This window comes from Strongylocentrotus purpuratus, unplaced genomic scaffold, assembly GCF_000002235.5.
Source record: "Strongylocentrotus purpuratus isolate Spur 01 unplaced genomic scaffold, Spur_5.0 spur5_scaffold_11, whole genome shotgun sequence".
Taxonomy (NCBI): domain Eukaryota; kingdom Metazoa; phylum Echinodermata; class Echinoidea; order Camarodonta; family Strongylocentrotidae; genus Strongylocentrotus; species Strongylocentrotus purpuratus.
In genome coordinates this window covers 17,698,251-17,986,608 of record NW_022145596.1, presented here as the reverse complement: position 1 = coordinate 17,986,608, position 288,358 = coordinate 17,698,251, and the positions used below count along the sequence as shown (strand labels likewise).

The following is a 288,358-nucleotide window of genomic DNA, read 5'->3' as shown; positions in this document are numbered from 1 at the left end:
TTAGGTTCTGAAACAAAAAATCCTGGAATGATAGTTAGGGCTAGTTCTGATCGGAAAACGACCCAAATATCGGAGTATGGCTAGCTGCCCCAGAGCCTTGTCCTATATACGGATCAGAGAAAAAATACTTTAAACATTTCGGGGGTTACTTTTATGACTTTCGGGGGCTCTTTTTGGCATTTCGGGGGCTAATTCACCCCGAGCCCCCGTGTATTTTTCCTCCACGGATAAGTGAGTGCCCTGATGGGTCTTCTTCTAACTCGTGTTTTTAGCCCTTCTTTCTTTATTTTTTCCTTTCCTTTCTTTTTTCTTTCCTTTCCTTTCTTATTTTTTCAAAGAGGAGGGGGGGGGGCGGGTCCATCGCCCCCCGTATATCCGCGCCTGAGTGACACCCACACAAACTAACCTTATTTATTACCGAACAAAAAATGAAGAAAGAGCCCCTCGACACCATAGGTGTAAGTATTCAGCCAGTTCCTACCCCCCCCCCCACCAATATAAACTTTAAAAGTAAATTTTTTTTTCCTTCTAATTTGATACCAGTGATATACAGATCTTGCTGAAATGGCCTAATTTTCCGGATTTTTCCTCGCTTTTTAGTAAATAATACTTTTTATGCGTTTGTTGGAGAATGACATATATCACAATTTACAGTCAGGCAAGAAATGTGCTTATTTACTATTTAGAGGCCGACATGTCAGGTCCCGCGGAACGGCGGGCTTGCGGGCTCAAACCCCCCCCCCCCCCTCCCACCCCACACTTTTGAAAAAGTATATTAAAGAGAATTAAATAGAAAGAAATAGAAAAGAAAGTATGCTCCTGGACCCCATCTTGGGCCCTAATGCTGGCCCCTGGATGCTAATCTGACCTTAATTGTAATGCCTAAAACCCCTGCGCTTCCGGGGGCTCCGCCCCTTGGAGCATACGCCAATTAGTGACCTGCCAGTGTCATGAATATGGTATTAAAATATGCTCATCTGACCGTAAGTACGAAGCCACATTATTGATTACAACAGTAATTGTGAGGCCGATATCACGAGTATGCCTTTATAGAATAAAGGTTTTAAAGAAAATATTCACTTCTACTTTCAAAAGGACTGGCCCATTTGCTTTAAAAAATTGTAGAGAGTTATCATTATGTAATTTCTAGAAAAATGCCAACCACATGATTTACAATGAGTCTAAATACATTGATTTGCCGAGTTTCTTCCTTTTATCAAATATACACGTAAAACAATGGGGGGGGGGGGAGAGACTGCGCGGATAGCAATCCGCACGGATCGTCCCTCGGACGATCCGTGCGAGTCACGGACGATCCGTGCGAGCAGAAAACCCGCATATTATGTCCGACGAACAAACGAAACTGGTAGGACAAACGTAGCGGTCACACCGGCGGGGCGCGAATTTTTTTTTCCCAAACAGGTTTACCTATGAGAGTAAAATCCTGCCTCCTGATTGGTTCAGAGGTATACGCATCATGAATATTCATGACTGAGCTGAAAGATACTAGTAGTATTACGCATGCGCGTGACACAAGGCGAAGCTGCTCATGCAGCTCATCGCAATCCAAGTTTGAGTTCGTTGATGCAGCGCAGCTATAGTACGTAGGCTATACACTGCATGCATAGAAAAGCTTGTCTTTGACATGTGTAGAGCCTGTATATATTACTTTATGTCCTTTGTTTTCTTTGGCCAGGTTCATCTGTCACAAAGGAACCAGAACCACTGATATGTTTGTTTGTTTTGTTTTATTTCCACTTTTTCATATCAATACAAAGAAACATACAAATAAATATAATGAATAACATGTAAGTTTGACAAAATTTGTTTCTAGTTAAAGGTAATACAAAGTTTTGGTATGGGGTCATGAATTTGGTTCAAATTTACATATTGGAAGCATATCCGATCCTACAATATTCAGTGATCGTTGTCGCGGTTGAAAGTCTAAAGTGATGAAATTTTAAATAATAAACTCTTTATGTTGTATAGCTCCCTCTCAAGGTCAAGATATTAATTTAGCTATAAAACAATGTTATTTGACTAAAATCGACCAATTTGCTATTACCGTTTGGAATATATATATCACATCTGCATATTCTGAGATTTTCATGGTCGCAGCTACCATCGTATGGCCGTAGGCGCTATTTGAAATTTAACAAAATTTACCGGGAGCACCGGTAAATTTGTATATTCAATTTTTCTCGAAAGCAGAAGTGTTTTAGGAGCTAATTTTTTTAGTACTTAACATACATCCATAGGGCCCTAGGGGCATCCAAATATATCAAAATTGTACCGTAGTATCCAGCCGATTTTCAAAATTTACCAAAACTTTGTAATACCTTTAAAATAAAAGTTTCATACAAAAGGAAAAAGCAGGAGACCACATGTCGTAAGCGTAAATGCTTGAACATGACCGTGGCCTCTGCCGAGTTAACAAAATAAAAGAACAACCCATGCAACTGCATTGTATTCAATGTTAAATAAGATATAAGTGAAGTGATTAAAAGTGAGCATGGCTGAATTAATTTTGGGTGAAAATAACAAAACAAATTTACTGAAATATTTCGTGTTGAGAAGTGCATTTGTGCAAGGTGCAAAAATTAGCTTGGTGGAACAAACAAGAGACTAATACCGTGATATTAATTGTGTGTTGGTTTCAGTTACGGGTGATAATATTAAATGTTTGTCAAGATATCATGCTCAGAGCAACACAGTGGCTTTGACCCACATCCAACCATCTCATGTCGGACCATCCTGATAAGATAATTCATACCCCTTGTGTGTGTCTATTGTGTATTCTTGACAGCTAGTGTGTGCATTTGTTGCTTATGTGTTTGTAAATACATGAGGGTGGGTGGGTCTGTGTTTATAGAGAGAGAGAGAGAGAGAGAGAAAGATAGTGTTTGTATGTATAGCCTATGTGTGAAATTGGAATATTAGTGTGTGTACTGTAAGTGAGCTCTTTGAGAAAAAAAATCCGCAGTGTAAAACTATATAAACCAAGCACCAGAATAACCAGAAATGTTCACAAACAAACAGACCCCCTCCCTTCCCCCAATAAAAATCCCCTCGCACCACAGCTAGCTCACATACATTTTGTACACCTAAATGGCCAGCAAAACTGAAGTCCACGCGCATGCGTAATACATATACTAGGTACTGCAGCTCAGCCACAGTGCTGTGAACTCAGCTCGTGAATATTCATGACGCGTATACCTCTGAACCAATCAGGAGGCAGGATTTTACTCTCATAGGTAAACCTGTTTGGGAAAAAAAAATTCGCGGCCGGGGCGCGGCCCAATGCATTTTGTGTATATAGTGGGATTCTTATTATTCTGAAGTTTATGAAGTGCTTGTTCGCGCACGTCGCGCAACTATTCTTAACGATAGTGACATAATGTATACGTGTCGGCTATACAGTTATACATACATTTAAAAAAAATAACTCATTTCTCATGCATTATGCTGAAATTTAAACAATCACAATTTTTTCTTCTTCTTCTTCTTCCTTTTTTCTCTCTTTTTGTTGTAATATCAGGGGGGGGGGGATGTTTTGTACAGGCCATCCCCCCTACTTCAAGCCAGGGGATGCAGCCCCCCCCCCACCCACCCCCCCCCCCCCGGGATTTACGCCCCTGGATATCAGTGATTTACAAAATTTTCTCCATTTTTTTTGTAAGTCATACCTTTTTATGCGTTTGTTGAAATAAGAAATTCCCAAATTACAGTCGGGCGAAAAATACGCTTATTTAGAAGCCTTTTTGTCATGGTCTGCAAAGTGGCTGGGCTCGGGCCGTCACTTTTTGAAAAAGTATGTTAAAGAGAAAAGAAAGAAAGACGGAGAGAAAAAATAAGTGACCTGCCAATGTTACAAATAAGGTATAAAAAAAATGCTCATTTGACCGTAATTAAATGCCTTAAATCAAAGAGCTTACGGGGGATCCGCCCCCTAGACCCAACCAAGGGCCCTATGGCGGACCCCTGGATGCTCATCTGACCGTAATTAAATACCCAAACCCCCTGAGCTTCCGGGGGTTATGCCCCCTGGAACCTCACCAAGAGCCCTAAGGCGGGCCCCTGGATGCTCATCTGACCGTATTTAAATACCCAAAACCCCTGAGCTTCCGGGGGCTCTGCCCCTAAACCCCACCAAGGGCCCTATGGCGGACCCCTGGATGCTCATCTGACCGTAATTAAATACCCAAACCCCCTGAGCTTCCGGGGGTTATGCCCCCTGGAAACTCACGAAGAGCCCTAAGGCGGGCCCCTGGATGCTCATCTGACCGTAATTAAATACCCAAAACCCCTGAGCTTCCGGGGGCTCTGCCCACTAAACCCCACCAAGGGCCCTATGGCGGACCCCTGGATGCTCATCTGACCGTAATTAAATACCCAAAACCCCTGAGCTTCTGGGGGTTATGCCACCTGGAACTCCACCAAGGGCCCTATACGGCGGGCCCCTGGATGCTCATCTGACCATAATTAAATACCCCCAAACCCTCACTTTTTGAAAAAGTATGTTAAAGAAAAAGAAAGAAAGACGGAGAGAAAAAAAAGGTGACCTGCCAATGTTACAAATAAGGTATAAAAAAATGCTCATCTGACCGTAATTAAATGCCTTAAATCCAAGAGCTTACGGGGGATCCGCCCCCTAGACCCAACCAAGGGCCCTATGGCGGACCCCTGGATGCTCATCTGACCGTAGTTAGATATTAAAACCTCTGAGCTTCTGGGGCTCTCCCCCCCCCCCTGGAACACGTCAAAGGCCTTAAAGAGGGCCCCTGGATGCTCATCTAACCGTACTTTAATACCTAAAACCCAGAGCTTCCGGGGCTCAGCCCCTTGACCCCCTGCCGAGGCTCACGCCCTGGACCCCACGCCAATTTACGCACTACCTGATCGTTAATACTCCACTTTGAAAAACGTTCCGCGGGACCTGCATGTAACGTGTAAGACTGGTGGTGATGCAGATTTTTCGTCTGCCCCGCCCCCTCCCGAACGTTTTTTCTCATTACGTCACTGCCCCTGGTAGGTGAGCCCCCCCCCCCCCCACTCCGAGAACGGACGGACCCCATGCGCAGTGGCGGATCCAGGGGGGGGGGCCCGGGGGGCCCGGGCCCCCCCCCCTTGAGAAAAAAATCATGTAAAATCACGTGATTTTTACGATTTTGGGGGTTGGGCCCCCCCCCTGACGCTCAAGGGGGGGTGCAAATTGAAATTTTTTTGAGGATCAAAAAAAAAAAATGTGCTCACTACCCCCCCCCCCCCCCCCCCCCCCCCCCCCCCCCCCCCCCCACTGAGCGAATTTTTGGCCGGCGCGTTTTTCAAATTTCCGGGAGCAAAAAAAAAAAAAAAAAAAAAAAAATTGTGCTCTGTACCCCCCCCCCCCCCCCCCCCCCCCCCCCCCCCCCCCCACTGAGCGACTTTTCGGCCGGCGCGATTTTCAAATTTCCGGGAGCAAAAAAAAAAAAGTTGGGCCCCCTCCCCTAAGAAATCCTGGATCCGCGCCTGCCCATGCGTGTTACCAAAATGTCCTTTCGTAACAAAAGAAAAAGGTCGACCCGTATTGACTTTACTGAAAGGGGGGGGGGGGTCGCTTGGAACATGCATATGCGTACCCTAAATAACACTGAGTGGGGGGGGGGGGGCCAGGGTGAGCCCCCTGGAATGTTTGCCACCCCAATCCCTAACTGATGTCTGTCTTTACCCAAATTCGTTATTTTTAATTAGGATTATAAGTCAGTCAATGAGTAATCATGAGGAAGAAATGAAACAACGTCCACATTATCCCAACATTTTTCTTATGCATATTGTTTAGTTCTGTTTGGCGTCTTCAAAGACACCATCAAATCCTGTGGCTGTCTTAAAAGTTCGTTGACCTTTTTGGTCGCAAAATTGTGGTCGCCAAAGTCAGCTCAGTGTCGTCCAAATCGGAATACAATCATAGAGCTAGAGGGCGTACTCCCCCAGGTTGCTGTGTTTTGGTATTTTCTCCTCCTGGTTTTTGAAAGGAAATCCAAATCATCATCCATAAACATGTGCTGCTATTATCATTTAATGGTACTTTGTTTTCTAATAACAAACAATAATTAATGCACCTGGGGAGTGTTTCACAAAGATCCTAAGTAGAACTTAACACTAAGTTGGACTTAAAAAGTATGGACAGCCATTGGAGCCTTAAAATGAAATATATTCAAAAGCAAAAATTGGAGTATTTTAGACTTTTCATCAATTCCACATCAAGAACATGAAATCTCCCATGATAATAGAAAATATGAATGATCTGAATCAACATTTTATGCCTTCTAAAAAGAAATTACAAAATGTTTTCAAGGATGCTAATGGCTTCCCATAAATTTTAAGTCCAACTTAGAGATAAGTTCAACTTAGGATCTTTGTGAAACACCCCCCTGGTGACCTTTTTCCTACAATTATTTATCATCCTGACTTGGGACTCACATATACACATTTTCATTGTCTCATATTGAAGACATAGTAATATATAAATTATATCATTCTTGTATTCTACTTGTGTACCTATTGATTATTATTACACTAAAATTTAAAAGAATGGGTAAAAAGATGATCATCATGGTCACCTGTTCATTGAAAGATATGTGAAGGACAGCCAGGCATCAAAGCGGCACACTCTGACCAAGAGCATCGGATCCGAGGTCCGCGTTCATTCATTTTAAGTGTTCACATTCGATAATGATAATGTTAATGTTAATAATAGTGGTATCAATAATAATAATAATAATAATAATAATCTAGAATAAAGTTTTTTTTAAATCAAAGTAAAATAAGGAATAAGGAATTTTCTTTTATATCAATGGTAGAGTTATCATGTTATATCACTTTTAATTAGAAAAATGATTTAGGGGTCAAGACATATATTATATTTTATGTTTGAATAATAAATAATATGATATGAGTTAATTAGTGTTATCCTAAAATATTAAAAACTATAGATTTACGTTTAAGTTTTTGTTAAAGGTTGATTATAAGGATGTACTTTCAAAAATTGTTTACTATATGATTACCTTGACTTGCTGAGTTTATATTTTAAATTTGATGTCTTTGTTTATTTGATTTTGTGATTCATCTAATATGTTTTGTTTATTTTTTTGTATAATATATTTGTTTCTTCTTGTCATGAACAATGTATCATTTGCAGGGCTTTCATTTAATTCAGTGTTAAAACCACTGATGAAGGCTGCATGGGTACTATAAAAGCCACACAATAAAATACAATAAACATTCAAGTTTACAAAAAACTGCAACTTGCGGCAAATAAGTACGGATGCAAGAAATTAAGTGGTAGAGAAGAGTGAGAGAATAAGAGAATGAAAGAGGTGAGGATAAAAAGAAAATGTAAAAGGATGGAAATGAGAAAGAGACACTAGAAAGACAGGGAGAGGAAGAGAGAGAGGGAGAGAGAGAGGGAGAGAGAGAGAGAGTCCGGCATAGTTGTCCGGTGTGTAAAGTCAATACGGGCCGGATTTTTGTGTACTACGAGCAGGGGCGTAAATCCGTACCGAGGAGTGGGGGATGATCGGCGATAGCCATCACATAGTAGCAGGAGCACACGCCCACACTAATTTACGCAAGCGCGCGCGATCGCGTACGCACAAACACACAACACACACACACACTTTTTTTTTTTTAACAATTTTGTTTTATTTCTCCAGATGTGTAATACAAACCATGACATACAATTGAATAAAATAAACGTGTTCAATATTGATGCTTTTACATAAACATAATTAAACACAAACTTATTTGCAGTATAATATAACTTAGCAACAAAGTAAACGTATAAGTACCTAAACATAATATGTCAATTGTAAATGTTATTTACTTATATATTACAAAAAAAACTTAAACAAATCTGGAGGTAATTTTACTGAAACAATCCTGCCTCCTCCCTGCCCCCTCCATCACACAAACATACTCACCCACCCACACACATTATCACCCACCCACCCACCCACCCCCCCCCCCCCCCACACACACACAGTACTCACTCAGTGGATGTCTGCCAACATTCTCAACTCAAGAAAAATATACTAAATAAGTTATCCAGGCCGCAAAATCGAGTTACGCTTTTAACAGGCTCACGGTGGAGAAGAAAGCAAATCTTAATTAATCTTAAGCTGCTCCCACTTTAAGAAATGTGATCCTAGCTTTCCCATTTTAATTGCTATTTTCTTTTCCTCATCCCTATACTTAAAAATGCTTTTTTTCATCTTTTCTAAAGTTCAATCGCCCCCCCCCCGATCTTGACATAAATGTAACATACTTCACCATGAAAATGATAGTATTACACATTTTTATTCTATATGAACTACCTACCAACCCAACAAATATATCTCGCTATTCTAAATCTTTAATTTCATCTAACTCAAAAAGTTGTATTAAAGCCTGCCATATCCTTTGAACGCTCCCACAAGATAAAAATAAATGTTTGTATGTTTCTATTTCCTGCTTACATAACGAACATAAATTATCACCAACAAAACCAAATCTATGAAGATGCTTATTAGTGTATATGGCTCCATGCAATAATTTAAATTGAAATTCACGTTGTTTTCTAATGAGTATAGTAATTCTTGGTCTAACAAATATTTTTTTTAAATTCTTTATCTATAAAATCATAATCATTTTGCCCATCCCTTACCTGCAAATCATACGTTTGTTGCAGTGCTTTGATAAAATAATCATAGATTGTTCTTGAACCCACATCCACAAACTGTATTTTTTTACTAGAAATATGGAAATAAGTATTAAAGCTTATCAAATCAACCTCGAGGAATTCTATTAACCCTGAATCATCCTTCCATAACCTGGGTATCGCATCATAAATATCAATAATCATAAGCAAATTATTACCTTTCATACCGAGGTTCATAAAATATTTATAAGACTTAACATGACCTTTCTCAACCAAATGATTCAGTTGAACAATCCCTCTTTCAAACAAGTATCTATCAAATATACTTTTTCCATTTATACATATATTCTGATTATTAAAAATAATTGGATTAATATAACCCTCCAAATATCTTAAATTACTTGTCTCTTGCCATGCTTGCAACATTTCCATATAGTATGGTGGAATATCTAAAGAGAGTTTAATCTTTTTTTGAATCACACACACACGCACATACACTCACGCTCGCTCATTAGGGTTGTGTGGGTGAAAGGCCTACCGCGCGAAGCGCGGAAGCTTAGACGTTTCCTTAAATTTTTAGTAAAAGAAGACGATTTATTGTACCGTTCTCTACTGTTAACCCTTGTCTGAATGAATCCCCCCTCCCGCGCGAAGCGCGAAAGCTTTGGCGTTTCAATAAATTATTATAAAAAGAAGACGATTTGCTGTACCGTTCTCGACTGTATATCCTTGTCTGAATTCAGTTTCCCCCCCGGCCCCCCCCCTCCCGCGCGGAAGTTTTGGCGTTTCATTAAATTATAAGAGAAAGTAGACGATTTATTAAACAGTGCTCGACTCTTAATCTTTGTCTGAATTCGGCTTACCCCTCCCGCGCAAAGCGCGGAAGTTTTGACGTTTAATTAAATTATTAGAGAAAGCAGACGATTCGTTGTACCGTTTCGACTCTTAATAAGCCCTATTTATCTGAATTCAGTTCCCCCCTCTCGCGCGAAGCGCGGAAGCCTTGGCGTTTCCTTAAACTATTAGAGAAAGCAGACGATTGAGTGTACTGTTTTCGACTCTTAATTCTCGTCTGAATTCAGTTTCCCCTTCCCGCGCGAAGCGCGAAAAGCTTAGACGTTTGATTTAATTATTATAGAAAGAAGACGATTCGTTGCACCGTTTTCGACTCTTAATAAGCCCTATTTATCTGAATTCAGTTTCCCCCTCTCGCGCGAAGCGCGGAAGCCTTGACGTTTCCTTATCGTGACATACTGTATACGTGTAGGCTATACATAAACAAAATAACTAATTTCTCATGCATTATGCTGCAATTGAAACAATCACATTTTTTTCTTCTTCTTCTTCTTCCTTTTTTCCCCTCTTTTTTGGGGTAATATCAGGGGGGGGGGTGATTGTACAGGCCATCCCCCCTACTTCAAGCCAGGGGGGTGCAGCCCCCCCCCCCATCCCCCCCCCCCATCCCCCCGGGATTTACGCCCCTGACTACGAGCCGGACTTTGGTGCGTGAAAAGCACCCCTTTACCGGACATTTTGGTAACACGCATGGTACCCTCCGTTCACGGAGTGGAGGGGGGGGGGGTGCATGTTGGTGCCAATGGGGCAAATGCTGCCGTATAGGATCTGAACCACTCTAAACTTGCCTTATTACAACCCATTAGTTGTAACTTCTTCAATAAGACGCAATGATTAACTCCTGACCCCCCCCCCCCCCCCCCCCCCCACTCAGGGATCGGAATGACCGCATGCGTGTTGCCAAAATGTCCGGTAAAGGGGTACTTTTCGTGCGACAAATTCCGGCCCGAGAATTGTAAAAAAAAGGGGTGTATTTGACTTTTCACCTGGAGATTTCTTTAAAAAGGGGGTGTTTTTCCTTTTCTCTCTCATCTCTTTGGATTCCTGAGAAGTTATTCCGAATTTAGGGAGGTACATTGAGCATTTTTCCTGATATAGGGGGGTCTCCAAGGCAGGAAAAGCCCGCGAAAAGAAGCTTTTTGCAGCTAAGGAGCACCATACCACAAGTGACATATGAAAATGAAACAGATTTTTGTTGTTTTTGTTTTACTTGTTTCTGCTGCTCCTACTATTTGTGATGTTGTAATTGTTGAATTTGTCGTTGATGTCGTTTCAATTTCAATCATATTACTTAAAATTACGAAAGGGCAAATATTTTCCTTCAAAGTGATAGGCCTACATACAAAACACGAAAGCATTTCATCTTCAACATCGCGATTCTTCCTTTATTAGCAACCAATCACTTTGATTGAAGTTTACAGGTAGTATTATATACGCTAATGGGCCCAAGGATGTCTGCTGGTAACCCTAATTGTCCGTCAGACACCCCTATATACTCCCATTAAAAATGTTCCTGTGACGTCCCTGCCGTTGTTTAATGGTTTTCAACTGAAGAAAAAAAAAGCCGGTCAGTTTATATTTATTAATTGAAATGAAAGCTAATTGACTCTTTTAAAGATGATAAGGATTTGAATCATAATTTCACGTTGATCAACCTTGGATAAAAAAGTTTCGTAGCAATGAATTTTTTTTTTTATTTTTTTTTTTTATTTTTTTATTTTTTTTATTTTTATTCGACAAGCTTCCAATATACAACAATATACAATAATAACAGATCAAAAATAAGTCAGCTTGAACAGGATAACCCACGAAAGCTCGAGAGCTTATTTCCAGTGGGGTCCCTTACAGACATGTATACAATTAATAAATTAAAATAGTAATATTTACAGACAGATAAGAAAATTAAAAGAACTACTTATTAAAGATAATAATAACAACATTAAACTGATGATAGAAATGATATTAAGTACAAGAAGAAAAAGAAGAAGGAGAAGAAGAAAAAGAGGAGAAGGAAGAAGAGGAAAATAATGATGAATTTGTAGAATTTCTATAACGTACGAAAACATAAGTATATACAACATGAAAAAGTATGAACCGACAGAAGAATAACAATTTCAATCATATAACATGTCATTCACTTCTCTTCTCTGACTGTCAAGTATTAGGTATTCCTTTAATTTCCTCTTAAAATGATCATAGTTTCCTATTTCTTTTACACCATTGGGAAGGGAATTCCAATGTTTTATGGCATTGTAATAAAACGAATTTCCAATACTACCTACTCTTTCTGGTAAGTTAAAGTTGAATCGTCTATTTCTTGTATTATAATCATGTACGTCAGTAACAAGATCGAAGTTGGATCGAATATAATGATTCGCCCTAGTATGATATATTTTATGCACGTGATGCAATGCGAGTTGTTTTGATCTTTGGTCGACTTCAAGAAAACCAGCTTTAGAAAGTTCGCTATAGCCAACATGAGTTCTTGGACCAGAACAGTTGATAAATCTCACCATTTTGTTCTGTATAATCTTCAACTTCTTTTGATCTGACTTGTTTATGTTACTGTACCATGCAGGGTTAGCATAGTCAAATAAACATTGAATAAGAGCAAAACAGAGTGTACGTCTTGCTTTTAAATCCATACAACTTTGATATCTGTACAAAAATTTCAGACGAGAATTTGCTTTTTTTACAACTGATTCTACTAAAGATGAAAATGAAATTGCGCTAGCCAACTCAATGCCTAAATACTTCACAGACTCTTTTCTCTTGATTGCTTGATTATTGTGTGTCACTTTGAATTCAAATGACTTTTTAGAACTACTTTTAGAACAAAATAAAATGCTTTCTGTTTTTCCCAAGTGTAAAGAAAGCTTATTATCAGTCATCCAATCGACACACGTAGACAGCTGTTCACTGAGCTTTTCCTCAATATATTTAGGATCAGGATTTGAATAGAGTAGTACGCTGTCATCTGCGTACAATAATAGTTTGAAGTCTTTTATACAAATACACATATCATTTATATAACTTGAAAATAGAATTGGGCCTAAAATACTTCCCTGAGGAACACCGCATGTTATAGGCATTAGTTTGGAACGAATATCATGAATGGCCACTACTTGGTGCCGATTAGATAAGTAGGATCTGAACCAATCTAAACTTGCCTTATCAAAACCCATTAGTTGTAACTTCTTCAATAAGACGCAATGATTAACTGTATCAAAAGCTTTTTGCAGATCAAGGAGCACCATACCAACAAAGCGTCCTTGGGAAGTTTCTCTCCTCAAATAATCAGTCAAATGAATTAGACATGTTTCAGTCGAATAATCATGTCGAAAACCAGATTGAAATTCATAAATTATATCATTTTCTTTGAAGTATCTTTCAATTTGAACACAGACCGATTTTTCTAGAATCTTTGATGCTACGCTTAAAACACTAATAGGTCTATAGTTGCTAACATCAGTTTTATCTTTCTTTTTATAAAAAGCGATTAAAAAGATTTATTTAAAAAATATGTTGTTTATTGGAAATAAGTAAAATGACATATGGAAATTAGATGTAATTAAAAAATGAAACACCTGTTTTTGTTTTTGTTTTACTTGTTTCTGCTGCTGCTGCTGCTATTGTTGTTGTTGTTGTTGTTTCCACTGTTGTTGTTGATTTTGTCTTTGATGTTGTATAAGAAGGAATAATGAGTGGGGGGGGGGGAGCTATAGAGGGATGAGGGGTGTTTCTTATAGGTGTATAAATATAATTATAGAGCTATATATTTTGGGGTATGTATTATATTGCATAACGGTAACGATGAATCCAGTTAAGAATTTAAAGGAAAAGAAGGAATAATGAGTGGGGGAAGGAGTCGAGGGATGAGCTAGGGGTGTTTCTTATAGGTGTACAAATATAATTATAGAGCTATATATTTTGGGGTTTGTATTATATTGCATACAGAAATTCATTAACAATAACAATGAATTCAGTTAAGAATTTAAAGAAAAAGAAGGAGTATAGAGGGATGAGGGTTTGTCTTATAGGTGTAATCCCCCTTCCCTCTCCTCGGCTGCCTCGCCCTGTTTTTCATTCGGAGTCGAGTGCGCGTGCGCGTGCGAAAACCAATGTTGTGACATGTGACTTTGCCATGTGATATGTATAGTACAGGAACAACAATTATACTCCACAGCCCAGGTGCGCGAGGAATGTCGACTTGATCTGAGAATTTTGTTTGAATTATGCGGATAACGGCATGGAGTGGTGGAGGCAGACGTTTTACATGATTGTTCTTTATGGTATTGCAATATTTGCAACTATTCGTCAGCTTCTGAGAGGCCACAAAAAGCCCGAAGGTGAGGACACTTTACTATATTCACGCAGTGTCTCCGTGACGTGCATGGCCATGGGCTGGTCACCTATACCGAACGGAGCGGTAAGCCGCTGAGCTGTGCCAAGCTAAGGAGTGGAGAGACTGCAATGGAGAGGCTTGATCTTGAGAAGGAGGGCTGGGGAGGCAGGTCTGTGGGGAGGGGTGGTTTGCTATCCAGACCATAGGCTGCGTTGCCATCCACAGGCTAGCATTATACTAGACTGAACAATCTGTCTGCTTATAGAGTTAGACCTAGACTAGGAGTTTTATTACATCATTGTTTTGTAGAGAATCCGGGCTAACCAGTAGGGGCGCTGGTCCGAGAATAAGGATCGTCTTCATAAACGAGGATCGTCTTCTTTAACACTGACCGATGCGTCCTCAAAAATAAGGACCGTCTGCATTTTTGCAGATGTTTCATATTTTTGATCGGCGCATTGGCGATGCAAAAAACGGATTCTGCAATGATTTTCTTGATGCAATTTACATTGACTTTGTACAGAGACCTTCACATTATGAGCAATAAATCCTTGGGAAGACGGACAACCCATAAAAGTAGACGGACAACTAGGGTTATTTTCCCCCGGGGAATCCATTTTTGGCATCGCCAGCGGGCCGTTCTGTAACATGAAACCCCCAGAGCGCCGATGAAAAAAAACGTCCTCGAAAATGCAGACGACCCTTATTTTTGAGGACACATTTTGTCTTCGTTTATGAGGATATCCTTGTTTATGCCCAGGACCAAAATCCAATTGAAACCAGTTGAAATCTCCAACTGGTTTCAATTGGTTTCAACTGGTTTCAATTGGTTTCAATTGGTTTCAATTGGAATAGAAAATTTCCAGTTGAAACCAATTGCCGAACTGGAAAATATTGTTATGGGTACTCATTTCCAGTTCAAACCAATAAGAAGTGCAACTGGAACCAGTAAGGTAATTTTTCCAGTTACTCAATTGGTTCCAGTTAGAAGTCATTTCCAGTTACCCAACTGGTTCCAGTTAGAAGTTCAACTGGAAACATTAAGATGATTTTCCTGTTACTCAATTGGTTCCAGTTAGAATTCATTTCCAGTGGCCAACTGGTTCCAGTTAGCATTCATTTCCAGTTACCCAACTGGTTCCAGTTAGAAGTCATTTCCAGTTACCCAACTGGTTCCAGTTAGCATTCATTTCCAGTTAGAAGTCATTTCCAGTTACCCAATTGGTTCCAGTTAGAATTCATTTCCAGTTACCCAACTGATTCCATTTAGAATTCATTTCCAGTTACCCAACTGGTTCCAGTTAGCATTCATTTCCAGTTAGAAGTCATTTCCAGTTACCCAACTGGTTCCAGTTAGCATTCATTTCCAGTTAGAAGTCATTTCCAGTTACCCAACTGGTTCCAGTTAGAATTCATTTCAGTTACCCAACTGGTTCCAGTTAGAAGTCATTTCCAGTTACCCAACTGGTTCCAGTTAGCATTCATTTCCAGTTAGAAGTCATTTCCAGTTACCCAACTGGTTCCAGTTAGAATTCATTTCCAGTTACCCAATTGGTTCCAGTTAGCATTCATTTCCAGTTAGAAGTAATTTCCAGTTACCCAACTGGTTCCAGTTAGAATTCATTTCCAGTTACCCAATTGGTTCCAATTGGAAATATTTCCAGTAACCCAACTGGATCCAATTGAAACCAGTTAATTTGCATATTATATGCTTGTGTGAAGATCAATGTTTTATGTAATTTATTTTGATTTACAATGTACTTATTAATTGGTTTTCATTTGCAAGTAATGCATTTGTTTTAGATAAATATAAAGATTAATTAGCAATGATAAGCATGTTCATTAGTAATATATTTTTGTAATTACACAGATTAAAAGTTGATTAGTAAAACACTAACCATGTACAAAATACATCAAATACAAACATATATAATGGCAATGCCTTCCTTGTTAAGTATATTATATGGTCTGCATATTATAATGCCCTTTACATTGTACTTAATGTAGACACATATAACAATGTTTCTGTGTTGACATGAGCGATAATTAGTGCAAGAGCTAATTAACTCATAACTAATTAAGTTTATGCCATCTGTAAGTTTCAATTGGATCCAATTGAAACCAATTGAAACCAGTTGAAACCAGTTGAAGCCAACTGGTTTCAATAGGGAAATTGGAACAATTGGTTCCAGTTGAAACCAGTTAGGCAACTGGAACCAGTTGGCAATTGGTTTCAATTGGAACCAGTTGGCAATTGGTTTCAACTGGTTTCAATTGGAACCAGTTGTTCCAATTTCCCTATTGAAACCAGTTGGCAACTGGTTTCAATTGGTTTTGCTCCAATTGGTTTCAACTGGATTTTGGTCCTGGGTGAGGACGATCCTCATTCTCGGACCAGCGCCCCTACTGCTAACTCGGAGCAAAGAAAGCTTGGCCCAGCTGCAAAAACAGTCAGTTTTTGTCACTTTACCATAATCCTAACCTTAACTCTAACCCTAACCCTAACCCTAACTCTAACCCTACACCTAATCCTAACCCCAAACCTAACCCCAAACCTAACCCCAAACCTAACCCCAAACCTGCAAAAACTGACCGTTATTGAAATTTTGATGCTGGGCTGAGTTAGTCCAACTCCTAGTTTGTAGAGTGATACGATGAAGCCGATGTAGCTCCACAAAATTCAGAACATACAATATTCCGAATGAAATGGACTGATTTTTCTGAGCTAAGCCTAGGCGTTAGTTACAGGCTTGGCTTTCTTACCCACCTACGTGGAGAGATTATACTGCAGCAACCAGATGCCGATTTCCAGAAATTTTTTCTGAGCTAAGCCTAGGCGTTGGTTACAGGCTTGGTTTTCTTACCCACCTACGTGGAGAGATTATACTGCAGCAACCAGATGCCGATTTCCAGAAAATAAACCCTCGGCTCTAAGTCTAATGTTAAGTCTAACTACCGGTACATGTATGTACATTTAAGGGTTCATAATCGCCCATTCACACAAATGTGAACCATGAATGAAGGCATGAACTGTGTGTTTCCACAACTGAAGAAAAGAAAAATATAAAGAATCTTGGAATGAACTCTCAAATTCCCTGAAATTTCTAACCATTGTTGGAATATATAATCTGCTGCCCACAATCAGAAACTAATAAATATGTGAAAAATATTAAAAACATAGGTTCTAACATTCTGCATTGCAGTTGATCATTGTTTTACCCTCCAACACCAGTTATTGTTATCGTGCCCTGGTCACAAGTTGATATATTGACTGCTAAAGTCTATTATTCCCATAGAAAGCCTGGCCTTTATTACAGGAGCCACCAGGTTCGCATAGGCAATGGGTTAACAAACTCCTTTCTTTTCTTTTTTTTCCTTTTCTTTATCTTCCTTAGACATCTCAAGGCATGATGGAAAAGTTGCCATAGTAACTGGTGGAGCATCTGGCATTGGTCTGGAAACGGCAAAGGCATTCTGCAGAAAAGGAATACAAGTAATAATTGGTAAGTAACAAGTTTTGTTGAATGATAATAATTACATACATGTAGCTAGCTACATTTATATTGCACACGTGTTTGTACATCAATCCCAGGGGATGCTCGAAGTACTATTATCTTGGATTAAGCCAAGGTGCCATATGGTGCTCCAAGCATTTAAAGGAATACATTCTTGTCAAGTACCCACTTTCTAAACCTGGTTGGAGAGTGGCAAATGTAGACTAATGCCTTGCCAAAGGACATTAGTGCTTTGGCATAACTTGGAACTGTGAACCATGTGAACCACAGTGGGCCACAACAACTCTGCAGAAAGTACAGTTGATTTTCGAAGGGGGGGGGGGGGAATTCATGGTCTACTCTACTGGATAAAGACTTGAGTTGAAACTGGGCGTAAGTCATGCTTACCAAAAATGTGTCCTTTCTTTGTAATACATGTACCTGTACTAATTTAAGTAAATAATAATTGAGCTCATATTCCAAATCTTTAATAACTAAACACCTATTCTTTTCTTTTGTATTTATTATCATTGCTGATTGAAGGTTCTCCTCATGCCGAGAATGCAAAAAAGGCAATTCAGGTCATAAAAAAGGAAAATGCCTTAGCTCGCGTGGAGTGGATACCACTGGATCTGTCTTCCCTCCAGTCGGTTCGGGACTTTGCTGAAACATTTCTTAATTCGAAACTACCTCTACACATTATAGTCAATAATGGTAAGCGTTTGAATGGTCACTGTTTAGTTTAACCCGCAGACTACTGAATACTATCATTCCCAATTTCCAGTATAGGTTTAAATGCTTGTAGGAACCATCCATTTCCAGTTGGCAATAGGTTGAACAAAATTCTTGTCAACAGGAGTCCATACTGACTACCGGTAGGCCTTCAATGAGACTTGCACACTCTTTGGTCTGTACTCAACTAACCTTCCCCTGGGTCTAAGATCCATTCAACAGGGGAAGAATTGGGCCTCAGACTATTGTCTTTGTAATCCCATCATCATTTTTAAAGTTGAGTAGATCGAGTGCCAGTCTTTGCATTTTGGCTCATTACTGCACCCACAATGAAGCAGTGGCCTTCTCCTGATCATACACATGTAAGTGTCATTGTCATTGTAGACGTCATCAATGTTGTTGGTCAGAACTGTTGTTGTTTTTATTCGCTTGTAATTTTTGAACTTGTCGTCCATTTCTTCATCAATGTCTTCTGAAGCCGGGGTCATGATGACTCCGTACCACAAGACGGCAGATGACTTTGAACTGCAGTTTCAGGTCAACTACCTCGGCCACTACCTCTTAATGAGACTCCTGTTGGATAAACTGCACAACTCGGCTCACTCTAGGAGCTATGCAAAGATCATCAACGTTTCTTCCATTGCCCACTTCGGGGGCTGGATGGACGCTTCACATTTGCCAAAAATGTAAGTCTGCAAGCCTTGAAAGAATGTTGTAATCCACTTTTTTTTTTGGGGGGGGGGCAGGGGGGACAGGCCACTATGGAAAGTCAGAGGGACAGATACGTCTCATTCCCACACCCCCTCCTTCCCATGGTTTCACCTTTCAAAAATATTCATTATGATAGTAAATTGGCATGGCTGATGTGACCTGAAGCATTTTCATTTTAGAAGGGGCAGTTGGGCTTGTGAAAAGGGCATCGCAGCAAACGATCCTTGATAATTCCACCCCTCGAAAAATCTTCATATCATCACTTCTTTTGAACTTTTGGTAATTGTTCACTGTTATTGCTATTATTGTAAGACTAAAGTGTTAACTTTTCAGCAATTTATTTAAAAAAAAGGGTAACAATACTCAGTCTTTGTCCCTTTAACAGTGGAATTGTGTACAGTGTAAAGCCTAGATATAAAAGGTTGTTAAATTGTGAACACTCGGGTAGATAATGAAAGAGCAGCTCAAAACTTGATTGGGACTCTTGGAAGTCTATTCATGCTTCATGTGTGAAATCTGAGTGATGGATTGAGGATGAAAAGATTATGAAATTATGATTTGATCGAAACAGATGTTTAGAGAAACCATGATAAAGGGATAAATGCAAGTATTCCGGATGACCATATTTATTTTAGATATTGTTTTCAATATGATGTGTTCAAAACAAAAGGTGAAATCTTTTTATGTGGTAAACCCTTTTTTTCATATCTAAATTTTCCAACTCACTCGGGGCTGAACAGATATGCAGCTTATTCAAAGATTTTGAAATATGTATATTTTGCATTTTAGTCGAGGGTTTTCAGAAGAAAATGATTTAAAGTTTAAAACACATATATAGTACATGACATGTGCATAATGGTTACGATTTTAATGAATCATACAATTGTTTTTTGCTTTTTGTAGTATGCCAAAGAAAGAGTATTCCCCTTACAAGGCCTATGCCGACAGCAAACTAGCCGTTGTCTTGGGCACCCAAGAGCTCCAGCGTCGCATCTACCGAGCCAGTCGCAGGGTCACGGTCAACAGCCTACATCCAGGCGTAGTCGGCTCACAGCTCTATCAGAATATGCATCCGCTCATTCAGATGGCCAAGATTGTTGTCTCTCAGCTAGGTCTGATTTGGGTAGGTAGCCAGATTTTAGTTTCACGCTCGGTCTTGGGGAAAGTCTGGGGTATTTGGTGGTACACAAGGTGTTTTAACAAGTAACAGGGACAGATAATGACTGGTTTTAAATTTGTTCTCTCACAAAATAATTTTTAAAAAGTAGTCATGAAATATGTTTGTATGAAAATGCCTCAAAATATGGTTTAGATTGCACCAGAGGTCATCTAATAAATGGAGAGCCCTTTAAGGTACCCTTAAAGCAACACTGCACTACTTATACTGTAGCTACTCGCACCCTCTATTTAGCAAACAATGCCTTAGCGGTGACCATTGGTCCCCATGATCCCCTTTTTCTTATGTTAACTGAGAGCTGATTTGATGACCATGCAGGGAGGTCTAATCCCTCCTGGCCAAACTAGTGCGGAGGGGCTTTAAGCAAGAATTCGACCCCGGCCGCAAGGGACTTTGTGCTTTCACATACATCACTTCATACTCCTTCCAAGCTGCACTTTTACATGTTAGAATGGAGTTGCCCTTTTATACGTTTGTAGTGCAGTGACTGTCACTATGAATATGACTGACAAAGAAAGCGGACAAAATATAAAGTCCCTCAGGTAGACAAAGGAACATCCCTTCACTGCTATTATGTAAAAATGTGTAGAACAGGTGTCACATACATATTCACTTTTTACATAATAGCAGTGAAGGGATGTTCTTTTGTCTACCCGAGGAACTGTTTATTTTGTCCGCTTTCTTTGTTCGACATGTTCATAGTGTGTTATAGTTATTTATTGTCATTTAGAGCATACCGGTATGTATTTAGTTTAAAGGATGTGGGAGGAGATCCCAAGTTTAATCCCATGGTCATTCTGCTGGTGTTATCCTATTTTCACATCCTGTTACCAGTTTCTAAACTGTGAATAGAACAATTTCCTGTTTATAAATTAATTGATCAGCAGAATATGTCCTTTTCCAAATGGGTGTGTACATGTGAGTTTGTTTTCTTTCAATTCAGTTCGGGGAATGATGCTAATAATCAATGCTTTGAGTGTATTCTTCCAGCTTTTAATGTAAATGGATTATGGATGTGACGCATTCAAATCTAAATCTAGATCCCTTGTACATGTATGTTTTGAGTCTTCATTTTACTTCCTAATACTGTAATAACTCTCAAATTTAATGATTATGTGTACATTCCATACATTGTATGTACATGGAATCAACATTTATAGAGACTTGTACATGTGCATTTACTATTTATGGTTAAGAGAAATTTGCTCTGTTTTTATTTCTTTTGGAGAATGACATTGCGTATTTGACAGAAATACTTTCATAACTATTGATTATTCATAAGAAGTTTATCTTATTATAAGATATGTTTAAATGGAGAGATATTGCTGTTTCTGTACCCTTTTCCCACATTTTTTTTCTAGTAACATAGCATATATGTCATTAAAGGTAAAGACCAGTAATGGTCATGCGATTGCATTGTGAAAGAAACGTTGTGGAATCGATCAGAAAAGGTTGATCATCTAGCATCTAGCATCTGCAAGGTTCTGGAATCATCAAAATGATAAGAAATTTGGCCCATTCTTCGTAAAGTTACAAGCACTATACACAGAAAGATGTATATGGGACTACCCTATCTCTCTCACCAGACCATGAGAGAATTAAATTTACCAAATATATGAATTAGTAGGCGGTTTCCCGGCAAATTTTTTATCATCATGTATTAGTCAAAACATATTCTTTCACATGATTGGTAATGAGAGCTTCCATTTCATTTTTTGAAATTGGGGCGTTGCCAATACTGGTCTTTACCTTTAAGATAAGCCTTCAGCATCGTACGTGATAGTCAGTTCGATCTTCAATTTCGTTCGCATTTCATAACAAGTTATATGTGTAATGTTTATTTGGATAACACAATTTATAAGCTATCAGATGTATATTACTTGAATCTGATTAGATAGTGAATTACATTTAAATAATATGCCACATACTTGTTTTGTTGGACGTATGCCCAATAGGCAATAACAGTGATTAAATGGACAATGAGTTAGACTTTGAACGGTCCTTCATCTCAACTGTCAAACAATACCATTGTACAAGTATTATCAGGTCAAGGTTCAATTTTGTTATCCAAGCAAAGTTTAGCAAACAGAGTTGTGTATCCTTGATCCTATTCTGGTACCTCAGTACGTGATGTGATGTTATCGTAACGGATCATAGGCCAAACTGCATTCATAATATTTACTTGAGTGATATTGCAGAGCAGTTGTAGAGGTGCTCTTGTTTTTATTATTTGTTTTTTCCACATTAGGCTGAACTTTGTACAGCAAAAAAAGAAGTGGATCGGTCGTGTTTTGGGGTTATTTCGTTTGTTTTACTACATGCCTTGTAAATTGAGTTGGATTGAATTCAAGATCAGAGATTGATCGATTATCATTACTGGTAGTAGAGTGAGATTGTAGTGAAATGAAAGACGTGAATGAATCCAAAAATGACAGAGAAGGGGTGAAATAAGAGGAAGATTATTTTCCTGACAAAACAGTTGTACATGTGTAATCATATTAATAGTATCATGTACCTTGAGTGCCAGTCTCATAGATAAATACTTAATTTTGTTTGGTCTTACATGTGTATGCTCTGTACACAGATAGAGAATCATTTAATCAAGTCCCTTTTTAGAGGGGGGGGGGGGGGGTTCAATGCATTTTACCAAAAAGTTTAGCTAAAATCCAGTAATATTTGTGTGTCAAATTGTATTTGCCGATGTTTTAGCTACGATGTGTCAGATAATATTTGATTTCGTAGTAAACACAGTCACAGATCTTCCATAGCTCCTGGACCAAGTTACATGAATCCTAATGATTCAGTGGGTTAAAGAGAAAAGTTAAGTTCTAGGATAGGTGAAAATATAATTTTGTGAGCTTTTCCCTTTTAAAAAAAAAATGTCAGTGTGAAGAATTTCCTTGAAAAATGCCCCATTGTAAAAGAGTACTCTTCAGGTCAAAATAGGACAAGAAAGAACTGAAATGTTTGGACCAAGCTGTCATGCCACGTGCCATACAATCCCGATTCTGTGTACAATGCATGCGATTTTCAGCAGGACTGACTTCATTTCTTACATTGACAGTTCCAAAACCCACCAATTCTCATGTGCTACATGATAAACCATTTCCGATCGTGCCCGGATGGTTTTGATCACAAAGCAAGTGCATGAATAGAGTTCAACCTTATCTTTAAAAAAAGAAGTACCTCAGTGGAAATACATGTACTGTCAAACCTGCTTCAGTAACCACCTGCATACAAAGACCACCTGTCTACAAAGACCAGATTTTTTGTTTCCCTTGAAAATGGTTTCTCATTGAAACATGTACTATAGGCACCTGTCTACAAAGACCACCTGCCTTTAAAGACCGCTTTTCTTGTCTCCCTTGGGTAGCTTTATAGACGGGTTTCACTGTACAACAAAATGCTTTATGTTTTTCCCTTTTTCTTTCGATAGACCATTGAGAAAGGCAGCGCCACAACCATCTATGCTGCTCTGTCGGACGAGATGGAAGGCGTTGGAGGTTGTTACCTTGACAACTGTGGCTCGATCGCGTCCAGCAGCCTCACCTACGACAGGAAGCTGCAGGTGGCCCTGTGGAAGGAGTCCTGCGAGTGGTGCAAGCTCCCTGCGGACATCGCCAGTCACAGGTCCCTGAAGGAGATGAACAACCACCACCAGTGTCAGCAGAACGGCAGGACGAGGATGGGATCGCAGTGACTCAGCCCCAGGCCTTTCATTCAATATTCCTTCGCTGACAGTGTAAGTGGTATTCAAAACACACCCGATCGAAATGCGTCCTGCAGTTTCGTTGTTGTGTCATGGAGCGATTCTCAAAATAACAATCAATGTCATTACATTGGTGAAGAATTGACAGTAAAACCAGAAGCTCTTTCTCTCTGAAGCTATCATGTTTTGTAAACAAGAGGAATTTTCACTGCAAGAACTGCAGCAAATTGCAATAACTAAGAATTGTGTCCATAGTTATTAAATTATTTCCTGGTATGAATCTTTTATGAATTTGAACCAATCACAATTTGTGATCATTTAATGTACAAAAAGCTTTCTGGTTTTGCCGGTAAAGCATTTGTCATATATCGCCATCAATTTTGGAGGCAAAATCTACTTTTTTGTAAGTCCAGCCTCCTGCTCTTCCTAAAATTAAAGTTAGTTCCTTGAAATAATTTATTTGCATATATCAATGCATACCAAAGCAATCCATATATAATATAAGAATTCACATGTACGTAGTTTGCCAACCAATACCTTTATGTTTTTATGCACATTCCTACTCTTATCTTTCTTATTCATACTTGATTAATTTAAAGATATCTTTGCAGCTGATTTGTTTTTTAACAATTATATAAGAAGATGTATGTGGAGATGATTTAATACATGGACATTATACATGTAGCTTTTGAATTTTTAAAAAGGAAATCGCCAATTTTTTACACTTTAGTGAAAGTTTTATTTCATAAAAAATTTAAGTGACCTTATAACCTTTTTTTAGGCATTCATTCTGTAATGAACTACTAAAGGCTCATATGAGGTGCACAGTGATCCGACTCACAAATACTCCCATTAAATCATCATTATAATGGAGTCGCAATTAAAAGTGATTACCGGTATATAATTGTTGAGGTGGGCTTCATCATTTAATAGTAATACATGTACAATGTACATGTAATTTTTTTAAAAATTTTGATTCATGGAAGATTATTATTATTATTATTTATTTTTAAAAAAATAAATAGTGCTTATACTAACTACAAATATGAAGTAAGATTTAAAATGCTGCAAAATACTGCTCAGGTAAAAAATGTTCATACTGATGAATGATGTGCATGTATGCCACCACTGTGTATTATTAGGATTAGTAATTACTCATACTCCAAAGCCAGGTACTTATGTAATCTTTTTGTAACACATCCCCTTTCATGTAGTAAGTAGTTTAATCAAGTTTGGTATCATTTATGATTGCTCTAGTTCATGGGCACATGAAACATGAATTTACGCATATTTCTTGGCCATTTTTAAAATTTTGTATGGATTGTTTAATCACAGGCAAATCAGGGGAGGGTTGCTGAAATGCACCCTTTCAACACCGAGAGAGAGAAGGGTAATTATGTTGTGGAGAGGGGGGGGGGGGGGACATACAGGTATTATGTGAGACTTTGTTTTGTTCACTCACAAAGCGTAGAGATGGGAGAGTTGGTCATTGGACTAGAGGCATCAGCATTATGTATGAGGCTTAGACACCACACTCGCATTGTCAATTTGCAAGTTGCCTTTCTCTGTTCTGTATGCGAACAGAGTCAGAACTAATACATGTAATATATTGTGGCATGAGTTTGGCCTTAATCAACTTTCTCTGTTCTGTTTTTCTGATCAACTTGCTATTTAGACCAGATTGTCCCCCATGAAATGTACAATTAGTACTGACTTCATATACCATTCCATTTTTTTCTTCACTCAAAATGCTGTGCAGATGCATGTAAATGCATTTCTACCAGAATGTTGATAAGATATATATCATAATTGATGAAGTTGTGCTGCATGGTGTTATGGTTGCCTATTTTCTTGTGTTGACATTTCTAAATATGCAGTTTTGAGTTCTAGAACCGGTAATCATGAAAATGAATTCCACAAAAAGTCAGAAACCTGACAGAATTTGAGTCAGTGTCAAAGCAAAATTAACAGAATATATATGATAGCCAATAAACTGAGTCAGACAAGTTAAAAATGAAAGAAAAACAGGGGAAAAATGGAAGGTGGAGACTGGGGAGGTGTTTTGAAAGGTCAATTTGTACACATGTATTCGATGCAGGCTATGCTATGCGCAGTTGAGGCTTGTTTGCACACACATTAAGTCATGAAATGAATAGTCCAAAAGAGTTTTAGAATTATGAAAAATTCCAAATCAATGTTCTTGCTGGAACTAAGGACTACGAATATATACATGTATACAGTCAGTGTTTTATTGAATTCAGATTTGAATTCATTCATTCAATTATTCTTTCATTCATTTTTTTGTATGAACTCGTACTTAACAATACCTTTACTTATGCTTTGTGCAGGCTTGCTTGTGTCTTTGTCTTTGCTGCAAGATAATTGACTGTAATTGTAAAATATATTCACACACAAAATTTGGTGATGCACTTTAAATCTTTTTTGGTTGCATATCATGTGAGTCGATTATGGCTTGAAAGTCTATGTACGGAGCTACGGGCATTTCAGTGTTTATTGTCTTGAATTATGTAATCATGTTGTGACATTGTATTTTTGTACAACATACAGTATACTAGTTATTCTGAAGATGTGTTTAATTATTGCATGATTTTTCAGTTTACATACATGTATCATGTATGTACTTATTGTATTATCTCATTTGAATAATAAAAGATGAATATATTTTAAATTTAAATTTATTATGTAATGTCAAGTGCATGTTCATTCATCTGGTATAGTAAATTTTATTGTTGGATGTATATCTGTGTGTGAAAATTCTTTCTTCCATTTGCTGAAAAAATCTTACATTGAATACCGAGTATTAATAAGCTACATGTATGTGTAATGAGTGTCGTGGCCGAGTGGTTTAAGGCGCTTGACTGGAGATGCGAAGGTCGAGGGTTTGAATCCTGACACGGCACTAATTATCCTTTGGCAAGATATTAACCTGAACTTGCTACTCTCCACCCAGGTGTTAAATGGGTACCTGGTAGGATGTGACCATCATTGTTGGTCAAACAGTTTTTGAGCGTCAAGTAACGTCTGGCTGGAATGCTCCCCAGGGAGTGGAGATTGTGCACACAGTGTTTGCGGGTAAGCACTGAATCCAATGACCGGGGTAATAGTATATCTGTAAAGCGCTTAGAGACATTGTATTAAGCGCTACATAAAAGCGGAATATTATTATTATATAATGTATATATATATAGAGACATTCATGCAAACTCAAATGCTGTGTAAAATTTATATCATGTACCTTGCTTGAATGCTCGTAAATTTCATCTACATGTAGTTCTAAAGCTTGAAACAAATTATTTACAATTCAAATGATTTTCATGATCATGACAGTGCAATGAGATCATGTATAATATATATATGTGCAATTATTCTTGTGCACCTCTGAAGGAAAATCCCACCTCAATAGACAACTACATCTACTCTAAAAGAAAGCAGAAACAACCAGAGATGCAGACTGGTGAGAGTTTGAATAAAATCAGACAAAAACTAAACAGTTATTATTATTTTTGATTTGTAAACCACTATAGGTATGGGCAATTTTAAAAAGCTAAATAAGTAATGTAACTATGGCGTTGTGCTGGACAACTTTCCCATTTGTTTCATACACACAGAAGGACCACCAGTATAATGTCAGTTTTTCAAAATGTATGCTGCAGGAGGGTCTATTTGAGTACCGCCCCGAAAGGAGAAGGCACTTAGGAGAAAAACAGACATTATAATTTTAGTGCACAACAGGAGAGTTGTCTATGACTATGTCACAATCCACTGACCAAATTGCCAATTTGAGATTTACATAGATTTGGTGATTTCATTGTTCAATGATTCATATTAAGTCTCTTGTTGTTATTGCTCAAGTTATTTCAAACTTTTGCCATTCAGTTTACCTTTTATTTCTGCTTTCATACATATCTTCTACAAAGGTAGGATTGCCCTTTAAGACTAATGAATAAATCACATGACATTTACTGCCAGGAGATATTCTTAATTTTTGTCGTAATCTTGTTCTGTTTTCATTTTTTTATTTGTTCTTTTCTCGAACAGGGTTACCCTTTTTGGTTATCTTTTAGTGGCATTAAATGTAATTTTATTTGATAAGAGAATAAGCCAGTTCGTAAATACTATCTGCGCATCGGCAGCTCAGATAGAGGTAATTTGTTCCCAAATTGTAAAACCTATCGAGACGAATACTGGTATTGTGCTCATGAAAGTTAATGTAATCAGTATTCATTTATGCAACAACAGTACATTTGTCTGATACACAGGTGGAAGTATTCTTCTCAAGAGGCAATCGAAAGGTATTCATGAAGCACCTCCATCACTTCGGCAGTGATTATTCTGAAGTGTACAAGTGGGACGTATCCATCGTGTAAAAGATCTATGGATATTTTGGGGTCATGCGTTCCGAAGCTATTTACGAACTGGCTTATACATGAAGTCATATCTTAGGTACTTACTAAACCTTAAGAATTCTATTTAATTCTCTTTATGGAACATGCATTGGTTGTAAATTAAATTATTTGATATCAGTATTACTATTTGTTAGACTTTCTGTTTTATACTGGACATGTATGTTTTTGTCATCTTTTAGATCAGTACACTTTAAAGAAAAAAGTGTGTATAAAATCTTGCAATGTTTCCTTCATTATAAATGTATTTACAGGACACCTCATGCTGCAGAATTTCTGCCCATATTTTGTGATTTTGAGTCAAATTAATAAAATGTATATTCTATTATTCAAACATGGTGTGTTTTAACTATTGAATTTTTTAAAGCAGTTTTTCACCTTGTTTCTTGCATATTGTAGGGCACTTTGTTAGGGGTCTGCTCACTATTCATAAGGACCACTTTTCAGGAGTACCGCTATTCATAAGGACCACTATTCATAAGGACTGCTTTTTCAAATTATGAATAGCGGTCCTTATGCCTTTATGAATAGTGGCCCCCTTTATGTATTATGAATAGCGGTCCTTCAAGTATAGGAAGTTACACGTTATGAATAGCGGTCCTTACGACTAGCGAGGTTACCCCCTTTGTTAAGAAAGGCTATTTTAGAGATATGCCATTCCTCATATTTTTAACTCTCCCCCTTCTCTCTCGCTCTCTTTCCCTCTTTATTTTGTGCGCATGTGCTTTTTCATAATCGTGTAATATGCCAATTCCATGATTTCCCTCTGTTCCTTCTGTCATTTTATCTGTTGTTCTTATTCTATTATCTCTCTATTCCTTTTTAATTTTCTTCTCTTCTCGTTTGGTCTCTGTCCTCCCTTTCAATAGATATCTCCGTCCCCTAATTCTCACTCTCTTTTGATATCCATCTTGTAATCTCTACCCTCTCTTCCAAACTCTCTTCCATCTTTTTTTCTTCAAATTGTACACACTTTTTTCTCTTTAGAATTCACTCCTCTTCCTTTCAATTAATTTCCACTGGCTTTCAACATTTCTCACCTCACACAAACATGCCTCCCCCCCCCAAAAAAAAAAAAAAAATTATTCCCCTTCTTTTTCAATACATTCTCTTTTAATTATAAAAGATAAGGATAACAGTTCATTCTTTGAAGAAAAGTAAAGATATACAATATATATTTGATTCATACATCAAAAAGGGCACCGAAATGTCTGTAGCAGCAGTAAAGAATTAACCAAGTGTCTTCAGTGAGAGAAAATGTTATGAGCACTTCTTATCAGTATCTTCCCTTATTCAATCATTTTTTTTAATTCTTGCTTCATCCAAACATGTAACATAGGATATAATTTATTGCACGCTAGATTGAAATTATCTTTGACTCTGTTGGAGTTGTTTCAACTTTTGTTCTGCCTGAACAATGGCATTACTGTCTGGGTCGTGCTGAACGACGAGTGCTTCCTCCCTGAGCACATCACTGCAGTCTTCTGTCCAACAGCTCCTGGAACAGGTGTAGACTGCAAGAACACCAAAGTCAATAGGTGGTGCTGTAACATAGAATGGATAAAACAGAGAAAAAGGAGGCATTTTAAAACCACCAGTGCCTTTGGACAACAGGAAAATTCAATTCTGTAGAAATTAAGAAAGGTGACTTTCACATACAGTATTGGTAAACAGTTCTATGATTGCCTGGTCCACCTCCTCCCCCCAAACAACAACAACTACAGCACACACACACAAAAGCAAAAACAAAAAAAAGCAAATCCTTATGGCAATGCAATTTGCAGTGGTGGAAACTTCGCTTCTCCTGTTATTTCTTGTAGATAGATCTTCTAAGAATTTTGATACTAATCTTCAAAACTGTCCCTCCCTGGCTGTGGCACCATAACAACAATCCATGCTTTTTTTTTAATTAAACGAACAACAAAAGGCCAAAGAAGATGGAATACAGATGGTAATGAATATTAGGGAGTGGAAATATATATATATTTTTTAAATACTTGGCACACACAAAAGAGTAAAATACCTGGTTGCTCTGGTAGCTGTAGAGAAGGTAATAAAGCAGGCATGAGTTGAAATTCAAAGTGTCTCTTGCTACCACAGTAAGCACAGACTGGTACGTTGGTTGATTGCTGTTGGTTGGGGTCGGTCATCCAAAGAGGCTTCCCACCGTAACAGTACCTGATAATATTATGGTAGTAGGCCAAAGGAACAGGAGCAAGACTTTTAGTAGTGACAATATAAACATCATCACAATATAAAAAGGGTACGTCAGAGATGAAGTTGGTCTAGCGGAATGTCCGTGGTCAACTCTCTGTCTTCGTCTACAAAGTGATTCTGATTGGACCCAGGTTCGAAACTGAGTCGGGTCTTTTGGATGGTGACGTCTAAGGTCGGTCCCCAGACTTATCATATTTGCTAGATATACGTCTGTAAAAACCCAATTACACGTATACACACACACACACACGCTCTTAAAACTGAGTTTATAACAGTTTGATAAATACTGCACAGCATATGAGAGTTCCCAATATCATGCTTGGAAAGGGAAAAGGAAGGAGAAATCTGAAATTCCCATGAGGGTGTGGAAAAACAATATTAATCACGGTGAGTTCAAACAATATATGAGCATGATGTATGCTTGCATTTCTTTCTTTTTCAAAGAGGGATTGAAAACGATTAAGAAACAGAATTTCTACATATCGAAGATTAGTACATATAATTTTTGTGCAGCAACCCTCTACATTCTGAACTTGGTAAGCAACATGCCTATTAACTCTATCTGCTGAAAGTGATTACCTTATACACTGTTCGGGGCAGGACTGGATCTTTTTGACAAACTTCTGGAAGGTTCTGTCTCCGTGCTTGGCTGTGACCTTCTCGTACCCTTCACCTCCACCTCCATCTCCTCCGCTACCACTGAAAAGAAAAGAGTAGAAAGGGAGAGACCATATTATATAGTAGTGAACTTTATATTTCATTAGGACCTTAAAAGATTATAATTAGTGTCAGCGGAAGAGATAGCTTTACCATAGAAATATTAACAAAGATCAGACGGGAAATTCGAAAAGACCAACTTATCCTGAAAAAAATGGTGTTCTTTTGGTGGTCTCTTGGCCAAAGAGACAACAAATTCTGCCCCTTCCCTTCTTCTTCTTCGGTATACTCCTCAACGTCCTGTTAGGAGCCAAACAAGGAGGATGAGGGGGTGTCTCTACCTCTACTGCGTCATCTCAACCATTGAGTGATGAAAAGTTATAAATCTTGGCAGATAGACAGTGCCTCTTGGAATGAATAATACGCCCATGAAAGTTTTACCTCAACATCTTGAATGTTTTTGGGGGAATTACCACTGACTGGTTATTCTTAGATCATGTCTTGACCCACTCCTCCCCCCAAAGACATGTTCAAAAAGTAAGACACCTATTTAAGCCAAAATCATCGACATTCCTACCTCTTACCATGAGCATCCTCCTGCCATTCGGATAATGAGACTCCCTCCCTCTCTTGGTATTCCCTCATCAACCGATGCTCGTGAGACAGCAGATCTTCACTCATCGCTGAAGGCTCGTCAAAGACATTGATGAAGAAGGAGACAAGTTCTGGAACACTCTCACCATTTGCAAGGGGTTCAGAAACCATTTCTGTCCAGGCAGACACTGGCTTTGTAGATAAAGGCTCCACTGGATGTGAGGAGGAGGAGGGATCTGTTGGATGCAGGCTGAGGTGCCCAAGACCCTGCTCCAGTTCATCAGTATTGGACTGGGTCATAGCGCTGGTGTCTACTGTTACGACAGGAGTCTGATGACATGAGGCCTGAAAGGGGAAGGGCACACAACATTCATTATAAAGGAGATGGTATGATAGCGAGTCCCAGTTGAAAATAGGAAACTTAGATTCAACCCAACGCATCATTAAAACAATGGTGTGATGAGACAATGAATTCTCATCTCATATAGTCTATGATAAGTTCTTCACTTAAAAGGGTCTAAGAACCAAATGATGGTTTAAAAAAAAATTGCTGGCTGACATCTAGTGTTCCTCCCAGCTTATCATATTTAACCAGAGCCCATATTTTCAAGGCTTGCAAGTTTTGGTTGATCCAAAGGAACATCTGTAGTGTCGAAATAAATAGTGGAAAAGGGTACTAAAATCAAAATATGAAAAATATACATTTTGTTTGCCATTTGAAAAATGGTGAAGATTTGAAGGTCACAAATAAGAGACAAATAAACATGCGTGTCACAAAGGAAGTCTGATTATCAAAACCTACCTCCACAGCTACTAATGATTTCTCCTTGACAATGCCCAACTGATTCATAGCATCATCCAAGCCACCTTCATCACCTCCGGCCTCGTCCTCATCACCCCAGTCATCAGCATCATCACACCAGTCTGTGTCAAAGGTCACAGCACCATTGACTGGCGCCTGTACAGGGATGGCTGACTGCCGTCCAGTGTCAGCAGAGTTATTTTTGGCTTGTTTCTGAGTCCTGAACACCCTGAAACTGGATTTGGATAAGATGGAAGGATTGGAAGGGTGATGGTGAGTTCATTTTTATTACATTTTGATATCATTTTAGTCACTATCATAGTTGAAGGGATCAGTAAAGCTGATCGGGTATGAGGACTTAGAAATCAGATAAAATCATAACATAACATGGCATACATGCATACATGTACAAGCAAGTCAGTCGTGTTCCTAATTCTATCATACACCCAATTGCAGTTTTCACCATTCTGAATGAGTATTCAAATTGGTGGAATGTTGAAAGGGGTGGGTATTGCACCAACATGAGGTTTTTATTATCATAAGTAAATCATAATGTTTCAGAATTTGAAGTACCCCCTCTCAAACTCTATTATAAATTTCAATGGTAGAATGTTGAAGGGGGAGAGGATTGTACCAACGTGAGGTTTTTAATATCATTAATAAGTAAAACAGGAAGTTCCATAACCATAACACAGAATCGCTATTTCCATGGATTTCAATCAAAACTACCATGTGTACAGTGTGTTGTCTGCACACTTGACAGTATGCAAACCAACCTGTATGAATGTTGTTGGCACTGACTGGTCAGACAGGTGAAGACGTAAATCGTTCTGTGGTAAAGAGAACCATCAAGAGGGCAGTACAGCTGGGTCACGTGGGTCAACATACTTTGACAAGCTTCACACCTTGGGTGAGGGGTGCGGCTAATCATCCAGTCCTGCAGAATGAAACAGTGGCAAAAAAAAAGAAGAAAAAAAAAAAAAAATCTTGTCAAATTAAGTTAAGTTGAGCAATAGGTCATTACCAATTAAAACTTATACAATATTTTATGCACTAAAATAAAGTACATGCCCATGTACATGGATCTACCAATGAAAATGAAAAAAAAGAGAAGAAGAATGAACTAAAAACTGATACTGTACATGTAACTAAGACTAAGAGCCATCTCTCTCTCCTTCTCTAGCTGCTTCTTAATAATTTGATCACCATTTAGACCAATTGATGTAAAACCTCATCTATACTAATTTTTTCTGAAAACCTGATTGTTGTCGTCATTCACTCTAAGCCCTTTAATCCGTTAATGACCAAAATGAGTCCTGGAAAACAGTGTTTAGAATATACAAACAGCAAGTGTGTCACGTGACGATTTGATTATGTATCTATTTCATATAGCAAATGATGACAGTCAATGAACAAAATATATAACAGCAGAGCTCACGATGGTGCTTAAAATGCTTTAATAGTGATGCATTTGATGGTATCATACTACTGTTTTCCAGTACTCATTTTGGTCGTTGATAATGGGTCTAGATGTACATAGAATGAATAACGACATTTAGTTAAATAGCAATTGGGCCTCAATCAGCCAAAATTGATGGTGATTTGGGCAGTCTTCAAACTTCCTACATGCAAGAATTTTGCAGTTCGTTGGAAAAACGCCCTCATCGACCAAATGTAAATTCATTAACCTGTTGACTGTATCTACACTTCTGACGTCATTATCAAATCAATTGAATTTAATCATTATCAAATTTCCAAGTGTCCGTAACACGCAATAGGGTCTACACCTTCTCACTTCTGTGCAAGATTATGATTTGGGAAGAAAAACCAAAACTTTGAAGTTTTGTTGTTCTGTGCTTTCAGAAATTGGTTATACTTTTGTGTTCTCGGCCGTTACCTCCCCAACCCGGAGTCCCCTTTTTTTATTTGATTAAAAAAGGCCATATGCTTTATTTTGATCGACACTGATGTGGAAATACTAAAAATAGCAAAAATAGACAACACTACACAGATTTCAACATGTGGGCCAACACAAACTATATGCTGTAAATATACTTGCCGGTTTCCCTCCTATCTTATTGATATCCCATGAAGTGTGTGCTGAATTGTCAATCCTTTTATCTAACACACCGACAAGGGAAGCGGCGAATGTATTAGCTGCCATATTGTTCTTCTTTCAAACAAGACAAACTGTCATTAGTGAAAGCAAGACCTCGGTCGTTCGTCCACGTGTAGCTAGTGTGTGATGATTACGCAATCTGTCTTGGCCGTCGGCGCGGCGAGCGTATCATCCGACACCGCGCTATACCGGTACCCCATCATCCCGTACCTCCCCCTTTTTTCTTGTGCTACTGACAATCAATATGGTTGCTCGTTACAACTTGCATGCATAATAGCTCTGCATGTTATTAATGTATTCTCCTACTCTTCTTTTCTCTTCCCCTTCTAATATTTCTTCCCCATTATTTTGCCAACCACTAGCCTCATATGCAAACTTTGACAATGGGCAAATCATCACTAGGCAATAATAAGTTTTGACTAAACATAAAAATACATTCTTAAAACTCTTTTAAGAGTTTAGCTATTATTTGCCTGTAATCTGAGGTAAAATGACCATTTAAGCAGGGGGGGGGGGGGGGGGGAGAGAGAGAGAGAGAGAGAGAGAGAGAGAGAGAGAGAGTGAAAACAATACGCAGAATATTGAACACTGCATATACCGGTAAGAATGATGATGATATAAATTTTATAAATCTACAAACAATAAAAAATGCAATACAGAGATCAATTTTTACCCACTGAAAATAGTTTTATTTTAATGCAAAGACAGTACACAAAACAAAGAAAAAAAATCACATTAAACTTTCTTTGAAGAATCAAAGCATAACTTAAATTACTGGTAGACGTTTTACACTGTATTGGTTATGCAACAAAAATATTTTTCTTGTACATGTAGTGCTACACAGATAGTTAACGCTGGAAAAAGGTGATTTCTTCTGCTGAAATATGTGAGGTCAGTGAAATAAACAACGAAAACAAAGAGATGTCTGTTTTAAAGTCTGAATGAACTTGATTACAAAAAATATGTGACCGAAACAAAGTATTTGCGACTACATACAAGGTTAATAATAACATAGTAATTCTGTAGATTATTAATCATTGAATTTATTCAGGAATTGATGGCTTCATAATGTCATTTGAAATCAAAAACAGAAATACAATCAAAGTCAACCTGCCTCAGTGGTCACCTTTATATAGAGACCACTTTTCTATAGTAGCTGTGCATTTTGCATCCCTTGAGGAAAAAAAGAACTTCCTAGAATGGCCACCTGTCTTCAGTAGCCACTATCTCTGTTTTCCTCCGATGGCCTCAATAGACGAGTTTCTACTGCAGTTATATATTTTGTAAAGAAGAATCATGTGTTTGAGCTTGAGTACATGTACAATGCAAGAATCGTTCATACTTATCCTGTTAGAAGAGGAGGGAGGGAGGAAGTGTCATCATGGCATAAAAGTCAGTAACCCCTCGTAAGAGGGGAAGTGTTGACTTCAATAAATGATGATGTTGATTGAATCATGAGTATCAGGGTCATCATCAAACAGTTGTCAAATAAAACCTCCCCATAAAAAAATCTTCTTCACAAAAAAAAAGAAGAAGCATTTTGTGATTATGCAGTCTTATACAATTGTACATACAAGCTGAAAATGGCAAATAATTCATATGAGATTATGATCTATATCAAATTGAATACATAATCCTGTTACTTTCAATCATAAGGAGAAACTAAACAAGACAAGAATAGAGTTAATTAAATACGTGTGAGCCACAAACACATTCAGAATAGTTTAGTCATTTACTAATTGGTTACACAATGCTTACATTCTCAGATGGAACACAGTGTTGGCAATAATTGATTCATAAAATGAAACTTCAACGAATACACCATTGTGATATTGAAAAAAGGAATTTACTGAACTGATATTTTCGGAGTCACAATCTAATTCAACAATCCAATTGAACTGTATTACACTTGCTGCATAACTGTGGTCTGCACTATATCACTGTCACAGTCGTGGACTATTATTATTGATGCACCAATATTGTAAATCTTTTTTTTTCTTCAAACAAAATTGTCAAAATAAGCACTGCTTCGCCCTCAAGATTTACTTTTGTACTCTTCACATTGTTTTATCACAAACTAGCACTATTTACAAAATGTTTAAATATTCAGACGTCCATCACTCATGCATTTTATTTTACAGTTTTTTTCTACTCAAATGAATAAATATACATGTAGTTAATCAATACATAAGGACCAGAGGGGCCTTAAATCAGTGTTAAATGCTTTGCAGAAAAAATCACGGCCTCAGCTTGGACATTACTCTACTTTTGCTATGCTACCCATTTTCTTACATCGCAATATACTGTACAATCAATTCATTTGGTCATCATCCACGGCATAGTTATACCATGATGACTGTAATGGTTTCCAATGACTTTACTCAAGGCAATCATGACATCACTAGTATAAGGAATGTATTCTATTAAATATCGGTATTGATGGTATAGTAGAGTCCAGGGGTTCCTATGCCAAAACTACAAGTAGAATCAAAACTACGTTAAGTTAAGCTGAGGACAGGGGCCTGTTTCACAAAGCCATTTTCAATGACAAATGACAAGAATCAGTGACAAATCTGCTGATATCCAATCAGAAGCAAGGATTTCAGTAGCTTATAACAAAAACTGTAATTTGTCACTGATGACAAGTTTTGTGAAACGCTCCCCAGGTGTCGAGACTGAGAGCACCTCATTCTCAACTGTTTCACAGGTATTTGATTTTCACTTGTGGTTTTTCTCAAGGTCTCATGGCTGGGTATATACATCTAGGTCTGGGTGGATTCACTTCTTGTTCTTCTTGCGACCTCTACCATCGGTGTCATCGTCAGCCTTTCTCTTCTCAGTCTTAGGTGTGCCCATGCTACCCTGTGAATGTAGAATAGAGTTAGAGAAACAAGAAGGATTAGTGGCTGGTAGAACTATTGTAGTCTAGAGGTAGAGGTTGAGGTTTAATCTAAACAACACTGATCTTTTTCAGAGGCTGCAAGACCCCCCCCCCCTTATTTTTGAACAGTTAATAGTTTCTCTACAATTAAGTATGCAAGGTGAAAGGGGAGAAGGGGGGGGGTGGAAGCAATCTATGATTAGTCCAGAATCTGGCTGGTTTCTTATACTTTTATCTCTACAATATTCCCTACACTTGCTGCAAGTTGCCGAAAATGGCGATATCAACAAAATTCTAGGATCACGCCATCTTCGGCTGGCCGCAAGTTAGTGGGGGAAGATCGCATTGCGTTGGTGGAGATCGTAAAAATTAAATCGGCCAGATTCAGGACTGCTTTAAATTCGTCTCTTTCTTCTCTCTACCCCGAAGTACGATAGGGTGCTATTATTTCTTTGTTTTTAATACTACAATATCTGCACAAGGTGAATGGCTTTGATGCTCTGCAGTTGTGTGGAGAGTGTGCATTGTGTATGGAATAACTAAATAAATGTCTATTCTAAAATTCAAATTCAATATCTATAATAGAGTTCATAAAACCAAAGGCTAATCCTAGTGTGTGACAACACCTGTTATTTGGTAAACAATTGAATGGTGTTAAATTCTCCACGGAAAGTCCCCTATTAAGCTCTATATTTAAAGCGGGACTTCACTACTTGTATCTACTTGAGCCCTCTATATAGCCAACAATGTCAAAGCGGTACCTGTTGCTCCCCCATGATCCCCTTTTTCTTATTTTAATTGAGAGTTCATTTGATGAGATAACCACCTGCCAGTGTCCACGGAGGGTGGTCTAATCCCTCCTGGCTAAGCTAGTGCAGATACGCTTTAAGGAGTATTATCTACATCATTTGCTGGTTCTTCTTTTTTTGAGTAGAACAGAGATGGGTGTGACACTTACCCTGCCAGTTACTTTACCGCCTCCTCTGCCCTTCTTCTTATCCACCTTCTCCTTCTCTTCAAGCTCTTGGTTCTCTCTCTCGATCAGGGTGATCAAGGTGTTGCAGCGACGTTGTAGCTCCTGAAAGGTCAACAATATTTGTACAGTCATTAAAGAATTTACATTGTAGAAGTAAATTACTTTCTGGAATCCTGAATATACTATGTGATTAACAGGGTAGGGTGTTGACAGGACATTCCAACGTGTAAATATCACATTTTCTCCCTGTTCCCAGCTGGAAAGACTTTTTTTTAAAAAGAAGGAACTTAAGTGAACTTTGAAGCACATGACCGGATACTTCATTGAAAATCATAATCCATAACTCTCCCAATTTTCTAATTTTTAAAATAACAAATGCTCACTATTTTTAGATACAGCCTTTTCCTTTAAAAATCTATCTATTTCATCCTTCTGTAATTATACATTCTTGACAAAAGATTAATTTAAATTCCTGCAACAGTTTTCACGTCTGCCAGTGACAAAAAGCAGGAACAATGCAGAAGAGAAGGGCAAAAAGTGACAAAAACATATTGCCCTGTAGTTTCAGGAGCAGAGGAATATTAAAGACTGCTGGCAAGAGATTCGATTCCACTTACCATGGCTGTGTCAGTGACAAAAAGCAGGAACAATGCAAAACAGATGGGCAAAAAGTAACAAAAACATATTGCCCTGTACTTTCAGGAGCAGAGGAATATAATAATATTTGGTTCTCGTATAGCACATATCACATTATATAACATATCTATGCGCTTCCAAAGAGCTTGGGAAATTTTACAAATATTAAAGACTGCTAGCAAGAGATTCAATTCCACTCACCATGGCTGTACGAGACTTGATGAACCAATCGAAGCGGAACTGCGGGGCTTGTCTGACGCCACTCCTCAGGTCGTCGTAGACGTTCTCCTTGTCGAAGCCCAGCTTGTGGAGCATACAGACCAGGAACCGGTCCTCGTCCTCGGTCCAGTTCTTGCCCTTGTTGGTTCCGTACTGGATGCGGAGCTGGTGGAACGGTGCACGGTAACGAGCCATCTACGAAAGGGATAATGATAGAGATATTCAGATTTTAGTACTCACCTAGAAGAACATCACAACGGAACGTACATGAAAGGCACTGTACTTCTTATTGTGCCCTTGGAAATAGTGATAACAGATTCCCTTGTTGACATACAAGATACCAACTCCAACTGAATTATTCATACCCCTTGTATTTTTTATTTTTGTTGGTGTTTTTTTTATTTTTTTACTTAACTCAAGAATGAAACATGGATCGTTTGAATTATGTACATGCATATGTATGTATATGTAAAATTCTCAAGAAACACAAATTGGGACAATTACATTTTTCATATACTTAAAAATATTTAAAAAATTAGAAAGGGTATGAATAATTTATTTATTAACTGTATGATAGTATGTGTATGACAGTAACAAGTTTTGTTTTCAGACTTTGTATGTACATACACTAGGTGTATTTCCAATAACATTATAAATGGGCCGATTACTACGGTCAGCCCTTTTCATCTAACATTTACAGAGTTTTCCCCTACCGGGTACTCATAATTTATAACATGAGCAGCATTGAGTTTTTAAGAAGTTACAGAATCATTAAAAAAAAAAATACAAAAATGTACATTTACCATATTTAGGAACTGTGTCACATTGCATGCAAAGTCAAATCAATGAAAAATCACCACTAAAGATGTTACACTTCAAAACTAAACTGGAATATTGACTATGCCGAGTGTGAAATAATAAGTCACCACCACTGTCATCAATATTATTACCTTTGCATCTAGAGCCTTCTTGATACCAATCTTCCTCTGGATCTTGGACTCTCCTCTCTCAATCTGAGCCATGATGCGGTCCACATCTTGGAGCTCGTTGCAGCGCTCCCAGAACACGTTCAGATACTCACGCACCTAATAAAGAACATAATTTGATTTGATTTAGTTTACTGCTTTCTGCATCTTTTTTTTCTTCATCATTACATTTTCATGAACATAATATGGTTTGATACAATATTTCACATGTATTTATACCAAAAAAAAAAGTTTCTACTGCATAACAAGCCATCAAACATTTGAGAAAATTACAGTTACATTAAAGACACAAATTTACTGATCCTACTAGAAAGCAAAGATAATTATATCCTTCCACATTTCTTCTTAATTCTTTGACTTAGAGCCACATTATCCAAACAAGGAAAATACTGGGTGTAGCTTTGTCACATCTACTTCACTCAAGCTGTCTGTAAACCCTTGCAAATGTCACTGTCTTCAGAAATCATATAGACATGAATGGTCTTTCATAAAACCAATATCAATAACCATATTACAGGCCGACTCTAAAACCCTCTTCCACCCTTATGAACTTAACCCTTTAGCTTCTGAACTACTTAAGAGTGCCCTCTCTCTTATTGTATGAACTCTCTGAAACAACCAAATATAAGAAGTTTAACCCTCTTTATTGCAACAAAAGTGGGGTCTTGATGATGGTATCTTGTGCTATCTAAAGTCTATCAGACACAACACAACCTTCCTGCGATCCGAAGGATTCAAAGAAATGGCAACTGTTAGATAGGAATTCTAAACAAAGATCATCTTCCTGACTTAGCTTCTAAATAATGATAAATATAGTAACTGATGCATTGAACTCTTCTAGTCAGAATATAAGCAGAATCGGCTTCAAATCGTTGACAATCGCTGTGCATATAAGAAAGGTAGTTACTTATTTCTGCCAGTAATTAAATACACTAATCATTTTCCAATAGATGCCAACATTTATATGATTTACAGAACCAAACTGATGATGATAGAGAGAAGAAATGAATTTGTATCTCACCTCTTCTTGTGGCTTGCCCTCTACGTCCCGACAGATGCTCTCGACATCATCGCGGCCGAACTTCTCACATGCCTTCACGAACTGGTTGAAATCTCTCTTGTTCCAGTCAGTGAATCCCTTCAAAAACGAGATGAAGAAAAATGTATATTTAGTCAAAAAAATGTTACAAATAAAAAATAAATATCATGAATTATGTAATGAATCAACAGAAAACACGTTTATGGTGTCTAATAAGTTATAGTACTTTGCAAAAACAAGTATTATTCTGGAATCTGAAGAGGGTCGTTTATGTTGAATAAATATCTGACATCTGTACATCGAAGGTAACAAATGTTACTTTTAACTACTAGTCCTACATATGGAAATTTGCATTTGTGCTTTCTAATGTGTGTGATTTATTAAAAAGGATTTTGAAAATTTTGTAATTTTTGAAAAGATTCATGAAGCACCTTTTCTTGAGGATACATCAAGTGGGTGACAAGTTTTATCATCATCTCAGCTTTAGCCAAGCAAGCCATTATATCATTTTCCAGTTTTACGACTATGTTCTTACTTTACTACCCTAAGACCAATCTGAAACCTGACAGCAACCCTACCCCTAACTCCAACCTTAAGCCTAAGCCTAAAGTCATTGTCAAAATAAGCCTCAAGCCATTTTCATCAGAGCAAATGTAGGGTCATACCTGAGTGAGTAGACTTTCTTTCTCCTGGATCTCAGCTTCATCCAGCTGACAGCTGTCATCGATCCTGCGTTGCTCTTCCTTGCGGACCTTGGAGGCGTCGGATACGTCGGGGTTCAGAGGCACCTGTGAATTATGGATGTGATTCGGGAACAGGGATGGGAACATTGGATTCTCGCCAGTGCTTAATACTATTGGTGCTAAATCCAGGGGGGGGGGGGGGATTTCATAAAGAGCAATACCAAGGGCACATTTTCCTTGAGAAGGTACCAACAAGCGATCTTAATAACAAACCATAACTAACAAACACGCAAACAAAAATAGAAGACTTTCAGAAAATATAAAAGAGAGGAAAAAAAGAGAAAAAAGAGATTTGTCAAGCTTTCAACTTGTCATATAAGATGTGTAGACAACTGGTTAAGGATTCCAAATTGTACAATATGGTAAGTGATACCTCAATGTTAATCTGAACAAGTGGACTCAAGGAATTTGGTAGGTGCAATAGAGGGAAATAAGCATGCTCCAAATAGTGCATTTACGATACAATTGTTTAATTTCTTTGATAGCACATAAAATTGAGAAAGTCCAAAGCAGACAATACATACTATAACACCAAAAAGGACTAAATTCTTACTGCACATATGCAATGCAATGCAAGCACTTGCTATGAAAAATACTGATTGCTTTATCTTGCTGCCGTACACATACCCTGTATCCGATGCCTTTCCTGTAGGCATAGATTTCCTTGTCCAGAAGTTCGAAGAGGCGTGGTGGGAAGAACTGAAAGTCTTGCACGTTAGGTTGCTTGGGTGGTCTTGGGGCCTGGAGGGATGACAAAATTATCAATCGTGTTAAAGGGCAATCCAACTATGGAAATGAGTTCATTTGTATTAAAGAAGAAAAATAAGATAAACACCCTCTTTGTGCTGATATTTCTCAGTTTTGAATGCTTTAAAACATTTTTTTTTTTTAAGCTGACCATAGATTTCAACATTTTCGGGTCGGTCCCAAAGGGCAATACAACATATTTGTATTCAGGCCTAATGTTGAAAGTCTAAAATAAATTGAACCAATAATAAGAAACTTATGAATGTTTGAAATATAAGTTCCCTATAAAGCCTATGCGAATCTTAAATTGGCAGTTTGGTCAGTGGATTGTGAGGTAGCTGTGGATAACTCTCCCATCTGTTGTGTACAAAAATATCATTAATTTCTGTTTTTCTCATAAGTGCCTTCTCCCTTGGGGCACTACTCAAAATAAAATTATGGATAGCAAATTATTATAGGTCCTCTAAAGAAATCCTTAATCCTTTAAATAAAGAGGTCAAGAGGAAGCAGCCATCCTGATAGAACACTTAACAGCTTGAATTACCCTTTTTCCTCACTGCTCCTTCTTTCTTGATGCAACTACATCAAATCCATTTCTATATTGTATAATCTAGGCCACTTATTTTGTTAAGTCTTACGCACAAATCAGTGCACATACACCCATACAAATGTTGCTATTATAATAATAATAATAATAGCCTAATAGTCCACTCCAAATTTTATTAAACCGAAACGGAAATTCTTTTTGCCCAATTGATCGTGAGCCCGGCAGCCACTGAGCAGCGCCAGATCGACGTTGCTCTATCCCTTATTGTTGAACGCCAAACAAGGTAGCAACAACTCCCACCTTTTAACGTCTTTTGGTATGACGCGGCCGGGGTTCGAACCCACGACCTCCCGGTTGTGAGGCGGACGCTCTACTGACTGAGCCAACACTCCGGTGTCTGCACTTCTTATCAAATTGAAAAGGATCGAGTCCCTTTGTCCTCAATCCAGACTCCTAAAATTTGCTACCCCCCCCCCCCCCCCACCCCAAAAAATGCACCCCAAACAAATCGGACGTACCTTTGGTGCCTTGGGTTCGCTGACCCTCAGTGCTTCTCTGAAGTAAGCATCCACGGCATAGTTGGCCTTGCGTTCTCTCTTGGGCGGTTCGATCCAGTTGATACCGGTTTGTTTGTGCTTCTCTTTGTAATCCTCTCCTTCGAAGGAGAAGATGCTCTTGCTGGGGGCGTCCATGCTGAAGTTACGCAGACCGCTCTCTCCCATCTTGTTGAGCTTCTCGTTGAATTTGGTCGTCTGGTGAGATTCAAAACAGTGGTTCAAAGAGAGGTTAAAGCACGAGTTCTGGGGCGTGTTTCACAAAGACTAAGATCGACTTTAAGTCGGACTTAACTATGGCAGGCTATTCATACCACGGGTTGCTCTCACCATTGGTCTCTCAAGGGATGTCACAAATCTACAGAATTCACATTTGTTAATACTTTATTGTTGAAGGAAAAACATTATCTAAAGATCATAATTTTAAAGGTTTTTTTTCCTCTAATTTTACGTCTGGTTCAAGACTTTTTAAGGGCATAAATCCCCTGCCATAGCTAAAGCCAGGGTAATAATCGGGAGCACAAGGAGTGTCAAATATGACTTATATGAGCGCTTTACAAAACCGAATATTATTATTATTATTATGTCATTTTAGTTTGCTACTGTTGTTTTTTGTTTTTTTCGCAGGGGGGGGGGGGGGGGGGGGGGTTAAGTGTCATTGGGGACAGCACCCTGGTCTTACCTTCTGTTCCGTCTTCTGCAGGATGAGGTCAATGTCCTCGTCAGTCACGGTGCTGTCCTTGGAGGAGAAGATGAAGTTGGCTCCATGACGGATCATCTCCAAGGCCTGGTCCTTGTCCAACTTCAGATTAGAGTCAACGAGTCGTCCTGATGGGTATGGTGAGAAGATGTGGTTTAAAATGTTAGATAAATATCGGGAAATAGGTCCAAGTAATGTGATTGGTTGATTGATAATCACATGACCATGAGCTACTTTTTGCTCACATGCAAATTAGGTACTTTTTAAAAATGAGCACTTGTTGAAATTTGGATGAAAATGCACATTAGCTAAAACAGGGAATACAACAACCAGAAGCACATAAGTTACCAACAAACCTGTGTTATATACTCATTGACTGTGCAACTTGGATACAATTTTTGTCTTAAAGATACATGAATACTATAGAATTGTTTTTAAATTGTTGTATATCAGCACAAGAGAGAGAATCACTGCACTCAGCTTGATCATAAACAGGCTGTTTTTCAGCTCTCCCACTCAAAGGGAGAGAGGTGGGAGTTTCAATAGATACATAAGACTCTCTAGGCCAAAAAGTCATAAAAGTTTGTGGCAAAAAAAATACATATCCTAGGGAGGGGTGTGGGTGGGTGGATTCTGCCCTGGCCCTTTAAGGGTTCAGCCAAGACTCATTTTCTTATCTCAAAGCATGATACCTTAGCACTGATGCTCTTTGATCAATTTCAGTTTCTCCGTATTCATAATGGATTGGGAGCTTCTGGATGCAATATGTCGTTCTAAACTTCACTAACGGGGTTCCCACAAGAATCCAAGCAGTGTACGAATACTACGCAGTGATATATACAGTCAAACCTGTCTATAGCGACCGCCCAAGGGAAACGCAAAAAGTGTTCTTTGTAGACAAGTGGTCACTAAAGCAGGTTTGACTGTATATGTCTTGTTTGTGATGGCCTCCACCATCCCTCACCATTTTCATAATTTTAGGGGATTTCCAGGCTTTTATCCATGACTCTGGGAACCCTGATTCCAATCAATTTTGGGGTGAACTATTCCTTTCTTCTACCTACCTTGCTGAATGACAATGTTATCCAGTCTAAGCTTCATCTCTGCCCTCTCTACGATGCGCTCTTCCACGGTGTTCTCCGAGATGAAGCGGAAAACGTGAACCTGCTTCTTCTGACCGATACGATGCGCACGATCCTATCGATGTGAAAGAAACAAATGTTTTATTCATGTACTGCAAACCAAGATTCTAGGCCTCTGATTGGTCAAAACTGCAGGTGTGAAATTCACTAATGCCTGCTGTGCAGTACAGCAAAATGTATATTTTGCCGATACGATGTGCACGATCCTATCGATGTGAAAGAAACAAATGTTTTATTCATGTACTGCAAACCAAGATTCTAGGCCTCTGATTGGTCAAAACTGCAGGTGTGAAATTCACTAATGCCTGCTGTGCAGTACAGCAAAATGTATATTTTGCCGATACGATGCGCACGATCCTATCGATGTGAAAGAAACAAATGTTTTATTCATGTACTGCAAACCAAGATTCTAGGCCTCTGATTGGTCAAAACTGCAGGTGTGAAATTCACTAATGCCTGCTGTGCAGTATAGCAAAATGTATATTTTCTAGAGCTTACAGCCGCATTAAAGTCCCTCTGCACTAGTTTGGCATGGAGGGATTAGACCTCCCTGCAAGGTCACTGGCAAGTGGTTATCTCATCAAATCAGCTCTCAATTAATATTAGAAAAAGGGGACCATGGGGGACCAACGGTCACCACTTACGCATTTTTTGCTATATAGAGGCCGCAAGTAGCTATAAGAAGTGCAGTGGGGCTTTAAGATTACAAATTGATGGAGCTTTAGATGTCTACTACTGTGAACTCACCATGGCCTGTAGATCGACCTGGGGATTCCAATCGCTGTCGTAGAGGACGACAATGTCAGCAGTGGCCAAGTTGATTCCGAGACCACCCGCTCGGGTACTCAGCAGGAACACAAACTTCTCGCTGTCTGGCATGTTGAAGTTATTGATGCTCTCCTGTGAGTGTGAACAAGGCATGGGCAATGTGAGTGTGAATGGGGTTATGTACAAATAATGTAATGAAAAGGGCATGTTACTTGTGATAAAAATGAACACATTAAGGAATAAGGAAAGAGCATATCACGCCTCACTCACACTGCCAAACAGGCCCCAAACCGAATCCAGACCAACAAATCGGGGTAATGTCATATTTTATCTGATCTGGAGTCGGTCTAGTGTCTCGTTGGCAGAGCATGTCACCAAAGGAAGTATCCTCCAAAATATATTAGATGCATCCAAGGGTATTTTGGTTGCTTGCAATCAACATCTCCATTGAATATGTGGTAAAACTCCAAATGCCCAACCTAAGGGGCCATAACTCTACAGAGAGAGAAATAACCAAAGGAGATATAGATCTATATAATAATGATTGGCCTTTAGGGAGATACCACAAAAAATCGTCGGCGGACCGGGTAAAATATTCATTTTAATTGCAAGGTAACAGTGACCTCTTACAGGTAATAATATCTACTAACCTGTCTTTCGGCGTGGGGAGTCTGTCCATCGAGCCTGCAGTAGTTATGACCCCTCCACACGCAGTAATCCTCAAGGATATCCAGGAGACGCGTCATCTGACTGAAGATCAGCACGCGAGAACCTACAAACAGGACAAGATTTTAGTATAATAATAATAATGATAATAATAATAATGATAATTTCATATAGCGCTTAATACATCTATAATGTCTCTAAGCCCTTTACAGATATATTATTACCCCAGTCATTGGATTCAATACTTGCCTGCACACAATGTGTGCACAATCTCCCTCCCTGGGGAGAATTCCAGCAAGGTGTTACTTGACGCTCATAAACTGTTTGACCAACAATGACGGTCCCGTCCTACTGGGTACCCATTTAACACCTTGGTGGAGAGTAGTAAGTGCAGGTTGATATCTTGCCAAAGGATATTAGTGCTGTGACCGGATTCGAACCCTCGACCTTCGCATCTCCAGTCAAGCACCTTAAACCACTCTACTTTTCAACCAGAACGCTCCGAGCTCACAGGACAGAATAAAAAATCTGACAGTGTAAATGATGTTGCTCACACGGCCATACTCTGAATCACATTCGTTTGCTCGGAACAATTAATAATACTGACAATATTCTGTTCGTACGTATGTAAAGATCAGCACGCAAGAACCTAGAAACAGGAAAAGATTTTAGTAGCTCCGTGCTCACAGGACAGAATCAAACTAATATCAGTGTAAAATTGTGTGCTACCACGACCATACTCTCATTCACATTCGTTTGATTTGTTCTTATGTAGTGCTTCATACATCAACGATGTCTCTAAACACTTTACTGATGTATTATTACCCTGGTCATCGGGTTTCAGGCTTGCCCGCACATGATTTATGTACATTGTCCAATTCCTGGGGGGCATTCCAGCTGGGTGTTATTTTACAGATGCTCACAACCCTGAGCAATCTACAATGTCTTTTTCACATCCTACCCAGGTACCCATTTAACACCTGGGTGGAGAGAGGCAAATGTGGATTAACGTTTTCCTGATGGACGTCTGTACTGGCCTGGAATTCAAACCCTTGACCCCTGGATTGAGAGTCAAGTGAATTAACCACTTTACCATGACACCTCAACACAATTAAGAGTCTATGGAGAAAAAAACCCCAATATTTTGATGGCTGGTAAATAGTACTCACCTTGCTCTTTCAGCTTTGGCAAGAGCTTATCAAGAACCGACATCTTTCCAGAGTTTTCCACAAGATGTTTGTCCGTCGTGTAGGGCGGGCCAGGCTCTGCTCCGTCGAACAGGTATGGGTGGTTCCCACACTTTCTCAGGTGCATGAGGATGTTCATCAACCGCATCTTGTCTGACTTTCCAGCTCCGTTGACAACATCGATGTCTTTCATGAGGATCTTGGTGTACCTACAAGACCATAATAAATATGTTTTGGGTAAAAATGCCTCAAAGATGCTGTCTTGTACAAACTTCCTGCTCTATTGACAACATCAATGACTTTTATTAGCATCTTCTTGGTGTACTTACATTAGCATAGTAAATATGTTTTGGGTAGAAATGCCGTAACATGCCCTGTAGTCCGTTGACGACATCAATGACTTACATAAAAAATCTTGTTGTAAATCCGATACCGTAATAAACATGTTTTTATTGAAATGCCTTGTTACGGTCAACACAATAGAATCTATCATGAGCCTTCCGCATTGACAGTTTTAGGAGCAGTGAACTTCGGCCAGTCACAGAGGCAGAAAAGCCATGACAAATTTGTATCGTCTTGGACAAGGGAATGGCTAAAGGGACCTAGAATTTGCTATTTTTTGTACGAATTCTTTCCTTTCTTATATCAAAGCTTGCTTGCTATTCGCTTGGCAAATGGGGGAGGGGGGGGGGGAATTTGTCCTAGAACCATGAATTTTATAGATACAAACGACCTTAAAAAAACTTTGAATCATACATATAGACAATGATACATTTCTTTGTTTCCTTATAAAAGATGTTATCAAGGTTCTTTTTAAAGTTTAAAATTTGTTTCATGTTCATGGTGGAAATTATATTACCCATGGAATGAACTTATCCGATATGTACATGTTACTCAAAACTGGCCTTGTTACAAAACTTTATTCCTATTTTATTTGGACTTACCATTCTCGTTGCATTATGCTCATACCAACGTACATCTTGGTCTCTTTCTTAGGGAGAAGGGCCTTCTCCACCTCAGACTTTAGACGTCGGAGCAGGAAGGGCCGCAGAACCTTTATTACAAATATTCAAAACAAATATATTTCATTGCATTGCAAACAAACCTCAGCAATTCTATCATCAACATGTTGAACAAATCTGCTTTATAAAATTCCCTTTCCTATTTATGTGTCATTCATTCATTCTTTCATGACTGTGATGTAAACATTTATAATTAATGTGATATTGATGGTAATAATTACACTTGGTTCCTTTTGTGACTTTCCAATGGATAAAAGGCACTGAAATTATCTTCAAATGACTTCAAACAATTTCATGGAATGTGAAAATTGCAGATGTACCGGTACTATAAATTGTTACCGGATATTTGCCAGAATTCGTTTCAGAACAAAGAAAAAGAAACAAAGCATTTCATATTTCTTTGAACGCCATGTTTGTCACCTTGGCAGCTATGCATTTATCATAAAAAATTTCCGGTAAAAAAAAAATGTATATCTAAATGTCATTATTCCCTTTTTTGGATTTAGCACAAGAAGCAAATTCCCTTTTGTACTCACAGCATGCAACCTTGTGACTAAACTGTTATCTCCTAGACAATCTTGGGTGCTGAACCAGGCATCAAAGTCCTCCGAAGAATTGAAGACATCAGGAAGGAGGAAGTTGAGTAGAGCCCACAGCTCGTGGAGGTTGTTCTGAAGGGGTGTCCCGGTCAGGAGGAGACGGTTTGTGGTCTTGAACTCACGGACAATCTCAGAGAGCTGCACGACAGACGGGGTGAACGATTTGAAATATTATACTGTCATTTAAGTCATGGAATTCTGTCATAAAATTTGGCATGGAACAAAGATTTAGCCATTGTAAGTTTAAAATAAAGGCTTACTGCTGTGAAAGTGAGCTCATATATATTGGAGAACTGTTGGAGAATATCGTGGAAAGTTACAAATAAATGTATCTCAATGGTCCTGGATTCAAATTGCATAAATTAGTTATTGCTAGGTAGGGCAAGTAAAATAATTCATATTAAGGCACTTTAGCATAAATTTGGTTACATAAGGAAAATGGCCTACTGCAACCCTAACATAAGTACAGTGAAACCTATCTATAAAGACCATCCAAGGGAGACAAGAAAAGTGATCTTTATAGGCAGGTGGTCTATATGTTACAGGCTCCTTTAGTACATGTTTCAATGAGAAACCATTTTTGAAGGGAAACAAAAACGTGGTCTTGTAGACAGGTGGTCACTAAAGCAGGTAAGTATTTGACCAAAGAAAGCACATGAATGTCACAGCAGGAGCTGGATCGCTCTAGAAACTCCTATGAACCCATTGACCCCTGGAAACAGGTGGCTCTTGTGTTAAGCCTATGGGAATCAAAGAATGCAGTAGTCAAAAGGTTAACATACCTTAGATTTCTCGTTCTTGATCCTGTGAGCCTCGTCGATCACCAGGTAGCGCCAGTTGAACTTCTTGAAGACAGACTTCTCCCTGATGGCCATCTCGTACGATGTTATACAGACATCCCATTCTCCAGGCATCATTACATCTCGGATGAAGGCGGACTGCGGGGAAAGAAAGACGATTACAACATATTCACAATACTGGCCTCCGTTTCATAATTGTTTAAAATCAATAACAAGACTAGTGTAACATCTCTATAACAAGTTTGCTCTCATCCAGGCAAATGCAATGATTTCAGTAGCTTATAACAGTTATTGCCATTTTTTTTTTATTGATAACAAGTTTTATGAAACATGGCCCTGGGGTAGCTTGTTTCATACTGGTCCTTGTAAAACAGAAATAACCTTGGCAAAATAAGCATGTATGTACACTTGATGCTTAACAATGAGTAGACTTTGGTGGCATCTGATAATTTGTTGTGGTTATCATGAAGAATGTTTTTCAAATTTAAGCAACATACCGTAAATCTCCGTGTATAAGGCGCAATTTTTTGCCGCTGAAAAAAATTGAAAGTCGGGGGTGCGCCTTATACACAGGTACAGAATTTTTTTTTTTTTTTTTTTTTTTATTTTTGATTTATGGCGCTATGCCTGGCAATGTCTCCCAGCTCAGTAATCAGTGTTGACTCACCACTCGGAAACTACAACAACACTAAAATTTGTCTGTCATCTTAGTTTGAAAGTAATCTTTCTAATGGATCTCAATATGTAGTGTATAATAATAATTCCTCAATTTTTTGTATATAACAAATGGTGTACCACAAGGTTCTATCCAAGGACCTAGGTACTTTATTGTTCTTAATTTACATTAATGATCTTACACATTCTTCTAAAAACGACATTGTTACTATTATTTGTGACAAGTTTACAAGCACAAATCAGCGCCTTTGACTGCACCTCGATGTTAAATGAAGGTCCTTCCCCGCATGGGTTTTCGGCAACAAAACAACAACAACAACAAAAAATGAAAAAAATAGGGGTGCGCCTTATACACAGGTGCGCCTTATACACGGAGATTTACGGTACTCAAGAATTCAAGCTAGCTGTGAACACAGGGTGGAATGTACAGATTGCCAGAGTTTAACAAACGTGTTGCTTCATTGTGTTTGAACTCACCCTCTGGTCCTGGTTACCGATCAGGCAGACGGCCCTGAGCGAAGGGCACCATCGTTCACACTCGGCCATCCAGTTGGCGAGGGTAGACTTGGGGCAGATGATGAGATGGGGGCTGGGGATGTGCCTGTAGTGCTTCATGTAGCCCAGCAGGGAGATGGTCTGAAGCGTTTTACCTAAACCCTGTAAAGAAGAGGAGATCACGGAATGTAATTGCTGATGTTTTCTATTTCATTCATTTTGTTTCCAATTCTCGTAAAAAATGCATTCAACAATATATTATACATATAAGAAAATATATAAACAATACAAAGAATATGGAGGAGCCAGCAAAGGCCATTGGCCTTTCAAAAGCTGGGTTCCAATGCCAGCAGATAATTATACAAAGTAAAGAGAAAATAAAGAGTGGGTAGTACATGAACAAATCTTTCCAGGGGGGTGTTTCACAAAGTCTAAGATCGACTTTAAGTTGGACTTAACTATGGCAGGCTGTTCATGCCACTATTTGCTCTCACCATTTACTGGCATCGGTCTTTCAAGGGACGTTCAAAATCATGGTCACAAATCTACAGAATTTACATTTTTTGATGATTCATTATTGAAGGAAAAAATATTATCTAAAGATCAAAATGGTGAGAGCAACCTCATTTACCCAATAGAATGAAGGGTTATAAAAAACATTGGGAAAACGGTTTTTGAAATTTATAATTCCAATCATAAATATCTTGATAATCACACAGCCGATTGGCTTGTAAAATTCATGGGATTCCTGACTGACCTAAAGTTTTATAATTATGATTGCAGCATGAGCTAAATCCAGGATTCTTTAGAAACTGAGGCAAAGATGCCCAATCCCTGTAAGAAGTTTTCATTTCTTCCACATCCCTCTTGCTCATTTCATAATGAGGGGGGGGGGGAGGGGGAGGGGGAGGGGGAGGGGTGAAGAAATCTGCCTACCATTTCATCAGCTAGGATTCCATTGATGCCATGTTCGTAGAGCGAGATGAGCCAGTTGAGCCCTCTGACCTGATAATCCCTCATCTCACCGTTCTTGATGTACTTTGGTGACTCCTCAAACTGTGTGATGACTGACGTGGCCTTGCGAGACTCCGTCAGGAGCTCCTCGTCTTCCTGCTCCTCTGTCTTTCTGTGCCGATGACTGATCGGTCGGGGAGGGGGAACGATGAACAATTATAACGTTTATAAGATGATGACATGGACCCTAATCAAATGATTGGTTGAAAGTGTACACGTGACCAGGCATTTATTTTGCCCAACGCGTAATTTTGATAACGACCGGTCATTATCAAATGCTAATGACCGATCAATAGTAAAATCATGTTATAAAACATCATTTTATAAAACAAATAAAATATAATCTCATAAAACAAAAAATACACATCATTTTTGTCGGGCATTACTAAAATTACCCACACTCGGTACCTTCAAAACAGTCCAAACACCCTTGTGTTGGTATTTCTTACTAATGCCCTCATTATGGAAGCTGTATTATTTGTATAATAATGAATGTTTATCTAACATTGAAAAACAAGAGACTTTTGCAACCGAGAAAAGTTGGTTACCTTAACGAGGGGTAGAGATTCATGAAAGATTCATGCTACAATAAAGCATAAAGTTTAGAAGTTTAATGTCTCATAAGTTTCTAGTTTAGAGTACAAATATCTTTTGGGTTTATTTCTGAGTATCACTTGATTAAATTCCGAATTGAATACAGTGCACTTTTAAATTCATTGGCAGCATGCTAGCCATGCCATTTTATAAGTATATGTTCATTCAACGGCAGTGAAAATCAATTCATATTGAGTACCCATTCATAAATCCGAAAGAAGGAAGCAGTGTGTACAAAAATTTGGACACCCTCAAAGAGGGAGACCCCAAGCAATGCGTCAAAGATGAATTCAATGTCCCTTTTCCCCTTATTTCATCAAAAAAATGAGAAATGTCTTAAGATGATCATTTAATTTTGTGAAACCAGAGAGAAATATTAGTCAGTGCTCATTTAAATTTGTCTCTTGTTTATTTTCTGATGAAATAAATGGGTAAATGTCATAGGTCGTATGTGACATATTATACAGGATTGCCCAAGAGGTTCAAGTGGATTCAGGGGAGTGTTTCACAAAGACTAAGATCGACTTTAAGTTGGACTTAACTATGGCAGGCTGTTCATGCATCTGTTTGCGCTCACCATTTACTGCCATTGGTCTCTCAAGGGACGTAAAAAATAATCATGGTCACAAATCTACAGTTTATGATACCTCATTATTGAGGGGAAAATATCATCTGAAGACCATAATGGTGAGAGCAACCAGCGGCATGAATGGCCAGCCATAGTTAAGTCCAACTTAAAAGTTGATCTTAGTCTTTGTGAAACACCCCCTGATCTCTCCTCCCTAAAATGACATACTCTCCAACTGCAGAGAGTTTCTGTTTCTCATCTCTCTTCATCTTGGGTCTGCCTGGCTTGATTTTGAGGGGGCTGGTCGGGGACTTCATGGCACTCGTCGTGCTCATGAAATGAGTGAAGATCTCGGTCTGCTGCAGCAAGAAGTCAAACCGACACGATCGATCCTTTTCCTGTTAGGATAAAAAAGGAATGAAAAGAACTCATGTCGGCTATACTTGGAGAGAAAAAAATGCCACATTTGTATGTAGATGCGCAGGTGTAAACAAATTGCCAGATAATAATAACAGAGTAAAAGAGTAATATATTCGATAGGGAAGAAATATAACTAGACCAATATTTCTAAACCCATTATGAACTAGTTATCCAAATTCCAACAAACTCATATTCTCTCACTTAGGAATGATTTCCAACTAAAAAAGAATGTTAAAATCAGACCTGAAAGTATGACAAACAACAAATTACTGGATTACTTTGTGTAGCACTTATAATATTTCTTTCCTCTTTGAAGGTGAAATGAAAAGGTCGGAATTGAAATAAGAAATAAATGAATTATATATCAATGGAAAGCTTATTCTAAGCCATAAATTACAATAATACCAATTGCATGACATGTTAGTGTCTGTCAGAGGAGTAACAGCTCTATGAAAACTCAAAATCTATAGCTTTGTTTTTTTTCTTCCTTCGTTTATCCGTGTAATGGGGGTTTCGTATGTGTACACGAAAGGATACACAACATGGTCACAGCACTATATCATCATTATTATCATCATTTCTTGCTCAGGAATCAACCCCAATAATCTTCATAACTACTTTTTTGTCTCTGCTTTGAATCAGGTTGAATCAAGTTTGTTAGTACTTACCAATTTTTCGTCATATTCTTCCCCTACACCACTCCCTCCTGCCTTGGGTGGTATTTTCAATTTGAGAGCCTGCACAGGAAATAATCAAATAACAATTTGATTAGAATCTTACTTTGGTAATCTGATCATTATATACAACACAAATATAAAACAAGTTCATTAAGGGTCAGACAATTAAAAAATTTAACACTAAATGGTAATCAAGCAGTGAAAAAAATACACAGGGGCTCGGGGCGAATTAGCCCCCGAAAGTCATAAAAGAGCCAAAACTGTTTACATAGAGTTCAATGCAAAACAAATTAAAGAGTGTTTTTCCCCTGCAATCAAGCTCAAAAGGATGAGTCGTGTAACACGGTCATGATAGCAGAACAATAATAGAAACATCAAGTAAGAATTTTTTTTCAGTCAATTGAGCCAAAATGCAATATAATTTCCAAAAATATATTCACTTCTCATTGAAATCATGGAAGTACATTTTGTAACTATTTAAAAGTACAAACATCTGAAAAGAAATAGAGTTGCCATGGCAGTTTTCATATCCATTTCAAAGTTTTGGAATTGTTTTCAGCCACATGTAAGTAGACTAAATTACATTGTGGTGGTGGTTGTTTTACCTGGCTGCTAAGAAACCATAGATGATGGATCTAAATGCTTGTTACTTTGTTAGTAAGCAACCAAACAGCCGACGGCTTTAGATCCTCTCTGAGGGATCTGGTAATGAGGATTATTGCCTTACCAAAGAGCACTAGCGTATCGACTTGGTTTTGAACCCGGGTCACCAAATTACGAGACCACTGCTCTAACAACTGAGCTGATCAATGATTCACTTCACATGAACACTGACTACTAGTACTAATTGGTTTTGCCTTTAAAGATAAACTTGAGTTCTGGTAATGCGATTGCATTGTGAAAGAAAAGGTGTGGAATGGATCAGAACAGTTGATCATATAGCATGTTAGTAATGGTGAGTCATCAAAATCATCATAAATTTGGCAGAGTCTTGGTAAAGTAACAATCACTTACACAGAAAGATGTATATGGGACAATACACATGGTGTCGGGCTAGTACTACCCTGATTTCCTTATCTTTCTATGCTCATTACTCAGCCAGTATACATTTTCTTCCAAAATGGTTTGGCACATGACATTTATTTGTAATCTTGAACATTCAGTGTAAGTTTCGTTAGATTCTGTGAGAATTCTTTTTCCTTTTTTTTTTAACCAGAACTCAAGTTTATCTTTAAGTTAGCGAGTCATGAAAAACCCTAATCTAAAAGTAAAACTAAAAATTTCAGCTGAAATTTTCAATCTCATGAGCGACTCATCCTGTGCCAGGCCATGTAGATCATTAGGAGACTCTCGAGGCAGTGTTGCTTGGAAATACCAAAGTTGTTTGTGAAACATGAGAAAACAAAGTCAAAGAATAAAGTTGAAGATTGGAGAGAACTGACATTTTACATTCAATCAGTAATTTCATAATGACAGACATTTGATTTGGTCCAATGTCCATGATCATCAGATCATGATCATCTGATTCTGATGATTGACTTTGAATTTGATTTTGAACAAGTTGAACTTGAACTTTGAACTTGTCTCACAAAATAAGGGCATTGGACAAACAAAGCATAAATATGCAGCTAGGTATATCTTTAGAAAAGAACAGAGACGAATATAAAAAAAAAAGTGTGTCATCAACATGCACAGGTATCGCGTCTAACTCACGCTCTCAATCACGTCATTCTTTTGTTACCGCATTAAAACATAACACTTAAACGTACATATGGGACCGAGCACTGACAATGAATGAAATATTGGAGGACACCAAAAACGCCGACATTTTCAAAGACAAATATAAACACCAAAAATGATCGAATTACTACAATAATAGTCTTATTCTATGCTACAAATACATACCGCCGGAGGCAGGGGTGACGGAGTGTCTACTCTCTCCTCTAAATCAGCCATTTTTGCACGAAAGTAAGTGTGTTACGAATATTCTCGTGCAAAAGGGAAACTACCAGATGAGCTGCAAATGAGCGCGCGCAATTGTTCATTCATTTATCGATACGTCTATTTTGGACAATTATCGTTCCCTCGCGATCGGTCAGAGTTCACGGAAACGCTGATGAGATGGAGGGTTTGTTTATGTATTCTATGTGTCTGTTTGTTTGTTTGTTTGTTTAGTTTTCCATATAATTTCATTACAAATGTTTGGATGATATTATCGTTTAATTTTTGTAAAGGGGGACCCGGGAGCACAAAACATTGAAGTCATTGAATCATGAACCATTTTAATTCTGATGCTACTAATAGTACGGTAGCCCGAGGTGAGGGGGGCCGGGGGGGGGGGGGGGGAGGGGGTGCTTCGACAGATAGTATTCGAAACCATCAAAGTCAAAGTCGGATTAAATGTCAGTTATAAAAATCCAAACATGTAGGATAATTTTCATATTCTTTAAAAAAAGCCATAACGAAAATCAAAAGTGATGTAAAAATACAGCTTAAATTTTTTAATGAGTAGGTAGACATGTCAACAATTTGGTAATTGGTCACCCCCATTTAAATGACTTAAAACGATCTCAAAGGGGGAGCCTGATATAGAGGTTTCAAAAGTAGAATAGCAAAAGTCGATCTACTCTTTCGGCCGGGGACGGGGAACAGGGACGATCGATGATACAATTTTAAAGTTGTGTTTAATTTAATTTTTCAAACACCACCGTTTTCACTAACTGTAAAAAGTACCTAATTCGACATTATGCCAAATGATATGGTGTAATGTAAACGGGTCATTTCATTTGATAGTATTTGTTGTCATTCTTGACATTTAGAATTATGAGTCTTCATATTCTTTGTTAATTTCTCTTCAAATTTCTCAGCCTTTTGTTTACGGATAGGCTGATTATTGAAGCAATCTCATTCTAAAATTTATAATGGAAACAGAATTCCATTCAGTCTATTTACATGTCAGATATAGGGGCCGGCGCGATCTGTCATTTGTTTCATATCTTTAAAAAGTAAGCCACATGTGCCGCCCCTAATTGTGTTCCCATGCCCTACGGCAAACCCTAGCAGAAAAGGCGATTGAAAGATATTTTTAATCAAATTTGTTGTTTGTTTGTTCGTTTGATTGTTTTGATTAGTTTGTGAAAAAGAAAACAAATTGTTTCACTCTTCCTTCATCATTTATTTTTGAATTATTTTTGCCCCTGATTTGTTGTCATTGTTGTCGTTATTGTTATTGTTGTTGTTGTTGTTTTTTGTTTTAAAAGGTATTTCATTACCAGTATGTTTATAGATGGTGTCCATAGATGTAGTTTAATTATTTTGGGAGGGTATTCAAACAACCGATAAAACTGAGTACAGATTTTTGTTTTGTAATATTCTTTATTGTATTCACTCAATAAATAATATTAATTCATACAAATTGTAATATATAACATATTGAAACCAATTACAGAGTACAAAATACAGTAATCTCAATTATATTGAATGAATTAATATTGTTATAACCTCCCCCCCCCCCCTCTATATTTTGTTCTGTGCTACTAGTATCCCTATTACATATTATAATTTATAACATATTGGAACAAAGTACAGACTACAATCAACTTAGTTATATCGAATGAATAAAGTTTGTTAAATCCCCTACCCCCGTTAAAAACAAAACAACAACAACAAACACAAAACAAACAAAAAACCAAAAAAAAAAAGAAAACAAAAACAAAAACAAAAAACAAAACAAAAAAACAAAAAAACAAAAAACGATACAAGAAGACGTGGGCAGTCTATGGCAGTCGAGACCGGCCAATCACACACAGCTGTGAACCGGGCAGGCCCCCCCCCCCTTTCCTCATCCCTTGCATTTTCTTGCATATTATCCATGTTTACCTTGAGATGTTCCCATTTTTTATAGTGGAGCGTCAACGTATTTCGTTCAGTAGCACTCTTTTTTTCTTCCCGTTTACTTTTGAATATTTTCTCTCTTATTTCTTCAATACTTGGAGGCTTCTTTTTTTCCCTACTAATAAATATCAAATATTTAATTAATAAAACCACGTGATTAATCATTTGCCTATCTTCGGTTATTTCGTCTAATCCAATGTGAACTTCCTTCCAGCTCATATCTTTAAGGATTGGAATATCCAAACTATCACTACATTGATCCCATAATTTTCTCACCATTTCGCATTCAAAAAATATGTGCCTATATGTTTCCTCTTCTTTTCCACAAAATGAGCATTTATCACTTAATATGAATTGAAACCTGTATAAATAACGATTGACATAAACAATTTTATAAAGCAATTTGAATTGAAATTCTCTTAGTTTATTATCTAAAGTACTAATTCTTGGTCGGACAAAAACCTTTTCAATTTCTTTAACCGACAGATTGTATGATGAATGTAAATTCTGAAAACTGACAGGGACGTCTTGCATTTTTTGTATGCATGCCCTGTACAGATTTTTCGAACAAACCGATTCAAATTGGAATGTTTTTTTTGTAAACATAAATTCTATTTTTAGATCATGAAATGAAATTTGCCTCTTTGTTAATTCGATTTTCCATTCCTTTGGTATATTACCATAGATTTCTTTAAGCATTGATATTTCCTCTTCCTCTAGTCCCATACATCTGAAATAAGTTTCCGACTTTAATGTTCCTTTTCCATCTATAATATGGTACAATCTATAAGTATTTTTTAAGAAAAGATTTTCATTGAAGTATGTTTTTCCACTATTGTGTATATACCTATTATTTAAAAAAATTTCATTCCCTTTGTGAGTTGTATCTTTTTTAATAAAATCATTCATATCTAACCAAATGTTTATTAAATCCCGATAGTATTTTGGTAATTGTATATCGATCTTGTTAGGTAAATAGTTACAGTAAAAAATAAGATTTCCTCCGAAAGGTCTCATTAAAAATTTGAAATACTTTTTCCATTTAACTCTCTGGTTTCCTGTTACAAGTCTTTTAATCCACATCACTTTTTGTACTTTCACAAAAAGTTGAAAGTTGAGCATTTTTAATCCTCCTTGCTTGTAATCAAAATACATCGTACTTTTTTTAATTTTGTCTTTACCTCGCCATAGAAAATTAAAACAGATCTCATCAATTTCTTTTATAACCCATTCAGGCACTGGAGTCAAAGAGCTTACATAGATTAGTTTTGAATATGCGTATGTTTTCAGTAAATGAATTTTTCCTATCAAAGTAAGATCTCTTTGTTTCCACCAATTTAACAATTTCTTTATTTTGCTTAATATTTCTTTGTAATTCATCTCTTCCGCCACATTGGGATCTAATGTAAAATATATACCGAGTATTTTTAAAATGTGTGCCTCCTTTCCAAAAGGATACACAGTCGCAGAGCCAACAGAAGATCCTAAGGGTAAAATGAATGTTTTATTTCCATTAATCTTTAGTCCTGATATTTTCCTAAAATTTTCCATGATTACCTCTATTCTATTAATCGAGTTTATGTCTCGTACAAAAATTGACATGTCATCTGCATATAAGATCATCTTTATTTCTGTTTCTCCAAAACAAATACCTTTTACCAACTTATCATTTCTAATGCAGTGAGTTAAGCATTCTATGCATAAAATTGAGATTCTCGATACCAACGTTTCTGTCAAAGTATCGAAAACCGCAATCGGCTGTGAAGATGAAATAGCGCCATCTGTTGTTATTCTACACAAAGGAAAGTAACAGTGACAAAAGAATACGTAGAATGGTTGCGTGCGCTTTATGCCAAGTGTAGGTCTACGACTTGGAGTTCATGATCATGTATTGAACCGATCCGGAATGCACCCCTTTAAAATGCCCTTTCTTTTTCTAGTATGTATCTTCTTAATAAAATTATAATTCTTTACATTTCTATGGCGTATGCTATATCACTTATGGCGTATGAAATATTAAGTTTCGTTATTATAATGTACATTATGTAAAAACAAACATTTCGATATGAAGTTATTATTGTTTGTATAGGCCTATTTTGTATTATACCTCACGTTAATATGTTCTTTGTTATTCAGTTATTATATTTGGAAACATGCAGAAATATAATTTAATCATATATAATTCCATTATACTTTGAATCTATTCTTCTTGAAAATATAGTTGGTCTATGTTTTGCTTTAGTGATTCCTTGTATCAATAATAGTTCGATGTTATACTTTTTTTGACAATATCGTTAATTGTCATGCCATTTTTATAAAATCACACTAACCGGGTTCACTTAGTATACCCTCCCCCCCCCCCCAAAAAAAACTCTCTCTTCTTTCCCTCCCTCTCTCTCTCTCTCTCTCTCTCTCTCCGTCTCTCTCTCTCTCTTTCAGCATCCCTCACTCTCAAATTTCTATTTCTTTCAGTTGTCTCTTTCTTTCTCGATTTTTTCTCTCTCAATACTTTGCTATATGTTGCTTCCCTTCTCTGCTCCCATCCCATTCCCAATAATCAGTGTAATTGCACTGCCGACCGTATGTAGCAACTATATGATGTAGCTCACGTGCCCATTATTCATTTATGATATAGGCCTACCAGGGTAACAGAATATTTTGTTTTCTTAGAACGACATATAGGGCTAAAAAAAAACCTGACAAAACAAACACCGGAACAGAAAGAAAACACCAAACAATGATAGTACATAAATACAGAAGAAAAATCAACATTTTATTAAGCAAGGATATATCATCACGTCTGAGACCTTTCATAAAGGTAACTAAACATACTTTACAATACCGGTACATGTTTTATAAATTCAATTTGATATTTTTTATAGTGAACCACACAATATGACAAAAGGGTTAAAAGTGGAAGACTGAAGAAATGAAGAAGGAAGAAAATTAATCGAGTGATTATTTTATGAATAATTGTGTCAATATGCAGCATAGTTACAAATTAACTGGAAATAGATAAGAAGGTATTTTGTTACAAATATAGAGTAATGTTATTCGATGGGTACAATGCTCTATTTCAAACAGTGAGACACTATGCTGTACCATGATTATTATGTAACATAATATGATGTTCATTTTAATTACATTGTAAATGAGATTTCAGAAATATACTCATCGGTTTCGTTAATTCTACATTATATAATATTTCGAAATTTTAGAAATTCGTGACAATGCTTCTTACACCTCTTACTAATCTAGACATTGAAATCGACGAATCTACGGCACAGTGCTACCAACTAACTAACATTTACTAACAACCAACTCTAATTAACTACACAAAGTACTAACTATTACAGTAATTTTAACAAGAATACTGGTAATAAAAAAAACACGTTGTTTTGTTCTTGCTCTCCAAACTTAACTCTATAACAAAGCAAGGTACAATAGTACACTGTAATTTTTTTTCTATTTGATACAATATTTACACAATTTAAAAATGATCATAAAAGTAATTGATTTCGTTGTTCTCAGTCTTCATACTTAAATATGATTGGCTATTATAGCCTCGCTACCCTCTTCATTGTCATCATGCAAGGAAATTAACAATTTCTCCTCATGAACTAAAAGGAAACCTCACCCCGAATAATAAGACAGTGTACATGTAGGTTTTCTGAAAAATGAGATGTATTACTGTCCTTTAGTATACCATTTTTCCTTAATAAAGTGTACAAGAGGTATGTAAATGAAGATTACTAATGACGTAATGCCTTTTAGCATCAAATTGGCGCAGGCATTTTCGTGATAATGTGACGTATCTTAATATTATACAGGCGAATTTGAACATGTTGGCAAACTTTAGTTGGCAATATCTTTTAATTCAATAACAAAACCTTGTCTTTTCATTGAGGGAAAATCATAGCCGAGAAGGTGAAAAATTATAGTTGGTCAAAAATATGTGACAGGGGAAACAATTGCAACTCGTCTAGCCTATTTGATTGAAAATACTAAAATAATTATAGCAGTTGATTAATTTATTTCATTTATACCAACACCCTAGAAGAGCAGCAACTTAATAATTCAATGTTGCGTTCTCACAATAATTATTGTAGTACAAAGAATCACCACACTCACCTGGGAAAGAAGCATCCTTAAATAAAAAAATTACTTATATTTTTACATGATAAACGACTCCGCATAGTATGTCACGTTATCAAGAACATAATTATAGCGATGCCCACGTCATGCTGAGAAAATGTACATTATTCTAATGGGCAAGAATACAATACATCTCTCAAAACTACTAAAATTATTTCCCATGGGGTGAAGTTTCCTTTAAATGTAAAATCTCGAGCCAGTAATTATTTCCCATACGTATCCGTTTCTTCTGTGCATGTGTCAAAGTGGTCTAGATTCATACAAAATATTAAACCACACAAATCTATATTTCAAGAACTCTCCGATAACATGACAATTTGAGGCTTTTTTGTGTTTAAGTTACTCAGTCATAATAAATGGTAATACATGTACCAAACTTGATAATGCCCAAGTCTAGTCACACACTCTTCTTTGATAACGTATAACAGGAAAATATACATATTCAAAACAAGAAAATTGGATTTCAAATCGTGAATCCATCGTGTGAAATTCATTATGTTTGTATAAATATCATATCCAGGTGGGTTTTCTTTTAAAGCGTACTATACTTGTAGCTATATTTGCTCCCTAATCGGTGCATGTTGGTCCCCATGATCCTCTTTTTTATGCTAATTGAGAGCTGAGTTGATGAGAGAGCCACCTGTCAGTGACCTCGCTGGGTGGTCTAATCCCTCCTGTCCACACTAGTACAGACGGCCTTTAAAACTCCTTTTAGTGGGGATTCCATTATTTTGATCTTGGATTTCTAGCCTATTATTATTATGAGGATGCATGATTACTGATTTACTTTTACGAAATGAAGCGTCTGAAAAGTGACACATCTATGGTGGAAGGGGGTGGGGGAGGGGGCTTGTCAGCACCTCTCACAGTAAAACCTGCCCCCTCTGAAAATTTCGTCTTAGCCACTGCCTTATTATCACAAGCAGAGTCTCCATTGCAATATAAAATCTTGTCTGTTTGAATTGTGCGTGATGGGTCATGGGGGGCGAGGGTGCAGCGCTCTAATGACGTCTTCAAAGAAAACTCTCGGCTGAATTCAAAGATATCATAATTTGGAAAGTTCACGTGAACCTCTGAAATCGTTGGGGAATTTTGTAGGATTTTGGTATCATAATCATGGTGCGTGGGATCTATACGGTAGAGGCAGTACAAGGTCGTCGCTAGAAAATGTTGAATGGGAGGGGGGGGGGGGGACGTTGGAGATTTTTTTCTTTCAAACTACAAGCCGACAATTTCGGAATGAGCCAGAAAAGAGGAATGAGCCCGAAAAGAGGAATAACACTGCTCACATTTTCCCGGTTACCAAAAGTTGCCTGCATAAATTTTATATCAGGGAAGGGTTGTATTCAAGCGGTGCCCCTGAGAAAACATTCTGAAGTTCAGCCCAACTTTGTGTGGGCTGTATAGATGAAAAGTAGTGACGAAGATATTATAAACGCGGACGGAGAGGAAGGTCTAAGGAAAGAAATAAACCTTTTGTTTGCATGAAGAAAAAAAAGATTTACCTGTTTACTGTTTAGGAAACTCTTTCCCCTCGTACCAGAAAAAAAATGAATTATGGTAGGGTTGAATTGAGGAAAAGTGCATCGTTTGGACGACTCTTTTTTTTAATATACAGACCGTGTCCTCAGGGTGGATGAATGAAGGCATGCCTGTTTTCCGCAAGATTAAAGACGGGATCAAACATAGCTCTTGGCCCTATATTGATCGAGAAGTGAGTTTAATATTTTTTTAAAGAAGGAGAAAAGAGGAAGAGCTCGCACAAACAATCCTATATAGTTAGGATGAGAAGGGAAGGAAAGGGAAGGACTGGGAACAAGGAGATTGTCTGCTTAATGTGCATCATCTGTGTTCAAGTTTCAAAGAAATGCATGAACCCAGTATAAATCGGGTATTGGCAACAATTCCCATTGAGTGTATAGGGTTAGTTCCATCCGCAAAATAGTGATATCAATCACTGTTTTTATTGTTTTTCGTAGTGGTGCACATGATGAAGTCCTCGCCGAAGTACCTGGGATACCCGGGATCAGCGTTGCGGTGTTCTGTGCTGTACTTCTGGTACTTCTTACGTTGGACGAAATAATGATTTTCTGCAAAGAAAAGGAAAAGAAAAATTTTTAAAACGTGGAAATCTTTTCATTATCTAGGTGCGTATCGCCCTATGAAGTATTTTGATGGCATGTCCAATTCATACTGGTAAATGCAGGGGCGGATCCAGGATTTTCCACAAAAAAAAGGAGGGGGGGGGGGGCATCGGGTGTGAAATGTACGAAATAGCGAGCGTGGGATTCCGGACAAAATATTGAACAGGTCTAAAATTATGGTACATTCTGAGACATTAATTTTTGTGAATGCGTAAACTGAACGTTCATGTGAATAAATCTTAGCTTTTCCTGCTATTTTTTGGGAAGGGGTTGCATGCGGCGCCCACGCCCCCTGGATCCGTCCCAGCAACGTACAAGTGAGGAAATATAAGGAACTCGGTAACTCAGTGTACAATGACAATGTAAACACAATTTAATCTGTTTGCATCTTTAATGTGCCTAATAAATCATGACAACGGAATTAGGGAGTGGAGATTCCCGAGGAGCTGTTGGGTCGCTCAAAGTTCTCAAGCATTTTAAGATTTGTTTTTACTGAGTGGTGATACAAGGTACAAAAGGGTCCACCCAAGGTGGGCCACTGGTCTGCAGGTATCAGGGGGGGGGGGGTGGGGCAGCAACATTTGTTATCTTAGTGTGATGGAATTAGGTGTAGACGGTGGTGTCAAACTATGTTTTAACTTTGCTTGCTCCCTCACTTTCTTCTTCTCTATTTTCTCTCCTTTGTCCTTTCTTATATTCACCAGCAATTTATTGAGGGGGGTAGTGGGTACAGAACCACCACTGAACATACTGACGAAACGGATGTTTAATTTTGTTATCATATTGATTTGGATGATGCAGCATCATGTCATGTTGGTCATAAAGATGCTTCTATCAATGAATAGTGTTGATGTTTATGCCCATCATTATACAAGTAGACACATTTTTTTTTTTTTTTTTTTTTTTTTTTTGGGGGGGGGGGGGGGGGGGGGGGTTGGAACTCACTATCAGTAAACTGGAAGGCTGCATCTAGCGGCGTCTGTATCCCGGGAAAGACCTCCTTCGTCAAAGTCGGGAACCCAGCGTCCACGTATTCCCTCTTCTCATCGTACCGCCAGACATAGGGCCCTCGGAAGAAATACGTCTTGTTGTAGGCCCTGAAGTGCAGGGCGGCATCCACATGACCCGGCATGTTCCGGGACCGTACAGAGCGGGGGTAGCCCGGTAAGAGCGTCTTACCCTTGTAAGTCCAAAGCATATGGCCTGTCGATATTAAAGAGCAAGGAGGGAATTATTATAGGCCTAACATTAATTTGTAGAGGATGGATATCAAATTGATTTGAGAATCAGTTCTATTTCAGGACGGAATCAGCAAACCGTTACGTAACAAAATTATTGTATTTTTTTTTACAAAACTTTAAACTTTAACCTTTTATCAAAACAGTATCAAGCTTAAAACTTTGAAAGTTTGATAGCTAAGTAGGGTCTATCTACCTCAATACCACACCGTTAAACCGAGCCCCATTCGAATGCCCAGTCAAAAACAATCTTCAAAGAATGCATGCCCCGATGCATGCCCGTCACGACTCTCTCGATGCTGGACGCAACTTTTAATTGGGAGTCGATGATCGAGGGGTGTCTTCCAAACCCATTAATTCTCTGTTTAAAAGGGTTTCCCGGCTTCCGGGGCCATGTCCCCTAGCTCCCCCACTTACCCCTCTCATGATAAAGATGTGTTTTTTCCCCTTTCCATGAATTTCCTTTCCATTGGTTGTCCATTTCCGGATATACCACTGTAACGAGCCTGAGCTTGTTGAAAAGCTGGGACAACTATTATTGTGTCGAAGTCAGAAGTTTCGGCATTCTTTAAATCATGAAAATTCCCTGTCCTGACAAATAATAATTCATTCACAATAGTATACACATTTACACTGTCTTGAGAGGTTCTGGTTAAAACTATGCCCATTGAGAAGCAAATGGTACTATTGGAGTCACCGAGGCTCATAGTTTTAACCAGTACCTCGTAAAGAAGGCAGGTATATTTGTTTTATATCCTGCATCAACAAAATAATTTTTTAAAAATATAAAAGATGAAATTTTTTATTGACATTTGAAAAAAATTAAAATTAATAAAATTACAATTTTTATTAAAAAATAAATAAAAACAAATTTAAAAAATCCGAAAAAGGTCTACTTCCAAATATACTACCAAATATCACTTTCTCAGAGCAACCTTAAAATAGTTTAAAATATTTCTGGTCACGTGACGAGCTCTCAACCAACCAAAACCCAATACATTTTTGATGCAGGATATAATATTTAATGATAGCTTACCTTTAAGCGCTACGACATGCCCGTCTTTGCGCTGGTAGATGGTATCTATTTTATGTGGCATTTTGGAAAATCTTCGTGCGATCTTTTCTCCTTTCTTGGGCGATATGAGTTTCCCTTTCCTCTTCAAACGCCAGAAACGTCGATCCTGCAGACATAAACACAAAAATAATTAAAAGATTAGGCCTACTTACTAACTAATATGCGACATTTTGATTTTAAAAAGTCATCGTCGCAAAAAGGGCAATTATCAGAAGTGTAAATGGCACTCAAGTTCTTGCACCTGAAAAGTGACACTCAACAGAGATGAACAAGGGCACTAACTGAAAATGGAAATGGGAAGTCTGTTGAAGGAAAAGTCACCTATCAGATTTTGATAGGGGCATTTATCCAATTTTAAAAAGGGCACTTTGGAAAGGGGGAGAGGCTCATTAAAAAAAAAAGGAAAATGGGCACTTATCCGAAAGAAATATGGTACTTATCAGAAAGGAAAAGGGGCACGTGTCAAAATAAAAGGGACACTTATTAGAGGGAAAAGTGGTATTTAAGAGAAAGGGAGAAAGGGAAGGTGTTTCTTATTTCTAAGGAAAAAGTACATTTATTAAACAGGAAAAGGGGCAGGAATTAAAAAAAATGCAAAAATATCAAAGGTGACAGGGGACTTGAAAAGACGTACTCACAAAGTTGAGAGGAAAAGGACAGTTATTAGAAAAGAAAAGGAGCACTTTCCCTATGTACAAAGGGACTTTTCCTATGTAAAAAGCGACTTTTGGGGGTACTTGAAAAAGTAAGGGTGCAGTGCCTCCCCCCCCCCCCCCCCCCCCCCCCCCCCCCCCCCCCCCCCCCCCCACCCCATAACCCCCCACCGGAAGTTCTGCATCTGGCATAATGGGCAAAAGTGCGAGGAAAAAAACCGGAAAGTCATGTCATTTCAGCAGCATTTGTAAATCACTGGTATCGAATTAAAATTAAACAACGTTTGAATTTTATTTAGGGGCCAACTGCCCCCAAGCCCCCCCCCCCTATCCGTACGCCAGTGATTGTATGGGTGGTTTGTGCCCCCCTTAAATCCGGCACCTTCTCAATCAGCAAGACGGCAGCAGTGCGTTGATTGAAGTGAATTATGAGCACTCGTATGGATTGTCGCCCTCTACGGTCATATCCTGTAGTGCGATCTTATTTTTCAGCTTGAGGATCGCATTTGTTTCTTCTTCTTTTTGTTCTTTAAACAAAACGAATTGATATATTTAACACGTTGAAGTGCAGTAACATCAAAAAATCATGAGTCTTGTGCACTGAGAATATACACATAAATTCACAGCCAACAAATTACCGTCAGTCTTATATATACCACAATACCGCACCAGCATTCCATGAAGCGTTGGTGGTATAGCGGTTAGCATAGTTGCCTTCCAAGCAATTGACCCGGGTTCGACTCCCGGCCAACGCAACTTTTTTTTTTTTTTTTTGCATCTGCGAAACATGAATTAAACAAGTAATCGTAGTGTTATATAACTGAAGAATTTATTCTGACTGACTGGAAGCCTATTCATGACAGCCTATACATAATAATCATAATTAAAAAATTGTACTATTGTACTTAAATTCACATATTTAATCACTAATAATTGGCAAAATAAAAAGACGTTATTGCTAATCATGCGGAAAAGTAGAACTGCTGTGTTTGTGAGACATTACTGTGTGTATAAAATTACCTTGAAAAAAAATAAGGTCCCGTCTATTAGCGCGGTTGCATCGAATGCTTTGTTGCATTCCGCCCTTGGATTGCCTTTGTAGCGAGGTTTACTCGGATCACCTGAAGAAAAAGATAATAGAGTTATGGTCTAAAATTAGTCAGAATATCTCCTTATTCTTCTTCATTTTTTAGATGCTCGTTTATTTCTTTCATTTCAGTGAAATACATTATACATGAAAAACAAACAATCATGAAAGAACAAGGTATGAACATAAATTCTAACAATTTCACTCGTACTACTTGATAGTGTGTGCATTAATCCAATTCAATTCAATGTATTTATTTGTACAATGTAAGTTCAACATGGATCACATGTAAAATAAAGGCTTAGACCGTAGTTTAAAAAGAACACAAATAGGATTAAAAACATGGATACATTTTGATGATGGACTAATAATTATACATAATTAGGTGATACGTAACGAAGTCTACGTATCACCTATTGATTTCGTCAAGATTTTTCTTTATTATTTATTTATTCTTCCTCGAATTTGTTCGCAGGATATCTCAAGACTCAATAACACCATTATCATGAAACTGTTAATGATGATAGATCTTAGTCTAACTTAGAACTGCGTGAATTTTTAGAGACCCAAAATCATCGTGACGTCATCTAGACGCCATTTTGTGAAAATCAACTTATGATCATATCTTCATAACGGAAAGTAATTTTACATTCATATTTATCAAGATTAAGATCAATATCCGTCGGGTCAATTTGAGGTCAATAAATGCGCGCAAAAATGCGCGTACGCGTAGGCGCGCGCGTTAATGCGCGCGTAAAATTTTAAATTGCTCAAAATCGTCTTAAATTTTTTTTGCATACGTTTCAGGCCATTATAAGCATTTCATAAAAAATCACGCAAAACACGCATTTTTGCACGTTTTCGTTCGTCACGGCCGAACGAAAAATAATTTCTCCGCAAAAGCTTTTGACCGAATATTCCTCATGTTTTTCCGGAAAATTTGATACCATGTTTAGCTCTTTATCACTATTAAAAACGGAATGAGCGTCCGTTCAAGATAACCGTCCGTACGCGCGATTTTTGTAATACATTGCATATATGGGCAAAAACATGCCTATGAAAAGTCCATTGGGATGAATAGGGATTGCCCATTTTTTTTTCATATTTAGATAGAGTATGAGTCGGAGGTATGATTTCATATCTCATTTGGCCATTAAGTACATCTTAACGTCATCATAATGGCCTTGGAAGTCAAAAATACAAAATTGCATATTATGACGTCATTGTATTTATGGAAAATGTAGTGTATTTCTCTCAATATTCATCAATTCTCCTTGAAATGTCGATATGTTGTAGATAAGGCAATTCTCTACAAGATCACTTTTCACTAAGTTTCATTTTAATGAGGTCATCATAGTACAAAATTCAATTAAAGGCCACATGTCAGAATTTTCGTCACTTGCGTGTTATGTCTATGGAAGGTGAATTTCGTTCACATCATGAATCTACATGGCATTCATCTAGGAGCACTATCTATCTTATGTGTGCTCTGTTTTCTCCCAAATGTGGGTATGTTATAGCTGAGACCATGGGCTATCAAAACGGTGCTTTTAGTTTTTTGATCAGATGATGAGATCATGTCACAATTTTCAGTTGAATGTTTAAATGATGAATATGTCACGTATGTCCTATTTGTGAAACTTAAACGTTAGCAGTGTCCTCGTATTGAAATTATGTAAGGAAACCCTTTTACTTTCTAGACTTTACTCTCAGACACTATTGAGTGACTGACTGACATCTTTTTTTCTCTGGTAATAAAATACGTAAAATGAGCGTTATAGAGAACATGAGCATTCGGCTACATTAATAACCCACTCTGTTCTCATTGTTCATTTCCTATTCAGGACTTGAATAATGACGAACTTCATTCAATGTTTGGTAGTAATACTACAGATACTTATACTGATATCAATGATTTAAACTATTTATCCGAAAAAGAATATGAGTTTCATTTCAGTAGGTTTCTGAACTTTAAATATTATATTGATGAGGATTTTACGACTGAATTCAGTAACATTAACTATCATTTTAGTATTTTACTTTTTAATTCGCGTAGTTTAAACATACATTGTAATGCTTTATCCGATTTCATCTGTACTTATGTATAGAAACGTGGGTTAATGATAGTACGCCACTTTTATTCAATGTGTCTGGTCATTCATTTATACATTTTAATCGCCAAGTAGAAAAGAGTAGAGGTATTGGTCTATTGGTCGCTGACAATTTTGAATATGAAATACACAATGATATATTTATATTATACCCACCATACAACTATGAATCACTGTTTATTGAAAGCAATTTGCCGAGACATAAGAATATTATTGTAGGTGTCATATATAGGAAACCCCAATCAAATATCAATGATTTCATCCCTGTCTTTGAAAATGTTTTACAAAAAACACATACTGAACACAAACAGGTTTATAAAATGGGAGATTTTAACATTGATCCCGTGAAATTTACTGGCAATGCTGTATGTAATTTCTTGAGCGAAATACATTCAAATCTTTGTATTCCTTTAATTGACAAGCCTTCAAGAAAGACTGACGGATTAATATCCCTCTAATCCACATTCCTTATACAGTGACAGTATATATCCATCCGATATTTAAAGATTTTATTTTCAAGCAACTAGTGAATCTCACGTCGACAACTCAAAATGATCGCTAATGTATTCTCACACTTTTCATTTACGCCGGAACATCGTGACGTTATACACTAAACATTTTTAATTATTCAGGCATAAGCTCTTATTTATCAATTATATTTTCATTTCTTTGAATAAGATAAAAATCGTCAAAATGCGTTCTTCATGATGTAAATTAGAGTCAAAGGTGTAACTGGTTACTGCACAGAGTCAATGGTCATATATTGTCTCAATCTATCTTCCCTATATCCATAATGATCAAGGGATCGACACAATTTAAACTTGACATATGGATAGATCATTATGGGAAGAGCATTTTATAAAATAATATGATATCGTGTAATGCATTCTTTGTTAGGTAAACCAATATCATACGTATCACCTAATTCGTCTAAGTGACGAATTAAAGTCTAGTATTGATTTTAGTTTGGTTATGGCTTGTTTAGTTTCCTTAATACAAACATATTTATTAAATTACACAATTGAAAAAATAGCAGATGAGTTATACATCATAATTGTAGTTTACTTAAAAACCCAGCTTAATTGAATTGTATAATGTATAGAAAGTACAGATTCATTGCAACTCTCCGAATCTCATTTTTCCTATTTTTGTGGACACCACCGCCGCACCGCCCCCAGTTTCTGCCTGCAAGTCTATTTTTGTTGTCCACATAAAAACAAGTTTAAACAAAACTTTTTGCTTGTTGGATTAATTCTTTATCACCAATGTTACTGATAAAATCGCCCAACCCTGATCTAGTGATTTAACCGACAGCACTGACTTTGGAGTTATAGTTAGCATTTTCAAAGCCAAAAATTCAATTTCCTTTTTTTTAATCAATTGAACGCGATAATATTACATGTTATCAACATATCAAAGTATAAGAAGAAACAGAAGATATTAAAAGGTTCCCATGTAAACTGTTCCTCATGCTTTGTGATGCCTTTAATTAAGTCTTATAAATCAAGGACCTTTATATATTTTTTTTTAATTCGTTATTTTGCAGGTGTGTATTATAATTTTGGTTTGATTTAATTTTGATTTAAACTGAATTATCATTTTTGACAAAGTCCGGAAAAGAATAATTTCCAGTGATTTAAGTATGGAATATATAATTTAATCCAACCACGTGGGCGATGAAAACTACATGCATTGTGCAGGTGTCGTGGTATAGTGGTTCATTCACTGGACTCTAAATCCAAGGGTTGAGAGTTCGAATCCCAGCGCGGCCACTTACGTCATTTGGTAAGAAGTTAATGCACTTTTGCCACTCTCACCCTGGTGTCAAAATGGTTACCCGGTAGGATGCGAAAGTCATCGTACTTTGCTCAGCATTTTCATGATTATGAACGTCTGTATACAATGGCGCCTGGCTGGAAAGCTCCCCAGGCAGTGCTAGTGGAGAATGTGCACACATTGTGTGTGGGCAAGCCGTGAATCTAATGACCACGGTAATAATATATATGTTAAAGGCACTATATCCCATTTGCAGGCCAAAAAAATGAAAAAGTTAAATTCCAACTGCATTTGAAAGATAATACTAATTTAGAACTTCCCTAAAAAAGGTGGGGCTTGAAAATGTCTTCAAGTGGGAAAATAACGACTATTAGTTGTCAAATCGACTTTAGGGCTATAGAGCCCAAAAGTAATAGTCTTGATTTTCAGACAATTGTACCGAATGGTCATACGTTTTATGCTGCGCAAAGATTCAATCAGTTTAATCTTGGCCATCACAAGAAGTGGGTTATTGATGTAGACAAATGCTCATGTACCCTTTACAACTCTCTTCATGTATGTTATTACCAAAGCCAGTCAGTCACTCAATAGTGTCTGACAGTGAATTCTGGCAAGTAAACGGTTTTCCTTGCATAATTTGAACATGAGGACACTGCTAACGTTTAAATTTCACAGATAGGACATACATGACATATTCATAATTCCTTCAAAGTTCTACAGCATTTGAGGTTGGCTGCAAAAGGGACATAGTACCTTTAAGCGTTTAGAAACACCGATGATGTTTTAAGCGCTATATAAACCGATAATAGTATATCATATAGTTACCGTATAGTACTTGTATCGCCCTTATGTCGTCATCGCCCAGTTTAAACTCGTTATCGTCGCCTTTGAAACCCGCGTAGTCGGGAACCATGATCGAACCCATGGTATGCGAATGTTCAAGGCCGAGACTATGTCCAAGTTCGTGAGCTGCTACTTTGAACAGATTATACCCTGTATTATAGAGAATAATTATACAGAGTATCCGTCAATAATTATGATATTAAGTGGAATTTAGGAAGGAGAAAGAGAGAGAAAGAGAAGGTGATACGAAGACAATGACAACTTCAAAAATTCATAACTGTTGCTATTTTTAATCGGATTTTGCTCAAACTTTCGCTAATTTGTTACTCTCATTATTCTGCTTTAATTAAAACCTACTAAATATCAGCGTGGATTTCCCCTTTAAAGATCTCTTGCAAACTTTTAAAGCTCTCTCCCGCATTATTACCTGAGTCGCCATCGTAGGAAAAGAATTCCGAGTCGTCGAAATGGACGTCGCCGTCCAGGTTGCCGAATTGTCCATTAGGAAGATAAGCGTGGGCGATTGTGCCGTCGGGTCCATCGAACGGATACGGGTCGCCATGACGGTACTTCGAGAACGAGACGTAGATGTCTGCGTCTTCGTCGTCGATGTCCCAATCGTCGAGCATTCGAAAATCGAGAGGAGTGACGTCACCCCACATCTGTAGCGCCCTCGCGATCGAGTCCTGGACTTTCCTCCGAGGGATCCAAACGCTGGTCGGATAGTTGTCGATTCTAGAATCGCAAGAGAGAGTTTCGGCTACTTTTATTTAATTGTGACGATAACATTGCGATCTTGTCATCTACGAATTCGCTTTTGATAAAACAATACTTTATAATTAGTCAGGTCCATCGAGTTACTCAATATTGAATATAAAATAAATGAACCATTATAATATGATGGCGTGGGGTGCTTTCCGCATTTTAGACCATGAGACGTGTTAGGAATATTTAGCCAAGATGGTAATTCAAAGCATATTGTAGCATGATGTTATTCTTTTAAACATTAAAACGTTGTCGGATTTCATAACGCATCTGAAAACGATGACCTTACTTTTGACGGTCACTAAACATATAAATTGACGTTGATGGTTTCCTTACCTGTATGAAATGTGTTTCTTACTCCACCTGTCGCCTGCTAATGCGTAACGCTTTTGGCGCCGTCTTTTCGGTTTCCTCCGCCCCCTTCCAACATTTGCCTGTTCTTCCGCATCGTTCACGTCTTCGTTCTCCAGATCGTTCAGCTCAGCAATGTCCGGATCGGGTCGGCCGCACCGCGGTCGTTGCATCGCCTCAACGGTGGCCTCGTCGATGCGTCCGGAGACGGGGACACGGAGGTAATGCTGGAGTTGGCTTAGCTTCGACATCACCCGTTTCTTGCTCGGCGTGGTCGTGGTCTCCGACGACCGCTGTCTGTCTCCCTGAGATGCGACCAGCTGATTTGGGGGTGTCAGATCCTCGAGGTATTTGTACTTTGTCATGAATTGCTGCAGAAAGAGACAATGTTAAAAGATGAAAATTATAATAGATGCTGGCACACGGCGGCAGGTGTGTATGACCTGAATCAAAGAGAAGTTTGAGTTCTGGGAAGAGGTGAAAAATAATTTGTGAGCATTATCATCGATATTATGCAAGTGTGGAAGAACATCAGATACAAAAAATTTCCCTGAAAGGCATGGCTCTTCAAATGCTTTCATATTCTATATATGGCATGTAACAACATACAAATCGGGACGAATTTTTATGCCACATGTTCGTGTAGCCCCATCAGGGATGTACGCAGGGGAGGGGGGGGGTTAACCCCCCCTCAATTAAAAACAAATATGTTATTTAAATTTTTTTTTTTTTTTTTTAAAGCCACTGAACGAAATATCTGACGACGTAATTTTCCAATTTCCGGGGCAAAAAAAATATTAAAAAATATGCTCTTTTACATGTCATATCAAATCTAAAAGTATCGACTTTAAAATAATGTATATACCTTATCGTTATCATGGTTATTAAATGCACACTATTTTATTTAATCAATTTAAATTTTGTAGGAGATAGAGGGAGGGGAGGGGTGTCTTAATTAGGCCTCTTGATTTACCACGGTACGTCATGAGTCATAGCAAGAAGTCCATGATCATAGGGGCAATGCGAGTATGCGACGTACCCCCACAGTCACCCTCATACTTGTTGGACATGTTGGTGAGGTATATTTAATTGTCGGAAACTCTCTGGATCACTAATCTTGACCGTGAAGGTCTGAAGTGAATTCATCCGAGGTCGCAATTATCAAACCTGTCAGCTAACCTTATATCTCATTAATAAATTTGTCACCAATCTTTCGAATCAGACAGGTGTGTTTTATGTTGCTCCCGAAATGCCAGGTCGGATTACGAACATGAGCTTAGACGTTAATAACGCAGAATTAGATCTTGAACAAGGATGTAGAGTGGTTTCGTGCGTCCGCGCATACGAGGCGTTAATTCGATTCCCTATTCACCTAGCCTATAATTATAAAGGTAATTAGCGCATGGATCATTAACCCAACAAACGATGCACTTCTACCTTTGCATTACTTTTGCGTTTGATGTCAATCTCAAAAGGCGCGTCGAAAATCGCGTCAGTCGCAGACACAGTCCAATGTCATTTCCATGGTGTTATTATCTGTGAATGGATCACGTATGACTTCAGAGTAATGAATAATTCTTGAAGAATTTCAATGCAATGTTTGCATCGCTCATTACGTATTTATTTTTGTATATGACGTCACTGTCATGTAGCACGTCAAAAGCAACGCAAGTCAATGACGCAACCCTACGTCAGCAAATAACGCCTCGTGTGCAACGAACATCATGAGCTATTTGAATGACGCAGAAACAGATGTTTTCTATAAAAAAAAAACACTGCACTAGTTTGGCCATAAGGGATAAGACCTCCCTGCAAGGTCACTGACAGTTGGTTATCTCATCAAATCAGCTCTCAATTATCATACGCAAAAGGGGAATATGGGGGACCAATGGTCACCGATTATGCATTGTTTGCTATAGAGGGCGCAAGTAGCTATAAGTCGTACAGTGGGGCTTTATAAGCATAAAGAAGAGTTTTTCTTGATGGCCTAGGCTATAGACGTAGCTTTATTGGCCTAAACTGCAATCAAATCAGCTTACAAGTAGACATGGAAGAGTTGCGTCTTTTGCTTCCAGTTTCAGCGTGATACTGACAGTTGGGAATGTGATGGGAAAATATCCATGGCATGTTGTCTATGCTATTTTAAGATGTAGTTTTGGTTCTGAAAATGTACTTGTTTTGCTGTTTATTCTTCAATTGTTTGTACTTATCCCCGTTAGGTCTTAGAGTACTTTAACCTTGAACATGTTGACCTCTTGGAAGAGCTTTGACCTGCTCAGATATCGATGTTGCACTCGATTCGACGTTTGGCGAAGCGACGCACAGTTTGAACAATTCACACGCGAAGTGACGCAGCGGGATTTTGAAGAAGTAGTTCTATACGAAAAGAGTCCATTGGCTTATTGAATTCCTTAGGCGTGTTAACCCCCCAATGAGAGAGCGTGTTACAATCGATGGCCATGGTACAACATTGCGGAATACTTCCCACTCTGTTATATACATTGCAGGATGGAGGTAATACGGTGAAATATGAAATTATAAAAGCATTTCAGTCGTAATGAAGTTAGTCGCACTTCTCATGATACAGCGATTGTTTTACAATTAGATTCCGACTGGCGCAACGCGTGCGGCAGTGAGTAGGCCGAAAACTCGTTGATTGCATCAGATGAAAATTGAGGAAAACTAAAGAGATTGTAAACCATTACGCATCATAATTTGAAAAACGCCAGAGGCGAGAGGCAAGCATCTTTACCTCTTACACAGTTAAAATTTTTGTGAACAAGTTGTTTAAAAGTTTAAACAACTCTTGATTAACGGGTGACCTGATCTAAGAGTTGTTTAAAATGTTAAGCAACTCGAGTTGTTTAAAGTTTAAACACTTAGTTGATCAACATTTTGAACAACTTGTTTAAAATCACAATTTAAACAACTGGTGTTGTTTAAAGACGGTTGTTTAAAAAGGAGCTGTTGTTCAGTGGGGGTTGTTTACACCAACTGGGTTGTTTAAAGAAAGTTGTTTAAAAAGGAGCTGTTGTTCAGTGGGGATTGTTTACACCAACTGGGTTGTTTTAAAGAAAGTTGTTTAAAAAGGAGCTGTTGTTCAGTGGGGATTGTTTACACTAACTGGGTTGTTTAAAGAAAGTTGTTTAAAAAGGAGCTGTTGTTCAGTGGGGGTTGTTTACACCAACTGGGTTGTTTAAAGAAAGTTGTTTAAAAAGGAGCTGTTGTTCAGTGGGGATTGTTTACACCAACTGGGTTGTTTAAAGAAAGTTGTTTAAGAAGGAGCTGTTGTTCAGTGGGGGTTGTTTACACCAACTGGGTTGTTTAAAGAAAGTTGTTTAAAAAGGAGCTGTTGTTCAGTGGGGGTTGTTTACAACAAAAGGGTTGTATAATGGGGTATAATTTGGGTTTGATACTCTGAAGAAGTGCACCACTACTTCTGGGTCTCTATATAAGGTATATGAAGACTACAAGACTACAATATGGTAGGGTAATTCTGCAATTCATGAATTAGCGCCAAAACAGTGCCCATTTTGCATGAGCGCGCATGCACGCACGTATAAACTGCATATATAGGGATACATGCAATCTATATGGCAAGGAATTTAGCACACGTTATAACCGAGTGCGCGATCAGTGCCGCACTGCATGACGCGACGATTTTAAGTCTACCTTTATTCTGACATTTGCGTACAGATACTGAAAATTGTAACTGTGAACTTACGCTATAAGTTAAAAACTTCAAATTGGTTAATAGAAAAGTGATTTCAATTAAGACATTGAATCCCCAGTCACTTAGAAGCGCGTCGGTAGCTTGGTCGGCCATGATGTGTGTTGTGTTGTGGGTTGGAAAGTAAAAACTATTAAGCTAAATAAATGTAAGTATAGAGACAAACAAAATGGAGCCTGCAGAAACACGTGTGGTTGCTTTGGTAGTTTAATCCAGACTCAATGTCCATGTGCTTTTACATATGTATCAATCTGTGTAGTCAACAGAAGACCCTTGCATATACTTGCATTGTATGTATGCATCTAATATGAATAACAATGAGCTGTGCCTGAACAGCTGCACTGCATTTCTAAGTGGCATGTTAATTTCAATTGCATGTTAGTTTCAAGGAACCTGTTTCTAAACATAACAATGTGAAATAAAGCTTTTAGCCAGCGCGCACTTTACAGGCACGAGACACATGACGTCATATGTAAACAACACTGTCTAAAAGCTCTCGTATAGTAAATATAGCAGTCATTAAATTTTAAACAACGAATGTTTAACAAAATTACTTTCGTTTCGAGCAACATTGTTTACAATTTGTTCAACTGTTGTTTAAGATAGTGTACAACTGTAAGTGAACATCACTTTTTTAAACAGCGTTTTTACTGTGTACGCTACTGAAATCAGTGATTGCCGAAATAGTGGAGTCCGGGTGGTGCCGAAATACCCGATCGCCTAGATCGGAGACCGCATTCTACCGGTTTACTTACATATTGAAATGTTATGCATACTTTAAAAACAAGTATTGTTCTTGACGACCCTGAAGCTTGTCCGAAGCTTGCCTGACATAGCAACAAGTAATATACACAGACTGGATCCCGAGTATTGTAGTTCATTCATTAATAACAGGTAAATGAATTAACTCGTCATTAGGTCCCCAGGCAAGATACATCCATAAATTCGAATATGTATATAAGTAAACCAGTCTATCGTTAAAAAGAAAAAGAAAAACACGGTCACTCCTGCATGGAGTCAAATCCCCGCCCTATGTAGTAGGAGAACCCTATTGAATCTGTAGTGATGAGATGAATGTTACATGTGTGGTTTTATATAAAGTGAAATATGAAGTGAATCAAGTGACGAATAGTGTATCATCCCTATCTTAATGTCTTCTTCGTGAAACAATCACAAGTAGGCCATATAGCTAATAGTTCATTATGTAGCGCCTTTCTTGGTTTGTTTAGTATATGCCCTAATAGTGTCAGAGTTGAAGGGTTAACAATCATGTACGCTCTAATCGCTGTACGCATGGTACGGGGTCTAATCGCCCCCAACATGGTATCAGAGAAAAACTAGGCACGCATACAAGCATTTCGTCACCTAAATTGCTCATACAATGCAATTTACCAGGAATTTGAAGTCTGTCCCGGAATTCACGTACGACGAACACATATACAATGCAATTTACCAGGAATTTTGAGCCTTCCCTGGAACCATAGACGTAATACGCTGGAACTCACGTAAAACGAACACCTACAGAGGTTTTGCTGAAGAGTTCACTGTTTGCAATCAATCACAACCGGGTGTCACGACATACTGGTAGATCAATATGGATTGGGGTGTAAGTCGGTCTTTCGATCGGACTGTATGATTGCCGACATTTTCGCACAGATTGTCTTTTAATTAGCCACCGAGAGAAGTTTTAAACATTCAACAATACAGTACGAATGCCGACTCAGAGAATTTAGCGATGGGGGACATCCCCTTCCTTTAGCCACGTCCCAGACAAAATAACGCGGAACCAAGCTTGAAACACTGCAGAACACTTGATTGGAATTGCAAATAATATCCCTTTCGTGACGTCACATGCGAGACACAGCTAACCACAAATGCATTTTACGCCTTTCCATGGTATCTTTATGATTTTTCAGCAAATTATTTGTGTTTTTCAAGAGAAAATCTTTCCATCCATACATAATTTTTCCATAATTATCAGTTGTGAATTTTCTTCGGGTGACTACTAACGTAAACTCTGAGTATGAAGGTTTGAATGTCTACATTGATTATGCAAATCAAATATATTTGGGAGTAAAAGCCTGTAGTTGATGGAATTCACGAAATGATATGAACGATTTGTATATATTCACAGGAATCAGGGGGCACGGAGGTGGGAGCATCCATGGACAGATGGAAGGAGGAACTCAAGAAAGGCAAAAAGAGGAATAGAGCTGGAAAAAAAGAATAACCAAATTGGAATCGTTTTGCGATGCCGTACACATTGATTACAAGTAATCGTATTTACCCCATAACATAACAGGGGAACCCCTCTGACTTTTCGGAACTTCTTTAATCACTGATTATGCAAATGTCATTACATCGCCATGAGCTTCAAGTAAATTAACCAGCATGCGGTATGAAAATGCTAAACTGCTGAAATTCATTGCCAAATTAAGGACCCACTCCTGGACCTTTTTTTTATCAACCCTGCAACAAATTACAGCGCCTCATCTCCGCCAGTTTTTAGAGTTAAACTTCCTTGACAGAAGCCGACGTGACATAATCAGACAATGCGGCAGAAGAATGAATTGACACAAAACGACGAATTTACGAACAATTGAAGGAGACAGTCCTTTGTCTCGTAATCGTTAAACAGCACGTCCCTTCCGATCAAATAAACGCTTCTCCTTTCTTCTTTTTTTTTATCAAAAAATTTCTTCGAAGCTGGAAGCGTTTTACAACCTCCCCATTCAGGATGCATTCGGATAAAGGCCGTCATTCAACATCAATAAAAATCTCCTTGTTAATTTTTCTCTTGGCGGGAACCGTATCTCTGCCAAGTAGGTAAAAGTCAAACTTGAGAGCAGACGATGGCTATCGGGATTCGATCGATACTCTGACCTTTTCTTACCTGATCCCGTCAATGGCATACCTGACTTCCTGAACTTGTCTGTTCCTTGTTTTTTTTTAAATATTTGTCTTGGCTCTTCTTCAAGTACTCGTCTCACCAATGTCATGTTTTTTTCGTGCGCTCATTTGACCTTCGAAATCTACAATTTTCCCATTGACGCAGGGGCGTCGCTAGAAGGTGGAACCCCCCCCCCACAAACACACATGCGCTTACAAACACATACGTCTAAAATTACCGTCGATGAATCGGTCACTTTTAGCGACAAAACCTTTATCTGTTTTTAACTTCCCAATCTGAGGACGTTTTCCCTTGTTGTTTTGTTTTAAGGGAATGGTTTCCTTCAATTCGTCGGCATAATAATGAACTTCTTTCCCACCCCATTCAAAATGTTTGAGCGACGCCCTATGCAATTTCCCAGCTCATGGTTTTGAATGACGTATGACAAGAGGGAGATTACGAATTTCCTTCAATGACAAGATCGTAACTCGGTAACATTGTTGAAGGTTGATGACAAAACTGCTTAATTTTTGTATGAAATGTTACTTATTATATTCCTTCTACCGTACTAACCCTGTAACATGCAAACAAATCCTGAAAAAAGTTCTCAAACCACAAACCTAACCATTTTTGAATTTTCTCAACCGTTTTCCCATGAAAATAAGACATAAGACAGGCTTTAAAACATCTTTCAATACTTAATTGTGTGGAATGGTATATAAAGAGATAATTCATTGCTTGGTGATGATTAACATTCACCTAAAATGTAATTAAATTGTAATAATATAGTTGGGAGAATTAAGGAACCGATCAGATAATTTTCTCCAAATTTTGATCATTAATAATGGTCTGTTTTCACTAAACTTTCAGATTATTTGTAATTGTACATCTAACATTGAAGTCATTACATTAGCACCATTTCATCTCATCTGAACAATGTTTTTTCTTCTTCTTTTTTCTTCGTTGTTGATGCAATAAGAAGACATCTAAGACTTGTAAGTCACAATGTCCTATCGTCTTGAATCAAAGTAGAGTCCTTAATTTCTAAACTTGGCTGTCATTCTATTCTATTCTATGCTTTCTATATTGTATATAATATATAAGCCTATATTTTATAGTTTCATAAAATGTATTTTTATGGATTTAAATTGAAATAAAACTTGAACTTGAACAATTACAACAGGTTTGCCACTAATTTGTCAGAAAAGGGGACAATGTTCTGGAAGATCTTTCATTCACCTGATAAAATTCCCGACGGAGTTAATCAATCTCGAAGGACAAGCATTTTATATTGTCATGGTCATCTGGATATTGATCAACATCCGATGAAGGAAGACGACACACTCCGCGGAGAGATACCCATTCCGGGGTTATCATTAGTCATATATTCATGACAAACATTATTCATTAGTTCGGAGTTATCAACAAGTTTTGTTTCAATTTACTTCGCGCACCTTCACCTTTCCTTCCCCCGTGTGGCTCTCTAGTTCAATCCCCAATCACCCAATCCCGTCATGCACATTCAAAATTTATTTCGACCAATGCCACACTCTTTTCTGAAAATGTGCTCATTGTTGAACTGTGTTTAAAAATATCCTAATTCTGGGATTATTGAAACATTGTCCTCACTTTGAAATGTTTGGATAATCTATCAGCATATTTGTGAGACACCCCTGCTTTTGTCTTTATCTGCCTCTCTCTTTGTATCTCGCCCTATGTCTTTCCGTTCCACGTCTTGTCACACGCTCCCTCTCTCTCTCTCTCTCTCTCTCTCTCCCTCTCTCTCTCTCTCTCTCTCTCTCTCTCTCCCCCTCCCTCTCCACACTACCCACCCACCCCACCCGTATCTCCCATCATTTGCTGTGTCATTATGACCTCATTTTCAGAGATGGGGGGAGTCCTTCCCTCCTTGTGTGACGAGTGACTTATTATCGAGGTGATCGAAACAGGCCTTATGAGGGCACCCTTATTTCACGAAAGGCCTTCCTCACCTTTTTTCTTAGATTACTACGAAACAATATCCTCTCTTTATCTTATAAAAATCAAAATATAAGTCTCATCACATTACAAAAACGTCTCTAAACCTCAGTGTTACCTTATCATTTCTGAACTTTTCATCCAAGCCCTATTGAATTTTAACAGTCATATCTTTATCATAAATTCATAATACACCCGGGGAATGCTGGCCAGGCATGAGTATGGTCTATTCTGACTGACTTCAAAGAGAATGGATCAGTATGTTTCACGACCTGAAATCTAAGCTGGAGTGGGTCCTTTTCTTACTTTCCTGAAAACACAGTGTCTGCAAAGCGAACCACGGACTATCAGATTCGTCATTAAAAGGGCACCCCTCCCGTATTAAATGGTGAACAAAGAAAGGGCGAGGAGAGGCTAAGCGAAGTAAACAGAAAATAATTGCATCCCTTTTGGCCTCATCACCCCCACTCGACGGGCATGTTCTCTCGCATTTCATTCACATATAGTAACACCAGTGCAGCCCCCCCCCTCCAGACACCAGTGCCCCCTAAATGGCTGAACACAGGCTACGCCACTTTTGACCATCTTGAACTTGTAAACAACAGACGGAACGACTGTGTGGGTTACGTGTGCTGCATGTATCATCAAGTTAAACCTTGCCCGAGACCTCAGAAAAAACGGAGAAAATTGTTACAGGTCAAGAATATTATGCTTACGTCATGCAGGGATAATTGCAACAGGCCATCGGTAAAGAATTCACATCGCAGTCAACGCGATCGCAAAGTCTTTCGAGGACTCACTTACAATTGCAATAGCCTAATTATTTGTCCTCAAAATTGATTTTTCAATTAATGTCTTATCCATGTAAATGTAATATTCGCACATTCAAACATTTTCGTATGGTGGTCATAATTAAAGGCATAGATATTGAAGTTATCTCAGGTTGATTCTCTGGAAGTATTTAGCGATCGTGTTGGGTCCATGCATACAGGTACCAATTACGCAAAGACGATAGTCATAATTATTGAAGTAAATGAAATAACAATCTAAGATCTTTGCAAATGGGAGTACATCACTATTTGCATCTTAAAATCTGGTTGAGACAGAATTAAAACAAAACATATGGGGAAGATTCCACCCCAAAAGATATCATTGAAATAAAGTCATACATGTATACATGTACGTATCGTATCGCAGATCGAACCAGGCCCTTTAATACTCAATAGGGACTTTTAGATTTACACGACGAGAGCGTGGACTGCCGCGTGTAACATTGTATTAAGGCTCTGGACGTCAGGACGTCACATTACCTTAAAAGGATGTCACACGTGGCGGTCCACATTCTCGTCGTGTAAATCTAAAAGTCCCTAATGTCGTGATATGAACGTATGGAATGACGTCACCAAATGACAACCAGATTTGAAGAAGCAAAAAGACAAGCAAGCCGAAGCAAATGGTATCACAAAGTAAAAGAAGAGGAAAGAGCGGGATCATATAATTTAAAGCTCTCTCTCTCTCTCTCTCTCTCTCTCTCTCTCTCTCCCTCTTACTCTCTCTCTCTCTCTCTCTCTCTTTTCCCCTCCCTCTCTCTTTCTCTCTCGCCCTCTCTTTCTTTTTTCTTCTCTCTCTCTCTCTCTCTCTCTCTCTCTCTCGCTCTCTCTCTCGTTCCCCTCTCTCTCTCTGTTTCTCTCCCTTCCCTCTTTCTAAATGAAAAGCATCCTAGAAACATTATTTTCATCACAGGTGCATGTATAAGCTGCTTCCAATATGTTTGTAAATCTATATGATCCTTTGATCTTTTTAGCATTTGCAATAGCTTCCAGAAAGCCAAGGAGCCTGGTTGCAGACAGTGGCGTAGCTACGGGGGTGGGGGCGCACATGCCCTCTCCCCCTATCGAATGGCAGAAGGAGAGGAAGTGGAAAGAGAGGGGAATAAATGAGAGGGAGGTGGTGAGGTTAAAAAAAAACTGCACTCTTAAACTCTTTCATCACTCGATTGCCTTGTTCTCCCGCGCTTTATCCATCAATTAAGAGCGGTCGCCCGGCGCCCCCACCCCAATAAATGACTGGCCACACGCTACGCCTCTGTTTCCATTGTTGCAGGCATCGCATCATCGTGGTGCCGGGTTTTCTCCAGTCGCATATGGCAGGATTGATCAGGGATATCATGCATGATGTCCTTTTGATCTTTTAATGTGTCTGAAGCCCCACCCAAAGCTTCCCAGGTTAACATTTAATTGCTAGATTATTAAATTCATGACGCCGATAATATAGCTATTACTTACATTCAAAATATGAAATGAAATCATTACAAAGCGGCTTGAAGTGATTTGGACAGCTATGATAAAGTGAATGAAAGAAAATTCGAATGGATTAGAGACTCAACAACTAAAGCTCATAATGCTTTAATCAACAATACACATAATTACATTTTTTGTATAATAGATGAGTCCTTTGGTAGATTGGGTCCTTTATGAAGTCATAAGTTCCTGGCTCAAAATCATGAAACTGAGGGCAAATTTCATGTAAGCCTTATTTGAGGCGACTGGCTCAGAAAATGCCTGTCCAAAAGTATATATTTTTGTACTGAGTTATTTGTAACAGAGAATTCCGAATCAAACCGAAAGTTTTAATAACTCATGGTCCTCCTTTGTTTGAATTGTTAATTTTATATCTAAACTAACTATGTTGCATATTAGACTATTTCTTAATTAATGACAAACCGGTCATTGTACTCTCTTAATTTCTAGGACTTAAATTTTAAATCCATTTTGAGACTTAAAATATTTCAAGTCTTTAAGACTTAATAAATTGGGAATTCGACTAAAAGTTTAATCGAAACCAGCTTCTAGATATAAATCTTGGAAAGACTTAAACTTCTCGCCAATAAGAATGTGCATATTTCCAGTTGCACCTGTTGATGACTGACTGTTGGCATATTTCCAGTTGAACCAGCTGACACCAATTAATTTGCATATTGAATATGGGGTGCGTGCAGATCTATGTTTTTTTAACAATTTTTCTGAATTTACAGCATATTTCTTAATTACTGATGATTTAGGTATATGCAATTCATTTCGAAAATACTACAAATATAAATTACAAGTTATTAGGACATTTCGCTACTTCGTATGAATTCCATTTAATTAAACATGAATAAGGGAAACATTAACTATGAACTAAAATAATTTCAATAAAATACAAGTATATGAAAAAAAATTCGATTAATTAAATTATGTATAAGTCTACTTATTACCGATGCCTTTACATTGATAATACAGACGTACCAGTATTGAAGTGTTGTTGCCGTTCAATTGGTTGGAAGTTTTACCAAATGGTTCTAATGGCTTAGCTAGACCAGTAAATCTAAAAGACTTGAAATATAAATACAATTGACTTAAACTTTAAATCTTTCAGGGACTTAAAATTTTAAGTCTTAGCTTAGATTTATTTTTGAAATGAATCCAAGAAAGGTTTAAAATAAATATTAAAAGACTTGAAATATAAATCCAATTGACTTAAATTTTAAACCTTTTCAGGGACTTAAAATTTCAAGTCTTAGCTTAGACTTATTTTAAATCCCAAAGGGTTCGTCACTAATATCAGTCTCTGTTAGATTTAAAAGTAAGACTTTAAGATTTAAAAATAAGACTTTCAAATTTAGAGAGTAGTGTAAACCGTTTATAATTTTGCATTGTCTTTGCATGACGCTGTATTGTAGATCTACGGCCTCCTCAAGGCTCCAGTGACGGATCGTAACAGTTTATCGTTGGTCAAAGGCATGTCGTGGAGTGATGAAGCAATTAGTAACATGCCAAGCAGAAGGTCAGCATCATTTAGCATCATGAGGTGGGAACGCATTGTATACACAATTAACATTCCCGCATCTCAACAGAGGCAGGCGGGAAGGGGTTCAACAAGATGGAATAGTTTTATACCAATGTTGTGAGCCAAGCAAGCAAGGCAAAGGGTTAGGTGTCCTCTAGTCAGAGCAAGGAAAAGACAACATCATGCGTATGATGAGACAAGGATGATGTTTTGATAATTATTATAAAGTAAAATAGACAATGGAAATAAACCATCACCTGATAAGTGCTAATTTGTTTTCGGAGATGGTCGTTATAGTAAGGAGGGACGCAGCAAGATGGTTTAACTGTAAACAGAGAGAGAGAGAGGGAGAGAGAGAGAGAGAGAGAGAGAGAGAGAGAGGGAGGGGGTGGTGCTCTTTATAGGGTAAGTCCACTCAAGAAATACATTACGTTTACTAAAAGCAGAACAATCAGACAAACCAATCAAACAAGTTCGAGCAAAATCGGATAACTAATAAGAAAGTTATGAATTTGTAATGACATGAAAAACTTTGAAAATCACAAGACAAATTGGCAACCCACTCATGAGCCTGTGGCGTCATTGCCTCACTATCCAATAATTGTTTTCTTTATATTGATAATATAAATTTCCAATTTACCCCTTAAAATCTTATTTCAGCACACCAGCATCCAATGTTTTTATGTGCCTTGGATGCACTAATATAGATTTTTTTTTCTTCAGTAAATCATGAATAATGTGAATTTGATTAACTAAATTTACATTTAAAACAATTAATGATTATGAATGTACAATATTCAGAAAATAGAATACATTCTTCAAAGTTCATAAAACATTTTTATGAAATATGATACAAATCATATAACGTAGGCAAAGGCATCGCGAAATCAAGTTTTGGGGGATAAAAATGGATATTAATGGGATAAAAATATACAAAGCAATTTAAAATAGTGAAGCAATGACGTCACAAAAGGATAACCAAATTGGCAATTTGTGTAGTGATTTTCTAAGTTCCATAGTTTTTCCTACTTAAAAAAAAAGTCATGACTTTCTTATTAGTTATCCGATTTTACTCAATTTTGTTTGGCTCTGTTTCTCTTTCGCATCGTCACAAGTTATCAAGAGTTTAACCCTATACTATCGAAGTTCAATTTTACTCAGAATACTTGAATCTCGAATTTTGTATGATTCATTTGAAGGATGAAGTGATGCATGAACCTTGGTAGTAGAACGATAACTAGATAATCTTCGTCATTACTTTTTCAAGCAAAGAAGAATGGAGAACGTAACAATTCAGAAAAAACTAACAAAATATATCTCATCGCCCTTCAATATAAAAGTCATTCACAAGGTCAACAGGAAAAAAAGTGCTGTAATTTGAAGATCAAATGTTTAATTCATAAAACGGCTAAAGAAGAAGTAAAGGGGTGGAGAGTTTAGAGCCACTGAAATGTAAGTTCATTCTTGGTTTCTTACAGAGTAGTAAACACGGTAAAGGCATTGGGAGTTCAAGGCTGGGCTCGGCCATGGCCGTATCGAAAGGTTAACTTTGTCCACCTCCCGAGCGCCGATTCACCTGGTGTAAGTTATTCCATGTTTGTATTTGTAATTGGCCTTATCATTACCAAATTAGGGGATTTAATCCACATTCTTTGCGACTATACTCGTGTTTAAAGCAGCGGCACATGTGAAAATACCCCCCCCCCCCGAACACAACTTTTTTCATTCTCTTTCTTTTCTGACGGTCGTTTGATTGTTGACTTTCTTTTGATTACCCCGCCCCCTTCCCCCCGTGTCTCTGTCTCACTCTCTGCCTTCTGTCTGCCCGTCTCTCTCTCCTATACTACTTTATGTATATCTTCTCATCGATACAGATGTTTCGAGATGTGTGTTTTTTCTGCATCGATCTCGAGTCCATCTACCCCCACGTCGTACGTCCCATCACTCCCGCTCTCTCTCTCTTTCTCTCTCCCTCCTTCCTTCTCTCTCTCTATCTGTTTTTTTAAAATAATTTCTACATGTTGGCTTCTTTCTACGTCCCTTTCATTTTGATATGTCTACTCCCCCCTTATTTTATTTTTCGGGGGAGGGGGGGGGGCTTCGATTGAGGGGCAACAAACGGCCCCCAGGGCTATGCAACAATTTATGCCTGCTGCGATGAAATGTACTCGTCATCGTTCAGCAGATACATGTATTTTCAATCGCACAAGAGAAGAGAACATATTAAAGTCAAGGTCATCTCGATACTCCCAAAGCATTAACATCATCTACATGTATATGGTATGTAAGAACATTCATCGTCATCAAAACCATATTGCCCCCTCCATCCCCATGGGCTTCAAACCCTCTCTCATGCTCTCACTCACACCCAAACCAAATACCAATCAGAATGCCACCTTCACCCTCCAATGACGACGAAGTCTTGAACTCTCAAGGAAACCATCCATTTTCTCCCAGTCATCCGGAGGATTATCCCTTACATCTGATTCAGATTTGGAAGAAGAGGAGGAGGAGGAGGAGAGGAAGGAGGAAGAGGAGAAGGAGGAGGAGGAGGAGAGGGAGAGAATAAAGAAGAGGGGGAGGGTATCTGAGAGGATGGCGGGTTTGGGTACCAATGGAATAAACCCGTAGGAACTACGAAGTATTCCTGGAGGAAATCATCCACTTTCTCCAAGTTGTCCGGAAGATCGTACCCAATATCTGAATCGGATTGATAGGAGGAGGAAGAAGGAGAGCAGGAAGGGGGGGGGGATTTTGTGATGGGGGAGGTAGCAACAAAAGAATTAACAAGTATATCACTCATGACCTGAGAAGTGCCAAGGAAACAAAAGGGGATCTGTGAGGGTGGAACCTCTATCGTGAAGGTGTCTCCAAGAGCTCCAAGGAGACGTGATGCAAACTTAATTGAAAATAAGAGATGCTGAGTGATGAAGATACATTGCTATACTCTCTCTGTTTCTGTCTGCCATCATATCTCTCTATCTCTCTCCCCTCTCCCCCTTTCCCCACCTCTCTCTCTCTCTCTCTCTCTCTCTCTCTCTCTTCCTTTCTCGTTTCTTCTTACCGTCCCTCCCCTTTCCCGCTCTCCCCTCTCCCCTCCACCTCTCCCCCTTTACCCACCCTCTCTCTCTCTCTCTCTCTCTCTCTCTCTCTCTGTCTGTTTCCTATTCACCGCCCCTCCCCCTCCCCCTCTGTGAATTAGCCAAATATGTACGTTTCTCAATCACCTTCCATTTCCCCAGAGAAAGGAAGACCCGTCACACCTGGGTTTTGAGGAAGTGAAATGGTTTTCAAACGTATTCAGACAAAAGTAAAGAAGCAACGAAAGGGCGTCATTAGCAAAATAAAGGAATGTATTAAAGATATGCATCTCCACACTCTAAATGACCTTTCTTATTCCACTTCAAGATTCTTGCACACAGGCCTATAGGTGAATAACATGAACATCACGTGAATGTAATTAAGTCCTATTCCAGAAGAACAGATCACTAAAAAAAAGAAAATAACGGGAAATGGTTTATTATAACTCCGACCGCCTTGCAAGAAAACATAACGCAAATTCAGCATTTCTGAAAAGTGTTGGACAATAATGACGTTAAGCTTCCGCAGAAAACGGTCTAGATATGAACTGATGCGGTAAACCAAAATAATGCCGATTCAAATTGAAGATTCCTGAAGAGGAAATAGGGGTTTCGGTATATAGCACCCCAAGGAGGAACCGAAAGAATGGCGTCAGTCCTGCGGTATTAAAAGTGAAAAATACAGGAGGTCGGTAACATTTATATGTACGTCATTTCAACCCTCTTTAAGAACGTATAAGTCTAAATTAAATGTTGAAGGTGCAATGAACGCTCTCGGTAGATATCTATTATCTACATTTTAACAATGCCCTTTGATTGACCTAATGTTAACCTTAAAGCATTGAAGGTTAATAATCGAAGTTGACATTCGCCATGCTCGTGGTTGCAACACAAGCGTTCTCCTGCAAAGTTTCAGAGAAAGGTGGCAAAAATAAAACGCATCGCACAAAGAATTGTTGATGTTTTCGTAATTAAATTACCCTAAATTTAGCTTCTCATATTGCTTAGTTCAAGAGAAATAGTCTAGAGCAAGATAAGAGAGAATGTTTTCAAGACTTTTTATTCCTAAAAAGAGACAGATATAGCATAATGTTCTAGGAATACAATCAAAGATGGCTGTGGGATCATGACAACTGATTTCGGTATTAACATTATCCGTCTGAAAAGCAATCAACAGTGTACTTATAGAAAATTTGCAAAGCTATATCATTCGTCTTTAGAAGAGGGGGTATGTACTCTTTAAGATCGTTGCACGTTTTCCTTGTAATTATGCACAAGAGGCCATTGTAAGAAGAACTTTAAAAGGTGGCCAGAAAAATACTTCACATTCTTAACACTTCTGTTTAAGTTAGTGATCAGAGATGCACCAGTCACGAACTTACTAGCACAATCATGTTACTCCTTTTCATGACAAAAATTTGCTAAACGGATGAATAATGAGAATGATCCTTGAAAATGATACGATTAGTCTAGCACCTGAGAGCCACTTGAAACTCCACTTATTCCCGTGATAATGCTCTTGTTAAATAGTGGAAAGTTTGAGAATGGAAAAATCACACCTTCTCCTGTGAAAATGATTGAAGCAGATGTATATATCATACAATAAGCCAAGCAAACAGTCCCCCGCACTCCCCCGTCCCGAAATCTTATTTTTCAACAGATTAAGACTAAGAGCGTAGTCAGATAATTAAGCTTTGGGAGTTTTTCCTGTCCCAACCACCTGCAAGGATATTAAAATCATTTTGTACTTCCCATTCCTTAAATTTCGAATCGCTAAATGCATAAGAAAGGAATTTAAAAAAAACGACGTGCTTGACCAAGACAAGTACATTATCATGTTTTGTTATTTTCTTATCATTTCAAATGTAAATTTTCCCAAATTATGGACTTCCTCGCTCGCATTACTTATTCTAAATTTCTACTTTAATTAATACTCTTTACGTTATAGTACATTGTTGTTTTCTCGTTAGCGGCTACAACGCGATGCAGTCCCATCATGACATAGAAGAAACATCGTGCATACCATATACCAGTTACAAATATGGGTCGGGTCATCTATGTGGACGGAAGAGGATGGACTGTAACGGCTTTGAGCCAATCTTGTCTGTTTTGTCCCTTTTTGAAAGCCGCTGACGCTGTCTAACCATAATTTGTACAGTTTAGAGACATGACGAAATAATACAAAATAACACTCCCACTCTTATACTGAACCAAAACTACCATCAAATACTACAGCTAACATCAAGCAAGAATCATAATCACCTCACCATCACAAAAATCACTACCTTCAGCACCACCATTACCACTAGTCCTACAGCCTTACAGGCATGTTACTACCACCACTACCCCTATCATCACCACTACCATCAACATCACCACCACCACCATCACTACCATGCATCATGCATTATTACCACCAACACTACTACCATCACCAACATCACTACCCCTATCATCACTACTTTACGAGCCCTAGCAGACCGAAAAATTCTGTCGCTTTCGTTCGCTAGCCTCTGATTTGGGTAAGATAAAGCCGACCCTACCCAAATTAGTCTATACCAGCCCCAACACCATCACCATCACCACCACCACCTTAACTACCACAATTCATTACTAACACCACCACCACAACAACAGCAACAACAATAGCACCACCACCGCCACCACCACTACTACTCCCCCTCCCCCTATCAAGAGGAGATGGAAGACTCTTTCGATCATGCCGGTAGATATGATTTATTTTAAATGTGAAAGTAGAAGCTGATTATCAAATCATTTCTCACCGCGTACTACAATTCGATCATCGCAAGCCACAAATCTAAACAACTGATTGAAGATTACAGGAGACATTTATGTCATCAGTCCAAAGGCATGTGCTCTAATGAACACTCGTGGGGATTGAATAATGGGATTATCTTCATTAAAATAATACAATTACAGTTATGTATCTCTGATCAAAGCAGACCGATCTTAAGACAATCAAGTAAGGCTTTTGTGATCTCTTTTTAAAAAAGGGAGACTTGGTCACGGATCAAGATATAGTTTTTAGTTCCGTTTTATTTTTGGAATATTTTTAAAAGTTCTGTAATGGTTGCCAGTTATACTAAAGCTTTGAAAAAAGATTTTAAAGATTAAAAACATAAACATATAAACAAACGTTCTATGCAGTGAAAAGGCATGTCATATAAGGAAATTTTTAGTTCTGAAACAAATAATGAGGAAAATAATGTCCGTTTTCTGGATGAATTTCTGTCTGGAATCCCGAAAAGGCATGCCATATATGGAAACTTTTAGTTCTGAAACAAAAAATGAGGAAAATTATGTCTATTTTCTGGCTAAACTTCTGTCTGGGAACCTGGCTACCCTTAATAAGCATTCAACAAAACAGATAGAAATGTAATCGCATGGGACTACAGAGGATAGAGGTCACGGCCAGACATTTGCTCCGGTTCCATCGGACATGACAAGTAACCATTGGGGAAATTAGGGTCACTGCAGTTATTCTAGCCGACCCTCTCCGATATGGACCGAGACGTAATTATGCGATCTGTCACCAGGACGCGATGTGTATCTGCATGTTTACGAATGATTACCAGATTAAAGAGATTAAGGTTAGATGTCATAAATCAGCTTGACATATGTAAACCATGTGATCCATGGCCCGACAGAAAGGAAAGAAGCAATAGAAAAGATGATGAAGATGACGATGATAAGGATATCGGATTATGAAGAAGGAGGACGGCGAGAAGAAGAAAATGGAAAGGAAACGAAATAATGACATTAAAATGGCAGTTTATAGGCGAAGCGAAATGTGCTACAACTTACAAGGATCATGGAGTTACTGGTAACTCCATGCAAGGATGAATATAGTCGCCCGGGAACTTCGAATTATATGGAGGGTTTCCTAATATTTGTATTAATTCATTTTTATTTAATATCTAATATAGGTCTACAGTCCACTCATTTCTATTGAATTATCTAATCGTCCACATCGCATTTTCTCTTTCATGGGGGGGGGGGTTAGAGTCTGGGGAAAACCATGTCAAAATGTATAGCGTGAGGACAGGACAAACATTTTAAATTCGTTTTGTTCCTTCGGAGGGGGATCCCTAAAACGCAGAAACATGGCCCCTGCAGTCACTGTGACAAACAATTAAGTAGGAGGAGAGTAATATATACAAAGACAGTAAACCATGTGAGATGTCTCATGGAAAATACGGAAAAGTAGTAAAATTAGTAAAGCATTAATCCATAGGAAAGTATCTGCAGAGGACAGAAGTTTTATGTCTCACATCCTTCATAATGTAGGGGGGCGCAGCCCCTGACCAGTCCCCCCAAGAATCGTACTCAAAGACAGAGCGAAGGGGCATTCAAGTAGTGTCAGTTAAAAAAAGAAAATCTAAAGGGAAATCCAACCTCGTCAACAAACTATTCTATAGACGAAAGCAGAAAATTAGAAAAGTAGACCGGTGAAAGTTTGATTAAAATAGGACAAAATTGAGAAAGTTATGAATCTTCAAAACTTGTAATCACATTAGCTGGTGAGCTCTTCAAATTGGCTGAATCGGCAATGGCTGATTGAATGAATAATAGAGATGTGGTGACGGACAACTTTTCCATTTGTTCCAACACAAAACAAAAAATACTAGAATTTCAATTTGTCAAAATGTATGACTTGGGAGAGTCTTTTTTTTAGAAGACCTATACTAATATGCTACCCATAATTTATTTAGGGTAGTGTCCCCGAACAGAAATTAATGACACAATAAATTGTACACATCAAACGGGAGAGTTACCCGCAACAACGTCACAATCCACTGACCAGACTGCTAATTTGAGATTCGCATAGACATGATAGTGATCTCCTATTCCAAACGCTCATAGCTTTCTTTTCATTGTTTTAAACTTTTGCCATTATGTTCATCTTATTTTTACACTTTCATACAAATGAACCTACTACAAGGGTCGGATTGCCCTTTAAGTGAAAAGCATCGTAAATTCAGAGCTCGCAGTCGACGAGAAAACGATAGTTTGTAAATCAAAAGATTTCCAATTTGGGCCGCGTATCGGGTGGTATGAATCGTGATAAGTTGGATATTGAATGAAAATTGCCATTCGCCGACAAAATGATCGCATTACCAGGTTATAGTTACAATCCAACAAACTGATAACGATCTCAAAGAGAAAGAGTGAAGACAGTGTAGTCATGAACTTCCAGTTTGAACTTTTCATTGCTCGCTGACCTAGGATCAAGGGTGGTGGAATCGACAGAGGGGCGCGGTATTACCCCCATCAAGATTTTGTCAGGATAAGAAAAATTCCCCTTCCGCCAGTGTTTGCTTTACAAAATAGCCACGAAAGTGACTTTGTACCCAGGTCTTGGCGCTACCTAACTTGAAAAATACCCCTTTCCCCATCTACATTATTGTACTCTGCTTTTGTATAACTAATTCTTATCACGACTGTTAAAGGCATCGTTTAACAATGTAAAATCTCAGATGCATGGCCCTACGTCTTATCAGTGTATGTGATATGGTGTAATATTGCAGCCCTAAACAAATTGCGCTTCAAAATAATCATGATGTGCCTCAAAAAAGTTAAAATCTTTGAGTGACCGGTTTTCCCATACTCATTTCCCCCAATAGACTGTAGTGTTATTAAAAAAACAGTTAGGAAAACGAAAAATGAAATTTCGATTTCCAAACATAAATATCTTGATAATCAGACAGGCGATCGGCTTACTAGGGGAATACATAATTGCAGGGCCCGCAGGAAAAGCGTTATTCATACTGAGGTGGGACCCCTAAATAAAAAGGCCGATTATTTGGTCAAGTGTATTGTACATTGTATATTAAGAGAAATTCATATTAGACTGACTTTCAGCTAAACATTAGAATTTATTATATTATTCAATAGGTTCAACTGACAAACTTATAGACCTACTATACCCCCCGACTATCTGACATTCGGCCTATACGATCTAAAAGGAAAAAAGAAGCACGATTCCTTCGGGATCCATATTATACCTCGGAAGGAGCGACCTTATTTCTTTCATTATGTTATTGCAAATTCCAACCTGACTGTATCAGATCCAATGAGTCTCGAATTCATGAGAACAGCCAGACTTGATCAACAAGACAAAGTTATTTTATCCTACCTCTTTTCCTCACCGTCTTTGCCTACTTCCCCTATTATAACACAGAACTCTTCCGCCACCACGTAGCCGTACAAATTGAAACAAAAATACTGATGTAGAAACCCCTCGGTGTAATTGGAAACAGTCGTCCTCAGCGTAATAGGAGGAAACTTTTCGGTTTGACATTTCCTTTCAAGAGATTTAACCCAACACTCTGCGTGAAGTGTGAATATGGAAAAGATTACTCTGTAACGATTGATGAATCTATCCGACGTTTTCATTTTTAGCATCATAATTATATTCAAGAGCTCAAGGTATTTGTAACGGGGCAGTGTTTCACAAATCTCGGACTTGCAACAAAAAAAGACAAAAGACAAAAAAGACAAATAGAAATCAGAATCTGGAAAATATATTATGAAAACTCGTTAACTTTTGAAGAGTGGTTGCAATTACTTTGTTCACTCACTTTGCCAGGTATCGGGAAAGATTTGCAGATGTTTGGGGACATCACCATTCACTTTAGTGATAAGTGATATGTCGATGAACATATTTGAAAAATAGACGAAAAGAACATTCAACCACATCGATACACCTGTATATCTCCCTCTCTCTCTCCCTGTCTCCCCTCCTTTCTCTATCCCGCTCCCTGGTTTCGTTCTCTTTCTCTCTTTGCACGTACATGTATTTCTATTCATCTTTCCGTTTCATGCCCCCACCCCCTCGTACGTATATCTCCGTCTCAGTAATGCCTCAGTCACACTAGCGAAACCGACACCAGATCGAATACAGACCGAACATAAAATGGCATTTCCCCCAAATGGCCAGGAATCGATCGGTTTGTAGTCGATGTGGAGTCGGTAAGGAGTCTGTTTTTTACCTGTGAAAAGGTAGCAAATATTTGGAAGGACTGCGGTGACCTTTTTTCTTTATCAGCATTAAAAAATCTACATTGGCAAGAAATTCATATCGGGATAAAAAGATCCAATGTGGGAGAAGAACAACTGTTAAATCACATTATTCTTTTAACAAAACATATGATTTTTAAATATAGTTCAACTCAAAATAGACCCCCAATTCCTCAAGAAATTAAAAAAATAATAATAGAAAATAGGCAAGAAGAAAAGGAATTAGCGGGGGAGAGAGGCACTTTAACACTTCACTTCAGAAAATGGGACAACTTCCACAGTTAAGGACGGCGAGGCAAATACTTCTTTTTCAGACTCAGACATTTTTTTTGTTTAAATATATAGTTTGGTCTTAAGGAAAAGGAAGAGACAGGATTTCCAACAAATGTGTAGATGTGAATGCACGGGCAGGGAGGGGGGATTTGTTAAGCTTTGGAATGAAGGGGGAAGGGGGATATGTCAGTTTGTATGTGTGTCTGAGTATGTGAGCGTGTGTGGTGTGTCTGTCTGTCTGTAGGTAACTCTTTGATTTATAATATTCGTTCAGTGTAATTAAATGTAAACATTATGTACTGTGTATTAAACTATCTTATGTATTTTTTGAGAAATGTACAATTTTCTTTATATTTTGATATATGTAAATCAATGAAGCTGTATATTTGTTTGTTATATATTTTGTACTGAATGAATACAATAAAACAATACTGCAAAAAAAAGGCGATGTGACTGAGGTCTAGTTTGATTTGTCATGTGCCGTGTGCCCCTGTCCTACACTCTTTCCCTTTCCACTTGCCTCGACAGATGGTGCTCAGTTTCGTTAGCTTTTTGTATTACATCCTATAAGAGTCTGTCTCGGACTATATTGCTATTTTATACGTAGTATTACCTACCTCTTATCCGAGAAAAAGCTTCAATTCTTGAGGTAGAGCCCCCCTTTCAACAATCCAAAGCAACACAAGCCAAACGAACCCCATTTTTGTTTGTTAAGTTGATGAAATGAGATATAGACTGATAATAAACAAGAGCTAACACCATAATATCAAATGTACAGTAGGACCTACAGTATGCGCAGGTCTATATTTTTCGGTAAAGCTGCATAAATAATAATAATATGACAATACCGTATAGTATACTAAATAGTCTATTGTGTTGTCACTTCTCGCGGTATAGTGTTGGATGTAGAATGAATCTATACTACCTTCAGCAAAAGAAGAAAGTAAAGATACTCTTTAATGTTAAAAATTGTCATACAAACCTTCAACAAAGTATGATGAACATAAATATCATATTAAAGGAATTTTAATTGTCTACCAACATCAATGAAGATCTTGTTTTTTAATTTTTAATAGGCACATTCATTTATCCGTGAGACAAAGAAAATTGAAGAAAGAAAATAAAGGAATAGCCGTCTGTAAGATTTGTCTTGTTCAACAATGAAAAACAGAAGGAGGATTAACTTCCGGAGGTCAACTTTAGTGTCAGGTCAGGTTTTGACAAGCACGGTCAAGGTACCCGTCCTTTCGTTGTTTCTCGTGATCATTTTTTGTATTCTTTCATTGTTTTAATTTGATTCTACAAGATGGAAATGCTCATCAACATTTTAATGGCAAGATGCCCCATTTCGCAATTCCCTTACAGAGACTTATTTATGATTCATGATTCCATTTGCGTATCTTCTCAAAGAGGATTAATGTATGTTTATTGTGATTCATGAAAGATAATTTTATATTGAATATTCATTTGACAATATTAATTGCAAATAGTGTCCACTTTCTTTCTATTTTGCTGCGTGTGAAAACACGTACTGCTAACTATCTACTCATTATTTTATTGCACATTTCTTGTTCGCTTGGAAAACGAAATTGGTGCAATCAACTGAAGACACACTCAGCGTGTAAGGGCGGGGAAATCTCCGTAAGGTATCAGAAGTCATGTTTGTTTTCGGTTATCAAAACAAAACTACGTAAAAAATGACTTTAATGCTTCATGTGTAGGGTTGAACATACAACCGAAACAGTTTCACTAAAAATTGGTTTGATTAAAAAATTAAAGAGGAAGAGAGATGTCGAGTGAAAAAAAGGTAAGACACGCTTTAGCCTTTTCAGTTGACATTTAATATTTCCTGTTCGCATTTAACCAAACATATTGCTACATGTGTTTAGCCTAATCATTTGATTGAAGTCATGTTGAAGTTCACTTTTGGCAAGCATCTTCTCAGGTTCTTGCCTTACTCATATTTCCCAGGGGGAGGTCAAAACTCTGCCAGAACATTGAAGACTGTCTTTGGATGTACAAGACATAATTTACGAGGTCATATGCATAAAAAGTGTCTTGTGACACCTAACTGTAAATCTCCTATCACCGGCAGGAGATGTCAGGTTGTATTTAAAAATGAATGCTTTGTTTATCATTGTTATCAAGAGAAAACAATGATGATAATGGTTCGTTTGGTAGGTTTGTCTTACCTGACTGCAAGGAAGTATGTGTACAAGTAAGCAACCAGGGGACCGATGGCTTTCAGTCCTCTTCAAAGGGACTTGGTAATGGTATGGGGATTAATGCCTAAAGTGCACTGGCGCATCGACTTTGTTCCGAACTCGGGACTTCCAGCTCACGAGACCACAACTTGATCTATGATTTATACAAAATATCATCGTCGGTAACTTTTATCAAACAGAATTAATGAATTGAAATGCATATTCAGAGATACCAATATTATTTTTTTGTTACATTGCCCCCTAAATCAAAATTTGCGAACATTTCAAAGCAGTGTATCCTTTCTGAACCCTCACTTTGAGGTTGGGAACATTATTTTGAGGAGGCGGAATCGAAACCTGTCGTTATCCTCGTTTTTCGCCATTTCCCCCCTCCGCTGCAGTACCGCTACCCCCGTCAAACTCTCTCCTCGTCATCCTCGGGGACAATTTGATTAACCCTTTCGATCTCTCACAGTCCCGAGCTACCATACCAAGGCTATGATAGGTCGCCAGACCTTGAGGGGGCGAACACTTCTGCATGCGATGAGGACTGGAAGGGGGAGGGGGTGGCGGCGTATCTTGGGTTCAGCCAATGTGAGGGAGAAGGGGGGGGGGCACCAGCTTTAATTGGATTAATGTTGGATTAACAAGGCCAACCATCAGGGTATGTGAGTGTGTGTGTGTGGGGGGGGGGGGCATTTTCTCACGTTCCGTTTTCCCGCTTCGTTTCCAATTTTTCTTGTTTGACTTCTTTTTCAAAGAAAGAGGGGGGGTTGAGGCATTTGTGTTTTATGGGGGATGGTGGAGCTCATATTATTTGCTCTTTTGTTATTCCCATCCCCCCTCTCATTGTTTCTCTTTTTTTCACTTTTCCGTTCGGGGCATTCGATTGGTATTGGGGGCACTTACCCCCTTGCCGCCATTGCCTTCGTCACTGTTTGTGATGTGCTGATAGAGATACGAGGGTTTTGCTATGCCGCTGAGGCTTGCAAATCTCCTAAAATAGAAGTGAACTTGGCAGCATAATTTGCTCACATGTATTGTCGATAAAGTAACGAAACTGTGACTGAAAAGATCAAATTGGACGACGCGGGTTAGAGGTATTGAATATCAACACAATGAGCACACGTGAGGTGGAACTTTTTTTTTTCGTGTCAAAGCTCCATAATACATGACAGTGGGAAATGTCACTCGTTTGTTTTTAGCGATAAGAAAAACACACGATACATGACGTTCTTTTACTATACCTTAACTAGTCGCCGTACGACTTTTGTTTATTCTCTCTGTCAACTCATAAATAAATCGTCTGCTCAACCTCTTACAATTGTTTTTTTATACTTCGAGTACTTCAGAATAACTACTGGACTCAATTTTTCCCGTTAACAATCGCAAAAAACAAAAAAATGCCAAAATAATGTTAAAGATTTGTGGGTGGTTTGCGAGAATTTGCGATGAATTGCGAGTAATGCACGAGTTTAACGAGAACACAGTACGACTTTTGTTCGTTCTTTCTGTCAACTCGTAAATATATCGTCTGAACCTCTTAACAAATTAATGTTATATTTCATGAACTGGCATCAACTACTGATCAAAACTCGAGTTTCCCCCGTTGAACATCGTGCCAAAGAAATGCCTAATGTTCAAGATTTTTTGGGGTGGCATATCAATACATAAGGTTGTTTATATTAAACAGCGTTTACAAAATAATAGTCCTGTATATTCACATTATTCTCCTCTATTTCTATCTATCTTTCGAAATCTATATCATTCAATTTATCTCTCTTTTCTTCTCACCAAATGCTCTTTCACCTTTCACCTTTGTTTTTACAATTTCCGTTGCATAGATGCAATAACGTTTATTGCATCAAAAGTGAAGACAGTTATCGAATTTCGCAACAAATCGCAATCAGGGGGTGGGCTTCATGAAAATATCTACTGTCCATCGTATTTCCTTTTTCCTCCATCTCTGTCATCATAAATGCATTTTTCGTCTGGGTTATGACATAAAATAAGAAGAGGAACCAAATTTATCTGCTCTCAAAATAATACTTCATTTTTTTGAGCGATGTTTGCGGTTACAGCACGTTTTCTTCATATGCAGACAGGGTTGGTTGGCCTTGAAAAGGGCTCACTCATGCTGTATCTCGACGTTTTTTGACAGGTTTTACATATAAAAGTATAGCAATAATACAATTACTTAGTAAACTAATGATACCAATATAGTCTCTAGGCTTGTTAGAGCATCACTGTCTTAAAGGCATCGTTTAACAATGTTAAATCTGAGATGCACGGCTACGTGTTATCAGCGTCTGTGAAATGCTGTAATATTGAAGCCCTATATGATCATGAAGTGCCTCAAAAAAGAAAAATCTTTGAGTGACCGGTTTTACTATACTTATTTTCCCAATAGTCTGTAGTGTTATAAAAACCGTTACGAAAACGCAAAATTTGATTTCGATTTCCAATCATAAACATCTTGATAATCAGACAGGCGATCGACTTGTAAGTTCCTGACTGACCTAAAAGTTTTTAATTCTGATTGCAGCATGAGCTAAATTCAGGATTTTGTTTCAGAATCTGAGACAATGTTACCGAGGCACTATGAATTCACAACGAAATTTGATTACACATTCAAGAACAATTATGTTTTCAGCTTGGATTTAAATTGATCAAATAGTGATATTCCTTAAATTTTGTGGGAGTTTATTCCAAAGTTGCTAATATGATCTTTTGAAATTGCTTCATCCCCATATGATTTGGATTGCACAGAAATCCACTCTTTTAAGATTAATTTTTGGGATAATTCGTTTTGGAAATGAATCTCCTCTAAAGCATGGTGTATCTATTTCAAAGCAGTGGTTAGAATTATTCATTTTGGGGGGCATGGATTTCAACTCCAAAGCGAAGTTATCCCTACAACGACTCCTCAAAGAGTGGATTTCCACTCTTCGGCCCCGTTTCACCAGAGTAACGATTGTTCCAAATCAATCGCAAGTTTACAGTCTCCTATCTCTTATGTACGCATAGTTGCGATTGATATCAATCTCAAATAAGTTGCGATTGATATCAACTCTTTGTGAGACGGGGCCCTGGAGTACGTGTGATTTGAATTGTTCCTTTGATAGTGGATTCCACTAGTTCTAGTGTGAATTTCCACTCAAAAGAGAAGTGATCTATAACAGGATTCCTAACAAGAGTTTATCTCCACCCTAGCTATAGGCCGGTATAGAGATAACTCGGTGGTATACCTCTGTCAAACCGTCAGAACCGAATCCAAAATGACTCTTCGCCATTTTGAGTAGTATGAGTACGTTTGGTCTGTTGTCAATCTGTTGGCGGTCTCCGATTGGTGTGGCTGTGCATAGTATATTTTCTGTCTATGTTTTGTTCAGATTCTGAAACAAAGTCCTGGATTTAGCTCATGCTGCAAAAAGCCTGCAATCATAATTATAAACCTTTAATTAGGTCAGTCAGGAATCCATTGACTCTTACAAGCCGATCGCCTTTCTAATTATCAAGATACTTATGATTAGAAATCGAAATTTCATTTTTCGTTTTCCAAACGGTTTTTTATAATACTACAGTCTACTGGGCAAAATGATTATGGTAAAACCGGTCACTCAAAGATTTTTACTTTTTTTGAGGCACTTCATGATCATTTTGAAGCGCAATTGGTTAGGGCTTCAGCATTACACCATATCACGGACACTGATAACACGTAGGGCCATGCATCTCAGATTTAACATTGTTAAACGATGCTTGCCTTTAATTGGGTAATGATCGCGGAGATGTAAAACGGAATGGGATGTTTCCCTTTATCAAGTCCAAGTTGTAATGATGATTTATGATGCCGGTGTGGAACCATCACGAGCTGCAAAGGTCAATGGGCGACGGTAAACTCTCTTCCATGAAAGATATTTAGGCCAACACTCAGTAATGTTACAGTTAGAGTAACGTTTCAAATGCAAGTTCATAAGGTCGCGTATAGGCCCACATGGGTTTGTGAGTGGACATTGACTGTGATTTTTATTAGGAATAAATGTGATAAACATAGGTGGACGCAAAAAGAGTCAGCTTGTAAAAGGCCTATAGCACATTGAGAAATAAAAGTTCAAATGCACGCCCGATATTAGATAAGATACACAACATTAAAAAAAAAGTAAAAAAAGTAAAACAATACAAAGAATATAAAAAACGAGGAATCAAATGGAAGTAACGAATATTCCAATATCTTTCAATCAAATATTTCATTAAGAAATCATCATTACTTAAACAAATAATGAAAAAAACGTTAAGCCATAAGCGATGATATCTCATTTTCTTAATATAGACAAATGAGCTCAAATTGACCATTCGATTGGGACATAAACTAACCGACAGTGATATAAACGAGATCTTATATTGGGAGGGTCTGCTATGGCTGCCATCTTTCATTAGAACTGATGGTCGCAGACAGGGGGCACCAGGGGGACCCTGAGACCATGGACCTAACCATGGACCTACTAAGAATAGTAGGTCCGTGACCTAACAGACCCCCTAGGTTTCCATTAAACAGGTGTACTTGGAACTTGTAGGAACGGCCAAGGGATTAGGAAACCTTGCCCTATTTTCTTTAGCAAAGCAAACCCACAAAAAAACTTCAACGGCTTGGGCTAGAAGTCAAGAGCATGAGGCGAAAATATACTTCAAAGCAACTAATCGAAAGTTTAAAGCCTCTCTAAACTGAGTATTGAGCCCCAGAATATTTGGCGGCAAAACTTCTCTTCAATTGTATAATGAAGTGAAAGAGGATACACTGACCTCTGCAAGAATTTTCAAAAGAAATGTGTTTGAAGACGAAAATTGATGAAAGAATACAAAACTTAAGTTTTCTGCGAACAAAACCCAAGTTTTGTATTCTTTCATCAATATTCGTCTTCAAATACACTTGATCTGAAAATCCTTGCAGGTGTCAGTGTTAAATGACATCCTCTTTCACTTCATTATACATATACAATTGAAGTGAAATTCTGTCATCTAACTTTTTCAGCGAATTTAGGGCTCCCAACACTTTAGAGGTACTTTAAGAACTTGCAGAAAACAGTGTCGGATCATTCATTTTGGAATAGAGAATTCGCACGTTTTCAACATTATTATAGCAGTTATCTACCAAATTAATTCTAGGACAAAAAGATGTGCCTCTCTAACCCCTCCTCCCCCCACAACACACACACACACACACACACACATACACATACGCACACTCCCTCATTATAATGGATGACACGTTTCTGAATGTAGATTATAAAGGTCATCGATTAGAGGTGTAAATGCGGGATATGAAATCTTCTTTCACATTTCATTTATCATTTCCCTTTCCTTGCCCCCTCTTTTCTCAATTTCCCCTTTTCTTTTCCTTTTCGCCATTCGACTGGAAAGGGGGAACGTGTCCCTTGCACTCCTGGCGCTACGCCGTTGTACCTCGGTCAAGTCAACGGGCAAGATGACGTTGTTAAGAAGGCATGACGTTCTTTGCACTTGGTTTGACTTCACTTGAGAGACGGACCGTGATTCCATCCCCTTGACGTGAAGAAAGGTACGTAGAGAGAGACAGAGAGAGAGAGAGAGAGAGAGAGGGGGGGTGATAGATAGATAGAGAGAGGGAGAAAGAGAGAGTGAGAGAGATAGAGAGAAGGAGAAAGAGAGAGAGGGAGGGGGAGAGAGAGAGAGAGGGGGATGAGAGAGAGAGAGAGAGAGAGAGAGAGAGAGAGAGAGAGAGAGAGAAGGTGGAATTTGGATGAGAGAGACGGAGCTAACAGTCAACGAAAGAGAGAAAGTGGAAGGGGAGGGGGCCGACAAAGAATAGAGAGGTAGCAGATTTTGGCCAAAGAGGAAAAAGGGGGTGGGGACAGGGGGGGGTAGGGGTAGCACTGAAAAGTCTACATATAAGCATGAATGAGAGAGAGAGGGAGATAGAAAGAGAGAGAGAGAGAGAGAGATAAAGGAAGAGAGGGAGAGAGAGAGAGGTTTCTAAAATTAACCCGTTACTTCCTCCATTGCCGCATGATGTCAAGGGGAGTGTGAAAACAAAAAGGGCGTGGCGAGTTCAATGAGGAGGGGGCTCCCTCGCCCTTCACCTTCGTTTCCTTTCCTTCAAAATTAATCTAGATACACCTGTTACAAGAAACGTATAACCATCGACCTAATTATGTCTCTATCCAAAAATTGTAGCTCTAGTTTATGTCTTTACAGTTTAATGTGGGCCAAGGAAGCATATCACTGCACCATTTAAAGATAAAGTTGAGTTCTGGCCATGCGATTGCATTGTAAAAAGAAACGGTGTGGAATTGATCAGGAAAGGTTGATCATGTAGCATTTAAGTATTGATGTGTACTGCAAGGTTCTGAAGTCATCAAAATGATAAGAAATATGATAAGCCCAGTCTTCGTAAAGTAACAAGCCCTGTACACAGAAAGATGTAAAAGGGACTACACAAACCTGTTACATAAAAATCGGGCCTCTTTTTTAAAGATGTTACTTGTCATATTTAGAATACAAAGGCATTTGAAGAGCCACGCTTTTCAGGGAACAATTTTCTCTGATATTCTTCCACACTTGCATAATAGCCATGAAAATGCTCACAAATTATTTATCACCTCTCCCCAAGACTCAACCTTGCCTTTAAGTATGCTTCCCCGTCTTTCAGTGTGATATATTTAACCACTGTCAAGGTGTGAAGTTTTATATTTCAGCTTGCTATAACTAGACTCTCACCTCTCCAGACTGGATACGTGGCCCTTCCTTCGTATTGCTTTCTCATAACTCGACTCCATCAACATTGATTAAATTATAATCACATTTTTGAATTACAGCGTATTTACACTGTACGAAACCGAATTTTCAAAACTGTGATCTCATTTAAAAACTAACAACTTTGCTTCATGCACAATTCTTATAAACATAAATTGGATTAGTTGTTTTGCTTCTGCAATTTTCCGTTCTTTGAAATGTATTGTTATGAATACAAAAACATGCTGATATTTTTCACAATGGGTTTCCTGTTTTTCCATTTTCACACTTTTGAAAAGAAATTTCAATGCATGATTCATACACAAACTCCCTTTATTTTTGGAAATGCAGAGAAATAAACAACTAAAACTTTACTTTTTTTTAAACGTTACTTCAATCTTTTATCATTCATTTTTAGATGTTTACATTATATAAAAGGAGGCGAGATAGTGGGTTAACAAACTTTGAATTATGTAAAATCGATATACGCCCTTTTTGATTTGATATGCAGAAGCATGACATATTTCCGATAGTACATGTATGTTAATGATATTTCAATATGTATTCTTTTCATGCATTACACCCAAAGTTCAAGGATAAAAAATCTATGTATTGTCACTTTTGCGAAAGTATTGTTTCTTCTTTCAACTAACCTAAATCTCGATTCGTGTATCAACATATTGTATACAAATCTGCTCTCTCCGTTAAGATTCGATATTAACAAAAATAAAGGTTGCGTTATAAAAAAAAAGACATGTATGTAGCGAATCAAATAGACAGAGGATAAAACCATAATAATGTTGTAAGATTTAGTTTGCTCATCGTATCACATGGATCGTATTCCATGTAATATTTTATATAACGCAATGATTTAAAGTAAAGTACTTATGTACTTAATTTCTTACAACTTTCTTATAACTTGAAAAATCAATTTACGATAAAAACAATCATGGAGTCGAGTCAGCCGACTTTAGCGAAGCATTTCTTTAACGATAAATTGTGCACATAAATATTAATTCAGTAAATCAAACCAAGGGCATACTAGGCAAAACTCCTAGATCAAACGCATTCAAAAATACCAAATATGCCAGAATTCAGAAAGATTGTATGTGCCTAAAACCATGAAAACCGTCGAATATTGCGTCTTTTTTTTTCTCTAGCAGACTCCTGTAGATATTGCACGATTCAAAGACTTGCATTTTCATCTGAAAATATCGCCCACATTATGTAGGTAAAGTTTGGAGTACGTACAGCACAAATTCTAGGAACCAATGCAACTCGTCTTTAACAGTAAAGGAGGAAAGATTCTATGCAGGCTGTCAAAGTTCCTGGCTCTCTGGAAAGTGGGTTTTGACATTGCGACCCGTTCTTGAGCCCCTCCCCCACCCCCACAAAAAGGGGGTGTAGTAAAGAATAGAAACAATGGAATTTAAAGAGGATTTGGACCTACCAAGAAAACAAAGAGGTCAATAACACTGACATGAGTTTGTAGGAGGAATTGTCAGAATGCAGAAAATCAACCCAGAGGTGTGTAACCAGGATTTTTATAAAGAGAACGAGGGGGCGCGTACAAAACCTCGTAGGGTTGACGCTATGTGAGTCGGCAAAAAATGGAGAAGGGTGGGAGCCCCCTCCGCCCCCATGTGGGTCAGATCCTGTCCATCCGTACGAAGACATGTTGATAGGAGGTCAAGCCAAGTCAAAATCATTTCCGTCCCGTCATCCCACTTTCCTTTCGTCCAGAGAGTAGCATGAAGGATGACAAAAACTGCACATTTTGTCAAATGGTGCACACAGCCTGTCTGCTTGTCATACGAGGAAATCCCTATCGAAACGAAAATAGAGTTTCTAGACGGTGTTGCGGGATTGGCCTAGCCAAGTAATAACTCCTTGGCCTAGCTGACTGGACAACAGAGGTGACAGACGATATGTGTCTTTTATTGTTGTTGTCTAACTTATAAGTTCCCCAGAAAGGGTCTGTGGCCTATCCTACATGTATCATTCCTAAAGGGGAAAATGTTACACCTACGCAACCTCAGCGTTAGGCCAATTTTATTCTGCTGATTTGTATTAACGATTATGATATATTGTTTTTATATGGCAGGGGAGCCCTTTATGTATTAGAGTGTAGTTATTATGTTGTATGTTCATTTTTCATTGTAAATACCCTTCTTATCCCCCACTAAAACGCTTACTGAAACTGAACAATATTTGTTACTAGATTTCGGTAATATTCCTTATCAAAATTGACTCCACAGATTTCTGCAAAGACATGTAGTTTTAATATGACATCGCCCCATTCCCCTGACAATTTAGTCCGTGTGTGCAATAAGTCGTAGATTTCTTCGATACGAAGGAATTAGACGGACAAGGTTTCAACTTGTACCCTCGGTGATTGATAAGCCAGTGATATTGAACCCGAATTACCTGAACCCTCAATTAAATCTATTACCGAATTTCCTTCGACACTTCATTCAGTGCCCTATGTAAGGCCCTGTCTGAGTCTGTGTAAATGCTATTTCTGAGCGCGATGCTCAGGTTTGGAAATAAAAGTAGTCTTGAAATTCAAGAATGACAAAAGGTAGATAATCGCACATTCCATCCAAATTTACACTGAATGAACAATGACACAGGAGGGAATCAAGCTGACCTGGGCAGTTCCAAACAGGCAAACACCAGCTCATGCAGTTGGGGCGTTGAGTCATGGGCGGGGGCAGTTTTAACCCAATAGCTTTGAAATCGTCAATGTCTTCTGCGAAATGTTTACGACTAAAAACCTTGCACTAAGCAATAACTATCTCATGAGTTCGATGGTTTTCTGGGCTGGCGTTTCAGTGTCAGGTGATTTTGTAATGTTGTTCGCGTCTTCCAGGTTCAAACGTCACAGTTTCTTTCGCGAAACACAAGAACACACGTTTTACCTTTTATAGAGGCAAAGATGTAGGACCAGTTGCACAGCTACAGGGGCAGAGGGTGCACATGCCCACAACCCCCCCCCCCCCCCCACATCGAGTTGTGAAAACATTAAAATAGAAGAACACCTAGGACAGAGAGAAAAAAAAAGAGAGAAGGGGAAAAGTACGAGAAAAAAGAAATCTATAGACAAACCCCACACTCCTCTAATCAGTACACCTTTCGAAATCGCATTTCATTTTCCGAGTAAGATCAGTGCCGCCCCCCGCCCCCCCCCCCCTTCGTTACAGTGCCCCCGTGATGGATAAATTTACGCTACGCCACAGGCTCGGACCTCACCTTATGAGTGAGAAGAAGTTTGACAATGACAGTTAATTTGTGAAAAATGCTATCTCACAAGGAACCACAGTCCCCTGAAGCCCATACTGCCCGTCTTCAGTCATGTCTAATCAAGAAAACAGATGGAATCGGTCTTAGGTCGGGTAATAATTAAAATCTGAAGCGTTTTTATCAAATGATATTTTTGGAAAGGCCAGCAAGGGCCTCGTTAAATTCATTTGGTGCTAATTTTTGTTTGGAACTGATAATTTCAAGCTGCTTCGAAATCGTTTCTTTTTCCCTTTTCTACTGTGGAATTGATATTATGCAAATGAGAGGTAGAAACTAACTTTTAGATCCCATTTAGATCGTTATTTAATTACCTCATATGACTTTTGTTTTGTAATCCCACCGTATCCTTTTTTGTACACACGGTCGATTTAAAACTTACTGCCTTTTAAAATGTCTTCTGTACGACTTTAACTGAAACGTGATAGATGGTCTTTGTCTTTTGAGGGCCCGAAAGGAACTAACACTGTAGGTGACTAAAGGAGGCGTGAGGCCTCGGTGGTAGCGCAGTGGTCTCGTAACCGGGAATTCCGGGTTAGGAACCAGGTCGAATCGCAAGTGCTCTTTGGTAAGGCATTACTCCTCTTTTCCAAGTCCGTCGGAGAGGGCTCCAAGCCGTCGGTCCCCTGGTTGCTTACTTACAAGCACAGGTGTGTTTTCTTCGTAGTCGGATAAAAATCAATCAACCAACCAACCAACACCCTTCTGGCACTCATCAGACGCCCACGAAGTTTCAGAAGTGAGATGCAAACACAGACAGTATAGCCTCGACTCTTCTTTCTTATCATAACCTATTTAAAAAAAGATAATGACAAGAAGCTTAGCCTAAATGATCATTAGACCAAATGATAAGTATACGAAATGATTATTATACTAGTACGTGGATAGTAGACGGAATGGGTGTAGACCATATGGGAATAGACTAATTGGGTAGTAGACGAATTGGTTGGGGACCCAACGGCGATTCACCAGCACTACGACTATATCAAAATGTAACGAGATGTGCCTCTCCACTAGCCCCAGGTCGTGTCGAATTCGCGCGAGGTAGTAACGAAATGTGACGATGAAATATAAAAGATCGTAACCAAACGGTTCGATAAAGCAGCCGTGACCGTGAGACCGTGGTGACCGGAGTCGCACCTCGCGAAATACATCTCAACATTCAAAGGACACGCTGTTTATTAAATAAACAAAGAAAAAGCGGAATATGTCGGAGATCTTATGACAAGAAAGAAGCTACGGTGATGACATTTTGATGGCACGGCATAATTCATACCATTAGCAACTTACTCAGAGGAGACAGGTCGAAGGAAACCCGATACAACACTTCACGCCAACTGTCAAGATAGGTGTGAAAACTGAGACCCTAAAACGTAGACACACTTGACACCGTAGCCGAGAGGTGATAGAGAAAGACACACCAAAGCTCGGGAAGGGCAAGGTTCTCATACTTTTACGCAGACACGATCCACAGCTTTTGTTTATAACTATCTCTTTATCTAAAATATATAGAACCATTACCATTAATAAATCAAGTGGTGTCTACAACAAATGTGAACGTTACCGTCTTCATTATTAAAGCCAGCACGCATATCCTGAAAATGAGGTATTGATAATTTAAATTCGATGATGTCACGAAATTATTTATCCCTTCCCAAGTTATTGGAAACTGTTGAAAGAAGTCCCCTTTTAATCTATTCCTTTCTCAAACAGGTTAAACAACCATGCATGCCATATGCGGAAAAGTATCTGAGATCATGATTTACTGTATCAATGAGCACGTTATATCACATGATTCTGCTCCGGTATTTTGTGTTCCATCGTCTGACTTTCAAAACTCAAACCTTCCCAATTGTTTTCTCACCAGTTTCTCTCAAATTAAATTCAAACCAACTTGGTGTCATGGTGGACTTCCCCTTTAAATTGCCAGCCCCTCAAATATAACATTTAAAACAGCCTCGAGAATCCAGGACGAAGAACAGCAGTCAACATGCTTTTGATACCCAAACCGGTGCCATAGAATCTGGATGCTCTTTCATGGACGGCTTATAACTAAATCAATTAAATCGACCTTTCCGTGACTTTCAACCCACATTTAGATCTTTAACCCCTGCTATGCCTGCAGAAAGGTTCAGCCAACTGACCTTGGATTGAGCGAGTTAATTTGAAAATGTTTGTAAGCATGATTTACGTCTATGATTTAAGCGATGTTCAGCGATGGAGAGATATTCTACACGTGCTGTGGCTTTTCAAGATCAAGTATCGACGTACATTACTGTCATGACTGAGGCGTAACCGGTATAGGGCAATATCAGTCGATGCCCCCGCGTTTTCTTTGAATACAGAGCACAATAAAACTGAAACAAATTTTCAATTCAGACGAAGTGGGTCTTGAGCTTTTATTTTGAACACACACCGGTTAATACCTGGATGCGTGTTCGTTGTAATCTACCGAAGTCTACTTGAACACAGTCATATCAAACTTAAGTTTGAGGCATACATCAGTTGGTGGGTATTCTCTATGCTGGTGCTATTATTATTCCTCTATCAGCCCATGGTTTTAACCAGGATAAATGTTACATACAAACACATAGACTATAATGGCCGGAAGATATTGGAAAAGAAAAGATCGATAGTGAAGAAAAACAGGAAATTCTCGAACGAAATAAAATAATTAAAGTTCGAATACGCAAGAAATTAAAGAAGATCTAGAAAATAACAAGAGCTTTAAAAAGGAAAAAAATAAAGACTGAATGGAGAAAAAAGAAGGAAGAAAGAACAGATTTACAAAGAAAACGGAGTATATTAGATGTTCGTGGAGAGGGATGGAGCGTCGATTACACACAAATTGAAAGTGATGAATACGAAGTACTCCCAAAATGAGACTGGACAGGCCCAAATTATACCCCCGTCAAGAAAGACGACCTCTTACCACGTAACCAGTTACAGGAGACTCTCCTTCTTCGAACTTGGGAGAATTAAAGTAGGAAGCCCAGTAACAGAAGACGCGCTGAACCCTGCCCGTACCCCCTCTGATGTAGCAGAAGCTGACAGATTTCCCCGACTAATCTTCAAAGATCTGCCTGAGAATGAGGAAGGAATCTGCTAGGATATTTGAGATCGGCTGCCTTAGCTCAGAGGCACTCCCTCCAAGGAACCCCTTTCACAGTGGAACGAAAGCAAGAACAATCCCTAATTCTGACGTGCCTCAAATACCGTTTCATAAATACTTTAATTCTACGCATAGTTCATTGAAATTACAATATTCCTTTTCCTTAAATCCGCAGAGTAAATTCCAATAAGCGCCTCCGAAAAATCAAACTACCACCCTGGAATTGGAGAGAATGAACGCTATCACGACGTACCCCTGGGTGGAGAGCGGCACATTCAGGCTACTGCATTGCGAAGGGACACATGCCGTACAGGAACTTGAACCTATGACCTCGACTTTCCAGTTGAGTGTTTAAACCACTGTAAAATATGGAGTATGTGAATATTCAGTCAATCACTCATTTTAAATCAAAATTGAACTCGACCATGGGTTTAACATTGTGATACGTCAGGTTTTCAAACAGAAACTTAATTTGGACCAAGTCACCAAGGTCTCCTGTTGCTTATTAAAATTGACCTATTATATAGATCGCCTACTTGAACATGTTGGCATGGTTATTGAAGGAGACAAACAACAATATTTAGGCCAACAACTAAAAGAAATAGTTAAATACGGTCAAACGGTTTTAATGGCTTTGAAGGGTGATCCGTTATTTTCTCCGGCGGGATTGGTCCTTGTTTAATTCGTCAGAAATAGGGCTTTTGCTATTTGAATTGACATTGGCTGATTGGTTTTGTTGAAAATGCACAGGAATTCGAAAAGTCATACAAACTCTGAAAGAAGTCATCTTATTTGTCAAGCAATATTATAACCTTAGAACGGCCTCAAGACGGCCAATTAAAAACACCTCAATTTAGTTCGACTTTTGCAGCGATAGCACGAAAGTTGGTTCCGTAATTGTTGCTATCTGTAAAACATTCGTATTTATCATAAAGTTAGATATTTGGTGAGGACAAGGAATTCATTAAATATATAGTGTCCATGAATCGGATATTTCCTTTTAGAGTATCTTATGTTTTCCATGAAGGCCATTCAAATTGAATACAAAGGCGCAGCTGGATGACACATCGTTGGCATTCAGGCTATCCTTTTAAACAGGCAATGTGAGTTGATTTTACATCATCAAACTTTTTTCTTTACATTTTTTTTTTAGAGAAAAAAAATGACATTCTGTAGCGTCGTTCGAAAGACAAATTTGAAAGAATTACATGATTTTAGACGAGGATATTGCGTCCATTATCACATAATTACAAAAAGGAACTTGATTTCCTTGAAGTGTTTGCACGCCATACCGTTGTGTATACCTCACGCAATGCCGAGGTCTGCTTCGATTTTCTAAAAAAGAACCATTATCTGAACACTTTGACCTTAACTTCTTCAATAGCCATAAGTACATGTACTCTTGGTGATGTTCATTGAGATTGGAAATTGGACATTTCATCGCTGATGCTGTTGTTCTATTGTTCCTCATTACTTTTGAGTATTAATTTCCTATTCTGTATTTTTTTTCGTTTTCTGCTTCATCTTGTTATTCCCCTTTTTTCTTTTTCTTCCTCTCCTTCTTCTTCTTCTTCTCCTCCTTCTTCTCCTCGTTCTTCTTCTTCTTCTTCTTATCAATATAATTATTTTTAGAATTCGTTTTTGTTTTCTTCTTCTTCTACTACTACTACTTTTAATAATGAGTTCATGCTATGAATCTGCACAAGTCCATGGGTGAATTCTTTACAGAGAGGTGTAGAATGCAAGATGGGAAAGGGTGATAGAGAGAGAGAGAGAGAGAGAGAGACGGAGACAAAGAGAAAGAGAGAGAGAGAGAGAGAGAGAGAGAGAGGGGGTGGTGATGAGCAGATAGATTTGCAAATAAAGAAAGAGAAATAGAGAAATGAGAAGTGAGGTGAGTGACAGAGAGAAAGGGAGAGGTGGAGGGGAGGGTACGGTACAACAGGAACAATGTGGTTTCTTCAAATGCCTTCCGTAAGTGATTTAGTTTCGATGTGATCTTGAAAGTCGTCTGCTTTAGAGCCATAAGGGCGTTACATCATATATATTAACACAGATTAAACGCCCTTCTTGCTCTCCACATGCAAAAGAAATCAAGTTTTGCCATGATTTGTTTAGAAATACAATTCAACTCATCTCGAATCGAATCGATCTATCACACTGTCATTCTGAAACAAAGTGAAAAATTGCCGAAGTTTTGATCGGGTACAATCGAGGGAATGAGGCAATCTGATAAAGTAGCGACAATTCCATGTTCACAGAGAGAGGGAGAGAGAGAGAGGGGGGGGGGGGGGTGTGAGATAGACATAAAGCTGTTTTAACTCTTTGCAACCCAGTTTTGTTGGACACCTCCCCCATCTCACCCCAATAATTTAGCAGATAATTCTTATACCTGATAATTTCGTATTTCACAAATCTATGACGTCATTTTTAAAAACCTACAATGACACGCATGGTTTTATGAAATTGTACTACTTTTTTTTTTTTTTTTTTTTTTTTTGGGGGGGGGGGGGGGTTAAAGACCTGCCTTCTCCTAATCTTGAGATTAAATTAGATGCGTACGTTACACGGAATATCTTTACTTTGCTTGGACTTGGACTAGATATCATTAATATGTATTACCTAAGAGTGCAAGGCACTACACAGGGGAATCCACCATATTGAAAAGGGTCATCGGTTCCCGCAGTTTCCTGGCATTACCAATGCTTTGGGGAGAGCCGATGTGAACGGATTATGGGTGCCATATCATTATGACGTCATGTGAAAATTGGTCTCCGCATAATGTGGACATCATACAAATCAAAGAGTTACAAAAGGACGGGTTCGAGGAGGGAAGGTAGAGAGCGAGGTCTAGGTATACACCAAATGATCATTACCCAAGTGATACTGTGCGAAACACCTTGATTCAACCTAATCTATTTAGTTACTGCAGTTATGTTGATCAGTGAAGTAAACTACCTAACCACTTTTTTAAACTACCCCCCCCCCCCTCGCTCGCCCCTCCTCCGAACAAAAAATGGAGCATAAAAAGACGGGGGCACGGCGTTCAAGTTCCCCTAAATTATGTAAAAGCTGGAAGTTGGTATATAGGGCCCAACGTTTGAAAGTTATTGCTAACCGTACAGGGCTAACTACGGCCCAATCATATCCACTTTACTAAAGTGATGTGCAGTCTCTTCTTTGTGTCGAAAAATTGTCTTCTCGAACCAAAATTAAGATTTCTATTTTTGTTTTACAACTTGCTTGTTTTGCTCTGTTCTTTCTTTAATTATCTTGCATAAGATACAGCAAACATGAGATATGTCTCGCATAACACTTTGTATTCAATTTCTTTCGACTCGGTTTGACGTACCTGTAACAAGTCAGATCAAAGGGACGATTATGACGTCAACAGAGAAAATATAATTGATGTCGGATTTAATCGGATTTGAATCTGGCTCCTATCTGATGCACATAAAAATTGTCCAAGGATGCAACAACAAAAGATAGGAAACATCCCCTGCGTATCGGGTCTAAGATCAGTAGATCTGGCCGAATTGGGAAGCAACCCTGCCATCCAAATTATTTATTATTTGGAAAGGAAAACTTTAAGGAAAGGTGCTATTTATACAAAGGTATATCGGGGGCCAGCTAAGGTTCTCTAAGTGCAAACTGTGAACAGCGAATATATTGTGTTAGAATGCTACGGAGTTCAATATAGCTAAATACGAACCGACGAATTTCCCGACATTTTCCCGAGTGATCTTATATTTCACCGAGGCCGCAGGCCGAGGTTGACATAATTGCACAAAGAAATTTTGAATTATGAGGTAAATGGAACAGTGATCGATATGCATTCAATATTCTGTTACATTAATTTAAGGATATAGGCCTATGCTAGCTTGTGCAAATTTAAGTCGATTCTCATGGTAGGTGATCAAATAGAAGAACTTAAAGACATTCATTCATGTCATTTGACAAGACATTAATCTACATTTGCCATACTCCACCCAGGTGAGGTAAATGGGTACCCGGTAGGAAGAAATTCCTTGAATGCTTGAGCACCTTAGTTTACATGGTAGCGCGGTTAAAGCCGGGGTAATGATAGGATTGCAGGGCCCTCAGGGAGATGAAAACTGATGAGACTACCGTGGGTAAACAAGACATATTATTATTATTATTATTATTATATTCATTATTCATTTATTATCCATTTATCTATTATTTATTTGGCAACATACATCAAGATAATACAAAATGTAGAATAAGCAGAGACCTGCCTTTCGGCACAAAAAAACAACAACAAAAACATACTATAGAACCGTGATGGAGCCCCCTTGCATTCTTGGCAATGGAAACGGGCCTACCCTGGGAGAGACGCATAGCGTGCGATCCTCGAAGAGAGCATCACCTCACAACGGGTCATCATTTAAAAGAGTCAAGTTTTGAGAATGTTTGAAGGACCCCTTTCGGTCTATCCTTAGTTCTATTTCAACACGGAAAATATGCGAGGTATACATGGAAACTTTCACTCAAAACAAACAGAGTTGAAACCCTAGAATAATTCAGAAATTCAAATCGAAGAAGATGAGGTTCTAAGTTTATTTTCCATGACATATGCTGAACAAGACCAATGGCTAATGATGTTGAAAATTCATTGAATGTTGATAAAGAACCATTCCATCGACTTGTTTGTACGTGGAACAAAATGATCTTATAGCCTCACAAGTTCTGTGAGACTTCGCACAAAAAAATGTATATCCGTGAATGGCTTATTCGATCATAAAAGTAAAAAAAAAGAGGCAATTCCAGTCCCACCGGAAACGGGGTCGTGATTTATTTCAATGACTTCCCAGAAGGAGCTATATTATTCACAACTTCTGTATAAATTTGTCCCATCAGCAGATCGATGAATATCCTCAACACCTTACTTTGCCACGTCCAGTGTCGAACTGCCCAGGCTCCTTTATATTCATTTTGCCACAAAACCATAGAATATCTTCCCAATATGCTCGACCGATTTTTCGACGGGGAGTATTTTTGTTTACACTTTATTCAAACAATATTGTATTGTATAGAACCGACAGCCAAGGTGTTTGGTTATGGTTACACTGTCAGTAGGCGGTCTATATTAAAGGGCAGAGCATACAAACGTGACAATACATACCTATATTCCTAGCAAATACACCAAAAAATTATGTCCGGTGTAAGATTACAGGCATGTATAACAAAATGTTGTTAAACGCGTTCCAAATCTGCTAATTTGTGCGGATGTGGTATGTCGCAGCCTCAATAATGTGGCCCTTTTTCCTTTAAAAAAAAAAATTCAGTGGTGTAGCGAAGGTTCAGGAATGGCCGAATGGGGGTGGTGCTGGAATGGGGGGGGGGGGGGGGAGGGGGCACGGACATTATGTGGGGGCATTGATCAAGCTAGATGTAGCAGGCCAACGGAAAGGGATGTTAAAGTTGGTACTGATTTGAATTCCCATCTTCTTTACCCCCCCCCCCCCCCCCCCCCCCCCCCCCCCCCCCCCCCCTCTCTCTCTCTTTTCCCTCATTTCTCCACCACACGGTGGGGGATAGTGCCTCTGCCCTGTAGCTTCACCGATGGGTCCAGTGTGAGTTGTCTGTTGATTCCGCGCCAAATTCTTGGCCTTTCATGATAATACCCATTCGTTTTTGTATTCGTCAGGTTTATGAATGAGTTCACTCCTTGGGTTTCCCTGGAGTCTAGAAACTATGTAAGATCCTAATACAAGATGCGTCATTCTTAACCCAACACTTAAGGCTTTACTGGGTTCCAAAAATAGATTGATATAGAAAAAGAAAGAAGACTATATTCGGGCCTTTTAACTTTCATTTAGGAGCTGAGGAGGTGATGGGGGGGGGGGGGGGACTCGTTGACAAATCTTTTACTAAAGTGGCATGGTACCGTTGTACGATGACTCCATTTTTGTGTGCGTGATATTAGAATTCGATGTCTTTTGAAAACGAAGGTAATTATATTTGAGATCAGTGTAGCTGCGAGCGCATGTTATGCCGAAGCCTGTTTCTAGTGTGAAGACCTCCATGACCAAAATATAGCTAGGTGTGAAAATTATTTGTGACTATGTCAGCGCTTCAAAGTGTGAACTTGATCTCACCTCTTCACGGAGTGTTGAACAAGTTTTTACAGGCATTTAATATCGGACAGTTACCAGTGACCAACCCACGTTGTCGGAAATCATAAAAATGAAGACATTTTATGGCTGTACTCACCCCGACCTCCCGTAGCCTCTCTTTATCCTCTTCGTTCCGCCGAGCCTCCCCGGCAGCCACCGCCAGCAAGCATCCCGCCTGTAGGGTTATGACCGTTAATATTAATCCTTGGCACCAACGCATCTTGGGTTTCGCACTTTTCCTCCTCTCTTTCACCTTTTAGCCTTGTAATTGTGGAGGCAGAATTACACCCCGTGACCGTGGTACATGATCAGAAGTGGTCGAAGGCAAGTGAGAACAACCCTTTCCTATCCCTCTTTCACGAGACGTACGATGCTAATACATGGGGTAGAATATACATACACTATGCAATTCCACCGGATGCCTATTACTGATGAAACTTTGTATTGAGCTATCCCCGAGGTCTGTCGTCTGCTAGGGCCAATATAAATCCACAGATAGAACTCCACACTTATCAATGTTCGATGTCAAACTAAACAAATCCTCGCGTATTCCTCGTCATAAATATTCCTATCCCTCTCAAGCAGGGTGATCCCCGTAATCCTGTAGACTCCGATAGCCGAGCCTTCTTGTCACGACATCAATATACAAATGGATCCATATACGACCACGGAGCTCTTTAAAACTCCTTGATACGACTGAATGAGCTACTTTGCAAACCGTCAGCTCTTGATGATGTGTATCCGAGTGATGACGAGTTGAGAATGAGGACTAGATTCGGTGAGGTGAACTTGAGCCGGTTGGGACACTTGCCCCTCCCCCTTTTTCTCGACGTCTTCCACGCGCGCTTATCTCGAAATTTATCGCGGTCCACTCGGATATCCCTGTTACCCGAATTACTTGCACTGGCAGGGCGGGTATGTTAGCTGAAAGAAGAAGGCATGTAGTAACAACAGAAGAGAAACCGAAATGTAGGGTTGGAGAGGGAGAGTGGAAGGGAGAATGAGAGAGAGAGAGAGAGAGAGAGAGAGAGAGAGAGGGGGGGAGAGATGGGGATGGAGAGATGGGGGAGAGAGAGTTAGAGAGAGAGAGAGAGAGAGAGAGAGAGAGAGTGAGCAGGATAGAGAAGGGAAAGTACATGTGTATAGAGAAAAATTGCAGGGTAGATTTAGAAGAGAGAGAGAGAGAGCGGGTTCTTTGGGGGCGGAGGGGGCGCATGGAAAGGGAAGAAGAGAGAGAGAGAGAGAGAGAGAGAGAGAAGAGAGAAGAGGAAAAAGAGGAGGAGAGAGGGAGGGGGTCCTTGTTTGGGTCGTTCTGTTTTTGGAATGTAGCTCCCTCCAGGTTTTACGGTCAGCTACCAGTGGGCGGCAACTCCAGGAGTTCCCCCAATCGTCACAATCTCACATCTCTTTTATCACAATGATTATGTATAAGAAAATAAACATATTCCCATGGCCTTCTTTGTACCTAGCGTTTTCACAGAGATAATTCTCTGCAAGTTATAATGATGCAATAAGTCACCAACAAAATATTGAAACTAAACCTGGATTATTGATTTTCCGTTTCGTATATCATAAGTAGTTTCGGCTATTTACATTTGGACTTCCTTTTTTGAGAGTGAGTATTTGGCATCGTAACCATGAAGTAACCAATTTTGTAAAAGTTTAATGGGCAAGTCCGACTTATTTGCAAGTTGAATTAAATAAGTGAAGAATAAATAAACAAACAAAACGCTGAAAAGATTTGATCAAAATCGGTTGAAAAATTAGGAAGTTATGGAATGTTAAAGGGGAATTAGCCCTTCGACTGTGAAGCATTACAACGTTTCATTTGATATCAAAAGTATTGTGTAGGCAAAATAATATTGTCTTGCAAGTACAATAAAGAGACCCTACTTTGCCATATTTACGACGTCGTCTGCTCCCCAAGGAAGCTGCCATTTTGTCGAAATTAAAGGTAAAGACCAGTATTGGAAACGCCCCAATTTCAAGTACAAACAAAACGCTGAAAAGATTTGATCAAAATCGGTTGAAAAATTAGGAAGTTATGGAATGTTAAAGGGGAATTAGCCCTTCGACTATGAAGCATTACAACGTTTCATTTGATATCAAAAGTATTGTGTAGGCAAAATAATATTGTCTTGCAAGTACAATAAAGAGACCCTACTTTGCCATATTTACGACGTCGTCTGCTCCCCAAGGAAGCTGCCATTTTGTCGAAATTAAAGGTAAAGACCAGTATTGGAAACGCCCCAATTTCAAGTACAAACAAAACGCTGAAAAGATTTGATCAAAATCGGTTGAAAAATTAGGAAGTTATGGAATGTTAAAGGGGAATTAGCCCTTCGACTATGAAGCATTACAACGTTTCATTTGATATCAAAAGTATTGTGTAGGCAAAATAATATTGTCTTGCAAGTACAATAAAGAGACCCTACTTTGCCATATTTACGACGTCGTCTGCTCCCCAAGGAAGCTGCCATTTTGTCGAAATTAAAGGTAAAGACCAGTATTGGAAACGCCCCAATTTCAAAAAATGAAATGGAAGCTCTTATTACCAATCATGTGAAAGAATATGTTTTGAATATTACATGATGATAACAATTTTGACGGGAAACCGCCTACTAATTGATATATTTGGCAAATTAGTGTATCTCTTGCCTGTTAAGAGATATGAAATGCACGTGTCGCGCACGTGTATGTAGTCCCATATACATTTTTTTGTGTACAGTGCTTCTAACTTTATGAAGACTTGGCCAAATTTCTTATCATTTTGATGATTCCAGAACGTTGCAGTACATCTATGCTAGATGATCAACCTTTTCTGATCGATTTCAGAACGTTTCTTTCACAATGCAATCGCATGACCATAACTGGTCTTTAGCTTTAAAGTCCATTCAAAATTGCCGGATTGTGACGTATCGCAAGGAGAGCCGATGTAGCGCGCGGCGCGCGCGTTATATGCAATAAATGTCAATCGTGGTGTACTGCTTAGTGTTTGCCTGTAATAATTGCTCTTCGAAAACCAAGGGGAAATCATTTCATCGGTTTACAATCACACATTTACAATGAATAATTCAAGCTATAGGTAGCAGCTCCCGAGATGGCGATATTTCTGGACAAAAAGTACAGGAAAAACGATGTGATCTGCAGTGATCATTTTACAGTTTACAGCAGGGAAACGTACGTACGCAATACCGGTCGAATCCATGCGATACGTCACAGAACGGGCCGTGCACAAACACAATGTTAGTACGTTTATGATCTCCAACACACCAACGTAATATGCGACCTTCCCCTACTACCAGCCGAAGATGGCGTGATCATTAAATTAGGACGCCCGGCGGAAAAATTGTGGTGCTTAGGCTGGGCTGGTGAGCGTGTAAGTTCGTTGATAACGCCATCTTCAGCGGCTTGAATCAATTAGGGAATATAATATTAAGGCCATATTCTGGACTAACACAATGGCGACGTTCTGAAAATTCTCGGAGCCGCGAAAGACGAAGGGTTAACGAGTTACGTCTTCCCTTTCGTCAAATGTATGATGTTTTATATTTTTCAGGTAATGTTTTAAATGGCCTACAAACTAAAGTTAACATAGTTTGAGGTTAATTCCCCTTCAAAGTTTCGCAAAATATCATGAACCAGTGTTATACATAACGTAGGCATTATGCAAATAAGTTTCAGTTTTAGTTAACTGTTTTCCATATTCCAGATGTTACAAATATTACAATATAAAACGATTCTTTGTCAATTATATTCCCCAAACCAAAAGGTAAAAAGATACATGTCACAAATTTAGTTATTGATCGAGTTATTTAACAGCATTTACAAGAAAACGAATATATATATTTGGTATTGAAATATGACGAAACTTTAATAATGAAGAGCAGTGCTTCTAAAAAAAGGTTCCGTACAAAATGTGGTGAAGAAGCCGCAGACCACAAGGCCGGCAAGTGAAATGAAGATATATGTGAACAGGATCTATATCCGATGAACTCCCTCCACAAATACGTCAACTGTCGTCAACAGAAACATTCAAATCACAACTGAATTTTTTTTTCGTTGTAATTATGCAATATTCTAATTTACTATGTCTAGAAAAATTTCTAATTTCATTTGTTGTTTTTTCTTTCTTATGAGTAATACATGTATTTTTCTCTAAGCGTCATGAGCATCGAAAGGTGGACCTGTGCGCTGTACAAGTAGCCACTATTATTATTATTATTATTATCATTTCATTCAACCCTTTTACCATGATGTCGTCATCCCCTCACTATTCCTGATTTTGTAATTCCAAGTTTTTTTTCTTTTTCAGACACAACTGTGAAGAAAAAATCTTTATATTACAATAAGATACAGTGTCGGTGATTTTGCACATATTCCGTGAGAATTCAAGCCATGTTTTACATTTCCAGAGCAGAAAAGTAATATTTTTGCTAAATTTAGAAAAGTGAGAAGGATTACAATGTGAACTTGCTAGTTTGCCTACAGTCTTGTGATACAACCCACTGCTTCATGAAATTAGGCGAAACTCTAAAATATCCAAACTTCTTTTTCGTCCGATTTGTGATTAAATTCTCACCGTTTTATTTGTTATATTTTTCTATTTATCCAATTCAACTTGTCCTTAAAGGTGATTTTTTTTTAATCGGTTCCTTGGTCGACGTAGAGATGTAGTGTTTTATTTACTTGACTTTCGCCCTTACGGTCGAGGGTTTGAATCCCGGCCGACTGCGCATGTTCTTTGACCATTGTTGACGTGCAAAGTTAATATCCAAAACAGACTGGACCCATTTCTCTCATTGTGGATGTACTGTGCACTTTATACACAAGTGGCTGGAGCTATATCACTGCGTAATAACCAACCACACAATCAAGCAATCAATCAAAAAAAAAAAAAACATACAAACAAACAAGCAAACAACAAATGAAACAACTAAAAGCACATGCAACACTCTTGAACCATATCGAGTCTTTTATGTTTTATAAAAATAAAATGTATTTGTGTGTATGCTTCGACTCCATTTATTGCATTATCATGGTACTTACATACATACATACATACAACTTAGTAACAACGAATGATTTATCCCAAAAGGAACCGATGGTTTTCACACTCACACCATAATAGCATTCTTTGTGGATCTGTCGTTATAAGAACGCTCGTCTTTACAATGGAGTTATCTTCTCTACACTTATGACGTCCATGTCAAATGTTCTTCATTATGGGGGTCTGATGGCGCTATTGTTTCAGTCAATTGCATAGTGTAAATAGGCAAGTCATGCCGAAAGTTTGTCACCAATTTGTTCCACCATACAAAAATAAAGCACAGAAAACAATATACTCACACGCGCCACATACGCGCGATCCACGTTTTCTCCCCCTTGATCGTTATTCGATCCTATTCAACATAAATCAAATTCTACTGAAATTATGTTTATTACAGAAAATGATCATACAGAAACAGAATTAAGTAAATGAATTTCAAACACTGATACAATCAGTCAATTAATGCATTTATAGATGATAACATTTAATAGTGATAATAATAACATTAAATAATTTGAGCAAGTAAACAAAAATAATAGAGAAAAATTAACATATTTCAATTCAATAAATGAGAGCTATAATACAAACAAACGACACATACACATGCTCGAACCCCTCCCCCCCCCACACACACACACACACAATCGCGCACGCGCACACTATCTTTAAGATGTGATTATGGTCAGTGGTGGCATCGGGATATAGTGGCAACAGCACTTAACACCCCTCTCCCCATTTTTTTAATTTAAAAACAAAAAAAAATCGGATATGAGTTGTTGGAATGTTCAAGTTGGTTATTACGAACACCATCACACAGGGATACTCCAATAAAATAACAATGAAGATATTGTGGAAACATATGACAGTATCACAACATCCCGATCCTAAAAACCACACCAACTAAGAAAAACGTGCGGTTTAAGGCAAGCAAGGTAACAAAAATACCTCAAGTGATATATATATATATATATATATATATAGCCTAAGTGGTATAAAGTCGCTAAAAATAAAAGAGAATACACATAGGAAAGATGAGTTGACAAATATAATAATGCAATAGCTTTTGGTGATGATTTCGGGGAAAGCAAAATCTGTGACGATTCCGACCCTTCATGTGCGAACGCTTAGTGTCTGGAAACAAAATACTGCAACATTATATTTGTAATTTATGTATTTAGTCGCACCATGTATGCACTCTATACTCGGCGCTTCCGCTTTCCGTCGCGTCTAGAAAAAAAAATAACTGTGACGTTTGAAATAAACATCCTTAATGCCCAGATTTGATAATTTTTTTCCGATCGGGATGACCTGCATGGTGTCGTAAGGTCACAGAGCTATGCAAACGGGGTATAATCAGAGGCGGCGGAGCCGGTGGGGGCAGGACAGAGGGGGGGGGGGGGTGTGCCCCTTTTACGTCAGATAAGTGCCCCTTTTATTTCTAATAGATGTCCGTTACAAATTCTTATAATTGCCTCTTATCACCTCTGATAAGTGCCCCCTTCACCTATGATAATTGTCCATATTCAAATCTGAGAGGTGCTTTTTTTAACTTTAAAAAGTGTCCTTTTCCGTTGTCATAAGTGCCTTTTTTCATCTCTGGTGAGTGCCCCTTATTATGCGTGAAAAGTGCCCATGTTTACCCCTGGCAATTCCCCTTTTTACTTTGACATGTGCTCTTTTTCTGTTTCAATAATTGTCCATTTCCTTTTGGAAATGTGCCCCCTTTTTCTTTCTCCATAAAATGTGATCCTTATAAATAGGGACTAAGAGCAATTTATTCTTTAATTTCACCCAAATTTAAAGTTTATATAATTATGTTTCTTATCAAAAGATCTTTTCATTCTTTCATGATTAGACTGTGCATAAAACCCCATCGGGATTATTTTCTTCATCCTTATAAGATGTTATTTTTCGCAATGCCACCTCAGAAATTTAAATTTTTGTTTGCTCGCTCGCAAAAAATATTCAGACCATCACACCCAACCTCAAAGGACATGTATGATGCTTAATACCGATGTCTACAAATTGTATATTTCGCTTAGAGGTTTCCCATTAAAGGTGCGCCTTTTTCTCAGAAAGTGACCCTTTTCGTTGGTCCCTCCCCCCACTTTGCCTCATGCTCCGCCTCCCCTGTCCCTTATTATGATATTACATAATTAATTGGTGATTTGCAGATTTCCATTTCCACGGCCGGGAATGCCGTCATGGGGAATACCTTTTACCCATTTCCTGTCTGTATAACGGACGTGCTATGAGCAGCCTAGAAGGAACATTTCCGCTGGATGATCTACAATAATGTACAAAAGCGCTGTTTATGTCGCCTGGCACTGCTGACAAAGTGTCAAACATCTGTCTGTATTGCTAGAAGAAACACAGAACTAATTTGTATTCATTTAAAGACTCATTGTTGCTGTTGGAGATACTTAGGTGAGTTTTGCTAGGTTCAATATGATAAAATAATGTTATATTGACAGTAAACGCCTTGGGTTCCGATATTCATTGGCACTAGCTGGCTTGCCCGTCTGAGCCATTCTTTGATTTGATTTGATTTGATTTCATTTTATATATTTATTCATTTCTGAAAATAGTAACATCAGTGCACATTCAAGTTTACATGAAGAAATATGAACTTATTCTAAACAGAAATAGCCAGGGCTCGAAGATAAGCGGAGCCTGGTGCATTGTGAGCCCTGACAATTAAGTACAAGGGAAACAAAGAAGACATAATTAGGGGGCTCCTGGTGATACAGAAGTACAGCAAAGAGAAGAGAAGAATATGATGGGCAGAGACTGAATAGTGATTGGTAGAGAAAGAGAGAAAGGACGGGGTGAAGTGGGAAGGAGTTACAGATGATTGCACATATCGTTGCTAAGCAGACATAATCATGCATTGATATGAAAGAGTACATAAGAACAAAGTTCGTAGGACTGGTGCAGACAGAGAGCTGACAGAGGGGACGTACCGCTAGACAAACTCACATATGAAATCTATGGATTTTTTTCTCCAGAATTTCCCCATTCATAGTCCTATTTTTTCTGGATCTTCTCTTTTCATTTCATGACCAATACCCAGAAGTTGTCTTTTCTTGGTGATGCTTAGAAAGGATCTCACACGATAGACCTTGTTAATCACTTTCTTATTTGATTTCTGCAGGTCGTATTTTGTTATATCATCCATCTCTAGCAGCATGATTAGTCGGTGTGCTTTCAGTACAATTCTTTTTTTTTCATAGGGAAATAATTTCCTTTTGTTTTTTATTCGAGCCAACTTTTGCTTAACACAGCAATCATTGTGAAAGTACTCATTTTGATTGACATCATGATTCATTCCATTTCATAATACTCTGCTTTTTATCGGCTGGATATATATGGACCGTTATCTGCTAGTTAATACTAAGGAAACATGGAAGGGGGTGGCACTTGGTTTCTTACCCGGGTCACCGGATTAAGAGACCACTGCTCTCCCGACCGAGCTATATCGCGTCTCCTCAAAGCTTTATTACACTGAGTCTAATATGAAATTATTTTGTTTCTTTTTATCTTTCCGAATGTAGGAACTTAATGAACCCCACACCTTCACACCCAGAAGACGTTCAAAGCCTCGATCCCATCCTCTTTCGGCTTGCCTGACTGCTGACAAAATAGAAAAAATGGCTTCTGGATTCTGCAGAGATGACACATGCGAAGTAGACGGATGCAATCGGAGAAGCAAGCTTGTTTACTCCGTGTCAGAAAGGCGGAGGCTCTGCCAAAGGTGTGCCTCCGAGAAAGCTACTGGCCCAACGCAACCGAGCGATGCAGCATGGACGTGCAAAAAGCATTGTGAACCTAACAAGTTCTTCTGCGTGCAGCACAACGAGGTAATCTGCCAGTCCTGTGCCATAGTAGCACACCAGAAACCATGCGATCTGAAAGACGTGGATGACGTCGTAACAGAGAACAGAGAGAAACTGAATGACATTCTACCATCTGTAAAGGGCAGAGTACCAGTCTTGCAAAAGCATATGAAAACCAATCTAGAAACATCCAGAGATATTAATGACCATTTTGATACTGTTGAAACACAAATTCGAGCTCACATTGACGACGAAAAGGCAGCGGAAAATAATAGAGCGAAGGAGCAGAATCTTGTCATAACTGAAGCGGCAGAACGCAAGATACGAGAAATACACAAAGAGCGGGATGAGCAGTTAAAACACAACATGGAGGAGCTTGAAGTTCGAGAGCAGGAGGTCGACAAAAAGTATAATATCTCGTTAGGTGAATTGAATGAAATCAGAGGGGCAGTGGTAAAGGAAATGGGAGGAATAATAGAGGAATCAAAATATGTTTTGGAAAAGCTAAATGAATCGCTAGAAGGAATTGAACATGTCCTCATGAGTGACCAAGAACTATGCGTCCGAACGAAAGGCTTGCTTAGAGCAGCAAATGATGTACTGCAGACCGATACAGAGACGAATTCATTGCAGCGTGTCGCCACCACTGCTCGCGATGTAAAGTTCTTTAAGAGACCAAGAGCTGGACCCAAGAACCTCGGAGGGTGGACATTGGTAGACACTATCGATATCCCACAGAGTGTTGAATTACCTGGTCTCATCGGCTGTGTCGGAGAAGGAGCTGTGGCTCTACGGAATAAACGAACAGGGGACCGTTACCTTACAAATTTGAAAACCAAAACAACTGACAAGATTGTTAAGGGTACAGTAGATACAATCGTATCATGCGTGTCCCTTGATGACAAGACGACTCTTTGTGGAAAAGCCAGTAAAGGTGCCTTCAGTGATTGCATAGGCTTGTATGACAGAAGAAGAAACATCCCGACTCACAGATGCGCTGTGACCCCATCTGGCATTCTCATCACATTCAACGGCGACAGGCTATTCTTGTTTAAGAAGTCTTTACCTTTACCATTACCGCAAATACTGGAAGAATGCTGAGACACCAGTCGAGCTTCAAGGTCTATCTTCGTGTCCTATCTTCTTGTACTATATTCTCTGATGAGGCAAAGAAAACAAAATATTCTTGTACTAAGGCTTAGTTGTTCTCATTATATACAAGTCAGGGACGCAGAGGGGCAAAGGGAACACTTTGACTGCACATGTCCGAAAAGTAGAACAAAATTATTACGATTATTGAGATACAAGAACTGTTCCTTCCAGCAACGATCAAGCCTGAATTTGAAGGCATCTATGGTGGGAGCCTCAACTACAAATTCAGACAGAGAGCTCTAGTCATCGATTACTCTGTGTCTAAATGTTTCATTCCGTAATTCAACCAAAATCTTAGTGTTCTGAGAAGGTTCGTACAAAGTTGTATGTGACATGTATAATGACTGAAAACGCGTTATTTATTCATGCAACTGAATAAAAAGGTAAAGTTCATCATAAACCGTGAAACCGACTCTTTATTATCATGGCGAACCCTAAAGCACCGACAAAAATGTGCAATTAGTGTATTTACAGGATACTACCCGAACAAACTTAACATGCAAAAAAGTGAAAGTGTGTCTTATTACCGGATTATTATCATTAATGTGGTATAATTTAATTTCAAGCAATTTTGTTATTTTGTAAAACATACTCAAAATATTTACTTATATCAAGAAATATATTATCTTTTTTTATTCAAATTATATACACTATCTGATAGAAATGATTGTTACAGTAATGTTATCTATATTGTGTGATATTTTACGTTAAATGCATCAATAATTGAATATAACTATATTATATCCTTCAAGAACATCTCTTTTAAGTGTTTGCCGATTTCTTTTTTCTCGTGATTATAAGTGTAAACAATAAACTAATTGTCCTTTTCCACAAGGCCTTAATCCAGAGTGTTCGGACGTACTAACAGTGTGCTACTTGGCCAATTGTTATGGTTATGTGTTTATCGGTTTTGCAATGATGTCATGTTTTATTTACTTACTTTAAAAAAGTTACAATATTTGAATTCGGTATGGATGAAATGTTAAAGCTTGAACGTTTGGCGACCAATATCACTTCTTAACAGTGATTATAAGATTTTATCAAAAATTCTCTCATTACGAATGAAAAAGTTTTAGGGCTTTTGATTAGTAATGACCAATATGGTTTTTATTAAAGGACGTTTTATTGGAGAGAACATACGATTATTTATTGATATACAAAGTCTTTGTATAATAGAAAATATTGACAGTTTAGCTTTGAGTATTGACTTTGAAAAAGCTTTTGATATGATTGACTGGGATTTTATGCACGACGCTCTTCATGTATTTGGATTTGATCAATATTTTATTAATTAGGTGAAATTACTGTATACAGAATATACAAGGACGAGTTATTAATAATGGATTCGCGTCAGATTCTTTTGAGATAAAGCGTGGTGTGAGACAGGGATGTCCTTTGTCTCCATATCTGTTTATTATTGCAGTTGAAGTACTTGGATGTTTCGTGAGACAAAATAAAGATATTCGTGGGTTTAAAGTATTAAATGAGGAGGTGAAGACTAGTCAATATGCAGATGACACGGATATTTTTCCTGAACCTGATGAATCGAATATTCGTAGATGCGTTAAAGTCTTAAATGATTTCAAAGAAGCTTCTGGTTTGAAAATTAATTTTGAAAAATGTAATATGATTAGACTAGGAAATTGTAAAGTTTCTATACGTATGTGTCAAGACATTCTATTTATTTGGCCTTCAGATTATTTTACATACTTAGGTATCAAAATTCCTTTGAATGGTAATTTGAGTTTTCATTATCTTAATTTCAAATAAAAATTTGAGGAAATTAAAACAACGTTGAATATATGGAATCGTAGGTCTTTAACGTTGTATGGAAAAGTGACCATTATCAAATCTCTAGTTATACCAAAATTGATTTATTTACTTTGTATTCTTCCTGATCCCCCTTTATCATTCTTTTCAGAACTTCAGAGAGTACTCTTTAAATGTGTATGGAGTAATAAGAAGGACAAAATTAGACGCTCTTTGCTTTACAATGAATATAAAGAAGGAGGCCTTAAAATGCCTCATTTATTATCTTTTAACCGTGCTATGAAAGTTACTTGGTTAAGGAGATACTTTGATGAAGAAAACAAAAGTTAATGAAAAATGTTTTTTGCACATTCTCTGAGACGTATGGAAGGAGATATTTTTTTGTAGCGGCAATCTCCGTTCTGATCATTTAATGTTCAATAAATACGCAGATCCTTTCTGGAATGATATATTGATTACATGGAGTCACTACACGTACTAAAACCCAGTTAAATTCAAAGAAATTATTTCCCAACCCCTTTGCCTTAATTCTCATATACTACCATGGTAGGCGGAAAACCTCTCAATATTAATATACGTTTAAATTCCGATATGATATATGTTAGGGATATTTTGCGCATTGATGGTTCATTTATGTCTTGTGATCAAATCCAACGCTAAATGAATTTTCTATCTGGTTTATTTATGTTATATTATTCAGTTCTTTCCGCATAATCTATATATTTTTTGGTACTCTTATAATCTTCTTTTTTTCATTTCGTCAATACAGTTATTATTTTTGCAAAATATTTTATATTCACTTGTAAAATGCAAAACGTTATTTCACTATTTCCTTCTTTTCAACGAGCTCTCAAACATTTAGAAAATATGGAACGTATAATTGCTTTCAAGAAAAATCGTCTCGATTTTCATAATAAGAAATGGCAGATATTTTGTTAATTTTTTGCTTATTGCTGATGAGTTAACAATAATTACACTATATTTTTATAATACATATTCTATGTCTATACGAACATGTTATTATTACTATTATTATTATTATCATGTACCATTATTATTATGAATGAGATTTGTTTTCAATAAATATTTTGAAAAAAAAAGTGTTTAAGCTTATTATTGCAGCTCCTAATTCATTTCTACCCCACCCAACCCCCTCTCTCTCTCTCTTCCTCCCGACCCTAAAACCCCACTGATTAAAAAAAAGTGGTTTCATGGCAAGCAAGATACTAGAAGTGATATATTGGTGGTATAAAATCGCCGAAAATAAAAGATGATAAAAATACGGAAGATGAGTAGACAAATATAATTATACGATAGCTTTTATGCGAGGTAACACTCGTTGGATAGCAATGTCCGTGCCGATTCCAAACTTTGATGTGCCAACGCTGGTTCTAGGACACCAACCCCGGGACATCCATCCCCCGGATAACCACCCCAGACAACTACCGTTAGGACAACTACCCCCTAGGGCAACCACCCTACAGGACGACTATCCCCGGGACAACTACCCCCGGACAACTACCCCTAGGACAACCTACACCCTAGGACAACTACCCCCTGGGCAACTACCCCCTAGGACAACTTTCCCCGGACAACTACCCCCTTCGACAACCATCCTCTAGGACACCTACCCCCGGACAACTAAACTAGGGGGTAGTTGCCCGGGGGATAGTTGTTCGGGTGGTGGTAGTTGTTCGGGGGGAGTTGTCCTAGGAGGTAGTTGTCTGGGGGTAGTCGTCCGGGGGTAGTTGTCCTAGGGGGTAGTTTTCCTTTGGGGTAGTTGTCTGGGAGGTAGTTGTCCAGGTGTATTTGTCCTAGGACAGTTGTCCTAGGGGGTAGGTGTCCATGGGGGTATTTAACTGGGGGTGGATATCCGGGGGGTGGATGTCCAGGGGATAGGTGTCCGGATACGGCAAAGGTTCAGTGTCTGAAACAAAAGACTGCATCTGATCAACAGCTACTTGGAATTTAATAATTCATTTGGTCGCACCATGCACTCTAGAATCGGCGCACCCATTTTCCGTTGCGGCTGGAATAGATGATATGACATGTTTAATAATTATCCCTCATTATAATATTGCATAATTAATTGGTGATTTGCAGATTTCCATGTGAGTTTAATTACGACGGTTTAGGCAATAATTCTTGGAAATACCCAGAGTCCACCGGAAATGCCGTCTTTGGGAATACCCATTACCCATTCCCTGCTAGTATAACGTATAACGTACGTGCTATAAACAGCATAAAAGAAACATTTCCGCTGAACGATGTACTGTACAATATTGTACAAAATCACTGTTTTAGTCGCCTGCACTGCTGACAAAGTGCCAAACATTATGTTTGCATTGCTTGTACAGAGACATTGCTACTTTGTATAGGCCTACTCTTAAATATTCGTTGTTGCTGTCGGGGATACTTAGGTGAGTTTCGCTTTGTTATATAGAGTCATTATTTTATTAAAATTCATTTCATATTTATTCAGTTGTGAATACATAATCAAATCAGTATATAATAAGATTTACACGAAGAAGTATAGACTGATTTTAGACAGAACTGGCCAGGGCTCGAAGATAAGCGGAGCCTGTTGCATTGTGAGCCCTGACAACTATTAGTACAAGGGACAAAAAAAAAGAAACCAAATTTACTATGAATGGTAGTAAAATGGTTGAAAATGTAATGCAGATGAATTTTATTCGTAATTTATTTCCTCGTGTTGTGGGTTTGATGCAAATAATCACCTGGCTCAAGTCAATACTATTTCTCATACAGATTACCGACTTGTTCCAATGTGTGTTTATTATATACTCATATCGAGAACAAACTATATTTTAATATTGTTTCAATAAGCTGCAGATATATTCCTTTCCCTTTTCCTTGTCTTTTGTAGTTAATTGTGAGTATCAGTTCATGTATCCCTGTAATCCCCTTTCCCTCTTTTAGCGTGTATTTGTATTTTATAAAATTTACTTTAGTTAATTATGTCATTTTTAGTTTTAAGGAGTCTATCCACAACAAGCTCTGCTTTTCCATAGGCTCCGCCACTTTATCTCTTAAGTTAAACTTAATGGACAATATTCTGAATAGTGTGTACCGGCATTGTATGTACATGTATAGAATAATCATTTTCAATTATGTTGTTACACTCTTTGTAAAATGAGATATTGTGGAAACCAATAAACTATCTATCTATCTAACTTCTGCTTCATTATTTGTTAAAGGGGCACGTTCCCTCCAGTGTAGTTATCGGAACATGCCATCTGCGTAAGAGCCGTATTATGTTGATGTCAATAGGTAGCTTTAGCGCCGTCCGCCAGCGCGCACGTATTTTGAGCGCCCTCTGGAATATGGGGAACATGCCCCTTTAAACCTATATCACAAAATGAATTGATTGAAGTGTGTAAATCGCTAAGGAATACAAAATAATCGTAATCATTCCGCAACCCATACTTTGATTGATTTGCAGGATAAAGTGACATTAGTTATGGAAAACAATAACTTTTGCATTGGTATATTTATGGATTTATTAAAAGCATTTGATATAGTAGGTCAATCAGTTCTCTTGTTCAAATTGAACTTTTATGGTGTAGGTTGAAAAAAAGAAATTATGCAATCGACTTATGTTTCTGATTTTGCAAAAATAACACACGGAGTTCCCCATGGATCTATACTCGGCCCATTACTTTGTTGATATATATTAATGGCTAAACTCAATCGCCTCATATCATGCAGTATATTATGTATGCAGATGACTCAACTCTTATATTTTCACAACCTGATATAAATAATGTTGAGCATGAGGTCAACAAAGAATTAGACAAGGTTTCAACTTGGGCAAAGCTAATAAATTGATAGTAAATCTTTCTAAAACAAACTTTTGTATATTTCTCAAAGAAAGTAAAAATGTGTCTATTGTACTAGATAAGGTAATTCTAAGTATTGATACTACAACTATATCAAATTTAGATGTTGTTAATGATACCGTAGATAACAACTTTCGTTGGAATTCCCACATCCATAATGTTATAAACAAAGTATCAAAATGTATTGGTGTTTTATATAAAATTGAAATTTTATGTACCATTTCCCATCGTATTTACTTTGTACAATTCACTTATAATACCTTATTTTACATATTGTATTATTATTTGGGGAAATTCGTGTCATGGAAAAATGAATACCCTCTTCAAATTAAAAAAGAAGGCTCTACATATTTGTACAGGTAGTGATTAGTATGCCCATTCTGCTCCTTTATTTCTTAGTTTAAATCCCCTAAATGTTTTTTTATTAATTGAAATTACATACTGCACTAATTGGTTTTTCAATTATTTTCAAAATATACTTCCAAAAGAATATCATCCATACTCTCGGTCAATAACTCAATTTATTCTCATAATACTCGACTTTGCAATATGTTTCATTTATGGAAAGTGAAAAGTTCCATCTCTAAAATATCTGTAAGAAATACTTTGCAAAACATATGGAAAACTCTACCACAAGTCATACGCATATATAAAACAACAATTCAATATTTCAAAACAAATCAAACTGACCTCGTATTTTGAGTACCGTTAAATTTACATTCCAAACCTTTTTACCCCTCCAATTTTACATTATTTCACACATATTTTTTGTAATCGTTTGTCTTTATATCGTATGTATTGCTGTCTGCTGTGACATATTTAGATAACATTATACTCAGTAATATAAATTATAATATTCTGGGAAATGAATAAACGAACTAAACCGAAACTGAAGTTGTCTTTTCTTTGTGATGCTTAGAAAGGATCTTACATGATAGACATTGTCAAGCACTTTTATATTTGATGGTCTGCCAGTCAGGAACTGCATTTCCGCAGGTCATATTCGGTTATCGTCTATCTCTAGCAGCATGGGCAATCAGTGTTCTTTCAGTAAAATATAACTAATATTTGTACTCTTGTCTATAGAGTTATAGGTACATGTATATTATACCAATTGAAATATTTTCTTACAAAAAGGACACTAATCACGTATATAATTCATTCATACTCCCTTATATATAAAACTGCGTGGGGAAATAGAAGTGTAACGACAATAATTGATGTATTTTGTTTTCTTCAAAAGAAATCATTGCATGTATGCGCTTATGCGCATTTCTATTTTGCAAACACAGATTCTACATTTCATGAATTTTAAAACCCTAACATTAATTATATTCACACCTTCCAATCAGCAATATTTATGCATACATTTTCAATCAATATACTTCCTAAACCATTTCATGCCGTATTCACATACAATACCGATATTCATTCGTAGCCCACCCGTCATTCATCTGACATTCACCTTAATAATCCCAACCTTTTAATAGCCCATAGATCTATGATAATTATAATACGTCATGGACCCGGCTATTGGAACAATTTACCCCAAAATATAAAACAATGCACAGTCCCTTTTTTATTTTAAAGCCCATATGAAAAGATATCTGCATCATTATAATTAGAAGTACGAAATAAAGGATTCAACAGACAGAGGACTTTGAAGAGTGAAAAGACATGTGTGCAGAGATTTTAATAATAATAATAATAGCTCGTTCTTATATAGCGCTTTTCAGGACCACATGCCCTCTCAAAGTGCTTTACAGATATATGTTATTACCCCGGTTATCGGATTCAGGCTTACCCGCAAACAATGTATGCACATTCTCCACTCCCTGTGGAGCATTCTAACCAGGCGTCATTTTTACAAGCGCACACTTGCTAATCTAAGCACATTAGCTTTCGCATCCTACCGGTACCCAGTTAACACCTGGGTGGAGAGTGGCAAATGTAGATCAAAGGACATTATTGCCTCGGCGGGACTTGAACCGCGGACCCTGTGATCCACAGTCCGGTGACATATCCACTCGACCACGACACCTCAAGAGGGCAATTCTGTTCTGCTAGGTTATGAAGAAGAACAAAACCGCAAATGGAAGTAAACATTCCTTTCCCAAACATATGAACACGCTTCATGAATGTTCTGCCCTGATCATTTTATACTCAAGATCATAACATACTTAAGATTCATGATCATTATCAGCCTGGTAATAGGATAGGTCAACTCGACAAGCATGCTAACTTTACTTGATCCCGTAACTGATGTCAAAGCTTCATTACAGTAAGCCTAATATGTAATTATTTTTTCTTTTTATCTCTCCAAATGTAGGAACTTAAGGAACCCCACACCTTCACACCCAGAAGACGTTCAAAGCCTCGATCCCATCCTCTTTCGGCTTGCCTGACTGCTGACAAAATAGAAAAAATGGCTTCTGGATTCTGCCGAGATGACACATGCGAAGAAGACGGATGCAATCGGAGAAGCAAGCTTGTTTACTCCGTGTCAGAAAGGCGAAGGCTCTGCCAAGGGTGTGCCTCCGAGAAAGCTACTGGCCCAACGCAACAGAGCGATGCAGCATGGACGTGCAGAAAGCATTGTGAACCTATCAAGTTCTTCTGCGTGCAGCACAACGAGGTAATCTGCCAATCCTGTGCCACAGTAGCACACCAGAAACCATGCGATCTGAAAGATGTGGATGACGTCGTAACAGAGAACAGAGAGAAACTGGATGACATTCTACCATCTATAAAGAGCAGAGTACCAGTCTTGCAAAAGCACATGAAAACCAATCTAGTAACATCTAATGATATTCATGACCATTTTGATACTGTTGAAACACAAATTCGAGCTCACGTTGACGTCGAAAAGGAAGCGGAAAAGAACAAGGCGAAGGAGAAGAATCTTGCAATAACTGAAGCGGCAGAACGCAAGATACGGGAAATACACAAAGAGCGGGATGAGCAGTTGAAACATAGCATGGAAGAGCTTGAATTTCGAGAGCAGGAGGTCGACAAAAAGTTTAATATCTTGTTAGGTGAATTGAATGAAATCAGAGGAGCAGTGGCAAAGGAAATGGGAGGAATAATAGAGAAATCAAAATATGTCTTGGAAAAGCTAAATGAATCGCTAGAAGGAATTGAACATGTCCTCATGAGTGACCAAGAACTATGCGTCCGAACAAAAGGCTTGCTTAGAGCAGCAAATGATGTACTGCAGACCGATACAGAGACGACATCATTGCAGCGTGTTGCCACCACTGCTCTCGAAGTAAAGTTCTTTAAGAGACCAAGAGCTAAAGTTGGAGCCAAGAACCGAATTGATGGCTTCCGCGGAGGGTGGACATTGGTAGACACTATCGATGTTCCACAGAGTGTTGAATTGCCTGGTCTCGTCGGCTGTGTCGGAGAAGGAGCTGTATCCATACGGGATAAACAAACAGGAGACCTGTACCTTACAAACTTAAAAACCAAAACAACTGATAAGATTGCTAAGGGTACAGTAGATACAATCGTATCATGCGTGTCCATTGATGACAAGACGACTCTTTGTGGGAAAGTCAGGAAAGGTGCATTCAGCGATTGCATAGGCTTGTATGATGCCGACTGGCAACCAATCAACGCACCAGACGGATCACAGACCCAGGAGCTCGTACTTAATACAAAACGAGTCTTTGTTGACGTCGACTCTACAGGAATGATCCTAGCGTCAGATTTCATGGCTTCAGACATACACATCATAAGTCCTTCTGACCTAACAAGAGGTTTCCAAGAAAGTATTGTCCATACCGTACCAGTTAAAGATAAGAGCACAGAAGGATTTCGATGCCTCTCATCTGGAGACATCGTTGTGAAATCTGGGTATGGAGGCTTGGCTGTAATCGACAGATCGGGCGAGGTTAAGAACTTCATTCAAGATTATGAATGGGGCTGTGCCGTGTTCAGCGTTGACTCCTTGACAGACGCCATTTACGTCGTCCACAAGGATTCAGAGAAGATGATGTACGCTGTAGACCAAGTCTGTGCCACAAGCGGTGGGGTCTTCAGGAAGATCCTGGAGTACCCTATGTCCGACAGCAAAAGAAACACCTCGACCCAAAGATGCGCTGTGACCCCAGCAGGCATTCTCATCACATTCAACGGCGACAGGTTATTCTTGTTCAAGAAGTCTTTCATTCCTTAATTCAACAAAAATCTGAGTGTTCTGAGACGGTTCATGCAAAGTTGTATAATGACTGAAAACGCGTTATTTATTTATGCAACTGAATAAAAAGGTTAAGTTTATTATCATAAACCGTGAAATATCATGACGACTCTTTATTTTCATGGCGAACGTGCAGTAACAAACTCTCCATATCTTGCACATACTGCACCCTTGTATAAACGCTTGAATATTTTGAATGTGAAATCTCTGTATTATATACAACTTGCTCAATTTATGTTTCTTTTCAAGAAAAATCAGCTGCCATGTATTTTTAATGAAATGTTCGATGTAAATGCTGGCATTCACTCTTATGAAACAAAAAGTTCAAATAAGTTTCATTTGCCCTCTGTTAAAACAACTTTTCTTCAAAGGAACATTTATTTTAGTGGACAATCACTATGGAATTTACTTCCCAATGATATTGTCAGTTGCTCATCACTTTATCTTTCAAGTCAAAGTTGAAACAATATTTGATTTTGTATCCAACTCTTAAGATTTAGTTTGTACGGTGTTTCTTACTATTTTTTTCTCCCTATTTTTTCCCCTTCTTTCCTGTATATCATTCATTTCCTCTATATATTGTATTTATTGGTACCACCAACCCACTACTACTCACCCACACACAGATTTGCATGAAATATTTATATATGTTTTTGTATGTGTTTATTGTTTAATTAAAAAAAAAAATGTATTTTGATATTGTAATTTTAAGCAGGGGGGGGGTGATCCCCGATAACCTCTGTGGTTTTTGATCATCCCTCTGCAGGTTCTTCTTTTGTTGTAATGCTTTCATAATTGATTGTAATTTATATTGTCTTTTATGAATCTGTGGAAATAATATAAATTTAAATTTAAATTGAATTAAAGCGCCAACACAAATGCGCAATTAGTGTACTTTATAGGTTATTTACCAAACAAACTAAACCTGCAAAAGCGTTCGAAAAGGCTGAGTTTAAATGAAAATGTGTCTTATTACCGGATTATTATCATTTGATTTGGTATAGTTTAAATTTCAATCGATGTTGTTGTTATCTAAAACATAATCAAATTATTTATTTATATCAAGAAATGTTATCTTTGCACATCAAAATTATATACACTATCTGATAGAAATAATTGTTACAATAATTTGATCTATATTGTGTGATATTTTACATTAAATGCATCAATAAAAGAATATTACTATATTATATTCTTCGTGTGTTTTTAAATGTTTGCCGAAAACCTTTTTTTTTTTTATTAATTCTGATGTTCAAATTTGATATGTGGACTTCATTTCATATTTGTGAAAAGTATATGACTACTCAAAGCTACTTTAGTAGATTTATAATGAGCATGGATAGAGAGCGTAAGATTGACAGCAATTTGTTAATAAGCATTTCTGTGGAGGGTTTATGCATGTTTTAAATTTCTACATTTGTACTTAGTGACCCCAAATTAATGTGTTGTCTGACAATTTTACAAACCATTTTTTATACTTATAGGAATTTTCCTTTACACATCTTTTATTGATATTCCTTTTTCAAATAATTTATTATTTTCCTTTTAGCTCATCAATATAGCAGTCAAACCCAGGTTCTTTTTCGAATGTAATCATTTCATAAATTCTACACTGTTGCCCATCAAGTTGGAATACGTTTTTTTCTTACCCCTTTAAATGGTATGATTGTGACATTAGATTTATTCCAACTTTATTATAGGCCTATAGTCTGACTTTCCAAAGTACATACAGCGTGCGATTACGTGTTTATCGGTATTGCAATGACCTAATGTTGGATTTACTTTTGAACAAAATTTGAATATTTGAATTCGAGATGAATGACATGTGTAAGCCTATTATTGCAGCTCCTAATTCGTTTCTACCCCTTCTCCCTCTCTCTCTCTCTCTTTCTGCATCTTATCTCTCTTTCTCTCTGTCATTGTCTCACTCGCTCTCTCTCTCTCTCTCTCCCTCCTACCCTCTCATTCTCTCTTCCTTTTTTGCACAGAGGAAATTACGGTATTGTTATTCATTTTAGTTTACTACTGATATATGAATATATCAATCATGTTTTAATCGTTTGTAACATCGATGGAAAACATTTTTTCTGTATTAAAGGCATCGTTTAACAATGTTAAATCTAAGATGCACGACCCTACGTGTTATCAGTGTCTGTGATATGGTGTAATATTGAAGCCCTAAAAAAATCGCACTTCAAAATGATTAAGAAATGCCTCAAAAAAGTAAAAATCTTTGTGTGACCGGTTTTACCATACTCGTTTTCCCCAATATACTGTAGTGTTATGAAAACCGTTTGGTAAACAGTTTTCAATTTTTTAATTCCAATCATAAATATCTTGATAATCAGACAGGCGATTGGTTTGTAAAAGTCATGGGGTTCCTGACTGACCTTAATGTTTATAATTATCCTTGCAGCATAAGCTAAATCCAGGATTTTGTTTCACAATCATATGAATTTTGGAAAGTTTATTTAATAAGCTCTTCAAGTGATACATGTTGAAATTCACAAAGTTTGCGTAAGGGAGAGAGAGGGATAGAAGAGAGAGAGAGAGAGAGAGAGAGAGAGAGAGAGATGGAGGGGGAGGGCACCACTAACATCAATGACCAAGACAGTACCCCCCCCCCTCCAAACAAAAGAAAGAAAAAAGAGAAGAAAATGGGTGTGGAAATGATGATATGGCAGAATATTTGGGTGGCAACAAATTTAAACTACATATAATTTACCAACATGCACTTTTAAACTATATCATAATTTTACTTGTTATATATATATTTTATAAGTATTAGAAGTTATTTCAATGAAACCTTCAGTAACAATTTCGGTGGTAAGTGTCTGACGGGGTTGTAAATTGCAACTTTGCATCTGGTTTATGCTGATAATGATTTGTTTATTTCTTTAACGAGAAAATAAGGAGAACCTCTCGACATGGGCCATGAAAGCGTAGGCCGCTTCAGTCATGTCAGTAGGCCTGTTACTAATTTTTTCTCGGGATATTGCCAAAATTAGGTCGATATATTCCCGCCCAATGGTTGAGGTTATCGGTGATAGATCTCTGCTTTAGCACGGGTTACTTGTCATAAGGAAACGGCAGTCCCAATGCTATCGCTACGAAATATGACAATAATTTACCTTTTTGATGCACCTCTTATCGAAATAGGTATCATAACACCATATATTCCTGATCGCATATCCATATTGGAGCATGTTTTTTAGTAACCCAATTTGTCGGAAGTTGCGGAAACTTTCCTTTCAGAAAAGTAAGACGTTATCTTTTTTTGCCTAAGATCTGTTACACCATCTATGCCAAAAATGACGAAATGCTAATTTAAAGGGTCAACCTTGTTTCAGAGATACTTTGCTCCCCCCCCCCCCCCCCCCCCAAAAAAAAAAAAAAAAACACAACGCAACAACAATTACTTCCGATGAATCAAGCTGAAGGATATTAGGGACTTTTAGATTTGCACAACGACAACGTGGATTGCTACGATCGACGTCCTTTTAATGTACTGCCTTGAATGGACGTTACACGTATCAGTCCACGCAAATCTAAAAGTCCCTAATATTATACAAATGATGCGTGCGAAGGAGTTCATTTTACGATCTACCCGCGCTCGCGTTGAGGCTGTACAAAAGTGCATAACAGCATGGACCTATCCATGATCACAGACTCGACAAGATCGAATAGATACGTGCATTATTTGTATTTATACATCGAAACTCGTAAAGATGCATGTTATTTGATGTAAAAACTAATTATTTTCAAGAATTCTTTTCGTGGCATTATCGCTGATAAATCGTATAGAGATATCGACTGCTTTGAGAGGCCTGGCTGTTTTATAGGCTCAAGTGAACGTGCGCACATCTTGCCATGACAAACAGGCGCGCCTGGGTGGGCCAAGATGTGCAAGTTCCCGAGAACCTATAAAACACCCAGACCCCGAATATTAAAGCAGTCGATATGTCTTTTATATGCCGAATTGAAACAGAAATTTACCAAGAATTCTAACCTTATTCTTTTATTGAGTAAAGATTAGTTAAAACATCACGGAAAATCTGAGAAACTGTCTGTTTATCTTTGCTGGAAAAATGACTGAAAGTTTCAATCATTTAGGAATCGCAGACAAAAGCAACTGTATGGTGTCCGCGCTCGCACAAAGAAAGTTTAAACACGTAAACCAATGGGGATCTGAGCACAATTGATTTATTCGGCCTGTTACCCGGGGCAACGGGCATCTTAAAAAAGACTATTTACCGGTAGGCGGGTATGAGGGCACTTTTCAAAAGACGATTGACTGGAAGGCGTGGCTAAACTCACGACTGCGATTTCGACCAATCAGATGGCTAGATTTCTAAAGAGAGGTATATACATTTTAATAGGTAACTAGTACTTAAGAGTTCTAAGCTACGCAAGTCATATTATGCCCAAATACAGTGTAAGCGCACTTACCTCTAAGCGCACTGCTGCGCATCGCCTACTTACAAATCGTTGGACATCACTGGAAACTATTGTATGCTTTTTCATGAAGAAAAAAACCTTGGAATAGTCTCAGTAACTGCATTAGGACAGAAGTTGATTCTTAGTGAAAGGAATAGACAATTCACGCCACCATATATTACATGACCACTCGATAGCGATTTGAAGGTAGTTTGGCCCACTTTTATTTCCTACGAACGCAATCTGAGAAAACGATTTAAGCTCACAGAAATATTTCTTTTTCATTTGAGAAACATTTAGGGGTTGCGTGAACTAAAGGCTTCGGGGACACTTATACTCTCCCCCGGCCGTTCAGGATAATCAAGTATTTATTTGGAGATCAGTCTCATGTGTATAAATAATTGATATCGGAAAAGATCGTTGACAGAATGAAGTCAATTACCAAATTAAAATGCCTGGGAATGAATAAAGCAAGATTCTTACCAGCTGCGGGCACAATGATTCTCAAGCGCACCTTGCCAAGATCGACTCCGCTGGTTTGAATTTCAACGGATCGTCGAAAGAGTTTCAGACTTGAACTTTCCCAAATGACAGATAAGATCGGAACTTCGACATTTTATGATCACGATGGGGATGAAAGTATACAAACTTCAAACATTTGCGTATTTCAACAACAAAACATTATTTAGGTTACATGATACACGGGCGTAAAGGGCCTAGAGGGGAGGGGCTTTAAATTACCCCCCCCCCTCGCTCGTACTTTTGAAAGAGGGGGATGGCCTATACATAATTATACAACATTTTACCTACACTACCACTACAACTACTAGTTCCCGCTACAACAACTACTACTAGGCTACTACTACTACTACTATTACTACTACTACTAATATTGATATTATTAATAATAATAATAACGATAATGATGATAATAATAATAACATAAATATTAAAGTTAATAGTAATTGTTATTAATAAAAAATAATGTTAAAATTAATATTAATACTAACTGTAATATTATTAATGATAATTATGAAAATGATAACAACAACAACAACAACAACAACAACGGAATCGTGATAATGATTTCCAGAGGCCTATTATTATCTAAAAAATCTCTGACATAAAGAGGTGTAAACATTTTGCAGGGGAGCACGAATACTAGTTTGTACAAGGTATAACAGGTCTTTTTAGGGCACAAGTGTTGCAATGTCCGTATATCTATTCGGTTGTTGACTTCATTAGTCAAAATCCATCTAAATTTAGTTGAGTAGTTTACAATCTGTTGGAGCACTGTACGTCAAAAATGTGAATGAGTGACGTTTGTGAAAGGAACAGTAAACAGGAACATTGCGATAGGGAGGAAATGCATTATATTTCCTCCTATTCAGGTAACTTCCTTTCTCGCGCTATTTTTATATTCACATGGTCGAATAAAACTATCACTTTATCTCTTACATCTTCCATTATTGTTAAAAATAACATTAGCTGCAATGAACAATGTGGAGAAAATAGAACACATAGATCGAGCTAACCACTAATTGATTGAGGTTTACACGGGTCGGAAATAGATACGTCAAGAAAAGGGTAGAGAGAGAAAGAGAGAAAGAGAGAGAGAGAGAGAGAGAGAGAGAGAGAGAGAGAGCGAGAAATAGAGTGAGAGAGAGAGAGAGAGAAATAGAGTGAGAGAGAGAGAGAGAAGATAGAGAGAGAGAGAGAGAGAGAGAGAGAGAGAAGGGGTGGTTAAAGAGCTAAAAAGACATAGACGGACATAACGAATTTTGGGGAGGGATGGGCGTGGTAATCGGTGACAAGATGAGAGGAGGGATGAGATATAAGACAAAATAGAAAAGAAAGATTAATAGAAGATAGAGAACAAGACTAAAGGAGGAGAGGGGAAAGGTGTAACCAGTGAGAGAGAGAAAGAGAGAGAGAGAGAGAGAGAGAGAGAGGGAGAGAGAGAGAGGGAGAGAGAGAGAGAGGGAGAGAGAGAGAGAGGGGGGGGGGGGTAGAAATAGCATCATGTCATCTCTCGCGTGGCTGTAAAAGGGGGGGGGGGTTGCAAGGAAGTTTAACAAACCAAAAAGTTGATAGTTTGACAGTTGAATCATTTCTAGAATAACTTTTAGTTCGTTGAAAAGATAGTTTGACAGTTGACTCATTTCTAGAATAACTTTTAGTTCGTTGAAAGGTTTATCAAAGGACTTTTTTCCTCTTGTATCGAACCCGCAGTCTGTTGAAAGCCAAAAAGGCATTAACGTCCATACATTTACATGAAGTAAATACCATTCTGGCGTTCAACAGATCAAGCGAATAACCAATGCCAAGTGAAAGAAAGTTCATGTTGCCGGGGGTGACAGGATATCCATGTCATGTTCCCTACAGTACGTATCAACTTTGAGATGCAGGAGCAAGAAGTCATCTTTGGGAAGCGAAACACAGGGTAGGACACCGTTCCCATGGCAACCTAAGCAGATGGAAACGTTCGTAATTGAAGGATGCCATGAAGGCAGCAAAGAGTAAGAGTCTTGGAGCGGGAGTGGGGTAAAATAATCAGTCACTGCTTATCTAGGCCAAAGGGAACTATACACTTACGAATTATGCAAACGTTGCTAGAATCAATGCCATGGAAAACGTTTTAAAGACCGTCAATACTACTGGGCCAGAAGGGATTAGACCACACAGAGAGGTCACTGACAGGTGGCTATCTCATTCACTCAGCTCTCAACTAACATAAGAAAAAGAGGATCATGGGGGACCAACAGGCACCGATTGTGGAAGTTTTCTATATAAAGGGAGCAAGTAGCTACAAGTAGGACAGTGGGGTTTTAAATTGGATCCTTTATTCAGAGCCAGAGGGATGATAATGTGCATGGTGATGAGGATGAGATGAGGAAAGTGCAATGATTTTATACTTCCATACTTCCATCATTGGATCATTTTGACCGTGGGGATAAAAGTTAAATTAATTAATTCAGGAACAGAATAAAAGCAATGATAAAAACAAATTATTTTTGACATTATCCCGGGGTTTGTGTGCGTATGTAAGTGTGTATGTGTTTGTGTGTGTGTGGGAGGGGGGATGGCGAATGGAGTTTATAATTTTGATTTTAAAAAAATGTAATTAACAGTCAATAACATTTGTCCTCATCAAAACTCTGATCACTTTGTTACGTTTTTCTTTACTTCATTAATTCTAAAACGAATCAATATATAAATCCAATCTTAAAAATAATGATTAAATGTGAAAATATCTTACTTTTAAAAGGTGTTTGGATTACTGTGACGTTTATAAAGGCACTATACAGTCCTGACTAGAGCCCTATCCCCCTCCCCCTAAAAATCAGCAGAGATGATGTCATTTCTCTCGACATTTTTATTTTTTCACTTGATTTCGGTATTACAAAATTACTGCCGTTGATGGCGCGATGTCGAAAAATAAACATTCTGAACTTGACAGCAAATTACTTTGAAGCTACGAGGACATATTTAGAAATACCTCTAAATACCGCCGTCGGACTTGATATCAAAACTTGTGAATCCTGACATTCATAATTTTGACTTAAAAATCACCAATATCAGTAACATTATACCCTTTTATATAACATTTTCCCTCACCAAAAATCTGATGACTTTGTTAGATTTGTCATCTTTCCCCCATATATTCCAGAACAAATCAATAACAAGAATCCAACTTTGTTTAATGAAATTGTGAAAATATCGTACATTTAAATGTGGTATTCACTTTCTGGGATATCAGGGTACCTTAAAGTCCGGCATAGAGCCCGCCACCCCCCCCCCCCCTCCCCCCTCGAACTCGAAAAATGCATTAATGATGTATTCCTGATAGCTTTATATTTTCACTCGATTTCGGTACAGTATTACAAAATTACTGCCGTTGATGGCGCGATATAATATAATATTTCCTTATTAATTGACGTATACTTTTTTTAACTTTCTGAACTGGACAGCAATTAAGTTACTTTGCAGGAAGACATATTTAGAAAATCGTCCAAATGGCGCCGTGGTACTTGATAATGACACTTGTGAACGCTGCTTTAACATTATTATTATTATTATTATTATTATTAGACTGTTGTAATGTTATTAGTGGGGCATGGTTTTTGTAAGAACAGTATGAACACTGCCTGCATGAGCCTGTTACGTAATCACATCGTGCTCTTCTGACAGGAATACAATGGGCCTTTGAAGATCCGATATTCACTCCCCGCGTTCACGCTAATTATTTTATTCTGGAACCAGTTCGGACTGATCGATAATTCGCACCCGAATTGACAAAACAGTTATCATCCGGGGACAACACGTATCAATTATATCGTTCGCTCTGAGTGCTACCATACCGTAATGGCCGGAAAGAGACAATCAACGTCTTGCCTAATAATGTCTACCATGAAGATATTCTACGACGGATGGAAATCGATTTGTATTGGTTAGATTTGAGACGATTCAATGAATATTAATTATGTTCGCCTATAGCGTAAAAGGGAAAGAGTAAACATGCCGAGGAAGCCTTATTCATTCATGAAGAAGTGTTTGTTGATCCGTTGCGTCCACGCCGCACTTTCCCATGTTCCCTGTATTGGGTAAAACTGTTCGATGAAAAGAGCGAGTGGATTATGGAACAAAAAGATTGTGTCGTCACTAAATGTTATCCCGCTAAAGTTCTATTTCGCCTCTTCTTTCCTCACCTTTAACCTCACAAGAGCTGCACAGACACCAAGCCGGTTTTGTGTTACTTCCTCGATATCCCATCCTCCCCTTCACTCTACCCCTGCTCTTTTCCTCTTCCTCTCTTTCTCTCTCTCTCTCTATTTTTGTCGCACAGACACATACTTTTTTTTAATACTTCACAAAATTGTCTTATTGGATTCATATCTCCATAAAAAATAAACCTTTTTGTCCCTTTGTCACCCCCCCCCCCGCCCCTAGCTAGCGCCCTCTTATTCGCTTCATATCTCCATCAAAAAATTAACCTGTTTGTCCATTTTTCACCCCCCTCCCCCTCCAGCTAGCACCCTCTCTCTCTCTCTCAGTCTCTCTCTCTCTCTCTCTCTCTCTCTCTCTCTCTCTCACCCTCTTTTTCTTCTCGACCGGCCTGTACATGTATTGATTTGTCTACCTGTCTGTTTGTTCACGAGATGCATTACAAAACAATTTAACATTTACAATTTTTCTGCTTTCTTTTTTTAGAGTAGATGGGTTGGACCTCCCTTTCATAATCCGACGGCTCGGAAGGTCTAATGCCCAATGGGTCTTCGGTCAGATCATGGAGATATAAGAAGAGATATCTCCATGGTCAGATCACTTCACTGTTCGATAAAGCGTTGTGCAAACAACACTTTCAACAACCTGCGCGATCTGCTCTCTCTCTCTCTCTTCATTGTTATCAAGATCTACACTGTCTTGTTGGTCATGACATGTCTCTTTTGAAATGAGTGGTTTATCATCGGAGGAATCACATCAATAATTCCACACCTCATTATCAATAAGAAGGGAATCTACCATCGACAGAGGTGGCAATGATGTCCATGATTTCTCCTTGATAGTTGATGTGGTTTTATTCTGTTTGCGTCGAAGCTAAGGATTGCTGCCTGCTGTTCAAAGAAGTACCAATCAAAGACGCCATAACAATGTACGTACAATTTTTATCACATACATTGTGCGTGAAGAGTGTTTTCTAATGCTGAACTGCGTCATTTTCTGAATACAGTTGCCATGTAAAACGGCCGTAATTTCTAACCATTAAGTATAATTCCGTATTACTCAAAGTATTTATATTTCTCAAATATTGCGTTTACATACTTTTCAACAATAATGTAGTTCTCCCTTTTCCATTCATCTTGTAAGTTTTATTCCCAAAGCTTTTAATTATTTATACTATGACGTTATGGTTGTATAGCTGATTACTGCATCGTCATGAGTATAGGTATATGTGTTTGAAAGCGCGTTTAAGAAATCTTAATCATTATACCCTATCAAATTATATTTTATGCTTGTTTGAGAAGCTATACTTTTGTTGAACTATTAGAAAAATTCGAGTGTTCTCTGCTATTAAAGTCAAATTGAAGTGATATATTATTACAGCATGGATGACTAACATAATAATACAAATTAAACTAAACTTAACTACAATCATTATGGAAATCACAGATTCCAAAATATATAATCTTATTCTTCATTTCCTCAACTACATGATTATAATGACATGTTAAATGAAAAGTCCACTCTGTTAATTAGCTAGTATTAATTAAAGCAAGAAAGTAAAAAAAAACACATTGGTGAAATCGTCGAGAGATGATATAGTGGTTCAATTCTTACTCCATTTTGAACGTTTGAGTGCATGAATAATCAATAATCTCCATGACGTCAATTTATTGGACCTTTGATAACCTTTCACCCTTACGTTGAATGTTTCCCGTACACCTTCCATTTATTGCGAAACATTATGTATTTATTTATTGATTAAATACGTAATGTATTTCTTTATTTATCTATGTATTTATTCATTCTATTTATTTTTCTATTTATCTATGTATTGATTCAATGATTAATTGGTCTTTTGATTAATTAATTAATTTATTTATTTATTCAGTGTTATTATTTAATTATTCATTCATTTTCATATTGCCAAAAGGAATCTGGATGAATTGGAAACAGAGAATGCATCTCGCGGTTCGGTACGACGAATTGCAGTCAAGAGCGCGGACGAAGCGGACGAGGTACCGCGAAAGACCGCGGTCACTACCGTTTCAGAAACGGTAACTAACAGCGCGGTTACCACCGCTTTTCAGTACCCGACGTACCGAGACAGAGTTTCGTGGCTAGCGGTCATCTACAAATCTGTTCCCGACGCTGTGGGTCTGGCTGGGTTGAAATATGCCTTCAACTCAGCCGAAGTAAGATGGCGGAGGTAACTTATTGTATAAATTATTTGCAAAGAGATAATGATACACTTTTCACCTTTCCCAATGACATTATCTAACAAATTATGACGAATATCATTTACATATGCAATGCATTTATTTTTCATGAACGAGAAAAGGTAGCTCTAACACGGTATACAAGGTAACGTTAATAGTGAATTAAACATTTTAAATCTTTCCGTGCGCGGGCCTCCTAAATCTGCAAATTGTGTTTATACATTTTTTGACAAAGACTTTAAAACTTTTTTCTCCAAATTCAAAGTTGATTTTAAAGATCTACCATTCTACGAGTTTCTAATATAATAATAGAAAATACGTGGAATGGTGTTTATATAAACATGAACCAATACAAATATAAAAAGTTAAACATTGATCAAAACTTACCTAATTTCATTTTGTTTTCCTGCATTTAAAAAATTAGTTTTTTTTCTTCAATGTTTTAATTCATCTTAATTTATTTCCTCAATTTGTTTGTCTTCAGACTACTGTGGACATTATTGGTGCTGGGAGGCATGAGTACATGTTGCTACCAGGTCGTAGACAGGTCAATCCATTTTGCATCCCATCCGAAGAGTTTGGACGTAAGCATCAACGAAGTATCCACCATAGCCTTTCCCACCATCGCCATCTGTAGCTACAACAGATTTAGGTAAACCCATTCAAGGTTTCAAGATTTCTTTATTTTTCCACATAATATAACATCATCAAATGAATATGCAATTCAATAACATAATATTAACCAAAGATACGACAAATGATTATACAATTATTCAAATAAATCGTTTAAGATTGGCACAGTGGTGAAATAGTGGAGGAGTCTATTAAAAAAAGCACGGCTTGTATTTTATAGACCCCTTGGCGGAGCTCAAAAGAGGAGGGGGCGGCGGCATGGGGCACGTGCCCCTATTAAGTAATTGAAGGGATGCAAAGAGAGGGGGAACTGATTCGGAAAGGATGAAAAGGGAGATGTGATATGGTATGTAGAGGTGATGGTTGGTCTAGCGTTAAAGGTGAAATTCAAAGAAAATCACAAATATGTCAACTAATGTATGACTAGAAACTGGTAAGCTAACATATGGCCATCGTACAAGTTTTAGGTCAAATACATATCGGGTGATTTATAAAAATACAAATACAACCACCTGCATAGCAGCTGGGATATACGAGAGATTCGCCGGAAAAATAACGATGTTTTAATGACGTCACTATATGGACCAATACTGCCCAAGCAGACGACATTCCATAGAGAATGAACATAATTGCAAAGCTTTTAGTTGTCAAATTATAATGAGTTTAGTGTATATAAATGTGATGGCATGTAAAACCATTCAAAAGGGATATGACCCGATTCCGATAACTAAAATCTTTTGCTTGTAAACACACAGGATAGGGGTTAATTAACAATCAAAGAAACCAGACTTTCGAATTGAAAACACCCGGAATGATATTAAGGACGGCATTTGTTCCCTCTTGAAACGCCGAACATACCGCGGTGTGTGCAGCTGAATATTCAATGGCGTCTTAAATTGTTTACAAGCGACAGATTCCTTTTTGTATCGCTGCATTTGTCATCAAAATAAAACCATGCGCGGGGTTTAGAGTGAGGCAATATATTATAAATTTAGCCTGACGGTAGTGAAGTAAGAGAAAAAACTCGAGATAAGATGAAAACACAGGCACTGAAAATGTGTGAGATGTCATGCGACATCGTCTGCTTGTGCAAGTCGTGTCCATACTGTGATCTCACACATCTCTGCAGCGTTCGGAGAGTTCTTCAGGTGCTATGCCGGGGCTGTATTTAAGCGTTTTATAATTTATAATAATCATTACTTCGAATGTTTCCAAGCATTGAATTTTGATAACCTTGTCGAATCAAAGTTTCAACTTTGCAATAATGAAATAAAGTTAGTTTTTTAAATCAATGAATATCTACTTTAATGCCCGCGCTAAGGTCATGTCCCTGTCTTCGCCTACAAACTGACTCGTACGGACCCGGGTTCGAAACCAAATTGTGTCTTTCGGATGATGGCGTTAAACAGCTGTCCAAGATGATAGATATGCCTTAAGAAAACCCAAACACACACATGCACACACTCCACGACGACGAAAAAAAAAGATGCTGACACCCTTCTTGGTTTTACCACCTGTCACTATCAAAACCTTTCATTTTCTCATTTTTTTAGTACAGATGTTATGCAAATAGAGAATAACAATGAAGGACAATTATGAAGGACACAGAGAGAGAGAGAGAGAGAGAAGGGGCGACAGGCAGGCAGACAGACAGATATATCAAGATAAAGCTGGAGAGGAGAGTAAGAGAGAATGTCAAACATTATGATTACATTTTTTGTACATGTTTATATTTTTTCTTTTCTTTTCAGGGCATCTGCTGTGAATGGAACCGATTTTGGCGCTTTTTTGAAAGATGGCTACTTGAATCCAACTACCTTAAACTATTCGCAATACTTCGACACACTCTCCTCCAGCATCTTCGATGATGTGCTCTTCAACTATACACATCTATTGGAAGATTCCATCCTTAAGTGAGTAACTTGGTCTTAACTGAAATGCAAGCAGGGGCGTTCGTCATTAGAGAGAGGGGGGGGGGGGAATCCCATGATATATTTTTTTTCTGACAGCACATTGGTTTTCTTTACACCCCCCCCCCCCCCACTCCGTGAACGGAGGGATACCATGCGTGTTCCCAAACTCTCCGGCTCGTAACAAAAGAAAAAGGTCTACCCGTATTGACTTTACACACCGGACTTTTGCTGAAAAGGGCGGGTCGCTGGGAACACGCATATGCGTACCCTAAATAACACTGAGTGGGGGGGGGGGCGTATCTTTACACCATGCGAGGCGCTCATTGAGACAGTCCTTGCCTTTCATTCTTACCGTTAACGACGGGTCTATATTCGAGGGTCGCGTGATCTCTGTGGATGTGTAAGGGCGGAGGACATAGATGATTGAAGAATAACAAATATATAAAAAACGGATAGAATCTCGACTAGCCTTTCGGGCAATACGATATTGACAATATTCAGGACGGTATACATATAAATCATTTTTCTTGCTCTGTCCTTTACTATCATCGCTAAAAAAAATACAGAAAATATATATGACATAGCAATACGAGAACTTTATTGGTAACATTACTTTAAGCCTTTTCGGACCTCGCCATGAACTCGCAACTGCCAAATTATAATCTATATGATTACTTATTTTGTGTGCTTTATTATTATTTCAGGCTATACTGGAATAGGCTCCCAATATATCCGGCTACGAAATACTTCTCTCTAAAAATGACCGACTGGGGCCCATGTTTTATCTTCAACGATGCTGATAATGGTTTGGATGGTCTCGTACTAGAATCTTCAGGTACTGATTATTTGATTAATTGGCTGATTGATGGATTGATTGATTGATTGATGGACTGGTTGGTTGGTTGATTGATTGGTAGGTTGGTTGATTGATTTGATTGATTGATTGATTGAATGGTTGATTTATTGATTGATTGATTTGATCGATTGATTGATTGGCTGATTTATTGATTGATTGATTTGATTGATTGATTGATTAATTAGCTGATTGATTGATTGATTGATGGAATGATTGATTGATGGATGGATTGATTGATTTAGTTATTGATTGACTGATTGATGGATTGAATGGTTGGTTGATTATTTGATTGGTTGACTGATTGATAGATTGATTAGTTGTTTGATTGATTGATGGATTGGTTGATTTATTCATTGAATGATTTGATTGATTGATTGATTGATTGGTTGGTTGGTTGATTTATCTATTTATCGATATATTGAATGATTGATTGATATAGTCATTGATTGATGGATTGTATGGTTGATTTATTGATTGATTCATGGAATGGTTGATTGATCGATCGATTGATTGCTTGATTGATTGATTAATAAATTAATTTATTGGTCGATTGATTGGTTGATTGATAATTTGATTGATAATAATTTTCCTGCATGACTAATATATTTATCGATCGGACAAGAAGCTTGATGGACATGGAAGTATAAAATCACCATGTACTGATTGGTCGATCGTGTTTTTGATAATTGGATTTAATGCTTGCTGGATGAATTGATGGATTGATTTCCTGATATCGGATTGAAATATTTAGTATTTGCTTGCTTCATTGATTGTTTAATTAATGTATAAACTAACGGACCCATAGATTAATTTGTCATTTAATGGTCTTTTTAAAAACAAATTCGTCAGTGAGACTATCAAATGTTACACAGTTGTTGCGTTGATGTTGTTGTTGTTGTTGTTGTTGGGTTATGCCTTATTTTTAATATATATATATATATATAATATATATATATATATATATATATATATATATTTTATTGGGGGGGGGCGTCAGGATCGATTTTGTTTTGTTATATGGTAAAATATGACATCACAGTCTCAAAATATGGCGATGCCTATATAAAACAATCTTAATTAATATTTAGTCGGTCGAGAACCAAAATAATGTGAAAAGTAACACACTGAGCAGTCCGATACATTGATTTTATTTTCCTACATGATAATTGGAATACCCCCATTCTTGTGTTTGTGTCTCAGGCAGAGCAACGGCTGGATTGGTAATAGCAGTCAACGTCCATCAAGACGAATATTTCTATGACCCATGGACTTACCTTGCAGCGGGATTACATGTGGCGATATACCCCCGTGGAACCCAACCATTCATCGATGATATAGGGTTTTCCGTAGCCCCCGGGACCTCAACACTGGTAGGACTAGATCTGGAGGAGGTAAGCAAGATTTAAGACGGCATCAGATGCCGCACCGAGATCCAATCCGATTTAATCCACGAAGTATTGGTAAAGGTAAAAGCTTTACAAATTACTCCACAATGTAGTAAAATGGCCGCTTCTTACCCAGGACCAAAATCCAATTGAAACCAGTTGAAATCTCCAACTGGTTTCAATTGGTTTCAACTGGTTTCAATTGGTTTCAATTGGTTTCAATTGGAATAGAAAATTTCCAGTTGAAACCAATTGCCGAACTGGAAAATATTGTTATGGGTACTCATTTCCAGTTCAAACCGATAAGAAGTGCAACTGGAACCAGTAAGGTAAATTTTCCAGTTAATCAATTGGTTCCAGTTAGAAGTTCAACTGGAAACAGTAAGACAATTTTCCTGTTACTCAATTGGTTCCAGTTAGAATTCATTTCCAGTTACCCAACTGGTTCCAGTTAGCATTCAATCATTTCCAGTTAGAAGTCATTTCCAGTTACCCAACTGGTTCCAGTTAGCATTCATTTCCAGTTACCCAACTGGTTCCAGTTAGAATTCATTTCCAGTTACCCAACTGGTTCCAGTTAGAATTCATTTCCAGTTACCCAACTGGTTCCAGTTAGCATTCATTTCCAGTTAGAAGTCATTTCCAGTTACCCAACTGGTTCCAGTTAGAATTTATTTCCAGTTACCCAACTGGTTCCAGTTAGCATTCATTTCCAGTTACCCAACTGGTTCCAGTTAGAATTCATTTCCAGTTACCCAACTGGTTCCAGTTAGCATTCATTTCCAGTTAGAAGTCATTTCCAGTTACCCAACTGGTTCCAGTTAGCATTCATTTCCAGTTAGAAGTCATTTCCAGTTACCCAACTGGTTCCAGTTAGAATTTATTTCCAGTTACCCAACTGATTCCAGTTAGAATTCATTTCCAGTTACCCAACTGGTTCCAGTTAGTATTCATTTCCAGTTAGAAGTCATTTCCAGTTACCCAACTGGTTCCAGTTAGAATTCATTTCCAGTTACCCAATTGGTTCCAGTTAGCATTCATTTCCAGTTAGAAGTAATTTCCAGTTACCCAACTGGTTCCAGTTAGAATTCATTTCCAGTTACCCAATCGGTTCCAATTGGAAATATTTCCAGTTACCCAACTGGATCCAATTGAAACCAGTTAATTTGCATATTATATGCTTGTGTGCAGATCAATGTTTTATGTAATTTATTTTGATTTACAATGTACTTATCAATTAATTTTCATTTGCAAGTAATGCATTTGTTTTAGATAAATATAAAGATTAATTAGCAATGATAAGCATGTTCATTAGTAACATATTTTTGTAATTACACAGATTAAAAGTTGATTAGTAAAACACTAACCATGTACAAAATACATCAAATACAAACATATATAATGGCAATGCCTTCCTTGTTAAGTATATTATATGGTCTGCATATTATAATGCCCTTTACATTGTACTTAATGTTGACACATATAACAATGTTTCTGTGTTGACATGAGCGATAATTAGTGCAAGAGCTAATTAACTTATAACTAATTAAGTTTATGCCAACTGTAAGTTTCAATTGGATCCAATTGAAACCAATTGAAACCAGTTGAAACCAGTTCAAGCCAACTGGTTTCAATAGGGAAATTGGAACAACTGGTTCCAGTTGAAACCAATTAGGCAACTTGAACCAGTTGGCAATTGGTTTCAACTGGTTTTAATTGGAACCAGTTGGCAATTGGTTTCAACTGGTTTCAATTGAAACCAGTTGTTCCAATTTCCCTATTGAAACCAGTTGGGTCTTGGGAGTTCTTTCATCCATTTTCTACTTGTGTTTAGCTGCGATTTTTTTTTTTTTTTTTTTGGGGGGGGGGGTGAGAGATTGAATTTCCTTCCAGCCCCCTCAAGAACCGCTACTGGTGATGATCTTGATTTTATTTAAAATATACTTAATATCATTGTTTATTTGCTTCATCTGTTCCTTTGCAGAATGTATTTTTGCCGCCTCCGTATGGTGATTGTGAGAACAAAACCCTGAATTACTTTGACTACTATGGGACTTTGGAGTGCAAGCTTGAATGTGCTGGTAGCTTCGTGGCATCTCAATGCGGCTGCAAAGTTATGAATTTGCCTGGTAATGATACATAGATTCAAAAGAAATAATTAATTTTAATTACAATCGATAATGTATATTTCTGTTAATATTCCAAATCAAATGATCTATGTAGGTTTACGTGTGAGTACACAATAAAGCTTCAGGATTCTACAGAAGAGTATCAGAATTTTAAAGTGCCTTCTTTTTAAGGTCTAAAACCTAAAAGGGACACTTTCTAAATCAGCCAATCATCTCAGTCACAACGTATGGTAGCCACAAAGAAAAAAAATGACTCTCTTGTGGGGGCGTTTACACGAAGGGCGGGATGAGAAAGAAAATAAAAAATTGGAATCAGGTTTTAAAATCAGTTGGGTGATCTTTTATCCATTCATTTCTTTAAAATCAATCCAGATAAAACTAACCTAGTAGATGGATAATTGATTAAGATGGAGATATAAATGTAAAGGCAAACGTTCAAGTGGATTTTGCTCGTTTACCTTTTACCTTAGAATGAAAATGAGAAAAGCTTTATTAGAAATATTATACTCTAAATTATTTTACAGGTGATGGACCAGAATGCAGTGCATGGGAATTTTATACTTGTGTTTCCCCAGCATTGGGTAAATATCTATAATTCATTCGTTTTGCCAAGTTCTCCATGTTAAGCTCTACAAAGTTAGGGACGCGGTTCTCTTTATTAACCAAGAAATCATATGTAGTATTTCTCAAATTTCTGCTCACTATTTGCGTATGATGCAAATGACTCCAATTCAAAAGGTGCAACATTAAAGGGATAGTTGAGATCTGTTTTCAGATCGCAAATGCCTTCAAGGTGCATGGTTATTACTCTTATTCTTATCTGCCCTTTTAGGACCTAAAATTGCAAAGAAGGTAATTTTAGACCCGAAAATGTGTGAAATTTAGCCAATACGACCATACCAATTCAGCTCCACTTTCAAGATTATACGGTGACCGTTAATTAATTAATAATAACAATACATGGGCCGGCTGATGGTGCGTAATATAACCAACACGAAAAAGCCAACATCGGCATTGGCTGAAATACAACGTAAAACTAAAAGGCGCTATTTTGTTTTTTCAACGGCTTTCAACGGCTGGTTCAAATTTGTGGTGGTACACAAGTATAAGAAATCGTCTCTGAACCGATTTTGATCGAACTAAGATGATTTTGTCATTTAAATTGTATGTTCTTTCAAATTTGGCAGTCAGTTTTTCATTATCTCACAAAAAGATTATTTTGTGTAGCGTCCTCTGCAACAGAAATGAACTATCCCTTTAAGTAAGTAGCGATTATGTGAAGGAAAAATATCTTTAGATATTAATTTGCATGGCTATCATTGCAATTACTTGTTTTATTTAATATCTCTGATAAGATGTAGTACAAAAAGTAACATATCAATTTAGTAAAAATCTATTTTACCCCGTAAAAGAATTTCGATACGATTAAATGATAAAAATGTGACGGTCAACGGCTTTTCCCCTTTAAATGTCAAATCTTAAAATCTTAGTCATTGTCAAGTATTAAGGTTTCGAAAATCTTCTATTTCTCTTCGTGTTCAGCAGATGTCGTCAAAATTCGTAACCGAATGGAAAGTTCTTCCCACTTTTAATGAGACGGTTTATAATTTTCTCATTCTTTATTCACAAATCTGCTGCGCTTATTTTACTTTCTCTTACCAGTCAACCCGACTTTATAGGACAAGTACCCTTTCATCACTCAATTATTAATGCTTGAATTATTAAATGCTTACTTGATTATTGCAGGAGAATTCGCTAATAACGTTACTTGTGATTGCACTCCGCCGTGTGCGACCCGAAACTATGTAACCACGTTGTCTCAAGCAGCATACCCCGCAACGTTCTATGCAGCGCCACTGGCCTCCATTTATAATGAAACAGCCGAGTACTTCAGGTAAGACCGCCAAGGAATTTCAGGGATTTCGATTAATCCTACTCACCTTTAGCCAATGGTGAAGCCATAGGGGGCACAGGGGGAACGTGCCCCAGTCTACTTGCGAAATACTTGATAAAGAGAAAGAGAGAGGGAGAGAAAGAGAGGGAGGGGGAGAATAAAGGGGAAGAGGAGCTAAAGGGGAGTAGAAAAAGAAACGTAAAAGATGACATGAATTATACAAGACCAACCCTTTTCTGGATAATTTTTTCACCAAATATTTTCCGGTTCTCAACCCCCCCCCTCCGCCCCCGCCCCACCCCGTAATATCAGTCCTACGACATTGTGCTCCGAGCCCTTCAAAAAATATAGCTGATGTTAATCTGATCTGACTTTCATTTATCGATATCACATCTCTCTCCATCTCTCAATATTAAAATAAGTCGTTCACTCATTCAGATAAATTTCCTTTGTTCTTTTCAAAACTGCTTGAAATAATATTCCTATCGATATTCTGTAGTACCGGATAATAACGATTTTCATTTCCATCTCTATGTTTATTCAAATTGTTATATTCATTTACTATTTACAGAGAAAATATATGTCGTCTGAACTTTTACTTTAAAGAGATGAATGTGGTCACCAAAACTCAACAACGGGACTATACCTTCTTCAGTTTACTTTGTAAGTCATGTTTATTTTATGTATGGTTAAAGTTAGGAAATTACATGGATTAAATGATTTAATGAATAGCAGTCCCCCTGATTTTATGAATAGAATATGGCATCAAATGGGGCACACATATCATTGCAGACATAATTATGTATGTTCACGGATTAATAAGTATATTTTAAGATCGCTCACCCATTAGAGGCTCAATAACTAGTTAATTTGATGACGAAATAATTCCTTCAAATGTCACTGTTAATCTATTTCATCATCGTCGGCTAAGAAGGAATTATCTATCATTCAAGAGTTTTAGAACTGTATCGTTTTCTTAACGCGCTTTATAACCGTTCTTTTTTAAATAACTAGCGATATCTATGATTTAGATGTTTGTACACGATTAATGATATGACACTCTCTTCAAAGATGTAATTCTGAGTATTTAAGGTTAGGTTTAGTTAGGTATAGTGTTTGGTCCAGTGTTGACATTTAGAATCCCGTCAGTTTATTGGCAAAATTGACGCGGAGTAATTCTCGCTGGATCATTTGGCGTACACCAACCAGAGAAACGGTTAGTAACGTTACATTTCGGTTGGCAGAAAGTCTAATTTGTTTTTTTGTTTGATTGTTTATATTCATTCATTGATTTATTATTATTTTTAACTCAACAGGTGATGTCGGAGGATCTCTTGGTCTATGGCTTGGCGGGAGTATTCTTACCCTGTTTGAGATCATCGATCTCTTTGGTCATGCAACGTACGTCTACTCAAGGACATCGCCTCCAAAATAAACTGAAAAATCAAATTGTGTTGAATTTCACCTTGAAAGATTTTCTTATCTTTAAACCTTGATTGTATATTGTTCCTTCGAAAGCAAAAGAACGAGATGAGAATTAAAATTTATATTTAACAAATCGTTCCTAATGATTGCCATTACTTTAGCCACATCAGAAGCTGCCGTAGCCTCTGCATGATATCATCCAACGGAGGCACTCTAACCATGGTCTTTTTTTGTTTTACCGACGAGGGCGTATCATACAAGGCATGTACAGAGCCGTGTATAGATGGCTCTGGGCATGTATAATTATTATAAGATGATGACGTGAATCCTAATTAAATGATTGGTTGAGAGCGTACACATGACCAGGCATTTATTTTGTCTAACACGTAATTTCAATAATGACCGGTCATTTTATAAAACAAATAAAACACAATCTTATGACAAGAATAAAAACCCGTCATTTTGTTCGGGCATTACTAAAATTACCCACACTCGGTACCTTCAAAACAGTCAAAACACCCTCGACTATCGCCTCGGACGTGTAAGACGGTTTCAAAGGTACCTTGTGTGGGTAATTCTTACTAATACTAATGTCCTCACTGCTGTGTATTAATTGTACACTAACACACGTTTCAAACAGTTGGGTTAGAGTGTTAGTCATGCAGCAGTTGATCACCGAAACAAACCCTGCTGCAATCAGCTGTTACTTTGACCATGCAAATTTAATAGTATAGAGATATCGACTGCTTTGAGAGGCCTGGCTGTTTTATATGCTTAAGGGAACTTGCGCAGATCCTGCCATTACCCTGAGGCGCGCCGAGAGGTCATGTCAGGATCTGCTAGTTCCCGAGAGCATATAAAGCAGCCAGACCTCGAGTATTAAAGCAGTCGATATGTCTTTTATATGCCGAATTGAACAAAAATCTACCAAGAATTATTACCTTATCCTTTTATTGAGTACAGATTGGTTAAAACACCACGGAGAATCTAAGACACTGTCTGTTAATCTGAACTTGAAAAGTGACTGAAAGTTTCAATCATTTGGGAATCGCAGACAAAAAGCACTGTATAGTGTCCGCTCGCACAAAGACAATTTTAACACGTAAACCAATGGGTATCGCAGCAAAATTAAACTATTTGCATGGTAACCGGAATGTTGAGGGATCTCAGTCTTGGACTATTAACTGGTTTTGGCATTTTTCGTTTCTTTACGGGAATTGCTTAAATCACGACCAATCAGATGGCTGGATTTCTTAAGTGAGGTATATAAAAACTGTTTTAATCATATGGTATGTCATTGAATTAGGCGATAATAACAAAGTAATCCTGAAAATTATTCTATATAGAGATCTATTTTGTATCATATTTTCTAAAGCTGAGTGAAAATAATTCTAGAAAAAAATCACTGCGTCATTTATAAATTGACATCATGCAGTTATGTTTATACATGTATTACCTACAATATTTGTGTTCAAGTTGATTTGTGTGGTAGATGTATTTTTTGCACAGTAAACGAAAACATCTTTTATTTAGTTGTTTACCAGACTGAAAATAGTTTTTGAAAGACTAATTTACCTTATTCTATTAAAGAAAAAAAAAAAAAAGTATACATTGACCGCTCTTTTTGGAAAATGTTGTTAAGATTCTTTGATATTAAGATGTTTTTTTTAACTGATGATTTTAAGTTTTCAAAAGAGCACAAATTTTCGAGATGCACAACTCAATACCCATTGATTAGTTTCTGAAAACAAAATAATAACACCATACGGAAATGCATAGCTCAATAATATCACATGCAATATACAAGTTTACTCGTAGTAATTGTTGTTTAAGTGCGGACATCATTATAAGTTATGAATATATTGGTTATAATTTGATCATATCTTGTGGCGTTCCTATTTTTTGCTTTAAAGTGAATCAAATCAATATATTTTGCAACAGCGATTAAGTGGGTAATATCTTGAATTCTCCTGTAAAGGGTTTTTTACAGTTGTTTTGGAGTAAATAATATGCATGTATGTTTCACGCTAAGATCAACACATGTATAATCGGGCCATCCTCAAATGTCCTCGTTGTGTTTCTTGTAAGACTTCCTCATTCATTTAATCGGAATGTTCAAACTTACTATGATTTCGGAAAACGCATTACTCTTCCATCTATCTCATGTTCATGCTGAAGAGAATACGTATATGTTTAACAACACTATGATCAACTCGAAAGGAGCACATGTCTTGTGCCGTGTGAAAGAAAGCTATTTTGATAAATAAAACTGAGTATGTCTTTCGCGTACATTATTATGAATTGTAACAAATTATAGTTATATGATTGAAAATATATTATTCCGTTCGTAACTCAGAATTGTGAAAGAAATGTCCTTTTTGTAATTTCCTTCTTCTTTTTTTTCGTTTGTTTTTCATTACCAATCGCAACATTGTGATAAATATAGGAATGTCTATCGTCAATAAATTACAAAACTGCAAACAGAAGCAGAGTTTACAAAAGAAAGAGAGGGAGGGAGAGAGAGAGAGATAAAGAGGGAGAGAGAAAAAGAGAAAGAAAGAGAGAGAGAGAGAGAGAGATAAAAAGGGAGAGAGAAAAAGAGAAAGAAAGAGAGAGAGCGAGAGATGATTTTCGGTAATTATCCTACCGAATAAACGATGTATTTTCGATCTATCATCCCCCCTTTTCTCTTGCTTTCTCAATGAGAGCGAACGTCTTCAGATCCCCATTTTGTTGTGGGGTGGGGGGAGGGGCAACTTATATTTATAATTTTATTAAAGAACTATTACACTGCCAACAGCGGAAGCTTGGTCATCAAAAAACTAATACCGCCGCTAAGAAATAAATGGTACCATTGATTCGATGGAAGAAAGAACTGAATACTTCCCCAGCCTTTGTATTTCAATTTTCAGGCAATTAGGTAGCTCACTACAAAAGCATTATTAATATGTCAATTAGGTCTCTGCTTGATTCATTGAAAAAGTACGCAGAATACAATGGCATGCATTTAGCTGCAACCTTTTCACTTCATGATAATTAAAGGGAAAGTCCTCCCTGATATTAAATAGGTTTTAATAGAAGCAGAAAATGAAAGAAATAGTTCATTTAATGTTTAATATTTTAAAAAAAAAAACGATTAAAAATAAGGAAGCAATTATTTGTTAAAGGTGCCATGTACTAAGAAAACTCCAAATGTATAGTTTTCGTTGAGAAATGTTTAATTATATATTGACAGTTTATATAATCTTTCGGAAAATATGTTTCTATAAGACCCGCTTTTAATACATGAACCAAATCTATTCCGTCTTCAATAACAAAGAAAATGAAACTTTATGACATTTTCTATAAAGATTGGAGAGGAGCTCACAAAATACCACACGTTGTTCCCAATTTGTGTTCCCTTGTTTTTTATCGGATATTGCTCAAACTTTCAACAATTTTTTTTCTCTCAGTTGTCTGCTTCTATTAAAACCAACTTAATTTCAAGGTGGACTTTCCCTTTAAGACCGGCTCTTAAGTGCCGAACCGTTGTAATTATGTAATATCACTTACAAGTAATTAGACATGTTAGAAATCGTAAATCAAGTGTAATTTCAGTTTTGCGTCTCGCATTCAATTAAGAATTACTTGTTTCAATTAACCCGATCAGAGAGAGAGAGGGAGGGAGAGAGAGAGAGTTAATACAGAGGAAACAAGAAGGATTGTCTTTGTGGGTGTGTGCATGTGTTTGTGGGGGGGGGGGCAAGAGTGATAGAAGAAGTGAAAGGAAATTAGCGACGAGAGGAAAATGGAAAGACGAGAGAGAGAGAGAGAGAGAGAGAAAGAGACATACAGACGGACAGAGGGAGGGAGAGAGAGAGAGAGATTCGGGATAAAACACTCTTTCATAAGATACTAACTGTTCATAGATGATTTTTGTTTAAATGATTAGCAACTTTCTAGGTGTAAACTTTTTTTGACTCACACTTTAGTACCTTCAAGTGAAATTACGTAATAACAATCTAGTCAAAATGCAATTTACGTCAGAGGTAGTGCACAATTTGCATATTCACTGGCTTCCCACAAGGACAATTTGTTGCGATTCAGTTTTAAGCTCTATCCACTTTTGAAACCCGTGCACCGATATTTGCCCGGAGGGATGTAGCAATAAAAGGAATGAATAGCAAGAATAAATGGGCTTTAGATATTTGTTTTTCTTCTTTCCGTCCGTCTGAGCAGCCCGCTGTGTTACAGCTAGACAACACCGCACCTGAGTGAGAATTTTTTTTTTAAAAGACAGAGAAAGATTAATGTAAAGAGAAACGATGGAAGAAAGAGGAGAAAGAGAGAGACAACTAAAATCTTAATAAGTAAAATACAGATGGAAACAAATGTTAAGAGAGAAAATCAGGGGTGGGGGAGAAAGTGAAAAAGGAAAGTTTGGGGACAGAGAGAGGTGGAGAGAAAGGGAAGTACTAATAAGCCTGACAATGAAAAGAAAGGACTTAGAAGAAAGAGAAGCGAACGAAAGTGGGAAAATGACAGAAGAAAATGATACAAGAATGTAAAGAACGATAAAATGAGAAAAGGAGAAAAAGAAAGAAAAAGAGAGAAAAAGAGAATAAGAGAGAGAGAGAGAGAGAGAGAGAGAGAGAGATTTGAGAGACATTAGTATGCCTACACGAGTGAGAGCGGTAATAATTAAAGAATATATCAGTTACTTTAGATGTCCACTTAGTCACGTAAGTATATTTGCATTTATGGTCTTAAATCAGACCACGGAGGTGATCCCGATCAGACCACGCCACAAGGTGATTGTCGAACAATGGTATCGTGGGATAAATGTTACCATTTTGCTTCGCTTGGGACGGCTATTGATAGAATCGTTGCTCTCGTTTCAAGCAAAGAAAAAAAGAACAATAAAGGAATCTCCCGACTCGTATATCTTCTTCGCTTGATATTTTGAAAGAAAAAAAAAATCGTTTGCCTTATTTCTTTTCCCCCGGAAGGATACTAGGATAAGGGCGACGCGTAAATCGCACACTGTGGCGCAATCTTGGATCCAAAGAGAACAAATTAAAGACTGGAAACATAAGATGGAAAACGGAAACAGGACCTACCCACACAAACATGGACCAAATACTGTGAGCGGCGACTGGGTCCAGCAGGAGGCCGACAGTGTGCCCGCGATGAATACGGCGTCGTACCGGGACAGAGTCTCGTGGTGGGCAGTGTTCTACAAGTCAGTTCCGAACGCCATCGGCATCGGGGGGATGAAATATGCCTTTAACTCGTCTGAAGTCAAATGGCGAAGGTACAGTCACTACAGTGTCATCACAGAAATTCTGTAGATATCACACCCCCCCCCCCCACTTTGTCGAAAATTCCCTTTAAATCACTCTATTTGTCAGACCTGGTAGCCTCAGAAAAAACGCACTAATTTTTCTCTTCGCCGTATTCCCACTTAATATCAGCAATTTCAATTCTAAACAAAAAGGTTTAAAAATAGCCCACTGCCATTTAACAATCGTTGAAAAGAAACTTGATTTTGATTGTATACTTTTATCGTTATTGCAGATATACTGAATAATTGTCTCCTCCCCCTATTATTAAGTCGGCTGTTTTAAATATACCTTTTTAATTTTAATCCTTTTACCATGCTTGTATTGACTTTAATAACATAATAGGAAATTTGTGGAAAATAACAGCTCATTATTGTGTGTATTTTTGATAACTTGTGCAATGTGTTTATGGTTTTTAGTAACAGAATCTAAGTCCTATGTTTTATATTGCTAGTTTTGTACATGCATAATATATCTTTAGAAGTGTTATCTATTGTGCCTATCCAGCCATTGCTGTCCTTCATGTCCAATTGTATTTGTATGAACCATGTTTGTGCTCTAATAAAAACCATTCTGACTTGAATTGAATTGAATAGTAGAAGTAGTAGTAGTATAAGTAGTAGTAGTAGTAGTAGTAGTAGTAGTAGTAGTAGTAGTTGTAGATACTATATTAACATATTCTGATGCTTCCGATAATCATACAGTGAAAAGAGGAAATCGTGGCCGAAGTAAACTCTTTCATCCCACCCTGCTAGTGACTCATAAGAATCGGAATTCTGGATATAGTTAAAAACCTTCAGGACTGATATGAATATAAGATACAAACCTGAGAATAACTATTATTGATTCTTCAATTTTCTCTCTAGATTATTCTGGCTCCTTCTCATCCTGGTGGCATTTTGTTTACTCCTCTATCATGTCACCAATAGGGCGCAGTATCTTGCCACTTATCCTACAAGTGTGGATATTTATACCAACTACACCGATGTTCTTACTTTCCCGACTGTGGCATTTTGCAACTACAACGCATACAGGTAACATTGCCCCCTTATCAACATTATGCGTAAGATGGGCGGCTGGGGGTGGGGGGGGGGATCCCCCAAGAGTTTTGAAATTCGAATAATCTTGCAGCCGTCACATACCATTTAGTCGGTCAGCCAAGCGTATTTACAATGTCAAAATATAATTTCTAAATACATTAATTTTTCAAAACATGTAATCAAATTATGTGTTTCCGTATAATCTGTCAATACCTTTGCTCATTCGATTGGCTTAATCGCAATATTTAGAAAATGGTCAATTGATTTTCGTGTGAAAATCATCATTACCCTGGCTCAATTGTGCCCACGAGGCGATGCCTATTAGAATCCTCACCATGCTTTAGGAAATTTTTACTTGTACGTAGCGCACATTGGAAAATGAAATCAAAATACGCAGAGTAATTTGAATATTATATTACTTCCTTCAATCCTAATCCTACTTTGTGGTCCGAATTCACAAAGGAGGTTTGTCCACAAACCTATGCTTATGTGCGTCGTATTATGACCCGTTTCGATTCGTTTCAAACCAAGGTTTGTGAATTTGGGCCCTTGAGTTCATGTTTTAAATTTCCTCTAGACATAGGCGCGTGGCAGTGTATGATTCAAGCAAGTAATTACCACCAAGTTAACCCGAGTGCCCTGCTATACTTTATCATCCAATTACCATTAACCATCATTGTTTTTTTCTTTTGTTGTTGTTTTGTTTGATACATCAACTGCAGGCATTCCATGGTAGCTGGGACTGAGTTAGAAGCATTCCTCAATGGGATAATGTTCGACAGCTCATTTATACTAAATGCTTCCAGCACGTATGCCTCTTTCCTTGACTCGGTGACGATGAGCGATCTTTTCATTGAATACGGCCATCGAGCTGAGCAATCAATTATTAAGTAAGTCTCCTTTTCATAGTGATAATCATAGCAGTATCAATTATAATGATAGTAACATTGATAATGATAATAATAATTATAATAACAATAATAATGACTATAATGATAATGATAATAATAATGATGATAATAATATCAATTACTATAATAATAATAATAATAATAATAATAATAATAATAATAATAATAATAATAATAATAATAATAATAATAATAATCATAATAATAATAATAAAATAATATTAATACAGACTGAGTATTAATAATGCGCCGATTCTGCATGAACAACGTGCTCAAGGCCCAAACAAATATTAGAAACGTAAAAAACTAAATGGTAAGATAAGTAAAAAAATAAAATAACTAGATCTCTTTGAAACCAATTTTAAAACAATCTACACTTGAAATACTACGAGTTTTTTGCGGCAACTGATTCCATAGGTAATAACCAGCATGCGAAAATATAGGATTGAGAATTTGATGATCTAAGGATCCAGGATTATTTCAAGGTGTTAACAAATGTTTTAACAGTGTATTCTTGGGCACAGGCGCGTACGCAGGATTTTTTCAAGGGGGGGGGGGGGGCTTTTAAAATTTATAAATCGGGCCGAAAATTTCGCAACGACTCAGCCAGCCGCTGAATAAGCGGGGGGGGGGGGGGGGGAGTAAGAGGACCCATTTTTTTTTTTTTTTTTTGGGTCTCGAAATTTGAAAATTTGACATTTGGTCCCCCCCCCCCCCCCCCCCCCCCCCCCCCCCCCCCCCCCCCCCCTGTGTACGCGCCTGCTTGGGCAGATCCATGCATACAGTGGAAAACAAACAATACTTTAAAAAAATGTAGTGATGGGAGTCTGATAATTAAGGGATGATGAAATTTGTAACTTTTGCAAGTGTGAAAGTTGTGATTGTGGTTGCTGGAAAAGAAATGGTTTAAAACCACTCGGCTACGAGCCAACTTTTTAAGGAGTTTTTTTTACAAGTTTGTATAACGTAACAAATTTGTGGATTCTATATGGTTTCTCGAAGTGGCCGTTGGAGGAGTTCTGAGACACTGGACCATACTAACTTTACCCTTAAGATAACTGACTGGGGATTATGTTTTGTCTTCAATGATGCAGACAGTGGGGATCCACCGTTAACAGTCAACCGCCCTGGTAAGTCCCATTACATAAGTGTTAATTAGATTACCACTTAATATGACAGGCGATAGCGTACACCGTTTCAAATTGTTGGATTTGACACTTTTGACATGCTGCATAAATATAGCAGTATAACGAATGAGCTCTAACATGTTAAAAACTACCTTTAGTCCTTCCTGGACACGGCCCTCTAAACTATGGGAAATATTAAACTTAAAGGGGGTGTAGCATGACGAGACTGTATCTTTCCCGTGGCCTGACTCGGGGCTAATCGGGTATAATTACGACTACGGACAAGGCGACCACAGTATTCACGTGCGTGCAACCATGGAAGGTATGGTGCAACATACGCGAAACCGAAGCGTAAGGAGAACTTCGGTTTGTTTTGCTAACGCTAGCGCGCGCTGACCGTTAATCAAGTCCATTCGTTTACGTATATAGAAATATATAGAATATAGAAAGGTTTTATTGAACAAATTCCATCGTCGCAGTCTTACAACTGAATTGCCATTGGAATACAATTTAAAAGTAAATGTATTTACAAGTTAAAAGTACAATAGTCTTAGGACTATGACATAAATATATAAAAAAATATCATATTAAAACTCTATATCAAAATTTAATGAGTATGGAAAGAAAGAAGGGGTGAATGAGGAATAGGAGCAAGGAGCAAGAATCAACAAAAGGTGAGAGAAGAATGAAAGGAAAAGAAAGGAAAGGTAAGTAAGAAGAATTATCAAGAAAGATGAGGTTAAAAACACGTGTAATGAGCCTTCTATTAATTAGCTTTAAAATGTACAGATCCTCATGGCTTGTACTAGCCACCAATATATAAAACATGTATACAAATTATTAAACTAAACGTTTGACAGGAAACATCAAGTATTGTAGTATTGTAGTTATGAAACTTCTCCAGGTGGTCAAATTCAAACATAGTACAATTGTGAAATTAAGTATGATCAAAGATATCAGTCGTGCTAAACGTACAGTGAATTAAAAAGACTCGAGGCTAGTGAATAGAAAGTCCCGAAATAGGCGGAGGACATTAGGATTAGATTACCATGTAAAGATTAAAGCGTTCTAGTAGGAATTAAAAAACAAGCAACCTGCATACTATTTATACTGTCCATTTCTTTTGAGATTCATTTCATTGTAATAACTATTTAAATTTGAGTGTAATCAATAATCATAATTAAGTCATTCATCAAATAATGTTTCACTCGGAATGACGATTTATCAGCCTAACAAGAAAAGGCAGAGCACTGTTTCTGAACCTTTCCGTTCTGCATTTGAACTCTCTCAGTCTATTGCTACGTCGGAGACGTTAGTTTTGTGCCTCAGGCAACCAGTCTTTGAAGTTTCTTTGAAGCGATTCTGCAGATTTTAAGGATAGTTTGTCCCTTCTTTCGCTCAGTGTTGCAAGCCCAATAAACAAAATCACGTGAAAATCACGTCAATATCAAGGTATCGACTTGAGGAGAGTTACGTTCTTCAAACACCGGACATTTACGTAAATGTGTTAATACGTTTATTGCACTAGGTCACTTAAAACACACGTACACTAAATCACGCAATTGTCACTGCAATATCACCATTATAATAACGTGATTATCCCTACCTTGGAGACCATGGTTTGGAAACCTAATACTCCCGTGTTTTTTTTGGTTATGAAATTACATCTTCATAAACGAAATTATCGCGTCACAGAAACACGTGAAGCGTTAGTGATAGTTTTAGTCAAAATACCTGCGTGAAATTCACGTGAATATTACGTCGAAGAGGAAATATATTACTGTAACCCGCGTTCAACCCAATAATTACGCAAATGTTACACAATAAATAAACCAAAATAATGACGTTCTCATCCCGTTTCTGAACATCGTGTTTTGGATCTTCCATAATTATGTCCAGGCGCGCCGGAAGCAGTTTGGGATTAGAGGGGGTGGGGGGGGGGGGGGGTCGGGGGTGGTTGCAAACATCCCAGAGGAGAAAGCTAGTTGCAACTGGTCCAGTTGATGAACCAGTTAATGCCAACTGGTAACCTCGGAAATTGAAATGGGCTAAATGATCCAGTTGGTCCAGACCAGTTAGAATTCAACTGGTCTAGCTGAGCCATTAGAACCATTTGGTAAAACTTCCAACCAGTTGAACGGCAACAACACTTCAATACTGGTACGTCTGTATTTCCAATGTAAAGGCATTGGTAGTAAGTAGACTTACATAATTTAATTAATCGAAAATTTTTCATATACTTGTATTTAATTGAAATTATTTTAGTTCTAGTTAATGTTTTCCTTATTCATGTTTAATTAAATGTAATTTATACGAAGTAGCGAAATGTCCTAATAACTGGTAATTTATATTTGTAGTATTTTCGAAATGAATTGCATATAACTAAATCATCAGTAATTAAAAAATATGCTGTAAATTCAGATAAACTGTTTAAAAAACATAGATTTGCACGCACCCCATATTCAATATGCAAATTAATTTGTGTCAGCTGGTTCAACTGGAAACATGCCAACAGTCAGCCAGCAGTCATCAACTGGTGCAACTGGAAATATGCACACAGACCGGTTATCAACTGGTGCAATAAAAAGATGCCAACAGTCAGTTATCAACTGGTGAAAATAGAAATATGCCAACAGACACGGGATTATCACCACGGAACTTAAATGATAACTGTGAAACCATCAAGACACCCAAGAATAACTCATTTTTCACACCCGGAAATCACGGAATACCCAGCTTAGATTAATAATCCGTTTGAGTCACGAGATCATCACCGCGGAACTGCTGGCAACTTTGACTACCAATTACATAGGTGTTTTAAGACACCTAATAATTACTAATTTTTCACACCTAAATATCACGAATTCACAGCTTAGATTAGTAATCAGTTTTAGCTACGTGATCATCACCAATAAAGTTATGGTAACTTTGAAACCATTTAAAAAGGTGTTTTAAGACACCTAACAATTACTAATTTTTCACACCTAAAGTCACTTATGCCCAGCTTAGATTAATAATCCGTTTCGTTTGAGTCACGAGATCATCACCGCGGAACTGCTGGCAACTTTGACTACCATTTAAATAGGTGTTTTAAGACACCTAATAATTACTAATTTTTCACACCTAAATATCACGGATACACAGCTTAGATTAGTAATCAGTTTTAGCTACGTGATCATAACCAAGAAAGTTATGGTAACTTTGAAACCATTTAAAGAGGTGTGTAAAACATCTCAGAATTACTAATTAAATATAACCAGAGATTCACGGACAGAACAATAAGACGATTAGCCGGTGTAAGTAACGTGATTATTACCATCAACCTTGGATAACCTGTGAAACCAATCGATTAAGGTGCTTACAAGACCGAATAATTACTTATTTATCACCACCATCGGTTAACGGACCAAAAACCCGTTGCTTGGTCAAGTGGTTATTTGGTCATAAACATGTGATTTACAGAGGTAAGTGGAATCACGTTACTCCAGTCGCGTGATAAATTGGGGGTTTTTAGGTTAGATGAAAACGTGAACAGGAGTACTTTTTTTTTAAATGAAAGCACGTGTCGATAACGTTTAAATTTAGTTCAAAGGGCACCTTACTTTAAAATCACTTAAAATACACTCCCAAAAGAGGTTACTTTTTAGTGTTTTGTTTATTGGGAGCTCAGTCTTTTGGAGGGCATTTCTGTAGCTCACATATTGGTCACAGAGCGAAGAGCCCTTTTCTGGATCATCTCTATGTTATTGCTTTGCTGCACGGTGATACCAGAGTGCCACAGAGGTACGCAATACTCCATTGTAGGTCGTATGTACGAGGTATATACTGTCAACAAATCTTTCCTTGGAGCATTAAAGCGCTTCAGAGATCTAATCAAATAGAATTTCCTCGACGCTTTCTTGATGATTTCGTTCACATGACTATTCCACCGGAGGTTGGCCTGGATAATAACCCCAAGCAATTTCAACTCCTTGACTTCTTCAAGAACATTGTTACACAGCTCAATGCGTGGATAGGGGATGGCCGCTCGTGCAAATGACACTTGCATCACTTTGCACTTTGCTGGATTTAGTCGTAGTTGAGTGTCGTCACACCACAATTGGAAATCAGTTATTGCTGTTGCGATTGCGCTTTCATCATCCTTCTTGCGACTCTCGGCTATAGTCAGATCGTCTACGTACTTCCATCACCTGGCCATCGGCGTTGTGGCAAGAGCATCGTTTATCTTGTCAAATATAACGTAGAATACACATAGAGTTCTCAGATGAAATCGTGTATAAATGCAATATTCGTAGTAAATTGGCCTACTTGCCAGGTTATAGGCGTCTTCTTGCAGCGCCACCAACGTGTAGTTGTCCAAAAGAAATCGTAGATTACGATAACCAGTATTTGCCATGACAAACCCCCTTTAAGATTTTGGGGATTACGTGTATCGAATCAATTCAATAGCCAGATCAATTGAGCCAAAATATAAGTTCCAACTTAGAAAACCATTTTAGGGTGGATTCGATTAGCCAGTCGTATATGAATTTCCATTTGCTCTTAGTGTTTGCTATAACGGTTATCTACCCCACCGCCCCGTTCATAAATGTTCATGTGGTGAAAGTATGATTCGTGATTCTGTGTGGGCTAGCTTCACACCGCCGAGTGAGGTCCGTGTGCGAACTCAAACGCTGTCGCGCAAATTAAAGTACTCTACCTCTTGAAGATATCCCAATTCCCTGTTAATCCTAATCACCTTCTCTTTTCTAAGGTAAAGAGCAAGGATTGGAGCTCGGGCTCAATGTCGAGCAATATGAGAGCTTCATCGATTCAACGGCCAGATACTCCACAGGCTTTCAAGTCCTTCTTTACGACTATGGCACAGAACCACTCATTACAGATCAAGGCTTTGCAATAGCACCTGGAACCCATACCCACGTTGGTGTTGAAGTAACTGAGGTATATAGACAATTTCATTGTAGAGATAGCATCGGTCCCAGCTGTACATATTTCACTTATGTAAAGCTATGGTCACAACTCAGAGCAGCGACCGACCGATTTGTAGCCTGCTCGGTCGCCGCTGGAATTTAGGCATCGCCCAACTATTTTTGGAGAAGTCAAGCAGGCTGTAGAGCCCCAGCGATGCCTGGGCGGGGCCCTGTCGGCTTCGATTTTTGACCTAAATCGCTCGACGGCGAACGCTCGATTAGGTCGGTGCCCGGGAGGCGACCGTCCGGGCACCGAGCGTATTTTGGCGGCGAGTGAAAGTGAGCAGGCGCCGCCCGAATTTTAACTCCGCGCTAAAACTTCAGCGGCGACCGAGCGATGCCCCAAAAACAAAGGGTGCCCGGGCGAAATTGGATAAAAACTCGCCGCCCGGCCGCCGAGCAGGCTACGCTTTAGAGTTGTGACCACAGCTTAATCGTTGATTTAAAAAAAAAGCCTAGAGCCATTCATAGCCTTACTGTAAGCAAACCGCGAAATCGAGCACACATAAGTGGTTGCCCGAAATTCTATACAAATTGTCGGACAAAATAAATAAATCAAGCTGAAAATGTAAAGAGGAATATAACCCAACTGATTAATTGTATGTTGTAAGTGAAAAAATGAAGAGAGGAGAGCGAAAGAGAGATAGGGGAGTGTCCATCTGACTCGATGCAGAACTGATCCAACAATTCCGAAGGTCTTCATGTTTTCCTTTTGACAAATACATTTTGTTGAAGTTGAAGTTAATGTTGAAGTTGATGAAGAAACAGTCAGGAGTCATTTAGGAAAGGTGGATTATGTAGTACATTTAAGGTTTTGGAATGATGAAGTAATTGGCCAAATCGTAATGGAAAGTCACATGCACTGCGCACAGAAACGTGTATATGGGATCACACACACACACACGCACGCACACGCACGCAAATACTCACTCACACGCACATACATACGTACACATGTGCATGAAAGTTTCATCACGGACCTACTAGGTCCATGATTTCATCCAAACTGTTCACCTATTTCTGGCACATTTCGAATATAATGGCTCTTGAAGAGCACTTCTTTTCAGGCGACATTAATCCATCCAAACTGATTTCATAATATATGAGAAAACTGACAAATCTTAAACCTAACTCTTTTCACATTCAGACTTCCAACCTGGAGCCCCCTTATGGATTGTGCCAAGATAAAGCACTGAAGTATTTCAATAACTATGGCTACCCCGAGTGTTTCATCGAGTGCAGATCCGATTATTTTTATAACGCATGTGGCTGCAAGTTTTTTGCTTTACCAAGTAAGTTTTATTGTATAACGACAATTCTTTTTTTTTTTACATGTGATGCTTTCTTAAATGAGTTTAACAGCTAAAAAGGGGCATTTTTGTAAATATGCCTATGTATGCAATTATTATCTCACTATCAATCACAGGTTATTTTACGGACTAGTGCAATTGACGTTCCCCAACTTCTTTCCCCTAAAGTGTGGTTTAACCATTAACATGACTTAAAAAGTGAAGTTTCAATTTCAGTTTCAGTTTATTGTTCCATATTTCAAATGTATTTCATATTTACAGCGATTTCACATAATAACTGGTACAAATGAACGAGAAGCATATTAACAGAGCCAAAAAAAATAAAGTGAGTACCTCATATCGATTTGTTTCAATGCATAAAACTAAAAGACTGAGGTATAAAAATAAAAAATAAAAGAGTGAAATAAGGATGGGGCCAATGCTGAAAGCTATGCTTGTGAGTTATAGGCACCACAGGATACTTAATGTAATGACAGTCTAAGAAAAAAGAGGGAACGAGCAACTAATGTCAATGGCAGTTCGAATTAGTATTTGAAAAAAGGGTATTCTGTGAGTCACTTTCCTGTAACCTGTAACAGTCCTCCTGTCCTCCTGGACAACATTTCCACGCGGTTCGTCCTCCCACCCCCCCCCCCCCTCCCCCATCCAGAAAAAATAACATAAAGATTGATAATTCTGATAGTTACCATATCACATAACAATATGAAATGTAATATTAACATTTTAAGACAATTTTTTCCATAGTGGTTACGAATGACGAAGAGTGTACTGTCTTGGACTACTTTTTGTGTGGAGGTGAACATTGGGGTAAGAAGAAGCCCGCTGAGGTCATTAGTCGTGAGGAAAAAATAACTATAAAAATGCATTCATTATACTCAACAGGTATATTCTTGATACTGCTATTTGTGTCCATTGTATATTTTTGGGGGGATTGATTGCTATGTACCGGATCCAATTCCACTGTTTATTCTGAGTCCCTTGTGTTCAGATAGTCTTTCCCGACATCGCTGCATTCCGACGACTGACTCCATATAATAGGGACTTTTAGATTCTGCACGACGAGAACGCGGACTGCCTTTTTAAGGCAATGTGACGTCCCTGCCAGTGCCTTAAAAGAACGTCACATTGCCTTAAAAGGGCAGTCCACGTTCTCGTCGTGCAGAATCTAAAAGTCCCTAATATATAATAACGATACATGTACATGCTGACTCCCTTTGTTCCGGCAATCAATATGCTTCTTTTAGGTTTCAAGATAAATGTTTACTTTTACTAATTATCCGATTACAACCGAAAAAAGGAAAACGTCTAAAGCTACGTTCAGACGGACAAAAGTTACCCTAGGGTAAAGCCAAAAGTCGTGCTAAGAGCTAGTCGAGGTAAATATGGCGGCGTATATGGCGGGCCAAGCATGCCACTATCCATACAACTATACAACTATACGACTATACGTCTATCCAGTCGGCCAATCAGAACGCAGGAAACTGTACATCTATACAACTATACCAGTGGCGGATTCAGGGGGGTACAGGGGGCACTCCCCCCCCCCCCCCCGGTAAAAAAAAGGGGGAAGGGGGAAAAGAAAAAGGGAGAAAAGAAGAAAAAGAAGGGGGAAAGAAAAAGGAGGGGAAAAGAAAGAAAAGGGAAGAGAGAACGAAGAAGAAAAGGCAGAAAAGGAAGAAAAGGGAAAGACGGAGAAGAGAAAAGGGAGAAAAGGAGAATAATGAGAAGGGGAAAAAAGAAAGGGGGATGATATTATAACAAGGTGTGTGTGTTTTTTACCGGAAAAGGGGCGGGGGCACGCAATTTTGCAGTGTGCATAATATGGGGTCCCTCTTGCCAGGCGTCTAGCCCCTCTCCCCAAGGAAAAAAAGCACAAGAAGAACAGAAGAAAAAAAAGAGATGAAAAAAGGGGGGGGGGGAGAGAATTTTTGTGAGTTAAAGGAGAAAGGAAAAAAGGGAAAAAGAATTAAACAACGATAGAAGAGAGGTGCGAGACCATATGGAATTACTATTAAAAGGCATTTATTTTTAAAAGAATAATGGGATAAAGACCAGAGGTGTCGCTAAAGGGGGAGTGTGGGGTGCGTCAACCCCCCCCCCCCCCCCATCCCACCCGTCAGGAAATTGTCGGTAAATTTGCACTAGGGTAACTTTTGTCCGTATGAACGTAGCTTAAGTCAGCTACATTACATCCCGAACAATATTCACGAGGGAATAGGGTTTGTCGTGGGGTTTCTAAATAAGTGTCCCGGATATTTTTTATATGGCATAGCGGCCCTCTTAGTAGCAGTTACTTTGGAGTGGTCCGGCAAAAAGAGAGGTATTAAACTGCCTATCATTTCGTTTCTATTATAAGAGTGTCTTCCTAACACAAGTGACTAGCACACAAACTCAAAAATACATCGCTAACGTCTGTTTGCTTGATGTTGACGTGATCTGCCATTTAGCCTTGTAGTTTGCAACTAGCCAGAAACAAGCCTTTTTTTATCAAATCAGATTATTTACATAACCTATAATTGCAATGTTTATTATTCGTTTACTCCTTGTTAGAAGGATTCGTTAAGAACCATACCTGTGACTGCCCAGTGCCTTGTCATGTTCGCTCCTACAAACCATCTATCTCAAACACGGCCTACCCTTCGGCATACGTGGAGAGCAGGTACTCCTCTCTTTTCTCGTTTCCTGATGGATTTATGCAGTGAGTACCCTTTAATAAAACACCCAGGACCGATATCGACTTTTTGCTATCATCCACAATAGCGGGTAATCGCGATTGGCCGAGCCTTGCCTAGAGCTGGCGCATTCACAGGCATACCTCACAACGTGCTGTGGCCATGTCATGTTATCAGACAACGTCTGTTTAGGCATGCGGGGTAATGTTTGGTTAGATCATCCAATTAATTCTAACCTTTTGCAGGTTTATTTATAAAAAAACATTCTCTGATCTTAAAATCCAGCAGGAACATTCACTGACAGGCATTCTGTTTAAAGCGATGAAGTATACCGGGTATATATGTAGCCTATATATAGATATAATCTGACCAGTATCGTTAACCTGCTATTACATGTGATAGCTGAAAGTCGACATTTGTCCTGTATGTATTTAAATGTATTTAAAATTGTAAGGATATAATTTTGAGAATAATATGGTCCTATAACCCAGGGTAGCCTCATCAGTATTAAAACTGCTCGTCACGAGGGCGCCGCTAGTACCTTGTCTAAGATGTAAGATGATGATCACAGCATTTAGACAGCGCCATGCATGTTTCTGTCCTACCATTTAAAAGCGCAAAGTTATTACTGAACAAGGTCTGAATCCAGGAACTCTGGAAGAAGATGTAAGAGTCCTTCACCAATATTCCACAGTGCTTCTATTCCAATATAAACGGCAAAATAGCTGACATGAAAACAAATATGCAACTGATTGTTCAAACACATTTTTGGCTTACACCCAGTAATATTTATTTTCCTGACTTGTTTCAATTACAGATCGAGCACGCAATTTTGTTTTCTTGGTGTAAGCCCAAAATGTCTTCAAACAACTAAAATTTCTCAAAGGAAGCATTATATTTAGAACAAAATATATAAATACAACTGATAGGTCAGTTATTAAATTTAATAATTGTTGGTTTTATCGATATTTCGAAAGGTAATTTTTTTCCGGGGGAATTTAATTGATTTATTTTATTTATCAATACGTGCACCAAATTTGTTTTCACGCTTATTTGATCCCCTTTAATACACTTACTCTGTTTTTTCTATTTTGTAGGGACAACTTTTGCTTGATTTCGATATTCTTCAAGGAGATTAGTATCCAACAGGTCACCCAGAACGTGGATTACAATTTCTTCAGCTTTCTGTGTAAGTAGGTTTGATACCAATGCTGCTCTTAATTGGGAGAAATGCATATCCAATCTAGGAGAAGATTATACACTATCCGAAGCACCTAAGCGTTTGCAACAAAAAAATATGTATTGTTAATAAGAAGGAATACGAAATCAGTGCAATTTCATAGTTTGATCATTTGTATGAAAGTAGAGAAGAATGTGCAATAATTCTATTTCCTCCTGTTTTTTTAAGGGCTATCCTAAATCTATTATGTAATAAGCTAATTTATGTTGAAGCTGACAATGAAATTAAAAAATAGACAGACAGTTTATGGATGTTTGAAAGTTGCGATCACTTAATCTATGTGAATCCCAAATTAGCGAATAAGTCTGACTACCGACTGTGATGGAATCTAAGGCTAAATGTCTGATTTAGGGAACGCTAAACTATTATGAAATACCTGTTGTGGATTGTGAATTTCATCTCGGGGCTGAACCCATGGTTATTATGGATAGCGTGTTGCCGTTCGTCCACAATCATGACAATATCATTGTTATAAAAAATATTATAAAAAAAACAATGAGAGAAAAACAATTGTGTATGTGGCTGTATAGTGTGCAAGGTGAATTGAAGGATGATGGTGTTAAAAACCCCACTTCCTTTTTTTTTTTTTATATAGATCTTCAAAAAAAATGTTTGTTGTGATTTGTGTTTTTGCTCGATAATGTGTATGTTTACTTTATCCCCAGGTGACATGGGCGGTTCGCTTGGACTGTGGCTCGGAGGAAGCATCCTAACTTTCTTTGAACTCTTGGATTTGTTTGGTAATTCGATATACATCCACTCAAAACGTGCACCTAATGTCAGAAAATAGATCTGGAGAGCTCATCCCAAAACATTGAGACCAACACGATCGGAATATCGGATTTCGATGAAAAAAGCTTTAGGGTCGGCTCTTTACTAGCCTTTTGACAAGGCCTCGTGACTCGGGCTATTTTCCACGACAATCAGCGGCTGAGATGAGTCTAGCCGGTAACGAAGAGAGATCTAGAGACTTGGGTGAACGCGTGATCGAGTGGCGTTAGCCAGGAGGCTTTTTTGATCCTGGCTATCCCCCAATTGGCTTTGTTCGTGATTCGTTTATTATCAAAACATGTAAGATGAACATATAAATGATTAATACAAAATATCACATCCGAATCTATTTTACATGCAAAATTACAATAAAATATGAAGCATTTGATGACTTGAGCTAACACTTGTAAGTGAGATAATTGGACTTTCCTTGTATATAAAATGAACCAGTTCAACTCGTTTTCGTTCAATGTTATAGGTATTCGTACTACGTAGAGTTTATTGTGTGCGTAATGGTGACGTCACGCGATGATACGTTCGCTGATTGGACGCTACCATTTCGGTAGAAAACTCCAGTCGGAAACAAAGGTTAACATAAGAAATCCAAAGCAGATTACTAAAGGCCTCATGGCTGAACCACTCGCTATGGCGGTCACTCGGGATTTCGCAATTAGTCTCTTTTTAGTCGCTCGGCGTCAGATATAAATATCATTATCAGATACGAGGCTTTGTCTAAAGGCTAGCTCTTCATCCGAGTGCGAAGTACACATGTGCATACAGAGGTGATATGTGAACGCGCACGTGCGCGTAAACACAGGTACGTACAACTTGCTAGGCCGTCTCTTTCCAAATTTATTAATTTATTGAATTTTCTCTAAAAAAAAAATATAGGATCTAAAAAAAAATAAGCGGAAGGAAAGGGGATGGAAAGAGAAAGAATCCTAAAAATAGTCATTTATGACATGAAATTGTACATATGTATATATATAAATAATTCATAATATAGTGTGTGGCAAAAATAGTCAACTGTGACTGATTGCCAAACAAAATCAAATCAAGAAGAAGAAGAAGACGAAGATAGAGAAAATGTAAATATATTATTATTAATTAAAAAATCGGTAGATATGTTCTATGTCAAACATTAATAGTCAAAAGTAGAATGTATCATAGGCCACCCCTGCATTGGCAGTTTACCAAGTGTAAATGCTTGTAACCGGGTGATTATTTCCAATTTTACTAAATGCTGTTTGCTATATCAACATGACAAATGAGACCAACAGATCGGACTATACGACCGTTTACGATCCGATTTCGAAGGAAACAGCTCTAGGGTCGGGAACATAGGAAGATACAAAAAGTGTATTTTTTTTATTATTAATTAACATTTTGGTAGATATGTTCTATGTCAAACGCTAACAGTCAAAATTAAAATATATCATAGTCAGTTAGCAAGTATTAATTATTGTAACCGGATGATTATTTTCTCTATCAAACGACAAGAAAGTCAAGAAAAATACACTCTGGACTAACTTCTCTAATCTAGTCGTTTTCATAATTTGTATTACTTTGTATCGACATTATCGTTTTGCAAGTATAAGTGTTTCCGTGTGCAGATATAATAACATATAATATATGATTATATAACAATAACATATGATTGAATATTGGGGTATAATTTGTGTTTGTCTTTTTTGTTACTATTATTATTACTTTTGGTATTTTTTTATTAATGTTATTATTATTATTATTAGCTTTCACCATAAGTCCCTCCATATTTCACCCTTTTTAAAAAGTTCAGTCTTTAAATTTAATGCATTTGAACGAGAATTTGATATAAGGTACTCTTTTTTCTGTTGTTGCCTCTGTTAATAGAGTCCACGTTTATTTATACCATATACTGTAAATGTTAATAATATATGTGAAATATGAAACAATAAATAAACTGTTACTGAAACTTAATTATCATTATTATAATTACTATCATTAGTATCATTATTATCATGATTATGATTATGATTATTATTATTGTTATTATCATCATTATTATAGTTAGTAGTAAGAGTAGTAGTAGTAGTAGTAGTAGTAGAAGTAGTAGTAGTAGCATCATCATCATCATTATCATCATCATCATCATCATCATCATCATCACCAGTATCATCATCATTATTACCTCATGTAGTGGGTAACGACAAAAGTAGATCATTCTTCTTTCAAAATTAATAATCATCAAAGAAGAGCACGCTTAAACTAGGCGAATACATTCACTCAGCAGAATGAGCTTTTCGAAAGATAATTCATTTATTGCAGACAATTTGTATTAATACATATTTCCATAGATTCTTCCACAAGAAAATAGGATATGTGACATCTACGAAAGGGAAATGTCGATTAACATGATATTTGCACAATCAGATACATAATTATGTACATAAGGTGCATATACTTATAATCATTCTTGGCGTAAACTGAAATACGAATATTGATAATAAAAATAAGAAGAACAGTAATAGCAGAAAGAAAAACAAAATACGCTCTTAATGAAACTACAAATAAAAGAGACATTTCCTTAAAATCTATAATTTAAACAAAAATTACTGAAGGTGATGACAAGCTTAGATTAAAATGATAAACTATTATTTACATCTAATGAAAAATGGATAAACCTCTGCAACTCTTACTATATTTGTAGTCGTCATTATGAATGGCAAACATTCGGTACACAATATACACATTGTTTGTTGAAACTGCTGTCTCCTCAAATCAAAGTTCAGCAATCTCTGGAAATCTGAATATATTTACACACAAATAGTTTCATGATTGACGTTCTAAAAAATATACATCATTTTGCACTTTATTTTCCAAAGTACGCTTTTTTATTTATGTTACACTGTATTAAATCAAGGTGTTTAGAGTATGTTTAGAATATATAATTCGAAAATAGAAGACATTTTCCCCTATAAACTGTTGAAATATTAAAGTTCTTGTGGTATTTCAAGGTAACTGTCGCATTATTTACATTTGGCCCGATTTCAAAAGCTTATGGTCTATATGATATTTATCATATTGAGCACAATGAGCTCATTATCTAATTTTACAATTACCTGAATTCGACTGCTTTTGATAATTTTATTTTAATTCACTTTAAAGCATTGAATACATTTTTAACAATCTCCATCTTTACAACACTTTTACTGATACTTTGTACCCATTCATTTCTCCGTAATTAAAAAAAAAATACGAAAAAAATAAAGTACGTGATATGCAAATTTCACTGCATATACATTTACATAGTCCTGAGTCCATTAAGACTCTTATCCTTTCAAAAATACTGAATACCTAATATATCTCGTTTTTCGTTAAATTGTTGTCGAGTTTCTATTGTCGGAATGTTGATTAATTAATGTTGGGTGTGCCCATATGGTAAAAAAAATATTAGGTTTATTGTAAACAATATAATCAAATAGAAACATATGGTACATGCATAACGTTACATATAGTAATCATTTTCAGAGATCAGAGATTTTAGTATGAATCTAGCACACACATACAATGATGTTCTTACCTTTTTAGTCACAATCCATTTCATGCACTTTATTTAGATAAATATAATCTCAGGCAGCAATGATATATAAAGGATTGTCTTTTATACGACACCTTCCAACATTATGTTCTTGGCAACAAACTCTACGTTTTTGTCATGATTAAAACGTTCATAGCATCTAGATATATACCATGAAATTCGCATTCTTAATAATAATTTGTATCATTTATAAATATAACATATTCCATAGGTTCGTGTTTTTTTCTTCATTATTATTATCATCGCCTGCGTTGATGTTTCGAACAAATCATAAACTGTATTTATCTATAGTTTTGTCAGGGCTTTAATGTACGATAAAATACTTAGCCGAAAGTTTCCTACATACGAAACATAATAAATAACACAATTCGTTTATAGTTCAAGAAAAATAGTTCAGTATCGTGCAGAAAGTAGAAAAGGACCTGCACATTTCTGTTGATTGTCCTGTTTTTTCAAGGTATGTTTGTTTGCTTTATCTCCTATTTGGCACTCGTTTAGTGTAGACATATATTGAATTACTAAACAGATCGAAAAACTCAAAAAAGGTAAGAACGCTACCCCCGAGCCAAAGTCCGAGAGAACCTCCGATGTCGCCTACAAAGGATGGAAAATCAAACAAAAGCGAAACAGAACTAATTAAAGGCATAAGAAAGGAATATATATAGATATCCAGTGACACATTTCAAATTTTGGAGAGGCAGTGCATATTTTGGTAACCCAATGTAAACTATACATGTTTTCAAGTGTTGAAAATAAGCACTGTACTTTAAAATGAGGTTTTACTCGTTTTTCTGTTTATTGATTATGGAATGATTACAAAACAGCTTAGTTATCGGGACAGGACATATTTAAGACTACAATCCTGTATAGTAGCAAATTAATCAAAAAGGTAAATATGTGATACATGTGAGAAAGGAATCTGAGGTAATATCGCTATACAAGGAAAGAAGTTTATAGTCAGCATATGGTTTCACACATGAAAATAGTATTACTACAAAGGTGCTGCTCCATAATAAGCACTCATTGGTGTAGAATTTGAGGACAAAATATTGAAAATACCTTTTGATTATCTTGCTGTGTAATTAAGCAAACCCCTCCCTCCTTTGACGTCGCATGGTTCAAAAAGGTAAAATTTCCAACTAACGCCCTTACTGATGTTTATTCCTTGGATACTATTTAGACAATCGCAAATACTTTTGAAAAATAAATTCTAGGAAAAATACCCTCTTGTTGATTCCATAGGTATCATGGTCGGAGTACATAACCCGTCATTGTTATGTTCGCACTTTTTCCTTCAATGGGTGATGGTAAGGCAATCAAAAATGCCTTATGCTACGGTCACAAAGGTTCGTACGAACGATAATTTCGTACGAATCTCCCTGTTTTTCCATTGTCTTCCCGAATTTCCATTGTCTGAAAATCGTTCGTACGGCGTTCGTTGCAGTTCGTAATGGTATTTGTAACCGAGGCTTTAGGTAGGTTGATTTTACACACGACTTGGTAATCGTATTTATAGTTATACTTACACAGTAAGCTGAAGAAAGTGTAATCAACCTGCTGATTTATCTGCTGAATACTCATCTCTTGGAAGTATATCGAAAGGAAGCAGATGTTTTCTCTGTAAAAATAAAGACAAAGATAAACGATATAGATTTGATCTTATTCGCGTATAGAGTACGGAAGAGTGACGTGTTATTTGCCAAGTTGTCAACATGGTCAACGTAACTAGTTCCAAACAATTTTGTGCTAAAAAAAATTGGTGTGGTGATCACAAAAGCCCCAAACACTGACTGAATTTGCCCTCCTCCAGCCCGTTGCTTGATTGATTTCGCGGTGAACCTCATGCACTGGCTCTGTTGTTTAGAACCAATAACCTGAACGACGGGCAAATATGACGTAAGCACTCTGTTACCCAGGGATGCCTCGTCGGTTCTCATTATTCCTCGTTCTGCTGGCCCTCCCACTATTGCTACCCCAGCATTACTGGTTAGCCCTTTTATAGAGTTGAGCTGAGAGGGAGAAATGTTAACAAATGTGAACGAGTGTGTCTACGAGTTTAAGATTTAGTGAGTAAGAGTCTTTTAGTTTTTAACTTAATTTCAATTTCAACTGTTTTAAACTGTTGATTTTAACGAGTGCAGATTCTCGTATAAAGATAATAATAATAATAATAATGATAATAATAATAATAATAATAATAATAATAATAATAATAATAATAATAATAATAATAATAATAATAATTATAATAATAATAGTAATAATAATAATAATGATAAAAACATTACTTATAAAGCGCTTACCACCGAAGTCTCTAAGCGCTAATGATAATGATAATATAAAAAAGGATCTTATTGTAAAAAAAAAACATTTAAAAAAAAAGAAAGAAAGCACCATACAAATAACCCGCCTGGCGGTTGTACGACACAAACTCCTGCGACAATTGCTCCGCAGCACTTTCTAACACCGACCAAAAGCCGAACTTCAACCCAGAACTTCACCTAACCCTAACCCTAAACATAACCTAAACCACAATTGCGGCCCTAACCTAAACCCTGCTTTTGAGGAAATGAAGCCCGGAGCAATTATCGCCAGAGCAAATATCGGCTCATCCCGGCCTGCCATTAGTCCGGTGTAGTAGTACTCACGGAAAAACTTCAGCTGGAAACGAAAATAATGCAGAGTACACATTTGTCCAGAATGTTGATGGGAACTTTGTGGTCGAGATGGTTGGTTTATAAGTCCGAAAACTACAAGGCACTGGACAATCACACGTGTGGTTGGTCACGAATTGCGCTGTGATGCAGGAAAATACGTCAAAGGTTCAACATAATTATGCCTAATTATTACGTTATATATACAGTGCGAATATACGTAATAATTTTAGTAAAGTGCCCGATATAGGGGGCACAGCCGGTCTATGCACCCCCCCCCCCCCTTAAAGAAAATGCAGACGACTCGACTTTGTTTAACAAATCCATCGATAACCATGATAATAAAAATATTTTATTGGATAACAATACCGTATTTGTAAATGACTGTACAATTGTTACTTTTGTTGCACTATATCAGGTGCATTTGAAAAATGAATGTGTTTTTTAATTATTCACAATCAGGCCTACATTATCATTTACACGTCGAATGTACGTTGTATTCCTGTGTATGTGCATTGCAAAACAACAAATCACAGAATCACATTGCAAATACTTTTTAATCGAATCTTTAACAACAAAAAAACGGTTCAGATATTCAACTTCGCACAAGTATTCTTACCGAAACCCGATAGCACACAGGTGAAAAATTCCCAGTTGTTGCATTCAGCTATAGAATCTAAATCTGTTGATGAAATGATTCAAAGTAAATAAATATCACTAGTTTTTATATATCCTGTTTCTAGTATTCCGTCTATGCTAGATTGAAATTGGTGTTGACAACAGGTCACCGAGGCTAGAGAAAATCATCTTCTTCGGGATATATTGGAAAGTTGAAATAGCTTAATAATCGTACAGCACAATAACGGGCTAATGTCTATGTCACAGCCTGGTGATCGAGTTGTCAATTAGTCTCCAGTCGGCAGTGATCTTTATGAAATATCAATGAAATGAACATGAAATATCCTAATCATCTCATGGAGGTTTCACTTTTTCTCATACTTTCCATACATATTTTTATAAATTTCTTATTGTTTTATTATTGCAATGTAGGTCAACCTTCTGTGTTTTTAAAACAATGATGAATGTAATATTGGGAGTCGTGGTCGAGTGGATATGTCACCGGACTGTGGATCACAAGGTCTGCGATTCGAGTCCCGCCGCGGTACTAATGTCCTTTGACAAGACATTAATCTACATTTGCCACACAACACCGAGGTGAGGTACATGGGCACCTGGCAAGAATTAATTCATTTGAATGCTAAAGCGCCGTAATGTATTTATATTTGGTACGCTTTATAAATTCCAGTCTGTGTCATCATGTTCCATATTGTGGTATCCTGAGGCACTCTCACCTGGAGCAGCGTAAGGCCGGCAACCGCAAGTGTCGATATAAAAGTCCGCTTTGCATTCTTGGTCGCACTCTGCATAGCCATAGTGATCAGAGTACTTTAATTCCTTATCCTCGCATGATCCAAAGGGAGGCTTCAGATTGTTTACCTATGAAAATGTAACGTAAAATCAGAGATTACTAGGGGGGGAGGTATGTCATCATCAGCTCGAGACTCGACCTCGAACCTCGAAACTCGAGCTCAAGAAATTGACTCGAGATATTTTGCTCAGCGTTCGCGCATAGTGCGAGTCTTCGGGCTGGTGGAGAGGCACCGGACAAATATCGGAATATTTTGCAAACTAGCCCACAATATCTCGGGATGATTATCTAGACCAAGTATCCCGCTAATTGCAACTGCGGGCTGATGAAGACGCAAATAAGCTGAATAAGTTGCGATCGAGATAATTAAAATAGCGGGTTATTTGGCAATCTCGAGCTGGTTTAGATAGATTTAATCAAAGATTGAGTTGTACATGACGTCAGCTTGATCAGGCAAATAAGTTATCTGTAGGGTGGACTAATATCTTCGTAGTGATGGCACATGCATCTTTTATACAATCATGTCCATGGACCCTTTAAACAGATTCCCACAAGACAAAGCTATGCATTGTGTCTTTTTAGACAGCATCTCTCTATATTAGGCTAACATTAAACTGAATTCGGATTACAGAACTCGTTATGAAGTTACTTTAACTTACATCTGTCACTTCAACTCCTACATGGGTATGCGTTCCAGGAGAAATCCCGAAGCCCTGATCTTCAATCAGGGGTACTGAGCCATAGTCGTAGAGAAGGATTTGAAATCCTGCCGATTGGCGAGTAAATGGACTAAAGAAATACTCCCATTGCTGCACATCCAGCATTAGTTCCAATCCGTAGGATTTACCTATGATGGTGATTATAATTATGATATTATTATTAATACTAAATTATGAGAAGAAGAAGAAGAAGAAAAGAAATGAAGAAGAAGAAGATGAAGAAAAAAATGAAGAATAGTGGAGTCTTGTATTGCACTCATGTCTGGCACATTACCACTCTTGGCGCTCCATTATTTTTATCCCGGCTTTACCACGGCTGCCGTTACAGCGCTCGAGCATTTTAAGGAAGTAATTCATGCAAGCATGGAGTTACTAGTAACTCCATGATGCAAGGTACCCATTTACCTCACCTTCGTTGAGTGTGGGAAATGTATATAAACGATTTGTCAAAGGACATTAGTGCTTCGACAGGGAATGGAACCCTGTTTATTGTGGTTGACAGTCCGGAGACTTACTCACTCGAAAGCAACAACTAGAACTTCAAATTGAAATTTGGTAACATACATGCACTTGCCGCTCTAGAGGGGGTTGCACAACTGACAAATGGCCCAAGCCCCATCTTCTTTTAATCTAATCTGGAAATCCAGGAATGTATAGACAATTTTAATTATGTTTATTTCTCCTTTTGGATTTATGCGAAAAGCAAAAAGAATATATGAAATTTGCCGACAAAATATATGTAATGGGGGAGTCAACCAGCCCCCCCCCCCCCGTCCTGTAACGCCCTTCACAACCTAAAAGTTGATATTCTAAGACAATCCCAAATATTGAGATAATTACATCAGTAAAAAAATTTCAACTAACTCCACCAACTCCACCGATCCCCGAATTCACAAAGGAGGTTTTCGTACGTCGTATGACGCGTTTTTACGCGTTTTTTTACAAACCTGGTTTGTAAAAATGCGTCGAAACGCGTCATATGACGCACGAAAACCAAGGATTGTCGACAAACCTCCTTTGTGAATTCGGGCCAGTGGCCCGAATTCACAAAGTTTGAAACACGGAATTGCACGTAGAGTCGGGCCTCTATTCGTGACGTCACGAACGATGAGCATGGGCTTTGTGGAGTGAATGGCAGCCTACGTAAATGCTATCCTGTCAGAAGTTAGATTTGTTGTTGTTATAAAATGAGTATATGTGTTAAATTTTCTGTTTTCATTTGAATAAAGAATAACGAAGCAACATTTTCCAGTCGCTGATTTCTTTTTATATCCTCATATTCTCCTTTTTGGTAGAGGTTTACGACGAGTTTACTGCTTGAGTTTACTGAATAGGCGGCTGCACATAATACATTATCTTGTCATCAGATAAGGTACAGCAGTTTTGTAAAACGAATAGGCCTAGAACTATGATAGTACTTATCATAGATGTGTGTGACTGCCTCAAAAAAGGATACAGTACCTATACATTTATTATTTTTAATATATCTAGGGAACCAGCGGGTTGCGGGACTATAGTGCTACAACTGACCTGAGATGGCGCTATGGATTTTAGTGCTTCTACATGTACACTGTCGCTCATATAGTTCGAATATTTTTGTTTTACCCCAATTTACGGAATTATTTTAAAAATAATTTAAAAATAATATCTAAATAATATCTAAATAGAAGTATACATTCTCAGATTTTATTTAATAATTTGCCAATGTGTGTTTTACGTGACTACTAAAACATGTGTATGCTACTATGCTTATTAACTAGGGGACCTACGCCCTTAAGTCATAAATGAAAGTAATGAGGATTAATGCCCCACAAAAGGGCACTAATATACCACATCGACACGGTTTTGACAAAGCAATGGCCTCCTAATTGTGAGGACCCAGGATCAAAACCGTGTCGATGTGCTATATTGGTGCCCTTTTGTGGGGCATTATTCCTCATTACTGTCATTTATGACTTAAGGGCGTAGGTCCCCTAGTTAATAAGCATAGTAGCATACACATGCTTTAGCAGTCACGCAAAACACACATTGGCAAATTATTATTCAATAAAATCTGAGAATGTATACTATTATCTAGATTTATTATTCTTAAATTATTATTTAAAATAATTCAATAAATTGGGGTAAAACAAAAATATTCCAACTTTATGAGCGACAGTGTAGTTCAAAGATATGGCTTTAAAGATAACTTCTTCCCCTCTGGTACCTACCTGCACGTTGTACGGTTACGGGTGGGTATCCATTATCAGCATCATTGAATACAAAACAAGGTCCCCATTCAGTCAGTTTTACAGAGAAGTTAGCTTTCTTCTCTAGATCTACGCGACTGTAAGTCGCACTTTGAAAAAGAGACAAAAATAAAAAATATAAATGAAAATAAGATCAAATAAAGAGGCTTAGGAACCTTTGATAGGTAGTCTCTAAAGATTTTTTTTTATTAAAGTGACTCGGTACTTGGTGAAGGTTGGTGAAAAAAATGCATAATTTGTAAATAAAATGTTACTTTTTATATTCCTTCTACTGTACTGACCCTCTAAAAGGCAAAAAATCCTGAAAAATTCTCAAACCACAAAGATATTTATGTTTTTCTTTGAAGGCGTCACTGTGCGACACCCTCTAACAGTAAATTCTCCCAACCATTTTTGAAGTTTCCCAACCGTTTTCCGTGAAAATAAGATATAAGACAGGCTTTTAAAAATCTTTCAACACTTAAATGTCTGGAATGGTTTATAGAGCCAATTCATTGCTGTGTGACGATTGTTGGGAGAATTAAGGAATCGATCAGATCTGTTTTCCCCAATTGTTATCATTAATAATGGTGTGTTTTCACTCAAACTTTCAGATTATCTTTAATTGTACATCTAGCATTGAAGTTACTACCTTAGCACCATTTTCTCTCATCTGAACAATGTTACCAAGTCCCTTTAATATTCAATGCTTACGATGATATAGGCATATCATTATAGACAGTGTGTTTTGAGAAAGGACACTAATTTTGTTTTGGTTTTTTTGTTTCCCCCTTCTATTTGTCCCCAATTAATTCCTTAGCGAAGTGGTCACTTTCATAACTATCACCATGCTATGGCCATGAATGGAAATGAAGATAATTGATACCAATAATTATGATACCAATAATATTGATACTACACTTAATAATGATAATGATTGAGGTAATTAAATGTATTTTTTGTTTTATGTTTCTTTATCGCGAATATTACATAGATGTACCCGCTTCTAAACTAATTACATTTAGTGTCTAGTACAAGAAGTACCGTAGTAGTAGTAGTAGTAGTAGTAGTAGTAGTAGTAGTAGTAGGAGTAGGAGTAGTAGTAGTATTATCAGTAGTAGTAGTAGTATTAGTCGTAGTAGTAGTAGTAGTAGTAGTAGTAGTAGTAGTAGTAGTAATATTTGTAGTGGTGATGGTAGTAGTATCAGTAGTAGTAGTAGTAGTAGTAGTAGTAGTAGTAGTAGTAGTAGAAGTAGTAGTAGTAGTAGTAGTAGTAGTAGTAGTAGTAGTAGTAGTAGTAGTAGAAGTAGTAGTCGTAGTCGTAGTAGTAGTGGTAGTAGTAGTAGTAGTAGTATTTGTAGTGGTGATGGTAGGAGTAGCAGTAGCAGCAGCACTGGCAGAAGCGAAAGCAGAAGCAGTATTACCATTCAGCAGCTATTCCATTCGTAAGAATACTCACAATACAACAGATAAATCTAGTTCGTGTCCATACTCTGTCATCAAATAACTCATGTTGGTGGAGGTTAACACATCGTAATATTTAGTCATGTTCAAAGATGTAGGATCAGTGGAGGCAATCGTCAGAAAATCTCCGAGTTCAGTTCCTGTCAGTTGTGAACTTCTGCGAACCAATTTAAAACAATGGAAACAAACAATTAGGGGGGGGGGATAACAAAATTGAATAAAAGAATAAGGAGGGGAAAGGGGATAAGAACAAAAAAGTATATACGAATGAAGGGAACCCCTCGACCATGCATCTTCTCCTCCTCGATGGGGTAGGCAATTTGCATTTCATTCGAACCGTACCTCCTAAAGATGCCACTGGCAATGGCAGGGACGGCCATTTCTTGACCGGGGAGGGGGGGGGGGGGAGCGAAACATCACAAACGTAATGACGACATATCTTCTACAATATTTACGTGTACAGCTATGATATAACATGTGAGAGAGCGCAGCGACCGACCGAGCGAGAAGATCTATTTTCGTACAGTCTAAACGTTACATTCCTGAACACTTCAGAGCCTAAACGTGTGTTGCAGTCTTTAGTCATCATAATTTGATAGACCTTTCTTTTTGCAATTTGTCAAAATGTCGTGGAACGTGTCTTTAATTATTACCTGAACGTGTTGTAGTTACATATTGCTACTGTAGGGAAGATGATGGAATCTGTATATTCGATAGATACATCCACACTCTTAGGATGACTGGCAAAATGCTGTACCCTATCAACGACTTGGTAGGTCAACGCCCCGAAGGCAGCCATCACAAGTAAAAGCCAAGAGAATCTAGAACAAAGGAAAGAGATAGTTAATGATAATAATAGGGACTTTTAGATTTGCACGTCGACAAAGTGGACTGCCACATGTGACGTATTTTTAAGGCACTGTGGCGTCCTTTTAAGGCACTGCCAGTGCCTTAAAAGGACGTCACACGTATAGCAGTCCACTATGTCAACGCAAAAATCTAAAAGCCCCTATTAATAAAAAAATGAAGATTGAAAGTTCCATATGCTTTGATAAGAGGAGGAGGATTATAGAAGCCATGGCAGTTAAACCTGTCTCGAAAGAACGCTAAGGGAGACAATAAATAATAAGCAGGTGGTCCTTGTGTACAGGTTCCTTTAATGTATGCATCAATCCCAAATCGATTCAAGGGGAATAAAAAGTGTATTGTTAACAGACAAGTGGTCCGACGCAGGTGGTTACTAAAACACGATTTGCTCTACTTGAAGGAGTGATAGAGGAAAAGCGAGAACCATCTGGTTTGACAACGTCATCAAGCAGGGGACAGAACTTTGCTTTGTAGGGAGTGACAAACAGGGGACAGAACTTTGCTTTGTAGGGAGTGACAGAACACAAGCTGACGATCACCCCTATAACCCCAATTTTAGATGATACCTTTATATCGATTGGAATCTAGACAAACTTAAGCTCAGTCAGAAAACAGCACCTACCATCTGTACCAGATGAACAAATCTTGAAACATATGGGATGTAAAATTGATGATCGAGATTAAGACGATGATGATGATGATGATGATGATGATGATGATTATATAGTGTTGATGGTGGTGATGATGGTGGTGATGATCATGATGAAGATGACGATGATGACGTATTGTATAGCGCTGGTACCCGTCTGTGCTGGGCGCTTGCTCTAGAATGTCTCAAAACAGTCAGTTTGTCAAATTGAGAATGAGTGTGATAATCGTGAAGGCATCTTTCACACCAATTATTTGTAATCCTAGAACGACATAAATACATCAAGAAATATCCTACCTTCTCCACTTGACTTCTGCTGGGTTGAAGGCATATTTCATCCCTCCGATGCCGATGGCGTCGGGCACAGACCGGTAGAGGATTGCCCACCATGACACCTTATCCCGGTATCTCGTATGGAGCGGGATGTCTTCATGGAACACTGCAGGAGTCTTGGCTGGAAGAGCCTGGAGCCCTCCACTCACTGTCTCCAGTCCGTTCTTCTCTGGAAGAACGTTGTCCGTCTCCAATGCTGGAGCCACCTTGATCAGGTTTCTGGGCATGATGCCGCCCGATTTCCTTTCGTCACCCTATAGAAAAAGACACGTGTGATATTAAGTTGCTTTCAATAAACGCCTTGAATGGTATGTACCCAATATAACCAAAATTAGCTCAGCAACTGAAGTCAAATCACCGAATTCTCATTTGGCCATTTCAAATCAGGATTTTTAGAAATGAAAGAACCAACATTATTGTAGAATAAACATGTAATACGAGCCCTATAATAGAACAGGCGGTGATATTAATGACCTGAAACCAAGTTTGTAGAAAAATCAATTGCTAGATACTTAGGCGTTCGATATCTATCTCGGCAAAACATTCTAAGAATGCAACCAATAGGACTCGCTCTCCATGAAGTCACTGCTCTTTTTAGACTCTCTCTTACTCTCTCTCGATCTCCTCTCTCTCTTACGCGGTTTTTCTATTTGTTCTCTTCATTTTACACTTGTTTTCCTCTCTAGGCACTAATTGCCCTTTCTCTCTCTCTCTCTCTCTCTCTCTCTCTCTCGCTTTCTCTCTCTCCCTCCCTCTGTCGATTTATCTTTTTCTCCTTTTATCGTTCTTTTCATTCCTGTATCATTTTTTGGGGGTCATTTTCTCACTGAATCGCAACAAATTGTCCTTGTGGAAAGCCAGTGAATACGCAATTTGCACACTACCTCTGACGTAATTGCATTTTGACTAGAGTGTTATTACGTCATTTTCACTTAAAGATACTTTTTAGACTCTCTCTTACTCTCTCTCTCGATCTCCTCTCTCTCTTACGCGGTTTTTTCTATTTGTTCTCTTCATTTTACACTTGTTTTCCTCTCTAGGCACTAATTGCCCTTTCTCTCTCTCTCTCTCTCTCTCTCGCTTTCTCTCTCTCCCTCCCTCTGTCGATTTATCTTTTTCTCCTGTTATCGTTCTTTTCATTCCTGTATCATTTTTTTGGGGTCATTTTCTCACTTTCGTTCGCTTCTCTTCCTTCTGAGTCCTTTCTTTTCATTTTCATGCTTATTATTACTTTCCTTTCTTTCCACCTCTCTCTCTCTCCCCGAACTTTCCTTTTTCACTTTCACCCTGATTTTCTCTGTTAACATTTGTTTCCATTTGTCTTTTACTTATTAAGATTTTAGTTGTCTTTCTACTTCTCTTTCTTCTCTTCCTCACCCATCGTTTCTCTTTAAATTATTCTTTCTCTGCCTTTTTAATTTTTTCTCACTCAGGTGCGGTGTTGTCTAGCTGTAACACAGCGGGCTGCTCAGACGGACGGAAAGAAGAAAAACAAGTATCTAAATAAAAGCCCCTTTAATCTTGCTATTCATTCCTTTTATATCTACATCCCTCCGGGCAAATATCGATGCACGGGTTTCAAAAGCAAGTGGATAGTGCTTAAAACTGAATCGCAACAAATTGTCCTTGTGGAAAGCCAGTGAATACGCAAATTGCACACTACCTCTGACGTAATTGCATTTTGACTAGAGTGTTATTACGTCATTTTCACTTAAAGGTACTTTATCTAAAATATGCAGGCCCCGAATTGAAAAGGTTAAATTCCAACGACATTGGAAAGATGCTTATTTAGAACTTCCCTTAAAACAAAAGGGCTTGAAAATGTATTTTTGTGTGAAAATAACGACCATTAGTTGTCGGATCGAATTTAATAATCGCGGTCGTTTAATTGAATAGTCTGATTTTCAGACCCTTGTACCGAATGGTCGGACTTTAAATGCTGCACAAAGAATTAATCAGTTTTATTTTGGCCATAAGAAGTGGGGTATTGATGTAGTCAAATGGTCATGTACCCATTACAGCTCATTTAATGTATGTTATTACCAAAGAAAAAAGAAGTCAGTAAGTCATTCAATAGTGTCTGACAGTGAAGTCTGGAAAGTAAACTGGTTCCATTGCATAATTGAATATTAGGACACTGCTATTAATGTCTAAATTAGATGGGACATACGTGACTCACAATTCATGCAAAGTTCTACATAATTTGATGTTGGCTGCAAAAGGTGTTCTCTATCTCTCTCTCTCTCTCTCTCTCTCTTTCTCTCACTCTCTCTCATCATTTCTTTGATATGTATCGTTTTCACGGTCAGCTAGGCAGTCTCTTCAGAGAATCATGACGTCATGGCGTCAGTAAAAACAAATTCGCAACACTGTGACGTATCATGCGCTACTCTATAACTTACTCTGTACACTAAATTTCATAAACTTTCATTTCCTTAATTATTTATGACGGAATAGATTTTTTTTCATACGGGGGTTTTATAAAACATATTTGCAATTATTAAATTTAGGATGAATGTATGATTGGTAGTTTTATTAAGGGAAATTTTAGATTTCAAAGTTTTCGTCAAATTTATATTTGATTTATTGCACCTTCAAAATTTCATAGCTTTCTTATCTTAATCGTTTTTTGCTCAAACTTTCAATTGCCTTTTCTCTCATTTTTCTTCTTCTATTAAAACCAACTATATCAGGGTGGAATTCCCCTTTAAAGCTCAAGTCCACTCCGAAAATAACTTACTTTCAACAGAAGCAAAAAAAATCAGACTAACCAATCAAAAAAAGTCTGAGCAAAATCGGATAACTAATAAGAAAGTTATGAATTTTTAATGACATTAAAATCACTAGACAAATTGGCAACTCACTCATTAGTCTGTGACGTCATGTCCTCACTATCCACTAATTTTTTTCTTTATATTGATGATATAAATTTCCTATTTTCTCCTTAAAAATATTATTTCTTCACACCAGCATCCAAGTTAGATTAATAGTAATATGGTTTTGTGTGGATGCACTAATACAGAGTAATGTTTTCCAGTTAAATCATGAAAAATGTGAATTTTGATAAACTATTTATATAAAAATCAATAATTATGAATGTACAATATTCAGAAAATAGTATAAATTCTTCAAAGTTCATAAAAGATTTTGTGAAATGTCATGCACGCAATATGATACAAATCATATAACCTGGGCAAAGGCATGGGGAAATCAAGTTTTGGGAATAAAAAGGGAAATTAATGGGATTAAACCATATAGAGCAATTGATAAATAGTGAGGACATGACGTCACAAATTGATAACCATCTTGGCAATTTGTGTTGTGATTCTAATTGTTCCATAGTTTTACATACTTTTTCAAAAATTCATAACTTTCTTATTAGTTATCCGATTTTGCTCAAACTTTTTTTGATTGGTCTGTCTGATTTTTCTGCTTCTATTGAAAGTAAGTTATTTTTCTAGTGGACTTGTCCTTTAATGGAAGATGTAACTCTGTATTTGCAAAAACCAAATCATCGGACTCGAACACCACGCAAGGGAAATGGGGGATCTGGATATAGACTTGATGCAATACAGAGACGAAAACTTATGTAAATACAATTCCCTTTTCATTGTGGCCCCTCTTCATTCCATTTGTAAGCATTGACGTTAGCTTACAACGACCATTATTTACTTCTCAGATTTTAGGCTATTGTTTGGGACGCCCTAATATGGCTTGCACTGTGAGAAGCCTGTTCCATGCAAGACGTTGACTTTAGTTCTATTTCATTTTATAAACACAGTCTCCATGTTCTCTTTGCATGATCAGTAGTTTATAACACTATAACTGATCAATCATCACATTATGTTCTGGGCTGCAGACAGCAGACTGGGAAAGAAATATTTCCTACGAAGTAAAAGGTGTAAATGGTTAAAGTTTCATATCGTGGTCTCTTCAAAAATAAATTCCCAAACATGACGACTACTTTATAATACTTGGAATTTAACAACCAACGCTAATTTAATTACTGAAAACATTTATGACAAGAAATGCATTTTTTCCAGCAGTTTAAACGATGATCATTTTACTCGCGACGCAATTTGTCAGGACGTTTGCTTGTTACGACCTAACAGCTTGTATTTGTTACATATCAAATATCATTATTCACAATTTAACAATAGGAATGAACATTTGAAATTCACATTTCCGCTATCACCATATATACATATATATTTATCAGTGCTTTGAAATTGTAATTGATACAATTTTTTAATCAATTTTATTCCACACCGAGTCTGAACCCAATACAAATCTAATAATTAATACAGTTATTATACTGTGGATTTTATAAGTCTTTCTTTTAAGTTCAGATACGGTGCTTTTTCGAAGTGGTGTATCAAAGGAAATAATTATAGACTATAATAATGATGATTTCACTCTAGACTATACTACTTACACAGTATTGAAGTAGAAAAGTAAAAGTGAACAAACAGCGAAAACATTTATAATATCGCGATGTCTGGAGCTGAGCGCAAATGGACCCTCTCTATTTGCGGTGGCCGGAAAACAGCCGACAGGACTTCATGACACAGTCATTGTCATTGGTTCCAAGAATTAGCGTTATGCAACGAATATGATTAGCGAACGTATTCTTTAGTCAACATAATTAACATTAACATTATGGTTTTAATGGGAAACTAATCACCTTGACTCGTTCGTTATTGATACATCTAAAACACTTTCCATGCGCGCAATGTCAATGGGCAGTAATTTTGACTGAGAAAATGTACTCACCCGTCGGTTCTCCGACATGCTGCTACTTTGAAAAGTCTCCTTGGTCTCGTAATTAATGGAAAACTAAGTGCTGAGATTGCATCAAATATCGATCGGTTTGACACACGCGTAATTGTTCTTCTCCCCTTATTAGCTACATGTCTAAATTATTAATATTCAACTTGCTCGAGCCAGGTAAAAACCTGTTTAACGGATATCCATCGTAACGCCCGCGCGCCCAGAACTTCGTAGGTATTTGAGATTACCCACCGCATCGGTCTTTATCTATGGCGAGGGAGAAAGAGAGAAAGAGAGAGAGAGAAAGAGAGAGAGAGAGAGAGAGAGAAAGAGAGAGAGAGAGAGAGAGAGAGAGAGAGAGAGAGAGAGAGTAGTCATATAGACGTACTCAGTGGCATATTGGTAGTCTTTCTTTTTCAGGGGCATTTAAACGATGATGTTGGTGGTGGGGGGACAATGTTCTTTATATAGGAAAAATGAAATTTAAATGAGGCTGCTGATGGGAGGTTGAGTGCGGGGTGCGGGGTGCGGGGTGGTCCAGTCGACCTCTTTTCTCGTACTATTCTCTTTTCCCTTTCCCTTTCTCTCTCTACTTTTTTAACCGCTCGATATAACAGGGATGGGAGGGGGGCTTGCCCTCGATCTGCAGCTACGCCATTATACTTTCTGTACAACCGTAAAATCTCTTGTTTCCCTTACCAAGGTTGAGCAATATGCATACCTTGTAAAATGCTTGAACGCCTAAGTGTGATTAAGGTTCTAAGTCATTCACAAAGTTACAAGATCATTCCTGATTCCCAACACGGTTTCCTCCCGAAGCGGTCATGTACAACACAATCCGCCCCTCCCTCTTTTCCAACTGGGCAAAAGCTTTGGACCTGTCCATGCCACTAAGAGTTGATGCAATTTTCTTTGACTGGTCTAAGGCCCGTGTCCAAGGTTTTCGACAAAGTAAACCATTTCAAACGGTGTTTGCGACAAATTGCTTTGTTGGATACGTTCTTTCCTCTCAGATCGACAACAGTTTGTCTTGTTTGAAGGCGTAAAATCGGATTGGATACAAGTTCCTTCCGGTGTGCCGCAGGGTTCCGTTATTGGACCGGTCCTGTTTAATTATTTTACAGCCGGCTTACCTGACACTGTCTCGTCACCCCTCCCACAATATGTTGATGACACAGTTTTGTATCGTGAAGTTTATACCAACAACGGCTCTCATTTGTTGCAAACTGACTTGAATAATATATTTCTGTTGTGTTTTGACAATGACATGGTCCTGAGCTCATCTAAGTGTAAAGTAATGCACATAACTAGATCCCGTAAATTAGTTACTACTGTTTACTCCGCTGAAGGAATTCCTTTAGATGTAGTTAAGTCGTATAAATATCTGGGACTCACTTTTTCGCGTGATCTAAGTTGGAAGAACCATATTCGATGTGATGTTCTATATGCTATGTGGCCATGGGCGTAAATCCTTACGTAATACCTATTGTTCAGGGGGATGAATGAATAGATCACCCCCCCCCCTGAACAATAGGTATTAAGTGAGGATTTACGCCCATGTATGCGGTACTATGAACATGGCGGACAAAGAAAGAGGACAAAATATACAGTCCCTCATTCTACCCTCAACAATTGCTGTGGTAGACAAAGGAACATCCCTTCACTGTTATTATGTAAAAATATGTAGAACAGGTGTCACATGCATATTCACCTGTTCTACTGTTCTACCTGTTTCTACTTAACATGTTCATAGTGTGGGTTTATCCGACGTACTGTAAAATCTAGAAACTCAGCTATTCTCACAAAAGTCTCTTATTCATTATGTCGATCTGTGATTGAGTAGGGCATATCAACATGTCCCCCTCATCAAAAGAACCGTATCAGGGCTATCGAAAGTGTTGCTAATTCCTATATATATACGGAACGCTTGTCTCGCCTAAACATGCCCCCTCTGTAAAACAGACTTTTTAAAATTATCTATGTCATTTGTAATTAAGTACTTACACAGAGTTTATGCCATGCCTGAATATCATTCCCAAGTTATAGAAGAACCCATACACTTGTTTTCAAGCATGAATTAGCAAGATGCAATTAGTTTGAAATTATGTTGTTTTTGTGTTTTCCCTAGATTTTGGGAGCACCTCTCTCAGAGAAAGACAGAGACATGTGTCTTGCTACCAATGTCTTCCTGTTCTAAATGTGCTCCGAAATGTTCTCTTTGTATTGCCCCCCCCCCCCTCCCCCTTGTAGAAGCATACTAGTTTTGTGACATTATCTTTTTTCTATCATAGAATAACTCACACTTTGATGTGTATTATTGATTATAATTGTATGATGTTATAATTGAGTTCGTATTTAATATAGGTTCTCGGTCTTTATCAATGTGTTTTTTCACATCCCCTTCTTATTTTGATTCCTATGTTTTTCTGATTTTTCTAGGAATCGATAATAATGTTCCACAACTTTTGGTAACTTCCAATCATATCAATAATAATGTCCCACAATTTTGCTAAGATCCAATATTAACGTATCCATATGATTGTATAAACAGACACTTTTTTGCATTTAGCATGCATTTATCATATATGCATAGTTTGAACAGCTCTTTTTTCAAACCTTTCTGATAATAATCCTAACAGTAATTGATCCATATTACCGTATAGTAACAGACATTTTCCTGTATTTGTGTATCATATACAAAATTTAGTCTGAACAGATTTTTTTAATGTATGAAATTTTGAAAATTGCTTCTGATTTTCCTCACATGCACCTAATATGAGTGTTAATTTTAGTTACACATTTATGTGTATGTTTAACTTATCTTTATATTTGTTTTATGTATGCACCAGCCAATGTGGAGAGCCTCTCGACAGAATTGTTGATTTTTTTTTTTAAGGTGATCTCCAGGCATTGGCTGGTACTAAATATCAAACTGTTCATGTTATATCATTTCGTTACCCTGTGATGTTTCTATGTATTGTTATCATCTTTGCCTGGAAATGAAATAAATTAATTAATAATTAAATAACAGGTTTGTAATATAATTACCTTATTCCTTTGTTCCTTCGTCCATCTATTCACTTTTAAATGTCAACCGGACATTATGGTGTGTAATAACTTTTATTTACCCAGGGTAGCCACTTCAGTTATGAAACTGTTCTTCCAGCGGGCCCTGCATAACATAATATGTTATTACTACCCTTCTCCAATCTAATATGCTGAGCGCCTAGCTAGAAGGCAGAAGGTCCCATTGTTATAAGTCTTTGGTATGACTCGGCCGGGGTTCGAACCCACGACCTCCCGTTCATGAGGCGGGCGCTCTAACGACTGAGCCACCATGCCCGGTATGTGTCACATACTCAGTTGGCATTTTAATCTATAAACTTCTTAAAGGGGAAGTCATGCCTGATAGTTCGATGGTTTTAAGGAAAGCAGACAAATGAGACCAACAAATAAGTGAAGGTGTACATGAGCAATCTCCGATTAAAATGGGAAAGTTATGATCTGTTAAAGATATCATCAGTTCAAGTGATACACAAATTGGCAACACTATGACGTATTTTGTGAGATCTTCTCCAATTTGCTCCGCACCAACATTTTATAAACGATTATTTGCTTTATTATTAATAACGGGATAAATTTGTTACATACAGAGGTTGTAAAGAAACACATTTTCATGTAGGGCGCATGTATGATTGAAAATTATCTGTATAAATTAAAGGGGAAAAGGGTGTTTTTTTAGTACAGAGCAAATAGGAAGGGACCTCGTAAAATGCATCATAGGGTTGCCAATTTGTGTTTGATTGAACGCTACTTCAAAATTCATAACTTTCCTATGTTTAATCGGAACTTCTCTCATACTTTCACTCAGGCTGACCTGTTTCTGTCACTTTTTTACTTCTATATAATAAACCAATGTAATATCTGGGTGGATTTCCTCTTTATCAAATTCGGGAACAATCATATCACGTATGCTTCTACCTGTTTCCGCAGCTTACTGACTTATATGTGCGTCCGAACGAAATTCTAATTTAATTATAAAACGTATGGATGCCCCATGATTTTGAGCCAGTGAATCTCATTTTAATGGAACACATCGTGCTACGTAATTGTTATCAAATTAATTATGCACGACCCCATTATCATTCATTTCCCTTTGTAGCCGATGATGCCCCTAGATTCTGCAAGTCATGGCGTTTAACGTTTTTTTTACAAGAGCCGAATCCCCTAAAAATCTTTGATTGATTATAGAGTTTTAGCCTTTGTCTGATGAACATAAAGTTCACTATATTGGAAAGCCTTTCACTTCTTTCCATGCAAATCATGGCATTTGAAATTTCTACAAGAGCCAAATCCCTTAAGTTTTTTTTAGATTGATTACCAAGTTTTAGCCTTTATCTGATCAACATAATGTTCACTATTATATTGGAAATTCTTTCACTTGTTTCTATGCATGTCGAATTAAACACCCCTACCCCCCCCCCCCCCCCCCCCCCAAAAAAAGGAGGGGGTACCCGAAATAGTAATGTTTACTCTAACGTTTCCCGTCTCCCAGTATAAAATGTACAAACTTGAGAAATTATTATGATGCTGACGACTGTAGGCCCACGTGAAATCAAACGAGAAGGGCGTAGATGTGGAGACATGTTGCGGTTGAAAGAAAAAGAGAGGGGAGACAGGGGAGGGGTGGAGGGTGAGGGGAGAGGGAGAGGGAGAGAGAGAGAGAGAGAGAGGGGGGCGAGGAGAAAGCGGGTGGGGACTGAGGTAGAGAGATGGGATACATATAGAGAGATACGAAGACAGAGATAGAAACAAAGAGAGAGAGAGAGTGTGTGTGTGTGGGTGTGTGTGTGTATATGTGTGATAGAGAGAGAGAGAGAGTGTGTGTGTGTGTGTGTGTGTGTGTGTGCGTGTGAACGGGTGTATGTGTATGAGAGAGAGAGAGAGAGAGAGAGAGAGAGAGAGAGAGAGAGGAAAGGAGGGGGGTAAAGAGATATGGGGGAGAGATGAATATAAATCTTATTGATAGAGTGTAATTGGAGTAAGATCTAAGAGATTTAAAAGCACACTTTAATAAAAGAAAATGTATGCTCGTATGCATTCTTGAGCTGGCAGATGAAGGAGACAATGCATCTGCAGAGCATTACTATGATTCAAGGATAAATCTTTCATACAGGGAAAATTTGCTTAAAAGATCACTTTACCTCTTCCCGTTTTTGAAACCAGCTTCTTGAGAGGTGTCTGAGGTAGCTGTCGATAAAAAAAGATGAATATAAAGATTAAAGTTCTTTAAGAGAGAGAGAGAAAGAGAGAGAGAGAGAAAGATAGAGAGAGAGAGAGAAAGAGAGAGAGAGAGAGAGAGAGAGAGAGAGAGAGGGGGGATAACGTACGAGTATGTATATTTCAAAGGTATAGATAGAGCAGAAATAGGTATAGATAATAATTTGTATAGCCGATAGACATGATAAATGTATGACACGTATGAAATGAAAATGACCGTGTGTGCGTGTATATATGTGTGTTGTGCGTGCGTGTGTGTGTGTATGTGAGAGAGAGAGAGAGAGAGAGAGAGAGAGAGAGGAGAGAGAGAGAGAGAGAGACGAAAGGGAGACTGAGGGAAGAGAGATGAGCATGATGAAGAGAGAAATGTATAGGGGAGAGAGAGAGAGAGAGAGAGGGGGGAGGAAGGGAGAAAGAGAGAGACAGACAGAGCGAGAGACAGATAGAGAGAGACAGAGAGAGAGAGAGAGAGAGACAGAGACAGAGACAGAGAGAATGAAAATAACATTATAAACTGTCAAAACTGCACTGCATTTTTCAACCTACACCCTTCCCCGTTGCCAAGGTGGTTCACATTGTTTGTCGGCTAAATAAAAAGCCAACAATATTTACGAAGCATAACAAAACACAAACGATACCAAAATAAGAAAAGACTTTATAACTTGATTTTGCTGGCTTTGATATAAGGACTCTAATTAAAATGATTAATGCAAATAAGTTCTATATTCGACTTCACAGGAAAATTTGTCAGTCGTTATGCTTTTACACAGCCATGCAGAAATAAGAGGTTAAAGGGAAGAGGGCTTTCACATCAAGTGACATATAGACTTGCAAAATATGTCCACGAAGAAAGAAAAACCGTAAATTGGTTGTAACTATGTTGTTGTTTTTTTTTTGTTTTTTTTTAGTTTCAAAAATATTTTTTAAATATAGAAATTGTCGGCTGCCCACATAAAGACCGTAAGAGCTATGAATTGTCTATGGGAGTAACGGCTTTCTTGCGGGCAACATGCAGACGAAATTTGATCACATTAATTAGGGATTTGCCGGCATAGTTGTATTTGATTCATGATGAAGACCCACCCCCTTTTAATAGCGATGCGCATATGAACCTCGTTGCCTCCACTTGTTGCTAGTTTGAACATGACAATAAACATGTCAGAAATCAAACGGACAAAATCCGAGAATTCCAATCAATCCATTAGAATGAAATTTGACTTACCATTCGAACGTAGCTTAAAGCACAGGGTCCATGCTCAAATTAATTGTCTGGTTGCGTTCTGATCCTCGCTACAAAAACACCTCATAATACCGCAAAAAATACTACGAAATTCGTTAATCTTGCATATATTCAAAGATATTTCCAATCCACCAAGGTCTACTCAAAATGTTCATTGCTTCTGAAAAAAACGTAGAATGTTTAGGAAAGTGGCCTTAGTATGTATCTAATTTGGAGCAGTACAGTGATTGGGTTCTGAGCTTGTGTAAATAGACCAAAGTCACTTACTATCGGAGTGTATAACAGGATGCGCACCGCCATTCTGTGATCACGTGATGAAGCGCAGAATGCATCACATGATCACACACACTGACCAATCAGAACAAAGCGTGACGGACCGAGAGGTTTGCGGATAAGGTTTGCTGGGTAAACTTCATTCGGATTAGAACATCATATGGATGACGCGATTAAATTTAGTAACGGTGAAGAGAGAGAAAGGATTTCTGTGTACGCCTCTCGAATTCGATCCGGATAATAACAACGTGAGGTTTATCACAGTTATCATTATTGCATATCATTTGGAAAAGATAGCGACATGTAAACTCGTTGACTTTCAATTTCATCTAGTTGCTTAATTACCTGATCGCCCTTTTCTTAGAGACAAGCAACATTAGTCGCGCAACGACAGAATCGACTGGGTCTATGTTTTACACCCAAAATGAAGAGTCTGACGCGTCGTAAGTGGCGAATGAGAGATCAATCATCATAAAACTCACATTAGGCTGATTATTAATTTCGTTTAACCAAACACCGCACTTGAGTCGAAACTGTAGACCATGCAGAGAGAATAAGATGCCTTCGCGGGTAATTCATGTTGCATCATCAGAGGCGGACACGTACCCGAAAATGGCGTACACCGACCCCGAGAAGGGGATATTTACTACCGAAGTGGAGACGGCGGGCCCCTACCCTTTCAAAGGTTTACCCCCCTACAAGGATAAGGTAACATGGATTGCAGTAGTGGCGAAGGGGTTGCCCGATACTGTCAGTGTTTCAGGCTTGAAATACTTGTTCAATGGACGCGAAAATCGAACTAGGAGGTATGTTTTCTTGTATCATTGAAATATCATGTACAGATTTCTTCGTTTCATCTGTCGATTGCAATTTCATTTGTAGACATAAATTTCATTTCTAATTTTTAAAAAGATAAGATTTACGTATTATTGAACTCCCGTCCCTCAAGGACGAACATTGGTTCTCTATGTTTATAGATGAACAGACTGCTTTCTCGAAGAAGTTAAATGAGAAACGAAATGATGGCGCAATGCGGTTATTTAGTATTACTTTCAAGTCATACCAGAAATAAACAAATAAATAAATAAGAATTTGTATATATATATCATGTCGAATTTATTTGAAATGCAAGGTATACGTCGTTCGATTGGGTAACAACTTTACTGTTGCGGTTTGTTAATTTGAAAATAACAAGGGGGAAAAGATCGGTTTAACAAATAGGCCTTCTATTCTACTCAACAATGTGAAATCAGTTTCTCTATAATTGGTAGTTTAACGGATCAGAAATTTATTTCTTTTGCATGCCGTTAAAGTGAGCTTCATTTCAAGCAAAGCTTAAATGAAACCATCAAACCCGATATTGGGCGTTTCTTCAACGCCTTCATGACGTCAATAGCAAGCTGCAATACGTTTGAAAAGGGTGACACTTCCGAATGGCTAACGATGCAGATTTCGACGTATTCGAAATGCACCTTCTTGGCTTCATAATTGCACCGCTATAATAAATGGACTGCTATTCAGAAATGAAAGGTTGCAAAGTAGAAAATGATAAAGCATTATTATAAAAAAAAAAATTTATTCATTTATTTATTCATTTATATATTTATTTATTTATTTATCTATTTATATATTTATTTATTTATTTATCCATTTATCTATCTATTTATTTATTTACTTTTTATTTTATTTATTTATTATTTTATTTATTTATGTATTTATTAGTTTATTTATTTAATCATATATTTAATCATTATTTATCATGTCGCAAACATATTCTTACTGGGTAACACGATCAGTTGTAATTCACGAATTTACATCTTGGTCCTAATTAAAACAAAACACGAGCATACCAACGTTTGCGTTTAAAAAAGTGAAATGCAGTCGGATGTTGAGTAGCCATGGTAACAAATGCTGTCCTTGATCTCTGTCCCTACAGGATGGTATGGTCTTGGGTCATTGCTGTAGCCCTTGGTGTCATGACCTACCAAGTATTTGACCGATGTCTTTACTACTCCCAGTACCCCAAGAGCGTCGACGTCGAGATCAACTACGTCAATAACCTCACTTTCCCGACAGTGGCCATTTGTAACTATAATTCTTTCAGGTAAGTTTCAGAAACACGATGGAATAAAGGCTTTCGAAAAATCAACACAAAAGACATTGACCATCACTGATTTTATACAGTTTGGAGGTTTGACATGCAGATTCAGATTCGGATTCAGATTCAGATTCAGATTTACTTTATTGGTCCATGTGGAAATTCATTTGGACATGAAGTGAACTCAAACAACATAATGACAGTTAAGTCCTGCAAGAGAGAGTGTCTGGAAGTATTGGCAAAATATTGACAAGTAATTGGAGTCTACGAACAAAACAAAAAACAAATACAAGAGGAATTTGAGAGTTCAATCACTCTCAAATTGTGTTGTTTGAGTTCACTATACCATCAGCTTTTGAAGTGTGCGAATATAAAAATAACGTGTTCCATAAAATGGGATATGATTTCTACAGGCAATAGTATTCCAGTTGCAAGTAAGTCGATTCTTACAAGTCTTTGCGATTTTGGTCCTTTTGAGGAAAAAAAACCCTGAATTTGGTATTGAGGAAAGGTCATATTATCTGAAATCAATTGTTGCTACTCTTGACGTTTTGTTAACCACGATCTTAAAGTGATGCCAGGTAAAAATAAAAGAGGTAAAAATGTCAGAGGATAAAATGACAGAGGTAAAAATGTCAGAGGTAAAAATGTCAGGGGTAATAATGTCAGAGGTAAAAATGTCAGAGGTAAAAAAAATTAATGTCAGAGGTACAACAAGAATGTCGGGATAAATTTGGCGCCGTCATAATATCTCAGCACTTTATCACACAACATGTCGAGACGTAAGCTACTGGGCTAGTTTTATTATATTCCCACCTTCCACGTCATAATGTATATTATATAAATGACTTTGTATTGTACTAATACAACGTGGAAAAAGAATTGGCACTTATATTTTGTGATCAGGTTTGCACATATTAATTTCTCACATTTTCGATATCTTAAATTGGTTGATGTTTCAATGTTTAATTGGTTTTGAGGAAGTAAGTACATAGAATATCAATATTGAATGAGAATCATATATAAAGATCGCACAGAAATTCCACAAATTCAGTTAACAGACCCATATTCATGTTCATCCCAGCGAAGACTGTTATGACAAGAAAACGACAAGGATACTTTTTTTCTTCATCAATACTTTATTACAAAAGTTTAACAAACAATATCAAAGCTTCGCTTGAAGAATGTCAGATAGTAGGCCTACATGTCTATAGTAAACGTTGAGACATATCTAGCCAGGTATTTTGTCATGTGCTTTCGACTTTTATGCAGTACGTTTCGAAAGGCACAAATTGTTGTATTTGTTGAGTTAAGCATAATATAGTGTAACACTTATTGGTGGCCATTTTCATCTTTCATTCTTTTTTCTCTCAGTTCAATTGCATGTCTATTCATTAATGAAAAAGTTTGCTATTTGATATTAGTATTAGCCTGTAGATGAATCGTGCTTCTTCATTGTCGTGTTTAATTGTATTGTTAATGATATAGTGACCTCGTACTTAATGTAGGTCATTATCTTTCTATTTTCCCCCTCTGTTTTGGGGGGTTGAATTTTAGCATTACATATTGGCCTCGATCGGCGGAAATTGTTTTTGAATAATTGATACACATCGCTATTTCTACATTAGCATCTATTTGCTCTTTCTCAACACTGCATTCATTCGGTTTTGAACAATTATACTAATGGTGTTTGTCGCGCACGATTCATTGCACTTCTGGTCGTCATGGCCTTCATTCTTTCTTATCTCGTTTCTATTTGTTACCAATACTGATAAATAATGATTTAATTTTTGCAGGTTTGCAGTTCAGTGAAAAATTAGCTTTTTAAAAGTGTTCCATGTCTTCTTTTTTTTTCTTACGGGGGGGGGGTGGGTAGCTCTAAATAAAGAACCATATGATTTATGAATGATAGTGAATCCAGTGGCAAGGATTAACAAAATATGCCACACACCTTTTATAAAGCCTGCACCAAATTTCCTTCAAACAATATTATTATATATACAAGCAGTCTGATGATGATACAAATTTGTACAGTAAAACTAAGCTTCTGATACGTTGCTCATGAATTTGTCAATTTCAGAGTTTAATCTCTCACAGCAAATAAAGCTTATCGAGGGTGGCAACTTAAACAAAAAAAGGAGTTTTTCTATTCCAACTAAATTTTAAAAAAATGCAGAGTCTGTACAATTAAACATAAGGTTACAATTCTTACCAGAGATTATAGAATGTACATAATACAATATTATGTGCGTCCCAGAAAAAACGAAACCGAGAATTATCGATGTTTTATCATACCTTAATCACAATTACAATTAATAAATGGCACATATTTGTAAAGCTTATATCATCTTCTTTCATTTGATGAAACTCATACGATGATGAGTGATTAAATCAATTTGAAGAGAGGGAACCAAAAAGTCAATTGGCGGACGGTATCTGAATTTCAAAGAGAAAAATCACATTTCTAGAAAGGTTAGTTTCTGCCCTTTCATATGACACCTCAATCAGGAGAAAATGGGCTAGGAATAACAAAGTTCTGTTTGTTTAAAGTAATGATTGCATTTCCTTAATTTCAATAAACGAATTCGTTTGCACTGGCTGCCTGCCGTAGCAACAAACAGAATTGACAAAATACTAAACTCCATTTCGTTGACGATCAGCCATAGACGTAAGATCTCAGAAAAATATCCTCTGTGTGGCGATTCGTTGAACCATAATGCATGGCTCTACAGATGATTTTTTTTTTTCTGTTCGGGATCGGGGAAAATGCAATGAATTATTGATAATTTATTGCATTTTATTTTTGTATTTGTGGGGGCGGCCCCGTAACCTAGCCCCGCTATGTACAGTCATGATTCAGCGGCTAAGCAATGACCTCGTTACTGTGAGGCCCCATGATCAAAACCGTGTCGATCAGCTATATTAGTGCCCTTTTGTGAGGCATTAACCTTTATTACTGTCAGTTATGACTCATAGACGTAGGTCCCCTAGTTGATTAGCATAGTAGCACATAAATGCTTTAGCAGTCACGCAAAACAAACACTCGTGAATTATTATCCAATAAAATTTTAAAATGTATACTATTTTCTAGATCTATTAGGAATAAATCATTGTCTAAATCATTCCATAAATTGGGTTAAAAATAATTATTCCACCTTTATGACCAACAGTGTATATAATATATATATACGTGACTATATATATATATATGTTTTTGTCTCTAAAGTAATAGGGTTATGGATTAATCATGCTCTCAATTTTATCCCTTTATAAAACATATTTATTCCTTCAATGACAAAAAACGGGCATGTTTGTACGAAGCAAAATGTAGAGTACAGATTATAATTGAAATCACCAAATTGTTTTTCGCCACCGTGTTTATTATTATTCCCCCCCCCCCTCTCTCTCTCTCTCTCTCTCTCTCTCTCTCTCCCTCTCTCTTTCTTTCATTATATGCGACTTTCATTAAAACTAAGGACGGACACCTCTTGATGAATGTTTTTAAAAAAATTGGTCATCCACGAAAATGTGGACCAAATATAAAACGACGTATTACGAAAATCATCTACGATGGAAGCGCAATTAATCTCAACAACAACAACCAGTCAGTCATTCTGCATTCATGAAGCAAAAATGATTGATGATTATTATCTTGGCAATGGAAACCATCCTGTATAGCTAACATGCAAACATGATTAATCTCAGCATACTACAATTGCAATCGATAAGCGCCTAACCTCCACCCGTGCCGTAGACGGGCGGGGTTTAAAAAAAATATAAAATCCGTCCTTATATCCCCCCCCCCCCCAAAGGGGGAGAAGGAGAGAGAGAGAGGGGGAAGAGGGGATGAGGGAGGGAGGGAGGGATAAGAGAGAGAGAGAGAGAGAGAGAGAGAGAGAGACGAGGGTCGTCACCGCACTTCATTTTCTGTCGGCAAAATTGATTCTTTAATTCCTAATCAAGATATCGGCATTTTGTTTGGGCGGCCACCCCCTCACCCCCCCCCCCCCCCTCCCCGGCCGTCCCTATCCTACATCATGATGAAAACTGGCTACGCCTGTATCCTTTATCTTCAATTAGCCACTTGTTGTTTGATGCATGAAGCGATGGGAGTTTGGCTTTCATTCTAATGACCTGATTTGATTGGACGATTAAACGTGCTTAGTCAGTGAGAGTATAGTGGAAAGCATATTTGAATAGAGAAAATGGAGCCATACCCATGACCTTTCAATGAGGGCCGCTATGTCAACGCATTAAGGGTAACTTTATTGAGTAGGTATTTGGAGTAACGCGAAATGCGTTATTGTGATAGAATTTCGCATTTGCTAGTAGATGATCGCGATCATTGATGTATCATAGATCAGGGGATAAGAGCAATATCAAAAGTCGCATATTTGCGTTATACCATCAGCTAAATTATTGGGAGTATCGCGAAGTGCGTTATTGTGTTAGAATTTCGCATTTGCTAGTAGATGATCGCGATCATTGATGTATTATAGATCAGGGGATTAGAGCAATATCAAAAGTCGCATATTTGCGCTATACCATCAACTAAATTATTGGGAGGACCGCGAAGTGCGTTATTGTGCTAGAATTTTGCATTTGCTAGCTAGATGATTGCGATCATTGATGTATTATAGATCAGGGGATGAAAGCAAAAGAAAAACTCAATATTTGCGTTATACCATCAACTAAATTATTAAAACAATCATATCGATGTGCAAATGGTAGATGCTCTCCGTAGGTTTCCATGATGACTTAGTATTTTCAATTGAAAGGTTTTTCCTCGCGGTAGCGTTAGTGGAAGTCCTGTTGTATCCTTTTGTCAAAAGAGCCCTCATACGAGGCATTTGCAGGAATCAAGAAAAAAAATCAAGTTTTTTGGTGTGTGTAAATGTGTGAAATATAGCTTTATACATGTAGTATATATATATTTAAATATTATAAATCATCGCTGTCGAGAGTGACCTCTTTTGTTTGGGAGTGGATAGCTTTGGAAAACACGAGCCACAAATAGAAGTATAGATCATTGTTGAATAATTGGTTATATTATGTATATTTTCTCCTGTCTACGACGTACTGGTTGCCTTATAGACAGATATAATATCAACCCATTTTTTCTTTTGATTTCTTAATGGATCTTTATACTTCATTTACTTTGCATATTGCAATCTGTCGTCGTAATATGCCTCCATTTTCTGCTCATTATTGATTGTGTTTATCTGTGTTTGTAATTTGCTTTGACCCCCCCCCCCCTTCCCATTTTCTCTCTCTCTCTATTTCTTCTTTTTTTTTCTTTTTCTTCTTCTAATTTGTCTTCTACTTCTTCTTTTTCTACATCTTCTTTATTACTCATTTTTTCTCCATCTCCTCTTTCCTTATCTCTTTCTTTCTTTCTCTCCATATCCTTTTATTTATTTCTCTCTCACACTCTCGCTCTCCCTCTCGCTCTCGCTCTTTTCATTTCTCTCCGTTTTTCCCCTCCACCACACTCCCCCCCCCCCCCTCTTCCCTTGCCGCTCTCACTCTCTCTTTCTTTGACTCTCTCTATCCCGCTTCTCTCTATTTAGGAATTCTGTCGTTGAAACCGTCCCAAACATGTCAGCTTTTCTGCAGGATACCTACTATTCTCGCTACCGACCTGTCGACTTTTCAAAGTACCACGCTTCGCTAGGAAACATAAACTCCACGGAATTCTTTATCAAGGCTGCGCACACAATAAACAACTCTTTTGTGTAGTAAGTCTTTCATCTTTGTTTTACGTCATCTTTCTCATGCCCTTTGTTTTTTGGTGTTTTAGGAAGACGTCCATTCAGGCTTTTCCCGAATATGCAGCTCTGCTTACAGAAATGTATGAGAGCTATGGATTTGGCATGAACTTTTCAAAGTACTATGAGAGTGGACTTCCGAACGTTAACACCACAGAATTTTACTTCAATGTGTCGCATAAAATCGAAGATTCATTTGTATAGTAAGTCCCGTTTACTGCATGCTTTAATTTTTGCGAATCCGACAAGAGCGAGAATTTGTCTCAATTCAAAATCTAGTTCATTATTATCAAAACGTGATTTTACTGTTACCTCTGCATTATCCTTTTCAAAATGCAAATATTGATATTTACCGAAGTGTAAATGACCCAGGATTTTCATTTCATTTCATTTCATTAATTTTCATATTTCATCATAAAATGCTGTTTAGGTGTTTTTTTAATTATAATACACATTTTGAAAATATATATTTGTTTAGATTGTTCCCGAAAATCTGATAGTTATCAGTTGTTAATCGTGAAAAATATTCTACAGCACCAATTTGACATCCATGTTGTCATCTTAAAATATGAGTCTTTCTAGTTTTTTTTTGTGTGTTTCTGTTGTTTTAATAATTAAAAAAAAACTTTTTATAAAGATTTGATTAAGCAAAAAATTAAAAAGCCTTGGAGGACGAAAAGGCTTCGTTTGCTTGACTCTATTCTCTTAAAAACACGAGAGCAGCTACATCACGTTTTGTAGGACCCGTACATCCAAGAGTATAGTTTAGTTTGTTTGTGTTATTAATATTCTGTAATTGACTGAGCATTGTGATTGTGATAAAGGATAAGTTATCATAAAACAGTGTTCTGATATGCCTTCATCGATTTGTCTTTGTATTCTTCCTTCAGTGGTTTCTGGGGAACTGAGGAGCTGACTGCAGCCAATTTTTCCTTCGATATCTTTGACTTTGGGGTCTGCTTCACCTTCAACACAGGCACAGATGGCACTGATTTACTCATGGTTGAAACGTCAGGTATGTAGTATAAATCGTTTGTTTATCAATCTAATCATTGAATAGGGAAATTCAGCATGTTCAGTGAGCTAAGTACCCTAGAAACTGCCTGTAATTACCTTTGCTCTGTCCACATAGCCGTGGAGGCACCATCCCACACGAGGGCTGCTATCTCTTGCCCGAATATCAATGTTACATTCTCTCATTTTTGCAAGAGTACAGGGTTATGTAAAGAAACATATCTTTAATTTGATTTAATCAGTACAAGGCAAACGGGAGGGAGCTCGCAAGATTCAAGAGATTTAAAGAGTTATGCCAATAATTCTCCCGAGGCCGAGATCGATTTAAAGCTTACCACTCATGATGGCAATCTCCTCCGTTTTATGTATTTTGTACATTGACAAATATTTGTGTCTGTATGCATCTTATTTAATGTACTGAAAACTTTATAATTATGTATAATGAAGAAATAATTGTTAATTTATGTAAATGAATATGTTCCATTTTGAAACCGCATAATTAAAAACAAACAAACAAAAGATAAGTCACAGAGTTGCCAGTTTGTGTTGATTGATCCAACCCTTAGAAATTGACAAATTTGTTATTTTTAATCAGTATTTACTTTCACTTTTACTGACCTGTTTCGTTTGATGGAATTGATTTTTTTTAAAAGTGAAATCGAGTTGAATCAGGTATCAAATGGGTTAATCGGACTCGTAAAATAAATATTTTATTAAAAACTGGGTCTATGACTGCTAGTTTATTTTCATTTTCCCTTCAATTTGGGCACTATAAATCAGTTGTCTTTTCAATTTCTCTAATGAATAATTAGCAGCTACTATTAGTTTAACTATCTCTTTGTGATTCTGTCTTTGTATGGAAGACTTAAAACCTTGATGTAATTAATCTTGACCCATATGATGATTGGGAGAGCTTATTGTATTGACCTAGTCACTCTTGTCCTCATTATAATGTATACAAATCCGATTGGATTAAAAATCTTGCCTGGCTGTATGAAAGAGAGTTTGGTTCATAGCTTTAGATTCATGTGACAAATGGAAGGTGATAAAGAAAGGGATTTAATACCCTTTTACTAAAAAATATATCATATTTTTGTTTGTCCTCCCGATTTTTCCGTTTCGCATTACGCTTTTGCTATATTAATTGATATTTCCTTCATCCTAGGGCTTTTACAAGTAATTAAATTGATATCAAATGTGCTTTCTATCGCCAGTCTAATTAAACAATCGTAATCTAGTCGTTTTCAGTGGAATATGAGAGCTTTTGTGGTCATAATTCATAGAGAAAGGCAAGGTGAAAGGTATACGGGACCGAGCTAATGAGTGCCTCTCCGCCTAATTACAACCGAGGGTAAACAGCGCCAGTGCATTTGTAACGATGGCAACCCATCGCGTGATAACGTTAACGCTATACCAACACTCGTTTACTTCCGCCCATCTATCTCTCTTTCTATCCCCACTCTCTCTCTCTCTCTCTCTCTCTCTCTCTCTCTCTCTCTCTCTCTCTCTCTCTCTCTCCCTCTCTCTCTCTCTCTCTATTTCTCTCTCTTCTCCTTCTTTCTCTCTCTTTCTTTCTTTTTGTCTCTCTCTCTCCTTCTCTCTCTCTCTCTCTCTCTCTCTCTCTCTTTTCTCCCTCTCTTCTTATATGTTATCTATTTAGCTATTTATACCTACAATATCCATCTTTCTTTCACTCTTTTGCTTTATTTTCTTTTTTTGGTATAAATCCTGCCTTCTCTCTCTCTCTCTCTCTCTCTCTCTCTCTCTCTTTCTTTTTCTCCTACCATTGCGATCGTATGCATAATTAGTGTGATGTCCCATGATGATACGAACATGTATTTTGTTTAAAATTAAATAGGTCCAAATTGCAATTTGATTTACACGATTTCTAGCGATGCTATAAACAGAACAGTCCATAGAGCAAACTTCGTGACTTTCTGCAAATTGGGATGTTTGTATTCTGGATTAAAATAAAGGGAGTTATAGCCCGCAATCACTCTTTGTCGTCACGAGTTACTTATGATGAACGCATCGACCACTGGGCAGCGTACTGGTACCCATTTACCAGAGTGACCAGCGGTGTTCAAATAATATCAGGGAACCCAAACAAATATTTGTTTTCCGTTTCTAAATCTGTTGCCGATTTTGTGATGGAAGGCGCGATGGCTCGGTGGTAGAACAGTGGTCTCGTAACCGGGAGGTCCCTGGTTCGATGCGCTAGTGACGTTTGGTAAGGCATTAATCCTCACAACCAAGTTCCTCGGGGAGGACTTAAAGCCGTCGGTTCCCTGGTTGCTTAATTACAAGCAAATACATGCTTTCCTAACAGCCAGGCCGACTAGGGTAAAACAAACAAACAAATCAAACAAACCAAACAGTGCAGGTTAAAAACTTTCAAAACTATTGAAAGTAAGCAAAATGCCTTTAAATGTCTAAATATCTATTGTGAAGGGTGATGATATTGCTCATGTACAGCTTTGAATAAAGAGTTTTAGTGACTCGGGCTAAATGTGGTAAAACAAACAAACAAACAAACAAACAAACAAATGACTATCCTTTAAAATCCTACCATCTGTTTCTTTTTCCTTCTTTCTTATGACTCTTTCCTTCATTCCCGTACATAGGTAAACTCCACGGACTGGGTATGATACTGGATACACAGCAATGGGACTACTTCTATTCGAGTGATTTCCATCGTGTTTCCAGCGGTTTTTCAAGTGATGGTTTACGACCGGAATGAAGTCCCATTAGTATCCGAGTTGGGCTTTGCCGTCGGGCCTGGGACCGAGAACCTAGTCGGTCTCGAGATAACAGAGGTACGTAAACCTGTCAAATTTATATTCCAAATGCCTTGTAAGCCAGAGGAAGGTGGAGGGGGCAACCGGCTCGTGGCCCCATCCTCTTTAAAAAGCGTCTGGCTTTCCTTAATAAATAACACAACAAATATACATTGACGACGAGTGCTGTTTGGGGGATTGTGCCCTCCCTCCCCTCTCTCTTACACAGGCGTATCTAATAAATCAGTGGAGGAATTAGGGGCACAGCTAGCCCCCGCCCACTCCCTTACGAAACCAAAAGGACATATTTTAATTATACAACAAAAAAGTGCCCCTCAATTGTGTAATTTCTTAATTATACCCCCACCCCCTTTACTAAAAGGGTGCAGTAACTATAAAAAGGGGGATTTAAAAACGCTAATCTAGTAGACTAAACACTGATTCCCCCCCCCCCTCCCAGTGACTAAACATACGCCACGCCACTGTGTATGTATGATATCCCCCCCCCCCCCCCGCATTTCGAAATATCCAGAACTCAAACTTCGACTTTAATTCAATATGATAGTGAAAAAAGGCCTCCAAAACCACATGAATGATAGTTTCTTCATCGCTATAACATAAAGTGCACTTCTTGACAGCTACTACCCAAATCTCAACAAAGTATCTTCCATAAAGAATATTCAATGTAAGATATTTATTTAGTATGGACTGAAATGGAATTAAACATTATGAACTCCAAGGTTCATCTTAAATATTTGTTTTATTCCACTTTGTTAGACCCATCCATTCTTTTACATTGAAACTGATATCGTAGAAGTGGCGTAATCGAGTGGTTAAAGCACTTGACTTGAAATTCAAAGGTCGTGGTTCGATCCCCGACACGGCACCAATGTCCTTTGGCAAGGCATTAATCTCATTTGCCACACTCGACCCAGTTGAGGTAAATGGGTACCTGGCAGGAATTAATTCCGTGAAATGCTAGAGCGCTGTAATGGCAGCTAGGCTACTGCCGGGGTAATAATTAGTGCGCCTCGGAACAGAATTTTTAGATAGACGGCGCCATAGTTATGCCTATTATAATTAATAATAAAAAACATTAAGCGCCTGCATGATTATGGGGGCGGCTGACCGGCTAATGTAACGACAATTGATTAGATAAATATGATCACATTTTCCACTGGGTTGTAAAACGTTCCGGGATAATATTAAAATATGACAATATAGCAATAACCATGGGGTGGATTTTTTTCTTTTTATGTCGGCGTCGATAAGCCCTTCGGCCTACTTAAATGTGTATTGTTTTTGTTAATCAAAATGTATACTGTTATAATGCTAAATCATCGTTTCCCTGTCTCATCCTCTACACCCCTCCCGCTCCCCTCCCCCGGCTCTGTCTCGATCTCCCTCTCTTTCTCTATCTATCTTTCTGTCTTTCCTCCCCCTCAACCCCCTCTCCCTCTCGCTTGCTCTTTCTCTCACCTCTTCTTCCATCTTTCCCCACTCTTTTCTCCCACTTAGCCCTCGTTTCTCCGATACTTTGAAAGATCCACTCTTTCTCCTTCGTCTCCCCCCCCCCCAATTATCTCTCCCCATCCATTCTTCCTTTTGTTCTTAATAAGTTTCCTCGCACTATCTCAATCATTTTTTTTTTATCTACGCACAACCCCAGGTGAATAATCTCCCGCCGCCCCACGGTGTGTGCGGCCACAAAAATCTGAAATATTACGACCACTACTCCACATCAGGATGCCGCGATGAGTGTCATACCGACTACGTGATTCAAAGATGCGGCTGCAAAGAACCTTACATGCCAGGTACAACCAACTAACTAACTAGCTAATTAAGTAACTAACTAATTAAACACTAACCAACTAACTAACTAGCTAATTAAGTAACTAACTAATTAAACACTAACCAACTCACTCACTAACTTACTAACTAACTTTAACTGACTAACTAAGTAAATAACTAACTTACTAACTAACTTATTAACTATCTAACTAAATTAACTAACAACTAACCAACTAGATAACTATCTAACTAGATAAATAACTAAGTAACGTACTTTCTTACCTTGTTACTTACTTTTTTTTCGTTCCTACCTAATTATTAACTATTTCACTAGGTAATTAACATCTTAACTATACATGTACGTGAGTAAGTGGATTTAAATGAACAGTACGAACGAATGAATGTATGGATGAATGAATCAATCAATGATTAAATTAATTATTTGGTTAATTGATTAATTGACATAGTAATTAGTTGATAATTAATTGATCAACTAATGAATAATCAGCTGATTAATATATAAATATATGAATAAATAACTAACAATTAAGTAAACAAAAGCCAATGAAGACAATATATATCTTAATAGCTGAATCAAGGAATCAATCAACCAACCAATCATCAATCTATCAGTGAAAATAAGAAATAAACTAAATCGATTAGATTTAAAGAATATATAAAACAATATACAAATGAAAGTTATATCTTATTTGGTTTTGTATTCCTTGAAATGCTAGAGCGCCGTACGGCAGCCGTGCTAAAGCCAGGGTAATAATCGGGAGCGCCAGGAGGGTCAAATCTGACTGACATGAGCGCTATACAAGAACCCACTATTATTATTATTATTATTATATGAAAGGAAATTCAAATTAATTGTTTGATTTTTTAAATGAATTTCATATGGACGATGAGAGGAAGATTGATTGATTAGCTTGTGAACTTGTTTGATAGAGTCGTTAATCATAAGAATAAATCGATAGATACTCGTATGTGATGCTGAAGATGGAGAAACAAGTATTGGCCGAAAAAAAATGAAAATGGAGAATACTTATGTTTGAAATGCAATTCAAAGGATCAAGTTCACTTTGATTTCAAACAGCGGGGGTTATGGTGGTTGGCCGTTATATTAGTGGTTGGGGGTTTGAAATAATTATCAAAATGATACTGACCATGATACAACGCACCTGTTCGTGTAGTCTACTTCTGGACCCTATAATGATTTTTGTTATTCGCCGACTATAAACGTTAAGCCGAGTGATGGCGCGAACCTTAGTGATTGCGTGATCCCCACTAACCGCGCTAGAATAGGAGTTTTTGGCTCTTGATTTCATTATCATGTACTAACATTAAAACATGTTCTCTTTTCATATCAAGGTAACACCTCTGTTTGTAACCCTGTGGAGCTCTATGACTGTGCAGCAACAGCAACAAGTAAGAAAATTACAAAAATTATGTGGGCGTTATGATTTTGTTCTGTTTTGTCATTTCGTTAGCATTTTTCCCGAACATTGGCGTGGGTACGAAATTCTGCTTGTGAACATGATGGGGCTCAGAACTCATTGCTCGAATATAAAATTTGAAGAAAAGCGAACGAATGAAGAGAGAGAGAGAGAGAGAGAGAGAGAGAAAATAGTTCAGAACAATGTTATTCATGATATGATTGCAAGGCCCTCAGGGAGAACAGTATGAACACTGATGAGGCTACCCTGGGTAAACAAGACATATTATTATTATTATTATCAATATTATTAATATTATTATCATAACTATTATTGTTGTATTATTATTATCATTATTAAGTTTTATAAAGGATTACCACGCCTTCCAGCTTAGCTTCAGAACGTGACGGGCCGGGAGGGAACGTTTTGTCATCCGTGGTAGAACGCGGGCCGAACCGTAGTGCGCCTTGGAGCCTCCGGGACTCAGCATCCCCTCCCCCACGGCCCGTCACGGATACCGTGGTAGACCGTGAGAAAAATTGGCAAGACTTAACAAAACTTGAATCCAGAGATAAAATTGGTCTAAATCCCACGGCGCACTACGTTTCGGGCAAACGGGGCTGCCGTGGCCGCCGGGAACATAGTGTAAACGTAGCATTAAACTGTCAACAGAATTGCCGCGGCAGTCACGGTGCGGATGAGAAACCTGGTAGGCCGTAGTAAAACGGGGTGAACGCAACAAAACGTGACAGTACGTAACAGGCCGTAACAAAACCTGGAGGCGGTCCGTAGTGGGACGGTTTACCGGCCCGGGGCGCTACGGCGCGTTGCGTTCTACTACGGTCTGGCTGGACGCGCTGGTCTCAGGGTACAATGATTGCTATTGCTTGGGAGGCCTTCTTTTTATACCGTGGGCACAAACATGCTCCAATGCTGCCTGGTGTCCACGTTTCATCCGTAGAAAGCCTTGACAGGCCGTGAAAAACGTGTCAGACCTTGATCAAAACGTAAGCAAGGTGAGGGACCCCATCAGAACGTGACGGACCGACAGGGAACGTACTGGCATCCTTGGTCGACCGCAGGCCGAACCGTAGTGTGCCTTGGAGGCCCCGGGACAGCATTCCCTTTCCCTCCCACGGCCCATCACGGAAACCGTGATAAACCGTGAGAAAACTTGGCAAGACCTAACGAAGCTTGAAAACAGAGGGGGGAAATGGCCTAAATCCCACAGCGCACTACGTTTCGGGCAAACGGGGCTGCCGTGACCGCCGGGAACATAGTGTAAACGTAGCATTAGCAGTTGAGCCCTATAACCGGAGCCTAATAATGCCGGTTGCACACGCCATGTCATTTCGATTGCGTCAATTATCGCATGCGTTAATAAAGCATAAGAAGAAAATCTGTTCATCAACCAGTAATTCAAAGCAGCATTAATTTCTAATCCATTTTTGTACGAAATCACACTCATGTGACGCCCCAAGAACTGCGCCATTCGCTGATCGACGCAGTCTTACGTCAGCCAAATAAACGCCTTGTGTGCAACGGCGATAGCGTGAACACTGAAGCGGGCTGAGTCCAACAACATTATCAGTATGGGTTTTATCTTGTTAACGCAAGATGCATAATTAAAAGAGCTTCTTTTTTTTTGTTGTTCATCTTATTTCAGTTGATTTCATCAAGACCGCTGCCCATGATTGCGAATGCCCAGTTCCGTGTCACAGCGTAACGTATGAGCCTGTAGTCACTACAGCGGGATTTCCGTCACACTTCTGGTCCGCTTCACTGTCCGATATCTACCAACGCGTTTACAACATTACACTTTCTCCTGAATACTTCAGGTAAAAACAAATATTTATCGTAATGTTATAGGTAGTCGATTTAGAATGATTCCATTTCATCCGATACAAGTGTTGTCCTTGAGGAGTAAACCCAGCCCACTATAATTAAGACAGTTAAAATTATTTGTTTGATAATAGTAGAGACGTGGTATTTATTAATGAGAGGTGGCGTGGTAAACTGCTGGTGAAGGATCTTGACTCTCATACGAGAGGTCCTAGGTTCGATCTTCACTTGGTGCTTACATCATATTCCTTGGACAAGGCGTTTTTCCCTAAATGTATCCCTATTGACCCAGTCAAATGGGTATTGCAGGGATCGTCAGGAAGACCAGTATTAGGACTGACGAGACTTATTTAATAATAAGACCATAATACTGCCAAACGCACAAAGCAAATATAAAATTGTTTGACTTGAAAGGAAGTCACAGCAGCGCTGTGAATTGTATCTTAATTATTGTAAGATAAGAAATGTATTCAGCCAAATGCAAAAATCAGATACTACTGTATGAAAAAGTTATGTCAGCTGTTAAAACTTATCATGATATTGACAGATATATAGCAAAACAAATCTTTAAAAATATAATCTCGTGAAATGAATGGTTTCATTTTTCAAAATGTTTCTGAGTGTCTATGTTCTGTTTGCTTTTTTTTAATGTTATAGAATTGGTGTACAAATTGTGTTGTTTCTTATATGTAGTTGTGCGGCCGAGGCTATTTTGTAATATTTTATTGTTTGAATATTTATATGACAAGTCATGTAATAGAGCATGTATCAATCTTTTGTGAAAATGATTATGTTGATAATTAATAAAGGAACTCAAAATAATAATACTGCCTTTATCACGTTTATGGCGAGTTGACTTCTCATGTTATATTTGACAGTGAAAACATGGTGTTCATAAACATCTTCTTCAAAGAGCTCAGCATTGAGAAGATCACACAACAAACAGCTTATACATTCTTCAGTCTTCTTTGTAAGTATTTTACTGATTTTTATAGAGCATTATTTACATGTGTAGAGGGGCACACTTGATACCCAGTCTTGCACATCTTAATACATTTCCTTCCCAATATTGTGATTTTGCGTCTTTCCCTTTTCAATTTGTACTTGAAATAAATCATAACTTTGTCACTACTGGTCAGGAGTTTGGGTATTGGCCTTTGGTTCGGGACATGTTATGGGCTTAAAGAGAGTAAACAAATATGATTGCGTATTATGGAAATGTATTCATGTCAATTAAGCATACCCCGGTGGCAATATCTCTGCAGTTTCCGAATTCTATCTTCATCCCTGGACCAAACAAAAACCTAACCATAACCCTAACCCTAACCTTTCCAAAGGCCACTGCCTAAACCTTAGTCTAACTTGTTTTGTTTGTTTGTCTCCTACTCTAGGTGATATCGGAGGCGCGATGGGACTGTGGCTAGGAGGGAGTATTCTCACCATCTTTGAATTCTTCGATCTCCTGAGCAACTCGACCCATTTCTACTACACCAGATTAGCGCGACGAAAGTAATCAACCAATGACGAGGAATGAATTAGGAACCTACTGCGATGTTATTGATGGAAGGTTGACAAGACCAAACTATCAAGAGACCAACATTAATTGACACCGAACGAAGAAGACTCGTGATTTCGAAGAGCCACCTAAACCACATTTCGTGGAAGATAGGTCCATTAGACCAAAGGTTTCTGGCAACATGAGCAACAAGGCCGACATTGTCGATCTCGCAGACCGTCAGGAAAGTAAATCAGAAGGTTCGCAAGACCGACAGCGCAAGATATTGACATGTCAGTTTCTGACGTGTCTTCTGGAAACTTCCAGACGGTTTACGAGACCGACTGTCGGTCCGCGGGATGTCCCGGGTACAGCTCCATGTTTATATAGTCAACGTGTTTCGAACGATTACAAGACCGATTATTAAAAGCATGTACATGTATACAGGATACAGTTCGCAAGGATGATAATTCTTGGTCTATGGGGAAACTCCGAGCTCGTGGAACTTCAGTCATCATAGTCATCCGGTCTGCATCCAATGACGCATAACTTTAACTGAAATACCTCAAAACACAAAGGTATATAATATAGACGCACATGGTGATCCTAGGATAACTATCGCCATGATAATTGCATATGTCATGATACCCCCGATCGCATATGGATAAAGCATTTTATACAACACCTACGTGGACCCTTATCATTTGATTGGAGGATTGTTGGTCACATGATATTTAATAGATGTTCTATTGCACGAGCGTGCATTTTTGGTTATATTCGCCGTGCAATTTTGGTTATATGCAGACTGCGTACTGCCGTGCGCGTATCACTGTGTGTATCTGACGCAAAGGCAATCTGAATGTAATCGAGAAGGCTTGAAGTTGACTCCAACTTTAATTTATCTTTAATATAAGGAGTAAAGCATAATTTATTGATTAACGTTCTATTATATCTTCTTCGATTTGTAAATAATGAATGTTCTTCATTCGTTCAATAGTGCGAATATTTTCATTCGTTGAAAGATTAACGTTAGTTCTATTCAAGTCGGCTGACGCCTCGTTGAATAGAATGTTAATCTTTCAACTCATGAAAATATTCGCACTATTGAACTCATAACCATTCATTATTTGTATAATGTTGTGTACTGGGCGGGGAGAGGGGGGGGGGGTGGTGCCATGGTCATACGGGTAGATGCCCTGGTATAGTCGGGGGAATATATTTGTGCTTCTGACATGCCTGACAAGAGAGAGAGAGAGAGAGAGATAGAGAGATTCGTTATTAATTTGATTAAGAAAATAACATAATAAGAATAATAAGAAAAATAATAATAATGAGATTTGTAAGGCGCCTAATCCAATTGAAATCAAATCTTCGAGAAGCACTCGTGAAATAAAAGAGATCACATATTAAGATCATCTGCATTGTAAATAAAGGAACAAAAGTAAGGTCAGTGCTTATACGATGGGGCTCTTTCCCCATTATCCACAAGATTGGCTAGAGTTTGAGCCATTCCGTTAGTGTTTTGTGCTAGAATTTGAAAACAACCTATTTTGTTTTGTTTTATGGCAACTTGAAACATGCAACTCTAACCAAAAAAAAATGGTTTAATAACACACACGCACACGCACAAACACAGACGTTTGGGGAAAGTCAAAACATTTAATTATTCCTTAAAGGTGTACAGGTTTATGATGCTAGCTGGTATTAAATAAGAATATTCCGGGTTCACACATCGACGATGTATCTGAGCGCTTGTACCGATCTGAGATACCTCATGCAGACCATCAAAATCGTCTAAGGACTTTATAAAGAATCAAGAAAATTATGCCCGATAGATCTGCATTTTATGCACACCTATATTTTAAGAATTGAAAGGAAAACGGAATAGAAAGCTGTCAATATTTCTTTCGTTGGAAGATGGTTACTCCGTCATTTTATGACAATTTTATTTAGGCTGAGTTCCTGTGATTTAAAACCGACTGCATCGGATCTTTATAATAGAAGATGGGCTATTGCCATGATTAAGTTTGTTTTGCTTCAACACACAACCATTCAAATGGCGTATGAGAGACGCAACCACCCATTACCATTTAAACCCAATGGCCCGAATTCACAAAGGAGGTTTGTCGACAAACACAGGTTTATGTGCGTCATATGACGCGTTTTTACGCGTTTTTACAAACCTTGGTTTGTAAAAAACAAAAGGAGGTTTGTCGACAAACCTCCTTTGTGATTTCGGGCCAATGTGATTTATATCAAGTGATGTCTGCATGTGTATATTATTGTAATTTTATAGTATATTTTATAAATGTTATTTTGGGGATATAGCTTTGTTTATATTATTCCATGTTGCCTGACGTGATGTCGCCTTGTTTGTTCAGTAGATGACCGTAATAATTGAATTAACCTTGTATATTCAATTTGTTTAGTTATTTTTGAATGACACAACAATTTTACGTACATTTATTTATGATTATCTTTAAAATGATTTGTTTGAAAATTAATGATGTCAAAGGAATCTTGCTCTCAAGAATTTAGTTCGTACGTTAATGTATAATGAGTTTAATACAGCTACATATTGATGAACAAATTAGATAAAAAGTAGAAAAGACGTTACATTGTCCCTGTCTTCATTGAAAACGTACATGTATTTACACAAACTTTTAAACAGAGTATAAGTTTATCATGCTAGCTCATAACGTGTTTGGGTTTAAAACGTTTACTGAGGAAAATACATTTTTTTTGTGTGTTAGCTGAATCAATGCAAATGCTCAAATTCGTTGACTCCTGATATTTTTTGTTAAGTGTTTTTGTTAATTGTGGAATACTAAATTCGCTTTGGAAATACGCGATATACGGTTTACGGGGTTGCAATGGCCCCATGTAATGGTTTGATTCATGTTTAATGTGATCGACGATTTAAATCCAGATTTTAATGGAATTAGTTTTGAATATAACAGAATTGTGATTCAAAAGCAGTTGTAAATGTATTGTAAATGATTTAAGTTGCATATAAAATTTATAATATATGTTTTGATAAAAACAATTAAACATTGATTTGAATGATAGAAGTTAGAAGTCTGATTCAAAACACTTGTTTTTTAGGTGTGCCATCATGATATTTCAATTTTACATTATATGACTGTTATATTATAGATATATTGACTGCTATGAGAGGCATAGCTGTTTATATAGGCTCATGGGGACGTTACATCCAGATATGACCCCGAGGCTCGCCGCGACGGCCGGCGCGCCGATGTAACCTCCGCGAGAGGATGTAACGTCCCCGAGAGCCAGTATAGAAACAGCTACGTCTCGAATATTAAAGCAGTTCATACATCTTATATGTACCGAATTTACAAAAAAAAATCTACAAAGAATTCTTGAGTAAAGATTGGTTAAAAATATCACATTGAATCTGAAACACTGTCTGTTAAACTTAGCTAGAAAACACACTATGGTATCCGCGCTCGCTCAAAGAAACTTTTTATACGTAAACCAATGGGGATCTCAGCAAAATTTAACTATGCGGCCCATTACCTCGGGTAACGGGCATAGTTCGTATCTTTGCGGGCTTGGGCTCCAATTTCGGCCAATCAGATGACAAGATTTATTCAACATACTAGAGAGGTATATAAACTTCGATATCCAAGATCACTAGATAGGACGATGGCGCAAGAGTTGATTTTATATTTGTAATTTCACTTTGAAAGCACATCGAAACAAGTAGGGCCTCAATTGAAAACTGAATAGTTTTGTTATAAAAGCTGAAAGTTGTACACACAGAGCAGAAATATGGCTCAATATGTAATACATTATGGGCTTTTTGTGATCAATAAATAGGATTTGTAATTCGGATATGTATCGCTCAGAATATTACGCCTGTCGTATGATGATGTGCGTTGGGATGTGCATGTACATGAATGGGAGAGTGCTTTGTAACCATAAATATCCTTAACTATTTTTTTTTAATATGCCTTAAACAATCTCCAGCTACATCATTGTAATCATTCGTAACATGATGTAATCAAATTTAATGTACAATCCTGGTTAAGTGCCTCGTTAAAAATCATTTCATTTACCTGTTAAGAATAATTGTTGCTAGGTAGGACAGACATTAGGCGATGAATTGCCATACCTAATTATGCAATCATCGCATTTTGACTATCAAAATACAAATATTCGTAACGAGGCACTTAACAAGGATTGGTACATTAAATCTGATAACATTATACTAAAGAGGTTTATTAGATAAAGTTCTGTATTTACTACGTCCTCATCTTCCTCACGAAATATTTTATAGATTTAATTATAATATGCCGCCGCCTATCCTTGTTTAAAAATAACTGGTTAAATCAACTAGCGTGGTAATAAATGAACATGCCTTTAATGGATCAGGTATAATTAATTGATCAGAGAGAGAGAGGAGGGGAGAGAGAGAGAGAGAGAGAGAGAGAGAGGGAGATTGCAGCAAACTTATATCAAAACCCAAACACCGCTTTGTAATGCTAAGTGATCAAGCCGAGTTCAGTTCCCGCATCGAAAAATGTTAATTTTTATTAATTTTGGGCATTTGGTTTTGAAGGTACATACGTATTCCATTAATAATCCAATGCAGTTTATGTATTTTTGATGGCATGACGTAATGGGCTTTGTGTAAAAACGATGAAATATTAACACCAACAAGGACTTTAAAAAAGAAGAAGGCCTTTAGATATAATTTTAATGAATCTATGATCCTTTAAGCGTGATTGGTTGTCTAAATCGTTATATAGAACGTCGTGTTATATTATAACAAGAAACTCGAATTAATACGCAATATAAATACACAAGAGAATATTGATGAAATGTGAACAAAATTCAGAATAAATAGAAGAGGAAAAATGAGATATTGCATTGATAAATAGTACGGAATCAAGTGATTATCATAATTATATTGGTACATAAATAGCCGTACTTATAATTCTTCTTCAGTTCATCTTCTTCTTCTTCTTCTTCTTCTTCTTCTTCTTCTTCTTCTTCGTCTTCATCTTCTTCTTCGTCTTCTTCTTCTTCTTCTTCTTCTTCTTCTTCTTCTTCTTCTTCTTCTTCTTCTTATCCTCCATCTTCTCCTTTTCTCCTTCTTCGCTATAAGTACAGGTCACCGTTCGAGGCGATGGGGCTATAGTGGGGAGGGGTGTAGCTCCTGAAAACTTTGAAATTATCCGGGCAGCGAGGTGACTTTTAACAACTTTGATATCTTATCATATTTTGAAGATAGAATTGCTTTTAACTCGATAGCAAATACTTTCGAGAATTCAAAACGAAGGCAAAAACCAATACCCATCATTGTATATATATATATATATCCAATATATTTCATGTTCAGATTACGAGATACCTCATTGCAGTAGTTGCAATTGTCGGAAAGGTGAAGGACAAGGCTATTGAATTACTTTTTGATTTCTCGCAAGTCTGTACAAGTTTTATTAACTCAATTGTCAAAATATAATAACAATAGTATCTGAAATTTTATATTAATGCTGTAAATATAATTATGTCAGCTCCCCGGCGGAACTGTCCTCCTGCGCTTGGGGGGGGGGGGGGCACGTGACCCAGTTCCCATGTACGCCTCACCGCATCCATCACCGTAAATGCAAGGCAATGTAGTTTTATTTAATGTGTTCGTTGCTTGTACAAAATGAAAGTAGGATTTGAAATTTAACGATCTAGCAATGATGATATTATTATGATGATGTTAGAAGTGTTTTAAAAGTTATCTCTACGTAGGCTTATGTATAGAGCGTTTATTATTTTTTAGAGTGGTCGTACTCTGTTTAAATTGGTTTCAGGTTACAAATAGTTTCGTGTCGTGTATGCTTTAGTATACTTAATTATCTCATTGACCTCCAGCAAATAGGATTAATGTGCTATGGTATAATATCCCGGCTGAGTGCCTTACATCTTAAGAATGCAATCTTTCGGATCAGTTAATTTTCTCACGTGACATGTTTTTAGTATCCTAACAATTTCATTGTCAGATTTTGCACGTACTGTCTATAGTCGTTTATATTGCACTAGTTTCATGTCAATGTCAAGTTTAAAATCTCATTGAACAAACCTGGTTAATCGTATCACAACTTCACAAGGTCGAGTTTCACTTCATCCGTTGGTATTATCGTGGGTAGCACTTTCCTTTTTGAAGTAGAAAGTTACAGCTCTGATCATTTTCCTTTTTCAAGAGATTGTTCAACACTGTTTTTGTTGAATATTTCTGTTATCAAAATGAATACTTCGTTGGTATGCATCCTGTTCTGCCATGCATTGCTTTTGCGCCGTTCTGGTGCTGATGGAACTTTTACACCAACGACATCGGGGAATACTGAGAAACAGCTATCAGGTGAGAAATTTTGCTTTCGAATATAATAGCTATGAATGACTTGTAAATCATCGGTAACAAGCAATTTTAGCTCGTTGATTCAAGAAGAAAATTAATAAGGTGACGATTGGATCAACAAGACTCATACACTGTAGATCTACATTTGAAATAGATTTGTACGTTTGCCTTTACGACTTTCATGCTTTTTTATGGCAACTTTAGGCCTTCTTAGACATTTACAAAATTCTCTCGCAAATTTCTTCGACATAGTTGCTATTAAGAATAAAACGCTAACATCTGATGACTTTTGAACTTAAAAGTAAGAATCGTCCGCAAACAAAATTGTATGTTGGTGATTTTGCTCAAAGTTCTCCCCCCCCCCCCCCTTGGCAGGCGCGTACACAGGGGGGGGGGTTGGGGGGTTAACCCCCCCCCCTTTGGTAATTTTTTGTATGTAAACCCCCCCCCCCCTAAATTTCTCTAAACCCCCCCCCCCCCCCCTTTTGGATTTTTTAAAAAATTTTATTTATTTTTTATTTAAAAAAAAAAAAAAAAAAAAAAAAAAAAAATCCCATGGTTGACCTAAAAAAGCTGACCTTACCCCCCCCCCCCAACGGAGCAAAATGTCAAATTTTCAAATTTCGAGACCAAAAAAAAAAATGTATCCTCTTACCACCCCCCCCCCCCCCCCCCCCCCCCCCCCCCCCCCCGCTTATTCAGCGGCTGGCTGAGTCGTTGCGAAATTTTCGGCCCGATTTATAAATGTTAAACCCCCCCCCCCTTGAAAAAATCCTGCGTACGCGCCTGCCCCTTGGTATATATTCATATGTATTTCATCTTATGTTATTTGATTTTGTTTTTGTCAGAGATTGTGTTTATACTGGTTGTTTTCTCTCAGTCTTTTGTGGGTTACTTTTTCTCGTGCTTTGGTGGGCATCCTCTGTCTTCGAAATGCTTCCAATATCTTCGTATTTCCCCTTTTTGTTTGCAGATGTTGTTTATATCGGTTGCTTTCCCTATAGCTGCATCCAATTCGATTACCATGTCGATGTCCAGGGCGATCAGACAACGCCTGAATCGTGCATGACATCGTGTGAAGATAATGGCTATTCCTTAGCAGCCTTGTACAACCGTACGAAATGCTCTTGTACTTGTCAGGAAACGTGTAACAAACTACTGGACAGTTCTTTTTGCGGATTGCCTTGCCTGGCAGACCAGACTAAATCATGTGGCAGTTACATTGCAGTGAGTTTGTATAATGGTGAGAAATTATCTATTTTTGTTATTACTTCTATCACTCTTTTTCTGGATTTACTTTAGCACAATGTTTTGAAAGATTTAAATTATTTTCATCGACGATTGTCATGAAATAATCTTCAACCAAACTTGTTTTTCCATTCGGGGATAAAAGTATTTGAAGTAATATTGTATTAAAGATCATGCACAACGTTTCTATATACATTCGTTTGTTTTCCGGTTTCTTTTCAGTTAACAGCAATGTAAGCAATAATTGCTCAGGAGTGATTACGCCGCCGACACAGACGCACGGTGAGCTCACAAACTTTAGATCGTTTTGTAGCTTCAGGCACTTGCGTAGTTACAGGTGGGGCCACCCCTGAAGGGAAGGGTGGCAGTGTTCTCTAGCATTCCATCCATCTTATAAAACTTGTATTGTATTATTATGTATTGGTTTGGTTTATTAAAATTAAAAAGAAAAATCTTTGAACATGCAGCTAAGAGCTGAAGATTTCAGTACATTTACAAGCAACATACAATTTTCAACACCATTCCTTCTAAAGACTTTTGACATCATAGAAAATTAGTCGTTTACGTATTGTTGTGTTATGTCGATATATTTATTTAAAATATTTGAAACATCGTTTTATTGAAGATCATGCACAATTTTCTACTTTCGTTGTTTTCCATTTTCGTTTCAGTAACCGGCATTATAAACAATAACTGCTTAGAAGCGAATACGTCGACGAAACAAGGTGATCTCACAAACTTTAGATCTTTACGTAACTTCAAACACTGGCGTATTTTCACAGGTGCCACCTCCATCTACATCCTGGAAAAATGAAGGAAAGCGAACATGAAATGACAATACTATGACCACTTCCCCTACCCCCCCCCCCCTGCAATCGATAACCTTGTTAAGTCACATAATCATTTCAATCAAGTATGATACACCGGCTGTCGATCTAATTATTGTCGCTCATATTGTTCAATATAATGTATAAAAGTGAAGAGGAAAATGATTATTTATTTTCTTTATACCTTCATTTTTTTTTTTACTTTTATGGCCCCTCCCCTCTCGGAAACGATGAATGTCTGTTTTTATTTTGTTAACGGAAATCTACACACGATCTTTACTGTCCCCTTTGGAATATTTCATCGCCAGATTCTGTCAGCTTCATGCTAGAGCCTCTGAATATTATATATTTCTCCTTCACTGGTTCCGCATTCGTTGTCGTCATCATTGTCGTCATCGTTCGATCAAGGCGAAGGTATTTGATTTTTTTTTTAATCGACTTTTTTAAATTCCTACTTTCAAGATCAGCTATTCTTGGTGTGGGCATTCCCTATATTTTACTAGAAGACCCAATGATGATCATATGGCTCCGTTTAGTCTCATTTCACAACGCCCCCTATCGTCAGAGCATGGTCAGATTCGGCAGCCTAACATGTTAGCCTATGGACGTTTTTTTTAAAAAATCGTTAAAAATTCATTTTTTGTTTAAACGAAAAGCACATCCACCCCGACGTACGTTATCACTAGCTCTTTCATTGGAGCCCTCATGTCTCATTGACTTTTGAAAGTTCACCCACCGTATTTTTTCAAAATAGGTTGCAAGCTCGTCATTGCCTATAATACACATGTGAAACAAGTCTAACTTTGGACTCAGTTTACCAAGCGATTTGAAGATTATAGGTCGAGCACACGAAACATAAAAAGCATGAATTATCATAGATCACTTCAGCCTATTTCGTTTTGTCCATTTCATCCAACCCCCACCGTAATTTTTCCATTTAGTAAAAGCAAACATTTTGCCGAATTCAGCAAAAACATGAATATTCATGAACGGTCAGACAATACAGCCTTTTAGTACGTAACGTATAGTGAATGGGAATGTGCGATGATCCGTGTAGGAGGTAGAGGTCAGTGGTCTGTGCTGGCAATGTTTACGCGAGCGAAAATGAGACAATCGGAGTAATATGACTGTTAATAATAATTTTTTAAATCCATGTTTCTAAAAGTGTAACTAAATCTCAAGTAACCATGGTAACCTCGACTGCTGTTGTCCATTCAAAATAATAAGTGGTATTAACAAGCTTTGTTATCCCGCTGCCTGAATATGGGGTAACGACTACTCATATTATCGGGTGAAGCAACCCCCTCCCCCTCGTATTGGGACCTAAGGGATTGAGAAACTTTATCTCCGATTCTGAAACAAAATCCTGGATTTAGCTCATGCTGCAATGATAATTATAAACCTTGAGGTCAGTCAGAAACCCCATGACTTTTACAAGCCGATCGCCTGTCTGATTAACAAGATATTTATGATTGGAAATCAAAATCAGATGTTGCGTTTTCTTAACGGTTTTCATAACACTACAGTCTATTGGGGAAAACGAGTATGGTAAACCGGTCACTCAAAGGTTTTAACTTTTTTAAGGCACTTCTTGATCATTTTGAAGCGCAGTTTTTCAAGGGCGTCAATATTACACCATATGACACTGATAACACGTATAGGGCCGTGCATCTTAGATTTAACATTGTTAAACGATGCCTTTAAGACTTAGATTTCCTGCACGATTAAAATGTATTCATTCTGTAACGGAGCCGTCTAACGATCGAATGATATGATTATCCTTTTGATGTGAGTACTTTTCTTGATTTTAGCAGGGGTGAACATGCTGACTTCGCTAGGACCTTTCAACGATATTTACAAAGCAATCGCACGGAGGGGACAATCCACCGCTCCACGCAGGACATGATTGATTACACCCACCCACGACTCCCTCATCAGGGGCCTACCCCTCCCTCTTCCCCAATTCAACGCGGAGATGCTCTTCCAATCACTGTCCGCGATCACGGATCGCGTACCAATAGCCGACGTTGGACGAGCTGTGATGCGGATGGCGATCTCTGGCATGACCACGGTGGCCGTGGTAACGATAATGCATCATCTGGCTGCGACCCCTACTTCTCGATCATACCCGAGGAGGGGAAGAGCAAGGCCATGAAGGGGCAGGTTAGCGAGGGATGCTGCTCAACTCGCGCATCATCATGTTCTACTGAGGGGGCGTTTGCTTATGCAGACTGTCACATCGGAAACGACGATTACCAAAGAAGGATAGTCAAATCCAAACCAAACAAAGACTATAAATAAACTTTTAAACAATTGTTGTGATACAGGACATGGATATTATGATAACAAACCAGAACATGAAGAATTGGATGTTAATTTGATCGGCGTACTTTCTCTTTAAATTGAGAGAGAGAGAGAGAGAGAGAGAGAGAGAGAAAGAGAGAAAGGGGTTACTCTGTTTTTACTCCCCCTGGAGTCACGGTGACGTCCATTATTATTTTACAGTGCTCTCTCTAAAAAAATAAAAAATGTGAATCTTCCTTCCATTTTAACTATATGTTCACTTCCCGAGGGAGCCATGCCACTGATCACTCGATTTAGTTTTAGATTTCCCTCCTCTTTTGCAGACGTAGAAGGGAAAGAAAAGGAACATAATTATGACCCAAAATACATGACATTGTATGTCTCAGATTGCAGGAAAACTGCCTATCGTTACCTGTGATAACCCAGCGCACCTCCTACCCTCCCCTTCTTTATATTAATGTCTGGATACCCCCACTGGTTGCATTGCCTCATCATTGTTACAATATCTTCTCGACCCACTCCCTTTATTTTAATGTACATGAAACAGAAACCAAAAACATTAGTTGGAGCATTACGATTAGCGATTTGTAGGTTCACGAGATGATCGCTCATACTTCAACAGCTCTTGTGTTTTATAAAGTTACACTCTCGACATGAAATACATCACGCTGTCAAATTTGTCACCTTCTTTCTAGAATATGACACTCGACAAATAATGAAATATGTATCAAGAGGTATATTGCATGTGTACATGATTATATCAATTGAAAAATAAGAAAAAATGAAAAAAGTGAAAATTTATCAAATTGTCATATTTGCATAATCAATTAGTACTAATTAGAATAAGTAATTAAAACAATGTATGCATCATTTAGATCAAACTATAGAAAAAAAAATACACCAGCACTCCAACATAAGGAAGTAAAAACGCCTCTCATGACTTCACATGAATTCATCACCAAAAAGTCGTGTTCATGATATAATATGACATCATAATTATTCATAAGTTGGATAATTATCGTATCAATTACCCTTTTTTTTTTAATCAGAGATTTTGTAAATATAATCTTAGCATGTATATTGCACCATGAACACAGTTTTCTTTCATAAGAATCACCATGTATAAAGAAAAAAAAAGTTTTTGCATAATTAATTACCTCTAATTAGCATATTCTAATTTTAAAAAAATGTTTTAACTATGCAATATTGTAGATCTCATAGACATCTATCCCAATGTCAAATTTGGAGTCGATTGGCCCGTTTAGCCCCCCTCCCCCAGTTCGTTTTCAAGGTTCAAAATTAGCCCTAATACCAGTGCCATGGCTCTGCCTAATACTTGGTGTTGCCGCCCTCAGTTTTCAAATTTATTATAGGGTTATGCATTTTCTTTGATACATGTAGCTTCTTATATTGTGAAGAAATCATCATCATAAAATCAATATTGTAAATGACCTAAGTTAGTAGCGGATGCTATTATACTATATCTTTTTAATAAAACAATTAACAAATTTTTTGAATAATAGAAGTTAGAAGTCTGATTTAAAACACTTGTTTTTTTAATGTATTTTATGTCACCACGCACGATGTTCTCAATTTTAAATTATATAACTGTTTTATACTTCAAAATCCAAACACAAGAAAGGACGATGCCGCAAAAGGTGACTTGATTTTTGGCACATCGAAACAAAATCATATATGGCCTAAAATGAAAAAAGAGTTTTGCTATAAAAGCTGAAAGTTGGACATAATCATTACAATGCAGAAATATGGCTCAGTATGCATGCGCTTTTTGTGATCAATGAATAGGATTTGTAATCTGGATATGAATCGCTCATAATTATTACGCCTGTCGTATGATGCATGACGTGCGTCGGAATGTGCAAGTAATTGAAATGGGAGTATTGGGTATATTTTTTTAATTTCATATGCCTTAGATAACCTATCTACATCACTGTAACCATTGTACATCGGAATAGGCCATTTTCGTAATGTAATCAAATTTAATGTACAAATCTTGCCTCGTTAAAAATCCATTACCTGTTACGAATAATTTTTGCTAGGTAAGACACAAATTATCATGCAATTCGCATTTTGACTATCAAAATGCAAAATTATTCGTAACTGGCAAAGGAAATAATTGGTAACGAGGGACTTAACAAAGATATCTGATTATATTAAACTAAAAAGGTTTATTAGATGAAGTTCTGTATTGTCTACGTCCTCATCTTCCCCATGAAATATTTTATAGATTTGATTATAATATGCCGCTGCCTATCACTGTTTAATAATAACTAGTTTAATCAACTAGCGTGGTAATAAATGAATTACCTGCCTTTGATAAATCAAGCATAGTGAATTCACAGAGAGCGCTTTGTAAGATATATAATCATAAATATCTGCATTTTCTATACGTTCTCAGCTTTTTCATTAATTTTTTATGAATTACATTTAATTAGGTCACTGCAAACCCTTAACTGGTTAAATCAAATCACGTGGTAATACATAAACCTGCTTTTAATGGATCTGCCATAATTAATTGATCAGAGAGAGCTTGGCTAACTTATCAAAGGCCAAAATGCCGCTTTGTAATTTCAAGTGATCGAGCCGAGTTCAGTGCCCGCATCGAAAAATGGACATCATAGCATGAACTTATTGATTTAGGCATTTGGTTTTAAAGATACATAACGTAGGCCTATTCCAATAAAAATCCAATGCATTTTTAATGGGATAAAGGGATGGGCTTTTTGTCAACATGAACAAACATATATATTTTTAAAGCTATTTAGATTAATCATTATTCCTTTTCTATTTAGAGATTGGTCTAAATTATTGTACAGACAGTATGTTATATTGTGCATGACGAGAATCTCGAATTATTAATTACGCTATATAGGCCTAAGTAGGCCAACACAAGAGAATGTTGATGAGATGTGAGATTTTTCAGAATAAATAGAGGAGGAAACATAATATATTGTACTTATATATAGTATGGAATCAAGTGCCGCTAACTTTTGTAAGCTATGATTATCAGAATTATATTGGTATGCAAGATTGTATAATGAATAAACAAACAAACAAGCAAAAATCTCACTATACTGCGCTCCACACTGGGGTTCTGTCAGTTCCCCATGTTTTTTTTTCATGCAGTTTTAGGGAGAAAGCATGAACAAGAATTAAAGAGAGTGAGAGAGAGAGAGAGAGAGAGAGAGAGAGAAAGGGGGGGAGAGAAAAGAGAGAGAGAGAGAGAGAGAGAGAGACACAGAGACAGAGAGAGAGAGAGAGAGAAAGAGAGAGAGAGAGAGAGAGAGAGAGAGAGACAGACAGACAGAGAGAGGAGAGAGATAGAGGGGGGGGGGGGGGGGCCGGAGAACTAAGAAAGATGGAGGAGGGAGGGTGAGATAATGAAGAAGGAAGGCAGGCTACATGTATGTAGGAAGACTTCTCCGAACTGAGAGCTAGAGAGAGTGCTTTGGCTGAGACTGCTCTTTTATATTTTATATTTTCAATTTTTATTTATTAGCTAGGACAAATTTTACTATTGCTTTTATTATAATTATCATTATTAGTATTATTATTATATTCATTAGCTTCTCTAAGTTCCTTGCAGTGTAATACTACAAATATTGCAAACAAAAACAGTGGTCAATTCGCCGCTAATATTTACGATAGTCAAATTGGCAACAATCGGAAGATGGATTAATTACATACAGCGACACCGTACCAATGAAAATTACTACGTAGAACACCTCGTCACGGAACTGTTATTCCACTTTTTACACCATAACAATACACATTATATCCACTTAAGGTCATGTGTACATTAATAAGAAATTACTTGGCGTGAAAATATGAAATTCTGGACCAGGAATTGGTATCCTATGGTTCCTGAAGGACTTGACTACACCTTGTTTTACGTGCGCAACGCCTTGGCTTTGCAGCTGCAGCAGTGCAGGTAAGTTGCATTTGTATTAACATGACAGTTGCCAATGCATGCAAAATTGCAATGCGGCTACGCTGCGTACTCCGTATACCGGCATTTGTGTAGTCTCGAATCTACAAATGTAAATGTAGACCTAGGTCTATAATCAGACACAATGTGAGGTGAAAAAGTGACGATTGTTGACTTTTGAAAATCTTTAAATTAGTTCTGCTGAATAAGGATAGTTTATACTTAACATATCGTTGCTTGTCTTTCTTTATGATTGACTAATTTAGTTGCTAATTGGCTGTGGCCTATGGCTATGCATGTGTAGTGACGGAGCGGAATATAACTTACTGGGCCTAAATCTTAACTATAACTACATGAACGACTATAATAAGGATTTATCCTACCATAGGCTGTATACTATACTGCTTGAAGTCTGTCTCAAGAAGCGCTTGAAGTGTTGCTCGTTGAGTGGAGCTCCACCGTCGCTAGTAGTAGGGTGTCTGATCGCGCACCCGATGTTGTGTGCTAAAATTCTTCCCATAGAGATTACACGCATCCCTATGCAGCCTACGTGCATTGCGCGACCATGCAAAAAAAGTCAATTTTTTTTTTTCAAATCGAGATTCAAACCTTTATCAGTTGTGATCCTGAAGGTGATAATCAATGAATGAGGTGTCATATGAAAGAGCAGGTGAATTCCAATATTTCCAAAGGGGCGTAGCCCCCGAAATTCTAAAAATATCTTGGTCAAAACAGCAATTTAAACATTGTGTCCTGGCTAACTCTGAGGTTTGTCACTTTTGAGATATGACGCCCCGATCGATAAGTAGTCCCAGTCCTAAGGAACAATTCTATGTGATTATATTTTCGCTAGCCCCCAGGGATCACAACTGATAACAGTTTAAAAATACCCTTCTCGCTATTTGGTGGATCAGCTAATAAGGAGGCGTGCGCTCCGCTCAGTCCAAACCATGGTTACATCGCGTAACATCTCCGCGCACGAACGAAACCCCAAATTCAATTACACATTATAGTGACTGAAATTATGGTTGGCAATTCCCTCGATAAACCCGGAAGTGAATACACGTTATAGTCAATGGCAATATCGCGGAGACAACGTGCGTTGTCTCCGCGATATTGCCATTGACTATAACGTGCATTCACTTCCGGGTTTATTGTGCGACGAACGCCAACCATACTAGTCAATCGCACATGTCGCGGAGACAGCGTAGCTCAAGCTGCAAGTCGCGGATTGGCTTAGCAGCATGCGTACGATATGCATACTCTTGCATATCGCGCGATACAGCTGTTTGGCTAAATTTAGCAAAACAACATCACTCTGCGTGGACGTCTTTTTCGTCGATTTTGACCAAAATGATATGAATATACCAGCGTGTTGGAGGGGCTGTAACTTTTGATAGAAACATCGGTGAGACTTGAAATTTGAAATGTATTATTCTGATAACATTTTTTATTCAAATATCAAACAAAAATGGTGAAAAACGATCCCAAATTGAAAATTGAAAAATCGTTCAGACACCCTACTAGTAGTAGTAGACCGAAGAGACAGAAGAGACGGGCAATCAACAGTGTTTGTCGCGTGCAGTCTCAGGTTCAATCTAACGTTCCCAGTGATAAGCACGCCCGCGGAAACTACCGCGGGTGTCGCCTAATGCGGGACTTACGCGCATAAGCCGCCAGAGCCGTAGTGGCTCAGGCTGAATCACTACATTATTCCCCACTTAATGAGTTTAAAGCCTACTTCTAACTTAAACTAAACTAAAACTAACTTAAAACTACTCCCGTACCGCAGTGCGGGGTCACGCCGTTCCCGCTGGTGGATGGGTCAAGGACCCTCCTTGCCAGCACTGGTGAAGTCTTGGCCTTTCCAGAGGGCGGGCGCCTTTGTCATACCTTAATATATACTGTATTCCGAAATTTGGTACGGGGAATGTTATGTAAAAAAACATGTGTATAGAGACCGAACAATCTCAGATGTAAAAATAGAGCATAGTAAAATGCACTGTATAATGTAAAATGCACTGTATTCCACAATTTGGTATATTTAAGTACTAAATAGGATTCAAGTCCCGGAAATGTCCCAGGGATCAAGAACAGAAAGAAACAGAAATATACCAGTTAACCCTTACCGTGCCGGTGTCACGTGTAAATGACAAAGAATAGCAGTCCTGGCACGGGCGTAAGGGATTAACGGGGGCATTACAGGCATAGAGAAACAGAAATATACCAGTTAACCCTTACCGTGCCGGTTATACATATTACATAATGACAAATTGCAAAACGTCCCGGCACAGGCATAAGGGATTAACCGGGGCATTACATTAAATTCCCAAGGTGACCGAGCATGAAAGTGTGAGTGATCAACATAAACGATGAATGGCAATAAGTGTGCAGAAAAGGGGAAGAGCCCAATGGCTCCCCATTCCCCAAGTGCAGTTTGGATGGTACAATGTCCAGAAACTGGGCAATCCCACATGAGAGCCAAACGGCTCCCTACAGGCAGTCCAAACGGTGCATATAAGAAGTATTAGAATGATAAGAGCAGATCACTGAAATCAGATGGAAAATGATATAGAAGGTGAAAACACTTCAACAAAATAAGATTACATTTTCTGGGCCACTCGGCACCCGGGGGCACAATAGCCACTACCGGCAAGTTCCTGATATCATTCAGGGCACCCAGGCCCACAACACCATCAAGCAAATCCAAAAGGCTCTTGTTGATCCAGAGGAATTACTCCAGAGGAATTACTCCCCCCAAACCTGATCATATTCTGACTTATTATTGGAACCACGTAGTGTCACTTGGGAGATATCAAAAGCCGGCCGTTTTATGGCCTCGAACACACATGAGTGCTCTGTCTCCCTGTGGAAAGAATGCTTCCTAGTCAGCTCTTAAAGCGGAGCAGCTAATTCAGCATAGATAACTCCGCTAACCGAAGCAGGAACTTTTCAGTTTTATTTAATTGTTATCTATTCAGTTTAAAAACATCAACACTTAAAGTTCAGGAACTCAGAATGGACGATTTACAATGAAATTAAACAGTGTAAACAAAAGTGAACTAAAATATATATATTTAAGACAAACATGTTATTTCCCAGGAACAGGAACCGGCACCATGTCCTCGCGGACGAGCCGTTGTGAATGGCTTTGATAATGAACCATAATATATATACTTAACATGTTATTTCCCCCGATCAAACACGATCCGAGGAATCCAAAATGGGAGCCTGCGGGTGGGCTGGAAAAGGGAAAGGTCCTTACTCTGGAGCCCTGGACTCCCAACAACCTTACATCCTACCCGCTTCCCACTAGAAGGAGGCACCACGGCCGTCCTAGCGACAATAACATTAACATTAACTACCTGGACAAAGGGACCGACCGAAGAGTCAGGCGGGTCACTAACATTATTTACCTTGACAAAGGGACCGACCGAAGAGTCAGGCGGGTCACTAACATTAACTACCTTGTCCAAGGGACCGACCGAAGAGTCAGGCGGGTCACTAACATTAACTACCTTGTCCAAGGGACCGACCGAAGAGTCCGGCGGGTCACTAACTACATTAACTACCCCAGTATTTACCGATTGTAGGCCTCTCGGTTTCCAGATCGGAGATCGGCCTCGCTCTCCGATCCCTCCAGGTTTTCCGGAACACCAGTAGCCACGGGAGATAGAGGGCGGGCATTGGAAAGCATAGAAAACTCCAAAGACTTAACAGTCTTCAGTATTTCTTCTAGCATACAATCGGTATTGTACGCATGCGTCTTAAGACTGGCGACTTCCTCTTTTAAATAGCCAATGTCATTCCTGGCCTGAACTTCAAAAGGCGTTGTGACCTTCCCCCGGTCCTCCACGGGAGCCGGACGGGGAACATCTTGACCTTTGGAAACTGTTGGGGAACGATTTAGGGGATGGGGTTGCCTATGATGATAAATTACCGTATCATACCTGTCCACCTCCTGATCGTACATGCAAGTCTGCTGCACCTGCTGCCGAGAAGCCGAATACGTACGGCGAGCCTCGCTCCCATAAACAACACGTTGGGTATGTTGCGCCCACCTGATGGCTTCCAGGGCCTCCTCGACGGACTTCGGGCGCGTATTGAGAGCTGTTAAACCCGCCGCCTTATCCGTACAACCCTGGCATAACTGCAATACCATTTGAGTGCTGTCACCCCGTTGGTCCCACCCAAAAGCTTCAAAGGACAAAGCTTGGAGCCGATCGGACCACCCAAGAAGAGACTCCTCCGGGAGTTGGCGAGCCGTTCGAAATTCGGCTATGGCCTCCTCCGGAAATCGGGTAGCCCCAAACCGACGCCCCATCGCTAATAACATCGGGTAATAAGAATTAGTGCCCATATCCCTAAGGTTCGAAAAACAATCTGAGGCCGACCCCTCCAAACACCAGCCCAGTGCGTCCAAACACTCGCTTGGACTCCACTGACACGATACAGCATAACTGGTGAACTTCCTGAGAAAGGAATGCCAACTTGTTCGCCCATCGTAATTAAGTGACCTCGGCAGACGGGGGGGCCAATCCCGGCGCCCCTGCGACCGGTACTCTCCCTGACCCACAGGTGAGGATTCCCTGGGAGGATACTGAATGTCAGGTCGGGATTCCCCAGAAGGGGGATATACATAATCCCTACGTGGGGGTTCCCTGGAAAGCGGACCACAATTACTAGAAGGGGATTCTCTAGACGGGGGATAATAATAATCCCTACGGGGGGGTTCCCTGGAAGATGGACCATGATTATTAGGAGGGAAATCCCTAGAAGAGGGATAATCCCTACGTGGGGGTTCCCTGGAGGGTACACTGCTATCATCCCTAAGCCGATAGTCGGCGGAGGGCCCGGCTGGGGAGGGCGCAGACCCGGATATAGGCCCAGCTGGGCCTTCACCCGAAAATGGGGGGTACACTGTATGCCCATAAGGAACGGGACCCGGACTCTGGACAGACTGGGTTTGTGCAGTCAAGGTTTGCCCAGTCCCCTCCCCCACCCCCTGTGCCTGCTCAGCCTGATCCACCCGATAAGGCTCAAAATCAAATAAATGTACCAGCTCCTTGGCTTCATGGAGACGGGGACACTGCAAAAATAACTCCTCAGTTAAACTCCCACATTGCTCCCTCCAACTAAAAATCTTGTGGGACTTAGTTCTATCCACAACGGCCAGTAAAGCCTCCTCAGTCCCATAATTCACTTTAACCCTCTCCGAGGTCATAACCGGCTTCAAATCAGCAACGATTATATAACCAAATGATAAAATTAAATACACATACAATCTTTCCTTCTTGCTTACTTAATAATACCCTACTTAGTTTCCTAATAGCTTACTAAGTGCCTGACAGGTAAATACTGAAACCCTAAACCTCACTGAAAAACACCGCGGAATTATCTCCACGGTGAACAGCTTCAGCGAGCGGGCCAGAACTAAACCCTACTAAGTAACACTAAAGGACTACACTTAAACCGGCAATATACCTCACCGAAAAACACCGCGGAACTATCTCCACGGTATAATGCTCGGCGAGATGGCCGTACAATATTAGTAATGATGAAATGAAGATGAAATTAAATACCACCCACGATTTAACCCAAAATCCACAGATATCCAAAACAAGACTGACAGTCAAAAATCCCACTTAGGTACCTACCCAATCCTTCCTTCTTGCTTACTTACTAACGTACGTAGTTCCTTCAAGGAAAATACTTCTTGCTTAGACTACTTAGTTTCTTAAAGGAAAATACTTGCTTACTTACTTAGTTTCTTACTTAGTTTCTTACAGGAAAGACCTATTGCCTACTTAAAAAGTAAGAACTTACTTAGTTTCTTTCCAAAATCTTACTTAGTTTCTTTCATAATCTTACTTAGTTTCTTTCATAATCTTACTTAGTTTCTTACTAAAAAATTCCTACTTAAACAACCCTATACCCATAGTATACCTCACCGAAAAAACACCGCGGAATTATCTCCACGGTAATAATACTTCGGCGAGAGGGTTGAAACTAATTTAATTATACTCCTACTCACTAATTCTACTCCTACTTAAACAACCCTATACCCATAGTATACCTCACCGAAAAAACACCGTGGAATTATCTCCACGGTAATAATACCTCGGCAAGAGGGTTGAAACTAGTCTAAATAGAGCCTACCCCTACTTACTAAGTTCTACTTAACCGACCCTATACCTCACCGAAAAAGAACACCGTGGAATTATCTCCACAGTATAAAACTCTGGCGAGAGGATCAAAACTACGAGCACGACAAAAAACGGCTGTACAACTAGTCTAGTGAGTAGAAAAAAAAACGAGCAAATTTAAGTACAAAAACTGACCGAAACCGATGTCAAAATCGAAATACGGCCGTAAAAATACCAACGAGTCCCTAAAAAACTATCCTACAACCCTAAGTAGACAAGAAATGAAAAAATATGAGCTTATAAGGCCCTACGAAAAAAGTTCCAAAAATAAAAAATCCCTTCAACACACGAGTCAACGTATCCAAGATGGCGGCTCGGACATGTGTGCGACCACAAAAAATTATCCCCAAAACACCGAAATGAGTACCCAAAAATCGGAATACAGCACTGAAAATACTCTACGAGTCCCTAATCTACTAATCTACAGCACTAATCAACTACCAATAGGGAATAAACAAGCTTACCATGCCCTACGAATGAAATTACAAAAATAGAAAATCCCTTCAACACACGAGCGAACGCCGACAAGATGGCGGCTCAAAAACGTGCGCGATAAAAAAAACTAGCCCGAACAGGTCCGGAAAAAAAAATTTAGCGATTACGCCATTGTAGTGACGGAGCGGAATATAACTTACTGGGCCTAAATCTTAACTATAACTACATGAACGACTATAATAAGGATTTATCCTACCATAGGCTGTATACTATACTGCTTGAAGTCTGTCTCAAGAAGCGCTTGAAGTGTTGCTCGTTGAGTGGAGCTCCACCGTCGCTAGTAGTAGTAGACCGAAGAGACAGAAGAGACGGGCAATCAACAGTGTTTGTCGCGTGCAGTCTCAGGTTCAATCTAACGTTCCCAGTGATAAGCACGCCCGCGGAAACTACCGCGGGTGTCGCCTAATGCGGGACTTACGCGCATAAGCCGCCAGAGCCGTAGTGGCTCAGGCTGAATCACTACACATGTCATCAAATCGCACAAGCCAGGCAAGCCAAGCAAGCAAGGCAAGAGTCCTTGCCTTGTTCACAAGATCAAGACACAACCAGGCATGGCCTGGCATGTGCATCTAGCAGGTATACAGGAATAATATTATAAAGTTTCTCTAGACAAAATTGTTGTAATTTGATGTCATATTCTGCAGAAAAACTAGAACCTCCTACTCCTAACAATGCAAATTTTCGTGGACATTTCTTATTTCCCATTCTCTCGCTGTTGACGCGAAAAACAGTTTTCGCGATGATGCTCCTTGATGCATTTCACATTGACTTTGTACAGAGACTTTCACGTTATGAGCGATAGATCCTCAGGAACACGGACAACCCTGCATATAAAGCATAAAAGTAGATGATGAACTTGGGGTGTTTCAATTACGCGGAATCCGTTTTCGCATTGCCAGCGCGTGGATTGGGAACTCTACACCTGCTGTGCGCCAAAGAAAAAAACGTCCTTGTTTATGTGGACGATCATCCATTCCCAAACAAGCCAAACCATAGAAACTGTCTTCGCTGATACCCTCCTATTCCAACTTGCAATTTACATTATAAAAGTGTTGACCTCTAATCTGTTGGTATCAGTATGTTCTGTCTGAGTAGTGCAGCACTGAGATGTGATGCGTGATCATACTCATAGAGAGTGTGTAGCGCTACATTTTACAGTCCCCTAAAAAGCCGCTAATCAGTTCTACACATACGCTGGCACATTCGCACTGTGTGACAAGAGGGTGTTTCATAAAGCTGTTCATAAAGTTACGCATGGCTTTACGAATGACTTAAATATGAAAAGCCAGATGAGATGCTCAATCATTATTAACTGCATCAACTCGAGTTGAGCTGTGATGTAGATTAACATTCTTATCATAACAAACATTTTCAATGCAAAGTATATTTTTTGCTATAATTTAATTGAGGTTATTGGAAATATCAGAAAAAACTTTGGGCATCCTATCTGGCACTTCATATACAAGTCGTTCGTAAAGTCATTCGTAACTATGAACAGCTTTATGAAACACCCTTTTGTGTACTGTTTGTTCCTTGAAATTTCTGATCCTGATACATGAATTGTAATGTTTTTCTTCTTCAATCTTCATCATGATTTTTCAGGTGAGAGGAAAGGTGATCTACCATGGCAAAGATGGTAGATATCAACTCAGCTAGTGTAGATGAGCTGACTACACTGCTGGGTGTCGGGAGGACCCGGGCTGAAGCTACTGTCCAGCATAGAGAGGTAGGAATAAACTTAATTACAGTTGAACCTGTCTATTACTAGTATTAAGGCCATTCAAGTGAAACAAGGCGCGATAGCTCAGTTGGTAGAGCAGTGGTCTCGTAATCCGGTGACCCGGGTTCGATACCAAGGGGATGCGCTAGTGCCCTTTGGTAAGGCATTAATCCTCATTACCAGGTCCCTCGGAGAGGACCTAAAGCTGTCGGTCGTCTGGTTGCTAACTTACAAGCATTTGTGCTTTCTTAGCAGTCGGGTAAAATAACCACCACCACCACCACCAGGAAACAAGAAAACTGGGCACTGTAGACAAGTAACCTTTCTAGATAGGTCCTACAACACATGTTTCTTCCTACATGTACATGTACATACTCTACCTGTAATACTAATTAATGTTTGTTTGTCTCAGCTACATACATGCAGTCAGCACATTCTAATTGAAATAATAGTGACATAGTCCAAAAGACAACCATCCAATCTTTCCCTGGCTTATCAGTTTTTGTCACTGCAGATGTGCGTTATCTATAGTTATGTAAGCTGCTCTGAAATTGCAAAGAGTGTTCATGTAGGGAAGTTCCTGTCTATGAACTAAAACAGACAAAATGGACAATAGCGGCGCTGTCTATTTGCTAACTTTGCTAACTCCCATTCATGCATCCATTTATTTCCTCATACTAATTAAAATCAGAGAAAGAAAGAGGGGGGGGGGGGGGGGTCACACACAAACAACAACAACATTGAATGGCAATAAAAAAATAAAAAATAAAACAAATGCAGAAAAAAAATTGTACACATGTACATGTACAATGTATTTGACCACTGATTCTATGAAATGTCATTTGCAGCTCAACAACTGGACATTTGTTGCTAACAATTCAGCATTTACTTTTGAATGCCATTGTCAGTAAAGATTGAAGAACATATATCTATTCCTTTGTATCCAGTTGAAAGGCGCTATAAAAACTGCAACTAATGTTATTAAATTATTAATCTAAGGATTTCGAACAATGATGTACGTACAGTGTAGATTTTATTTTTGTTTACAGTTGTGTGTTAAAGTCAAGAAATAATTTTTGGTATGATTTGTGAATGTTGCAGGTGTCTGTTTATCAATTTAGTATGAACTACCCTTCGTGGAATGACAAATTTGATAAATATCATTTAAAAATTCTTTGCAGGCCACTGGTGGATTCAATAGCATCCAGGATTTAACTTCAGTACCGGGTATCGGGAGCAATGTGGTGGATATCAATCGGAACCGACTGCAGTGCCGCAGTCACCATGATGATAGGACTCCGTCAACACCTTCCTCTAACCTCAGGAACTCCCATTCATTGTCATCGTCGTCGTCATCGTCTTCACCATCAGTATTAACGGACTCACTGTCGTCACCTCCGTCTCACGCACCAAACAGCAGCAGCAGCAGCCATGCGCGGCATAGGAGGTACCCACATCTACACACTTCTTCCTCCTTGAACCAGTCACATCACTCACCAAACACTATCAGTACCCGTAACGGTCGTAGGAGAACAATTCGATTGGGCAGTATTATAGAACCAAGGACAGAGAGTGACTCTAATGGTAACAGTGGCGCATGCCCTAGCCCCCCTGCCCAGGTGGTTGGGAAGGTCCTGCGGTCGGGACCTATCGCTGCTGGTGGAGATGGCGATCATTCCGGATCTGAGCCGAAGTTGGTATGTACACGTGTTCTCTTTATACATTGACTGTTACGGCTAATGCATGTATACTTTATGAAGCAGCAGCAGCAGGTGTTTTTTTTTACATTGTGTATTTTTGATACAGAAATATGAAACATACAATGTATTACATTTAAGTCAATATAAAAAGAAACCGCCACAATTTACTGCTTCTTATCTGAACGAAGCTTGAGATAAATACATAAAATTGTTAATAGCTGAATACTAAGGTAATGATGTGTAGTTTTTTTAAATTTTGATCTTTTAGACAATGCTATTGGTTTGTAATCCAAGATATTAAAGGGATAGTTGAGTTCTGTTGCAGAGAGTGCTGCACAAAATATTTTTTTTATGTGAGATAATGCAAAATTGAGTATCAAATTTGAAAGAATATACAATTTAAATGACAAAATCATCTTTGTTTGATCAAAATCGGTTCAGAGACGGCTGACATATCCATAAATATAACCATTTCTAATATTTGTGTACCACCACAAATATTCAAAAATTTGAACCAGCCGTTGAAAAACTAAATAGTGACTTACATGTATACGTTCTATTCCAGCCAATGCCGATATTGTTATTGAAAAGAAGTTTATGGAACAGGGTTCAGAACTTTAGATCATGTACAGTATGTGCAGTGTACATACATGGAGGTTCGTTTTTTGTTTTTTATTGACAGACACCTGTACTTACAAACAATGAATGCGCTTTGGTTAAACTCTAAGTTAAAGATATAAGTAAAATGCAAGTATGTGTATTGTAGGTCAGCTAGATGAGGTTCAGTATCATGTGACATTTGGCTCCGAGCCATGTTACAGTAGAAGTAATGTGAAAACAATCTATTATCAAATCTATGATTTTGAACAAAAATCATACTTCATTTACTTGCTCCTCTTGTTACATACACTGTACATGCTACCACCTTTCCATATATTTCTTTAAACAATCAGGGAAAAAACGTTTAGAGCTTGAATTCAACAAAAACTCTTCTGATGAGAGCCATAAGGTCATAAAATGTAGGTCTCTGTTATGTGATACAGTCAAACCTGCTTTAGTGACCACCTGTCTACAAAGACCACCTGTCTACAAAGACCACCTGTCTACAAAGGCCACATTTGTTGTTTCCCTTGGAAATGGTTTCTCATTGAATCATGTACTAAAGGAACCTGTCTTCAAACAGACAGGTTTGACTGTATTAGTAACTGCCTTCTTGTTTTCAGCACACAATCTCTACAGTACATGAATATACCTGTACAGCTACAGCATGGACAGGATATAGCTCTATAATATACAGTGTATTCAGTATAGAAAACATGTGATGTGATTTGATTTGGTTGAATTTTTTGAGGACAGCATTTAAAGAATTTTAACCAGTTGCTTCCAGCAACCGGATGGGCACTGTACAAAGTCTATGGGGGTTTACAGAATCTTGTAGTGAATGGGTTAATAGGTTACTAAAGACCCCAAGGTACAGTCTAGTAAATTTTTTGTCCTATTAATTATTGCCTCTACAACTCTAGTCTGTACAGCATTGAATACATCCCCAAATCCATTTGCAAACCAGTCATTGGACAGCATAGATTTCTGTTACATACAGGTGTACTCGTAGTCGTACAAATTAATTAACTATATTCTTGGTAAAATATCTTCATGGGAAGTACAAAAACATTTTTTTCTTCAATATTTCCTTGATGTAGTATGTATGATAATTTCCTACTTCATTGATTTCAAGTTTCAACTGAATGTATACGTGTGATTTGTTTACTCTCGCTTCTACGGTACTTATGTAAATGGAAGTACTGACCAGTAGTACATACAGTGTACATAATAGGAAGTTAATGTTGACCACATGTACAGTGTAACCGTGTAGGGGAATCCTATTCCAACTATTCAAACCACATTTCGTAAAAAATTTGCCCATAATGCATTGCGTTATGAACGCTATGCATAATGCAGACATGCTTTCGGTTATACATGTAGTGTAACATGGCGATTTCTGTTTGACACTAACAAAATTGGCGCAATTTCTCGGGTATAGCGTGCTACATAATGTCAAACGGGAATGTGCATTCACAATTTATACAGGTAGGCAATATTAGGCATACAGGTAGACAGTTTATAATATTATATGTCATAGTTTAATGGATGGACTCGCAGTCTCGCATGTCTTTATAATAATAAGAGTATAATTTACTTTGTGTCGAAAGTAAATTATTTTACAAGTTTGAGTTTGTACAGGCGATGTGAGTTTAAACATGTTAAGTCTACACAGCGCATGTGTTGTGTAAAATGGCTGAGTTATCTCTTCTTCACCTCATAATTTTTCATTAACCCTTTTACCTAACAGACAAAGCGGAAATCAGACTCGTCAGTGAACGAGGAAGCATCGACCAGCAAGAAGGCGTGTAAACTACCCAAATTCAAGTAAGCTCATTTATCTACCTTTGTCGCATAAATATCTACAAATAAATCTACAGTAATAACATTTAGCAAAATTGTGCAGCTGCATGCAAGTATGGTATGTTAAGAATTAGGAGGTGTGAAGAAGATGTAAAACGATAAAATGATAAATTGTTGTGTAATACCAGGAAAATGAAGATGAAGTTGAGTTCTGGTCATGCGATTGAATTGTGAAAGAAACGGTGTGGAACCGACCAGAAAAGGTTGATCATCTAGCATATATAAGAATTTGTGTATATTGCAAGGTTCTGGAATCATCAAAATGATAAGAAATTTAGCCAAGTCTTGGTAAAGTTACAAACACTTGCACAGAAAGATATATATGGGACTACACGAACACTTGGCGTAAAAAGCCGGCCCCCCCCCCCCCCCCCCGATTTTTACGATGTTACATGCATATTTAGAATATGAAGGCATTTGAAGAGCCATGCTTTTCAGGGAACATGTCTTAACTGATGTTCTTCCACACTTGCATAATAAGAATGAGTAATGCTCACAAATTATTTTTCACCTCTTCCCAAAACTCAACCTTCTCTTTAAATTGTCAAGGTTTAGCATTTTATTAGCATGCAACTTTCAACTTGATTAAATACATGATAACCGTTATCACTCATAAATCATGCAGATTTGTTCATTTGTGCAATGGTGTAGTTCTGCTGCTACAGTACATCCTCGTTCCAATTCGTATTTATAAACATGTGCAAATTGACTAATTACCTGTTAATTGGGTGCTCTGTCCTACAAGGAAATAATAGCTGGACTTTAAAACATGATTCCGTTATCTTAGTTCGATCAACTTTGGAAACCATGCAGGACAGATTTATGACTCATTAGAAGGATAAAAGGAAAGGGAAAAGAAAACCATGAAGTTTAAATTTTCTGTATCTGGTACATATGATTACACATGACCTACATGTAAATACAATGAATACATGTGCTCTTCTTTAAAATGAAAGTGTGTGTGTAGGTGGGGGCAGGGGGGGGGGGGGGTGAAAATGATGCAGGTATATTACAGTGTGTATATGAAAGTTTTTGTAGCGAATATCTAGGAAAATGATTCTGCTGAGTGCTGACATGTATTATATTCCTTTTCCTATTTTGCTATGAATTACTTGGAACTATAAGGAAATGATATTTATAAACAAATACCCTTGATTTGCCCATGTACATGTTCATGTATACAAATTCAGTTCATGGTCATTTCCTGTAGATTTTTATCAGACTACATGTACATGTAGTTTCATTCTCTGTTATATTTATTTATTTTGGTGGTCTTTTTTCTCTTTCTTTTCTAGGGGTGGCAGCATAGTTCCCTACCCAAAGTCGACAGCCTTAAGGTCATATGTCCCTTCCTCGTCAGGGTCGCCACAGCGTAAACGATTGACCTCTTTTCTCCAACCATCAACTCCTCCGTCCAACCTTGCCGCGTGGCTCAAGATGTTTCAGGTAAGTCCCCATTCTACATACTGTACACCAGTTTACAGTTACAACAGTGTGCAAGCGCTGACATGAGCACCATTTTAATTTACGAGTAAACAAACCAAATGACCTCTAGAGGTCAGTGGTTTATGCGTAAATTAAGATTGCGCCCATGCAAATTAGGATGTGAGCGCACAACGCAGCCCGCAGGCAGTGATGTCATCATAATTTGCATGGGCGCAATCTTAATTTACGCTTAAACCAATGACCTCTAGAGGTCATTTGGTTTGTTCACTCGTAAATTAAAATGGCGCCCATAACCGTAAACTGGTGTATTGTCATCTCTGTCACATGATAATAGTAATAATATGTCTTGTTTGCCCAGGGTAGCCTCATCAGTATGCATACTGTTCCCCCTGAGGGCCCTGCAATCATATCATTACCCTGGCTTTGGTAGCAAAAAAGAGACTTCTTAAACTTTATGAAAGAAGACAGAAATCCTCAAAAAATTTCAAGTTTATTTCACCAACATTGCTACCACTGCTGGGATGTATTTTCGGTTATGCCGTCTTTCGGTGATGGCGTACATAGAGCGATATCCGGTTCCTGTAGTGAAGCATCTTCATTTGGTGTCATGCAAATTGCGTAGTTGGTGATGCATTGTGGAACATGGCTGTCAACACATCAGGACATTGTGAGCAGCAGATGGCATTATCTGAAGTAGTGTCAGTATAATACCCTGCCTTTAAGTTTGATAGGTGGAAAACAAACTGTGCAGCTATGAGTACTTCAACATTTTAGTTTTATTTCAATGTTTTCTGTTTTTAATTTTCCATAATTATCTTAAAAAGCTGTAACGTTAAGATTATTGATGATAATCATTCATGGACGATGTGTATTGTAAAGCCAACACTACCCCTTTCCCCAACAAAGAAAAATAAATGAAAATAAAGATTGACTTCTTATTTCAGTAAATTGTTTCTATTAAATGTTTCATGAAAATATTTTTATCGTACTATAATAGAGTTGGTATTTATAGACAGCATTTTAAAAGTACATGCACTATCCACTAGTGGGTGAGGTATTAAGGAAACAGGAAATACTGTAAGTAATACTGTAAATAGTGTCATGTACATGATTTTGCGACATGTTTCACACCTTATTAATGAGCCGAGGTCACTATTAGTAATTTCAGTAATTTACACCACACTCTATCCAATGTCAAGAGGTGCTGTATGTCTCCTGTATTCAATGCATCTGAAGAAGGAAAAAACCTACGGTATAGCGGTCAATTAAGAAGAAGATTTTTAAAAAGTAAACAAAACTTTGAATGCCAAAATATTCAGCATGAATGGAAAAATAGACTTCTATTTATGTTCCCATTGAGAAAAAGAACACACATATTCATGATACAAAATTATACATCTCAAGTACGTGCATTGTACATGTATGTGTATGTATGACCTTAGCCTTGTTGTGAGTCCAAACAGCCTCAAGTAAGTTTCTATTGAAGTCAAGTGACTTGGCATTGGAAATTCGATCCAGGGTATGCAAGTTGGAAGGAAAAACGTTGCAATGGGCACGTTTATGGATGTTTATCATGTCTGCTTCGAGCCAAAAGTATGTACAGTACTTACTCTTATGAGTTATTAAAGTTGAGTTCTGGTCATGCGATTTCATTGTGAAAGAAACGGTGAGGAATCGATCAGAAAAAGTTTATCATGCAGCATATAAGTATTGGTGTGTACTGCATGGTTCTGGAATCATCAAAATGAGAAGAAATTTGGCCCAGTCTTGGTAGAGGTAACGAGCACTGTACACGTATGGATGTACACATGTACAGATGTACAAGTATACATGTTGGGACTACACAAACATGTGACATAAAAATGAGGTCAACATTACGTGTCATACATGTACCTTATTTAGAATATGAAGCCATGCTTTTCAGGAAACATTTTTTCTCTGTTCTTCCACACTTGCATAATAACTATGAAAACGCTCACAAACTATTGTTCACCTCTCCCAAGAACTCAACCCTCTCTAAAAACTGTTCAGTAGTTAACTCTCCTCTGTCTCTCAATGGATAAGAGCCAGATACTCGTTTTATCCCTTGATAAATCTCATGATGACACAGATTGCACAGAAACGCATTGTATAGTTATGAAATTATCATGAAGGCTCTCAACACTTACATATTTCCATAAGGTCTATTCTTCTGGGTTTTCTTTTCCCCCATTATTTTAGAATGATGTTCAATTACTATTAGTATTATTTCTTTCTTTATCTTATTATTGATTTAATATTATCTATATATTTTTTTAATTTATTTGTTTGTGTATGTATGTATTATTGTTATTATTATTATTATTATTATTATTATTATTGTTATATATATATATATATATTTTTTTTGGGGGGGGGGGGAGGGTGTTGTAGCATATTTAGATGTGTATAGAAAAGAGTCAGTTGTCAAGGTAAAACTGGCAATTGAATGGGAGCAATATGATACATATGAATGTGCTTGTTATCGACAGCATACCATAACAAACTCTTTATTATCAACAATGAGGCTGTTCACACCGCAATGAGATAGCGCGGTCTATCGTAGCACCCCCTTTTTTCTAGCGCGCGCTAGACTGCGCTCTCTCTCGTGGACCACCCCCAAGAGGTGCTCCGGTGGCACGCCGTTTTGGCTCGCCGTGGCTCGCTGTTGGGCGGACCGAAACGACGTTGTACCTTCCAAACCGCAGAGATAGCGCGGTGTGAACAGCCTCAATGTGCCACTTTCACAGGGCATGTTGAGTTCATGCCAACCAATTATGTCAGTTACAGGCTGAATATGGAGTCCATTCGGGTCATGGACATTTGGGAGAGTCGGGGAATATACATTTTTCTTCTTTTTCAGATTCATGTCAAAGCCTGTAATGTTCTTGGTGTAAACATAATAATTCATAATTCAATGATGAGATGTATACATGTACATGACTGTGCATGGTATTGGTGCTAGGTTTGATAGATTTATTGCTACATCAGCATTAATGTTCATTTTTTTCTTTCTTTTAGAGAGAACAAAATCATGCAAATGTACATGTATGGTAAGAAAAGAAAGAAAGAAAGAAAAAAAGCAGTCCACTATGCGGTACAGCTGTACAGTACATGTTCGTCTTATGATGATTTTTACCCCTGTTTTATTACCTGTGTATATTTAAGATAAACTCCAGTTCTGGTAAAAAAAAAAATTAATAATTCTCACAGAATCAAACGAAACTTACACTGAATGTTCAAGATTACAAATAAATGACATGTGCCAAACAATTTTGGAAGAAAATGTATACTAGCTGAGTAATGAGCATAGAAAGACAAGGACATCAAGATAGTACTAGCCCCGACACCATGTGTGTTCTCCCATATATAGCTTTCTGTGTACAGTGCTTGTTACTTTACCAAGACTCGGCCAAATTTATTATAATTTTGATGACTCCAGAGTCCAGAACCTTGCAGTGCACACCAATACTTACATGCTACATGATCAACTGTTTCTGATCCATTCCACACCTTTTCTTTCACAATGCAATCGCATTACCAGAACTGGAGTTTATCTTTAAATTCATATATGAGATAAACATGATAATTTTTTTTCTTTCTAAATGTGAGCTTTCACACACACACACACATATACAGAACTGCATTTGCTTTCTAGTTGCTAATTCTAAAGTCCTTGAGCAAGGTAGTTTATGTACATTACTCCTGTCCATCCGGGTGTCATTAGGTATCTTGTGTAATGTGGATGTCATACTAACTTGTATTTGTTATTAAACATGTAGGCCTCCAAGCCTCCCATACATGCACATGTAGGTGGTCAACTGGTTGGAATGCTCCCGAATGCCAGTGGTTTGGGAAGTATCCACAGTAAATCATTATTAGAAAAAAAAGAAAAAAAAACACAGTAATTATTGATTACTATTATTTATCCCAATTATTTATCACAAAGAATTAACTACGGATTTCTGTAACTAGAAATAAATCATACTCCTTTGCTGTATTCATGATGCATTGAATCTGTGTTTTTCTTTTGCAGAACTGGAACCAGTCAGAGAAAATGCGAGCCCTCGATGATCTCATAGAGCGGTGTGAGCCATCGCAAGTGAGGCATATCATGTCCATCATTGAGCCTCAGTTCCAGAGAGATTTCATCTCATTATTACCTAGAGAGGTGAGACACTTCCTTATAATCTCAAAAAAACATCTTAAAAAAAAACAAACATTCCTTAGACAAATAGCCCTTTTTATGAAAGAATTGTTGGGGCAAATCACGGTTTCTGGTGCATCATTGAAATTATGGAAATGTGTTTGGAGACTGCTCTGAACTATGTTGACACGAGAACTATGGAAATATATTTCAATATGATAAAAGGGGTTTATTTTTTGTAGAACTTACTTTTTAAGATCAATTTTGAAGCAAACATGAAATCTTTGAATATCAATTTAGGGAAAAATCAATTTTGATGCATCATGCAGATCATAAAGTCATATGTTGACCAAAATAGTTTTAAACAAATGTACAGAGTATGTGAATTTCATTAAAGTGAAATGATGTTGGTTCCGTAATTGAGTGTGGCGTTGATTTTGAGATTAAATTTATCCAGATGGAAAATTGTTCTTCATCAAGCCACATAGTGTTTTTTTTCACAAAAACTTACAAAGTGGCTAATTGAATTGTATAACAGAATACATCATTTCAGAGCTACAGGTGTATCCTAGAAAAATACATTTTGTATGAACTTACAATGTACATGTCTTTCTTTTTATCATTTGTTTGAAACAAACTCATATAAAAACAAATTGTGAGCATCTGAATTCTTATTTTTAGCAATAAAACAATAGCGATCATGACTTTAAAAAGAATAAGACAAGAAGCAACAACAAATTATGAGGGATTTGTCTTATGACTTGCTTCTGTGTACATGCTTGAATGACCAGCTTTTAAAGTCATATGGGCACTGGGAAGAAGAGGGGAAGGAAGCAGGCTTTTGCCAAGTAGTCACTTAAGAGATGTGATGATATACGTATCTCTTAAGGGGGATACAAAGCTTTAAGTCAAAGCCTTAGAGAGCCTCGTGAACTTTGGCTGCACTCCAGGGGCTTAATAAAAAGAGCAGTTTTTAGGAAGCTTTGTATTACTGCCAATTCATTGATCTTTAGACAAGATAGCTTTAAATTACTTTGTCAGGGGTTGTGAACTTTTTGCAACAGGAATGGTTTGCAACAAAATGGTAGAAGTAAATGTATCTGTTATCAGATTAATGTGGTCATACAGTTTCAGTATATATTATGTATATGCCCATGTACATTTATTTCATCAATTCATTTTTATACTTGTGAAAAACTTTTTTGAAAGTCATGGAAATTGTTACTTTGACATTATAATTGGTCAATATATTAGAGATTAAATGTTTCAGTCAACTGACGCAGCTTAAAATCCACCAAACCAAGTGTGTGTAAGAATGGCAAAAAATTACATTCATTTACCGTAAATCTCTGTGTATAAGACGCACCTGTGTATATTAGACGCACCCCTATTTTTTAAAATTTTTTATTTATTTTTTTTTTTTTTTTTGGGGGGGGGGTCCGTGCTAAAAAATCCATGCAGGGAAGGACTTTCATTTAACTGCAAGGTGCAGTTGAAGGCGCCGATTTGTACTTGTGAACTTGTCACAAATAATAGTAACAATGTCCTTTTTAGAAGAATGTGTAAGATCATTAATGTAAATTTTAAAAAGTAGAGGACCTAGGATAGAACCTTGTGGTACGCCGTGTGTAACAGAAGAAAAATTGGAGGAATTATTATTATAAACTACATATTGAGATCTATTAGAAAGATTACTTAAAACCAAGATGACAATTGGAGTATTGTTCTAGTTTTCCGAGTGGTGAGTCAACACACCGAGATTACTGAGCTGGGAGACATTGCCAGGGATAGTGCCAGGTGGAGGGGCATAAAACGATTTTTTTTTTTTGTGTGTGTGTGTGTGTGTCAATTTTTTTCGGCAGCAAAAAGTGCGTCTTATACACGGAGATTTGCAGTAGACTTTATAGTTTGATTACGTTATATTTATTTTTTCAGAATCAGTTTTCTCAGTATCAGTTTATAGAAGAAACTTTTTTTTTATGTAGAAGGGCTGGTCTCTGAAGTTTGTTTCTAAGCATAGACAATTGCATTTGAAATTAATGTACTCAAACAATACATATTTGTAATATATCTGTTGTTACTACATGTATGTGACTTGAAAATGTTTGTCAGATTCTGACCACAGATGTAGTCATGAGTGTGGGCTTACATGAAATAAAGTGATAAATCTTGCACATGTGCTGTAGTTTCAATCTAACGTGTTGCTCTTATCATACATGTACATGTGATTGCAAGCATGAAGATCATTTAAATTCTATTACAAATAGATATTTGTTTATCGACATGAATTTTTATGCCTCCGTTACGAAGTAGCCGGAGGCATTATGTTTTCGGGTTGTCCGTCCGTCCGTACGTCCGTCCGTCCGTACGTACGTCCGTACGTCCCGTTCTCATGATCGCGTTATCTGAAGAACCGATTGATGGATTCCTGCCAAACTTTGGTCATGTATGTATCTTGCAGAGCCGATGAACTGATTAGATTTTGGGGTCACAAGGTCAAAGGTCAAAGGTCACAGGGCTCATTATGTATGCAAAAACAGCTCGTGATCGCGTTATCTGAAGAACCGATTGATGGATTCCTGCCAAACTTTAGTCATGTATTTATCTTGCAGAGCCGATGAACTGATTAGATTTTGGGGTCACGAGGTCAAAGGTCAAAGGTCACAGGGCTCATTATGTATGTATAAACGGCTCGTGATCGCGTTATCTGAAGAACAGATTGATGGATTCCTGCCAAACTTTGGTCATGTATTTATCTTGCAGAGCCAATGAACTGATTAGAGTTTGGGGTCACGAGGTCAAAGGTCAAAGGTCACAGGGCTCATTATATATGCAAAAACAGCTCGTGATCACGTTATCTCAAGAACAGATTGATGGATTCCTGCCAAACTTTGGTCATGTATGTTACTTGCAGAGCCGATGAACTGATTAGATTTTGGGGTCATGAGGTCAAAGGTCACGCGGCTCATTATGTATGCAAAAATGGCTTGTGATCGCATTATCATTAGAACAGATTGATGGATTCCTGCCAAACTTAGATCATGTATGTATCTTGCAGAGCCAATGAACTGAGTAGATTCTTGGGTCATGAGGTCAAAGGTCATGGCTCATTATGTATGCAAAAATAGCTTGTAATCACGATATTTTGAGAACCTGTTAATGGATTACAAATGAACTTGAATTTGAAAAATTTCTTCTGTTTTGGTTGGTAAAATTGCTCTATGACGGAGGCATCATTTTCGACTGCGCGCAGTCGAATTCCATCTAGTTTTTCATTGTTTAATTTCCTGATTTGCATTGTTTTCATATATATAACTTTATTAATATTTATAGAGTTATTGGGGGGCTTTCGAGACCTGAAGCATGAAGCATTTTTTTTCTTCTCTCTCTCTCTCTCCGTTCCGTATACATGTACATGTACATGCATGTAGAGATGTAATACCCTAATCACTGTTATTGCTCGTAACACTAACACATTTGCCTTTGGATGATCTTCGTCTTGCAGTTGGCTCTCTACGTCCTGTCTTTCCTGGAGCCGAGGGACCTCCTGCGCGCTGCCCAGACCTGCCACTACTGGCGCATCCTCTGCGAGGACAACCTCCTCTGGAAGGAGAAGTGCCGAGAGACCGGGATTGAGGAGCTCAACGGGAAGCAGACCAAGAGGAGGTCCAACTCTGGTGTCCCTCGTAGCCCGTGGAAGAGCATGTACCTCAGGCAGCATCAGATACAGTACAACTGGAGGTTTGGCGAGATCAAGACGGGGAAGGTGAGTGAACGGCGATCTTACATTGTCCATGGATGTACCATTGTTGGTTTGTTTAACCTGACTGCTATAAAAGAAAGCATGTGAATGCTAGTAAGTTAGCATTCAGGGGACCGCTGACTTTCAGTCCTCGCTGAGGGACTCGATTACGAGGGTTTGATGCCTTACCAGAGGGCACTAACACATCGACATGGTTTCAGACTCGGGACCTCCTTATTACAAGACCAGTGCTCTGCCATTTGTTGGAAGAGTTAAAGTGCTGAAAAGGAAGTAAAGAGGGTCATTTTAATAAGTATTTATTGAAAAACAATCATGCAAATTATTATTTTATACTCTACTTTTCAAAGCTATTCTGATGACTCTTTTTATCTCGTGCCATAAAAACAATGATTCGCTTATTGATATTAAACATAAAAGAGGACATTATTGTGACAATGTGCAAAGAAACGGTGCTTCGTGATAACATCTTTGATAGTGGTAGTAGTTGTTTGTGTGATGAACCCCGTTTGCCTCTCGCCATTACCTTTTGTTTCTGATCTCTCCCCCTTTTCTCTGTCTAGGCGTTGAAAGGTCACGATGACCATGTCATCACGTGTTTACAGTTCAATGGTCAAAGGATTGTCAGTGGATCAGATGATAATACACTCAAAGTGTGGTCTGCTCTAACTGGCAAGGTGAGTAAGAAATTGTGCTGGGTAGTGTCTTTTGAAAGTATGTAACATGTCTGTTAACTTTCTACTTAAGATCCAGAATTGTTTGTGAACTGAAACTGTCACGATTCATTTGTGAGGTTCATTTTTGTGGCAGGAAACTTTTTGCCAATTGCAGACATTCTATTGTGTATATTAACCATCCAGCCACAATGATTTTTTGCTAATTTGGACCACTCTTGAAAGGAATATAGAATTTCATGCATGACAAGTTTCTGTCTTAATAGACGTGAAGTTATTTTCTAATTTTTAAGCAAAGTGAAAAATGAATAAGAATTTCTCCAAATAAAGTGATGTGTGAAAAGGAGTCAGAAATTGGGATCCAGTTTAAATATATTTGTTGGGTAAGTCTGACCTAGATTATTGTAGTGAGTTAATAACCCTACTAGAGTGTGGATAAGACAGTAATAAAGCAAAATGATAATTTTCATGTCAATGTATGTTTTAACTCCTGTTGGTATTAAAGTTATAATGACCAAATGCATGTACCTGTATCTTTGACTTGCCCTTTTATACAGATAACAACTAAATTATTCGTACCCCTTGTGAATTTGATTTGTGTTTGTGTGTTTTTCGTTACTCAAGAATGAAAGGTGGACTGGTTGAATTAGGGCCTTTGTTGAATACTTTTATATACATTTAATAAGGCACATTCTCAAGATCAGGAGAAATTCATTTTTTACATACTTAAGAAATTACAAACTTGGTAAGGGTACAAATAATTTAGATGTTAATTGTATTTCCATGTATAAAACTGTCCAATTTCTTCAAGAATCAATGGCCATAGTCTTATACCCCTTAAACATATGATCATATTTCCATATGTCCCCACAGTGCTTGCGAACCTTGGTGGGTCACACTGGTGGCGTGTGGTCATCTCAGATGAACAACAACATTGTCATCAGCGGGTCAACAGACCGTACGCTCAAGGTGTGGAATGCCGACACCGGGCACTGTATACACACCCTGTACGGTCACACGTCGACGGTCAGGTGTATGCACTTACATGGCAACAAGTAAGTAAACAATGACCAACTTTTTTAGTAGAGACGCAATCAGAGCTGCCAACTAGTACAGATTTCCAGTAATTGGTATGGAAATTAGCGATCATTACGGCAGTAAGGAATGTTGTCTAAACTTATGGATTACAAACAAAAAACGTGCACTGTTGGCGTGCCGTTTTTCATAGATTCATAGTGCTGCATAGGAAATTGCTGAATTATTTCCAAAATTACTGATTACTGATTTCCTGTTCTGGAGGTTGGCTGCTCTGCACAATTCAATGAACTGTATCTCTCACTCTCTTGAGTACCTTGTGAAGTAGATTGTGGCATATGGACAACCGATAGTGACACTAATTATATAGATTTTGCAAAGAACTTGTCTGCTCTCAGTGTTGTCTTTTGGAATAATCATTATAAAATTCAATTACTGCTTGAAATGACACCGATAACAAGGTCCTCCCCCCGGAATTTGATTTGATTTGAATGAATATAATCTCTTGACTTCGTGAAATATTCTATCTATTCAGACGGTTAAAAGGAGCAATTAAGTTTGTATAGTTCTCAGCTGAAAATATGGTGTATGGTTTGATTCAACAATTTTGTTGCTCTTTCATCTATTTGCTGGTAATCTTGCACATTATTTCTAAGTCAAAGGCCTCAGAGGCGACCCTGAGTAGGACATCTCAGGTAGATGATATGGTGTGCTGCTGTTGCTATTGAGTCTTATGTGGGAATAGTAATCTCTTGCAGACGGGTCACGTAATTGGATAGTATTTGTCTCGACATACATGTAGTTATACTGAATTTAGTACTTCTCGCATGTTTTAATGTACATTTCCCCTTGATCTTTGCTTTACCTACCAGGGTCGTGAGCGGGTCAAGAGATGCCACTCTAAGGTTATGGGACATCGAGACCGGTCTGTGTCTTCATGTGCTTATGGGCCACGTAGCGGCGGTCCGGTGCGTCCAGTATGACGGTAGGAGGGTAGTGAGTGGGGCCTACGACTACACGGTCAAGGTCTGGAACCCTGAGACCGAGGAGTGTCTTCATACGCTGCAAGGTCATACCAACAGAGTCTATTCATTACAGGTACGTTGATCTTCATTCACAATAATATTTTAAAAAGAACTTAAAGAGAAGGTTTAGTTTGGGAAGAGGTGAAAATAATTTGTGAGCGTTATCATCGTATTATGCAAGTGTGGAAGAACACAAGATTAAAAAATGTTCCCTGAAAAGCATGGCTCTTCAAACGCCTTAATATTATAAATATGGCATGTAACATCAAACAATCGGGACAGATTTTTATGCCACATGTGTTGATGAAGTATTTCATTCACCTGCTATTAGCCTTTGTTCTACAATTGTCAGAATGCAAATCACATATGTTTGTGCTCTTCTTGGGTGAAGTTTGGCATAAATGAAATAGATTTGTCATCAACTGCTATATTTCAGTATTTAAAAATAAATGAGTATCTATTGAGAAGTAGATATTGCAAGTGTGAATGAAGAAACAATGTTATGATCTAAACAGATACAGATAGCATGTATTCACCATGATAAAAGTAGCCTCATTAAATTAAAACCAAAAGATAAAACAACGCATTTTTCATACCTCCATTTCTTCATTCATCACATCCAGTTTGACGGTACGCACATAGTGAGTGGTTCCCTGGACACGTCTATACGGGTGTGGGATGCAGACACGGGTGAATGCAAGCACACGCTAACGGGTCACCAGTCTCTCACGAGCGGCATGGAGCTGAAAGATAACATCCTGGTATCTGGGAATGCTGACTCCACCGTCAAGATATGGGACATCACGTCTGGCCAGTGCTTACAAACATTACAAGGTTCGTTACAACTTGTATCTTTTGGTAACACCTGGGGCCCGTTTCACAAAGCCTTTTTTCAATGACAAATGACAAAAATCAGTGACAAATCAGCTAATAACCAATCAGAAGCAAGGTTTTCAGTAGCTTATAACAAAAACTGTCATTTGTCACTGATGACAAGATTTGTGAAACGCCCCCCTATAGTAGCTGATAATTAAGTTGCTGCCGGTATGTTCTTTTGTCGAAAGAATCATCTTTTTGACCATTTAGAAGAAGGAAGAAAAAAGCAGTTCAAAAAATGAAAATAAAAACTAAAGCAGATTATGATAAGATCGAATATAATCAAGCTCTAAAGGCTTTTTTCAATATATATATATATATATATATACAGAAAATGGAAAAAGGAAAAGAGGAAAGGAAAGGGAGTGATCAAGGTTGACAATTTTGAGTTTTCTTCTATTTCATACTTTTAACCTGTAACATTTTATTTGTAATACAACTTCTTCCAATAAAAAAAAGAAAGAAGGAGAGATTTAGAAGTAACTTATAGCTCATCCCAATAAACATATTTTCATTTAAAATGTCACTTTAAGATGTTTTTTTGAGGCCACCATCCTATTCAAGCATCGCTTATGATTGCAGTCTCCTGCATTTTTTTTACAGATAGTTCGGATAATGCTTTAAATTTATAATAATATGTAGTAGAAATATTAAGTTTCGTTATTATATGTATATATGTAAACCATTTTGACAACTTATTATTGTTTGTATATATTTTTTATTATACCTTACATTGTATGTTCTTTGTTATTCAGTTATTATATTTGGAAAAATGCAGGAAATAGAAATTAAATAATCATTTATAAATATAATTTCCTTGTTTTCATGGATAGGTGCCAACAAACATCAGAGTGCTGTCACGTGCCTGCAGTTCAATCGCAAGTTTGTGATCACGTGCTCTGACGACGGTACCGTGAAGCTATGGGACTTGAACACTGGTGAATTCATAAGGAACCTAGTGACTTTGGACAGCGGAGGGAGTGGGGGTGTGGTGTGGCGGGTCTGCGCCAATCAAACGAAACTGGTGTGCGCGGTGGGAAGCCGCAATGGCACGGAGGAGACAAAACTGTTGGTGCTAGACTTTGAGCCAGACCCTAGGCTCTGACTAGAGGCGAGGGCTATGAAGAGACGGGAATGGGAGCCGTTGCGACTGAAGCGACCAGAGTCTTCGTGACTGCAGAGACCAGAGTCGTTGCGACTGCAGAGACCAGAGTTGTTGCGACTGAAGCAACCAGAGTTGTTGTGACTGCAATGACAAGAGTCGCTGCGACTGAAGCGACCAGAATCGTTGCAACTGCAGAGACCAGAGTCGCTGCGACTGAAGCGACCAGAGTCGTTGTGACTGCAATGACAAGAGTCGCTGCGACTGCAGAGACCAGAGTCTTTGCGACAGAGGCAAACCAGAGTCGTTTTGACTGCAATGACAAGAGTCGCTGCAACTGAAGCGACCGTTGTGACTGCAGAGACAATGGTCATTGCAACTGCTCTTCATAGCCGATTGTGTTGAAGACGATAGACCCTGAGGTCTGGCAAGGGTTGGACAAAGCTGCCATGGTGGAATGCGTTTTGGTGTGAATTGCGGTATCAGATTGAAGTGGAAAATGGAATGCAAACAGTTGTCGTTGGTTGTTTTTAGAGAAGCTCTGCGGTGTGTAGAGAAGGCCAAAGGAATTCACAATGACCAGAGATAAATGAAAGCTTTGAAGGAATTCACTTGCGCCAGATATGAGTGGAGACAATGGAATCAAAGGAACTGCTGCAGAATCAGAAGGGATTATGTCTCAAAATTTTGAAACTCTAATTGAAATTGTAAGATTGCCATGATTCAGGTTTTTCATATGATGGGGGAATGGTAATGTCGGTATTAAAGCGGGCGATAATATTGACCATGGGTTTTTTTTAAATTTAGAATTAGCTTGTTGGGAGGGGAATGCATATTGTACCTCAGATGCTGGTTTAATTTAGTACATGTAGGTTAATGTTAACCTGGTGGACTAGGGTGGATTATTGTTGGGGCTTATTTCAAGGAAGATAAGGCAAGGTTAGAAGATTACTCTCGTGTAGAGTAAAATAAAGCATTAGAATTAGACCGGCTTGTACTTTTACACATACTTGTACATGTACATGTACATCTAAGTGCCACTTCTCACCACTGAAATTAAACAGCCCATAATTTTTAATCCAGTCAGAGTCCACCGTAATTAAAAATAAAAATTCCATCCTGTTGGCACTTGAATATTCACGTTCTCAAGGCTACGTAATATGTGGATATTACCTCAAACATTATTTCTTATGCCTCTCATTAGCTGCGCATTTTGCTAAATCTTTATTTTGATATGGTAAATTCGTGGTAAGTGCGTGAATGAGCTGCAAACAAATCATCTACATCTCCAAATCGCAATACTACATGTACATGATATGATGTATATCCATGAAATGCATAGGGCATGTAGATGATGTCATTGGATGGTCACATAGGTTAATGAGATATTGAGGGAGGTTGTTCATCGATGTGAAACCGTTTGGCTTGTTTCATTGTGGTAGAATTGAGAACATATTTTTATATTAAGTTATGAAAAGGAAAGAAATCCACTATACTGATTGAAGGATTGGAGAATATAATGAATTTTCTTGAAAGTGGTCAAAGGTAATATAATGATAGGAAATTATATGATATATCACGCTGACTAAAGCTGGCCATGTAATAATGATTGTTACATGTCCATTGCCAGTGAGGTGGTTAATAGACAGTTAGTCCATAAAACGTCTCCTTTATCATTGAAATGAAATCGGTACTTCTGGCATATTTATCAGTTTCTAGTACAATTGAAGTTTGAAGGGTAGTTTGCTAACATAAGAAATGGCATGTGTTTGTGCAGCATATGTTGCACAAGATGAAAATACTTACATACTGCAGGACAATGATTGTACTTATACAAATAAAGAAGATTGCTTACTGCATATATGATGTTCATTTACAACAAATGAGTCTTAGAGGTACAGATCAGTTTTGGAAACGCCCCCGCTCTCAAAAAATCGCATGACCATAACTGGTCTTTATCTTTAAAGCAGCAGAAGACAACAACAAAGGGATATATCTGATGCATAGGACGAGGAATCTTCAACATATTGTATACCAAAAATTCTGCTAGAGCTAAACTTTCGTTTTGATCATTTAAAATGCAATTAGTTAACAATGTCTGTCTCACTGTGTAGGCACCTCTTGGTGTCAAGAATTCAACTCACCGTGCAAGAATGGATGCAATATTTCAACTTCCATATTTCCTCATTTTCATTCACGTTTAATACATGCTGTGGACTGTCTTGGTATTTTGCTTTCATTGTTCTTCATCGTGTAGCGTAGACCTTAGATACTAGCAGGGAGATTGTTGTGTAAGGACTCGAGTCGACGCCTGCTCGCGTCAGGAGCAAACTTGTGTGTAGTAATGAAATCAACACTGCCATGAAAATACGATGTATGCTTTCACTTTAGGTTGGAACACAGATTTCTCTATTGGACATGCTCATGGCTGTATACAATTGAGCTAAACATTTTAATATTTCGATTTCATTTTCTAATGCCCTCTCATTGTATTAATGTCAGCGGTCTGGATTATTGATATGAATTACATGTTTATATACCGACATTAGAAAAAAGGCATAACACCAGCAACAATAATTTTTCATTTTATTATATGAATTATGTATTTACCATAATCAATTTGATATTTTGCTACCACTCACAATTATCCACATCACCATCACCACCATCATTATCATCCCCATCATTATCAACCCCATTGTCACCTTCATCATAATCATCATATTAATCTACTTCACCATCATAAGAAATACCTACTGGTACTCTTATCCTTTTTATCTCTGTCATCAACCAGGGCTTCCATGCTAACTATATATTCCAAATTTTCTCTAAAAAATGTACTTTTACCTTTTTTTTAACAACCAAGCCGCTTTGAAAACCTCCCACTCCTATGATTTTTTTTCAGAACCTCGGTATAATGGTAACTCTCATAGTCCCAGTATACTCACCAAAACTACTTTGTGTCATAGAGCAGTTAGGAAATGTATTCACTAAACTTCTGTAACAGAGAGTAATTAGATATATTGCTATGCTGTTCTCTTGTTTTAAACTATATAGTATCTGTCTTTTTCCAATAGCTACAGTGTGTGCATCTGTTTGCTGCATGTATAAAAGTAGTGTGTACACCATACTGCAAATTGAAAGCAGAGACTTTATTTTTGTGACAGCAAGGTTTGAATAACGATGCAGAAAATGTGCAATATTTTTATTTCTCATTTCCTGCAGGTTCTGAGAAAAGAGAAAATGAGTATTGACTGTTGAAATGGAATGTTTATCATATTTTCTGAATGTACCGGTGAATATGTAAAGCTTTACAAGTCTGTCAGAATGTGTTGCTTTGTAAATGTTGATCGTCAAGCTTACACCTGAGTTTGCCCCTATAATAATCATTGATCTTTTGGTATTTGTTTGCATAATTATATCCTCGGATGGGATAGCTTAAATCTGAAATGTTTTATGATGTTTATAATGGGGGGGGGGGGGGGGGGAGGGGGAGGCAAAAAGCACACAAAAGAAAACAAGACATTAAAATGTATAAACAAAAATGTAGCAAGTGTACGTACATGTGAAGGGAGATGGGATTTTAGGCTCTGCCTCTTTAAAAAAAATATATTACGGTGGATGTGGAACGCAATAAGCAATTAAGCATCTAACAAAATATCAACCTATAAATCACATGATTAAAGAGCCAAGTTCTTAGGTTACATATTTTTTTGTTACAATTTACTTTACCAGGGTTTTTCATAGAATTAATTCTGTGCAGCAGCAGTTTGGATGAACTAGCTCGGAATATTACTGTTTTTTTTAATTTTTAAAAAAAAAACTCTGAAACAAAGAGTTCACATAGCTCTATAGATATACCAAAGCTAATGTTATCATGCTATAGAACTGTGGATGATCAAATGTTCTTGCAGGCTTATCAATTTTTTCTTGTTTCGCTGAAGTACAAGCAACTGTACTAGTATAAACTGGTTTAAATGTTAATTTTTTATATGTTCTTTGCACAAATTTTGTTTGTATAGATCACTACATGCTGGTGTGCCAAAGGTTTGAACTTCTAATTGTTCTTTTGAAGTGGAAATAATTTTGACAGTATCTCTCTCTCTCTCTCTCTCTTTGCTATAAATCACTGCCATTGACATAGCAATTGTACTATTCTAATTCCCATACCTGTATGGGCATGCTTCAGTCGACACAGAATCGATCGAGGCTTATTACAACGATTTGTGACGTAATTGTATTTGTAACTGTATGAATGCATAGTTTTAATCTCCTGCCATTCCCTATTCCATGAATTTTGGAACTTGGTACACCAATGTATAGATATTGAATTTGGTAGTACATGTATGACCTACATACTGTATACCTTCAGGAGAGGGAATATTATTTTTAACCTGCAGATTGGACAATCTAAAGTGAACGCCCTTTTTCCTTGTCTAAAGTTACCCATTATGGTATTACTCCCGTGTTTCATTTGTTATATTTCCTTTTCCCCCTTTTTTTTTATATACTTGATCATTCTGTAATCCAATTTCTCTGGAAGTCGTTTGTGTATCTTCAAAGACATACATACAGTATATATACTTTGAGTACGGCTGAATTATTATCAGGAATCAGTCACGGCCTGCCATGCTTGGAACTAATCCCCAAATTATAATGTTTTATTTTTATTACACAATTTTCATATTCTGTTGTACTACTACTTGCTATGTGTACACCTATTGGTACAGGTTTATTTGATAAAGTGCTCATTTTTACCCCTCTATTTTTAGGGGTTTTTCTTCTTCTTTTTTGTTTACAAGACATTGGATCCTTGCTAAAGAGAGCAAGTTTCCTTAATGGTGATGTTTGTGTGAAGTATACTCCTGAATCAAATCTAATTTATTCCCTTTTAACTGCAGGAAATCATACATGTACTCTACATGTCAGAATTCTTGAGGAGTAATTTACACGTACTTACTGTAAGGAACTAGAATTGGTGCTATAAACAATTAGTGTTACTCCGCTCACATACGCTGTACATGTATAAGTGTATGTGCCCCATGTTGATTGAAAAAATGTTTCAAGTAAAGACAATCTTACACTTTTTTGTTCTGGAGTTATGAAGCATTTCTGTATGTCAAAGCAATGTGTACTGTAGTAAGCATTGCAGCACCACTAAATGTGCTCGGTGTTAATTAAGTGCAGTTTCTAAACAATTTATAGGTTGTCTTTATTGCTAAATGAATCGGTTTCAATTTAAGAAAGCTCTATATCAGCACTTCATGTTCATTGTTTGCTTAGAGCAGTAATCCTTGCTTCTAATACCGTTTTGTTCTCACTTTCCACGGAACATATGGTGACAGAGAGACTGCTTCATGTAATTGTATTCATCCTCAGCAGACAATTAATATTTCTTTAACGCTTTCTTTCAATCGATGAAAGGATTAATGTGTATCTACTATATACATACTAAACTTGGGTCAGCAGGAGTACTGGTGTAGTAGAATAATGATTGTTAAAGGGGCATTTTATACGATACTGAAACAAAAATAACATGTATTTTTTATGTTTATTGGTGGAAGTGGTGTAAAGCTTCTATAAATGCTAATGTTTTTTTTTGTTACCAAAGTTTGATGGGAATGTTGTATATATTGTCTCAGACTGTAACATGGTCAGCAAACGTGTATTGTTGATATATACCTGTCATAAAGAATGATAAATACATGTTACTCACTCATAAAACAAATGCAATTGTGTTTATTTTGTTTCTGTGTGTGTCTTTGTAGTAAAAAGCCTTATTAACTATTAAAAGTAGTTTTACCCTGTTCACAGGAGATCGACTCCAGACCAACAATAGACAGTAACCTGAATGGCCAATAATTTGTAGGTCACTTGTTAGTTTGGGGTGGTTTTGCCAGTAATAATTGGATTAATTTAGTGTAACTAGGGTGTCATATCAAGCTCAAAACAAACACAAGGAATGCACATGCACTTATACACACCTGTAACAATATCAAAGTTCTACATTTGCACACCTACATAAAAATATAAATAATGGATACACACACAATAAATGTAATCAAATATGTACCTACTGCCTTTTAATTTACATGTCAGATATAGCTATATTTTATACATCTTGCATTTTACATAATTTACAATGACAGTATAAATACCAATAAAATCATGAGTGAATTTTTGTAGGGAAGTCCGGGTATTTAATATTTGTATCCTATATTATAAATTTACAAATATTGTGGAATCTTTACAGTACAATCAACATTGCGAGTATCATTATCTTTGATGTTTCCTCTTATCCTAGCTATGGTAGGCTATCAAATTTATACAGTTATCAGATATATTAAATGTTTGATGCGGTAAGTATACTGTAGGGGGGCAAAATACCTTGGACCTTTGCCCTTAAAGATAAACTTGAGTTCTGGTAAATATAGAAAATAAATTCCCACAGAATCCAACAAAACTTGCACTGAATGTTCAAGAGTACAAATAAATGACATACGGTATGTGCCAATCAATTTTGGTAGAAAATGTATATTGGCTGAGTAATGAGCATAGAAAGATGAGGAAATCCGGGTAAGTACGATTCCCATACCAGAGCTCAAGATTAGCTTTAAATACATGTATAGGGCAAGTGGCGGTGTAGTGAGACCAGTCTTGGTTTCAACCGCAAGACTTGGGGCTTATTAACACAAAACGCGGGAAACCATGGAGGATTTTTGCGACCATTTTTTTAAACGTGTAAAGTGAATGGCGAGTGGGGAGGAAACCAAGCACATGAAAGCTGTATATAAAGGCCACTTGAGGGCGATATAACAAAAGTGGTCTTTATGTGCAGGTCCATTGAATACAACGGTTCAATGAGAAATCCAGGAATATGCAGGGGACCTACTCCATTGATGGCAAGCATGACAATAGAAAATAAATTACAATACAAAATATTCCAATTAAAAACAAATTGCTTGTCATTTCAGAAAAAAATGATACAGCAGATTAAAAATAGTTTTTAAAAGACTATTAAAGATATTTCAATATTTATTTAAACAACATACACACATGGACAAAAATCAATTTCATCAAGTTTTTACAGGTACTGGTCAAACCAAACTCTATGGTATAGTATTGTTGTGTACTTGTGTACACTTCTAATGCAACAATCTTACACTAAAGGGATATAAAAGAAAGTAATACTAACTTAGACAAAGAATTTGTTATACACAGATCTTCATATTAAATAAAACAACAATATTTACTCAATCTAGAGCTGGACTCCCAGAATTTATGATTTTCTACAAAGAGCTCAATGCATATGGCCCCAAAAATTTCAGTCCGGACCCCTAACAAAAAAAATTAGTATGAAGCCATGGCTAAAGTTAATCTTGAGTTCTGGTACACTGTAAGCCCTGATAAGATAGTGTAACTTATTTTTTTGTTTGAAATGAAAAAAGTGTAATTAGTTTCACGTTTCTGCATCTTATTACACAGAGCTCGGTGAGAACATGAAGGAACTATACAGTGCGTCCCAGAAAAAACGAAACCGAGAAGTATCGATGTTCTATCATAACTTAATCACAACTATAATTAATGAATGATACATATTTGGAAATGCAAGCACTACTTTAAACAAATAGAACTTTGTCATTCCTCGCTCATTTTTCCTGATTGAGGTGTCATATGAAAGGGCAGAAACTCCACTTTCTAGAAATGTTAATTTTTCTTCGAAATTCAGATACTGCCCGCCAAATTACTTTTTGGTTTCCTTCCTTCAAATTGCTTTTAATCACTCATGCGTGAAATATGCATCACCTGAGTAGCATCAACTGAAAGAGGAGACTCTAAGCTTTCCAAATACAGTATGTATCATTCATTCATTATGGTTGTGATTAAGTTATGAAAAAACATCGATACTTCTCAGTTTTGTTTTTTCTGGGACGCACTGTAGTGCGCATAGTTTTCATTCTTTTTTATGCTTTTTTTCAATTGCTGAGGTTTAGCGCGTCGTATCTGGATACAGACTGTTAAATGTCCCTCAGAAGTATTACACGGGTGGTGGTGTCGATTGCTTGTACAAACGAGCTTGTGCTTTAAAGCTTTTGTTACCAGCTTCCAACTAAAATCATAGATACAGTAGAGGACAACTGAAGGACGCGTTTTCATGAGCTCCTGAAAAATGCACTTTTCCGCAGCCAAATAGTGAACTCAAAAGGAACTTCATATACCAAACTGACGACGAAAGGACAGTGGTGATTCTTGTGTAGGCCAAAACAAGAACTTTATTGTCCTTGGCAAGCTAAACCTTGTATCAACGGCTCACAAGGTCGAGTTTGAGGACATTTTCCCTGTAAGAGGCCATTCATACATGCCAGCTGACCACGCATTCGGTAGGTTGGAAAAGAGACTGCGCCGAGAAGAAACAATCCTACTGCCATCAGAATACTTCGCGCACTTTGCCATCGTTGGCAATGTCCGGGACTGGCATGCATTGGATTTGAAAGATGCTGTGGAGAAGATTGTGAAGCGCCCTCTGCCATTCAAAATCACAGAGGCCAAAAGCATCTAGGTCAGACCAGCTCCAGCCCCAGTCACTGTCGCCAAAGTATTAATACTGACCAAGCTGATCTTTATGAACTTTTCAATTGAGCTTTGTTGTAAGTTCATGAACTAGCCGACAGGCCTACCAAACTTGAAGCTAAGTTCGATAACGATGAACTGGTAAAGGAGAAAATAAATCTTCATGAGAAAGTGGGAACTATCTCAAGGGTTAATCCTGCGAGGTATGATAAGCAACCAGGAAATGTTTATACCGTCCTGACAATTTGAAGTCCTTGCGGATAAACATGACACTGATGCTGAGCCTTCTACTTCGATGTCGATGAGCGACCAGATCAAAGAGTACCAAGAAGGGCATCGCCAATGCGTTCAAGCACATCAAGGGCTGACTCCTGAGCCAAAAACATAAAGTAGCCTGCCATCCAAACCCATGCAGTGGCAGAGGTGGCTGATATCTCCTCAGAGAAGGCTACTGAGGGTGTAAAGACGAAGGGAGACGTCGTTCTACATGTCGGGACAAACGACTTGTCAAAGTAGCCCAATGCAAATAGTTTACTTCCAAGACCACTCAAGATAGACTCCAGTTCATCAAGGACCAGCATGCTTGTTTCAGCTGTTTGAAGAAAGCGGGTCGTAACCACTCCATGGCAACATGTAGGAGGAGGCGCCAATGTCCAGAGATGAAGGATGGAGAGATGTTCCTATTTCCATCACCCATTGCTGCATTTTGAGACTGAGGGCATGGGCGGAAGAAACACAGTTGGTGTTGCTTCAATAAACAGCAGAGAGGCCATGCTGCCCTTGATAACAGCAGATTTCGAACACAAAGGGCACAGTAAGAGGGGAAATCTTCTCCTTGACTCAGTAGCACAGATAAGTCTCATCAGAGAACAGTTTGCTGCAGAGCTTGGACTTGAAGGGCTCTCTGCTACAATGACAGTTACAAAGATAGGAACAGACGAGGAAACTTTGCAGACAAAGAAGTACAAAGTGCCGAAAAGAGAAGTCAACAAAAGCAAGACCGTCATTGTTACTGCATTAGGAATTGACTGCATCAGTGATAACGTAGCTGCTGTGCAGTTGCCGGAATTGGCCAAGAAGTTTTAACTGAAAGAAGAGGACTTGCAAAGAGGTAGCGGAGCAGTTGATCTTTTAGTTGGAATAGACCATGCTAGACTGCATGCCAGAGAAGTTAATGTAGAGTAGTTGGCGGCTGTGCCGCTCAGAAGTCTTTTGTTGGATGGGTTGTATTCGGCACAACTCAAAAGGAAGCAGAAAATAGTTCTTCACATTATTAAAGTTGGCAAGTCCAGTTGACTTAACAGATTTTGGACGATATAGTCAGAGGGTGTTAATTCTACCTCCTGCCAGTGCACACAGAGTGGGCTTACCAAACAAGAAACTGAGGAAGAGAGTATTATAAGGTTATCATCGGCAAAGTTCAGAGCCACATCAAATAGATCTTGTCTCAAATGTCTCTGCGGGTAATTTGTGTTCAACGGTTTCGATTAGATCATGCTAAAGATGTAGATATTAATTAGTAATTGGTTCAAATGCAATTAAGCAAGTGTATAATGGTGAAATTTAGAGTTAAAATATAATGTAATTAACGGAAGTACATGTACATGTACATACACCGCCGATGACATCATAGCCTTAGCAGATGTGATTTCAGCAAAGGGGTGTGATGTTTGCTTGTCTAGTGTTATACACCGCAGGTGGGAATTGGTTCATCAGAGGCGCAGTGTCGATGCGGTAAATGAGTGATTGAAAAGAGCTGCCCCTGAAAGGAGATGGGTTTTCATTGACAATGATAACATAGGTGACAGGCACCTTGGCAGAGATGGGGTCCACATCAATTATGCAGGACAAGCTATTCTTGCCTCGAATCTACGCCACTTCATTGAGCGACCTCGAGTGCAACCTACACCTACTCAGCAATGGTCCTACATTGAAGTTGTTGGATCTTCAACGCAGGATTTCAAGATGATTCCATCAAGAGGGAGGCTAAAATCGGCATCCATGGCTTCCACTAACAAAAGCTCAACAGGTGTGGCACAAGCATAGGTCTCGTCATGGCAACATGCAATTAAACGGATCAAAGATCAAGCAGAAACTATCACCATGAAACAGACTTAAACCTCGTAGCTTATAAGAATAGAGAAAAATATGGAAAGCAAAGGTATGAAAGGACAAGGAGACGGAGAACTCCACGGAAGTGGAAGCATGTTAATGGCTTGAAATAGAGTTAGGATGATCTTCAGCTCGAGGTACTGCAAAAGCGGTCAAGTGATCAAGACTTGCTAATCTTCCTTCTTCCTTGGATAAATATTTGGATGAATACTTGATATTTTGGCTTTTCGAGGCCAATTTTGAAAGGACTTTGGAAATATAGCTTTTGCTTTATCTCTTTGACAGTGGACCACTATGGTAAGCAAACTTTTTGGCTTTTCTCAAAATATTTCCAATTTTGAGAAGTGTCCAAGCTAACCCTGCATGTCCATGGTTTTGGCAGAAACCAAAACCAAAACAGCCTCAAAATGACAGTGACCCATGGTAAATCAACAGCCCAGTAGGTATTAACACTCTGTCAGGCAAAATGAAGATCATCTCTACCAATGCAAATTGCAGTAAAGTGTATATTGCAAGTAACTATTCCATTTTCTCTTTTATCTACCAAACAGGATCCCAACTACCAACATTCTAGAAGAAGCAAAGTACATTGTTTTTGAGAGCAGATTGTTGGTCCTGTTTCAGGTTTGCCAGAACTGTCTCTCAAAATCTGTGGAAGTCCATAAGGTTAGACCAAAGTGCTTTGGCTCACAGATGAAAATTGTTGTGACCTGCCAAAGCTGCGATTTTGTTCTTGAGTGGCATAGCCAACCTAAGATTGGCAACGTAGTGAAACAAGATGAAGATCGTATGTACCCATGCAAATTGAAGTAAAGTGTATATTTTGAATAACTATTCCACTTTCTCTTTTATCTACCAAACAGGACCCTAACTACCAACATTCTAGAAGAAGCAAAGTACATTGTTTTTGAGAGCAGATTGTTGGTCCTGTTTCAGGTTTGCCAGAACTGTCTCTCAAAATCTGTGGAAGTCCATAAGGTTAGACCAAAGTGCTTTGGCTCACAGATGAAAATTGTTGCGACCTGCCAAAGTTTCGATTTTGTTCTTGAGTGGCATAGCCAACCTTAGATTGGCAACGTAATAGCCCGGAACTCACTGTTGTCTGCAGCCATCCTATATGGAGTCGGAAGCCCAACAAAAGTCATTTGTCTCTTGAACCATATCAACATGTGATGAAATGTAATGAAATGTAATGGATATATGCATGTATATATGATAAATAATGTATATGTGACCCCCCCCCCCCCTATTTTGTATTTTAAAATCCTAAGATTTTAAAGTCCCAGGCATGTGTGTGTGAGTGTATCTGTGGTGGTGTGTGCGTCTGTGTGTGATAATGTATGAAGTCTTGTTTTTTTATTTTCAATCCTGAACTGTTTTTCACTTTTTCTTATTTTGGGATACCCAATACAAGCATTTTGCTTTTCGGTGTTTCCTAACCATAATTTTACTTACTGTACAAATTGATATACTGTTATTGTCCTCATGTTATTTTATGGTTGAATCAATAAATGCAAATACAACAAAACATTAAGGTGATATCAAATCAGACCTTCTTAGAGCACCAATTAGAGCACCATTATCCATGTATCACAGCGCCAGCAACGACAACTTTTCAACCAAGTCGACCAAGGCGAGAAATTAGTATCAGGGGAGATGATCGAGCAGATTCACCAGGCCAGTGCACCAAATTCGGCAGCTATACATTCATGGATATGAAGAGAATACAAATAATTGACGTTCAACTTGTCCAGGTGAGAGCTCAAGAAATGTTGTTTTTACTCTTTCATGTATTATCTAGGGGAGTGTAGTCAATATCATTGCATTGATACATGTATTTCTGGTTGTTGATCAATACTGATTACCCTGAAAATCCAGTCGATTGTAGATGGGTATAGATTGGTTGTGCTAAAAATGAACAGTGTAAGCATCTTAATGGCTTAATACACATTGTATTTGGGAAGTGTGACTAATGTATTATATAGCACTGCACATGGTCCAAATAGTGATAAATGTAAATTCAATAATAAGCAGGAAGTTAATATTCAGATGTGTATTAGGACCTCTTTCCTTTAGAAAATTGGATGGTACAAACCAGGTAAAAATGGATGTGTATATGCTGATGATCGAGCCTTCGGGTGAAACAGACTATACAACACTTACTAATAAAGTTGAACCTGTTCAACCTCTATATATATATATCCACATACAAACAAGGTTTATAAGTAATTAGGTAGTCATAATGACATAAGGCGGACAATGATATATTCAGTAATCACACAGTATACACCGATACACTCTTGATTACAGGCTCTTTCATTTGAATTTTATCTTTCATTGTTGAGCAATGAAGTAGACAGCAGCAATGCCATGGAGGGAGCATAGAATATTTACATTGGTGACCCCGACGTGATCCGTTTTTACTCGCTGTGTGTTATCATTATCAACATCGTTATGCCTGATCTTACAGAACCAGTCGATCCTACCACTACCGGTGATACTTCTACTTCTTCCTCTTCGCCCAGCATTGCTGGAGCTGTCGGTCTTAAACTTCCGCCTTTCTGGCCGAATGATCCGTCCCTGTGGTTCGCACAAGTGGAAGCACAATTCTTAACCAGAGGTATTACAACCGAGAATACTAAATTTGCACATGTTGTTGGTTCGTTGCAGCCAGAGATCGCGCAAGAAGTTCGTGATTTTTTGATCAGTCCGCCTACTATAGAACGGTATACTTTACTTAAGACTGAACTTATCAAGCGCACTTCGGCATCTCAACAGCACTGTCTACACCAACTTCTCATCTCGGAAGAACTAGGTGACCGGAAGCCGAGTCAATTTCTGCGTCGCATGAGGCAGCTCTTGGGTGAGTTTTCCCTAGAGGATAACATTTTGAAACAGTTGTTTTTACAACGATTGCCCAATAATGTACAGTTAATTCTTGCATCTACGAGTGACGAAGTTTCAATCGAACAGTTAGCTTTAATCGCCGATAAGATTGTTGAGGTAGCAGCACCATCACCTTTTTTAGCTACAGTTTCTCAGCCTGCGGCTACTACTAGTTTTGCTACACCCAGTCAGTCAGCTACGGTTTGTACCACAGGAGCATGTGCTTGTAGTTCCGATAGTGTGTCTGTTAAGGATTTACAGGTTTCAGTCCATCAATTGACGCTACAGGTACAGGCGTTGACCGCGAACATTCAAGAACGTGGCAGGTCCAGTGAACGTGGTGCCAAGGCCAACTCTCGACAGTCGAAGAGCAGATCAATGAGCAGTTCTCGCAGACAGCCAGATAAGAACGGTTATTGTTGGTATCACTCCAATTTTGGTACCAAGGCTCACAGGTGTTTATTACCTTGTACATTTTCTTCTCATCAGTCTACTCCTCGTCCTGTTCAGGGAAACGACTAGACCGACATATTGAAGCGACTAGTAGTGTCGGTCCGAACCCAGAGAGTCGCTTGTTACTGACAAGCAAACCGGAACTCGTTTTTTAGTAGATACTGGTGCCGAGGTCAGTATCTTCCCACGGTCTGTTCTTGGGAACTTGATACCTCTGGACTGGCCAGAGGTATGGCAAACCTTTATGAACATGGACTTGAAGTTGGGACACTGATTACAGACCGTCATGCCCAAGAGGCCTAGTGGGTCAGAGAGACATATCCTAACGTTGATCACAGATACGATGTCTGGCACAACCTATATGAACAGGGATTGGAAGTTGGGACACTCATTACAGACCGTCATGCACAAGTGACCAAGTGGGTCAGAGAGACATATCCTAACGTTGATCACAGATACGATGTCTGGCACAACCTATATGAACAGGGATTGGAAGTTGGGACACTCATTACAGACCGTCATGCACAAGTGGCCAAGTGGGTCAGAGAGACATATCCTAACGTTGATCACAGATACGATGTCTGGCACAACCTATATGAACAGGGATTGGAAGTTGGGACACTCATTACAGACCGTCATGCACAAGTGGCCAAGTGGGTCAGAGAGACATATCCTAACGTTGATCACAGATACGATGTCTGGCACAACCTATATGAACAGGGATTGGAAGTTGGGACACTCATTACAGACCGTCATGCACAAGTGGCCAAGTGGGTCAGAGAGACATATCCTAACGTTGATCACAGATACGATGTCTGGCACAACCTATATGAACAGGGATTGGAAGTTGGGACACTCATTACAGACCGTCATGCACAAGTGGCCAAGTGGGTCAGAGAGACATATCCTAACGTTGATCACAGATACGATGTCTGGCACAACCTATATGAACAGGGATTGGAAGTTGGGACACTCATTACAGACCGTCATGCACAAGTGGCCAAGTGGGTCAGAGAGACCTATCCTAACGTTGATCACAGATACGATGTCTGGCACAACCTATATGAACAGGGATTGGAAGTTGGGACACTCATTACAGACCGTCATGCACAAGTGGCCAAGTGGGTCAGAGAGACATATCCTAACGTTGATCACAGATACGATGTCTGGCACATCCTATATGAACAGGGATTGGAAGTTGGGACACTGATTACAGACCGTCATGCACAAGTGGCCAAGTGGGTCAGAGAGACATATCCTAACGTTGATCACAGATACGATGTCTGGCACATCCTATATGAACAGGGACCGGACGTTGGGACACTGATTACAGACTGTCATCCCCAAGTGGCCAAGTGGGTCAGAGAGACCTATCCTAACGTTGATCACAGATACGATGTCTGGCACATCGCAAAAGGTGAGTGTGTTGTTTTGTAGGTGGAAGTGGGCAATTCATAAACTTTTTTGCGTAGTCTTTGAAGAGAGCAAGCACTGGACAAATATGGACAAATATGGACAAAATTCCTGTACACTAAATTCTGGTATAAGTAATTCAAATTTACATATTTACCTATGAAAGGCAAGACCTCAGTGAAGTACATGTACTTTGGGCATGTTTTAATTTTTTAGATCACTCATTTGCATCATGGTTTGGTGTATTTACTTGATTATCAGCAGAGCAAATAAATTTATCAACTCTTTCTGTTTAGGTATCAAGATGAAGATCACTGCTGTATCCAAATTGAAAGACTGCGAATTTGCTGCCTTGTGGAAACGATCCATCGTTAATCATGTATATTGTTGCACAATCTCTACACCTGACGGGGATGGCGAGGTGATGGTTGCAAAGTACAAGTCAATCGAAAATCACATCAGAAATATCCAGGTAGGGCACAGTGCTCTCTCTCCCAAATGTGGACACTCAGAAGATTATCCACAATGAGAATGGATGAAGGAAGATGACTAAAAGAGGTTCAAATACATGTACAATGGAAACTTGGAAATTACTTTGTTACATCAGGAATTTTTTTTAAAATTTTTTTTAAATAAATGTTTTGTAATACTGCAAACCGCCATCGGGGGGGGGGGGGTGCATATAGGGACGCAGTGTCACTTGACGTTGTGTCCTGTGTGCGTCCTTTGCTGGTGCTTTGCTGTAAATGTGTTATCCTCATATAGGTCTTTATAATCTTTTTTCTTGTATATATTTGTTTTCCCGTTAATGTTGTTTTTGTTAATTTTCTCGATATATGTGTCATGGTTTGTTTTCAAACTTCTTCAGGGGCTCCTAACCCCATGTTTTTATATTGTTATGAATTATTATTGTATATGTATTTTTATGGTTGAATAAATAAATTGAAATTGAAATTGAATCTGAAGAGATAGTCTGCAAGCTCAGACCCTATATTTACATTGTATTATATTTACTATTGTGTAACAAGTGAAGACTAGGCCAGTTACTACTGGTGGTGTGAAAAAAAAATGTCATCTTAATGATTTTCTTATTTCATATTTCCTCTGCATAGTTGCCTTGAAGAGGTGATTAGATTTGAAAGTGCATGCGCATAATATGTTATGGAGAAGTAGAGGGAGTTTGAGCTGGTTTATCGGAAGACAAGATGATCACTTCAGCTGCTGCTGCTAAGTGAGCCTTAAATGACAGCCCACAGCAGCCATCCAAACCTGTTCCAGCACCAAACAGAATGGGCAACATTGACTGGTACACTTCTGCTTGTTGCCATGCTGAAGACTCTTCTGATTTACAACCAGAAGACTTCTCTGTAGATAATGAATCTCAGCCTAATGTCTAATATGGAGCAATGATGCAACATATCAGTGGTTATATAGCAACGGTATAATTGCTGAAAGTAGAGTATGTGTAACATGTAACAGTCCTATGAAGCTATGCCATAAATAAGACAAGCATGATGGACTTGTTTGGAAAATGTAGAAAAGTTATTGATAAGAAGCGCCACCAAACTCAATTATCTATCAGACATAAATCATGGTTTTCTAATGCCAATCTCAGCATAAAGGAAACACTGAAATATACCCATTGGTGGTGTGCTGGCGTAAATCAGAGTGTAATTTGAAGACAACTTCGTGCTGAAGAACGCACATCTATCGATTGGGACATGTTTTGTCGAGGAGCATGTATTGAAGTATTATATGTGGACATGATATGCAGATCGGTGGTGTTGGAGTAATTGTAAAAATGAAGAGTGTAAGATTGGAAAACGGAAATTCCAAAAGGGGCACTATGTTGAAAGGCAGTGGGTGTTTGGCGGTATACAACATGATTCACGGAAGAGCTTTCTTGTTGCCGTAGAAGATAGATCTGAGGCAACCCTACTGCCACTTATCAAACAGCATATCCTCCCTGGTACAACCATTGTTTCACATTGTTGGAAAGCGTATTGCAATCTCGCAAGAACGGGATATCAACACCACACCGTCAACCACTCAATAGAATTCTGCAATAAAAACAGCTTTCCCACCACGGCCACCCGAACATGTTCCAGCATTAAGAAATTTTATCGAACGAAGGGCGATATAAATGGTTTACATTCATCAGTGACATCACGAGTTCGCGGCGGCTTCTCTTCTGTGATGACCCTTAGCGGCATCTTGATAGAAAACAATAACATGCCGACACCCTTTGAGTCAGCCGCGCGGCTTCTTTCATGTACGCGTATCTATAAAAGGAATGTGCGCAATGTATGTTTCGAATTTATATATGGAATTATTTTAGCCGGGATATATTGGTTCTCACGGTGTTGGCGTGAGAATCCTCATTCACCTTGCAGATTTTTTAGAGGATGGTCATAGACATTATTCGGTGGCAAATTAATTTATTGGACTTTATTGAGGAAACATTGTAGTCGGCAACTATTATACTTCGATTCCACATCGGATTTACAGAAGGGAACATTTTAATACAACTTGGTTCTTCAGAGTAATTATATACGGCGACGGGATTTTGAATTGTGTACATTTGGAGTTCATAACTGGTTAACTTTATATTAGCTACATAACTTTGTTAATTGTATCATCGCGTCGGGAATTATAATGCCGAAGGCTAAGCAGCAATCCAGTTGGACAACTGTTGACCGAACTGGGTCCTCACGTCCACGGAGAACTGCAACTGCAACAGCTCCGCCTTCCCAGCCCGTATCAGAGCCTCTCGTCCAGGCACCGCAGCCGAACCCCGGAGTGGAGCAGCGGGGACCGGGTCCATCCGCAAGTGAGTACGATTCTAGGCCGTTGGTTTGCGCGGGTATTGATACATTAAACTCAATTGGAGGCCCTGAGCAGGCGCAGCAGGTGGGGCTTATGATCAATGCCCCTCCCTTGTTGGCAACTCCTCGGGAGGTGCTGGGGTCAGCTGTTCCTCGCGCATTGCGGGATAGAATCTGGAAAGGCGAGTTTGTTGATTTAGGGGCCTTGCTAAAAAATGTCCCCGTTCCAGACGGCAGCGCACCCACGGTTATTGCCCTGTCGGGGTCGACATTGCAGGTACAACCGCGGCGAGGGGTGCCGCGAATAACCTCAATAGAGCAATGGACCAGCGCATTTTTGGTATTTGCGTCTATATACACCGAGAAGCATATAGTTCGGGCCTTAGAGATGTTTAAGTATATGGACACCGTCCGGACGGCGGCTAGATTTGGCGGCTACGGCTGGCGCACATACGATGCGCAGTTTAGGCTGAGGCAAGCAAGAGAACCCACTAGATCATGGGCTGTCATTGATAGTGAATTGTGGCTTATGACTGCCACAGCACCATGCACGCATTCAACCCCCGCCTACTACGGTGATGCAATCCGTGAAAGCGACCCCTTCGGCCAGACAAATTAATAGTGTTTGTCCTTTTTGGATCTGCCAGTGGCACGATTTACTCACATTCTTTCAGAAAAGGCGCGGCCACATTAGCCGCTATGACCGGTTTGACGCAGGGGAAATTGAGAACACGGGGCGCTGGTCCTCGGACGCGCATAAGAGATATGTTCGTATTAATATGCTACCTGTTGCATAATTCATGATGTATTGTACCATATTACTTCTTTAATCATTTGAGTTTAAGGAAGCGTGTTAAGAAAAATTATCAGTTATTTGGGTTGATCTATATGTTTAAATAGTATTTATAATTGACTCATGTTTATGCATGAGGCAGTTGAAGATCAATATTGTTACATTTCATTGGTGATTTTGAAACGAGTTATCAACAACAATGAGCTGCCGGAAGTTTTCCTTTTTTTCTTTTTCATTCCTGCTGTAGGTTGCCAGTCTCGTACAATCCTGCTCATAGGCGATTCCATGATCCACTGGTTAGCCGCCTTCGCGCATCGTAAGGGAAAACAAGGTTTGGGGTCGGCAGCCAACGTCGTTTGGAGAGGAAGGAGGGGCCTTAAGCTAGGTCAACTAAGTGGACATGTCCAACGGGTGCTGCCCGGTTCCTCTCCGTCGCACATCGTTCTGCACGTGGGGACGAACGACGTCGGGCAAGCTAAAAAAGACGAATTGTTCTTGCTTTTGGATACAACACTCGGACAATTGCACGAACATTTCCCCAATGCCCGCATCATTTGGTCGGATATTTTGCCTCGCAGGACTATACAGCGGCTTCAGTAAAGACGAGCAGCCCAAAATTGATCGGACGCGGCGAGCTCTCAACAAGCACGCCAGGCGCATATGCCGCACGATCGGGGGCAGTGCTTTGACTCACCTGGGCATCAGGCACGAGCGGCGCGAGCTGTTTAGGAATGATGGTATTCATCTCTCCGAGACCGGAAATAATATGTTTCTTCATAGCCTTATTAAGGGGTTGGAAAACATGGCATAGATTTTCGTGGAGTTTTTTGTTATTCAAGTCATAATGAAACGTAGTAATCACGTTTGTTTCGGGTAATTGGTCTATTTTTATTTAGCTCAAGCTTTGTAATTACAAAACTCGTACGTTATAGCAAAAGAGACTTATCAGGCTAGTGGTTTTTATTAAGATGTTAAGTTGATTTATTTAACGTATAGATATATATATATATATACAGTATATGTTTCCCCATTTTGATGTTTAAAGGTAGTTATTAGGTTTCGGGTAATTGGTTTATTTAGCTCGAGCTTTAAAAGCATAAAACTTTTATGTAACGCGAAAGAGACTTATTAGGCTAATGGTTACGATTAACATGTTAAGTTTATTACATATATATACCCGGATTTTGATGCTGTGTATTTCAGTTAATGAAAATTACAAAGCTTTCTCATGAGCTTGGTCACAGTTGGGACCATGAACGCGTTTTTCATTGAAGACTGCTTTTGGTTTAAGATGAAAGGTAGTTATCTCGTTATTTTGATTAATTGGTTGATTTAGCTTAAGCTTTGAAATTTCAAAACGTGGGTATTGAAAAGATATGGTAATTGGTTGAATGCATTATGTTCAAGTTCAAGTTCGCGTACTTTGTACATATATATATATATATAGCCGTTTTGTGGCTTTGTTTTATTTACCGATTATTGCAGAGTGTTTTCATGAGCTTAGTCACAGTCGTGGCCATAAATGTGCTTTTAACTTATAGTTTTTGGTTGGAAACGAAAGGTACATGTAGTTATCATGTTATTTTGGCTAATTGGTTGGATTCAATATGTTCACGTTCAAGTTTGTGTACTTAGTTCATATATATATATAGCCGTTCGTGGCTTTGTTTTACTATACTTACTGTTATCGCGGAGTGCTTTCATGAGCATAGTCACAGTCGAGGTCATTAAGGTGTTTAATTTATTGTTTTTGGTTGAAAACGAAAGGTGGTTATCACGTTATTTTGGTTAGTTGGTTGATTTAGCTCAAGCTTCGAAATCGCACAACGTTGGTATTGAAATGAAATTAAGGTAATTGGTTGAATTCAATAGGTTCAAGTTCGTGTTCGCGTTTAAAACGCGTAGTGAAACGAAAGTAACCCATTAGAATTTAGGGTGAAATTACTATGTCAGTTTATATGCGTACATTACGCGATAAAAATATATACGCTCAGTGGCGGCGGGCGGTGCCCGTGTGGCGGAAATTGGCATTTTTGCCTCTTCGCATATATATATGTGTATGTGTATATATGTTAATATATACATATAAAGGTTATTATGTGTATTACACACTGCTGCAGAATACCCCATGGGAAGGTTGTGTTTTGGAGAATATGATTTGGATTATTTTAATTGGCCATTGTATCTTGCAGAGCTCAATATTTATTGGTTTCCGGTAAGGGCCCCGATGATAACAGGTATCCTGTTTATTTATAACATGTACCCGCCTGTAAAGTAGGCATCTGTTCGCCTGTTTAATGCAGTGGAACCGTGTGTCTTCTTTGTATGCAGAGGGGTGTTATACGTACAGCCCACTTTGTGGTACTCACAGTTAAATTCCATATGAGAAGGTAAACTCTGTTCGCCCTCTTTAATGAGGAAACAGTGTCGCCTTTTTACGGGCTGTGGGGGGTTGTACACAAGTTCTCGTCTGTTGACGGCCCTGATGCAGAGAGTACTATGGATTGGACATGCCGGTGTGGTAGGCGATTTGTTCCGGGTTCCGCGGAACAAATCGGCGCGCTGATTTGTTCCTCGGAACGAATCTACTGGATCGACTCGTTCGCAGATACGTTCGAAAGCCGCCGTTCTTATCCGACATTGGCCGAACGTTTCTGCTTATATAATCGCGTATATTTTTATTACTTGTGTCGAATAAACATGGTAAAAATAAATTTTAGCTTTATCTTGATACTTTTGTATTTATTGTTGGAATGAAAACCAATATTATTTTTTTTGAAATATTACTTAATAATAAGGTTTATAACCTCGTACGGAATTACCCGCGCGCGGTACGAAAAATAAATAAATAAATAACCTACTGACTAGTATATGCGCATAGAGTATTATGCATGCACGCACGTGCATACTCGGCACGGGGGGGGGGGGGGGGGGGGCAGGCGATAGTTTTCTGATATTAGGCCTACATGTACGTGAAAATGTACGTGAAATTAGTGGTTTCCAAACAAGGGGGCGCAACAGATCTGCCACTGTATGTAGCGGAATGGGGGGGGGGTATAGACACACTATGCTATGGCTCTGTTTAACACTAACTTTTGTCGGCTAGTACCAAGGGTTGAAAATTCAACAAAATATGTCGGGTTTTTCTTTTATTTTTTTTTTTTTATTCTGCCGGACACGTCTTTTACTTGAGGAATTTTCTTTCTATTCTTTTCTTCTTCTTTTTTTTTTTTATTGGTCCTTCTTAATTATCAGCTCGACCACTCATTTCTTTTTGTGTTGACCCCGCCCCCCCCCACCCCACCCCGCATCTCTTTCATTTAAACTACATGTACATCATTCATGCAGCCCACATGCATAATTAGATTCTGTGATGAAGCCCGGTAATAGGTGGTTGACGTAACACGATATCATATAAAGCAGCATTCAAACCAAATTAGAAGGCCTGATTAGAAAACACCCCGACATCTGCTTTTACAGGCAAACTAAGCCTATGGCAACAACTGCCCTTTTTGCTAGACCCGACCCAGTCCCCGTCGCTTCGCGACGGCGCTGTCTATAGTTACTGTTTGTGGTCAATCATTGGCCGCAATTATCAACATATTTGAACAACGGGAATCTGCATTTCTATACAAAGTTCTCAAATTGGCAATCGTTGGTGTAGCTAATTTGGAGAAGTTTGATTGGTTGCAAAGGCCGACCAGAATAGTTCATTTTGCTTTAGGGGTGTACCATGGCGTGTATTCAATAATACGTGAGCATGCACGCTCTCCGATGAGA

The 288,358-nt window shown here is 38.0% G+C and overlaps 11 protein-coding genes and 1 non-coding gene across 18 annotated transcripts; 7 read left to right on the top strand and 5 right to left on the bottom strand.

The window, feature by feature from the left end:
• The first annotated feature begins 13,654 nt into the window (after nt 1-13,654).
• Nucleotides 13,655-28,455, top strand: LOC576566 (dehydrogenase/reductase SDR family member on chromosome X). Its single transcript, XM_776864.5, has 6 exons — nt 13,655-13,878; nt 17,270-17,377; nt 17,912-18,082; nt 18,579-18,786; nt 19,715-19,934; nt 23,425-28,455. The coding sequence occupies exons 1-6, from the start codon at nt 13,779-13,781 to the stop codon at nt 23,686-23,688; spliced, it is 1,071 nt and encodes a 356-aa protein (XP_781957.1). The 5' UTR covers nt 13,655-13,778; the 3' UTR covers nt 23,689-28,455.
• Nucleotides 28,456-29,215: 760 nt separating this feature from the next.
• On the bottom strand, nt 29,216-34,672 carry LOC576484 (programmed cell death protein 2-like). The gene is made up of 7 exons (XM_776791.5): nt 34,451-34,672; nt 33,168-33,328; nt 32,392-32,626; nt 31,573-31,934; nt 30,918-31,037; nt 30,145-30,299; nt 29,216-29,665 (listed from the first exon to the last, which is right to left on the bottom strand). The coding sequence occupies exons 1-7, from the start codon at nt 34,553-34,555 to the stop codon at nt 29,490-29,492; spliced, it is 1,314 nt and encodes a 437-aa protein (XP_781884.3). The 5' UTR covers nt 34,556-34,672; the 3' UTR covers nt 29,216-29,489.
• A 500-nt stretch (nt 34,673-35,172) lies between these two features.
• On the bottom strand, nt 35,173-57,200 carry LOC583705 (SWI/SNF-related matrix-associated actin-dependent regulator of chromatin subfamily A member 5). Its single transcript, XM_030980844.1, has 21 exons — nt 57,071-57,200; nt 55,157-55,225; nt 54,297-54,466; nt 52,829-53,030; nt 51,875-52,054; nt 50,705-50,860; nt 49,860-50,060; nt 49,246-49,355; nt 48,284-48,510; nt 47,099-47,220; nt 46,428-46,580; nt 45,603-45,735; nt 44,521-44,666; nt 43,803-44,036; nt 42,618-42,731; nt 41,913-42,035; nt 41,230-41,346; nt 40,173-40,307; nt 39,205-39,417; nt 38,350-38,469; nt 35,173-37,372 (listed from the first exon to the last, which is right to left on the bottom strand). The coding sequence occupies exons 1-21, from the start codon at nt 57,119-57,121 to the stop codon at nt 37,289-37,291; spliced, it is 3,060 nt and encodes a 1,019-aa protein (XP_030836704.1). The 5' UTR covers nt 57,122-57,200; the 3' UTR covers nt 35,173-37,288.
• A 4,611-nt stretch (nt 57,201-61,811) lies between these two features.
• On the bottom strand, nt 61,812-75,623 carry LOC755640 (72 kDa type IV collagenase). Its single transcript, XM_030980843.1, has 7 exons — nt 75,243-75,623; nt 74,569-74,876; nt 74,124-74,291; nt 69,345-69,445; nt 67,633-67,777; nt 66,304-66,561; nt 61,812-65,304 (listed from the first exon to the last, which is right to left on the bottom strand). Exons 1-7 carry the CDS (start codon nt 75,620-75,622, stop codon nt 65,165-65,167), a joined length of 1,500 nt encoding a protein of 499 aa, XP_030836703.1. The 5' UTR covers nt 75,623; the 3' UTR covers nt 61,812-65,164.
• On the top strand, nt 69,008-69,079 carry TRNAG-UCC. The gene has a single exon. It is a non-coding gene; the product is annotated as a tRNA-Gly (tRNA).
• A 57,987-nt stretch (nt 75,624-133,610) lies between the features above and the next one.
• LOC105439703 lies at nt 133,611-141,594 on the top strand. Its single transcript, XM_011668976.2, has 2 exons — nt 133,611-133,828; nt 137,598-141,594. The coding sequence occupies exon 2, from the start codon at nt 137,694-137,696 to the stop codon at nt 139,446-139,448; it is 1,755 nt and encodes a 584-aa protein (XP_011667278.1). The 5' UTR covers nt 133,611-133,828; nt 137,598-137,693; the 3' UTR covers nt 139,449-141,594.
• Nucleotides 141,595-149,290: 7,696 nt separating this feature from the next.
• On the top strand, nt 149,291-161,453 carry LOC100893483 (acid-sensing ion channel 3). Its single transcript, XM_003724656.3, has 11 exons — nt 149,291-149,559; nt 150,562-150,837; nt 151,332-151,499; nt 153,232-153,393; nt 154,098-154,228; nt 155,450-155,640; nt 157,619-157,763; nt 158,288-158,344; nt 159,510-159,657; nt 160,229-160,320; nt 160,974-161,453. The coding sequence occupies exons 1-11, from the start codon at nt 149,477-149,479 to the stop codon at nt 161,090-161,092; spliced, it is 1,572 nt and encodes a 523-aa protein (XP_003724704.2). The 5' UTR covers nt 149,291-149,476; the 3' UTR covers nt 161,093-161,453.
• A 4,391-nt stretch (nt 161,454-165,844) lies between these two features.
• On the top strand, nt 165,845-180,480 carry LOC105439711 (amiloride-sensitive sodium channel subunit beta). The gene is made up of 10 exons (XM_030980842.1): nt 165,845-166,375; nt 167,270-167,437; nt 168,166-168,333; nt 169,357-169,484; nt 174,235-174,422; nt 175,599-175,743; nt 176,506-176,568; nt 178,312-178,459; nt 179,531-179,622; nt 180,339-180,480. The coding sequence occupies exons 1-10, from the start codon at nt 166,158-166,160 to the stop codon at nt 180,461-180,463; spliced, it is 1,443 nt and encodes a 480-aa protein (XP_030836702.1). The 5' UTR covers nt 165,845-166,157; the 3' UTR covers nt 180,464-180,480.
• A 2,425-nt stretch (nt 180,481-182,905) lies between these two features.
• Nucleotides 182,906-205,914, bottom strand: LOC100893334 (amiloride-sensitive sodium channel subunit beta). Of its 5 annotated transcripts, XM_030980840.1 has the most exons (12): nt 205,640-205,914; nt 204,342-204,387; nt 194,332-194,621; nt 193,172-193,339; nt 192,514-192,675; nt 191,037-191,164; nt 188,767-188,954; nt 188,031-188,175; nt 187,298-187,360; nt 186,673-186,820; nt 185,551-185,642; nt 182,906-184,618 (listed from the first exon to the last, which is right to left on the bottom strand). In XM_030980840.1, the coding sequence occupies exons 3-12, from the start codon at nt 194,592-194,594 to the stop codon at nt 184,497-184,499; spliced, it is 1,479 nt and encodes a 492-aa protein (XP_030836700.1). In that variant the 5' UTR covers nt 194,595-194,621; nt 204,342-204,387; nt 205,640-205,914; the 3' UTR covers nt 182,906-184,496. The 5 variants fall into 5 exon arrangements, 4 of the variants coding, with proteins under 4 accessions (XP_030836700.1, XP_030836699.1, XP_030836698.1 ...); XM_030980839.1 differs by lacking the exon at nt 204,342-204,387; XM_030980838.1 differs by lacking the exons at nt 204,342-204,387; nt 205,640-205,914 and adding an exon at nt 199,141-199,393.
• Nucleotides 205,915-206,089: 175 nt separating this feature from the next.
• Nucleotides 206,090-225,065, top strand: LOC105439701 (acid-sensing ion channel 1B-like). 3 transcript variants are annotated; one of them, XM_030980837.1, is made up of 7 exons: nt 214,702-214,811; nt 217,435-217,626; nt 219,257-219,401; nt 220,753-220,809; nt 222,484-222,655; nt 223,538-223,629; nt 224,051-225,065. In XM_030980837.1, the coding sequence occupies exons 2-7, from the start codon at nt 217,531-217,533 to the stop codon at nt 224,170-224,172; spliced, it is 684 nt and encodes a 227-aa protein (XP_030836697.1). In that variant the 5' UTR covers nt 214,702-214,811; nt 217,435-217,530; the 3' UTR covers nt 224,173-225,065. The 3 variants fall into 3 exon arrangements, with proteins under 3 accessions (XP_030836695.1, XP_030836696.1, XP_030836697.1); XM_030980835.1 differs by lacking the exons at nt 220,753-220,809; nt 222,484-222,655; nt 223,538-223,629; nt 224,051-225,065 and adding exons at nt 206,090-206,736; nt 207,867-208,034; nt 213,829-213,999 and having other exon boundaries at nt 214,687-214,811; nt 219,257-219,366; XM_030980836.1 differs by lacking the exons at nt 220,753-220,809; nt 222,484-222,655; nt 223,538-223,629; nt 224,051-225,065 and adding exons at nt 206,090-206,736; nt 207,867-208,034; nt 213,599-213,766 and having other exon boundaries at nt 214,687-214,811; nt 219,257-219,366.
• Nucleotides 225,066-238,577: 13,512 nt separating this feature from the next.
• On the top strand, nt 238,578-265,777 carry LOC100893562 (F-box/WD repeat-containing protein 7). The gene is made up of 12 exons (XM_030980833.1): nt 238,578-238,861; nt 247,162-247,285; nt 248,461-248,976; nt 251,330-251,406; nt 252,738-252,888; nt 256,943-257,077; nt 260,559-260,819; nt 261,377-261,490; nt 262,361-262,542; nt 263,395-263,620; nt 264,171-264,381; nt 265,257-265,777. The coding sequence occupies exons 2-12, from the start codon at nt 247,184-247,186 to the stop codon at nt 265,526-265,528; spliced, it is 2,247 nt and encodes a 748-aa protein (XP_030836693.1). The 5' UTR covers nt 238,578-238,861; nt 247,162-247,183; the 3' UTR covers nt 265,529-265,777.
• Nucleotides 240,569-245,468, bottom strand: LOC105438153. Its single transcript, XM_030980834.1, has 2 exons — nt 242,431-245,468; nt 240,569-242,376 (listed from the first exon to the last, which is right to left on the bottom strand). The coding sequence occupies exon 1, from the start codon at nt 244,080-244,082 to the stop codon at nt 242,439-242,441; it is 1,644 nt and encodes a 547-aa protein (XP_030836694.1). The 5' UTR covers nt 244,083-245,468; the 3' UTR covers nt 240,569-242,376; nt 242,431-242,438.
• Nucleotides 265,778-288,358: the final 22,581 nt, after the last annotated feature.

Excerpts from the sequence above, each read along its gene's own strand:
- LOC105439703 (XM_011668976.2), top strand. The coding sequence starts at position 137,694 with ATGGCTTCTGGATTCTGCCGAGATGACACATGCGAAGAAGACGGATGC.
- LOC105439711 (XM_030980842.1), top strand. The coding sequence starts at position 166,158 with ATGGAAAACGGAAACAGGACCTACCCACACAAACATGGACCAAATACT. Across the intron at positions 175,744-176,505 it reads CAAGTTTTTTGCTTTACCAA|TGGTTACGAATGACGAAGAG; the intron begins GTAAGTTTTATT and ends TTTTTTCCATAG. Across the intron at positions 178,460-179,530 it reads TTTCCTGATGGATTTATGCA|GGACAACTTTTGCTTGATTT; the intron begins GTGAGTACCCTT and ends TCTATTTTGTAG.
- LOC105439701 (XM_030980835.1), top strand. The coding sequence starts at position 206,489 with ATGCCTTCGCGGGTAATTCATGTTGCATCATCAGAGGCGGACACGTAC. Across the intron at positions 206,737-207,866 it reads CGCGAAAATCGAACTAGGAG|GATGGTATGGTCTTGGGTCA; the intron begins GTATGTTTTCTT and ends CTGTCCCTACAG. Across the intron at positions 214,000-214,686 it reads ATCGAAGATTCATTTGTATA|TGGTTTCTGGGGAACTGAGG; the intron begins GTAAGTCCCGTT and ends TTCTTCCTTCAG.
- LOC100893483 (XM_003724656.3), top strand. The coding sequence starts at position 149,477 with ATGTGGTTTTATTCTGTTTGCGTCGAAGCTAAGGATTGCTGCCTGCTG. Across the intron at positions 149,560-150,561 it reads ATCAAAGACGCCATAACAAT|GAATCTGGATGAATTGGAAA; the intron begins GTACGTACAATT and ends TATTGCCAAAAG. Across the intron at positions 157,764-158,287 it reads CAAAGTTATGAATTTGCCTG|GTGATGGACCAGAATGCAGT; the intron begins GTAATGATACAT and ends ATTATTTTACAG.
- LOC583705 (XM_030980844.1), bottom strand. The coding sequence starts at position 57,121 with ATGGCTGATTTAGAGGAGAGAGTAGACACTCCGTCACCCCTGCCTCCG. Across the intron at positions 54,467-55,156 it reads AAGAATATGACGAAAAATTG|GAAAAGGATCGATCGTGTCG; the intron begins GTAAGTACTAAC and ends TTATCCTAACAG. Across the intron at positions 45,736-46,427 it reads AGGTCGATCTACAGGCCATG|GATCGTGCGCATCGTATCGG; the intron begins GTGAGTTCACAG and ends TCACATCGATAG.
- LOC100893334 (XM_030980838.1), bottom strand. Across the intron at positions 186,821-187,297 it reads CTGTGTGCTATCGGGTTTCG|CGCAATTCGTGACCAACCAC; the intron begins GTAAGAATACTT and ends CCTGCATCACAG. Across the intron at positions 184,619-185,550 it reads CACTTTCTTCAGCTTACTGT|GCGACATCGGAGGTTCTCTC; the intron begins GTAAGTATAACT and ends CATCCTTTGTAG.
- LOC576566 (XM_776864.5), top strand. The coding sequence starts at position 13,779 with ATGGAGTGGTGGAGGCAGACGTTTTACATGATTGTTCTTTATGGTATT. Across the intron at positions 17,378-17,911 it reads AGGAATACAAGTAATAATTG|GTTCTCCTCATGCCGAGAAT; the intron begins GTAAGTAACAAG and ends TGCTGATTGAAG. Across the intron at positions 19,935-23,424 it reads CTCAGCTAGGTCTGATTTGG|ACCATTGAGAAAGGCAGCGC; the intron begins GTAGGTAGCCAG and ends TTCTTTCGATAG.
- LOC576484 (XM_776791.5), bottom strand. The coding sequence starts at position 34,555 with ATGGCAGCTAATACATTCGCCGCTTCCCTTGTCGGTGTGTTAGATAAA. Across the intron at positions 33,329-34,450 it reads ATAAGATAGGAGGGAAACCG|GACTGGATGATTAGCCGCAC; the intron begins GCAAGTATATTT and ends TTCATTCTGCAG. Across the intron at positions 30,300-30,917 it reads TGCCCCGAACAGTGTATAAG|GTACTGTTACGGTGGGAAGC; the intron begins GTAATCACTTTC and ends TAATATTATCAG.
- LOC105438153 (XM_030980834.1), bottom strand. The coding sequence starts at position 244,082 with ATGACCTCGGAGAGGGTTAAAGTGAATTATGGGACTGAGGAGGCTTTA.
- LOC755640 (XM_030980843.1), bottom strand. The coding sequence starts at position 75,622 with ATGACAAAGTACAAATACCTCGAGGATCTGACACCCCCAAATCAGCTG. Across the intron at positions 74,877-75,242 it reads AAGAAACACATTTCATACAG|AATCGACAACTATCCGACCA; the intron begins GTAAGGAAACCA and ends TTGCGATTCTAG. Across the intron at positions 74,292-74,568 it reads TTCCTACGATGGCGACTCAG|GGTATAATCTGTTCAAAGTA; the intron begins GTAATAATGCGG and ends TCTATAATACAG.
- LOC100893562 (XM_030980833.1), top strand. The coding sequence starts at position 247,184 with ATGGCAAAGATGGTAGATATCAACTCAGCTAGTGTAGATGAGCTGACT. Across the intron at positions 252,889-256,942 it reads CGTGGCTCAAGATGTTTCAG|AACTGGAACCAGTCAGAGAA; the intron begins GTAAGTCCCCAT and ends TTTCTTTTGCAG. Across the intron at positions 263,621-264,170 it reads ACAGAGTCTATTCATTACAG|TTTGACGGTACGCACATAGT; the intron begins GTACGTTGATCT and ends CATCACATCCAG.